The sequence below is a fragment of the Oryx dammah genome, unplaced genomic scaffold (genome assembly GCF_014754425.2).
Source record: "Oryx dammah isolate SB20612 unplaced genomic scaffold, SCBI_Odam_1.1 HiC_scaffold_27, whole genome shotgun sequence".
Lineage (NCBI taxonomy): Eukaryota > Metazoa > Chordata > Mammalia > Artiodactyla > Bovidae > Oryx > Oryx dammah.
This window is the reverse complement of record NW_024070211.1, coordinates 37,744,135-38,032,492: the sequence shown is the minus strand read 5'-3', so window position 1 is coordinate 38,032,492 and position 288,358 is coordinate 37,744,135. Positions and strand designations below refer to the sequence as shown.

General features: G+C 38.0%; 4 protein-coding genes and 1 pseudogene across 22 annotated transcripts in view; 2 read left to right on the top strand and 3 right to left on the bottom strand.

Annotated features, from left to right (window-relative positions):
* Positions 1–77,785, top strand: part of UNC80 (unc-80 homolog, NALCN channel complex subunit) — a 213,847-nt gene extending 136,062 nt beyond the window's left edge. For 4 of the 7 annotated variants that reach the window (XM_040228608.1, XM_040228607.1, XM_040228606.1 and 1 more), the window contains exons 33-62: positions 2,312–2,498; positions 3,729–3,860; positions 5,546–5,689; positions 9,101–9,201; positions 10,206–10,292; positions 13,312–13,495; positions 15,288–15,382; positions 17,244–17,333; positions 18,061–18,162; positions 20,763–20,943; positions 22,075–22,343; positions 24,099–24,233; positions 28,088–28,226; positions 29,548–29,644; positions 32,140–32,310; positions 38,876–39,094; positions 45,308–45,508; positions 47,624–47,747; positions 48,678–48,803; positions 50,057–50,180; positions 50,939–51,145; positions 54,820–55,004; positions 55,605–55,770; positions 57,484–57,663; positions 60,770–60,908; positions 63,380–63,436; positions 70,202–70,283; positions 71,250–71,361; positions 72,412–72,611; positions 73,883–77,785. In XM_040228608.1, the coding sequence (XP_040084542.1) occupies positions 2,312–2,498; positions 3,729–3,860; positions 5,546–5,689; positions 9,101–9,201; positions 10,206–10,292; positions 13,312–13,495; positions 15,288–15,382; positions 17,244–17,333; positions 18,061–18,162; positions 20,763–20,943; positions 22,075–22,343; positions 24,099–24,233; positions 28,088–28,226; positions 29,548–29,644; positions 32,140–32,310; positions 38,876–39,094; positions 45,308–45,508; positions 47,624–47,747; positions 48,678–48,803; positions 50,057–50,180; positions 50,939–51,145; positions 54,820–55,004; positions 55,605–55,770; positions 57,484–57,663; positions 60,770–60,908; positions 63,380–63,436; positions 70,202–70,283; positions 71,250–71,361; positions 72,412–72,611; positions 73,883–74,122 (4,476 nt within the window). In that variant the 3' untranslated portion in view covers positions 74,123–77,785. Of the gene's footprint in view, positions 1–2,311; positions 2,499–3,728; positions 3,861–5,545; positions 5,690–9,100; positions 9,202–10,205; positions 10,293–13,311; positions 13,496–15,287; positions 15,383–17,243; positions 17,334–18,060; positions 18,163–20,762; positions 20,944–22,074; positions 22,344–24,098; positions 24,234–28,087; positions 28,227–29,547; positions 29,645–32,139; positions 32,311–35,764; positions 35,858–37,391; positions 37,428–38,875; positions 39,095–45,307; positions 45,509–47,623; positions 47,748–48,677; positions 48,804–50,056; positions 50,181–50,938; positions 51,146–54,819; positions 55,005–55,604; positions 55,771–57,483; positions 57,664–60,769; positions 60,909–63,379; positions 63,437–70,201; positions 70,284–71,249; positions 71,362–72,411; positions 72,612–73,882 lie in introns of all 7 variants that reach the window. The other 3 variants (XM_040228610.1, XM_040228605.1, XM_040228609.1) reach the window with 3 other exon arrangements.
* Positions 77,786–79,407: 1,622 nt separating this feature from the next.
* On the top strand, positions 79,408–106,452 carry RPE (ribulose-5-phosphate-3-epimerase). 6 transcript variants are annotated; one of them, XM_040228597.1, is made up of 7 exons: positions 79,416–79,610; positions 80,275–80,294; positions 89,195–89,274; positions 95,540–95,679; positions 96,048–96,182; positions 96,747–96,833; positions 98,201–99,841. In XM_040228597.1, the coding sequence occupies exons 1-7, from the start codon at positions 79,500–79,502 to the stop codon at positions 98,321–98,323; spliced, it is 696 nt and encodes a 231-aa protein (XP_040084531.1). In that variant the 5' UTR covers positions 79,416–79,499; the 3' UTR covers positions 98,324–99,841. The 6 variants fall into 6 exon arrangements, with proteins under 6 accessions (XP_040084537.1, XP_040084532.1, XP_040084531.1 ...); XM_040228602.1 differs by having other exon boundaries at positions 79,433–79,610; positions 80,275–80,305; positions 98,201–100,148; XM_040228601.1 differs by having other exon boundaries at positions 79,433–79,621; positions 80,275–80,305; positions 98,201–100,148.
* On the bottom strand, positions 100,032–228,906 carry KANSL1L (KAT8 regulatory NSL complex subunit 1 like). 7 transcript variants are annotated; one of them, XM_040228591.1, is made up of 15 exons: positions 228,736–228,906; positions 204,277–205,393; positions 171,912–172,053; positions 163,794–163,991; positions 162,039–162,160; positions 140,753–140,957; positions 122,054–122,219; positions 119,390–119,497; positions 109,176–109,304; positions 107,778–107,896; positions 106,707–106,831; positions 105,126–105,180; positions 103,861–103,973; positions 102,742–102,910; positions 100,032–101,652 (listed from the first exon to the last, which is right to left on the bottom strand). In XM_040228591.1, exons 2-15 carry the CDS (start codon positions 205,362–205,364, stop codon positions 101,422–101,424), a joined length of 2,970 nt encoding a protein of 989 aa, XP_040084525.1. In that variant the 5' UTR covers positions 205,365–205,393; positions 228,736–228,906; the 3' UTR covers positions 100,032–101,421. The 7 variants fall into 7 exon arrangements, with proteins under 7 accessions (XP_040084525.1, XP_040084523.1, XP_040084526.1 ...); XM_040228589.1 differs by lacking the exon at positions 228,736–228,906 and adding an exon at positions 208,361–208,887; XM_040228592.1 differs by lacking the exon at positions 228,736–228,906 and adding an exon at positions 207,489–207,586.
* Positions 228,907–241,282: 12,376 nt separating this feature from the next.
* ACADL (acyl-CoA dehydrogenase long chain) lies at positions 241,283–284,666 on the bottom strand. 2 transcript variants are annotated; one of them, XM_040228595.1, is made up of 11 exons: positions 284,386–284,664; positions 275,015–275,170; positions 273,874–274,011; positions 270,924–271,088; positions 270,539–270,605; positions 264,722–264,886; positions 263,974–264,075; positions 263,161–263,274; positions 250,101–250,228; positions 247,890–247,976; positions 241,283–242,871 (listed from the first exon to the last, which is right to left on the bottom strand). In XM_040228595.1, exons 1-11 carry the CDS (start codon positions 284,652–284,654, stop codon positions 242,778–242,780), a joined length of 1,485 nt encoding a protein of 494 aa, XP_040084529.1. In that variant the 5' UTR covers positions 284,655–284,664; the 3' UTR covers positions 241,283–242,777. The 2 variants fall into 2 exon arrangements, with proteins under 2 accessions (XP_040084529.1, XP_040084530.1); XM_040228596.1 differs by lacking the exon at positions 270,924–271,088 and having other exon boundaries at positions 284,386–284,666.
* LOC120854421 lies at positions 271,166–273,190 on the bottom strand (annotated as a pseudogene).
* Positions 284,667–288,358: the final 3,692 nt, after the last annotated feature.

Genomic DNA, 288,358 nt, shown 5'->3' with positions numbered 1-288,358 from the left:
AGATCCCCTGGAGAAGGGCATGGCAACCCACTTCAGTATTCTTGCCTGAAGAATCTCTATGGACACACGAGCTTGGTGGGCTATAGTCCATGGGGTCGCAAAAAGTCGGACATAACTGAGTGACTAAGCATGGCACAGCATGCTATCAAAAAATGAACGATATTGACCCTGGATGAATAAGAAAAAGAACTGAGTTGGCTGCTCTTATTTTCCTTATTTGGACCTTAGTCTGTTTTTTACCTTGTTGATCATCAGTATTATCATCACAAACATCACTCAGAGACCTCAGGGCATTCTGTTCTAATTTATCACTGCTCTATGTAATGTAATTAATAAACAGTTAACTTTAGAACACAGTCTATTTATAAACAAGAACCAAGAATATGTGCCCTTCAGAATTGTAAAGTAAAATAAAAAATAAAATAAAAAAAAAATAATAAGTAAAAAAAAAGAAGAAGAAGAAAATGAATCTTCAAAATACGCCTTTTTCACATGTTACATAGCATTTTTCTAAATTTCAAGAGTAATGTAGAATATTTTGGAAAGTAAATCAAAAAATAAAGAACATATCTCTATACACAAATTCATGATTATTTCCTTGCATAGTTTCCCATGAGATTTAGGGCAATCAATATGTGAAAATTAAAGATTTTTGATAGATCTCCCAAAATATTCCCAGGACAATTGTACCATTTTACTCTCATACAACAGAAAGGGAAAGCATCTTCCTTATTCAAATTAACTAGTGTTATCTTTTAATGCCATGTTGAACAGCAAAAAAAAAAAAAACACAAAGTTATTGGCTTTTTTATTCACGTCATTAAAAAGTTTCTTGAATATATAAAGTGAGGTTGAATATTTTTGCATGTCACATATATTTTCTAGCCTTTTGTAGTTTTCTTTGGAGAACTGTTTATTTGAATTTGTTACCCATTAGAATATTTTTATTTTAATTCTTCTGCATATACTACCTTCATATCTCATGGTTTTGTGCCAAAGATAAAGGCACACTTGGTTCTTCCTCATATAGGTAGTAATTCCAGCATCTGAACCACTGGTATAAAGATCTTTAGGTTTTCTCCCATACATGTGATGGAATCGTTAGAGTCAAATCCATCCTCTCTCCCAAGTTCACAGTGAATTTCAAGCCAAATCCTCTGATTCTATATTTAGTTCTCTTTTCCTTATTCCACAATTCTCACCTTATCTTATTATAATCAACCAGCTTGACCCCTGACTCTGAAAATGAATTGCCATGTGGCCCATCAATGCCCTAATTGCTGTTATGTCATTCATTATAGAGAACCTTTAGTCTTATGTTAAGACATTGCATAAAGGGAGCTTTAATGACTATAGTCCTTCAGAAGAGTGATCAATACCCCTTGTCTGTCTCTTAAATCCTACAGACCATGGGCCAACAAAGAGATGTAGAATTGCTACTGTACATAGACATCAAACTGGTAGTAGAGAATGTCAATGACCACTTCCCTGTTCTGACACCAGTGGCTTTATCCCTAGAGCTCTTGGAATTTGTCTCAGCATAAGCATCATGATTAAGACAAGCAGAATGACCACTTTGCAGAGTGAATCTTGTCTCCTTTATTGTTTCTTATCTATTATGCTTTTGCTGCTGGTAAACAGAATCAGATTTTACATTCAACCTTAGTAACACTACCAACTCATAATTTCCATTCAGTTGCTTTGTTTCTACAAATATTGCTAAGTACTTACACTGTGCCACTGTATTTCTATGAATATTTATTATTATATATTGTTAATATTATTTAATATTAATATTTCTAAATAGTATTTACAGTGTGGTAGATACATTAGATACAAAAATGAAATAAATCTCAAAATTAATTGTTTATATGAGAGATAGATCTCTTTCCTCCTCTTTCCCATGGTTCTGACTTTCTCTTTTATTAACCCTACAAAATAAATGTCCTTCATTTAAAACCGGATCAAGAAATTTTGGTAAGAAAGAGAGTATTAGAAATGTTTCTTTGATGTCAGTGTTTAAAGAGTGAATCATTGATCTTCTGGCTTAAAAGTGAAAAAAGAAAAAAGACTGCTTCTAGAAATTATGAACATCTTTGAAGAATTATTCAGACTGAATGAAAAAGAATAGCTTAGTTATACACAGCCTGGAAACTTGGTAGAAAAAGAAACAACCTGAAACTAGATCACGACGCCCTAAAAACATTTCCTGAGAACAAAGTACCACATCTGTGTCATTCAGTAGACCACTCTTGTCTGTGACCATGCAGAAGAGCTGCTAGTAAACAAACTTGCCTTCATGTCTCCATAGAAATCCTTTTCAGCCCGGGCTGTGTCCCGCTCCCATCAAAGGGCAGAACACATCTTAAAGAACTTGCAACAGGAGGAAGAGAAGAAGCGTCTTGGTCGAGAAGCCAGCCTCATCACTGCCATCCCTATCACCCAGGAGGCTTGCTACGAGCCCACCTGCACGCCCAACTCAGAGCCAGAGGAAGAAGGTGCCTCTACACACTGGACTTCTTGGAGGGCTGGGTCAGAAAAGGGAAAGGACTTGCTCTAAAATAAACTGACAGTTTTATGTGACTTGAGGTGATAAGCTCCCTCTCTCTCTCACTTACCTCCTGACACTATCTAAAGAAAGAGAAAAATTGTCTTTTTCTAAATGTTTAGAGCTGGCCCAATTATGGAGGAGGACACTGACCACAGTGAATGAACTAATAATGATAATGGATCAAGCAGTGACTATGATTCAGGCAACAGCTGAACCCAGAGTGCGTGCTAAAATATATTCAATCAGTCTTTCATCATTAAAAATGTGGTCAGTCCATTAGCTGCTTTCAACCTTCACAAGTACTGGCAGTTTGTCAGAAAATGATTTATGGGGGCTTTTTGGGCTGTCCAGTGGTTAAGACTCTGCGCTTCCAACACAGGGGTGTGGGTTTGATCTCTGGTCAGGGAAATAAGATCCCACATGCTGCATGGCTGAAATATCTGTGTGTGTGTGTGTGTGTGTGTATACATATCAATAATGGAGAAGGAAATGGCAACCCACTCCAGTATTCTTGCCTAGAAAGTCCCATGAGCAGGGGATCCCAGCAGGCTACAGTCCATGGGGTCACAAACAGTCAGGCACGACTGAGTGACTAACATACAAACGTATATCAATAAAAATGGAAGAAAATAAGTAAAGACAAACAATTGTAAAGAAAATAATTTATGAACTATTCTAAATTCAGTGATTTCCCCCCTGCTTTTGTGAAATTTTGGGGAGAAATTTTCTGTCATTCTTTCTGTGTTTTTTCTTTCCTAAGTATACTCTTGGAGAAGGCAATGGCACCCCACTCCAGTACTCTCACCTGGAAAATCCCATGGATGGAGGAGCCTGGTAGGCTGCAGTCCATGGGGTCGCTAAGAGTCGAACAGGACTGAGCAACTTCACTTTCAATTTTTACTTTCCACTTTCCTGCATTGGAGAAGGACATGGCAACCCACTCCAGTGTTCTTGCCTGGAGAATCCCAGGGACAGGGGAGCCTGGTGCTGCCGTCTATGGGGTCGCACAGAGTTGGACACGACTGAAGCGACTTAGCAGCAGTAGCAAGTACACTCTAAATTATTTAAGCCTTATGTTCTGAGAGCTATATACACTTTGATGTAAGTACAAGTGTAGCTGTGATGATAACTTTGTTGTTACAAAACCAAAGTTCACGTTTCCTGTTTTCTTTGCCAGTAGAAGAAGTCACCAATCTGGCATCTCGTCGACTGTCTGTGAGTCCGTCCTGCACCTCCAGCACTTCTCACAGGAATTATTCCTTCCGCCGAGGATCAGTCTGGTCAGTGCGTTCAGCCGTCAGTGCTGAAGGTGTGTACTCTTACAAATGTGTCCTTTATTCCTTATATGTTTGAAACAATTTCATGACTTCATTACACTGTTTTCATTAAATAACTTGCTTCTTAATTTGAAGTTTTGAAAAGATAGATTGAGTGGTATTCTAAAAAAAAAAAATTGTTGATTTAATCCAACAAATGTCCTTGATAAGTTGGTTCTATTTTAATTACATTAATGTAATTATATTGCTGAGGGTTTAGTAAAACATTATTCTGGACAGTTTTCATCCCTGACTACACATTGCAGTCAAGCAGGGAGTTTTTTTTTAAATGCCCAGGTCACACCCAAGATCAAATCAGAATCTCTAAGGGTGGACTCACCACCTGAGTATTTTAAAAAATCTACTCAGGTGATTTCAGTGTGCAGCTAAGACTCAGCGGGATGCTTTAGGATGCTGTTCTGGAATAACAACAATCAAATAATAAAGCTCATGCCACTCCTGTAATGAAATCTGATTCCAGAGGAGAAACGTGATGCTCTTTAGGTCCAAGAATTTATAAGCTATGCCTCTCTAATGATGAGGAACTGTCTGGGACTCACTGCTTCATGATTACACAGATTTCATCACTGATTTATGAAGTCATCAGAAAGTTACACAGAAACCAGTTGTTCTCAACCGTTTATTACACAGCCTTGGAAAACTTCAAAAATGATCAGTGCTAACTAATCACAACTTACAGGACTGGGGCCCAAAGATACCTGTATTTTTTATAGCACCTTTACTGAGATATAATCTACATACCATAAAATTCACCCTTTTGAAGTATGTAATGCAATTAATTGATAGTATATTTGTAGAGTTTGCAACTGTCACTGCTACTTAATTTCAGAATATTTTCATCATCCCCCAACAGGGATACCTTATAGCCACTAGTAGTTATTCATCCATCAGTTCTTCCAACCCCAAGAAGTAGTCTACTTTCTATCTATGGATTTGCCTAATCAGCACATTTTATAGGAATGGAAACATACAGTACATGGCCTTTTATGACTAGATTCTTTCACTCAGCATAATATTTTCAAGGTTGAGCCATTTATCACATGTACCAGTTCTTCATTCCTTATCACCAAATAATATTCCATTGTATGGATACAACACATTTTGCTGATCACTTTATCAGTTACTGGACATTTGTATTGTTTTCATCTCAGTTATGAATTATGATGCTATGAGAAGTTATGTGTAACTTTTGTGAGGAATACTGTCAAGCTACTTCAAAAGTTTCTATGTCATTTTATATTCTTACCAAAAAGTATGAAGGCTTCAGTTGTTCCACACCTTTGAAAAGACACGGTAATCTTGCAAATGAAGAATAAAGTTGGAAAACTCACATTTCCTAATTTCAAAACTTACTACAAAGCTGCAGTAATCAAGATTGTGTGCTATTGACTTGAGGATTGACATACAGATCAGTTTCATAGGTTGGGACCAGAAGTAAACCATTACATGTATGTCAATTTCCTGTTTAAAAAGGGTACCATGAAACTTCAATGGGGAAAGAATAGTCTTCAACAAATGATGCTGTGACAACTAGATGTCTACACACACCAAAAAAATGTTCTATAGGTAGGCCTTGAACTGAGAAATGTTGCGTTAGAATGTTCTGAGAATGTACCTAGTACTGAGAAAAGCTTCCCGATTATGTCTCCCTCTTCAGATGAGGAACACACCACTGAACACACGCCCAACCACCATGTGCCTCAGCCCCCACAGGCTGTGTTCCCAGCATGTATCTGTGCAGCTGTGCTCCCCATTGTCCATCTGATGGAGGACGGTGAGGTGCGAGAAGATGGAGTGGCAGGTATGGCTTTGACTAGTAAAACCATCTAATAAATACTTGAGGTATTCATCTGACAAAGGACAGTTGGGTGCTCTTGAAGACATGAACCGTTGGCCACACATGGAGTTCTTTTATGCATATGTTACAATTACAGATTTGCTATATACTGAACTAACACTATCACTTCCTCCACTTTCTCTTCTCGTAAACGTTATGACCAAGAAATTGCATTTAAAATGTGTAGTTTGGTCCAGGAGTGTTGTTTATGCCCAGAGAACAGAGCAATGCTTATTTGACCACATAGGAACAAAATAGTGATTTTAGCCACCTTAGAAATCTTAGTTATTGGCTTGAAATCATTAATACCATTTTTCTCAATTGATTGCCTTTTCAGAGGTAGTATCTATAGAGAATAGCTACAGAATGAAATAATAAACGAGGAGTAAAGATGAGTTACATTTGTGACAGATAACAGATTAATATTATTTTTTAAAAAACCTTCATAACTTAATAATGACTTTTTTAAACCCCAATAGAGAAATGGAAAAAGAATATAAACACAGAATCCAATGGCCAATAACATCTGTAAATAACACTGTTGTTTAAAACAACAATGAAATCTTATTTTAATATAAAAAATTACAAGGATTATTTTAAATGAAAATATGCATAGTTGGTAAGTATTCAGAGAAAAGAGCATTATCACACCTTACTGATGGCAGTAAAAATCTAATGCAAGCATCTTGAAACAGTGTCGCAGTGGGCATCATAAAAGCCTTAAAAGTGTGAACACCCTTTGACACAGATTCTGATCTCTAGCAATTTCCTAAGGCGGTATTCAGGGGTGAATAAAGGTTTATATAGAATACTGAACATTGAATATATTAGAAAGAACAAATATTTGAAAATAATTTTAATATCTGACAATAGGATATTAGTTCATTGTGGTATTTCTAAATGATAGCATTCTGTGCACATTAGAAATAATATTCTAGAAAAATATTAATACAAAAAGTGTTCAATTTATTGCTAATTAAAAATGTGAGTGCCTAAGAGTATTTTCTATACCACATTATTTAAAGATACATATAAATATATATTTCATGTGTATGAAAAAACATACTCTGAACTGTTTATAGTTGTTTTGAAGAGGAGCGTGAAAAAGCTGGCTTAAAACTCAACATTCAGAAAACTAAGATTATGGCACCCGGTCCCACCACTTCATGGCAAATAGATGGGGAAACAATGGAAACAGTGACAGATTTTATTTTCTTGGGCTCCAAAATCATGGCTGATGGTGATTGCAGCCATGAAATTAAAAGACCCTTGCTCCTTGCAAGAAAAGCTATAACAAACCTAGACAGCATATTAAAAAGTAGAGACATTACTTTGCCAATAAGGGTCCATTTAGTCAAAGCTATGGTTTTTCCAGTAGTCATGTATGGATGTTGAGAATTGGATCATAAGGAAGGCCGAGTGCTAAAGAACTGATGCTTTTGAACTGTAGTGTTGGATAAGACTCTTGAGAGTCCCTTGGACTGCAAGGAGATCAAACAACTCAATCCTAAAGGAAATCAGTCCTGAATATTCACTGGAAGGACTGATGCTGAAGCTCCAATACTTTGGCCACCTGATTCAAAGAGTTGACTAATTAGAAAAGACCCTGATGCTGGGAAAGATTGAGACCCTGACGCTGGGAAAGATTGAAGGCCACCTGATTCAAAGAGTCGACTACTTAGAAAAGACCCTGATGCTGGGAAAGATTGAAGGGGGTGACAGAGGATGAGATGTTGGATGGCATCACTGACTCAATGGACTTGAGTTTGAGCAAGCTCTGAGAGATGGTGAAGGAAGGGAAGCCTGGTGTGCTGTAGTCCATGGGGTTGCAAAGAGTTGGACACGACTGAGCAACTGAACAACAACAAGACATGTCTTATTCTCCTCCTTGTCTTTTTCTGTATTTTCCATGGTTTAAGCATTAAATGCCTTCCTTAGCAATCAGAATAAAATAGTGTTATAGTTTTGCAACAATTTCAACCTAACAAAAACCTGCATTTATTTTAATTATTTATGAAGCTACATGAGAGCTAAAGCTTATTTTGCATATCTCTTGTTAATATTATTTATAAAGCTCAGTTTTAATTGGATGGTTAGCTTCTGAAGCAAAAAAGATGGTATAATTTATTTAAAATATAGCCTGAAAAATAAAGTCATGCTAAATTTTGTATTCCTAGTTTAGAAAATTGAACTAAACTATTTAAACTGAAGATCATCTATTTCTTTTCCACTACTCACTTTTACCCACCTGCTTTCTTAGCCTGGCCACTTCCAGGCAGTCTTAGCCGACTACCTTCCCCAGAGAAGTAGCACTTTTTCTTTCACGTTAGGAATAATTATTTATCCTCATTAGAAGTGGGAACCTTAACTATTACTGGCTCAACTATGTCATCTTTTGGAAGGAGTTATTATTGAAAGCATTTATGTGAACAATATAAGGTCAGGTCTAATTCACATTTATTCTAAACAAAAATGTATTTTCTAAAACCCAAAATATTACATTAGAAGTTTCTCCATACAACAAACAATGAAATAGGACTTTAATAAATACTTACCATTGTTAATAGTAGGATGATTTCCAAAACAAAGATTCATAAATGTATTCTTGTTTGTTAAAGTATAGTTGACTTATAACATTGTGCTAGTTTTAGATAGGCAACATAAACATTTGATGTATATATATATTGCAAAATGAATACCATAGTAAGTTTACTTAACATTCATCTCCACATGTAGTTACAATGTTTTTTTATGATGAGAACTTTTAATATATATTCTCTTAACAGCTTTCAAATATACAGTATAGTACTGTTAAATATAATCATCATGCTGTACATTTCTAGGATTTATTTATCTTAGAACTGAAAGTTTATAATCTTTGACCACCTTCACTCAGCCCCAGTGCCCACCCCCCACCTCTGGTAACCAGTCTGTTCTCTGTATCTATGAGTTTGGGTTTTTTTTTTTACATTCCATATGTAATTGAGATCATATATTTGTCTTTCTCTGTGTGACATCTTTCACTTTGCATAACACCCTTGAAGTCCATCCATAATGTTGTTAAGTGGGAGAATTTCCTTCTTTTTAAGCTTGCATGATATTCCATTGTATATCACAAATACATTCTTTAGAGAAGCAATGCTAGTATTTAAAGACCATCCTATACACTTTTGTCACCTTTTCTTTATAGGCTAAAGTGTTCAGAAACAACAACAAAAAGAACAGTACTTACCTTCAGTAGAAAAAGGGTTCATAGAACTCTGTGAGGCAAAAATTTTAGAGAAACCAATTAAAGCTTAGAAATTACTTGAACACTATATCTAACAGATTTATGTCCATTTAAAACGAATGTTCAATTTATTTTCTCTTCTAAAGTGAGTGCTGTGGCCCAGCAAGTCTTATGGAATTGTCTAATTGAAGATCCGTCAACAGTTCTTCGACATTTTCTGGAAAAACTGACCATCAGCAATAGACAAGTAAAATCTTCTGTGTTTATAGTAGCTATGTGTGTGAACATGGTTAAACAACAAGCAGTGAACTTTATTGTGATATTCATGCAACATTGGTTGATACATAACCAAGAAGTACTTTGGATAATGATAATAATGAACAAATTAAACTTTGCTGTTTTCTTTTGAATTTCCCCATTAACTGATGTCTCCATATGTGTATGGTACACTGCTGGTAATGACCGTAAGATACTGAAAGATTCTCAGTCTTTTAAACAAAGATTAAATTCAGTTTAATGTTTTCAGTGTTGAGTACATTTACTGAATTTTGATTGGTTGGTAGTATGTGATACAGGTAATATTATTAGTGTATGTTGAAACTCTCCTTTAATCAAGAAATTTAATTTACCAGTTCACCCTATAGGAAGATTATGCCAAAGAAAAGTAGCTTTCTGAGCAATGACAAAATATACCAATAATTATAAATTGTTTCTTCATTTCTATATTATTGTTCCATTTGCTGGACAATTAAGTTTAGCTTCTGAAAGGAAGGTTAATTATGAACATCTACCTAGGTAACAGAACTATGAAGTTTAATAAACCTAATTTGTTAATAGTTTCTTAAGATAGGTCCTCCTCACATTTTCATCACACTTGAAAGCTATAGTAAATAGAGTTGACTAAATATACAGCTTTCCTGTGATTTGCCTGTGACCTATAGAGTCAGCCTTAGTTTTTATTTTTAAAAAATGTCTCACTATTGCTGACACGACTGAAGCGATTTAGCAGCAGCAGCAGCAGCAGCAGGCTATTGCCTAGTAACTTCATATGCTAGTTTCTAGGAGAAGATATTACAGTTGGCTTAAATAATTTAACAAGCATCACACATACTATATTAAAATGCTGAATATAAGAGAAATCAACATGTGGGCAAAAGTAAGAAAAATTCCCCCACCTTGCTTTTCAAAAAGTTAATATTATTTCCTACAACATGGCAGCTGAATGAGACATAGACTCTGTTGCTCTTTCAGGATGAGTTGATGTACATGCTGCGCAAACTGCTCCTGAATATCGGAGACTTTCCTGCTCAGACCTCTCACATCCTATTCAACTACTTGGTGAGTTTCACCTCCAGTAGGTTATAAATGTTCATTTCTAAGTAAGAAGCAACAATGCGAGAAAAAGGTCTTAAGGGATTTTTTCAAATAAATTTTCATTAACTATGTGCCTGAAGTTGCCTCATAGTCAGCTGAATTCACCACTGTTTATATGGGAAAACTCCTCCTGGCACAATCCCTGGCATGTAATGGGGACTCAATAAATGTCTGTTTCCTCCCGTTTCTCTTTAGCATTATATAACTTCCTTATGTCAGTCCTTAATTTTAGTTTTGAAAAATTTATGTGTCATTTTTAGTCATTCTTTCCCTTTTTGTATCTCTTTGTTTAAAACACATACACACACACACAGAGGAAAATGTTGCCCTAGATACAAAGTATTTGTGAGTGTACTTTTCCATAGCAACTATCTGTGCTTTACATTGTCCTCACAGCTCCTTCCTGAACCCTCCAGAATTTGCCAGTTTCTTCACATTCTCCTCTTAATACCCTAAATGAATATGCAGTTTGGGGACTGTTGGCTTGATGACTGTTCTTTTAAACTACACCTTAATCCAAGCAGACAGATGGCCAAATGAATTTCAGTGTTGGGAGAACGTTCTTTCTCCCTAACCATCACTGGTCTTCTGCGAGTTGGGAAATAGAAGAGTTATCCGTATGCATCTGCAGCAGGATGATAAATTTAACTCAATGCTACTACTCTGATGTGCAGACAAAAGTTGTAATTCCTTCCCTGTGTTTATGACTGAGGTGGTTTTCATTATGAATGCCCACCTGCTGGTGGACAAGGGGAAAAATATAAATAAGTGTCCAGTTTTAAGTTCAGACTGATAGAAATATATAAATAGTACCTTTGGATAGTATTTGGTTTCTCTTGTCTAAAAATACTTAACCTCTAGGAATCCTCCTCCCTTCTAACTTCTTTCATCTCTAGATGCTATGTGGAGTTGGGGAGAAAAAAGACCTTTGTTCAGAATTCTATCTCTGTCCAGTGTTTGCTTCCAGCTCCTCCCCTTGTGAGACAGAGCTCTCTATCTGGCTGGTTGCTGGATGCCTGACTGGTGGAAGCTGAAGCCCATGGCTTCTGTAACTGGCAAACCTTGTCTACTCCCAGCAGTGCTTGCTGGGAGACTCCCTCTCAGCTCCTGCTGGTGCTACGCACCCCTCTGGGTTCTGGTTGTCCCATATGGCTCTAGATTAGGAAGTCCTCTGACTAGAGTATCCTGCTCAGTGAACCAGCCTATGGCAGTTCTATCCAAAAATCTCTCCAGCCAAGCTTTCTGCTACTTCTCCTATCTGCACTACTCAAAAATCCAAGGTAGATTAGCACAGCCAAAAATATCAGAGCCTCCTTCAGTTTAAGTATGTGCTCTGCCAAGTTTATGTTACAGCCAGATTGGTATCAAAAGACTCTGTGGTGAACTCTTGTCAGAGACACAAACAAAACACTAGAGGCAAAAGCCCCTTTGGGGTGCCTGCTCCTTCCCCAAGTCACTGGATGGGAGAAACACTTATATTGCTCCCCTCCATCCTTTTACCCTGGGACAAGAAAATGGACATTTCAGTTCCCTTCTGCCATATTCTCCTTTCAACTCCAAATAAGCCTTAACACTAGACATAAATCCTCCCAACTCTGTCATTGATAAGTTACTAGAGCAAAGGGCTGGGCACACATTGGCCACTTGCTGTATAACCTTGTTTTATATAAACTCCAATCTTTCCCCGAATCCCAAGCACATGCATGCTTCAGGTGGACTAGGGAAAGGGGTTTTGTACTCAGAATGGCAGAACAGTGAAGGGTGGAGTCATGTTTTAAACCATTACCCTTATTGTACCTCTCTTTTTTCTAACCATTATAGATATGTGTAATAGGGAGTTGGGGAACATGATTTATATCTTCCAGACTTCATTAGGAACTTTTAAACCCACTGCCCCAAACTTGATTCAGTGATCTTCAGTCTGGGGGGGTCTTAGTCCATCTAAGAGTATGTGAAGACTTTTGAAGCACTTTGCTGCCCAAATAGTTTTAAGGGAATAAATCTCCAAATCATCATTTTGTAGATATGCACTAACACTTCTTGAGCATGTCTGCCATCTCAGTCATCACTGTACACCAGAAAGGCCCACTCTGACCCTCCCAGGTATCACCAGGCTGCATCGACAGATGTGTAAGACAGGGAAAGAATCTGATGTACCATATTAGATTTAGGGAAGCCTCATTTCTGATTGATTGAGGCCCTTTAAACCCACAAGACTTCCCACCTTTTCCTGTCTTCTATAGATTTGTACTAGGTATGAGGTTTGGCCATCATTAGGGTATTCAGCCTTCAGAGTCACCAAAGTGCACTGGGTTAGTGACACTGATTCTTTCAACGTAACTGGAAAGTTTTCTAGGTTTAGCAAATTTTCCCAGAAAAAAAAAAATGTGTAAAATCGATGGGCAGTGGCTTTTACATTATTTCTTTCTGATTCTGTTGTGCATTATTGAATAAGGTAGCTAAAACTAATTTCATCAAATGTGCTGGAATATGTGAAGTATGCATTGCAATTATAGTCAGTTCTGTTTTTTCAACATACAGAATGTTTAACATACTCTATTCATATTAACAATATAAATTTATGATGGGGCATTTTAAAGGTTAACTTTAAAATATACAAAAGGGCACACAGTTTTTCAAAACTTATTCCAGAGGACACAGACAAAAATTTTAAGTTCACTGACTTAGCCGAGCAGAGTGTTCTTAGGGCAGACCATTAGACATAATCCAAGCTGAAAATAGTGTTTGGACAAACGTCACATAGTCATTTTGGGTGGTCCAAGTACTGAGCCACCAAGTGACTTGAAAGCTGGAAAAAATGATCTTTTGCTTTCCTCTTAAGCAGTAGGTATTTTGATGATAATGCAAAAATGCATGGCAACCTGCCCTGGCCAGTTTTCCAGTTATACCTTCTCCTGCTTACTGCCACTGAAGATGCTAGAGTCATTGTGGCTTTGTGACCTCTTCCTGTCCTGAGTTGCAGGTGGGATTAATCATGTACTTTGTGCGGACCCCCTGTGAGTGGGGGATGGACGCCATTTCGGCCACTCTGACTTTCCTGTGGGAGGTGGTCGGTTATGTGGAAGGCTTGTTCTTCAAGGATCTGAAGCAGACCATGAAGAAGGAGCAGTGTGAGGTGAAGCTCCTGGTGACTGCTTCAATGCCAGGTACTGCCTTCAGATGACACAACTTTTCTAAGAGTATGAATACCCCTTTTAGAGACCAAGTGTCTCATTCATGAGAAAACTTGCCAACCCTGGGATTGAGTGCCTCAAAGAATTTTTGTTGAATGCAATCTGAAGAAACACAATAGACCCTTTAAAAGTCAGCAATTGCCAGATGAAAAGGGGGACATCAGAACTGAGATCTGCGTGAGTCAGTCCTTGAAGGGCTGCCAAGGTGAAAGATGTGTTTAAGTCTATCGCAGAAGGCCAGCTGAACTGAGAGCCTTTTTGAATGGATTTTTGGCACTGCAAGGAGAATAATATTGTTTGCGTGGCATGGACCCCAGGCTTTTGTGAACTCATTGAGACATGGCTTTATGAAAAATTGCAAAGAGGAAAAGCAGGAAGGAGAATTACAAAAGAACATGCAGTATGATATAAAATCTAGATACAGTTCCTTTTCACTTTGGATAGCTTGTCTTTCTTGGAGATAAAATAAATGTTGCCAAGCCTTTATTCTTGTGCAGTGACTAAGAAAATGTGAGATGATACATGTATTGATATAAAGACAAAGACAGAATTACATATAAATAAGAACACAGTTTTTATTTAACACAGGCAGCAAAGAGCCCTGTGTTAAAATCAGAGCTCTGCCTCTAATTGTCTGTATGATTAATATTAGCTATGACAAGGTACATAATTTTTAAAGCTTTCTTTACGGGTAAATTGCAGATCTAATTCATACTTCACAGTTGTGAGGAATGAATGAGTTTAGGTTTGTAAAATACTTGCTGTCATGTCTGACACGTGGTCAGCACTCAGTAAATGGTAATTGTGTATTTATGTGTCTATAGATTATTCAGCAAAGTGTTCATTTTTATTAAAGAAATCCATATTGTCAGGCATATACTTCAAATCAGCTCATTGAAAATCAAGGTCTATCATAATGTTTACAAAGATTTATAATTAAGGAATGAAGTAGAAATATTGTTTCACCAGCCAAGTAAAATACAGAAAAAGTAAATTGAAACTACATTTCATGGGACTTCCCTGGTGGTCCAGAGGTTGGGACTTCACCTTCCATTACAGGAGGTGAGGGTTTGATCTCTGGCCAGAGAACCAAGATCCCACATGCCTCGCAGCCAGAAAACTGAAACGTAAAACTCAAGCAGTGTTGTAACAAATTCAATAAAGACTTTAAAAATGGTCCACATCAAAAAGTCTTTAAAAAAATAAATAATAAACTGTGTTTTAGGTACTTGTTTAGCTTTTGCTAGTCTCTCTGTTTGTATTTTCTCAGCCATTATTTAAAATTTAGGAATATATTATTTGTTGCAGTGTTTAAAGCTTGAATTCTGACTCTTCCAGTAAATAAATGTCTTTGACTAAGTTACTTATACATTCTTATTTATAAAAATAAGTTCTCTGTTTCTTCATTTGTAACATGAAAATAATAACACTTGTGTCATAGGGTTGTTGTGAGATTTAAATATGATTATACACATAACACCATTTATAAGTATTGGGAACTCCATAAATGGTAGCTATCATTATTAAATAATAAGGAAACATATTTAAAACAGATATTGACTATAAAAAAAGGAATACAGATAGTGGAATGCACAGATCACATTAAACCCTCACTAACAGAATCCTCAACTCACATTAAACCCTCACTAATAGTCATCATAATAACAAGAAAAATATCCGCTTAATAATATTTCAATGTTTCATGCTTTGTATTCAAACTTCTTTATAGTAGAAGTCAGTTTATTATGATTTTTACCTTCTGTAGGTACCAAAACCTTGGTCGTTCATGGACAGAATGAATGTGACATCCCAACCCAGTTGCCAGTCCATGAAGATACTCAGTTTGAAGCCCTGTTAAAGGTAGGGATGACTTTCAACAGAAGTGATTTTTTTTAATGCACAATGACTATGGCCACTTCACTGAGCATCCAGTTTAGAATTAAATGGCATTTTTCTACCTTCAAATAAATATGTGCATTTATTTACATCTTCTAGAATCTGCCCCACTTTTGCATGCTTCTATTTTCTTGCATATTTTTCCCACTTTCACTGACATTTTAGCTCTGCACTGAAGTAGCCAAAGGCTCCCTCTCAGCTACAAAGCTCAAAACACTTGTCTTCAGATGCCGAGAATCCTACTTTAGAGCATCCTGGCATCGCTTGTGGTTGTTCTGGAGCCGCCCTGAGTTTGTACACCAAGACCACTGGGACAAACTCGGGTGGTCGGGTGACCCATGCAGAGACACATTTTGGCACTGAGTTACTGATACACAGTCTTGACTTGCCACTGACAGAAATGATTAGAGAGGCAGAAGATATATATATATATATACATTAGGTGAATCAAGAAAGTATTTTTAATGGTTATGGCAATTGTGTACCTCAAGGGAAATGCAATCCATAGCTACTCATGCCCGGAAGGTTTTAAAGGAAAAGTAATAACTATACTAGTACAGTGATTCCTCTTTTATCTGAAGTCCTAACTGTTGGCCGAGACATAAGTAGAAAAGACCTCTGAGAAAACCAGCTTGCGAAACCTATGTATCTGATTTCAGTAGAAAAGGTTGTTAGGTCTCCTCCAAGTCTCACCCATTCATCCCCAGAGAATCTCTCAGGCCCAGGGAAACAAACTTCAACATCCAGTTTCCCTAGGCAGTGAGTTCAAACCCAGGCTCCACCACCACCAGTGTCCCCTAAATAAATCAAATGGCAGGCTCTCTCTAGTCTCAGTTTCTTTTTCAGCAGTGCTCGATATTAGTGCAGGTTATACAAGTTTTCTCCCTGGGATGGGAAGATATCCTGGAGGAGGGCATGACAAGTATTCCAGTATTCTTGCCTGGAGAATCCCGTGGACAGAGAAGCCTGGTGAGCTACAGTCCATAGGGTTGCAAAGAGTCAGACACGACTGAAGAAACTTAGCATACCTACACACACACACACACGCAAGTTCTCTACATGGGAAGCCTTGAATGTAGAATATAGTAGATAAGTGCTCAATCATTGTAATTCATAATACTCTTAATGCTGCTACTAAACCTGCTTTCTTCCCAATACTGAGGCCAGTAGATGCCACTGTGTCTCCACAGCTCATCACTCAAGGCTGTACTATAATTGGACCTCGTTTAGCACCATGAGAGCAGAGCAGATAGTATGTATGTTAGTAGCTCGGTCATGTCTAACTCTTTGTGACCCCATGGACTTTAGCCCACCAGGCTCCTCTGTCAATGGATTCTCCAGGCAAGAATACAGGTGTGGGTTGCCAGTTTCTTCTCCAAAATTAAGGTATAGTTGATGTATAATATTATATAAACTTCAGGTGTACAGCCTAGTGATTCACAATTTTTAAAGGTCATATTCCATTTATAATTATTATAAAATACATTCTGCGTTGCACACTATGTCCTTGTGGTTTATTTATTATATATTAATAAATATAGCATGTACCTCTTAACCCCTCCCTCTGTCTTGCAAGATCATACACAGTCTTTATGCTATCATTTTTTAGATGGCTATGTGCCTGTATATATTCATATATATCTGTGTATAATATATATACATATATGCACACATATAATATATACAATGTAAGATATAAATACACATATATATTCCTTATAAGAAATTACCTTGTTTTTATGGCAGTTTTGTCTTTCATCTTACTGTTTGGCTCATAATATGATCTCAGTAAATGTTTTTTTAAGATTTGTTGTTGTTATTCTAGGAGTGTCTGGAATTTTTTAATATCCCGGAGTCGCAGTCAACACATTACTTTCTCATGGATAAACGATGGAACCTTATCCATTACAATAAGGTAAGACTGTGCAGTGATGGTGCTCATGGAGAGCTGTGTCAAAAGCCTGTTATGCCTTTCCTGAGGGCAGCTTCCCTCAGGGGTGTGTCACTGTTTAACGGTGGGGAGTATGGCTCTTGGATCACACTGTCTTACTGTCAACATAGGTTTGGACTGGCCACTTGACCTTTATACCCTTCAGTTTGCTTGGCTGTAAAGTGAAGGTGATGATGGTGTCTACTTTAGGGTTGTTGTAATAACTGAAGAAAGATAAGTCAACTAAGGTATTTTGTCACTCATGATTATTACATCTAAGTGAAAGTTAAGTTCCCATATTGTAAGGACATATATCTATTTGGAATGTTAACATTGTTCTTGTTGCACTATATTAAGCATGATCATGGAAACCTGATCTAATGAGCAAAAGGAAGCCTCAAGACCACTGACAGCGCTTTACAGTGATTTTCTTCCTCTTCTAGAATGTGCTTTAGTAAATTGCCTCTGGCTCCCTTGCTCCTGACAGGGCACTTGGGATTGGGAAAGTGTATTTGGCTTGGGGAGTTTGAAGCTTTCCTGAGAAGGGGATTTACTCCTGGGATTTTGTAGAATTTGGCCCGGGGGTGAAATAGTAAGAATGTAAACCATTAGAATACATAACTTATGTTTGTCTGCCCTGGGGAATGAGAAAATGAGAATCAGAGTTTAGTCGTTTGAACTCTGTTTTTGTCTTTGTGTAACCCCACCACAGACCTACGTTCGAGATATTTACCCTTTCAGGAGATCCGTGTCTCCACAGCTGAACCTCGTACACATGCATCCAGAGAAAGGACAGGAGCTCATTCAGAAACAGGTGCCTGACCACCACAGTTTTATGCTATTATTGTGTCATGTTACCAGGGTAGACGATCTGTAAATGGTTGCTGGCCCTGACATCCTGTGGTTCTGTTAATGATCTCTAGAGAGAGAAAGATGAGTTCTTGATCGACAGACAGTTCCCCCCAAATCGTGTATTTTTTAAGTTTTGCAAACTGGATCATAATGTAAAGGTATTAAATACTCACTTGGAGTAGTACTTTGATGAATCATTGGGGTATAAATAATAGAAGTTTTCTCTTTTATTTACCTACTAGTTTCTAAGTATGGATTTTCATTCCAGATTGGGAATACATATAATGTAGGACGGAGGAGCCTGGTAGGCTGCAGTCCATGGGGTCGCTGAGAGTTGGACACAACTCAGTGACTTCACTTTCACTTTTCACTTTCATGCATTGGAGAAGGAAATGGCAACCCACTCCAGTGTTCTTGCCTGGAGAATCCCAGGGACGGCGGAGCCTGGTGGGCTTCCGTCTATGGGGTCGCACAGAGTTGGACACAACTGAAGCAACTTAGCAGCAGCAGCAGCAGCTATAAGAAGGTTGTCTCAGAAATTTCTGCTAGCTGGAAAAAAATAAAAGGGATCAATGGATAATGCATGCCTGCATGCTAGGTTGCTTCAGTCATGTCTGACTCTTTGCAACCCCATGGAGTAGGCTGCCTGGCTCCTCTGTCCATGGGATTCTCTAGGCAAGAATACTGCGGTGGATTGCCATGCCCTCCTCTCAATGGATGGTAGCATACCTGAAAAAGGCACTGAACCAAGGTTCAGAGATCTGGACTCAGTCCTAGCTCTGCCTCTGACCAGTGATCTGACCTTTGGTATGTTGCTAACTTCTCTTAAACTAGGAGGAGATAAAATCAACCTGCTGTACTTAGATTGAAGAGCAGAATAACATTCACACATCTCATCACAAATCAGACTGAACTTAAGAAAATTCACTGTTTTGCATGTGAAATATAGCTGTAGCCCACAGTTCTGATGATGCAATTTTAATGTGGTCTATGTGTTACATTCATTTATTTTTAATAAAATGTCAGAACAAAGGGCTTCCCTCATAGCTCAGTTGGTAAAGAATCTGCCTGCAATGCAGGGGACCTGGGTTCAATTCCTGGATTGGGAAGATCCTGTGGGGAAGGAAATGGCAACCCACTCCAGTATTCTCACCTATAGAATCCCATGGACAGAGGAGCCTGGCAGGCTACAATCCATGGGATACCAAGAGTTGGACATGACTTAACGACTAAACCACCACCACCACAGGTTACATTCATTTATTTTTAATAAAATGTCAAAACAAAAAGCTTTTATGTTCTCAATTTTTCTGCACACAGCAAGAATGCCAATTTGGCATCAAAGTATTCAAAGATATCTTCATGAGATGGCATAGAATTCAACCAGTTAAGTCATTTAAAACATAGTTAATATTAACTACCTAAATTGCATTGAAAAGAAAGAAAATAGTAAATGTGTTACAAAGTATGAGGTGTTGGGAGAAAAGAACTTAAATATTTAATTTCTCAAGCAATACCCACCCCCAAATTATACCAGCCTATGATTTTGGCAGCAAAATAATGAAAGCCATAGTCAATAACAGCTCTTCATGAGCGAGGTTTTTAAAAAATAATGTTTAAGAACATGTTTTAAAAGAAGAGCATAGGGACTTCCCTGGCTCTTCCATGGTTAACACTTCACCTTCCAGTGCAGGGCGTGCGGGTCTGATCCACAGCTGGGGAGCTAAAATCCCACGTGCCTCACGGCCAAAACAAGCCACGTAAAACAGAAGCAATACTGTAACACATTCAATAAGACTTTAAAAATGGTCCCCACGCACAGAAAAGCATCTTTAGTAAAAAGAGCGTAAAGCAAGACTCTTACTCTATGTAAACTCCAGCTTGTGATCTTAAGACTTCGAAGTTCCTCAGGGAGATAGTAACATGCAGACTGTGGTTCTGGCTCCAGTCAAGCCGCTGGTCAGCTTCCTAATCACACCCTCCTGCCCTCTGACCAGGAACAGAAAAGTTACTTGGAAAAGGAACATGAGCCCCACATTCATGCCGTCTAAACTCAGGGCTAAAGGGCCACCAATCTAGGCTCCATTAGCTCTTGTCCCAAAAGAGGTTTTTCCTGGATCCCATTTCAGTCTTTAAGAGGCAAACCCAGAGCTGACAGGAAACAGCTTAAGGCCTCATTGGAAATGAGGGAAGCAAGTGGAATTGACTGGCTCCTGTTGGAGAAGGCTTTCCATCTTATGACATCCACACAAATGGGCTCTATTTAATACTGAGCTGTTCTTGACAATGCTTGCCTTGTGCTCCTTCTCCAGCCTGGCATGAGAAACCCTTCCTTCTGTAGAGCAGACAGATGCAGGAAGTGCCAGTCAATTAACTATTGTTTGCTCTTTCTGCATGGTAAAGAAAAGAAAATTCTTTCTCCTTCCTTCCACTTCCCCCACCCCTTTATTTTCACTTAGCCCGGTTTGCCAGTAGAGATTTTACTTTAATTTCTTCAGTTGTGGTGATTCTGGGGTTGCCCAATTCTGCTTTTCATCTGCTTCTGCCCTTGCCTGCTGCTAGGTGTTCACTCGGAAGCTGGAGGAAGTGGGGCGGGTTTTGTTTCTCATCTCCCTCACCCAGAAGATCCCCACAGCCCACAAGCAGTCCCACGTCTCCATGCTCCAGGAAGACCTCCTCCGACTGCCCTCGTTCCCTCGAAGTGCTATTGATGCAGAGTTTTCACTCTTCAGTGATCCTCAAGGTATCAAGAAAGAAGCCTTTCCTCTCTTGGGCATCTTCTCATGGCCTAGTTTTGTCCTCAGCTGGAGATCATCTCCATCTTAATCAGTAGACAGTTCTCTGAATCAGTGGCGCTCAGTCTTGAATGGGCATCAGAATCACTGGAGGACTGGAGGACTTGATAAAACACAGATTGCTGCATCCCACCCTCCAGTCCCCAGCTTCTGACTCAGTAGTTCTGGAATGGGGCTCGGGAACTTGTATTTCTAACAAGTTCCAAGGCAAGATTGATGCTGCCATTTCAAGACCCAAACTCTGAGGCCACTGCTCTGAGCTAATCATAAGCTATTGAAGAAAGTAGTAGGATGTTATTAGGGAGTACTTGACTAAGTGAAGGACAAGAATTTCTGTGAAGTTCAGAGGAGGCAAAATGAATCTACAGTGAGAGAAATCAGAGCAGTAGGTGCCTATTGGCGGGGGTGGGGTGGGCAGGGGGCGGGGAGAATGGATTTCCCAGAAAGGGATTTGAAGGAATTTTCTCAGATGATAAAAATGGTTCATATATTGATTGGACTGTTGGTCACAAGTGGGTATTTTTATCAAAATTCATTGAACTCTACGTTTAATGATCTGCGTGTTTTACTCTATGTAAATTACCTGAATTGAAAGAGAAAAATGGAGAGAGAAAGGGAGAGTGAGACGGAGAAATAGAAAAAGATCCATTCTGAAACCACATCCAGTTATTCATTTGGGACAATTTACTTAAATCAGCAGCTTTGTGTCTTCATCCAGATGCTCGGAGTGATGGTACACAAGCTCTAGTCCAACCAGAAGTTAAAAGACCAAGAACTAGTTCCAGCCCTGCCATTTTCTTTCTGAAATAATTTTTTCCTCAAAGCCACAGCTTATACAACAGCAACACACCAGACTTGCCGGCCCTGTCTTGCCCACTGAGTTGAATCAAAGGGGTGACTGAAAAGTCCTGGGAAGACTTGAAAGTGTTCCTGAAATGCAGGCAACACTGTGCCTGTTGGCAGTAGGTTCTCACATCCCCAAGTTGGAAACAGCAGGGCCCTAGGGTTGGACTGCCCTCCATGCTGACATAGGGGTTGGTGTGGGGCTAAACCTGCCTCTGTGTCTTCATGTCTCACAGCTGGAAAGGAACTCTTTGGCCTTGACACTCTTCAGAAAAGCTTGTGGATCCAGCTCCTGGAGGAGATGTTCCTGGGCATGCCTAGTGAGTTCCCCTGGGGAGATGAAATCATGCTTTTCCTCAACGTTTTTAATGGGGCTCTGATCCTGCACCCAGAAGACAGTGCCCTGCTCAGGCAGTACGCAGCCACCGTCATCAACAGTGCTGTGCACTTCAATCACCTCTTCTCCCTCAGTGGCTACCAGTGGATTCTGCCTACCATGCTGCAGGTACGTGAGCCTCCTCCCCTGCCCATCTACAAGGTCAACAAGATCTCTGCTGAGACTTTAGCTGATTGAATTATCTGTTTTCGTGACCTCAGAAGGCACCAAATGAAACCCCCACAAAGATTTACCAAAGGTCACAGTATTCCATTCTATCCCGAGATTTCCCAGATCTGAGCCACGGTTCCCTGTTTCTTCTGGGCCAGTGGTTCTCAAAGTGTAATCTCTGGACCAGCAGCATCAGCATCATTTGGGAATTTATTCAAAACGCACATTCTTGGGCCCCATCCTAGACCTACTTCATCAGAAACTCTGGAGTCACAGCCCAGGAATCTGTGTTTTTACAAAACCTCTGGCTGGTTCTGATGCCCTCAGAAGTTTGAGAACCATTATTCAAATGTGAGGCAAGTGTTCAATTGCTGTTTCTCCCAAGAGATTTTTCAACCTCTCTCTGAAAAGAGATTTTCAAAATTGCCGTTAAATTTGGTATAATGAGGTGGTTGGAGGAGATGAATGTAGCAGGAACAGTTTTTACTTAATCATGTTTTCACTTAATTAATGTGTATGTGGCCACATTGAGGAGTACTGAATAAAGTTCAGAAAGGGCCTGGGGGCTCATCCTAGTTCTCTATTTTTATGGAAATTTTAATAAATCATGGAAGAAGTAATATATGCTTATGTAAAGTGGAGTTTGCTCAACCTACAGGGGCAAGAAATTGACTTTTAATATCATCAGGGCTCTCTGTCCTTTTTTTAAATAGTTGGAATTTTATCTATTACCTATTATTATAGCTTATTAAATAATTATCAAAAATAATAAATGTTCATTATAAAATTCAAAAGAAGAAAATTTAGATAAGAAAATAAAGATCATCTATAATCCTCCTTCCTAGATAATCATTGTTTGCACATCTTGAAAATCCTGGTGCTCTCTCTCCTACTTTTCTTAAAATAGAAGTTGGATCATACCATATGTTCAAGTTTTTGCCTACCTTTTTTTTTAATGTGACACTAAGAATGTTGTGGGCATTTTCCCTGTAGCTACATTTAGCACTATATAGCATCTTTTAATGGAGAAGGAAATGGCACCCCACTCCAGTACTCTTGCCTGGAAAATCACATGGGTGGAGGAGCCTAGTAGGCTGCAGTCCATGGGGTCGCTCAGAGTCAGACACGACTGAGTGACTTCACTTTCACTTCTCATTTTCATGCATTGGAGAAGGAAATGGCAACCCACTCCAGTGTTCTTGCCTGGAGAATCCCAGGGACGGGGGAGGCTGGTGGGCTTCCGCCTATGGGGTCACACAGAGTCGGACAAAACGGAAGCGACTTAGCAGCAGCAGCAGCAACAGCAGCATCTTTTAAAAAATAGTTGCATAGTACTCTGTTGTATGCATATAAATAATTCACTTAATCCCAATTTATGAATAATTTAGGTTGTTTCAAATTTTCTACTATTTTAATGCCTTAATGCCTTGCAGCAGGCATTCCTGTATATATATCTTTGTATATTTAATTGTTTTCTTATGACAAATTACTAGGCATAAACTTCCTGGGGAAATAGTATATTTTATTTTTTGCATTTTTAATGTATATTTCTAGATTTCTTTGAAAAAGGTATATACCACTTTACACTCCCCTCTATCAGTTTATGAAATTAGTCATTTCCCTCCATGCTTCCCATGGCTATGAGCTTGTGAAGCAAACACAACTCTAGTAAGCTGTTAAGGCCTTTTCTGAATATGTGATATTTTCCCACAGGTGTACTCTGACTATGAAAGCAATCCTCAGTTGCGTCAAGCCATTGAATTTGCCTGCCACCAGTTCTACATTCTACACCGTAAGCCCTTCGTGCTCCAGCTGTTTGCAAGTGTGGCTCCTCTCCTGGAGTTTCCTGTGAGTAAACTCCGTGGAAATAAATAAAGGACCAACCCAATGAGAAAAACCAAGTTTGTTGATTCAGAACTCACTATAGCGGTGGATTCCTGGGCTCTTTATTACAGGTTGTGGGTCAGAGTTCTGTTTTTATGTATGGCCTGGTCATTGCCCATTTCTGTTATCGGGGTCTCAGCTCTCTTCTTCAACCTATGGAATGCAAATACCCTAAATCATTTCTCTTTCAATAAGAAATTTGTCTTTCTTCAGCATTTCTCTTCAAGCCTCATTTCAGCCCCTAGGATGTAAATAGACCAATTCTCTAATTTTTTTAATTAATAAAAGAATGGAAAATAGAAAATGATAAAAGGAAAAGATTCTCAAACTTATGGTTTCCTAGGGGGGAGGGATGGTTATGGAGTTTAGGATGGATGTGTACATGTTGCTACATTAAAAATGGATAACCAACAAGATCCTACTGTATAGCGCAAGGAACTCTGCTCAATGTTATGAGGCAGCCTGGATGGGAGGGAAGCTTAGGAGGAGAATGGATATGTGAATACATATGGGTGAGTCCCTTGTGCTATCCACCTAAAACTATCACAGCATTGCTAATCAGCTATACTCCAATAAAATAGTTTAAAAAAAAAAAAAGGAAGAGTTCCTGATTCTCATTTCTATCACTGTTCAACACTTACCCTGTTTTATTTTTATTTTTATGCAGAGTATTTATACTGTATCACATATAATCCATGTATTTGTTTCACTAATATGTATCTCTGCCACACCCCACAGGAGAATTTGAGCTCCATTAAAGTGAGATCTTGATCTGAGTTTTGTTTGCCTTTGCTTGATTTTAGTTGTTGTTTTGTTTGTATGGTTTTTGCTTTTGTTTCTGTTTTGCTATAACCTCAGTGCACAGCATGATGCCTGACATACAGTAGGAATTTAATGAGGATTTGTTGTTCTTTAATGAATGAATCAAAGCCATTTTACAGAGATGGCAAGTATCTACTCTGGAGATATTTCAATAGATTATCAAATAAGAACCACGAAATTCCCAGGGTTTTCAAAATAAGCTTCTGTTTCTCAAACATCATTATGGAAATTTGGTGGGGAATGCTGAGTCCTACTATCAAAGACAAGAGGAAACACTGGCATAAACTGTTCTGGCAGTTCACATTTCTCTATTTTCAAGAGTTTCCATAAAGATCTCTTTTGTACTGGATTAGCTTTTCCTTTTGATGCTCTTAAACTGTGGTGTTGGAGAAGATTCTTGAGAGTTCCTTGGATTGCAAGGAGATCCAACCAGTCCATCCTAAATCAACCCTGAATATTCATTGGAAGGATTGATGCTGAAGCTGAGAGTCCAATACTTTGACCACCTGATTCAAAGAACTGACTCATTTGAAAAGACTCTGATGCTGGGAAAGATTGAAGGCAAGAGGAGAAGGGGATGACAGAGAATGAGATGGTTGGATGGCATCACCAGCTCAATGGACATGAATTTGAGTAAACTTCAGGAGTTGGTGAAGGAAAGGGAGGCCTGGCGTGCTGCAGTCTATGGGGTCACAAAGAGTCAGACATGACTGAGTGACTGAGCAAAAAGCATTTAGTAGATCCTTTAAAATTAGGCATTCCATTCCAAAATCATAGCGTAGCATGGTTGGATGCAGAATTATGTAAACTGAATACCACCTAGATAGTTGTTATCAGTGGCAGTGTTTTGAAACTTGAATTCCTGATCAAACCATATTAATACTGAGGTAGGAATTAATAAACTAAAATAGCTCTTCTTTAAATTGAAGTATAGCTTATTTACATGTTGTGTTAATTTCTTCTGTATAGCAGAGTGATTCAGTTTTACATAAATATGAATTCTTTTATATATTCTTTTCCATTATGGTTTATCACAGGATACTGCTTATCAGTGGACAGTTAAGTTGTTTCCTTGTTTTGGCTACTATGAATAGTGATGCTATGAACATATGGGTGCATGTGTCTTTTTGAATTAGAATTTTCTCTGGATATATGCCCAGGACTGAGTTTGCTGGGTCATGTAGTAGTTCTGTTTTTAGTTTTCAAATGGTATGGACATAACAGAAGCAGAAGATATTAAGAAGAGGTGGCAAGAATACACAGAAGAACTGTACAAAAAAGATCTTCGTGACCAAGATAATCATGATGGTGTGATCACTTACCTAGAGCCAGACATCCTGGAATGTGAAGTCAAGTGGGCCTTAGAAAGTATCACTATGAACAAAGCTAGTGGAGGTGATGGAATTCCAGTTGAGCTATCTCAAATTATGAAAGATGATGCTGTGAAAGTGCTGCACTCAATATGCCAGCAAATTTGGAAAACTCAGCAGTGGCCACAGGACTGGAAAAGGTCAGTTTTCATTCCAATCCCAAAGAAAGGCAATGCCAAAGAATGCTCAAACTACCACACAATTGTACTCATCTCACATGCTAGTAAAGTAATGCTCAAAATTCTCCAAGCCAGGCTTTAGCAATACGTGAACCATGAACTTCCAGATGTTCAAGCTGGTTTTAGAAAAGGCAGATAAACCAGAGATCAAATTGTCAACATCCGCTGGATCATGGAAAAAGCAAGAGAATTCCAGAAAAATGTCTATTTCTGCTTTATTGACTATGCCAAAGCCTTTGACTGTGTGGATCACAATAAACTATGGAAAATTCTGAAAGAGATGGGAATACCAGACCACCTGACCTGCCTCTTGAGAAACCTATATGCAGGTCAGGAAGCAACAGTTAGAACTGGACATGGAACAACAGACTGGTTCCAAATAGGAAAAGGAGTACGTCAAGGCTGTATATTGTCACTCTGCTTATTTAACTTATATGCAGAGTACATCATGAGAAACGCTGGGCTGGAAGAACCACAAGCTGGAATCAAGATTGCCGGGAGAAATGTCAATAACCTCAGATATGCAGATGACACGACCCTTATGGCAGAAAGTAAAGAGGAACTAAAGAGCCTCTTGATGAAAGTGAAAGAAGAGAGTGGAAAAGTTGGCTTAAAGCTCAACCTTCAGAAAACGAAGCTCATGGCATCTGGTCCCATCACTTCATGGCAAATAGTTGGGGAAACAGTGGAAACAGTGTCAGACTTTATTTTTTGGGGCTCCAAAATCACTGCAGATGGTGATTGCAGCCATGAAATTAAAAGACACTTATTCCTTGGAAGGAAAGTTATGACCAACCTAGATAGTATATTCAAAAGCAGAGACATTACTTTGCCAACAAAGGTCCGCCTAGTCAAGGCTATGGTTTTTCCTGCGGTCATGTATGGATGTGAGAGTTGGACTGTGAAGAAGGCTGAGCGCCAAAGAATTGATGCTTTTGAACTGTGGTGTTGGAGAAGACTCTTGAGAGTCCCTTGGACTGCAAGGAGATCCAACCAGTCCATTCTAAAGGAGATCGGTCCTGGGTGTTCTTTGGAAGGAATGATGCTAAAGCTGAAACTCCAGTACTTTGGCCACCTCATGCGAAGAGTTGACTCACTGGAAAAGACTCTGATGCTGGGAGGGATTGGGGGCAGGAGGAGAAGGGGACCACAGAGGATGAGATGGCTGGATGGTATCACCAACTCGATGGACATGAGTTTGCGTGAACTCCTGGAGTTGGTGATGGACAGGGAGGCCTGGTGTGCTGCGATTCATGGGGTCGCAAAGAGTCGGACACGACTGAGCGACTGAACTGAACTGAAGGAATTTTCATATTGTCTTCCATACTGGCTGCACCAGGTTACATTCCCACTGATCATGTATAAGGGTTCCCTTTTCTCCACACTCTCTCCAGCATTTGTTATTTGTAGACTTTTCAGTGATGGCCCATGACTTTTCTTTACACAGGATGCTGCCAATACTGGATCCAGCAAAGGTGTGTCAGCTCAGTGCCTGTTTGACTTGCTGCAGTCCCTGGAGGGAGAGACCACTGACATCCTGGACATCTTAGAGCTGGTCAAAGCTGAGAAGCCTCTTAAGTCTTTGGGTAAAAGGAAAATTTGCCTTGACATTCTTTTTCTCTTTGTAATATTTTTAGTGACTTTATACTGAATATTTTGAACTAAATGAAAACAGCAACATAAGTGGGGCTTAGTATAAGTTAAATGAATACATTTTCCTATCCCCTGTTTCTTAAATTTCTTATAATTCCTAAAGTGTTAAGGATTCTCTACCAGGAAAACTGGGAGAAATACCAACAACCTCAGACATGCAGATGGCATATGACAGAAAATTAAGAACTAAAGAGCTTCTTGATGAAGGTGGAAGAGAATAGTGCAAAAGCTGGCTTGAAACTCACCATTAAAAAAAACCTAAGAACATGGCATCCAGTCCCGTCACTTCATGGCAAATAGAAGGGGAAAAAGTGAAAACAGTGACAGATTTTATCTTCTTGGGCTCCAGAATCACTGCAGATGGTGACTGCAGCCATGAAATTAAAAGACGCATTCTCCTTGTAAGGAAAGCTATGACAAACCTAGACAGTGTATTAAAAAGCACAGACATTACTTTGCCAACAAAGGTCCATATAGTCAAAGCTATAATTTTTCCAGTAGTCATGTATGAATGTGAGAGCTGGACCATAAAGAAGGCTGAAGTGAAGTGAAGTTGCTCAGTTGTGTCCCACTCTTTGCAACCCCATGGACTGTAGCCCACCAGGCTCCTCCGTCCATGGGCTTCTCCAGGCAAGAATCCTGGAGTGGGTTGCCATTTCCTTCTCCAAAAGAAGGCTGAGCACCAAAGAATTGATGCTTTTGGACTGTGGTGTTGGAGAAGACTCTTGAGAGTCCCTTGGACTGCAAGGAGATCCAAACCAGTCCATTCTAAAGGAAATCAGTCCTGAATATTCATTGGAAGGACTGATGCTGAAGCTGAAACTCCAACACTTTGGCCACCTGATGCGAAGAACTGATTGATTTGAAAAGACCCTGATGCTGGGAAATATTGAGGGCAGGAGGAGAAGGGGAATGACAGAGGATGAAATGGTGGAATGACATCACCAACTCGATGGACATGAGTTTGAGCAAACTTTCGGAGTTGGTGATGGACCGGGAAGCCTGCTGTTCTGTTAGATGAGAATTTTTTAATTACAAAAAACCCCTTATATTTGTCATATGATTATTCAAAAATAGAATAAAATTTTTAGTCCCTTAAGATGAGGAAATTGAGTGTTCACAGTTTAGGAATAAAGTCTAATAAAGAAATAACCACAAAATATCACTAGAAAGAAAATGTTCGGAGTGATAAGCTCCTCTTTATCCCTGACAGAGTCCACTCTGATTGTGTGCCTTGACCTTCTGTCCCTTTAGACTTCTGCTATGGAAACGAAGACCTGACTTTCTCTATAAGTGAAGCCATTAAGCTCTGTGTTACAGTGGTGGCATATGCTCCTGAATCATTCAGAAGGTAACTGCACGCTTTAATCTGTGCCTTGTAATAAGTAAATATGGCAAGGGAAATAAAGCTGAGTGAATACAAAGGTTATGTTTGTTAATATTAGCCTGTAACATTCTGGCAAGTCCATTTGCAAAACTAAATGTAGGAAACTTGTCATAGCAGAGGTTATGAAAAATACAGTAAATCTTCATCAATTTGAAATCCCCTAGTTTAGAATTTATGCAGCAGCTAAGATGTTTAGGAAATATTATCCTCACATGTAATTGAAATTTGATTTGCTATTAATTTCTCAATAGACATTTAATCTATTTAAGAAAACTCCTTTCAGGGAAAAATAAGAACTTCTATCACACAAAGAGCAGGAAGATAAATCATGCCTATCATTTTCCAAGAGCAGGGAGCCCAGAGGCCTCACATGGAGAGTGTTATTCCGATTCTAGGATGTTGCCTCTGATTTATATATATATATATATATATTTGTGTGTATAAATGATATGTGAAGTGAAAATCAGTTTCATATCTCTATTAAAATAGGTCTTCTAAAAGCAGAGATAATTCAAATGAATCATGGATAGTTCCCTTTTAATATACATGCTTAAAAATAATTAAGTTGCATTTTTCAAAATGTTCCATTAGTCTGACTTAACCAACTCTTTGGCCTTTCCTCCTCCTCCTCCTCAATTATGTAACATTAGGAAACCTCTTCTTTTTAATTTCTCAATGAGATAGTCAATAATTTTTATTTGATATGTACAATTTTTCCGAGTATGATAAAGTACTCTTTAGCTTGTATAGAGTGGTGTACTGGTGAACATTTCGTGACTAGATCTCTGTATCTTTGCCAGTTTACTAATATGTAGTAATTGCTAAATACAAAATACCAGAATGACATCACTGAACATGGTATTGGAAAGAAAAGCATACAGTAGGCTTTCCTTTCTTTTTTTTTTTTTGACCCTACCCTGTGGCATATGGGATCTTAGTTCCCTGACCAGGGATCAAACCCTTGCCCTTTGGCAGTGCTGGACTGCCAGGGAAGTCCCAGTAGGCTTTCTTGACTGCTTATTGTTATTTAGCCTTTTCAACACGTCACTGGCTACATGTATTTCAAATGAAATCTTTTACTCTGTGACTTATAATTTTACTTCCCCAAGTTTGTCTTTTGATTAACAGAGCCCTTCATTTTAATATAGTCCAATGTATCACCTTTTTCCTATTTTTTAGTTCTTCTGTGTCCTCTTATGAAATCTTGGCTAACCCAAGGTTACAAATGTGTCCTCTTACAGGCCAGGTGCTTTATTGTCTTTACATTTACATTTAGGTTAACAAGTCACCTGGAATTAATTTTGGTATGGTGTAAAGTAAGGGTCAAAGTTATTTTTTCTATAGCGATATATAATAGGCAATAGACCCAGCACCATTTACAGAAAAGACTAGACTTTCCCCATCATATTGCAGTGCCATTTTTGTTAAACATCAAATATCTGCAGATTTGTTTTGTATTCCTTATTCTATTTCATGTATCTATTTGTCTATCCTTGAACGAATATTATACTGATCTTACTTATGATAAGCTTAATCATAAGCCTGACATCGATATGTCTTTTTATAGTTGTGAAATTTCCATCTTTGACTATAGGAATGCTATTTGCCTTGAAGTCTGTTTTGTCTACATTATAGTTACATCAGCATTCTTTTGGTGTTTGCTCTTATTGTAATCTTCAACATTTCTGTATACTTGTATTTAACATGTCTCTTAATAGCAAAATACAGCTGAACTTTTTAATGATTCATTCTAGTAAGCAGGCATTTTTCAGACCTGCATCACAATGACTATTTCAGACACGATTCTTGCTATAAAAATGCTTACGCTTTAGGAAGCCAGCCTCCTAAAGAAGAGTTTAATCTCGTCTCAAATTTGTTCCGACTAGAAAATCACTCTTGGCAAATTACTGAATAAAAGTTTTATTGATGATTTTGTGAGGTTCATTTCTCTACATCGACTGAATAGCTCCACTATTACTATTCTATTGGGTTGGCCAAAAAGGAAGAGTTTATAGAGAAGCCCAAACGAACTTTTTGACCAGCTCAATATTATGCTGTCAACCAACTGTATATACGTTAACTCTTATATCCCTTGGACTGTAGCCCACCAGGCTCCTCTGTCTATGGAATTGTCCAGGCAAAATACTGGAGTGGGTTGCCACCTCCTACTCCAGCGGATCTTCCCAACCCAGGGATTGAAACTGTGTCTCTTATGTCTCCTGCATTGGCAGGCAGATTCTTTACCACTAGCGCCACCTGGGAAACCCATTGAGTGCTTAATTAATTCATTAATTAGTGTTAGTCAATATTTCCAGCAGCTTTAATTACTCTTGACATGGGTGGAGTGGGAAGGGGACTCAGATTTTTTTTCATCTCTCTAGAGGCTTCTCATTTCTCCATGCTCCAAAATATTAAATAGGATGTAAAATGTGATTTGGTTTTCTTTCTGTTGATTGAAGTCTTCAGATGCTGATGGTCTTGGAAGCTTTAGTGCCATGTTACCTACAAAAGCTGAAGAGGCAGACATCACAGGTGGAGACGGTACCTGCTGCCCGAGAGGAGATTGCCGCCATGGCTGCTCTTGCAACCTCCCTGCAGGCCCTTTTGTACAGCGTGGAGGTCCTCACCAGGTAATCCCATCGGCAGAAATGTCCACAGCCATAAACAACATGTATCCACCACAAAGAGGGAGAAAAAAAAAGTGATGGCTAAAATCTCTAAAACCCAGTTTTTACCCAAACTTGGGAGTTTTCCAGGTGGCTCAGTGGTAAAGAATCTGCCTGACAAACAGAAGACTTGGGTTTGATCCCTGGGTTGGGAAGATCCCCTGGAGGAGGAAATGGCAACCCACTCCAGTATTCTTGCCTGGGAAATTCCTTGGAAAGAGGAGCCTGGTGGGCAATAGTCCACAGGGTCGCAAAGAGTCAGAGCATGTACCCAAACTCAGCCCTTTATGGCTAAAACTGCAAACATTCCCTGAGTTGTTTGGATAAATAGTGCTAAGTACTCTGAATAATAATAATGATGATAATAATAATTAGTAGTAGTATTGTTATTGCTAAACTCACACTTGCACATAGCTTGCTGAGCTTCTCTGGCAGTTTTAACCCAGTAGTAAACAAATCTTTCATAAAAGGGCTAATTTAGTGAATGTGAAAATGTGATCCACATTTTTATTAGCTCTTATTTTATGAAACATGAAATGTCACCAATTTCAACTAAGTGTTTATATTGTTTTCCTATTTTTAAAGAGTTGGGGTTTTCTTCCTATAATGTCAGAAGCTACGTAACAGACATAAACTACAAAATTTTATTCTAGTGCTTCAGTTGGTAGATTCTCCATTGGACAAGACTCATTATTGCTGAGAGAGGGGACTGAGGGATTTGGGAATAGAAAGGTCAATTGACACCAGGGTTCACCCTAAGCAGAGTTCCAAGAATTTAGTCCTGTCATAAGATTCTTGGGTGCAGAAACAGAAGAACTGGATGACCCTGGGCCCAGGGAAGGGCTGGGCTGATGAGGCCTGGGTGGAGTTTGGGGCAGTAGGGGAGGAGGGATGTCTGTGTACAAAAGATAAGGTGAGTGGGAATGGTAGATGCAGAAAACTACGTAGTGACTGGCTTCCCTTTTCCATTTTCATCTACAATTAGCTGGAAGGAGATGTTCCTCCCCAGGGGTGGAGGTGGGGAAGCCTTCTTTCTGCATTGGTGTCTTTGTTCCTCCATCCCATTTGACCATATCATTAGCCTAAAATTCTATGATTTACTCCCATTAAAGGTACCAACTTCTTCAGCCCCATCTTGCTCAGTCAGTGGGGGGACCCGCTGAAATCTCTCATTCACTTCCAGCAGCAAGTGAGAGGGGGCGTGAGGTTGTCATTCATTAAGTTCAATCCATATTTAGTTGCCAATCTTGCACTACATTGCCAGCCTAGAGAAGAAGAACATAGCCCAAAGTCTTGGGTAGATTATCTGTTGAAATGCCCACATGCATGTAAACTGAGGAAATGGGAAGCTATGAAACAGGGACCTGTGACCAATTGCCTCATCCCATGAGAAATGGTCCCCAGTGCTTTGATGATGGTTTTCTGAAAGTCCAAGGAGAAAGAACATCCCAAGGAAAAATACATGACTTACACTCTTCCTTCTCTACCTACCTGGGTATGTCATGAGTGCCTTCCTGAGACTAGAGGAAAGAGCAGTCAATTTCCCCAAGTGCCACTTGATTCTTGCTTTTCATAAAACCCAATGATGCTTTCTATTCCTTTTTATAAGGATAAGTCAATTAACTTATCCAAAACTGACTTAACCAAACTTGCACAAAGAATTATGGATGGAGCTCTGATATTTAAAATCCCATGGTCTTAAATATTCCCGTGTACTTAATATTCTTTTGATGAAGTGGAAGACTAGCCTCACTGGTTGGTTATAATTATTCACAACTAAACTGGCCTCATTGTTTTTACAGAAAGCAAATATTTAATAAGAAGGATACCATTTCACTTTCACAGTCTTAATTTATGTAGCTCATGAAAAAACAACAACAGTTCTATAGATAGTAACACATAAACAAGTGTATTACAAGTGTATCAGTGTTAGTTTTCCATTGTTGCATAACATGTTACCACGAACTCAGAGGCTTAAGACAGATAATATCACATGGCATGATTCTGTAGGTCAGAAACTTGGGGCAGGCTCAGCTGATTATTCTCCTTAGGGTCTCCCAAGGCCAAAATCAAGATGTCAGTTAGTCTGACCTCTTATTGGAAAGTTCTGGGGGAAAATCCATTTCTAAGCTCATTAAGGTTTTCGGCAGAATCTAGCCGGCAGCTTTGGGTTGGAGGTCCCTTTTCCTTTCTGACCTCAGCCAGGGGCCACTCTCTGCTAAAAGACACTGATTTCCCTTCTCACCCAGAACCTCCAATCCTCCGCCAACAATGGTGCCCTTTGAGTCCTTCTTAGGCTTCAAATCCCTCTGCCCCTAGCAAGAGAAAACTTTCTGCCTTTTAAGTGCTGGCATGTGACTCAGTGTAGCAAATCTGCCTGCCATGCTGGAGACACAGGAAACACAGGTTCAGTTCCTGGGTTAGAAGATCCCTTGGAGGAGAACATGGCAACCCACATCCGTATTTTTGCCTAGAGGATCCCATGGACAGAGGAGCCTGGCGGGCTAGAGTCCATGGGGTTGGAAAGAGTTGGACGTGACTAAGCACGCACGGTAAGATTAGGTCTACGCAGATCATCCCCCTCTTGCCATATAATGTACCAGAACCATGAGAGTACACCAGGCAGGAGGAAGGTCTTGGGGCCAGCTTTAAATTCTGCCCACTATAGCAAAGGCACAGAAAGAGACAGTCTGGTGTTATCATTAAAGGTCCAGTCACCAACCACAACCAGCATATAGAAATTGAGCATAATAAAAGCAAACCTTAAAGAGTTTATATAAGCAATTGCTTTAAAAAGCCTTATCTTCCCTTCCATGTCACAAATGACACAAAGGCAGTTAACCTAAAACTCAGAGAAGATATAAAATAAGAGATGATTCTTTTCTATTTCTTAGCATCAAAATTACTGACTTAAATAGATATTCATTTACTCATGTCCCTGGGTAGTCTTAGGTGTAATTTTCACTGGAAAGGTTCTCCTTCTCTGATAGTTTTGCAGAAAAATAGAGTGGTTGATTATGGAGTAGGTGGCCTAAATGATATGTGCATTCTTTTTTTTTTTTTTCTTACTGTCTAGAATGGCTAGCTTCCTGGTACCTGTGGATTTGAAAAATGAATTCTTAACTTTCACTTCATCAAAACAGACTTATAAGTCTGATTTCATAAATGTCTGGTTTGGAGTCCTAGTTCCTTACTCAGGACCAAGAAACAAAAGACCTTAAATCTCAGTGATAGACCCTTGGGAATTGGTATTCCCTTTTAAGTGCCTCCCAGAACAAAGAGAGCACCGGAGTGTGACAGTAAAGCCCAAAGTCTTTATAAGACTCTAAAACTGACTTAAAACATGTATGAGCTGCAATAACCTGAGGATTTCATAAGTGTCTCCACTTGTGTTGTTTTGTTACTGTCATTGTTGCAGGCCCATGACGGCCCCCCAGATGAGCAGGTGTGACCAAGGTCATAAAGGGGCCACCACAGCCAACCACACCATGTCCTCTGGGGTGAATACCAGGTAATCCCCCGGCCCTATGCTTCTGTGGTCTCTCAATTTCATACAACCTGAATCTCAGCCATTGGGAATGAAAAGAATCCTGAAACTAGTCAATACTGAGGGTGACATTCTCCAAAGAAAAGAAAAGAAGGTGAGAGTTTAGAGTTAAAGAAAATACTGAGGCCATTCTTTTAAAATGTCACCTTCATAAATGAAGAGAAATTAGACATCTTTAAAAAATGGCGTTCCTTTGTTTGTGTGACCATGCAAGATGATCTCTGCCTCCTAGGTGGTCTTTGAACTATTCCACTGTTGTTTCATTTGCCTTTTTGTTGGACACAGATGAAACAATAATAACCAAGAGGTGGTTTCTCATTCCAGGAAAGTTGTGCAGAGTCAACTTTCTTTCATGTGGACAGATTCTCAGCAGACCTTTCATCCAAACTTTGACTTAGGTCCCTACATGATGCTTTCATGGTTGTTGACTTAATCATCTTCCTTGTTTTAGTGTAAAACTCAAGATACTGGCTGGACTAGTTAATCCTTTATCTGCTTCATTCTGCATAGGTTAACCTCTAAATACCCTGAGACAGAAAGAAATGTTCAATTAGCTTCTTCCTTCAAGAAAGAATTTAAGACAGGGCAAATCTAAAATCAGCTTGAGAGAAAGTTCTCTTTTCCCAGTGTGGACTAGTTAGCAAAATAATCATAAGGAAAAAAGAAATAATTTTTTAATCTCTCTGAAGCACATTATAAAGTGTGTATCATTATTTATGTAAATTCCCTGCTCATCATATATTTATGCTAAAAATGAAATAGATTTCAAACTAGTGTTGACTCAGGTCTCAGTGTCTCACATTAACTAAAAATGATTCTTTGGGTTTTGAGTAATGAGTTTAAGTGATTCTTAGGGGTTTCTCTGCCTGGAGAAAGGCATGGCAACCCACTCCAGTATCCTTGCCTGGAGAATCCCCATGGACAGAGGAGCCTGGCAGGCTACCGTACATGGGGTTGCAAAGAGTCAGACACGACTGAGCAACTAAGCACAGGGGTTTCTCTAAGCATACTGAGCTATGTTCAACTAGGCTTGATGCAAGGTACACAGAGAAAGAGGGCTTCTAAAGTCCTATTGCCAATCACTCATAAAAGGAGAAGTCTCTAGAACCGAAAGGAAGTCAGCCATGATTTTCCCTCTGGTCCCCTAAGATATAGCACATGATGTTAAAATTGTAAGTAGATTCACCTTACCTTTAAAGTTTAAAAATTTCCCTCATGAGACCACATTCCATGAGTTTGGGTGTGTTTTTACAATATTTGTCTTTCTACAAATTATCTGGCAATGGAACAGCTTTCTTGGCAGCTGTTATTGTAGTATCTGTGATAGCTGAATGACAGATCAAGATTTTCTACTTTAGAATTAGTACATGCGTTATGGTGAGCTTACCAAAACGTGTAGCTTCAAGGGCTTCTCAGGAGGAAAGGTCTTTAAGAGGACCCACTACAGGGCCACTGTTCTCGCTCTGATAGTGACTCAGACTGTTTTTCTGACTCTCAGGTACCAGGAACAAGGCGCCAAACTGCACTTCATCAGGTACAGAAAGACAACCTAACGTTTTTTTAAAAAAGATAAACACGTTTAATATTTTGGAAAGCATCTATCAATTGGTTATTTTTACACAAACATACATAATCACATAATTATATGTGACTAGATTGTCTTCTACTGTACTCTTTTTGAAACCTGCCTTTTTTTATTCAACACTATGTCACACCCATCTTTCAAAGCCAGTAAATGTAGAGGCTTACCTTCATGTGTAATGGTTGGATATGTCTGATTATAAATATACACTAATTTGTTACTCAACCTCTATCTGTGGGCTATTTAAGCTGTTTCCAATAGTTTACAATTATAAGCAACCATGTAATGGCTAGATCCCATTGGGCAATTTCTTATTATTTGACTGTCTTAGCAAATGGCCTTTGGCTTCTCCAGGACATTGCTTTGTTCACACTTCTTTCTTTTGAGAGGGAAGTTCTTTCTCATTTGCTTAATAGTTATTATGTCTTTTAAAAATCTTTTCCTACACGATAAAAGTAAAATTCACAACCCATTAAAGCATATCCTTCTTCCTAGATTGCCCAATTAAATCAAGGAAAGCCTCACAACACTTAAGGGTAGTGAATTTTAAACTTTTTAAACCATGAGCCATATTAAGTAATACATTTTCAAAAATCATGAATTAAAATATACTTTGGAGGGTAGAATCGCCTATATATTTTTTCTTTTTTTAATTTTTAATTTCATTTTTTTACTCTTTTAAAAATGTATTTATTTTAATTGGAGAATATTAATTATTGTGTTGGTTTCTGCCATACATCAACATGAATCAGCCATAGCTATACATATGTCCCCTTCCTCTTGAGCCTACCTCCCACCTCTCACTCCATCCCAGCCCTCTAGGAAGACAGCTCTAATTTTGTACTATTTAATAATTATATCATCTTGTGATGATTTGCCTTGTAAGCTGGATTATGGTTCCATCAGGTTTCATTTCATTCTCGTGTGACATCCTAATTCCGCATAAATCCTTAGGAAGTGACCAATGTAAAGTCACTACAGTTTGGGGTGATAGTCTCTTCTAGAATGATGGACTTTCTTTATTTTTCCAATGAGTTTCTCCTTGGCCCTGCCCTGCTGCTTCATTACCTTGGATATAATATAAGGCAGGAGTCCCCAGCCTCTGGGATCTAATGCCTGATGATCTGAGGTGAAGCTGATGTAATAATAATAGAAATAAAGTGCACAATAAATGCAGTATGCCTGAATCGTACCCAAACCATTCCCTTCCTACCCTGTCTGTGGAAAAATTGCCTTCCATGAAACCGGATCCTGGTGCCAGAAAGTTTGGGGACCACACCATGTTTTTCTTCAACATGATACCCTTCTTTCACAGCTGCCCACCACACACACCTTTCCAGACCCCCAGTTAATAATTTTTATTGCCATAATTTTTAATAATAATTTTATAATTTCCCCAGAGAAAACCTGCACTTACTGGAGGAAGGGCAGGGCCTTCCCAGGGAGGAACTGGATGAACGGATCGCTCGGGAGGAGTTCAGGCGGCCTCGGGAGTCTCTGCTGAACATCTGCACAGAGTTCTACAAGCACTGCGGGCCCAGGCTGAAGATCTTGCAAAACCTGGCCGGCGAGCCGCGGGTCACTGCCTTGGAGCTGCTGGATGTGAAGTCTCACATGAGGTACCATCCTCCCTTTCTCTCCCCTGAGTGTGCACACAGCCAGGGCAGGTGAGGGGTGGGGGCAGTGCGCAGGGTGATTGAGATGGGACAGGGTCAAAACTTGTAACTGGTTGAAATTGATTGGTCTCCTGTGGTTTGGATACATGACAGATGGAGGCCTCTGGGAAAATGGATGTCAAATCCATGGAAAAAGATCTTGGCATGGACAGGGGGAGATATTCTTAAAGTCAGAAAAGCCCAGTCAATATTTGCTCCTCTATAAGAGAATGAAAGGAACTTGTGTCACCTGAGTTCTTATGGAAGTAACGTTCTTCCAAGTACTCTTTACTGCCCCAATTCTAATTTTTCATAAGAATCCAGTGTCTTCTGTCTCTTATATTGCATGAAAAGTGCACAGCTGCTTTCTGCTCCAGGACTTGCTCTGCTCCTACAATATCTGAGGACTCAGTGACTGGCCTACAGGGAAGGAGCAGTTTTAACTTAGAAGCACACTTTGGTTCAGTCTGAGATTCCTTTTATACACATTGTGCATGGTAGCCTTCCAGTATTTCAAAAATATCCTGGTAAAAATTCTGCACTAGTTGAGGCCAGTCATCATATAAAAATTTGTACTCCTGGAGTATCAGAGAGAGACTCCAGAATTACATCTCTGTGCACTCATATTTCCTTCTTCCTAGGGAAATGTCATTTTACTTGTTACTCAGACTATAAAGCCTGTGTCTGTATTTTCAGGTTCTTTAAAGGAACATGATTCCAGGGGATCTTCTATTTTGATTTATAACAGTTTGTAAAGGATTATAACAATTCCTGGAAAGGAAAATTCCGTGGGTAACTGAATATTCCCTTGAAGAGTTTAGTAGATCTATAAAGCTAAAGGTAGGCTTAGGTTCTAGCCTTTCAGAAATAACATTGCCATTTGGCAAACACACCAATTTCCTGATTATTGCCTCATTTTCCCCCCTAAAATTATCCCTTGAAAAGTTTAGAAAGTACTAAGTGAGGGAAAATGAGAAATGTATGAAGAACACAGGCTCTTTCTCCTCCAGACTGATTTCACACTTTTTGAGTTGTTGGCGCACACCCAGAACTCCATAGCATCACATGTGTTCACACTCCCCACTGTGCTGTGATGGGAAGAGCTTATTTTACACTGAGAATTTCAGCTCCAGCACTGGGAAAGGGGAGGAAAGTTTGAAGTGTTAAGCTCCTGTTGCCATAGTAACTCAGTGCTTCAGTCACGCTCTCTCGGCTCCTTTCCTGCTGATCATGGCTTGTTCAGTCACTAAGTCGTTTCCAACTCTTTGTGACCCCATGGACTGCAGCACCCAGTCTTCCCTGTCCTTCACTATCTCCCAGAGTTTGCTCAAACTCATGTCCTTTGAGTCAGTGAGCCATCTCTCATCCTCTATCATCCTTTTCTCCTCCTGCCTTCAATCTTTCCTAGCATCAGGGTCTTTTCCAAGAAGTCGGTTCTTCTCATTAGGTGGCCAAAGTATTAGGGTTTTAGCAACAGTCCTTCCAGTGAATAACCAGGGTTGATTTCCTTTAGGATTGACTGGTTTGATCTCCTTGCTGTCCAAGGGACTCTCAAGAGTCTTCTTCAGCACCACAGTTCGAGGTCATAAATTCTTTGGCACTCAGCTTTCTTAATGGTCCAACTCTCACATCCATACATGACTGCTGGAAAAACCATAGCTTTGACTATATGGACCTTTGTCAGCAAAGTGATATCTCTGCTTTCTGATATGCTGTCTAGCTTTGTCATAGCTTTTCTTCCAAGGAGTAAGCGTCTTTTACTGTTGTGGCTACAGTCACCGTCCACAGTGATTGTGGAGCCCAAGAAAATAAAATCTGTCACTGTTTCTACTTTTTCCCCATCTATGTGCCATGAAGTGATCACAGCTAGCTGTCCTAAGTTATTCCACGTCACATTTCCAGAGTCAGAGACATGCTACTACCAACAGACATTTTGTGGGAAAAGATTCCTAAAAGATAGGAGAGTGAATGAAGAAAGAGTGGAGAGAGACCAAGTTGGAGAGAGAGAGTCATAACAATGAATTAGTAACTGTCCTGTGACTGGAGGGTCTGTATCTGCATTCCTTAAGGCATTTGGAGGGAGGGGAGCTCATGAGTCAGAGAGGCCTGGAGCTCCCTCTAGAGGTCAAACCCTGTTAAAGATTAAATGAGCTCTAGAAAGGCAAACTCTTAGCTCCATGCCTGGCACAGACCTAGGAATCAATAGATACCAATGCTAATGAGAAAGATCCAAACACTATCCTAGACACTGGGGATGTAAAATAAACCCCTTAACAGGATCACAGTCCAATACTGAGACACACGTAAGAATATAGAATGCTGTGTTGCAAATACTGTCTATCACACGTGAGTGTTTAGTTTATTATTGTACCAAGTACTTGAGGCAACTTAGAAAATCGTACGATGCAAAACAATACAATTTACAAATTATAGAGTCAGAGCAATGTGAAAAATTAGCAGGGAAATAATTTTTTTAACATGGGAAATCTATGATTTTATCATATTAGATGCTACTCATGAGCTATAAATTTGACTTTGTGCTATCAATAGGGAGACAGGGCCAATCGTGAAATCATAGTTTCAATAAGACAAAAACAACCAGTTTCTTGGTAAAACATCACCTTTTCAAATATGAAGAACAAGAAGTACCTCTTGGTTGATGTATGTTAAATGGAAAGAGTAGTGTGACAGACACCATCCTCAGCAACATCCCATGGTAGATAAAGGGCCATTTTCCTGGGACTGGATGCCTGTCAGTGCTGAAAGTTGCATAATGTCTTAATACAGTTAAGCAAGAGTCAACTGTATGGAGCCAGCATAAGGTCATTCTGCTGCTAAGTCGCTTCAGTCGTGTCCGACTCTGTGCGACCCCATAGATGGCAGCCCACCAGGCTCCCCCGTCCCTGGGATTCTCCAAGCAAGAACACTGGAGTGGGTTGCCATTTCCTTCTCCAATGCATGAAAGTGAAAAGTAAAAGTGAAGTCGCTCAGTCGTGTCCGACTCTTAGCGACCCCATGGACTGCAGCCCACCAAGCTCCTCTGTCCATGGGATTTTCCAGGCGAGAGTACTGGAGTGGGGTGCCATTGCCTTCTAGGGCACCATTATTTCATGGCCTGAATCTAGAGAAATGTGAGCAAAAGTTTTACTAGCAGGGAATATGCCCTCTATTCATGCAATTTCGCATAACAAACTTTCAATAAAAATGGACCTTCCTTGTTCTCTGGCCAGAGTTTACTAAGTAGTGATAGTTCCATATGCTTTGACCTTACACCAAGCAAAGGATATAATGAAGGTCTTCTTTTATAAATAATGTATACATTTGGATATATGTGTAAGTCAGAGCTCAATATATACGTTCTAGAATTGGGGACATATAGGTAATACATAAATTCATAAGAATGGATAGTATCAACCAAGGAGAGAGGGTTGATTTAAAGGAAAAAAGAAATGGGATGATATAAAAGAGGATATATTTGCAAGAAGTACTTGATTTGAATCAGAGTCAAGAGGAGTGTTGAGACGATCTGTACCCCTGCGTTTGCAGAATATATGATTGATTACAAGGCTCTCAAGAAAAACATTCTTGATTGGATGGTTTCTACCCCAAGAGAAGTTATTGCCTCATTTTCCCAAACCAAAGCTACTTAAGCAGTGGAACAGAGAGCAGTAAGCTCTGCAAATGCATTTTCCCTCTCTCACTCTACTTCCTCTCCTCCCCTGCCCGCTCTCTCCAACTTTCCCTTTCTCCCCCTCCTTCTCTATCTTAGGTTCTCAAGGTTATTCATGCAATAGTACAGCAAAGCCTGTATTAAAGGAAATTTTTGTTTTATGCTGAAACATATTCATGTTGTAACATGCCCAGGGATGAGCATTTTTTTTTGGGGGGGGGGGCTCCAAAATCACTACAGATGGTGACTACAGCCATGAAATTAAAAGACGCTTACTTCTTGGAAGGAAAGTTATGACCAACCTAGATAGCATATTGAAAAGCAGAGACATTACTTTGCCAACAAAGGTCTGTCTAGTCAAAGCTATGGTTTTACCAGTAGTCACGTATGGGTGTGAGAGTTGGACCATAAAGGAAGCTGAGTGCCAAAGAACTGATGCTTTTGAACTGTGGTGTTGGAGAAGACTCTTGAGAATCCCCTGGACTGCAAGGAGATCCAACCAGTCAATCCTAAAGGAAATTAGTCCTGAATATTCATTGGAAGGGCTGATGCTGAAGCTGAAACTCCAATACTTTAGCTACCTGATTTGAAGAACTGACTCCTTGGAAAAGACTCTGATGTTGGGAAAGATTAAAGGCAGGAGGAGAATGGTACAACAGAGGATGAGATGGTTGGATGGCATCACCGACTCTATGGACATGAGTTTGAGTAAGTTCCAGGAGTTGGTGATTGACAGGGAAGCCTGGTGTGCTGCACTCCATGAGGTCGCAAACAGCTGGACATGACTGAGGAATTAAACTGAACAGGGATGAGGGAAATTCAGTAAATAATCCATTAAATGACTCAAATTCAACTCTAAGCATTGTGTTCAAATTTGGAATTGACCAGTATTTTCTCTTGCATTTCTTAAGTTTGCATACAAAATAATGCTTCCCGGTGGCTCAGATGGTCAAGAATCTACCTGCCAATGCGGGAGCCTGGGTTCAACCCCTGGGTCAGGATGACCCCCTAGAGAAGGGAATGGCAATTCCCTCCAGTATTCTTACCTGGGAAATCCCCATGGACATAGGATCCTGGCGGGCTACAGCTCGTGGGGTCACAAAGCGTTGGACATGATCGAGCAAACAAAATACACAAAATAATAAGGGAAAGGAAATGCATGTATATTGATATACCCTTACCTGTCTGTCAAACAAGCTGAAAAGCAAAGAATTATTTTCTGCATGACACATCTGTGAGAAGGAGATAAACAAAAGAATGTGAAGGCTGTTTAAGATAATTTCTTTAAAACACTCACACTCACATATAATTCCCAGAAGGACAATGTGTACATTCAGTCTGGAGAGAGGATGAGTGGGAATGATAGTGTTGCCAGGGATGTATGGTTAGACTGAACTCATGCTTCCAGATGAGGCCTCATAGGAAAAACTTGGGAGAATTTGGGCACCTAATATGAGGAGAGCTTTTCACAGTATGGACCTCCAAAGATGGAATGAGCTGCCTTGTGGAACAGTGATAAATCCTGGCACTAGTCAAATGGATACAATTGTGGAGCACTCCATGTTTTGAAGGCAAGGGCTTAGCTCTGATTCCTGTACCAGAGTGCCTGTCAGAATCACCTAGGGCGTTGTTAAACTATACATCTTTTAAGCATTTGTCCTGTCTCTCTTGGAGTAATCATATGTAAAATAGATGACCAGTGCAAGTTTGATGCCTGAAGCAGGAATACCCAAAGCTGGTGCTCTGGGACAACCCAGAGGGACAGGATGGAGAGGGAGGTGGAAGAGGGGGTTCAAGATGAGGGGGACACATGTGTAGCCATGGCTGATTCATATTGATGTATGGCAAAAACCCATCACAGTATTGTTAAAGTTATCCTCCAATTAAATAAATTTTTAAAAAGGAAGCTTCTTATTAACATGTTATAGTTAATATATGAATAAAAGAATGATACAGTACTACCATTGTACTACTTCTGATGAGTTAATGAATCTGTGTAGTGATCACTGGCGCCGGCTGACATCATCGAGGGACAACTAGGAATCACGTGCCTCCTGATGAAAGTACACATTGCCTGTGAAGGACACGTACCAGGAAGTCAAGATCTAATCTGATCTAGCTCCTGGATAACAATTGAATTAAATACAGGAGAAGTAGGATCAATTAAATGACGCCATGGAGACTCGGTCAGGAAAATCCAGTATGTGTGAAATGCTACAGGACAAAAAGCTAAATTCTCCCACAAATACATTACTGAATGTCCAAAAAAGAGTAGAAGAGGGGTAACTGACAAATAGGAAAGGCTTCAGAGACATATACAGGTCTAATTTTGTCCAGATTTTTAAAAAATGTTTATTTACATAGTATAAGAAAATGTGCTAGAATGTTCGTAGCTCAGGGAGTCAGTGATTGGAAGGAGGGTGATTAGCATGATGCTGTGTGAGGAAAATTCCCATGGTTGGTGGCATTCTAAGCTTATTCTTTAAATGCAAAACAAAATATTTTAGGCTGGCCGAAATCGCACACTCCCTTCTGAAGCTGGCACCGTACGACACCCAGACCATGGAGAGCCGTGGGCTTCGTCGCTATATCATGGAAATGCTCCCCATCACCGACTGGAGCGCTGAGGCAGTGAGGCCGGCCCTTATCCTCATTTTAAAGAGACTGGATAGGATGTTCAACAAAATTCATAAGATGCCTACTTTGAGGTGAGGAGGCCTCCTAATCCACTGCAGGTATTGCAAGCCTCAGATTTCAAGTCTGTCAGTTTTTAAGGTGGTGGATCAATCCAGAGTTAAAGGAATGGCTCAAAAGTGTTCTGTTGGTTATATGTGCAGAGCTAATCAGGATATGAATGCATAAGTAGCCAGGTCTGTATTTCTGAGGAAATAACATATTCTTCAAAAGTATACATCTATCTTGAAAATCTATTTATTTCTTAGCTATCATGTTCCTTATCTGACACACTTAAAAAGTTCAATGTGTATCCTTCAATTCCTTTTCAAATAAGGCAGGATATGCCTTATAAATTAAACAACTAAGGACAGAAGAAAAATAAACCTGATGTTCAAAAAATACATGTTTAACATAGTATTTTAGGTATCACTTTAGGGAAATGCAAGCTTTACAATAATCAGTAAAGCACCCCCTAAAGAGATCTCAGGGTTGTTAACAAATAGCTAATTCAGGTGGTACTAAATCAATGTTGTTATCACTTGATCTCCATTCTGGGGCCTGAAGTATCATTTGGTAGCCTCTCTATGAGCAGATGTCTCTGAACCCATCTACCTGGAGATCTGAACCCAGTCTGGAAATCTATAGCTACAGTGGGCAAACAAATCAATTAAGAAATGCTAATAAACCCAGTAGATTGGAAATTTGAAGTTTCAGTGAGACCATTTTCTGTCCTATTAAACTAAACCCAAATCAATGCAACTCTCGCCCAAGAATCTGTAGCACTTATTGCTCAATGTGCTAGAACTTTTCCAGGTTTTATCCTGTGTTCTTCTTCATTTATGCAACCATCTGAAGCTGTTGAATTTATTAAAAAGAAATTGAAACATTTTATTCTAATAAATGTTTGACAGTTTGATCCTATATTCTTTTCTACCATGATGATGGATGCCTATACATGATTTCAAGTTTATTTTAGTAGCATAGAAATGCCTATTCTTAAAGGACTCCTATTTTCTTTAATAGTTCCAATAGAACACTTGTCCCTACTGGCAAATGACCAAAGTTTTATACATCTTACAAAGATGTATAAAAATAACTTTTCATCTAAAGATGTTAACACCTCCATAGGCTACCTCATTTGTCATATAATTAAATCTGTTATGAAAAATAGCAGCTTCCTAAAAGTAGACTTTTGGATTAATGTGTAGACTTGGTTAATAATAGGCAATTTTCTTGGGTGCAATGTGTGAATTTGGGGTTGCCTTGGATTAAATTTCTTCAGGTGATCTCAGTTCAAAAAGAGCAATATTGACTGAACCTGACCTGTGGGTTACTTGTACAACAGGGATGTCAACATATCCCCATGTATGAACATTCCTGTTTTATCGATACAGTGATTTCAATCTGGTAGGCAATGTAAGCTTAGAAAGTATTTCCAGGATAATATTTGGAAATAGCATTGAACTCAGTAAAGCCCAACCTGTTTATTTAGGGGACCACAGAAATGACTCTTTGGTGCTGAGACAATTACAGACCAGATTGTCTTTTATTTCAGAAAATCTCATGTTCATCTAATTGAGCTATGTATACTACCGTATTTACTACCACAGAAAGTAGTCCCAAAGCACCATTTTTTAGAAGGTCAAGAAAGAACACTTTTGAAATAGACTGTTTTCCTGGAGTGAAGTCACATAAGTCTAATTAGTTATAGTCTGGTATAAAAGCTGATGAAATCAACTGTAATCTGATTTTTTTTAAAAGCATGATAAAAACACAGTCTATGGTCAGATTACTTCTGTTTTGAGGAATGACTCTTCAGTGGGTTTCCTATAATGGTAGTCTCATACCCTTCCTCAAAGCTAAAACCAGGAAACTTGAAAGGCCACTCATTCATCATCTCTGTTTTTTCTTCAATAGATTTTGTCTCATTAGTCGAGTGGGGCAGACGTTTTCAGTATCCTCTTCCTTTCCCACTGTGCTCTGTACGTTTGGAACAATATGGGTAAACTTCATCCCTTGTGAAGCACTTTTTTGTCTCAGACACCCATCCTGTCTTAGATGGCATCAGAATCACTGTCTCATTCGCTTGTTTCAGGCAGTCTCCAGAAGGGAGCCACACTGCTAATGGCTCCTATATTGTATTCCAGGCGACAGGTTGAGTGGGAGCCTGCCAGCAATTTGATTGAAGGGGTTTGTTTGACACTTCAGAGGCAGCCAATCATATCCTTCCTGCCTCACCTTAGGTCACTGATCAATGTCTGTGTCAATCTGGTGAGTAGCCGAGTGGCGATGTTATGAAACTTTACAAAATTTAACTCTGCTATTGACTTCTCTGAGCTGAAGACTTACAGGTCAACCTACCTACCTACATACCCACCCATGAAAACAGACGGCTCAGGTGACACTGAAAATAGTGAGGTACATTTCAAGGTGGTGCGTGGGGAGATCCCTACACAGATGGGATTTTCGTGTGCTGCTTCCCACGTGCTACTTTGACAATTGACCTCTTCAAGTTGCGCTGAGAGTTGAGGGCTGCCAGTTGGAGAGTGGGGTGGTGGGAGACTGTGCAATTGGCTAGAAGTTGAGGTAGTTTTGGGTGGGGGAGTTTAAAGGGCAAAGAGGATTTTTTTTTTAAGTGCCAAATGACACTATGAGTTGGCCAGTCTAGGATTTATGTGAAGAGGAAAAAAAAAAAAAAACTTCTTTTATCATTTATGTAATATCTAGAGTCTGATCTTGGCAAGGTTTTGTACAATGTGGAAACCATGGTAGAGCATTTCATGAATAGAATCTGCTGCTTAGCTATTTAAGCAATAAATCTGTAGCTGGAATGCCTAGTGCAAATAGAGCTCTTACCATCATCATTGTTGTCAGTATTTACTCCATCAAAGAATGTTGACTTCATTCCTTTGAGTCCACAAGTAAGTATGTCCAGTCTCCTGATTAGACTAACTTTTGATTCATCTCTCATTATTTACATAGTTAGTTATAAACAGCATTCTACAAAACTTTGGCTAAATCTGGTGCAATCATTTGATCTGACTCCAGATATTACATGCCTTCAAAAGAAGGCAGCACGAACAGATTGAAAGTAACATGCCCAACCTTCAAATTATTATTATAATTAACTGAGACTCCCTTCCTACAGTTGCATGAAATTGCAATAGTCAAGGCTGGTCATGTGCTCTGTTTGTATTTCAGGTGATGGGAGTGGTAGGACCCTCCAGTGTTGCTGATGGATTACCCCTTCTTCATCTCAGCCCTTATCTCTCACCACCTCTGCCCTTCAGCACAGCTGTTGTCCGGCTTGTAGCATTGCAGATACAGGTGTGACTGCCTTACCTGTTTGTCACGCTCATTACGTTGCTGGTTGAGGCACCAGATCATGGTGTTCTCTTTTATTTTTCTGCAAAGGCTGGGCAAAATCTGTGAAACAGAAGTGTAAACATCTCCAAACTTTTGCAGGTTTGGAGCTTCAGCCCTGAGCTTGACCCTAAAGTTGTGCTTCTGTAATTCTTCTTGAGATCTCAAAAATAGCAGAGTCATTGCAGTCCTGCCACAACCTCAGGAACCACTTCCATCATTTAAAACATGTGCCAAAACTTTAGGGAAAAAATGGTCCACAGATAATCAGCTCACAATTGTTAATTAAAAGAGTAATATTCAAAGTCTGGTTTTAAATTATTTGCAGAAAGAACTGCAATAAAAACAATTTCAAATGTTATTACTAGACTTTGAATATCTTACTTTTCTTTAATGATTGTGGGTTAAATATTATGGGTGTTTTTATCATTTTTCTCTCACTTCTTTTAGTTCCTAAAATTAAAATAATCATTCCCAAGCCCCCCCCAAAAAATGTGTAGAATCCCAATTTCCCTGCTTGTTTGTCACCTATTTTAAAGAATGGTAAATCACCAGAAAACTCTGAGACCAATGGAAAGTGTATAATTGCTGCAAGTGGATAACTGACCCATTCCTTATCTGACAAACCAAGTTTGATGGTCCATCATCCAGCTAATAGGTAGATTATGGAAAAGAGATTAAGCAAGTGCTGTGGTTACTATGCAGAAAGGATACAGAGACATCCCTAAAGTGATACATTTTAACAACCTGTATACAGAAATCATTATTTCTTTCTATATTGTCTATTGCTTTCTGGCTGGAAGAAGGTCTCATACAGGGGTCAGATGACTTTTAAATAATTCCCAAATGGAGCAGGTGGCAAGTTCTCCTTTTCTTCTGTTTCTTTGGTCACTAAAATATTTATTGGTGGATAGACACATGGAGAAACTGAAGGGGGTAACTGAAGGGGTTTTTTTGTACTAAATGATAGGTATTAAAATTTTTCATTTGATATTCAAAATATTACTATTTTTTAGGTATATAGTTCTCAATTATATCAAGCAAATGGTAAAGTATCAATTTTGGGTGCATCTTGTATGCTGCACAGATGACAACTGAACTCCTAGTTTGCAGGTGCAGCGAGCAGGGAGTCCCTGTCTCCACCATGCTGTGTAAGAACAAACAGACTGAATGGGTGAGGGGGTCAATTAATCTTTTTTTCTATTATTGCTGCACAGGCTTTAAAAGAAGATTTCCCCTTAAGCCATGTGATCTCCCCATTCACCAATCAAGAGCGAAGGGAGGGGATGCTTTTAAATCTGCTCATCCCATTTGTGCTCACAGTAGGATCTGGAAGCAAAGGTCTGATTAATTTAACTAAAAGAAGCTTATTATTGTTACTGTGTTTTCTTAAGTATCAGGCTGTTATATCTTCCTTTTCCCATGGAGACCATCATTAAACTCGATCTGAATAATTTTAACATATATCTTAGGATATACGGTTTTCTTTCTATTCAATTTAGCTGCCCTTGGTCAAGACTTTCTGTGCTCCACTTCTTAGAAGACATATGCTATTTCAGAATAGCAAAAATCATTTTGCTATTTCAGAATAGCAAAAATCAAAAGAGCATTGTTTCAATTATGAAATTGGGATTACCTGAAGTACAGTATGATATGAATTGACAGATAAATGGACTTGATAACCTATGGACACTAGGTTTAGCATAAATCCTGCCATTGTCATTAAATTTCAATATGTTTTCATTACTCTTTCTTTTGGGGGGATTTTTTTCTTTTAGGAAAAGTTTATCTCAAATGTAAAGGCAGTGTGTTATGAGTATTTGAACAGAAAAAAAAAAAAAAGGAGATTGAAATGGTAAGCAGGAGATTTGGCTAAGAACAGGGACCCTTCGATACTGACTGCGGAGGAGACACCCAATACCAGGAACTCTACTTCTGTCCATAGGGGAAGCTGTACTTGGTGGGGAAGACACTCGAATTTCTAGGATGTTCTAGTTTGGAATTGGAAAGAGAGTTGAAATTTTCAATGTCTAATGTGGAAAGTTTGCCTTGTGACTTGCTTTTATTCCCACTTCCTCCTTCCAAACTCTGCCCTTCAGACAGCCCATGGCTGGAACAGCCCGAGGTGCAGCTGCTACTGCAGACGGTCATTAATGTGCTCCTTCCTCCACGGATCATCAGCACCTCCAGGAGCAAGAATTTTATGTTGGAGAGCTCCCCTGCTCACTGCTCCACCCCGGGGGATGCAAGCAAAGACCTACGCAAGGAAGGGCTGGCAGAGTCCACCAGCCAAGCAGCGTACTTAGGTGGGTACTTCTTTCTCTCTCAATAAATAGAGAAATAAAAATAGAAAATAGATATAGGTATAGATAGAGATATATACACAAACACATATATATGTGTATGTACACATTGGAAGGACTGATGCTGAAGCTGAAGCTCCAATACTTTGGCCACCTGATGCGAAGAGCTGACTCATTGGAAAACACCCTGAAACTGGGAAAAATTGAGGGCAGGAAGAGAAGGGGGAGACGGAGGATGGGATGGTTGGATGGCATCACTGACTCAACAGACATGAGTTTGAGCAAACTCCAGGAGATGGTAAAGGACAGGGAAGACTTGTGTGCTACAGTCCATGGGGTCGCAAAGAGTCGAACAGAACTGAGCAGCTGAACAACAAAATATGTATATGTGTGTATATGTATATACATATTACTTATTAGCTATGTTCCTCCTTGACTCAAAAAGTATTTTAAAAGACCTGTATTGAGAAAGTCTTTGAAGAAACCACTTCAGCAAGTAAAAAGCATCAGTCTCTACTTCTGCTTTCCTGTTACTTCTTCCCACTGCCATGACTTGAATGCTATTCCCATTGATACTGGAAGCTCCTCTTTGATTAGAATTGACTAAGCCAGGGAGAAAAGGCTACCCCTGCCACAGCACTGAGACCAAGGAGCACTGGCCGTAGAAAAGCTCAAAGGAGGAAGCTGAAAACATCTTGCTCGGTATTTTTCAGTTCACCAAAGCAGACAGAATGGTAACAACAGGTCCTTGGAGTTTGGAGTATGTGGGAGGTTGTGGGGCAGTGGGTAGAGGTGTTTGGGCTCCATCATAAAGGATGTATTTGAAAATGATATGATTGACAATGAAAATGAAAAAAAAAAAAAGCCAAGGCTGTATGTGCACAGGGCCTGCCCATGCATGGCACTTCGTTGCCAGAGGCAGGAGAACGTAGTTTTCAGAAAAAATCCAGACTCTAGTACAGAGCCCTGCATGAGGTTTGGGATTATGCAGAGGATGTTGGAGAAAGAAGACTTAACATGGAACACAGGGATAGGAAAAAACACTTAACAAGTAACTATCTTCAGTTCTGTCCACTTTCTGCCTTTTATCTTAATTGAACTATACTTGATTTACAATGTTATATTAGTTTCAGGTGTACAGCAAAGTAATTCAGTTCTGTATATATAGATATCTATTTTCTTTCATATTCTTTTCCCTTATAGGTTATAATGAAATATCTAGTTGAGTTCTCTGTGTTATATAGTACTTCCTTGTAGGTTATCTATGTTATATATAGTAGTGTGTATATGTTAATCCCAAACTCCTTATTTATGCTTCTCCCTCTTTCCCTTTGGTAACCATAAATTTGTCTTCTATGTCTGTGGGTCTATTTCTGTTTTGATTATAAGTTCATTTGTATCATTTTTTAGATTCACATAAAAGTGATACTATATGATATTTCTCTTTCTCTGACTTCATTTAAATGATCATCTCTAGGTCCATTCATGTTGCTGCAAATGGCATTATTTCATTCTTTTTTATGGCAAAGTAATATCCCATTGTATAAATATACCACATCTGCTTTATCCATGCACTGCTTCATTGACATTTATATTGCTTCCATGTCTTGGCTATTATAAATGGTGCTGCAATGAACACTGGGGAGCGTGTATCTTTTCTAATTGTGGCTTTCTCTGGATATCTGCCCAGGAGTGGGATTGTAGGATCATTCGGTAGCTCTATTATTGTTGTTTTTTTTTTTTTTTAAAAGAGCCTCCATACTGTTCTCCATAGTGGCTGTACCAGTTTACATTCCCACCAACAATATAGGAGGGTTCCTTTTCTCCACACCCTCTCTAGCATTTATTATTTGTAAACTTTTCGATGATGGCCATTCTGACTGGTGTAAGGTAATACCCCATTGTAGATTTGATCTGCATTTCTCTGATAGTTAGCAGTGTTGAACATCTTTTCATGTGCCTTTTGGTCATTCGCACGTCTTCTTTGGAGAAATGTCTATTTAGATCTTCTACCCATTTTTTGATTGGGTTGTTTGTTTTTTCCATTTTCTGCCTTTTTAATGAAGGCAGATTCTTTGGTTACTTGGCCAGGCTACTGGACTTCTCTTTTAAATTTAGTTTTACCTTTATTTTGAGCACTTAGCAGGCACTGTTTTCTATACTTTACATTATCATCACTCTGAAAACCTCACAACAGCTCAAAGAAATAAATGTTCACATTTTAGTAAGAGGCTAAGGCCCGGGAAGATCCCTTGGAGAAGGAGATGGCAACCCACTCCAGTATTCTTGCCTGGAGAATCCCATGGACAGAAGAGCCTGGCAGGCCACTGTCCATGGGGTCACAAGAGTCGGATGTGACTTAGCAACTAAATGACGATGTTGAAGGCACAGAAAGGTTAAGTAACTTACCTAAAGTTACACTGTTTGGTGGCAGGACCAAATTTCAAATCAAATCCATCCATCACCAGAATTCCTGAGCCCTTTGCCATTCTGCTTGTTTTGGGCTGATGCCGGTGAAGGTAGAAAGCAGGAAGGCAGAAATGCAAAGAAGGCCAACAGGCACACAACACTATAAGTGTTACCAGGATCAGGGTAGGGTTAGAGGAATGCTTCTTTTTGTTCATGTGCTTGCAACGTCAAGGGAGAGGAATAGAGGTGAGTAGATGGGGAAGGAAGAATCTTACCACATCTTTCTCTGTGTTATATGCCCTAGTTTTCCTCCTACAAATGCCCGAAATAGAAGGTAATGGTGATAGAAGGGCTTTAAGGAGTTGGATTTCTATGTGTCTTCTAGATGCTGAGATGGGCCTTAATACATGATGGTCAATGCCTAAGTTACCTTGACTGCCCCACGGGAGACCTTCGGAGGAGAGCTGGGGTGGCAGAGGAAGCCCCATAATATTTGATGTCATTACAGTATTCTGGTTTATCTTGACACACTGAGAAATCTGCTTCCTAAAACTATATTTTAAAATGTAGTTTGTAACAAAGCTGCCAGAATCTGGGAGAAAAGAGATATTGTAAAAGAAATCCCATAGGGTTTAGTAATAGACAAGATTACTCAGAGAGGAGAGGGAGGAAGGATAGAGTTTTCTCTTCTGGAAGAATCTACTCAAAAACATTTATTGTTTACTCTGGGGAGCAGTTTAGAGTGGGGTCAGGAAGGGGAAGGACTCTTTTTTTTAATTTTATGCATTTCTGCATGGATTGATTTTACTTCTAATGATAAGGATATATTATTTCTAAGCTGAAAGGGGAAAAAAGGAAACTATTTTATCTTCAGATGTGAGTGGTATGCTGGTATTACCATAAAACCGCTATGACAAAACTTTTAGAAAGCAAAATATTAGCTATGTATCATGTTTATAACACATTCCCCTTTCAGTTCTATAAATTTCTTCAGTGTACACTTTCCAAAATAGTAGTTAAATGCACTTAATGAAGATATATGTGTTCTCTTAATCAGAATCAAAACATGTTTACTATACAAATATCTGTCTTTATGTCAGAACACTCACTCAGGAGTACATTGAAGATTTTAGAAACATGGAGAAAGTTTAGAAATTTGAAAACTGTCTGATGCATAAGAGGGCTAAGGATGCAGGCAGCTGGACGTGGGCGGGGTTCCTCTGAGGCACAAGTGTGCAGACTCAGCGTTCTCTTTTCCTGGTGTGAAGCGCTGAAGGTGATCCTCGTCTGCTTTGAGAGGCAGCTCGGAAGCCAGTGGTACTGGCTGAGCCTCCAGGTGAAGGAGATGGCCCTGCGGAAGGTCGGAGGCCTGGCCCTGTGGGACTTCCTGGACTTCATCGTGCGGACCCGCATCCCCATCTTCGTGCTCCTGCGCCCTTTCATCCAGTGCAAGGTACGCTACGTGCTTCTCCTCTGGGAGGCCACAAGCCCCATGGACATGCTGTTCTCCAGATTTAAGGCAGAACGACAGCAGCAGTCTTGGGGGAGATGCTATTGCTAGTCAGGAGGACTTACTAAGATCATGCTTGATGAGAAATCAGCCCAGACAAGTATCCCTCTGGGGAATACCTTTACAGTAAGAGCTTAGTTAACATCTTAAAACGTTGCCCTGTCCCCTCTTACCCCCTCCCCAGGAAAAATAAAGACTGATCCAATAGAATGATCTGAAGAATGATCACTTGTCTTTGGTGGCACAATTGAGACCCAATTTTAAATAAATATGTAAAAAAAATGAGACAGTTAAAGCATGCTTTTCCTCTGAGACTCTCAGTGTTTCATCTACTCTTTTTATTCTTTTCATGCCTGATTTCTGGTATCTGGAGGCCATGATTCAAAGCAGTGGATTGATTAAGCACTTCCTAAGCACTGTTCTAAGAACCTCATATGCATTACTTTATTTAATGCTCACCACCAACTATGAAATCAATACAATTATTAGCCCATTTTACAGATGGGAAAACTGAGGACCAGAAAATCTATGCCTTCCTTTCAGCTTCTGGCCCAACCAGCAGAGAACCATGAAGAGCTTTCTGCCCGACAACACATCGCTGACCAGCTAGAGCGGCGTTTCATTCCACGCCCTCTGTGTAAGAGTTCCCTCATTGCTGAGTTCAACAGTGAACTGAAGATTCTAAAAGAGGCAGTTCATAGTGGATCGGGTGAGTATGCATGGGATGGTTTGACTTTGGCTAGTAGAGCAAGGAAAGCTCCTTTTTATAGGTCACTGCTTTTTCTGGAACCAAGTGTGAGTTAGCCATTTTGGTACAACTAGCATTGTTGACCCTGTCATCCTTGTCAACAATGCAAGTCAAGGGGGTATCATAAGAATTTACTTTTATTCCTTTTCTAATATATTTTTTCAGTCTTTATTTTGGTAGTTCAGCTTTTTCTTGAAGACTTAGCTGGGGGGAAAAAACTTACTTTAATTCATACTTTTTTTTCCTTTTTGAAAAGGAAAGGGGACTCACATTCATTGAGCATCTGTTATATGGTAGATTATTTCATAGATGTTATCTCGTTTAATCCACACAAATACCAGCAAAATTGTAACTGAAAATCTGCTTATAAAAAGAAGAAATGAAGAAACAATAGAAGATAAATAACTGACACAAAAAGACAATGACACCTTTGAGAGGACTTAAAACTGGGTCTGTATGACTGATAAAAAAGTCTTTAACTTTTCATGACTTGGAGAGAGAGAGGGTTGAATCAAAACTGATGGGCTAGGAGTTACTTTCTTTACATTATTCAAAAGATTTTCTTTGGGAATGCATTGTTTACTTTTGTAATTATATTAACTTCAAGTTACTAAGGAAGGAAAATAAATCATTTTCTGCCATTAGAGGGCAGTCATCACCTATAAGTAGAACATTCTTATACATGTGGCTTTTTGTCTTTCTAAAAGCTATTGTTGGTGATGTATTCAGGACCAAATATTTGTCAGATACAATCTTGGTGAAATCTGCACAAGGCCATTCAAATGTTCTGCTTTATAATGAAATAATATGACAAAAAATCAAGGGGATGTTTTATTGTAATCTCCAGAAAAGGGGCATAAGAACACAGTATTAGTTATGTGTTCTGATTTTGATTGCACAGTTCCTTTCAGACAATATGTCTATTACTTCTGTATGCTTGTGTCAGGTATAAGGTACATTTCTCAGTGAAATTGATTAAATTGATATCTATAATTCAGCTCAAAATGAATCTGCATTCAGCCAGCCTTGGAAAATGAAACTGGAAAACAATGAGAGAGGCTGCAACATCAAAGCATTTTTTATTGTTAGAGATATTATGCTCCTGCAAGAAAACTATTCAATTACATCAGTGGCCGACTCTTTTTTTTTTTTTTTTAATAATGTTTTCAAATCTGTTTGCTATGTATGTATGTGAAAGTCGCTCAGTCGTGTCTGACTCTGTGACCCTGTGGACTGTAGCCCGCCAGGCTTCTCCGTCCATGGGATTTTCCAGGCAAGAATGCTGGAGTGGGTTGCCATTTTCTTCTCCGGGGATCTTCCCAACCCAGGGATCGAACCCCAGGACTCCCACATTGCAGGCAGACTCTTTACCGTCTGAGCCACCAGGGAAGCCCTTTGTCCTAAAGGTCATCTATCTGGGACACACTATTTAAATGACCTTTCTTTTAAAAAATACAAGCTGTGAGGGAAGAGTTTGAAGCTAGCATTTTTTTCTTCCAAGCACCTGGGAGTTCCCTGGTGGTACAATGGTTAAGACTCCTGGCTTCCAATGGGCACAGGTTCAATCCCTGGTCAGGGAACTAAAATCCCACATGCTATATACTATGCACCCCCTCCACCCCGCCCAAAAAAGATCCTCACTGTGGATTTTCTTTGGTCTCTCAACCTTGCTAGCTTACCAAGGAAAGACGTCCATCAGCACCGTGGGCACCTCCACCTCTGCTTACCGCTTGAGCCTGGCCACCATGTCCCGCTCCAACACGGGTACTGGCACTGTCTGGGAGCAGGACAGTGAGCCATCCCAGCAGGCTTCCCAGGACACCTTGAGTCGAACTGATGAGGAAGATGAGGAAAGTAGGTCACCTGCAGCATCTGGGGTGGGGAGGTTGTGGGGCTCATGTGTGACACAGCTTGGCCATGCAAATGAGGACTTGGGTGGATTTCTGCCCTTCTGATCGTTTGCAGTTCTGATCCCCTGGTCATTTTTACAAAAAGGAGTTAAAATGGTATTGCGACTGATCCCATGATTTCTTATGCCTGCTTTTCTATAAATTCCTTGATATCCTTGGTCATTTGGTAGGATTTTAGGTAAAAAGTAAATCTTTAATGACCTCTAAATTTTCTTTGAGTTTATGCGTTCAATCTTTCCACTAACCCATTTAAATTGTGGTTAAGGAACTAAGGGGAGCATTTATTTTCCTTTTTCTTGGCCAGTCTTGTTTAGAAGATCAATCAGCACTTAGGTGACACAGGACGTCTCCGGTGGTCCAGTGGTTAAGACTTTGCACTTCCAATGTCGGGGGCAAGAGTTCCATCCCTGGTCAGGGAACTAAGAGCCCACGTGCCATGTAGCAGAGCCAAAACGTTTCTTTAAAAAACAGCACTCACGTGACCTGACTGCAAAGAAAAGTGAGCAAGGCATATGCTCACAACTCAGAAAAAAATCGTTGGCAATATTGTCTAGAATGTAAACCCAGCGGACTGTCTTGAGGGCATACCACCCAATTTAAGTGTCCCCAGTCACTGAGGCAGCCGAATTGTGTTTTAAAGATACTCTGATATAACCTGTAAAGTGTGCCGTCTATGCCTTAAGAAAATAAAATCTAGACTTTTACTCAGAGCCCCTCTGTACCAAACAACAACAAAAAGCCCCACTCTGAAGTAAATTAGAGTCAAGGTTAGAATTTTAATTAACTAAGATGAATGAAAGTTCTTTAATACCCTACTACGGTTGGAAGTGTAGGAGAGGGAAAGAAGTAACTACTTTGTCAAAGCACGTGTCAATAATATTTCCAGATTTAGCTTCAGTGTTAAATAGATAACAAAGTGATAATCATATTGTCCTGTACCTAACTTCCAGATATATTTGTTTCTAAATCATTTCTCATAGAAATAATTCTAAAATTGTAATTAGGGAAATCTTGAAAGATCTTGACCAAAGCAACAAAATGAGAGAGACAAGGATTAGCAGTTCACATATTCATTATAAGTCCTAGCAATAGTCCAGAACTTAAAGTAATATCTATTTTTCTTTAATGGTTGAAATAGTCTCTCCCAGAAATTTTTTTAAATGATAGTAAATGATAACAAACTCTCTTTAATAGAGCTAAATGTATTTTGCAGGTGACCTTATGAATTAGAGGATGACCAAGCCAGTAGGAAGGAAGTAGGGAAGAACAGTTTAGTACAGAAGACATAAACAGAGATAGCACTGATCAAAGGCCAACATTAATACACTAATACACTGACATGTATGCAAGTTTTTGTTAATCTTTCTGCTCTTAAAATCATAACTGTCCCAATGACAGTATGATGTGGGTATATATTAACTTATGAAATACAGTATGAAAGCTAGAGTGTTAACACCTTTGAATTAAACAAATTTTCCATTCAGCAATCAAACCTGTATTAAGACCTAGCAGGAACAAGAGAAGAAATGTGAGAAGGATATATTCTCTGCTGTCTAAAATCTTAGAGTTTTCTAGAGGAGATAACAGACATTTTTTGAGAAAGAATGCCTAACAAAAGAGTGAATGACACAATGTTGTAAATCCACCATACTTCAATAAAATAAATAAAATTTTAAAAAAAGAATGGAAGGCGATGCATATAATCACCAAAAAAATATTGAAAGAGTAAATGTTAAGTGATGTATGAGTTTGAATAAAAGGGGGAAAAAATTACTGGAATCCCAGAAAGGTCTTAGTAGAAATAGCTCAATCTATCCTACCACATTTTTTCATGTTTTTTAAGGCATATTTGAATATACTCTACTCTCTGAACACACCTAAAAAGGAAATACCATTCTATAACAAGAATCAACTTCAAGTCAGTTGTTATGTAGCAAATTAAATATTTTCAGGACTTATATACTCATCTCTGGATTTGCAATAAACTTCTCTAGAAATGTGACCACTTAGGATATTTTAAATAAGTGATGTCAGATTATGTGGTAGTCAAAGTTCACCAAAATTCTAGGTTAGTCAAGATATGTTTCTTGTTCAATGACAAACAATATTAGCTCACTTAGAATGAGGTTGTCTCATCACAAATACTATACCAAAGTTAGTTTTCATATGGATTTGAATACATGAATTTCAGTTTCTATGGAAAAAATAAGTGTCTGCTTCTAATTTTAAAATTAGATTAAAACAAGCATTTATTTCTGAACTTTATTGATTTTAAAATATTTTTCAGAAAAAAAATACCTGAAATAGTCTTTCCCTCAGCAGTCTAAAAATCATGATATGTCCTGAGTGTAGTGTTTGAAACAAATCAAACGTGCTTGATTTGTTCAACAACACAGTCCCTTACTGAACTATTTCTGGAATGTTTAAAATGTTGTAGTCCAGCTTTTCTGAAATCTTTAATTTGCCAATGCCCCTTGATTTTTACAAATAATCTGCTTGTAGAAATGGACAAGAAGTTTACGTTTATTTCATGAAAGCTGTTCGAAGGTGGGAGATGTGTAGATGTGAAGAACTATCCTTCACCCTTCGTGCAGATTAAAAACTCAGCTCCAGAAGGTTTGTTTTTTTTTTTTTTTCAAGATACGGATACATTCATGATGTTTTCTTGATGCTATTTCCCTCAACCAAATGAAGTAACTAGTCACTTTAACTCGAAGTTCTCATAATGTTCATATTCTCTCAAATGACAATGTTCAATGACACTAAAGGCTCAGCTATTAAAGTCTCTGGTTATATAAAAGCAGTGAAAATATTTCTTAAGCTCCCAAAGGTCTTAGTTTTGAATCTGTACAAAGGGACGAATGATAATTTAACTTTAGATATTGTCCTAAGGTTGTGTTCTGGTCAAGGATGGAACCCAAGGACAAAGCTGATCCGGGTTTTCCGGTCAGCATCATAACTTCCTAACGCTCGAACCCAAGGACAAAGCTGATCCGGGTTTTCCGGTCAGCATCGTAACTTCCTGACGCTCTCTTCTCGGGCCCTTTCAGATGACTCTGTCAGCATGCCCAGTGTGGTAAGTGAACAAGAAGCGTACCTCCTGAGCACCATTGGAAGGCGGCGGTTCTCCAGCCATGTCTCCAGCACGTCTGCACCTCAGGCTGAGGTGGGCATGTTACCCAGCCAAAGGTAAACAGCCCTGGATATGTCATACTCCACATCTGGGGGCAAAGGCGTAAATTCTGAAAACTCACTCCTGTTACACTAAAAAGGGCCTAAAGAGAAGCAAACAATCCATTTTTTTTTTAAGTAGACCATTCAAACAAATTTTCAACAAGGTTTGCACAAACAATTTGTAGCATTTTTCTAAGTCAGGCAAGTTGAGGGGATCTCAATTTCTGATCCAAGCATTGTTTCTCCTTAACATTGTTCTATAAATAGATATATGCTCTTCTTTCATAGTCTTCTTTCAGATGACATTCTTGTATTTCATATATATTATCAGCTAAGCTAATAATGGGTACCTGCTAAGTGTATAGGACTGGCTTGATATATTTGGTAGTTTAGACTTCTGATATGTCATCAGTATTTAGTTGGAGATAGTGATGCTTAACAAAGTGAAAAAAGACCTATGCCAGTATGTGTGACCTTGGGCAGGTCATTTAACAAGAGCCCACAGTTTTCTCCTCTGTGAAATGAGAGGTTAGCTAAAATCTGTCTTTAAGGTAACTTCTCTACCTATAGAATTTTATGATTTCATAATTAGACTCTTTAAAACATTTTCTTTGGTGCTCTCTAACCTCTAAGAATATAGATTTGAAACTTTATACATATAGTTTACCATTAATATGGTAATACAGAAAATGATCTGATATAAGAAATAAAACATTATCTATTTCAAAGTCAGGACTTCTACTTCAGGAACTGAATTCTTTCAAAGAATCAGTCTTATGTTTTCATCTAGTTTATTGTTCATTCTTATTACCTACGGAGTTATTGTGGTATAACTTACACATGGAGAATGAGAACAATCAGGAGACATTCTTGTGCTCACATAAATTTAGTTTACATGGAGAAATAATTACTCTGTACCTAAATCCTTTAGCCTATCATTCCTGAACTGTACAGATGAAATAAAATTTGTGAAATAAAGCCAAGTTTTGCAGAATATTTTAAAAATGGGGGAAATGATAAAATATTAATAATTAAATTATATACTTGTAAAGAAAGCATTATTTATATACTATGTAGTTATAAAAATTGGTAATATAAAAGTATTATTATCATTGAAAGATACTGCTTTACCTACTGATAATTTATCTTTGATAAGGAAGTCTTATAAATAAAATATACAAAAAAAGAGAGCCAAATTATAAAATATCCAAAAAAAAGACGTAAAGTCATACAAGCAGTTAATACTGGTACATAGTGATTTATTTTTAATTCCTAGAAATATGCAAACTTTATTGAGAATAAACAAAACTTTAGTCTATGTAAAATTTTTTATTTAAAATTTAAGTAGAGATTCTTTTTGGTTATTTACATAACATAACCAGGCCATCAAATCCCTTTGTACCTATCCATTAAGGAGTTATCTCATTTCTGGGGAGAAAATTTGTTCTATTATGGATAGACCAGAAACCCAGAAAAATAATATAGCTAAACCCTTTGGGCTTGAGTCCTGCTTGGGAGGGCTAGCAAAGGTAATGATGTCTCTCTCTGTTAGGGAAAGCCTCTTTCTGGGGATGGATGCTATTTTTACAGTATAGGTGAACAACAATTCTCTAGAGGCAGGCACTCCAGTTTGCTAAAGAGTTTAATTCCATCCATTTTAACAACTATTTATTGAGTGCCACATGGACACTTAGCTCAGAGCTAGGCACTGAAGGAAGGAGAGAGAAAGTATGTATGACATAGTTTCTGTTCACAAATCCCCAAATCACCCAAATAAATCAGTAAACTATTTAATTATTCTTTCACCAACTTGACAGGTTTCTTCTTTTGGCATTTACAGTTCAGTCACTAGCGGATGGAGTGAGGAGGTGAATGCAGGTTCCATGTGAATATACCAGGGTTGTCTTCCTTCTATTCATTCACTTCCTTTTTCACTGCAAAATTAGCAGGTGCAATCAGGTTCTTTCTCTGCTTTTCTTAATGGCATCAGCTCCAAGAGTTGGGTTGTGACAGTTCATGGTAAGTTGTTTCTGTGTGATCAGGTCACAACTCACAAGAAAGAAGCAGGATCCTGGTCAATGAAACATTATATGAACAAGACAGGTGAAAAGTCATAGCCACCCAGCCAAATGGTTATCAAAGGAATGATAGTTTCATCTTCTACAGACTCATTCCCCAGTGTGTTCCAGAGTTCCTGTGTCCATTCGGAGCTTATCACAAGTCCCAATTCCTGACCAGTAAATAGATCACTCCTCTGAGAGTCATATCCACCCAAAGGCCTCTCTTCCCCATTGCCTTGAGTCCTGTCTTGACCAACCCAGCACAAGGTGAAATGGTTGACTGTCTCCTTTTCCTTCCTTGTTCTGTTAAATTTATTTATTTTTGGTTCTTAGAAGCAGAAAAGTGCATGCCTTTTTTTTTTCTTTTTCTTTTATTTCTTTGCATTTTCTTTCCCTAAATGCTTCATCTCCCTACCCCTCCTGCAGTGAACCTAATGTCCTCGATGACTCCCAGGGCCTGGCCGCCGAGGGCAGCCTCTCTAGGTACAGTGTCAATGCTACCTGTGTATTGGTGTCTGTGCTGGGAAACAAGCTGTTCCCTGTCTCCTCCGTCTCTCTGTCTCTCTGTCTCCTCTCGCCCCGTCTTGATATCGATTTCCATTCCTTGCCCTTTGTTGCTCATAAACACACGAGCCTGGAAGTCAAAGGTGTAGCCTCTTTCATTTTTCAGCTTCAGAGCTCCATCACAAATGGCCTAAAAAGTTTACTTAAAAAAAAAAAAAATCCCTGGAGTTCTTCTAGGGGTTTATCCCATGGACCATCTCGAGAGTTTGATATACAAAATGTTAAATTTATCCCAGCTAAACATTCCCTCCCATGCTGATAGTCTTTAAGAAAAAAAATTTTTTTTGTCAAAAGCCTTTTAATACAACTCCCCATCATTAGGAAGCCCCAATCTAGACAAGTCTTCCAGCCAATACCATAAGAAAACAGTGATGCTATAATAAGAATACTAATGTTAATATGATTTATATAATTCCCTCTCTTTGGTGCATGCAATGTGACAGGCTGTTATGATAGCTTATTCAAACCATGTTTATATAAAAAATGTCTGTCCCAGTGCTAAGATGACTCCCAAATTTGCCATGAAATATCAGATACAAACATTTCTTGGTAAGAGACTTCCCATGATGCAAACAATATAATGGTTTGGCTATTGGTTTAAAGCTTCAGAAAGGGGTCCTGCACCTTTAACACTCAGATAAACCACGTCAAACATTCCTAATCTTGTGCTGTTGATTCACACCTCTCAACTAATCCTCATTAGGGGTAATGCTTCTTGTTCATGCTAAGAGTACCTTTGTTTCATCTCAAGAGAAAATATTCCCTTTCAGGTTCTCATTATATAGTGAGTGCTCCCTTGTTTATTGCTGTATCACAAAGATGAGGAAATGTTGAGAGGCCGTTCCTGTGAAAGGCTGTCCTTTTTTTTATTTTTTGCATCTTGTTCAGATTTCACATTTTCTTTCGCAACTGAAAATGGGAAATTTACTGCATCATCAGGTGTATCTTTTTTTTTTTTTACTGGCCTCATAATTCATGACATTCATTTGTGTTTGCAAGCCCCTGCCTGGATAGATCAGTCTCTTATTGGTGGTAAATGTGGAAGTGCTGCAGAGTGCAGGCTTAATTCCACTGTTGAGAACTTCAAGGACAGGGAAGAACAGAGTAGTCCTTAAGGTGGTTTCCTTCATTGTTCACAGTATTGGAAGAGCTCTGAACCCAGCCTAGCACCATGACCACTGGTTTCAAAGCATTTATTTGTTTAATGCTTAATATTACATACAAGACAGGAGAATCTAACTAGGAAGATGATTTCACTGTCCTACTGACAGTAGAAAGTATTAAATCAGACTTTGTCCCAGATCTTTTCTAACTAGGCCAAATTCTATTCTTACTGAATAAAATACTAGTCTGGGGTTGGTGAGAGAAGACAAGAGTTTGAGTTAATTTTTATAAATTCTCCCAAGGACTTGGCCCTCTTTGTCAGGCTTAGGGTTCAAATGGACTAATCTGGAGTTGTCTAAACCAGTCCAATCTGCCTTTGGTCCAGTGTAGATTGGAATAAACCCCAAGTTCTTGCTATTTGAGGGTGGTTCAGAGCCAACGCTATAGGTTTTATCCAGAGATGAATTAGTCAATCGTGTGAGTTCTTTGATGACTGTTTTGGATCAACTTTTGTTGATCTGTTGTTCCCGTAATTGGTGTGTTTGAGTTCTGGATGCCAGTCACCCTGATTGATTAGTGATCATTAAGAAACCAGAAAATGAAGCACTCACTTTGGATTCTAAGAAGTTCCACGAGTGCAGAGGCATCCCGACAGCCATAGCACGCCCACCTTTGCCATACGCTGCAAGTCATCTCTCTCAAACGCCACCATGTCACCAAGTTCTCTTTGGAGGAGAGGAACTTTTGGCATTACTAAGAGGTGGGTTTATAAAATAGGATATATACTTTTAATGTTTGGTTTCCAGGCTTTCTTATTTTTGGCATGAAACTTCTTTATGGCGCAGATTCTTAAGGTTCTAAAGCAGCAGCAAGATATTGACTATGTAAATTACATTTAGCACACACCTGAGCCCTCAACTAAGGAAAACCTGACTCTAAAGCTTAAAGAATATCAGGAAACATGCCTAAGAGAAAGTAATAGGCCCTGCTGCTCACCCCAGTCTCACATTTTGATAAACTTTCTGGGGATTTACTTTTGAAAGAACACTTGTTTTAGGCAAGTTGGTCCGAAGCCTAAATGAGGCAGTCTCCAGGATAATAGTATAACCTGATAAATAGGTGGAAACCAATAAAAATTTTGCAGACCTTTAGAAAATTTTTTCCAGGGTTTTTTTAATGTGTACTAACTGGTTTCTTATAAAGATTCATAGGAAGAAGTATAAGTCTGTAAAAATCACTATGCTATGCTGCTGCTACTAAGTTGCTTCAGTCATGTCCGACTCTGTGCGACCCCATAGTCGGCAGCCCACCAGGCTCCCCCGTCCCTGGGATTCTCCAGGCAAGAACACTGGAGTGGGTTCCGTTTCCTTCTCCAATGCGTGAAAGTGAAAAGTGAAAGTGAAGTCGCTCAGTCGTGTCCGACTCTTAGTGACACCATGGACTGCAGCCTACTAGGCTCCTACATCCATGGGATTTGCCAGGCAAGAGGACTGGAGTGGGTGCCATTTTGGAACTAATAAATTGAAATAGTATGTGTATCATGGAAGAATTCTCTTCTTTAAGAGTTTTGTTCTTAGAAATACAGAAGTTTCACTGAAGATTTTCCCTCCCTGTGCCCACCCCCAAATACACACACCATGGGCCATATTTCTCTCTCCAGAAGAATATAAACATGCAAAATGTTATTCAGGCACTTAAGCCTGGAAGTTTATACTTGAGAATTAAATTTTGTTTGGACATGTTAGAACATTTTGAAAGGCAGGAATTGACAATCAACTCTAGCTTAAAAAAAGAGAGAGAAGAGATTACAATGCTATTTGATTCCATAAGGGTCATTTTAATCACAGTGGAAAATAAGAATGTGACTCAAGTGTGAACAAGATAGATAGTCTGCATGAAACAAAATAAAAATAATCTATCCATCTCATGATCATCCACATTTCCAAACTATGAAAATTTGGCAAGTACACCCAAATAGAAAAGATTAAAACAACCTTGTTATGGAGTTGAGAATTAATAACTTAAAAAATATCTGTTTATCTGTTGTGATACACAGAGACGTGTACTTTCCCAGTGTTAAATCAGTTCTTACAGGAGAACTAAGATCCAGATCCTTCCCTTTTTTGTCTGAATTCCAGTCTCTAATCTCTAAATGCTGTGGCATTTAAAATACATTTTCTTAGATGTTATGGAGGCTAAGTAAACTTTAAATGCTAATCTTTTACTGGGAAAGGGAAGAGTAGGATTTTGTCTACTGTTTATGTCCCTGTTTCCTGTAAATGCTTTATGGCTTCTTCAGTACTGGCTTCATGCATTCCTCAGCACAAGGCACTCGCCTGGTGAAAATGGCTATGCTGCGTGCCTTCTCTTCCCCTCCAGATTTCTCTAACCATACTAAAATTAAAACTAAAAGTATAGATAAAAGCAATGAAAATACAAATTCATTTCCTATATACTAGTTTCACCCAGTACTTTTACTTAAAACTTTTATTTTGAAATCTATTTCTATGTTGAAATACACTTTTTTTGTCCTTTGAGATGAGTGACAGAAATTTTTATTGCATTCCTGAATGGCCTTTTGTTCCCTATCCTTTAAGAAATACCATTAGATATGTATTTCATTAGGATATGCATATATATTGTATATGGCGCTTACCCGGTGGCTCGGGTGTAAAGAATCCACCCGCAATGCAAAAGAGTTGGACACGACATAGCAACTAAACAACATATTTATACACTCCAAGTCTTCATGCTGAAATGAGAGAAAAGAAATCATTTGTGTCAGGATTGTCTTCTAACATTGTCTAAATTTTTCTAGCTTATAAATTACTTTCTTGCATTTTGAGTAAGGTCTTTGGTTTTTGTAGACAGTTGACTCATACCAGTTCTGCCAAGACCCATATTTACTTCTCTAAAATCCAGATTGTTTGTCAGAGTAATATTGCTTAGTGACTCAGAAACACCAAGGATGATTTAACTTCAATTTAGAAAGTTTTGCTTGCTTTTATACTTATGGTTTTACCTTTTTATTTGACAAAACAGTAGAAATCAGCCATTTATCATTCCGAAGATTAAAATTTTTAGGGAATCGGTTTTCTCTAGAGAGGTGCTTAGGGCAGACACCATAGTCTTCTGGTTGGTGTGATATTGCACACCTGATAGTCACATATCACAAATCCTGCACATAACAGAAATATTACATGACATGGGGAGAACTAAATTGAAACCACATTTTATATGCAACTCCAATTTGATAGAGACCCAAAATTACTTCTATGTGTATTACTTCTATTATTAATTTCCCTGTTTGTTTATCACTAATGTATCCTCTGCACACAGTTAAGCCAGACTTTGATGTTCCAAATATAAACATGTTAGCATCATATTTTTAAGGAGAATATATTAGCTGAGCTGTATTTCCAAGGGAATGTTCTATGATTTAATCATTAATATGTGCATTTATTGAAACACTATATCATTTATATAAAGCAACTAAATACTAAATCTATAAACCTGACCCATTTCTTAGATTAAACCTCTCTATCCATAGAGAAAATTTTGATGCTTTTGATTCTTCCTTGGAATAATCGTCATGAAATTACCATTATCTTTTGGCATTTAACACTCCCTGAGTGACATGTATTTTTTTTCTTGCACCATTTTTTTCTCACAATCTCAGATTACTGAATAAAAGTGTAACAAGCGGACTGCCTCTATTTCATTTTCTCTACCCAATTATTTTTAAGACTTTTTATTACCTAGTTCCTTCTGCTGTTCTAAAAGCAATAAACTCATTACAGATCTAAAACAATGAAGCATACTATGTTACATCACTTTTCATGTTCAAACCATTTTACATTGACTAACTTCTTTTCTCTACCTTAATGGGAGGTAGATGGTAAGTATTAACCTCCCTTTACGGCCAAGGGAACTGAGGTAACATTTAGATGTCAATGAAGAATCCATTCCAGTGAAAGCTTTGCTTGGTATTTGGGAAAAACTTGTTTCTACTTTTGTGCATATGGTAATTGAATACTCACTCTTTCCAGTTTAAGACACATATTAAAATGTATAATTAATAAGGAGATGTCATTTCAAACATGCAGCAACTTAGTCTGTATTGCTTATCAGAATTTATTGCATTGTTCCTTTGAGGTAATTTTCCATCTACATAGGAAGGTCATTTATGGTACAGGGTTATATGTGTATAAAAACAATGTACATCGATCTTTTTGAACTTGATATTCAGGAGAATAAGAAAGTCTAAAAAAAACACCTGTTTTCAAAACTCTTTATGGAATTTCATGTATCCCAAATGGCCTAATTATTTCAGAAAAACTATGATAAACTCCATTTGGGAATCATTGATTTTTCTTCCAGTGGAAATATGAGTAAGATTTTTTAAAAATGACACGTGGCTGTGTCAACCATGTAATGATTAACTATAGGGGAAGTGTCTGATTGTCCATCTTGCCACCGACTTCTCTCCCTACAACTGCAGGGAGATTTTGTTTAGGGAGCTCATTTTTTTTAAATGGCAATGAATGCATACAGTCTTTTCCTTTTCATGGACAGTTGCTGATGCTGCATTCCTCTGTGGAATGTTTTACTGTAAAAACTATTTGTAGATGACTCTCCTTTCGCAAAGGCAAAGCCAAAATTGATTAATCACATTGGCATCATCCACAGGATTACAATGTTCTCTGGGGCACAGTATATTTCTTTTTTTCACCTCCACTTCCATTATAAATCCCTATTATACATGCATGCAGAATGAAAAAGGATCATGGGTCCATGACAGTGTTTTCAGCTTCACCCAATACTAAAATAGGGACCATTGCTGGTAGCCATTTTTGCATATAAAAGACACACATACACAGTAAATTTGGGAGGAGCAGGTTGTTACTTCTACAAATTGTGTGCTATGTTTGGATATAGCTATTCGATATTAATTAAGCTACTAAGTTGTAATGATAGCTTAATTACTTTGCCAGCCTTATAAATGTAAAATCATTTTAAAAGACATTTTCATTGTCTACCTATGTGACTATTTTCTCAGTCACAGAGACTTCAGGCTGCAAACATGTGTTGAATGTGACCCTTCACCCAAATGGATTCTGTGTCTGATGTGTTTGATATTTGTCCATCTTATTTTCATGTAAATTGAAATATTTTAAAAGGTGTTCCCATCCATGTGATAGAGTTGTTCGTGTTTGTTCGTCACCACCTTTCTCCTTACCCTTGAAAAAAAAAATTGAGATTAGCATATGATGTGTTAAACCTTTTGGTGGCTTCCAAACCAGGGGTGTGATCGAATCGATGTTTTGCTGAATGACAGACTGGCATCAGTGACTGAAAACAGAATCTCAATTTTGGCAGCTTCAAAGGCTACAAGGCCTCGTGTCCTCCTTCCTAAACCTGTGAAAATTCCCATCCCAGGGGTTCTTTCCTAACCCTCCTTCAAAGATAATGGTATCTTTGAAGTGACTGTTTCCTGTAAGTGATTTTGACTAACACCCACCAGAAGATTGTCTCATTGGCCTGCTCCAGGCACGCTAACACTGGTGATGCTCTTGACAGGGTGGCAAGTGTGCAGAGTGAACCTGGCCAACAGAACCTTCTCATTCAGCAGCCACTGGGGAGGAAGAGGGGCCTGAGGCAGGTAAGCAACCCTGAAAGGGCAGGGGAGACAGCCTATGAAAGGGCAGTTCTATTCAATTTTTAATGTATATCAAGACTCTATTTTATGTGTATTAAGACTCTATTTTACCTGAAATATTTATTCCCCACCTGAAATAAGCAGTACAGAGCAACTTTAAAACATGGTAAGTGCTTGGGCAACGTGGAGAGTTTGGGGCTTCTGTTTTTAGCTCCGAATCTTATTAGCAAACCTGGTTACTTGGTGAAATAAGTGGGCTTATATTTTTATTTGCTCCCTATCCAGAAACCGTTGCCAGTCAAACTACTGACCATGGAAGATTTGTTATAAAATTGAAGGCCTCTTTCTGTAGAGAGGCAGAGACAGTCATCCTTTCTTCCCCATTTCAAGATTAATGATTCTATTTAAAACTGAAATTGAAGTAGAGATTATCCTTAAAAATTTCCTTTGGTAGGGTGGGTTTCCTCTATGTTACCATCTAAATAAAAATCTAAATGAGGCTTTGTGCTGTGGCTTTGATGGGAACATCCCAGCACTGATTTGGAGGCTGGACATTTTCCCAGAATCTGGGGTGTTTTTCATCAGTCTTTCCTTCAAAGATAGAATATATTCAGCTACAGGTTTTAGATGAGCAAAGGCTGACTGGTAAGCAATCATTGCTAGTTTTGTATCCTGAAATTCTTACTATGACTATTTTAATTTATATTAATGTTCTTACGCTATCTAAAGGGGTAACAATTGTTAAGACAGAATATAGGATTGGTTAGAGGGGATGCCAGAATTATATAAGTACTTGTGTTTAAATATGCAGGAAGAAGTTTATTTTATTGGCTAAGAATGTAAGGAACAAGCATAAGACTCCACAGGGACCCTCAAAGAAGAGAACAAACCATAGAATCTCTGAATTCAGTCTTTCCTCCCAGCAGTTAGATCCTTCCTGCTAGTTTTTTTTCTGCCTATTCCCTTTAGCTAAGGCGTCCTCTGCTGTCACGTCAGAAGACTCAGACTGAACCCAGAAACCGCCACGGGGCTCGGCTGTCAACCACCCGCAGGAGCATTCAACCTAAGACAAAGCCATCCGGTGAGGCCTCCTGTGTCCCTCCGGGTAGACATTGACACAAGGGCCACTGCCCTGCCACACAGTGGGGAAGGCCTTCAGAGTCTGAGAGTCATGCAGATAAACACACCTTTGGAAGCCACTAGGGAAGGGAAGAAGTTTCCCAGGGAACTTGAGTGCCTTTTTTTCTCTCACCTTCCTCAATCCCATATTTCTCCTCATGCACCTAGGTAAATGAATAATTCCCTTGTCTTTGGGAATTGTCTTTACAAAAGTCTTTATACTCTTTGGTATGAAAAAACTAAGAAATATTTAATAATTAAAATTACTATTGAGGGCTTCCCTGTGGTTCCATGGTTAAGAATCTGCCTGCCAAATGCAGGGGACACAGGTTTAATCCCTGGTCCGGGAAGTCCAAGTTGAACCACAAATGCTATGAAATTTGATGATAGAAGGTTGTGTTTTATTTACCCAAGCCAGGAACTGGGTTTGTTATATGTCTTACCAAAGACAAGGGCATGATGAGTAATAGGAACTTTTAATTCCTGTTGGCAGTTGTTATGAGCGATGACCAAGTTCACTTAATGCTGTGTACTGATCTTGTTTTTATGGAAAAACAATTTATGCAGAAAGGTTGTTTTATGTAAAAATGATTTTTTCTACCCATGTGCTACTGTTTGTAAGAAGTGAAGTGAAGTGTTAGTTGCTTAGTCATGCCTAACTCTTTGGGATCCCATGGACTGCAGCCCACCAGGCTCCTCCATCCATGAGATTTTCCAGGCAAGAATACGGGAGTGGGTAGCCATTTCTTTCTCCAGGGGATCTTCCTGACTCAGGGATTGAACCTGAGTCTCCTGCACTGCAGGCAGATTCTTTACCAGCTGAGCTATGAGGAAAGCCCCTAAGAAGGTAAAATCAAAACATGTACCTAATGGCCTAATGTGCTCTCATTTATTGGTAAACCAGCAATGTGTTTACTAAGCAAGGCAGGAGACACTGGTTAAAGCTAATTATTAAGCACTGCCAACCTACTATCCTCCTATTCTGATTTACTGCTCTACTTCCAACCTACAGCGGACCAAAAACGATCTGTGACCTTCATCGAGGCTCAGCCAGAGCCAGCAGGTGCCCCAACAGACACACTTCCTGCCACAGGCCAGCCACAGGGCTGCAGCCCAGCCCCATCCAGGAAACCAGAAGGAACGGACAAACCAGTGCTCACGTCTTCCCCCGCCATTGTTGTTGCTGATCTTCACAGCCTGTCTCCCAAGCAGGTGAGGGCCCTGGAGAAACAAGCAAGTCTTGTTCTTTGCATACATCTGTCTAGGAATGGGGATATGTAAATGTCATCCATATCATTTGAGTCTGAGTCAGTAATATTTTGTCAGACGCTGGTCCTATCATTATGAAAAAAAAAAATCAATTGTAAAGTATATGGCCAAGAATATATCTACTTGAGAAGGAATAAGAGAAGTCATTATACTCTTTGTTATGAAAAAACTAAGAACGATTTCATAATTAAATGACCACTGAGGGTTTCCCTGGAGATCCATTGGTTAAGAAGCTGCCTGCCAATGTAGGGGACACAGGTTCAATCCTTGGTCCGGGAAGATACCACATGCCATGGAGCATCTAAGCCTGTGTGCCACAACTACTGAGCCCATGCTCTAGAGCCCGTGCCGCACAGAGGAGAAGCCACTGCAGTGAGAAGCCAGCATACCTCAATGAAAGAGTAGGCCCCACTTGCCACAATTAATGAAAATCCATGTGCAGCAACACCTAGCACAGTCAAAAATAAAGAAGTAAATATATAAATAAAATTTTAAAAATAAAATTACCATTGAAAACCAGTATACACTACATGGCTGACAGTTCAATTAAAAAGAATAAAGTTACCAATTTAGATGAAACATTTAAATACATGCTTAGTCACTCAGTCATGTCCAACTCTTTGCAACCCCCCTGGACTGGCTGCCAGGTTCCTCTGTCCATGGGATTTCTCAGGCAAGAATTCTGGAATGGCTATCCATTGCCTTCTCCAAGGATCTTCCCAACCCAGGGATCAAACTCATGTCTCTGGCATCTCCTACAATGAAGGTGGATTCTTTACCATCTGAGCCACCAGGAAAGCCCTTTAAATATAGAATCTTCTGAGAGGAACTTTTGTTTTGATCTTTTTTGTTGCTGTTTAGGTATTTTTCTTGTTTTGATCCCACGTTCTTCTCGTGGTATTTAAAGAAAGCTAAGGGGCAATATTATATACATTTTAAAAGTCTTTAGTGGTTAAAATCATTATAATACCTTTATCTCATTTTACCCTCACAGTCTACAAGGTGAACAGGGCGAAAAATGAGGCTCGTGCAACAGGTTAGAAAACTGAGGCTTAGAAAGTTGAAAGGGCCTATATAAAATCTCACGTATTCCAAAGGTTAAAACTACATCCAGTTTGTGATTCCTTTCCAGTCATAGGTGGACAACAGTATTTTTTGATCCTCTTTCCTGGTATCCATCCTACCTTTCAGTGTTACGATCCTTTTGGTCATAGGGTGAGAACCTCCCAGCTGAAGATGGAGAAAGGAGGGAGGACACAGAAGTACAAGGTGCTACAGCACACAGCCCCCTCTCTACGCAACTCTCAGACCCTGATGACTTCACAGGCCTTGAGACATCCAGCCTCCTACAGCACGGAGACACAGTTCTTCATATCAGTGAGGAAAATGGCATGGAAAACCCCCTGCTGGCGAGTCAGTTCCCTTTTACCCCCACAGAGCGGGGGGAGACCTAGATGAGTCTCATGTTTAGTTCTGTACCTTTTAAGTGTTGTAGGTGTAGACAAGATGGGGAAGGGATCAGTTTGCTGAAAGGTGAAAACATTCACTTGGAATATATGAAAACACAGCACTTTACACCCAATGGGTAGCACAAATCCCAGTAGATTTTTTTGCCAATGTGCATATTGTTTCATGAACATCTTTAAAAAATCAATGGCTAAGATGGTTTGGTTGTGTAAAGATCATGAAATCCAGGGAAGAATAAAGGGACAGAGCCATTTCACTGCACATTGTTTATGATTCAAGAAGCCTTGAGCAATTAAAAGTGTATAATATTACAGAGCTGCTTACCTAGGAATATTAAGAAGTAATGTATTCTAACAAACTAATGCAATTTTTTGAGGTTACATAATACATCTCATGCAAATGTTTATTTTTCTAATTTCAAAAACATTAAATCAGGTGGCTATACAAGTAGCAATTTACATAAAAAATAATCAAAAGGAAAATATTAGTTTGGGGAAACTAAATATTAATAGCAAATAAGCCTGCAGGCATTTTTTTTTGATCAAAAATATAACCATTTAGAAGAAGAAAAAATACTATTTTTAGAACTGTGAACTTTTCAATTTATTTTTTAACTGTCATTTTCATTAAATATTGTAAATCAAAATGCTAATGCCATAAGATCATTCCATTTCATAATCAACACAGAGAATATTCTAGAAATTATCAGACATAAATCTAAATTAATAAGATATAAATAGCCTATAATATGAAAAAAATTAAATATAAATATAATAGCTAGAAAGAGATGGTATTCCTACTTCTAGCCCTGATGACATCAATACCAACATTGGAAAATATCGGGAAATGTAATTATTTTCCCTTATAGTGTCCTGTGCCTGCCCATAAGGGCATATTTTCAGATATTAAGATTAGTGTTATTAGAATTGGTTCAGTAAAATAACTTTTCTCAATGTTAACAAATCTATATGATCCTTTAGATGTTAAGCTTATGAAGAAAAAATATAAAGTGTGCAATTTCTTTATAGACACAGTCAGCTTGTGCATTTTACTTTAACTTGACATTCAGTTACTTCAAGAAAAGTATAAAACTTAGGAGGCTCATGAGGCCATATCTAGTGTGTTATTAATCCTATAGTAGGGCTTGGCATCTTACAGTTCAAGATTAAATTTCAAAACTTTAACAATTTATATTAGAAAATTGTTACATAACTTCTAAGCATATAAAAACTCATATACATACTAAATTGGTATGGTGGTGGGGTTTGTGTACATGTTTTCTAGCACTCAAGCTACAGTTTAGACTACAATTACATTGCAATGAATTTAGAATCCATTCTGTACACTTAAACTTTGACTACGTTGGTTATGAAATGTATATGTATATATAAAGGAGACCTGTTAAACTCACCCAAATCGCAAAGGAAAATTATTTTTCTGTTAGCATTGCTTATTAAAGAGGCATTGTTTGTTATTGTGATTTATATTTTCCAGTGTAATTTGGGGTTTTGGTCTCATTCACTAATAGAATGAAAGATATCTGTGAGTTAAAGGACAAAACTAAACATTTCAAATCTAAACATTCAGAAAACAGAGGTGGTAAATGACCTCTTCTATGTTTTACAATATTTTCAGGAAATTTATGCTTAATGCTGAGTTCTCAAATGCAGAAATACACATAAAGAAGTGGTTTTATGATTCTTGCTAAGGAGATACATTTCATCTGCTTAAAATTATGCTGCTCCCTTAGTGTTAGAGGCCTTATGTTTGGTAATTACAAATGTCTGGGCTATATGAGTCTCCTATATGTGTGTGTTTTGTTCCAGTTCCCTGATGCTTGACTCAAATTCTCTGTGTATAATTGTATCAAGTATTTAAAAAGTAAAAGGGTCGAAGAAGATTGTTAAACATCTGACCAGAATCCTATATACCTTTATATATATTTAAAAAGTAACAGACTGTGTTGAACATGACTATGCTGACCTGTCTGCCTTTTAGCCTGATTCCTTCACTTTAGTGTTATGGAAGTCTGTTGGAAACTTTTCCAATAAGCTAAATAATGTTGTACCTTGCAAAAAAGCCTCCACTCTGACAAACAGGGCCTTATAGAATAGGAATGTTTTCATACTGGGACTATGGAGATTTTACAGATGTATACATCTGTTCCATTTAAGGTGCCCTTAAATGTGTTGAATGTAATGTGTTAAATGTCTGTGTGTAATTGATAAAATATATGTATGTGCATAAGATTGTCACAAGATGTATTCTCAGGAATACTGTTCCCTGGATTTGAAGGAATAATTATTTTAAAAAAAAGTTGGAGAAGATTAGAAAAAGATCAAGATAAGTAACAATTTTTTGTAATTCAAAATGTTATTGAGTATATGACTAAAAGTTAATTATTACATATGATAAATATAGTATTGGTAATACTAGATCATTTCTTAAGCTATGATACTTAATATTTATCTTGTTCAGAGGAAAATGAAAACAGACACTTACTTCCCATGTACAAAAAAATTGGACTCAACCAAGGGACGGCTCTTCTGAAATTAACTTTTGAGAGACCTTGGAATGAGCATGTGTCCTCCACAATAGTGGGTGTAGATTTACTCAGATTCAATTAAAGCAGTTCAAATTCTGGATACACCATTTTACACATCAAAACATTTAACTTTTGTTTTTCAGTATTTGCTGCTTTCTGTAATTCTTTTAGGTACGTTTTATTTCTTTTTTCCAAAAATTAAACTGAGTTATTGAGTGCATTGGGACAAGGCACTTAGAACTATAGTGCCAAAAGGCATAAATGGGCATAACAATGCTGGGAGAAAAATCCGTAGAATTTGGGGGTCTGGTTTGGGCTTGTTGAGTAGGCTGGAAGTAATGTGTTTACTATTTCAAGCCTCCAATAGTACTCTGGGCAGAATACCAAGAGTACTTTCTTTCGTATTTGTCCCTTTAATCAGTTTAAAACATTCTCTACTCTGCTGTCCAGCTCTGAGAGTATCTGAACAGGAATAGAGTGTATGTTGGGACCAACAGGAAAAAAAGGTCATAAATAGAATGACGGTCCAATATAAAATTAAATACCCTTCGTCAAGTTGTACAGAGACTTTAGTAGTCTCCGTAATTTGCTGCTATCACACCGAGTTTTGCTGTTGCCCCGTCACCTCACACTTCCAAGTCCATGGCCTTGTCTTAGCAGTGACTAGAAAGTCTCGCTTCCTCATTTACTTCAGTGGGTCCTAACTGCACCTTTTCAGAAACAAAGTTTGGTTTGACACTCAGGAGAATAAAAATAAGTTAGGGCAGAATGTATTTGGAAAAACTTAAGACAAATTTACTTATGTTGTTTTAGGGTCATTTAGGATTACAGATCAATGTACCTCCATATTTTTCAAAAGTCACTGTGACTGCAGGATGAAAATCCTTTATTAGCCATTTTACAGGTAAAAGCAAAAGATTGACTACACAGCCGATTTCCCTCAGATGACTATAAAGTTTGTTATGAGTACTGAATGACCAAAGAGCATGGAAAAAATGCATATGAATAAATATTGAAATGTTTATGAAAGATATTTATGAAAGATAAGACTTCTGTGTTTGAATATGCACATATAATAAAATAAATCTAAAAATATTTAAGATGCCTGATTGCGTTTCATTTCTCATTTTTTAACACAAGAAATAGGTTAACTCCTTCAGGAAAGTGTTCATTTTAGACCCTGAGATGTTCTTTATTTTGGATCGCTGGAGCTTATCTTGACATTCCTCCTCAACCCTCATAGTTTGGCCTGAAGTCACCTTTCAGTTCAATACCTCTAATTCCTCCCCCTTCCAAATGAGCTTCATTCTACTCATGCTTTCCATCCCTAACTTTCAAAATTAAGGAGAATGGGCACATTGGGAGACAAATATCCCAGTATGACTTCTCTGCTTAAGTATGATCATTTGGAAGGACTGGTAGATTTCCCAAGAGGAATGTTAACGGCCAGGTTATTCTCTGAAAGTGATCCAAGTTTACCATGGGATCCAAGTTTACCATCACAGTTCTGTCTTTTATACAAAGTGCCTTATCCTTAAATTCAAAGTAATGCTCTTCCTAAACTTTTTTTTTTTTCCATGTGAATTTGTTACTGGAAAACTGTGTTCCTCTCTTTGTGGGAGTCAAGCCAAAAGACACAACCAAGCCAAAGATTCGAGAAGGAAGGATGTATTACTTTCAGCAAGAATAGTGAAAATCTTTCCCAAAGCAGTGTCTCCCCAACAGGGAGAGTGGGTAATGCGTTTTTTCTCTTTTGGTTTGGGTGTGTGTGTGTGTGTGTGTGTGTGTGTGTATTAAGTTTTAAGCTAAGGGTACAAATGTACTCAGGAAGGGGCTTGGTGGGTGGACAGTCCCTGATTTAGTAATTGAAGACATCAGGGTCAGGAAAGGTCAACAGCATCATTTCTTAGGTTCCAACTGATCTGGTGGTTGAGACTTCAGGCTAATCATTTTCATTGAAAAGAACTGGCTGAATTCACAACTGAGAGATTGGGGGCAGGAGGAGAAGGGGACGACCCAGGATGAGATGGCTGGATGGCATCACGGACTCGATGGACGTGAGTCTGAGTGAACTCCGGGAGATGGTGATGGACAGGGAGGCCTGGCGTACTGCGATTCATGGGGTCGCAAAGAGTTGGACACGACTGAGCGACTGAACTGAAGCTGATACTGTATCTTTGGGGCTTCCCAGGTGGCTCAGTGGTAAAGAATCTGCCTGCCAAGCACGAGACCTGGGTTTGATCCCTGGGTTGTGAAGATCCCCTGGAGAAGGGACTGGCTACCCACTCCAGTATTCTGGCCTGGACAATTCCATGGACAGTCCATGGGGTCGCAAAGAGGCGGACGCGACTGAGTGACTTTCACTTTCACTGTATCTTTAGGAATGTTACTTCTATCTATGCTTGATGACAGTGTTTGTTTCTGCAGAAGCTTTGGTCCCCTTAGGATCATTAATTACTATACAAAAGAATCTGAAAAAGATGAAAGAACTTAACTAAAAAAGATTAAAAACTCCTCAGAGGACTGGGAGACCTGACAGACCAGGTTTTTAGTTTTTGTTTTTTGAAAGCCCTGTTTTAAAAACTGAGGTCAAAGGAAGGAGGAAAGTGCCTTATTGCGAGGCCCCGCCCCTAAGCCCTTCAGGTGGCAGTCCTTCCCTCTAGGGGAGGCGGGACTTCCCCCTCAGGGCAGCTGCTTCCGGCGGAATCCGGAAAGATCTACGGAGAAGAGGCGGGACCAAAACTGCTCGGCCAATCTGGGCACGACGCCTTCATCCAGCCGGGCTCTCCTGCAGTAACTTGCGTTGGAGCACTAGCGCTATGGCGTCTGGTTGCAAGATTGGCCCGTCCATCCTCAACAGTGACCTGGCCAGTTTAGGGGCCGAGTGCCTCCGGATGCTGGACTCTGGGGCCGATTATCTGCACCTGGATGTAATGGACGGGTAACTCTCCGCGGGGTTCGGGCCTGGGTTGTCGCGTGGGGCGGGGTAGGCTCCCATTGACTGAGTACCTGTTAGGTGCACGGCGTCCCTGTGCCGCGAAGCGCCTCACTCTGAACGCGGCACTGAGGAAGGGGCCTGAGGTGGAAACCCAGGAGGCTCCGCTTGGAGGGGACCTGGGCTGCGACCGTGTCCCGAGCCTCATCTCCTCCCCTCCCCCCAACGTGATGTGAATTCTTCTAGCACTTAGCACCCGGAAGCGACCTTAAATCTCTAGGACCTGTCTCTCATTTTCAGTTGGAGAAACTGAGGCCCAAGGGGATAGGCATGACTTGCCCAAGCTCATATAGCTAGTTAGTGGCATTGCTGGGGAGACAGACTTGTGTAACGATGACGAGCTTTGCACCTGGAGTGAGAATGCCCGAGTTCTGCCACTTGCTAGGTTACTTGGGACAAGCCATTTAACCTCATTGAGCTTCAGTTTCATTCTGTGAAAAGTGGGAGTAATAACACTTTACAGCCCAGGCATCTTTGGAAGATGAAATGAGCTGGTACAGGTAGTTTACAATGCCTGGCACATGGTAAATTTTCTATAATTGATGATAATTGTTGTCTCATTGTTCGAATTTTGATTTTCCTATCTATTTTCTCTTCAGGCACCCTGCTCTTCAGGGAGGTCAGTTTTTTGTAAGTAATTTTTAAGCACTGTAGTTATAGCCCATAATCAATATTGTTTGAAATCAGACTGATGCTAGTTTCATAAGTTGGTTATAAAATGAGGAACAAAGCTAGAGAAAACAGTTAATACTCCCTCAAGTTTACACACATTGTGACAGAGTTGCAACTTGCATTTGCCGCACTGATAACTGCCATAAGATCAAAACAGCCATTAACCATGGCTTGGAGTAGAAGAGTAAATTTATTGAAAATAGGTAAAATGTCTGTGTACCCTCATGCAAATCTGCAAATTCGTGTTTTTTACAAAAATTACCAGTCATTTCCCTTTTCAGTGTCACTCATGAAAGATTCGTCTTCTTTGGTCTGGTTAGATCTGCTGTTTCTCTTTTCCATTTCATTCAGTTTCTTCAACACTGTGCCCAACTGTTTAATGGCAAAATCTTAACCTTAAAGTTTTCCTCTGTCCATGGGATTTCCCAGGCACGAACACTGGAATGGGTTGCCATTTCCTTCTCCAAAATGTTACTTCTTCCAAAACATAGCTTTTTAGTTTGCTATTGCATGTCATTCTACTTACATACTTTGTTTTTTGACACCTTTGCTTGAAAGCCCTGAACTTCCAAATTACTGGAGTATGTGCTTACAGATGGGTAGCTACATTTTTGTGTCTGAGATATAGAATGCGACAAAGTTCTGAGTCACTTAGGAGTCTCAGGATGGAACAGACTTCCCAGGTGGCGCTAGTGGTAAAGAACTAGTGTCTGCTAATGCAGAAGACGCAGGAGACACGGGTTTGATCCTTGGGTTGGGAAGATCCCCTGGAGGAGGAAATGGCAACCCACTCCACTATTCTTGCCTGGAAAATCCCATGGACAAAGGAGCCTGGCAGGCTACAGTCCATAGGGTTGCAAAGAGTTGGACACAACTGAAATGACTTAGCACATACGAGTACAGTCTAACCATGTTCAAGTGAATGAATGGAGAAAATAATTTGTCCCAGTTTATCAATCAGAATATCAATGATAACAATAGTTAATAATAAATATAGAGCTCATAAAGAACACTCAATTGTTTCTGTTCTAATACTTTTTTTTTAGAGTTTTTTTTTTCTTTTAAATTTATTTTTTATTGAGGGATAATTGCTTTACAGAATTTTATTTCCTGTGAAACCTCAACATGAATCAGCCATGGTGGTGGTGGTGATTTAGTTGCTAAGTTGTGTCCGACTCTTGCGACCCCATGGACTGTAGCCCGCCAGGCTCCTCTGTCCATGGGATTTTTCCACGCAAGAATACTGGAGTGGATTGCCGTTTCCTTCTCCAGGGGATCTTCCCGACCCAGGAATCAAACCCAGGTCTCCTGCATTGCAGGCAGATTCTTTACCTACTGAGCTATGAGGGAAGCCCTGAATCAGCCATAGGTATACATATATCCCCTGTTCTAATACTTTTTGTGAATTATCTCATGCAGCCCCATGAGCTGTTATCAGCACCAGAGTTGACAGTGAGGAGTCTAATATAAAGAGAGATTAAGTTCCCTTGTAGCTAGGAAATGGTGGAAACAGGATTGGAAGCAGGCAGCGGTTTGTTTTGTCTCAGAAACTGTCTTCTCTGGGTACTCAGCTTACAGAGAATGATTAAGATATTGTCTGTCTTTGAGAGACAGCTAGTTTATATTTTTGTTATTTGTCTCATATCTCCTGCTGCATGGTAAATGCCCTGAAAGCAGAGCTTACCTCTATTCTCTGCAGGAAAAGCACTATGGCAGGCCTAGTTATAATTGGTTGGATGAATGATTTTATCATAATAGAGGTATCTTCTAAGAAATCTCTTGCCCCTCCCAGGCCTATGGCAGTCCCTGACCTTGTTAAGTAAATGTATTTGTTTTTTATTGACTCCTTTCCCCTTTTACTGAGAAACATCTTGGTTTGAAAATAAGCAAATTTTGCATACTCTATTTTAAAAACCTTTCCCTATTAAGCATCACAACTTTGAGTTACTTTCATTCCCCTTTTGCAGTAGGAAACCAGTTGGGGAGGTTCAGCCCCTTCCCCAGTGTCCCATCAGAACAGGCAGGGCCTGGCTAAACTGCAGTGCCGCTTATGCCCAGGGTATGAACGAGGGGCTGTGGACTCCTCTGCCTCCATGCTTTTCCTTTTTCTTGCCCCTTAAAAATCTCCAACAGTACATTGAGCTTGATGCACTGGTTGTTTTCTGGTCCTCTCTCTTTCCCTGAAGTCCCCACTGTGTCTTCTGATTAAAACTGAAGGACTTTGAAAGTCAGGAACAAGTTTTGGAAACACTGGTGGGTGGAGCATTAGTGTGGTTGGATATTTGAAATAAAGGACAGGTGGATTTTTCTGGAAAAGAAAATTGGAGAGCATGTAAACATAAATGTGTCTTGACAGGAAGTGACTGGAAATGTATTGGTCTTTAAGTGTAGGAATAGAGCAGATAAGCAATTTCTAAATTAGTTGTTGTTTGGTTGCTAAGTTGCATCCAGCTCTTTGTTACCCCATGAACTGCAGCATGCCGGGCTTCCCTGTCCTTCACTGTCTCCTAGAGTTTGGTCATGTTGATTGAGTTGGTGATGCCATCCAACCATCTCATCCTCTGTCCCCCCCTTTTCCTCCAGCATTGTCTTTCCCAGCATCAGGGTGTTTTCCTGTGAGCTGGCTGTTCACATCAGATGACCAAAGTATTAGAGCTTCAGTATCAGTCCTTCTAATGAATATTCAGGTTTGATTTCCTTTAGGATTGACTAGTTTGATCTTGTTGTCCAAGGGACGCTCAAGAGTCTTCTAAGCACCACAATTCAAAAGCATCAATTCTTCGGAGCTAAGCCTTCTATATGGTCCAACTCTCACATCCGTATCTGTGTACTTGAAAACCATACCTTTGACTACATGGACCTTTTTCAGCAAAGTAGTGTCTCTGCTTTCTAATATGCTATCTAGGTTTGTCATAGGTTTCCATCCAGGGAGCAGTAGTAGTGTTAGTCACTCAGTCATGTCCAACTCTTTGCCACCCAATGGACTGTAGCCTGCCAGGCTCCTCTGTCCATGAAATTCTCCAGGCAAGAATACTGGAGTGGGTTGCCATTCTCTTCTCCAGGGAATCTTCCCTACTCAGGGCTCAAGCCTGTGTCTCTGGCATTGCAGGCAGATTCTTTACCACTGCACCACTGGGGAAGCCCTCCAAGGAGCAAGTGTCTTTCAATTTTTTAATTTCATGGCTGCAGTCACCATCTACAGTGAATTTGGAGCCCAGGAAAATAAAGTTTGTGTCTGTTTCCACTTTTTCCCCTTCTCTTTGCCATGAAGTGATGAGGCCAGATGCTATGATAATAGAATGTCAAGTTTAAGCCAGCTTTTTCACCCTCCTCTTTCACCTTCATCAAGAGGCTTTTTAGGTCCTCTTCCCTTTTTGCCATCAAAGTGGTGTCAGCTGCATGTCTGAGGTTGTTGATATTTCTTCTGGCTGTCTTGATCCAGCTTTTGATTCATCTAGCTCACCGTGTTGCGTGATGTATTCTGCATGTAAGTTAAATCAGTAGGGTGACAGTATATGGCCTTGCTGTACTCCTTTCTCAATTTTGAACCAGTTCATTATTCCGTGTCTGGTCTAACTGTTGCTTCTTCACCTGCATAAAGGTTTCTTAGGAGGTAGGTAAGATGGTCTATTTCCATCTCTTTAAGAATTTTCCACAGTTTGTGGTGATCCACACAGTCAAAGGCTTTAGCGTAGTCAGTGAAGTAGAAATAGATGTTTTTCTGAGATTCCCTTGCTTTTTCTATGATCCAGCGGATGTTGGCAATTTGATCTCTGGTTCCTCTGCCTTTTTTAAATCCAGCATGTACGTCTGGAAGTTCTCAGTTCACATACTGCTGAAGCCTAGCTTGATGAATGCTGAGCATTACCTTGTTAGCATGTGAAATGAGTGCAGTTGTGTGGTAGTTTGAGCATTCTTTGGCATTGCCTTTCTTTGGGATTGGAATGAAAACTGACCTTCTCCAGGCCTATGTCTGTTGCCGAATTTTCCAAATTTGCTGGCATATTGAGTGCAGCACTTTACAGCATCATCTTTTACAATTTTAGATAGCTCAGCTGGAATTCCATCACCTCCATTAGTTTTTTTGTGGTAATGTTTCCTAAGGACCATTTCACACTCCAGGATGTCTGGCTCTAGGTGAGTGACCCCACCATCATGGTTATCCTGGTGGTTAAGACCTCTTTTGTATAGTTCCTGTATGCATTCTTGCCACCTCTTCTTAATCTCTTCTGCTTCTGTTAGGTCCTTACCATTTCTGTCCTTTATCATGCTCATCCTTGCATGAAATATTCCTTTGATATCTCCAGTTTTCTTGAAGAGATCTCTGTTCTTTCCCATTTTGTTGTTTTCCTCTACTTCTTTGCATTGTTCATTTAAGATGGCCTTCTTATCTCTGCTTTTCTTTGAAACTCTGCATTTGGTTGGGTATATCTTTCCATTTTTTCCTTGCCTTTCACTTCTCTTCTCAGCTGTTTGTAATACCTCCTCAGACAACCATTTTGTCTTCTTGTATTTCTTTTTCTTGAGGATGGTTTTGGTTACTTCCTCCTACACAGTGTTAGGAACTTCCATGGTTCTTCAGGCACTCTACCCAGATGTGATCCCTTGAATTTATTCATTGCCTCCACTGCATAATCAATAATAAGTAGTTTGATTTAGGTCAAATCTGAATGGCCTAGTGGCTTTCTCTACTTTTTTCAATTTAAGCCTGAATTTTGCGGTAAGGAGCTCATGAGATGAGCCACATTCAGCTCCAGGTCTTTACTTTGCTGACTGTGTAGAGCTTCTTCATCTTTGGCTGCAAAGAGTATAATCAGTCTGACGTTGGTACTGACCATCTGGTGATGCCCATTTGTAGAGTCATCTCCTGTTGTTGGAAGAGGGTGTTTGCAATGACCGGTGTGTTCTCGACAGAGTGTCTCTGTTAGCCTTTTCCCTGCTTCATTTTGTACTCCAAGGCCAAACTTGCCTGTTAATCCAGGTAACTCTTGACTTCCTACTTTTGCATTCTAGTCCTCTGTGATGAAAAGGACATCTTTTATTTTGGTGTTAGTTCTAGGAGGTCTTGGAGATTTTCATAGAACCATTCAACTTCAGCTTCTTTGGCTTTAGTGGCTGGAGCATAGAGTTGGATTACTGTGTTATTGAATGATTTGCCAGGATCATTCTTGTCGTTTTGAGATTGTACCCAAGTACTGCATTTTGGACTGTTGTTGGCTGGGAGGGCTACTCCATTTCTTTTAATCAATTCTTGCCCACAGTAGTAGATACGATGGTCATCTGAATTAAATTCGCCCGTTCCAGTCCTTTTTTGGTTCACTAAGATGTCGATGTTGACTCTTAGCATTTCCTGTTTGACTGAATCCTTGATTCATGGACCTAACATTCCAGGTTCCTATGCTGTATTGTTCTTTATAGCTTCAGACTTTACTTTCCCCACCATATACATCTGCTGCTGAGCATCATTTCCACTTTGGCCCAGCCTCTTCATTCTTTGTGGAGCTGTTTCTCCACTGTGCTCCCGTAGCATATTGGACACCTCCTGACCTGGGGGACTCGTCTTTCAGTGTCTTATCTTTGTGCCTTTTCATATACTGTGTATGGGGTTCTCTAGGAGAATACTGGAGCAATTTGCCATCTCCTCCAGTGGACCACGTTTTATCAGAGCTCTTCACTTTGCCCTGTCCATCTTGGGTGGCCATGCACTACATGACTCATAGTTTTATTGAGGTACATAAGCCCCTTCTCCATGACAAGGCTGTGATCTGTGAAGGGGTCCTAAGTTAGTTAGGGCGATTAAAAGCCAGGGAGATTTCACATTAGTACTAGATTTCTGACTTTTGAAAAACTTCCAGAAATTTCCAGTACTGGGCCCACAGTCTCACAGGCCACCATTAGCCAGGCCAGATCTTCTTCATTTGTCCCCTGTCTCCTTCTGCCCTGTTTCAATCCTCCATGCTATCTGCCAACCCAGCCACCCCTATCCCCACCCCCGACTGCTCTCTCTCTCTTAAGGCTCTCCTCCCTTGGACTTTTTTTTCAGTTAGTTACTAATTGTCAGTGAAGAGGCAGACAGGCCTTGCAGATAAGAGCCTGAACTTTGGAGCTGGGTTGACTGCCTCCTGTACTTACTGGTTGTATGAGCTCGAGCCTCTTTCTCATCTATAAAAATACAGAAAACAGTGGTACCTGTCTCACTGAATTGTTGGCGTGATTTTAATGAGTTAATATGATGGAATTGTTTAGAATGGTGGTTGTCCTGTATAATTCTTTAATAACCCGCATTCTGCCTGCTTGTCATCTAAGCTCAAGACCTTGGTGCTGGGTGCTAAGTCATTTAAGTTGTATCTGCCTCTTTGTGACCCCATGGACTGTAGCCAGCCAGGCTCCTCTGTCCATGGGATTCTCCAGGCAAGAATACTGGAGTGGGTTGGCGTGCCCTCCTCCAGGGGATCTTCCAACCCATGGAGCGAACTTATGTCACTTACGTCTCCTGCACTAGCAGGCAGGTTCTTGACCACTAGCACCACCTGGGAAGCTCCATGGTTTCTTCTCTTTGACAACACTTCCCACCCCACCACCACCCTGCTGCATCTTAACAGAAAAACCCCGTCAGTTGCTATCCTTGTTTCTGTTTTTACTGTTTCTTGCTATTAACCAACACCTCTTGCCTTGCTTCTTCCAGTTTACTGCTCAGCCAGTTGTGCTACTACGGTATTATTTCCATCTTAATTTTTCATTGCTTCTCTGGTGGCTCAGCTGATAAAGAATCCACCTGCAATGCAGGAGACCTGAATTTGATCCCTGACTTGGGAAGATCCCCTGGAGAAGGGAAAGGCTACCCACTCCAGTATTTCATGTCTGGAGAATTTCATGTGTGACTCTTTGCAACCCCACTGTGTAGAACATGGGGTTGCAAAGAGTCAGACATGACTGAGCGACTTTGACTTTCTCTTTTAAAACCTCACTTGATCAGGATTAAAGTTCAAACAGTGAGCCTGGCATTCTGTATCATTTAATGTGACACAGTCTTGCCTCGTATTTTATTCATAGTAGCCAAGGTAGGCAGCACTGTCTTCCTTTCTTTGAGCTTAACTTGGTTTTCTTTACCTTTGTTCATTTCTTTCCCCATCTTTACCAATTCCATTAGTTCTGTAATTCCATGATCTGGGGCTTTCCTGCTGGCTTAGATGGTAAAGAATCTGCCTGTAATGTGGGACACCTGGGTTTGATCCCTGGGTCGAAAAGGTCTCCTGGAGAAGGAAATGGCAACCCACTCCAATATTCCGCCTGAAGAATTCCATGGACATGAATCCCATGCTCTATGCCTTTAAAAAAAAAGAATGCTATTCTACTTGCCTCTGGAACAATTACCTTATATTGCATACTTTAGCTTTTCTCTACAGGCCTCATTCAGGGTAATGCCTTCTACTTTAACAAAAGAAAGCCTAGATTTCAGTGGCTTAACGTTATAAAGTTTATTTTTCCTTCATGTAGTAGTTTGGTGTGAATATCCTTCCATGCAGAAATTCAGGGACGTCAGAGTCCTGTTCCATCCCCTGTCTCTGCCCTTAAGGGCCTCTTTCCTGGCAGAAGGGTAAAATGAGAACAGAACAGGAATATACTCAACCTTTGGGGCTCTGCAGTGACACGCATCACTTGTGTTCATATTTCACAGCCCTTTTATGAGAATTAGTCACATGGCCACCTGGTTTTAAAGGGAGTTGGGAAATGTGGTCCTTGGCCGAGCTGGCTTCCTGCCAACACCTATACTGTAGTAGTCAGTCATGAATTGTGGTGAGTCATTAGCCATCTCTTGGTACCAGTGAGACTGTAAACTTTTTTGCGGTGAGCAGAGAAACTCACATTTTTTAAAATAAAATATAGTACTCTGAAGCACCCCTCCTAAATGTTGAAGTGAGCTCGTGATACAACAAGAGAACTGGAGTAGGGTAATGGTTAACTACCTTGGGTCTGATATCAGAAAGCCTTAATTTGAAACGTGCCCCAGTGAATTATTAACTGGGTGACTTAGGGAAGTTATATCCTGTGCTCCTTAAATGGAGATAATAACAGCATTTACTTCAGAGGGCTATTGTGAAGATGAAATAAAATAAGGCACAATATCTGTTACAAACCTTCAGTAAGTGGTGGTTATTAATATACATTAAGTTTCTTTATTGATAATCTTTAAGAAAGCTTAAATAAACTTGTCATTTTGTGCCCTGCGGTAGAAGTGGATTAGAGATAGCCACAGGTGACCTGTGATAGGCTTAAGATTTGAGAAACCCTTATCAGAGTCTTGAACTTCCTAACTAGTATGTGGCTTGGGCAAGTCATATCACTTTTGGGGTTTTGATTTTGTCATCCTTCATTTCTTCCTGTCAGGGATTTTGAATTACAGCATTAAATTGGTCAATTATGTGACATTATGACTTACTGGAATATCAAGGAGTTACTGCTTCCCTGGTGGCTCAGAGGTTAAAGCGTCTGCCTCTAATACAGGAGACCTGGGTTCGATCCCTGGATTGGGAAGATCCCCTGGAGAAGGAAATGGCAACCCACTCCAGTATTCTTGCCTGGAGAATCCCATGGACGGAGGAGCCTGGTGGACTACAGTCTATGGGGTCGCAAAGAGTTGGACACGACTGAGCGACTTAACTGCTCTGTAAAACTGAAATTCTATTGGTATTTTTAGTGTTTAATACTGATACTGATGTTAAATGTTAAATTGAAAAATATTGCAATCACAGATAATCTCCTCTTTGTCTATTAGGATACATTTTGAGAAAAATACAGAGACTGAATTGAAAACATTTTCAGAGTAAGATTTTGTTTGTCTTGTAGGCATTTTGTTCCCAACATCACCTTTGGTCACCCTGTGGTAGAAAGCCTCCGAAAGCAGCTAGGCCAGGACCCTTTCTTTGGTAAGTGGGTGTTTATGGCATCTGAAGCTGAGTATCTTGCTCAAGGAAAGGGGAAGTACCTGGTTGATTTCTCAACTTCCAGGTTCACAGTGTACCCGTTTCCCTCTCCCTGTGCTGGGACTTCATTGGCCTCCTGTAAGAAGCTGAACTTGCCCACTTTGGGGCCTAGGCACTTTGGCTAGAGTCTCTTTGCCTAAAAAGCTGTGTTCACTTGATCAGTGCTACCTCATTTTTCCACCTCAGATCCTTTGTTGTTTCTTCAGAGAGCCCTGTCTTAAATTAACCTTTTTACCTTGTTGATTTTCTTAGAATTTCTTTCAATCTGCGGTTGCTTTTATCAGACTCTAAACTCCTTAAGGGCAGGATTTCATTCACTTGGTTTGCTGTGGTTTTCCCAGAGCTTAGCATAGACACACAGCTGAGGCTCAATGTGATTGTTAAATGAACTTGGGAATCAGTTGATTTATGGTCTAGATAAGAAGTCGATTCATTGAAATTGGAGCTTTCTACAGGTCTCCCACGCTAGTAAAGTAATGCTCAAAATTCTCCAAGCCAGGCTTCAGTAATACGTGAACCATGAACTTCCAGATGTTCAAGCTGGTTTTAGAAAAGGCAGAGGAACCAGAGATCAAATTGCCAACATCCGCTGGATCATCGAAAAAGCAAGAGAGTTCCAGAAAAACATCTGCTTTATTGACTGCCAAAGCTTTTGACTGTGGATCACAATAAACTCTGGAAAATTCTGAAAGACATGGGAATCCCAGACCACCTAACCTGCCTCTTGAGAAACCTGTATGCAGGTCAAGAAGCAACAGGTAGAACTGGACATGGAACAACAGACTGGTTCCAGATAGGAAAAGGAGTACGTCAAGCCTATATATTGTCACCCTGCTTATTTAACTTATATGCAGAGTACATCATGAGAAATGCTGGGCTGGAAGAAGCACAAGCTGGAATCAAGATTGCTGGGAGAAATATCAGTATCCTCAGATATGCAGATGACACCACCCTTATGGCAGAAAGTGAAGGGGAACTAAAAAGCCTCTTGATGAAAGTGAAAGAGGAGAGTGAAAAAGTTGGCTTAAAGCTCAACATTCAGAAAACGAAGGTCATGGCATCTGGTCCCATCACTTCATGGGAAATAGATGGGGAAACAGTGTCAGGCTTTATTTTTGGGGGCTCCAAAATCACTGCAGATGGTGACTGCAGCCATGAAATTAAAAGACGCTTACTCCTTGGAAGAAAAGTTATGACCAACCTAGATAGCGTATTGAAAAGCAGAGACATTACTTTGCCAACAAAGGTCCGTCTAGTCAGGGCTATGGTTTTTCCAGTGGTCATGAATGGATGTGTGAGTTGGACTGTGAAGAAAGCTGAACACCGAAGAATTGATGCTTTTGACCTGTGGTGTTGGAGAAGACTCTTGAGAGTCCCTTGGACTGCAAGGAGATCCAACCAGTCCATTCTGAAGGAGATCAACCCTGGGATTTCTTTGGAAGGAATGATGCTAAAGCTGAAACTCCAGTACTTCGGCCACCTCATGAGAAGAGTTGACTCATTGGAAAAGACTCTGATGCTGGGAGGGATTGGGGGCAGGAGGAGAAGGGGACGACAGAGGATGAGATGGCTGGATGGCATTACTGACTCGATGGATGCGAGTCTGAGTGAACTCCGCGAGTTGGTGATGGATAGGGAGGCCTGGCACATTGTGATTCATGGGGTCGAAAAGAGTCAGACACGACTGAGCGACTGAACTGAACTGAACAGGTCGGTGTACGCTCCACTTCAGTGTTGTAAGATAATGTGAAGTAAGGGTTTTTTTTAAGATCACATAGTGACCTAGAAGTTACTCCTGTGGAACGTAGATCCAGCCCACGTATCCTTGTCACTGCTGCTGATGTTTTAAACTAAGTTAGCAGAGCCTCTGTTGCCAGATTTCTGGTACAGAAGACATTCGGTGAGCTTTTATAAATAATGTGTGTTTATGTAATTTGTTACTTAATTTTAGTAAAACTTGTATTTTTTTATTGACCTTGTGGACCATTTATGAAGGGCTCTAGCTGTTCTGTTCAGTATGGTAACCGCTAGCCTCATGTAGCTATTTAAGTCAGCTAAAATTAAAAATTGTTTCTTCGTGGCATTAACTGCATTGCGAGTTCTCAGCAGCCGTGTGTGACTACTGTACCAGTGCAGTTGTGGAATACTGCTGACGTTGCAGGAGGCTGTTAGAGCCTCTGTAGGCCCGTTCCACTTGGAAGGCACCGACTCTCAATTCATGTGACTCAAGGGAAACAGTGTTCCACCAACATGTTCACCATTTTGAAATTTCCAAATAATGGAGTAGAATCCTCTGATTACCTGAACTTTTTTTTTTTTTTTAATTATTATTAACGTTTTGGAAGCTGACTTTTCGAGGGTAAATTTATCCTTAAAACTATCGGAGTTGGATGAAATAGTGTTCTTTGCTCTCTCACGCCTTGTACAGTGGCCCCAGAATCCACCATTCTGGCTTTGTGTGGATTTAAAATATGTATATTTTGTCTTTTTCCATTCCTTTTAGTTGGTCTCCCAACTGTTACTTCTCACTGCTGTTTGACTTCCCCCATCTGTGCCCCTTCTCTGACCAGCTCAGCTGCCACCCCCACCCTCCACAATCTGTTTTTTCATTCCTGCTTTTAGTTTGTTGTTTGCTGATAAACTTGCTAATCAATCTTAGCAGAAGACAATCTCAAGTAAAGATGAATGGATTTCATATGCTTTAGTGTTTGTGACCTTTGTTTTTTATCTTATATGTAGTTTGTGTAATTCTTGGATACTGATTGTTGGTTAATTGGTACATTATATATCTTAGGAATTAGATCACAAGCTGTATGTATAACTGCTAAAGCTTTTAACAATTCAGTCCTAATATTGAGTAGACTTTACTGTCTTAAGATGTAAAGTGGTAGGGAGAAGTCATTTTTGCTTTTATCTAAATCAGTGGTCTTCAAGTATGGCGTGAGGACCTGTGGGAGTCCTTTTCAGACAGATGCGACTGAAGTGACTTGGCAGCAGCAGCAGCATGATGTCAAAACTATTTGTAGTTCGATTTGTAAATTGTTTGTACTGATACTATTTGCATTATTTGTACTGATGGTGCAAAAGCAGTGGTGATTGAGTCTGCTGATGCCCTAGCCAGAGATAAGGCAGTTTTACTGAACAGGTAATACTGAACAGGTTACTACAGGTATTGTGATGTTCTTACACTAAGCCTTCATAGTAAGTATCCTTGAAGAATTGGAACAGGTGATGGATTTAGTAAATCTTGATTCTTGAGCATGCGTCTCTTTAGTATTTTGTGTAACGAAGTGGGAAGGTAATACGTACAAAGCCCTTCTGTTGAATCCTGGAGGATGATCATTTCCTTGAGGAAAACCACTCATTTCATTGTCTCGAGCTGTAGACTGCAAGTGCTGGTTTTTTCACAAACACCATTTTCCATTAAAAGAATAACTGACAATGAACTGTGGTTATCAGACTTAGATATTTTCCTGATGTTGTCTTTAAAATTAACTACGTGAACCTGTCACTTCAAAGAAAGCAGCTCATCAGTTGTCATTGCCACTGACAAAAGTTAGAATTTGCAAGTGAAAATTGAAATTTTGGAAAACTTATATTTGCTGCTTTGAGATTGAAAGCTTCCCAATGCTTACAGCTTTTTTGATAAGATCTGTAGTGACATTGACAACGTGGGTTTTGGATGTATATAAAGAAATGTGTCACTGTTTGGAAGATCTGTATAACTCAGTGAACCAATAGTACTTAAAAGAGCTGTTTAAAATACAGACTAATGAGTTTTAGCATTAACAAAGTATGGAAAGGTCACTGACAGGATTTATAGATTCCACACTGCCAGTAATCTTTCATACTGCTTGTTGAGTTTTGGGGTAGAAATGGTAGAATATCCATACTTGAGTGAAAAGGCTGTGCGTGTAGGGACACCTCCCTTTTCTGTGCATTTTTTTTCCCTACTATAAAACAACAGATTGAATGCAGAGCAGATGTGAGAATACAGATGTATTCTCTTAAGCCAGGCACTGCTGCTGCTGCTAAGTCACTTCAGTCGTGTCCGACTCTGTGTGATCCCATAAACGGCAGCCCACCAGGCTCCCCTGTCCCTGGGATTCTCCAGGCAAGAGCACTGGAGTGGGTTGCCATTTCCTTCTTCAGTGCATGAAAGTGAAAAGTGAAAGTGAAGTCGCTCAGTCATGTCCGACTCTTAGCGACCCCATGGACTGGAGCCTACCAGGCTCTTCCGTCCATGGGACTTTCCAGGCAAGAGTACTAGAGTGGGGTGCCATTGCCTTCTCCAAGCCAGGCACTACCTACTCACAAAAAAATGTAAAATAATGCAACTGTTAGATTAACATGTAATGGATTTATAGTACCATTATTTTTTTATGACTGACTTAAGTAGACACAAAAGCTTCCCTTGTATTTCACATGGTGAAGAATCTGTCTGCAATGCGGGAGCCCACCTTTGATCCCTGAGTCAGGGAAGATCATCTGGAGAAGGACATGGCAACCCACTCCAGTATTCTTGCCTGGAGAATCCCATGGACGGAAAAGCCTGAAAGGCTACGGTCCATGGAGTCGCAAAGAGTTGGACACGGCTGAAGTGACTTAGCACACACAAATAGACACTAAAGGTTTTTTTTTAGTTTGCCTTTCTAATACATTAAATATTGATAAATATAACCCACATCATCAGTATTGGGGTGGAGGAGTCTTCAGTAATTTTTAAGAGTGCAGAAGGAGTCTGACAGTAGAACATTTGAGACCTGTGTTGTGATTACAGGCAGAGTTGCTGAGTCATTGATTCCCCAAACACCAGAGAATGTCCAGTGACGGTTGCTGGTGGTGACTGCACGCTGGAGATTGAGTAGGGATGACTTAGCTGTCTAGTCTGGTAACTTAGGAATGAATAAACTTGGTCTCGTAAACCAGATTGAATTTTTCTTGTTTATGATATGAAGGAAAAACACACCAAATTGAGTTTATCTTCTGAAAACAAAGTTTTGCCTATTAAAACATGTTCTATTTTTGTTACTTTTATTAGTTTAGAAATATAAATGTTAGCCTTGACTTCGTTAATCAGGCTTTATACTCTGTTTTCCTGACGTTTTTCAAAGCCTTGTTGCATTTTATAAATTTTCGCTACTGAGTTCTGGAATATTCGATTTTTTTTTTTCTTAAACATAGCTTTGCTGGATCAGAAATGTGCTCTCTGTTACGAAGCAAAAAGCTCAAAACTCTCCTCATTACTGTCTGTCTGGCACAGGAGAGTTTACTGTTTTCTTCTTTCCTGCATCATTTCTTGTTTTCACTTCTTTTAAGCTGCCCTCTCTTTCCCGTGAAATGCTATTAATATTATGTTTTAAGTGGAGATGTTTAAGAAGGCCATGCTCATTTCTTCCCAAACATTTTCATATGATTTGAGCTTTAGATTTAAGGACACGTGGCAGGCTGCTTCTGGTTAACATGATCTTTTCCTCTGAGTCTGTTCCTGCTTTTGCAATTTTCTGCCTCTTAGTGGTGACAGTTCTGTTCTAGCTCCTTAGGCCCACATCCTTCACCATCTGACCCTTGTCTCACTGTGCACATCTGAGCCACAGCAGCCCCTCTTGGCCCTGCCTTTAGAAAATATCCAGAATCCCCACCACTGCTCACCATCTGCAGTCTCTAGGTTTATTGCCTTGATCTTCAAAGTTAGATCTAAATACTGCAGTATTTGTTCTGTGTCATTCAGAATAAAACCTGACGGTCTACAGAGTTCTGTAGTTTTATCCAGTGTTTCTCTTACCTCATCCTCCCTCCCTAGTGCCGCCCCTGCCCCGCCCTCACTCCAGCAACACTGGCTTTATTTACTACCAACTTTATTTGTATTTACTCCTTTATTTGTCTCCCTAAGAATGTAATCTAAGTTTTTTACAGTAGTATTTCCTGAACCTGAACTTAGGTTTCCTGATTTCTAGTTACTACGTCTCATAAATAGTGCCGTAGGCTTTTTGTGGAAAAATGTTGGATTTTTTTTGATAAATGTGTTTAACCATAACCTTATCTTAAGGATGCAGGGAAGCTGTCTATGCCGAAACTTCTATTTAACAATTATCATGATGCCAGAAGAGTCCATGTCTGAAATAGCAAAAACTACAGATTGACTTCAATAATATGAGCAGCTGTTTTCCTTTTAGTAATAGTTAGGGGATATGTCTTTTCTTTCCAGACATGCACATGATGGTATCCAGGCCGGAACAGTGGGTAAAGCCGATGGCTGTAGCAGGAGCCAATCAATATACCTTTCATCTCGAGGCTACTGACAATCCAGGAGCTTTGATCAAAGACATTCGGGAGAATGGAATGAAGGTAAGAGCTTAGCAGTGAGGGTAATGTTTTATACTATTCATTCTCAGAGTTGGGAAAGTTTGGAAGACCCAAAATGATAGGTGAAGAAGACCAGACGTAGACAGCTGTTCTTCAGCATTGAAGCTAGACTTTAAGTATGACATGTTTGTCAGATAAGATTAATACATTCTACTAATGTTTTCTAGAAATTGCTACCTTTTAGAAACATTTACTTGTGATATCCATGTTGACTTAAAGAATTTACAGCTGAACAATTTATGTATGTATTCCATCCTTTAGGAATAGAGCTTCCTACTGGGCCTGATAAACCACAATAATGTAATATGGAAATAGTTATTGATGTGATATAACAAATTTGTTTGTTATAGGTTGGCCTTGCTATCAAACCAGGAACTTCAGTTGAGTATTTGGCACCATGGGCTAATCAAATAGATATGGCCTTGGTTATGACAGTGGAACCTGGGTTTGGAGGGCAGAAATTCATGGAAGATATGATGCCAAAGGTAAAAAAATGTATTTGGTTCTGGAGTAAGGTTTTTTATTGTGTATATTCATTCAGTAAGCATGTATTGGGCTCCTTGTATGTTTGGGTTGCTTGTATGTTTATCCCTTCCTCTGAAGGCGGGGAAATGGGGGTGCCTACATATCATTGGAATATGGGATGAGAGATGCCCAGAGAGATTTAGGTTTGGAGATCAGAAGAGATGCCACGTGTTAATGTTGAGTTTTTGTTTCCAAAACCATTGGAAACTGTTCTGTAAACTGTAACCTTTAGATGGAATTTTAATTGAATATTGAGGCTTTTATCTTTGCCTTGTTTCTGTGAACTATATTTTCGGCAAGTCCATGACAAATTCAATGCCATTTGCCAAAGAGAACAAAGCTTGCTTTTATGAAAGTTTGTTTCGGTGTATTGAGATGGTTTTCCCCAGTCATAACTTTTATTGATATAAAGTTACTCTGTGAGACATTTGGAGTCATATTTTAGTGGCCATTTCATTTTTTGTTTAGTGTGCTTTCCCTCTACCTGTCCACTTAGGAGTCATTATTTCCTTGTGTATATCTAGGTTCATTGGTTGAGGACCCAGTTCCCATCTTTGGACATTGAGGTGGATGGTGGAGTAGGTCCTGACACTATCCATAAATGCGCAGAGGTGAGACTGCTCCTTGACAGCAACCTGGACCAATTTCCTATCAAATGTAATGCCAGGACAGATCTTGTCTACCAAAGAGATTTCCCCTACACTTCCTAAATAGTCTTTCTTGGAAAAGTATTTGTTTAAATGTAAAACTAGGAAAGTAAATAGTAAGTCCTAGCTATCTCAGTAATGATGAAAAAATTCTTTGAAAGAGGAATGTGCTGACTGCCAGCCTGTGTAATATCATTGAGAAGTTCCAGGGCCTTTGAGACAGTTTTCCAAAACAGGGAATCTTCCTATTTTGTGTGTGGGTTTTTTTTTTTTTTTTTGCTTCCTATTTTTGCTTCCAATGCTTTGTATAAATGTCACACACTTTTCTGCTTGATACTTATCAAAAGCTTGACTGTGATCAGTATGGAGACGACACTGGACAGACAGACAGTGAGCATGTATCTTTTGACCCCTGTAGAATTCATTTTTACTGAACTGTGCTTTGTCGTTAATGCTGTTTCTGCTTACATTGAGACATATTAAGTTGTAACGCTAGAGAACTAATATTTATTTCATTTTTATGAGGAACATTGTTGGACAATGCACTGTATCGTAGCACAGCAGTGTCTCTCTCATTGGATAAATTTTTCTCAGCTTCAGCGGTTCTCTCAATGGTCCCCCTTTCTTTCAGCTCTGAATCATATAACAGATTGGATTTTCCTCCTTGAGTCAAATCTCAGATAAATTTGAACTCATTTTTATAAGTTTTACTCAGTTTTACTCTTTGATTTCATATTGAGAAACATCTTGAAAATCTTTTTTAAGCCACCTCAAAACCATTCTGGAATGCAGTGAAGCATACATAAGAATATGTTCCATTTATGCTGGCATCAAAATGAGAAGATATTTAAATGTAGTGTTGCTGTATTTTATGGATTATCTCACATTTTAACAGTACTTGTTCTTTTAGACTGTGTGCAAATTCCTCTACACAGTTCAAAGATGAAAAGATTGATTTTTTTTTTAGGAGCTGAGGAGGCATTGGTACATATGGGGAAAACTTTAATAGAGGTGAAGATTGAAGGTTTTAAATAAAACCTTATCTAAGTATTAGCAGATGCACTATAGTTTATTTAGAAGAGGGTTAGGGGTTACCAAAAAGTCAATGTTTCTTACACATGTTTAAAAATAATTTCACATCCTCTTTTAAGCATTTCAGCTTCTTTCTTCAGTGAACTAGCTGCTTAAGTATGTTCATCTTAAAGTGGCTTTTATACAGTTAAAAGTGCTCACTGCCAGGTATAAGGGTAGAAACTCTAGTCTGGGAGTTCTGTTTTAGGTTTTACCACATCTTCCTTTGAGGCATAACCTAAAATGTTTACTTCTTTCAGGCAGGAGCTAACATGATTGTGTCTGGCAGTGCCATTATGAGGAGTGAAGACCCCAGATCTGTGATCAACCTGTTAAGAAACGTTTGCTCAGAAGCTGCTCAGAAACGTTCTCTTGATCGATGAAACAACAAGGAACCCAGTGTTTCTGCTTAGGAGATCTCCTTTTTACTGGAAAACAAGAATATTGACTACCAAATCATACCACAGTTGAGGCAGTGCTGCTTTTCTGAGCAATTACTCTGTCCAGTGACTAAAATCCATTAGGCAGAATGTTCCAAGAGGTTAGAAATTGATGTGTATAACTACATTTTTAGTGATGGAATTGAAAGATTAGTGTGATAAAATACCATTTTTACTGGGAGGCTTGATTTTTATGAAAAGTAAAAATATGGTTGTATTAAGGTTACAAGCAGAAAAGTGTCTTAATGCCTAAGGAAGGCATGTTAGCTACTATGAAAAAAAATTTTTTTCTGAATTTTTAAAAAGAATTTTCTTTGGTTTCTTTACTGTTTTCTGAAAGCAAAGGAAGTTCTTCAGTTTTTCCTGTTTCATGTCATTTTTGATTTGTGTGTGTGCTAACTAAGTTTGCATCTGATTAGGAATGGCATACTTACTCGCCTAGCTTCAAAAACATTTATTTTTTACTTTGCACCTTATATTTGATATATTTAAAAAAAAGTATATTGTGAAGCCCAGGGATTTTTAAGTTGTTCTAAAATATGAGCACAAGTTTATCAGGATATTTTGTTAGCTGTCCTAGAAGGACAGATTATTCAGTGATCTCTCACCGCCCCCCCACCCCCTTTCCACTTTTTCTTAATTATACACACTATTCCTAAGGACATAAAATAATGTTTTGCTAGCTCTATGCTAAAAAAAGAAAAAAGGCCTCTATTTAGAAGTAATACTAAGTTGAATCCTGACCCTTCTGTTTGTTTGATCTTAGCAAACCAAATCAGCCAACCTCTTTGAGCTTCTATTAACTGATTTATACATTGAATGTAATTATGAGAGTGTGGTATTGTGTTGAGGATTAAAAGATTATTATATATGTAAACTTCCACTATTCTTAGAATTGTAAGGGTGTGGAATTGAACATGCCAAGGCAAAGTAGCTATTAGATAAATTTGTAGTATAAAGTATGTTGATACAATCTCACTAAACCTACAGTCAGTCCTATGATTGGTAAAACAGGTGTGTTTGTCCCCATTAAAAAAAAAAATGAAGATACTGAAACTCATCAACAGGCTGGTGCGATGGAAAGAATCCAGGAAAGCATAGGATTCCTGCTCTGTACTTTTTTTTTAAATTGATGGAGCGCTTAAGTGGTGGATTAAGCAAAGGAAGCTTAATTGTCTTATTTCCAGTCTAACTTTAAACTAGAAAAACCAGTTGCTAAGAATATTCTGCAACTAATGACTTTTGACTCCAAGGATATATATTTTATTAATCCAAGAAAGACCAAGTAGGCTAATATATGACAAGGTACAGAGTTAATCCATACACTATTTACTGTTGTGTCCCAAATTACACTTTGACAGTAGATATGTATTACCTACTTCATTCTTGTAAATACTCTTGCTATGAAATATACATGGTAAGAAATAACAGGACCAATGTCATTAAACTTTTTCAGGCTACTATGAGTTTTGAGAAATAAGGTTTGGAAAATAGGAACGTTAACACTTAAGCATGGCATAGAGCTTCCTTGGTTTCTTCTGTGTTTTCAAGGTAAAATTTTATATCTTACTGTTTATTTTGGCTTAGGAAAGGCTTTGCCACACAGATAGATGACAAGGCATATAGAAATAGACACAGCCAACACAAGGCATATAGAAATAACTTTTTAATTAAAAAACTTACATAGAAGATTATAATATCAGACATGACAAAAAAAATTGAGTTTATTTGCCTGGACAACTTGGGTTTGTTCTGGCTTTTGTTTTTTAAAAAATGTACAGTAAAACTACAAGCAAAAATTTGTCAGTATTGAATTGGAAATTTTTTCTTTAAAGAGACCAGTATAATTTCCAGTCTCTAACAAAAACTTACTGTCAGATCCCCCAGATTAGGCCAGATGGCTAGGATTGTCAGCTATATGGGTACTACAACTTGAATAACCTGTTTTACATGAGAAAAAGTGATTCATATAAATTGTCCTCAATTTTTACATAGGAAAAAATAATGTAATAGTGTCAAAAGAGATTTTACTTTATATACACTCCAGTATCCAATACTGAAGTATTAACTTTTTAAGAATTTTAATTCTCTCTCTAGGATACAAGTAAGAATAGATGCCTGTTTGAATAGAGTAAGCAATGGCAAGGAGTGACCAGATGAACTGAAGTACAATAATATACGAATGGGAATTTCCTGTTTGTTACTCTTCTTAAGTGGGATGTTTGTGAGATACATAAAGCTCTAATCTTAAAAGTTGTGTTAGTTTTAAAATACACTAATATTTAACTCACCATTGCTTTTCTTATTCTGTCAGGAGTGAATAGAAAATAACCTGTGTTTAACCCAACAGACAGATTATCAGTGATTTCAAATAAAGTATTATGTTACCTGCTATAGAAATTTTCATAAATAACTTCTATTAAATATGTTTTTTAATTAAAGTCTGGACTACTAGGAAGGGATGTTTTTAGATGTCCAATATCATTGGAAATCTGTGCTTCTTTATTGTGCAGCTGATATTTCATGGGATAATTCATACATGCATTTTTCAAGTGGAGTGGTCACTGCCGGTGCTTTTTAAAACTACTTAGATGTGTGTATATAGATGCATGTATTCTCTATATACACATATTTTTATATTCTTATTTCTGAGGCAATTTAAGATTAACCATTTGTATAGAAAATAAAAAGGAGCTGTCATTTGATACACAAGGGAGTGTGTGTGTGTGGGTATAAGTTGTTTAAAAATTATTTACCCAGTAATGTGATTTGACAGCAAATTACAGCAGTTAATTTTCTGGTACTTGTGATTTGCATCAAACACAAATGACTAGCACTTGTTGGTCAGTGAAAAGCTAGTTACTTCTGGTTTCAGGAAGGAAAATGAAACTAACTTGCCTGTTTCATAAACAGCATAAAAGGTTAACGTGCACTATATGCCCTTATTCTGGAACTGAGACTGTGGAGGGGCAGGACAACAGGGCTTGCTCTTTTCTCCTGTTTTCCCATTCATTTACACAGTTTTCCTCACTTGTTCCCTGTCACCTATTTTTTTTAACATGAGTAAGTCCTAGACCAAGGGTTCTGTACTCTTCCATTCCATCTGCCTGCCTTTTTGGATGGTGGCCATTCTCTGGTGCACTGGTGCAGAAGACTTCACCATGGAAAGCTGGGCTTGATCTTTCAACCTGATCTTTTTTTTCATCTTGGCATAATAAAGCTTCTTTGTCTTCATCCTTCAATGGAAAAGCCCGTCGCTCCCACCACAAAGACTGAAAGAGAAAACATTTTCAGTTTCAACTAATTTAAGTTCATATCTCAGATAATCTGTAGATGCCAATTTGGTAATAACCATTGGTCAGTACAAATTCTTATTTGGTCCTAAGTATCTAGCAACTTAAAGTGGGACATACTGAGGATTATTTAATAGGGATCTTTGGGAATTATTTTTTCACTTTGCCTCTTCCAAGAAGAGGGAAATGGTGCCATTAGGGAGTACTGGTCTTCATTTTAAGCCTAGGTGCCTGTTGGGGAAATTCCCTTAAATGTGTTTGGGTCATCTAATTCAGAATCTCCATTTTCATCCCATCATTATTATAGATACCTATTAACTTTTCTTTCTCTGAGCTTTCTATGACTTGCCTCAACTTTTATTATCTCTACTCTCTTGATTCTAGATATTATTATTTTCCCATACTACTTACGAAAAACTGCAAGAACTTTATAGATGCAGTGTAGAAAGCACTCCTATTGAGGTTAAAACTGGACAAATGGGGAGACAAAATCTTTTCTAAGGGGAAGGGAAATAACTAACATTTCTATGTGCCAGGTAACATTCTGTTTAATCCAGTTAGGTTTGTAATGAAACTTTGATAGAATTCCCTTTTTCTAACACATAAGTGAATAGGTGGAATTAGGTTTTGGCATGTTACATAAAAGGGCTTCCCTGATGACTCAAGCAGTAAAGAATCTGCCTGCAATGCAGGAGACAGGTTCGATCCCTGGGTAGGGAAGATCCCCTGGAGAAGGGAATGGCAACCCACTCCAGTATTCTTGCCTGGAGAATTCCATGGACAGAGCAGCCTGGTGGGGTGATAGTCCATGGGGTTGCTAAGAGTCAGACGTGACTGAGCACACACATATACGTTGTGTTACATAAAAGGGGGAAGTATCTATAGTTAGTGATGGAACTTGAATGCTGGAATATGGATCCTCTGGTTCCTCACTCAGCATTCTGTACTGGACTGTTGCACTGAATGTGTTATGTAATGATGAATCCTTTGTCAGCAGCAAGCAATTCTATAAACAAGTTTTTGAAAGTCAATTAAGGAAGTTTTAACAGTTACATAGAATACTCTCACCTTGGTCTCTTGAGTCTGACTCAGTGCAGGTGAGCCGTGTGCACTGGGAGCCTGGCTCTCTGAAGGAGGCTCAGTAGGACTCCCCACTGCACAGTGCTGCCCACCACTGAAATCATAAGGGCAGTCTTTCAGAAGTAGGTCTTGTCCTTCAACATTTTTAGTGTAAGCTCTAGCAAGAAAATCAAGAGAACATTTTATAAACAACCTAAAGTGTAGTTCATAAGTCCATTTAGCTTGGTAATTTTTCTTTAAACAGTTTTGCCCAAAAGATTTTTAAAAATTCATCTGCTGATTTTCCCCATGTTATCCTCACATCTCAAAGGCTTTTATTTAAAAGGCACTTAAGGGAATCTTTTGCCAAATTATTATAAGTAGTTTTGTTTGGGGGTATTTTTTGTTTGTTTTCCAGAAAACAGGAAAAGATAGTTAACTTGACTCTTACAGTCCGAGTTCCCAGAGTATCTATGATTATTGTAATGTCATCCATGAAGAACTCGATTCACATTTTCCTCTGTACTTCTGGAAAACTGTATCTCTGTAATGTAGAGAAAGTTGAGAACAGAATCTCAGGTATGTTAGGATACCTCTTAGAATAAGGATCTACAACAAATCTGAATAAGACTTAAACAGAAATGTTTTAAAAGTGTGAAATAAATGAGAGACCCCCACACTACAGTGACTACTAAGTTTCAACATGATCTTATGTTTTGAGTTTTGACTATATCAAAAAATAGTCCAATTAAATATAAAATACCAGGGTTTCTCTCAAATACATTAACTATGTTTTTAGGATTTATTCCCCCTTCCTTCAAAGTCATGTTCAAAGTATTTCAGGCTATTTGCTTTTTACCCTAGATAGGTTTTTAAGGGTCTTTTTTTGGTTCATTTCTTTTTAAGAAAAATATTTTTGAAGAAGTTGTGTTACAGATTACTCAGATTGTAATCACTAGTGTTAGGTCCACCATTATAGTACACCGAAATGACCTTTTTATGGAGAATTTTCACATTATTTGCTCACTTAAATCTATCACTGATGCTGACAATTAGCATGAAAAATAAAGAGTGGAGTAAGACACAAAACTCATCATGTAAGTAGCCTGAATATAGTTCAACACCTGCCTGCTGTTTCTTCTTTGCCACTTGCTTTGTTCCCATAGTGACCATCTGGCTTGCTCCTTCTCTTCATACTTTTTGTGTCTTAGGGAGAAGACTTCATCAGAGAGATTTTCTATCTGGAGTTAGAAATGAAAAGTTTTGCTTTTGTCAGAAACATTTTGAAATGAGAACAGGTGTCACAGTTCCTCATAAAGAGAACAATAGGAAGAAAACAACAATAAATGCAGTCTAAGTCATGAGAACACATGTTATGAGAGGAGATTCAGATTCCTAAAAAGAGGGAGTTTTCACCATCGGGTCATGTTTGAAGACTTACCTAGAATACTTAATAGGTACCTTGAATACACATAGGTTCACAATGGTTTTTTTACATTTACATAAAATATCCTTCATGCTTTATTCATTCAAACCTTTGTATTGCTTCTTAACGGAGTATACTGTTGATGGAACATAGTAATATCAAAGAAAGTAAAACTGAGATTTGGGAATTAGTTTAATGGATTTCTAAAGCTTTGTGGTGTTTCTGGCTAGGATCATTCTGAACTAGGGTGCATAAAAGAGGGAAAGGCATTAAAAAGCAAATTTTGGTAGATGAAAAATGAGATCAGTTGGCACAGAAAGACTGTAATAGAAACAATGTCTTTTACATAATACTGCCTCTTCAGACTGTCACTTTGGAATTAGTTTGGCTATATAGTATTTTTCTCTATAATTTTTCTTGTCTTAGTGTAAGTTTTATCCGTACAGGTCCATAGTCCCTTTCCTGTGGTTCCAAAAATCTGGAAAAAATACAGGTTTTCATAATTCATTTGGTGACACAGCCTGATCTGAAAATGATGTGAGGCTATTGGACTTGCTATTAGTATTTCACTATAGAACTCAGTATTGATTGAGAACTTCCCTAGATTCCCATACAAGACTAAATCTCATGCAGAAAAATATGACTAATAGTGGAAATGAATACAGGTACTCATATAAGTTCAGTATTTCAACAACTCATGTATGGAAATGGTATGTTTTATTTTTGCTTTTGTTTATTCTTTGTGCATGTTGTCTTTGTAGGCAGATTTGTACAAAACACTTTCCTAGTCAAATTAATACCTTTAGTAAGGAACTTTTTATAAGTTTTGAAAATAAAATCAGTGTATTTTAGAGGGCTTATAGTTCCATTTAGTTCCTCAAATATCAAATTAAGCACATGAAAAAGAAATTAAGTAGGCTTCATAATATATTATGTGCAATTATCCCATAAGTGAAAGGCAACTTACCTCTTCTTCACCTAAATCATATTCATCCAAAGGCTGAAGAACAACCATCCTCCAGCTGTTGAAGACAGAACCAATTTCAAATAGCTTTTCTTAATCTATCTAAATGTAGCAATTTTATTCTCTAAGCACAACCAATAGAGTAGTGTTTTCTTTCTTTGGGATTTCCATAATTCAACTGGTTGTATTTTAGTAGTTTGTAAGCACAACCAATATAGTAGTGTTTTTGGGATTTCCATAATTCAAGTGGTTGTAGTATTTCAGTACTTCATTTTTTAAAAGAGACAAAATATTTGTACCAGGAGAAGGGGACAAGGAGAAGATGAGGCTTTACTTTGGGCCTTACAATAAACAGTTTCTTCTACATAGTTGCGTTTTATACCTAAGAATGTACTAATTTTGAAATAAGTTAGTGGTATGCTGATAAACTGGCTAAGAAAGGAAAAAGGAAAAAAGCTGTGATTTGTAGCATTTGCCAGTTTGCTTGTGTGAAGACTCCCATCATGGCCTCTCATCACAGGACTTGTATATTAAACAACCAGGTCAACCAGTGAGCTTCAGCCTATCAATGGAAACTGGAAAGACACTGTTGCTATAGACTGCTGTAACCACCAAGTGTTGTTTTTTACTTAATATACAATATATCAACAGATTCTCTGTAGGAATTCTCATACTTCCTAGAGTATTAGGAGTTCTCTCATTGCCTCAAAGCAATTATGAAAAAAAGGATCAAATTAGCTAGAATAGAGATGGGTAGGAATAACTGCAGTTGTCATCAGCTGTCTTGTTTCCATCCTTTTCTATATCTACTTCTTGGTGCCAGATTTGTAATCTTAAAAGTGCTTTCATCATTGCTAAAAAATTTGACTAAGTTGGCTGCCAGCAGGAGACAGATCTGTGTATGGCATTAGAGGACATCCACAACCTGGTTCCAATTTATTTCTGAGCCTTCATTTCGTTTATCACCCTAAACAAAACCTTAGTCTCTGGCTTAGCCTTGCATAATTGTTCCTGTGCCTGAGTTATGGTCTCCCTGTGTGAACACACACTTTCTCCTTCTGCCCCACCCGCTTGTCCTAATACACTCCCAGGTCTTCCCACTCTTCTTGCTATTTGACGTGTGTACTGCAGACCTGAAGATACATTAGAATCTTGTTGTCACAGGAGTTGTCCTCTTACAGTGTGAATACCCTCTGCAAAGGTAGTTGCTTGCTTTGAACTCTGTGCAAATCTCCATTTTAAAGAGCAAAGATTGTTATTGCAATTTACATCCCTGAAGTAGCTTTTAGTGCCATGTACACAATAGAAGGCTAAATGCTGAATGAAAAAATACTCAAAAGTACTAAAGTAAGTAAATCTTAAGAATTTCCCTTTCTTAATAAAACCTGAAAAATAAAGCTGTGTTACTATACGGCATTGTTTTTCAGCATGAGTAATGTAAAGGTTTTTTCACTGTCTTCCCTCCATGTAACCATACAAATGGGGGAAAGGCAGAAAGCAGCATTTTCTTTACGTTAAATAAAAATTTTAACTTCACTGAAAGTTATTCAAGAAAGGAAAATTAAAGGATGTAAGTATACATACCTTGGAGTAAGTATTTCCTTATATTGGAGCTTCTCTAATTTAGCTGGGGCCACTAATGACATGGGGATCACAATATTATCTATATCATAAGAGCTCTCACTTCGCAGTCTTCGTCGTGCTGTATTCTGCAAGACAGGATTACGGTAGTTTGACAACAGTTTTGGTTATGTATGATGATACTCCTTTTATGAGTATATAAAGACAATATGGAGTGCCTCTAAGTTTTATTATAAAATCTGATCATAAGATGTTAAGAAAAACAAGTATACATAACTTCTGTGAAAAGTACATTTGTGTGTGCACACATTCAAGTCTGTTTTTAAAACCATTAAAAATATGAATGCCTTAAAATACAAAACTCTTAGCAGAAAGTGAAATTGAAGTCGCTCAGTCGTGTCTGACTCTTTACAACCCCATGGACTGTAGTCTTATCAGGCTCCTCTGTCCATGGGATTTTCCAGGCAAGACTGCTGGAGTGGATTGCCATTTCCTTCTCCAGGGGATCTTCCCGACCCAGGAATCGAACCTGGGTCTCCCTTATCGCAGGCAGATGCTTTACCATCTGAGCCACCAGAGAAGCCTAAGGGTACTATAAAGCACCCTACGTGACAGTGAAATCTTTTAACCAACTCGTTTTTGTTAGGAAGAACTATGAAGTAAAATGTTTGGTGAGCCATTTAATAAAGATTATTTTTACAATTTTCATTTATGTGTTCCTAGGCCCTGAGCGTCATGCTGTTTTTCTAAATCCTCCCATATTTTGACCTCTACTCCCGACCAGATAACACAAAACAATGTAAGAATAACACAAGTGCTGGATTCTTATTTAGCCTCATGAGTTTTTAACAACAACAACAAAACCCATAATCAAGAATTAATGAACAATTAGCTCCCTAATAAAATTTAATCAATATATTGCTTCTTAGTAAGATAATTCTAAATATGCTAATTATGTGCTAGTAAATAAAGCTGTTAACAAAATACCCTGTTTAGGTCCCTCCCACCGCCCACCAGATGTGTGAGCTTAGAAGTCTGTAAAGCAACTTGAAAGTTCACTGTACAAAAACCTACTTGTGATGATGAATTCTGGGTTCTTGATATAACATTGACATTAGTAACTGCAGTAAAACTGCTTTGGGATCCTGGTTCTGTGCGCTGAAAAGCAAATTCTTCAAATCTAGTTCTTTCTCCTGCCATGGAAAGACCATTGAGAGTGTCATACATTAAATGTAACTGGTAAGTATTAGACTTTCTGTTTTCCTAGTTTGGTAATGTGAGTCGTGATCTGTTTATTGATTTTATTTTTTTTAATTCATGTATCAAAAAACAAAATGAAGGAAACTTTATAAAAATCTCAGTCACACTTGCCATTTTCTGGGGTCCTGACAGTTTATACCCAGTATATCATTTCTTTAATCTCATCTCCCTTATCTATGTTCATGCTTTCTGTAACTTGAAAAGTGAAAGTGAAGTTGCTCAGTCGTGTCCGACTCTCTGCAACCCCATGGACTGTAGCCTACCAGGCTTCTCCATCCACAGGATTTTCCAGGCAAGAGTACTGGGGTGGGTTGCCATTTCCTTCTCCAGGGGATCTTTCCAACCCTGGGATCGAATCCAGGTCTCCCACACTGCAGGCAGACACTTTACTGTCGAAGCCACCAGGGAAGCCCAACTTCTTCAAATCGGTATCCGTGCATTAAAAATGGTTGTTGCATACAGAGCTGTCTAGTTACTTTGTAGTATAGCATTTTACCTGTGTTCTTGTATTCATGTTAAATCCACCATGTATAATATAGTTCAGTACATCTTGGGTATAAATAATTTCTAATTTATTGGGTATACTGACATACTGCACCTAGGGCATACTTCACAAATTTATATAATGTTAGCGCCTCTAGAACAATGAATAAGATCCACCAGAGTATACAGATTATTTGTTACTTAATAAACATTATCCCAGTTGAGTTTTGCATTACTAGCAGAGTTCTAGTTTCAGAGGTATCTCTATTCATCCTGGCACTGTAAGGTCCTAAGGGCACTTCAGCTAGGTTGAGTTAGATGCGTCTCATCCAGTTTATCAAAATTCTGAAGAAGCTTCAGCGAATCAGCATCTCCACAAAAGGAACCAGGTGTGGTAATCTCTAAAGGGCAACCTTGTACTAAGATGTTCTGAGTCCAGAGCACAGTTCTAGAGACTGAAGTCCTATCCAGGAGGACAGTTGGTAGAAAATAACTCCGGTTAGGAAACACAGGAAGGAAATTCTTAGTTTCCATAAAGTGGATGGAATCCCAGTCCACATAATTCTGAACTGACTACATGAATTTGCTGTTTGATGTTCATAGCACCATGGATGTTTGTGTAATTAGTGATTTCTGGGTTATTACTTCCATGAGGCAGGGCTTTTGGAGATCAGAATTTTATTATTTTCGGTTTTTACTACTAGTGCTCATGTCCTCATTTGAACTTACCTATTGCTGTTTCACTCAAGTGTCTTTTCTTTCTTCCCTGTAATAGCTGCACAGAAGACTCTGACTTTATGTGAGGCTTGCATATAGAGGAATATCCATTTCTCCATTGATTGAGAGAAGTATTACGTACTAAAATGGAAAGAAAAATTAAATTTTAGTTCCTTAACACAAGTATGGCGAACGTGTTAACTTGCTTTTACTTTATAACAATGCAGAATATTGATAGACCAGTTCAAAATGACATAAATAACATGAAGATGAAATACCCCTAAGCTGAAAATAATAGAGTAAGATTTATTAAAAACATCTTCATGAAGTGCCCCAATTCCTATAGTTTCTCCATTATTTGAAGAGGAAAGGTGATCTGTTCTGTCTTCTAAGTTATAAACTTTTAGTTTATGCTCACCCTTAAATCTGGGAACAATGCAGGACTAAGTAAGATTATAGAATCATGAGAGACTGGGATCTCTTGAGCAGTAACCAGATTTCATCAATCTCTTGACAGTGCCTAGTGCCATTCTTTTTAAAGCAATGGATTTTTAAAACTTTAAAGTCATTTAATATCTCTGTGCATCAGCTGCCTGAACTGTAAAATAGGGATAATAGCTATTGTGGGATTATGAGGATTAAGTGAGTTAATTCCTGTAGTGGTCACTAGAAGGATTTCTGACCTAAGTATGCAATAAATGTTAGTTTCATCATTACTGTTTTCTATCTGAACCCTATATTTGCAATGCTGGATTAATAACCAAATTGGCTTCTTTTTTTGAAATGTTTGGAGATGTGGAAAGGTTGGCTTAAGTGACAAATTCTAACCAACACTGAAAAAGAGTATGGATGGATGGTCTGTCAGCAGTGACAGGGACTAAGATTTCATGATGGCAAAACACCCTAAAAATGATAGACAAAACTTTTACACATAGATGCACAGATCTACACATTTACATCCACATTAGCATGTTAAAAAATGAAACTTTTAAGTAGAACAATTTCTGAACAATCTCTGAAAGCCTAATACCTTAAGAAATGTGAAGAGCAAACTGCAAAAGCACAAGAGACTACTGCCACAAAAGTGTGATCATTAGAGGAGCTCTGAATGTGGAAGAAAGAAACAATTACCTGTAGTAGAATTACCTGTAAAGTGACTACACATACTAACACAGCCAGGATCCTTGAAGCTTCAGCAGAGAAATGGATGGGTGGATAGATAAGGCAACACCCAGGTGCCCCACTTTGAAAACATGTCCTGCCCATCCATAACTGCCTCTGAAAACAATATTGAGTGTAAATTTCTTCCTCTTGCATGAAGAGGATCTCAAGCAGTGGCAAAACTATCTTAACATGAACTTCAGAGATGAAAACACAAGACTCCAACAAGAAGTACTAACAACAAATGTAAAAGTTTTCTCAAGAAATATCTAATGGGTTCACAGAATACAAATTTACAAGTCTTCAAAATAATATTGCCAAGAGAAAGGCAAAAGGCCTCTCCAAAGAGATCTCAGAAACGGAAAGGATAATTGAGGAAGAAAATCACTGCTCACTGGCCTGAATAACAGAATGGATATAACTAAAAATCACGGTCATTGAACTGGAAGAGTAATTCTAAAACTCGAACAGAGTGATAGAAACAGGAAAAAAATTTCTAGAGGAGGACAAACCAAAAGAGGGTAAAAAAAGAAAAGGATAGAATGAATGAGAGGCAATATTGGAAGAAACAATAACCAAAAATTTTTACACAATAGTAACCCTAAGGTTTCAGTAACTCGAGCATCAAAGCAAATTGGGGCGGGGGGGGTGGGGGCACCAAACATCAGTATGAAGACATCCTAAAAGTTACCAGAGAAGGGGGAAATTATCACAAAGGAATGAGAATCAGATTGACATAAAAGCAAATGCAGGAGAAAAATGGTGACTTAAAGCACTCATGGAAAACTAAACAAAATCCTAAGGTTTCTACCTACTCCCTCAAAGATTTCTACCTGAGAAAAATAATGCAGAGAAAGATGTTAAATAGTATAATAAGATAGCAGGCATAATTCTAAAATTCATTTCTACAAGGGTCTATCTAACATTGTGAGTTGGGTTTTAAAACACCTGGCATGTATTGGTGTTCCAATAGTGTCCACCACTCTTGTTTTCCAGAGTATTTTCAAGAAAAATCCAGGTAAATTCAACCCATCTCTTCTAAAGGAATTCACCACTCACCTTGTCTCGTAAAAGCACATCAGACTTTCCGAATAAAGCTTAACCTTTACTAAAGTGATCCTTTTAATTTTACTGAAAAGTTTCATTACACTTTTCTCACTCTTTGGTAATCTGTAATGTTATAATGGACTCTTGAAATAGTAGGAAATATATGGCAATTCAGAGTGTAACACACATTCTCTTTACCTATGCTCATTGTAGTAACCCCAGCCTTTCAGCTTGCTTACCCAGATCTGAATTCCATCCTAAAATATAGTTTGACCCAGTATCTCTCATATTCCCTGTCTTCCCTTCCTCCCTTTCATTTATAGAGAGCCAGTTACATGCCAGGCATGTAATTAGATTTACTTTTTAAAATATAACTTTTTACAGGGATTTGGGGAAAATAATTGATTAGGCTATTTCAGCAGTATAGATAAGGGATCATTAATTTGGACTAAACTGGTAGAAATACAGAGGAGCAGGTTTGAAGCGTAAGATCACTGATAGTGGGGTTTAGATATGAGGTAAGCGTAGGTAAAGAAGGCTGAGCCTTAGGGTTCTGACCTGTGTGGGTTGTCCCTCTTTCTGCACTTTAAACTTTTTATTTTGACATAATTTCAGACTTACAGAAAACCTGCAGTAACAACAAGTGCCATTTTAATTCAGATTCCCTAAATATTAACGTTTTACCACACTGGCTTTCAATGAAATTAAGTTGACGTGATGCTTCTCTATTCTAGATATGCCAGTGTTTAAGGGCATTCTCTTACATAGCCACACAGCCATCAAAACCAAGAGTTGGTGCTGTTAGCTAACTGTAGACCTTACTCAGATTTCATCAGTTAGTCCTGTAATGTTCTTTACAGAAAATCCTTACGCTGTATTCAGTTGACAGGTTTCTGTTTCCTCATATCTGAAAGAGTTCCAGTGTCTAGTTTTTCATGACTGAATATTTTGATGAGTGTAGCCCTTAAGTTGGCTTTGGTATTTTCTCACCACTGGCAACTACTCAATTCTTCAATTTTTTGTCTTTTCTCTACTCTGTTGTTAGCTGAAATGAGTAGTTGTCAAATTGCTAACTCTAATGCACAGTATAGGACAAATCCAAGATCTGAGGCAAAGCACAAAACTATCTATTTACCTTCAATTTACCCTGCAAGAATAACAGGCTATGACAAGGTATGCAATTGTTTCCATTTTAAAATCTTACATACAATGGGCCAACAGCATCGGAACCACCTGGGACCTTGTTAGAATCTCAGACCCCATTCCAAACTTGCTGAATTAGACTCTGCATTCTAACAATAGCCCCCACGTAATTTGCACATTAAAACTTGAGAAACAGTGATTTGGAATACTTGACTTTTCCTCTAGATTCCAGTTAAGTATTACCTAAAGCTACACTTGGCATCACCATCTTACTGGAGTTCCTTTTTGCCCTTTTCCCATCACCCTTAACCTCTCTTCCTCTGCTGTCCACTAGGCAGTTTGCACACTCATCCTCTTTTTTAGAATATTTTTATCATGTTGGTACCCATGATAACATTTAATAGTCATTTGTGTGTCTGCTTCTATCACGTAATTTGACTTCCCATGATTCCCTTTGATTTTTCAGCACTTAATAGTCTACTTGGCACAGAGAATGTGGTCAGTAAATACTGGGTTCTAGTTTTAGTCAATTCTACAGAAAAGGAAAAACTAGTGACCAGCTATTTAAGACAGATACAGGATGAAATTTGGGTTGAGAGGGGGAGGGAATGGGGAAAGTAGAAAAGGAGAGTGAAAGTTGCTCGCTTGTCCAACTCTTTGTGACCCCATGGACTGTACAGTCCATGGTATTCTCCAGGCCAGAATACTGGAGTGGGTAGCTTTTCCCTTCTCCAGGGGATCTTCCTAACCAAGAGACTGAACCCAGGTCTCCCACATTGCAGGTGAATTCTTTATCAGTTGAGCCACAAGGGAAGCTCAGTAAAGGAGAGATTGGTACCCAAAAAGTACTGATTTGCCTAAAGTTACAGTGCAAGTTTGATGCAGGAAGCAGGATACTCAAAGCCAGTGCTCCGGGACAACCAGAGGGATGGGATAGGGAGAGAGGGGAGGGAGGGTTCAAGATGGGGGGACACGTGTGCACCTGTGGCTGATTCATGTCAGTGTATGGCAAGAACCATCACAATACTGTAATTATCCTCCAATTAAATTAATAAAGTGAAAAAAAAGGTAGCACTCAATTCAAATATTTTCCACTCCTAGCTTTTAATTTTCCATTACTAACGTCATTATATTATTGATACATCAGTAATAATTTTGTGCCTAACATTTACACTGCTCCATTTTTTTTAAGTCAGATAAATTAGAGTAACATTAGAAGAAACATAATTACAGAAGAAATATAATGACTTAACTTTGTTTTTGCAAATTCGCTTTTAGCCATATACATAAATTTCATATTCACATTTCAAATGTAACATTTTAATTTGGATATATGTATAACTTTTTTTAACCTGATAACTCACTGTTATTTTTTCAGATGGTCCCCTAACATTCCTCTGACTAGAAACAGTAGCATTTAACTATTCCCTAGCTGTTGGAACTACTTATAATCATCATAATTTTATTTGTATTATGCACATTCTTAGAATAATCATCTTGCACACATTTTTTAATTAAAAAATTGTTGGTCTAGGATAAATTCCAGGAAGCACAATTGTATCATGAAAAATATCTAAACATAAGCTATACTTTCCTGTATTTCTTTTGCACAGGCAATTCCTTGTTCTTAGTGCTTTCATTTCTTTAACTTTTTACAGTGGAAAAATTTCAAGAAACATAAATGGAATAATGAACTCCCCTGTTCCTATGATTCAGCATTAAGAGTGTTAACCAACTTGTTTTCTCTCTCTCCCACCTGTTGTTTTTTGCTGGAGTATTTAAAGGCACATTCCAAATATTGCCTACATATATGTCAGCTTGAATCGAATAAACTAACAGATAAACTGTTTATGTAACCACATGATTACATCTAACATAATTTATTAATATGCAACAGTAAGTCCATGTTCAAATTTCTTGTCTGAGAAACTGTGTGTGTGTCTGTGTGTATACAGTTGAGTTGTTAACGAGGATCTCTTAAGAGGCCTACAGGCTGCATCTGGCTGATGCAAGTATAAATATTTTTACATAGATAGAATTGTATCCTTTTTGTTCAGTCCCTAAATCAAGTCATGTCCAACTCTGTGTGACCCCATGGGTTGTAGACTGCCAGGCTCCTCTGTCCATGGGGTTTCCCAGGCAACAACAGTGGAGTGGGTTGCCATTTCCTTCTTGAGGGCACCTTCCCGGACCAGGGATTGAAACTGTGTCTCTTTCACTGTCTCTACCACTGGAGCTCCCTGGAAAGTCCCAGTTGTATCATACATAGAAGTGAAACTTTTGTCCTTTTAGATCACTCACCATTCTTGGATAAATGTTTATATCCTTAGATAAACTTTTACAATGTTTTTAAAAAGGTTATGTTCCACTGGGTTAGACAGATAACCATATTCCTACTGTTCTCCAAGTTGTTTTTAATTTTTCATTACCACAAATAATGTTAAGTATATCTGTGAATAAAGGTGGTTTCATATTTAGCATTAGACTGGGTTCTTGGAAATGGATTTATCAGGTCAGAATAAAGTTTAGTAAACGTTTATTGTGAACAAGTACAGAAGTTTTAATGAGATTTAAAGAAATTAATTATTTAAAGGCCTTATAATGCATTTCAGGGGATCTTCCCACCTCAGGGATCGAACCAGCGTCTCTCAGGTGGGTTCTTTACCACTAGCACCAAGGCTATAACAAATGCATTTCACAGTACTTCCCAAAAGGCTTGTATCAATTAATTGTACCTGAAATATTTGAGGGTACTATTTTTGCTACACAGTTTTGCCAGACTGATGATTACAATGTCTGATTATTAATGTAAAAGGAAAAAGAAACACCTAGCACAGTGTCTGTCACATAGATACCCAGTACATGTTAGCTATAATTTTTCTAAATTTACTTATCTTTAAATTGAAGGACAATTGCTTTACAGAATTTTGCTGTTTTCTGTCAAACCTCAACATGAATCAGCCATAGGTATACATATATCCCCTCCCTTTTGATTAATTAGCATTTTCATTATCGTTGAATACATCTAGTTTTTCTTCTAATTCTTTTAAGATGCCCCTTTTAATATTTACCTCTTTAATCTATCTGGAATGTATTTTACTGTTCATCTACCTTAAATTTGTTTTAAGGTGCTATATGACAAAAAGATCTTGTTATTTTAGCAAAAAGTCATGCCTTAATACCTCTGATTACAGAAAAAAAAGTCATTTTAAACGTGGGCTCTGAGCAAGACTACTTGGATTTGAATCCTGCATCTACTACATCTTAACTGTGATTTGGGAAAAATTAGTCAAGCAGAAAATAGCCTATAGCCTGACATATTATGCAGAACAGTTTAAAAAGTGCTTTAACAGGGCTAAACAAATGTATATAGGACGTTTGAGCTCATAGCCACCTTAACTTCTTTTGTCTAAACAAATCACTTTCATACTTAATGGGAAGGCCACCAGCTTGAACAATCATCTTAAGACAGAATGATAGATTTTTTTTTTCTATCAAAAACTGTTAAGTAAGATTTTTTTCAACAGAAAAGAGATGTTAAGATAAGAAACTTCTTTATATGTTGCATTAAAGGAGTGGGAAAATGATTTTAAAGGTTTTAGCAGTCCACTGTGGCTCCTTTGCCTGTGTGTGAAAGGGCTTCCCTGGTAGCTCAGCTGGTAAAGAATCTGCCTGCAATGCAGGAGACCTGGGTTCAATCCCTGCATTGGGAAGATCCCCTGGAGTAGGGAATGGTCACCCACTCCAGTATTCTTGTCTGAAGAATTCGTTGGACAGAGGAGCCCGATGGGCTACAGTCCATGGAGCCAAAAAGAGTCAGACACAACTTTGCCTGTGTGTACTGAAAACTTATAGGGTTGTGCAGATAAAGCCCTTTAATACTGTACTAGTGTATAAGGAATGCTTCATAAGAATCCTTTACTATTATTTATTAGTTAGGCTATCATTTCCACACTAATAGGAAATATCACTCATATAATAAATCCTTGGGCTTATCTCTGGGCTTTTTATTTAGTTCCCTTGGCTTCAAACAGCATCACAATGTTTTAATGATTATACTTTTTATATTGGGCTCATATCTGATACCTTATCAGTTCAGTTCAGTCACTCAGTCATGTCCGACTCTTTGCAACCCCATGGACTGCAGCACGCTAGGCTTCCCTGTCCATCATCAACTCCCGGAGCTTGCTCAAACTCATGTCAATCAAGTTGGTGATGCCATCCAACCATCTCATCCTCTGTCATGCCCTTCTTCTCCTGCCTTCAATCTTTCGCAGCATCAGAGTCTTTTCAAATAAGTCAATTCTTCTAATCAGTGGCCAAAGTATTGGAGTTTCAGCTTCAGCCATCAATCCTTCCAATGAACACCCAGGACTGATCTCCTTTACGATGGACTGGTTGGATCTCCTTGCAGTCCAAGGGACTCTCAAGAGTCTTCTCCAACAGCACAGTTCAAAAGCATCAATTCTTCAGTGATCAGCTTTCTTTATACTCCAACTCTCACATCCATACATGACTACTGGAAAAACCATAGCTTTGACTGGACGGACCTTTGTTGGCAAAGTAACGTCTTTGCTTTTTAATATGCTGTCTAGGTTGGTCATAACTTTTCTTCCAAGGAGCAAGTGTCTTTTAATTTCATGGCTGCAGTCACCATCTGCAGTGATTTTGGAGTCCCCCAAAATAAAGTCTGTCACTGTTTCCCCATCTATTTCCCATGTAGTGATGGGACCAGATGCCATGATCTTAGTGTTCTGAATGTTGAGCTTTAAGCCAACTTTTTCACTCTCTTGTTTCACTGTCATCAAGAGGCTCTTTAGTTCTTCTTCGCTTTCTGTTATAAGGGTGGTGTCATCTACATATCTGAGGTTATTGACATTTCTCCCAGAAATCTTTTTTTTCCCCCAGAAATCTTGATTCCAGCTTGTGTTTCATCCAGCCCAGTGTTTCTCATGATGTACTTACTCTGCATATAAGTTAAATAAGCAGGATGACAATATACAGCCTTGACATACTCCTTTCCTGATTTGGAACCAGTCTGTTCTTCCATGTCCACTTCTAACTGTTGCTTCCTGACTGGCATACAGGTTTCTCAGGAGGCAGGTCAGGTGGTCTGGTATTCCCATCTCTTTCAGAATTTTCTAGTTCATTGTGATCCACACAGTCAAAGGCTTTGGCATAGTCAATAAAGTAGAAATAGATGTTTTTCTGAAATTCTCTTGCTTTTTTGATGATCCAACAGATGTTGGCAATTTGATCTCTGGTTCCTCTGCCTTTTCTATATCCAGCTTGAACATCTGGAAGTTCACGGTTCACATATTGCTCAGCCTGGCTGGAGAATTTTGAGCATTACTTTACTTGCGTGTGAGATGAGTGCAACTTTGTGGTAGTTTGAGCATTCTTTGGCATTGCCTTTCTTTGGGATTGGAATGAAAACTGACCTTTTCCAGTCCTGTGGCCACTCCTAAGTTTTCCAAACTTGCTGGCATTTTGAGTGCAGCACTTTCACAGCATCATCCTTTAGGATTTGAAATAGCTCAACTGGAATTCCATCACCATTTCTGACCTTTATGTACTGACAACTTACAGAACTTTTAGAAGTTTTATTGGATATTCAACATTTACTTTAAGAAGAATACCTCTGGGATTCTGATTAGAATTACAAGTTCATTTGAGGAAAAATGACACCTATAGTTACAACTTTTCTTTTGACAGGAACAGAGTATTTCTCTCCATACAAGCACATATACTTTTCTGTTCCTCAGTAAACTTTTCAAGTTTCCTTCATGTAATTTCTTGTTAAGTTTAATCCTAGATATTTTATATTTTCATTGTCAATATGTCTAGGATAATTTATTATTTTACGAATTCTAATGGGTTATTATTGGTATTTATAAAGGCTACTTGTTTTTTAAGTTTACTTAAAGATCTGTTATGTTCCAAAACTCCACTTCTAACAGGTATTCACATTCAGTTGATTGCTGAATTTTTCAGGGAGATGATGATTTCATCTGGAAATGTTTTGTATAACATTTTGATGTTGAGAAATACACAGATGTATTTTCTTTCTTTTTTTGATTGCTTCCAAGCACAATGTCCCCATCCCCAATTTAGAGTTTCGTTAATTTTTCAGGTTTTATTTTGTGTCTTTAGTGTTTTATTTAAAATTCTTAGAAACTGATATATGATATGAGTATATAAACATTTTCCCCAAAATGACTAACAATACTATTAATGAATAGTTCTCCACTTTCTTACTGATTTACAATTCTTCCTTTAAATAATAAAGAATAAGCTATGTAGTCTGCTTCATGAATCTACTTTGCAAAATGTAAGCAAAATAGAAGCTATTCTAATGTTTATAGCTTTCTGTAATATTTTTATATGTGGTTGGGCTAGATTCTCCCAATATTTTTTCCAGCAATTCCTTTTACATTTTCCCATTAATTCTTCCAATGGGCATTATAATTATTTTATTATTTATTTATTTATTATTATTTTTTAAATTATTTTAAATTAACCAAATTCTTTTAGAACTTCAAGTTACATTGCACCAAACATAAACCAATAGGAAGAACTGATATCCTAATTATTCTTATCATCCAGTAGTGCTGTTTTCCCATGTTTATTTAAATTTCCTTTTATATTTATCAATAACATTTCATAATTCTCATTCAATATTCAATAAGTATTACACATTTCCTGTTAGGATTACTGCTGTGTATTTTCTATTTGTGTGTGATGTGTGAAAAGTGAGTATTAAAAATTAAGGATTTACATTCATTCCTTTGTTAAATTTTATGTCCTTAGCAAAAGTAATAAGTAAATGAAAGATGTAAAAAGTATATAAAGTACAAGATTTATAAGTAACATACCAGGTGATGGAGATATGATACAGTCTCCTAAAAATTTGTTTTCAGTAAGATCTCCTTTTATTTCAGTTTTTTTTAACAGTGTTTCAAAGTGAAAATGAAGAGGCACATCTAGAAAAATAAAGCAAACAAAAATATTTTCAGTGAAATCACTCTTTATACTGTCCCATATTAAGATTTAGAAAAATAAGCAAAAGCTTGAAACGTCACAACTATTAGAAGTGACAAAATATTCTTTCCACGTGTAAGCAATATTTTGGAAATTACTGATTATGCATACTAAATAAACACTAGTTATGAACAATTTCGTAAACTAAAATAGTACATAAGGTGAACAAAATTATACACATTAAATACTACTTGCAGATGAAACAAATGCTCCCAAAAGATCTTCAATAAAATATACAGTCAAACCTAAGTCCGTTCCACCCACCCCTACAAACTCTGCATTTGAAATAATGAAGTTTCCAAAAGACATAATTATACAAGTTTAGTTACTTGAAGGAAAAAGACTATAATTTAGATGCAACCTTTTATGAAAGTGTCATTTCACATTCCCTTAGTTTACTACTGTTATGAATCAAAATTAAATCTACTTTTACAAAAAATCAAACATACTGACAAACTAGTTCTCTTCTTTTAAGTAGAGACTTAGGAGAGTTGTTCAATTCACTATGTTTATATTCCATACTCTCACAACCAAAAGAGAAGCTAAGTAAATAAAATAGATGTGCTTCACATTTATTAAGTAAAGTGTATTTTCTTCAATCAAGAATGCAAAAACAATCATCTTAAAAAGCATTCAATAGAGATACCTAAAATTTTTCCTAAGAAATATAAAGAAATATTTTATAAAGTGGTTGATTTATTCAAAGTTTTGCTACTGAAGATATTTTTAAGAGAACTAATTATGAATGCATAAATTAACATAGATCCAGAAAAAGTCTCAGTTTTAAACAAAGAAGTAGCTTTCCATCAAAATAATGTATTTTAATAGCAGATCCATACTCAAGTGTGGAAAAATATGCACACAAAAATGGGTTTGTAAGTATCATCTTGGAAACTTTTCCATGGGACAGAGGTAAGATAGCTTTCAGTGCTATCACTATACAAAGACCATAAGAAAACTATATAACAAAATGAAAATAAGAATACAAATTAAATATACTGCATAAACATTACAGGATTCTGATATTTCCAATTACCAAAACAAGTTTATCCAAAGAAATATCACCTATTTATAGGAGTATCACCTATTCTACCACTGTTCTTTAGTTGCTGAAAACCTGACATAAATAGGGAAGGTGCTTGTTCTACTCATATACCTTCCTTGGAACCCACCCTGGTACCCTGTGAGCTTTTATTAAAATTTCATAACACTTTATTCCACTTAATAGTTTATATTTCAATTGTCGAATTGGAATGCAAGTACCTTGAGGGATTTATTTGTATTCATTTTCCTATCATACCTAGTATATAGCAGGTATTCAGATTTTTATTAAATGAACAGAAGAAGAAACAGATAACCCTAACTAGTAGGTAAGGAAGCTAATCTTACTTTATTAGATGTAACATTAGTAGGATGAAAGATACTTATGCCAGATCTCAGGTTTTTTCATCAGAAACAAATTTACTAATAAAAAAACAGGAAGTAAAGAGTATGGCTAGGAGTATGGCTCTGGAGAATGACAACTTCAGGTCAAATCCTGTCTCTATCATTTACTAGCTGTGTACTCTTGGATGAGTAATTTAACATCTCTAAGCCTCAGTGTTGTTAAATGTAAGATAAAGAAGACAACAATCACTCTCATGGGGTTGTTCCAAGAATTAGAGGAAAATGTAACGTGCTTATAGGATCCATTGTATTCTAAGATCAAATGTTGGCTGTATTGTTATTGTCATAAATATTATTTTTTCTTCCTTTTATTAAGGTTTCCTCAAAGATACAGTAAAACAGCTCCTACAAGGAGCTTACTTCAATGTATGGTATAGCTAAGAAACCACTGTAATATTGGTAAAAACCAAACTAAGATTCAGGGCAGGAATAGGTACAAGAAATGGTGCTTTACAAAGAGGAGCAGTCCCTGGATGATTAGAACCAAAAGCTGAAAAGGAAACAAAAGCTCATTTGAGATATCTTCCCATAAAGAAATGAACTTGAGATAACCAGTGTGAAGAATGTTTTCTTTTTTTACCATAAATATTTACTTCAGTTTCAATATACATAAGACTGGACACATTCAAACAAAAAACAGGAACTGCAGAGAAACTTAAAGCCGTGTTAGGGACATAGGGATGTAATGCCTCAGCCGCTCCGTTGTAGATTACTGGTATTTCTGAGGTTCAAAAGTTGAGTACGTCTAAAGATGGGACAATTTTCTTCTCTGAAATTCAGTGCTGATTATAGAAGGGGGAATACTATATGGCGGGAAAACTCCATGCCAAAAAAAAAAAAAAAAAACCACATTAGGAAAAGAACCCTGACTTACTGAGAAACATTTCAATAGCATAGCCATATTATCAATAAAATGCTAAAAATGTAACACTCAAAGGGAGATCAAAAGCTAAGTACTTTGCAAAGTTAGTCAAAATGGTTTCCAAGGAATTAAAAAATCAACTTGCAAAGACAGAACATTAATTTATTAATTAATTTATAAGGAGGTTTACCTGATGGCAATGATAGAACAGAATGGAAAGAAGAATCTAACTCTGATACATGTTCTGTTAACATTTGAGACTTTGAATTGTGTTCACAGCTACTCCAAATTGAAGCTGACTGCAGGCAAGGCATCTGTGTGGTGTTTAAAAACCTTGTTTCTTTTGAAGGCAAATTCTGTAAGGAAAAAAATAATAATAATTTAAAGACTTCATTTTTTTGGAAAACTGATTCAGAGAGAATATAACAGTTATAGTACAGTGTGTGAATGACATCAGCAAGAAGTCCTGGATTACTGAATCACCTTGGAGAGAGCACTTTATGAAAAAGAGAAATGAGTTTGAACAACTTTAGGTCAAAAGAAAATGATTACACTTCAGATTAGTGAGAAATGCAACACTGAGCAGGTACCATGCTAGGAAAATTGTGCCTACAGTGGACCCTTGAACACAGGCTTGAACGATGCAGGTCCATTTATATATGGGTTTTTTTCCCACTTAATAGGTACTATAGTACTGCATGAGCCATGGTTGGCTGAATCCTTGGATGCTGAACCACGAGACAGGGAGGAAGGCCAACTGACTATAAAGTTATACATTACCTTAGACCTTTTTTTTTTGCTGTGTGGAGGTTGATGCCTCTAATCCCACCTTGTTCCAGGGTCAACTGTACTGTTTTCCTCCTTCTAATCTGTTATAACCAATGAGTGAAACTAGAGTCTGCTTTGAATTATAATGCCAGGCAATATCTACACTGGAACAACAGTGAAACACTATGAAGAATATCATATACTTCCATTAAATAAAACTGAATTTAAAATAAAACATTACTTACATTACCATATGTAAAATAGATAGCCAATGGGAATTTGCTGTATGGCTCAGGAAACTCAAACAGGGGCACTGTATCAACCTAGAGGGGTGGGATGGGGAGGGAATGGAAGGGAGGTTCAAAAGGGAGGGGATATATGTATACCTATGGCTGATTAATGTTGAGGTTTGACAGAAAACAACAAAATTCTGTAAAGCAATTATCCTTCAATAAAAAAAGATAGGTATAAAATATGCAATATGTTACATGAGTCTGAGTTTAAGGTAAAGTTAAAATTCCAGAAATCTCATGAAAACCATGTTGCTAAATAAAAAAGTTACGCTGCTACATTAAAAACATAAAATGTTTAAATGTTGGGTTCTTAAATTATTTTTTTCTGGTTATAAGTAGTTGGGCTTCCCTGGTGGCTCAGATGACAGAGAATCAGTCTGCAATGTGGGAGACCTGGGTTCGAGACCTGGGTTCAATCCCTGGGTCGGGAAGATTCCCTGGAGAAGGGAATGGCAACCCACTCCAGTATTCTTGCCTGGAGAATCCCATGGACAGAGGAGCCTGGCAGGCTACAGTCCATGGGGTCACAAAGAATTGGACATGACTGAGTGACTAACAGACCAAATAAGGATACAACCAATGAAAAAAATCTATAAAACAGAAAAAATATTTTAAAAATTAATATGAGTTTACTTGCATTCCTTCTGTCACCTCTTACCTCCACCTACTACAGTATCATTAAAACTCTTTTTTTAAAATGAAATGATATTTAAAATGCTCATAATAACAGAATTCTAGATGCTATTAAAAAAATTACTTTGTAAACGTACATTAAGTTTGTCAACTTTCTTGAGTTTGAGTTTCCTGGCTAACTGGCATGTTTTCTCTGTGTTTTGACAGAGAGAGGCATAGCCATGCCTGCCATAGCATTTAACTAGATTTCCTTTGGATTGTGAGCTCCTTGAAGGTTGGGACTATAATTTGTTCAATCCTGTATTCCTGGAGCCTGACACAATCCCTAACATATAGTTGAAGCTTGAGTGCTGACCAAATGCATTTTATCTCATTTGCTCTTAAAAAAACTTAAGTGAATAGAATTTTCAAATACATGTGTGCCTGAGACTATTACCCTGGGGGAAAAACAGTTCCTGTTAATATATGCTAACATTTATCATGTCATAAATTTATATTTCTGTTTATATTGCATTGGCCAAGACTTAGGTCTGCTAATCACACCCAGCTGCAAGAAGTCTAGGAAATGCAGTCATTATTCTGGGTGGTCAAACAAATTTGATGATTTTGTAAGAAAATATAACATGTGGGACATGATAATAAAGCTATGAGTTATTTCCTAAATTTATTCTAATGATGCTATGTATCTATGGGAACAATTGCAATTTCTTAGCTTTACAAGATGCACTGGTACTTGTGACTCACTCTAGAATTATTTGTTCTTTTATGATGTAAAAAATATATAAGGAACAATTATTTAAAATTACAAAGAAAAAAATGTGCTAACCTCTCTTTTTTCCATGTATGGCTAGATCATTATGAATAAATGGTGATAAAATCTGAATATTTACCATGTAATTAGTTTTCTCTTGCTATTTTTCCAAATCCAGGTAGCCAATTTGAAACTATCCTAAATAATTATGGAGACAAGTGAGGGGCATCTAGGAAAAGGCTTTTTTTCCCCTGCAGAGAAGGTGAAGCCCAGGAGGCTGAAAAGGAATGGATGGAGAAATAAGAGAAAAACCTGGAGATTCTTGCCAATAAAAATTCAAATGTCTAGAGGGAGTGATCAACAATACCATATGCTGCATAAGATTCAAGCAAAGTAAAGCCTGAAAACTATCCACTACGTTTTAATTTTAGTAATGAACCATTTCATATATACAAAAGAATATATAATTTATAAGGGAGGTATAAAATAATGTTTAAAAAGCACCTATACACACTACTACTTTTAGAAACAGAACAATGCCAATATCTTTGATGACTTCTCTTCCTGTCCCGCCTCCATGAGACTGTGGTGAAGACTGCTACTTTCCTCCCAATATCTGTGTTGTCTTCCTCCCTGTTCTAAAACTCCTGATTTTCAGTTGGGCACATTTCTCAAGTGTCCTTGCATCTACAAATTACTAAATTCTAGTCAGAACACCATGAAGAGTAGTCATCTGTGCACCCTTTAGGAAATTCCCTTTAGAAGGTAATTTAGCACTCCATTCTTCCACCTGTGATGGTGATCCCTGTCCTGCCCCCTGCCCCTCAATCTTGTGAGTAAGGGTAATGCTCAAAAGATCAAACAAAAAGTCAGGAGGAGCCTGGTTCCTAGGTAGGTTTTTCCATTAATCAAACATATTATCTATGAGTCACGACAGTTTAGATTCTTTTATTCAGTCCTAAAACCTTTAACTATTTTTATTTATAAGGTTCCAAACATGCTGGATAGGCTCACCAGTTCAATAATAAATAGAAATGGCCTAAAGACATATTGTTTTGTCCCTTATTATACAGTAAATGCTTCTAAAATTTTTTCATAATTAAAAATTACAAGGATTAAGAATGATTGCAGATTTTTTTTTCTGTATACTCTTTATCAGGATGTATGCCTTCTCTGCCAAAGTATTTTTTAAAACTGTGTTAATGTTGAACTTAATCATATACTTTTTATGAATCTACTGAAATGATTACTTGACTTTTCTTAATGTGGGTTACTACATTAACAAATTTATAAATGTCAAAGCCACTTTCCATTTTTCTTGAGGAATCTTGCTAGAGATTTAACAATTTCTTTGCAAAGAACCAGAAGCTGGATTTATTTTCTATACTGCATATGGCAATTTTTGCATATGTATGTTCTTATGTTTCACTGATTCTGGTTTATTAGGATTAATAAAATATTTTGTCATGTTTTTCCCCTCAGTTAACTTAAACTTATACATTCTTCTCTTTTTTTTTAGTGGTATTCCTAGAGATGACAATGCACATGTAACTTATGGCTTTTAGAGTATAAAACAAATTATTCTTTTTACCACTTCCCTGAAAACAGTGGAACATTAGAACACTTTTAAACTCCATTCACTCTCCCCTTTGTTACTGTTGTAACACATTTCAATTCCATATATAGTTAAAACTACATTATTCTACCATTATTTTTATTGTCAACATTTATATTACCCATATATTTATTCTTTCCATTGTTCTTTTACTTCTTTCTACAATTCTGTTTCCATATAGGATCATGTTCCTTCTCCTGTTGTCATTATTATTAGTGTAGATTTGCTGTCAACAAATTTCCTCCATTTTTATTTATTTGAGACTTTTGTATATCATCATTTTTAAGGATATTTTTATGGATATAGAATACCAGATTGACTTTTTTTTCTTTCAGCACTTTAAGAATATTCACCTTTTCATCTGGTTTCCATTATTTCTACTCAGTGTGCATGCATGCTAAGTCACTTCAGTCATGTCAGACTCTGCAACTTATGGACTGTCACCTCCAGGCTCCTGTGATCATGGGATTCTCCAGGCAAGAATACTGGAGTGGCTTGCCATTTCCTTCTCCAGGGGGTCTGCCCAACCCAGGGATGGAACCTGCATCTCCTATAGCTGCTGCACTGGCAGACAGGTTCTTTACCACTAGTGCCCCCTGGGAAGCTCCTTCTACCTCGTAGTTAGGTCTTAATTGTTGACCTCATTTGAAGGTAGTATATCTTTTTTACCCTGACTACTTTTAATATTTTTCTGTGTCCTCACTTTTCAGCAGGCCTCCTATGTCTTGATATAATTTCTATGTGTTGGTTATTTTTGAGTTTCAGAGAATTTGTATCCATCGGTTGATGTCCTGCTTTAGTTTTGGAAATACTATTATTTGTTCAAATGTTACTTCCCCCCCTATTTTCTTTCCTTTCTTCTAGGGTCCAATAACATATATGGTTAATTTTTTTCACTAATTCACAGTTCTCTAATTCTGTTTGTGTATTTTTTTTTCTATTTTTATCTCTGTGCTTCTATTTGAGTATTTTATCTTAATAAGTCTTTTGGTTCATTAACTATATCTTATACTCCCCTGGTGGCTCTGATGGCAAAGCATCTGCCTACAATGCGGGAGACCCGGGTTTGATCCCCAGATCGGGAAGATCTCCTGGAGAAGGAAATGGCAACCCATTCCAGTATTCTCGCCTGGAAAATCCCATGGACAGAGGAGCCTCTTAGGCTGTAATCCATGGGATCACAAAGAGTTGGACAAGACTGAGCGAGTTCACTTTAGTCACTTTCACTTTATACTCCATTACGGCTTCCTGGTAGCTCAGCTGGTAAAGAATCCACCTGAAATGCAGGAGACCCCAGTTCAATTCCAGGGACAGGAAGATACACTGAAGAGGGGATAGGCTACCCACTTTAGTATTCCTGGGCTTCCCTGGTGACTCAGCTGGTAAAGAATCCATTTGCAGTATGGGAGACCTGGGTTTGATCCCTGGGTTAGGAAGATCCTCTGGAGAAGGGCATGGCAACCCACTCTAGTGTTCATGCCTGGAGAATGCCATGGACAGAGACTGGAGGGCTAGAGTCCATGGGGTCACAAAAAGTCAGACACGACCGAGTGACTAAGCACAGCACAGCATGCTCTTAACAGATAAGCATAATATATGCTCCATTACTAACTATATCTTAGAAATCTAATTTGTCTGTTTTTCTCTCTTGAAGGCTAGTCATCTGGTCCTATCTTTTGGGATGCCTAGTAATGTTGGATTGAATGACAGATGGTATATTTTTAAAAATCATAAAGGCTCCAATGATGTAATCTTTCTCTATAGAGGATTCTCTTTCCCCACTGCTAAGCAAATTGCAGGTTTCTCTCCTTTAATCTGCTTGCGGAGTGTGCTCAGTTAAGTATGGGTTGCTGCCCTCATATGATTTTCTATGCTTAATATATTCTTGGCCCTTCAAGATTTTCATTAAGTGTTTGCTGTATTTTACAGACTTTTCCCTAATCATTCCGACCGTAAGAAAAAAATCTTCAGAGTACACTGAGAATGCCACCCTTCTCTGAAGGGGTTTTGTCACTGATTATTTTTTTTAAGCCTACTGTTCTCTGCAGCCGGAGTATTTAGCCAGTGTTATGAGGAAAACATAAGCATAGTATATGCTCCATATATATGCAAGAGTGAACGTCGACATTCTAGGAATCAGTGAACTAAAATGGACTGGAATGGGTGAATTTAACTCAGATGACCATTATATCTACCACTATGGGCAGGAATCCCTTAGAAGAAATGGAATAGCCTTCATGGTCAACAAAAGAGTCCGAAATGCAGTACTTGGATGCAATCTCAAAAACGACAGAATGGTCTCTGTTTGTTTCCAAGGCAAGCCATTCAATATTACAGTAATCCAAGTCTATGCCCCAAGCAGTAATGCTGAAGAAGCTGAGGTTGAACAGCTCTATGAAGACCTACAAGACCTTTTAGAACTAACACCCAAAAAAGATGTCCTTTTCATTACAGGGGACTGGAATGCAAAAGTAGGAAGTCAAGAAACACCTGGGGTACCAGGGTAAATTTGGCCTTGGAGTATGGAATGAAGCAGGGCAAAGGCTAATAGAGTTTTGCCAAGAGAACACACTGGTCATAGCAAATAACCTCTTCCAACAACACAAGAGAAGACTCTACACATGGACATAACCAGATGGTCAACACCGAAATCAGATTGATTATATTCTATGCAGCCAAAGATGGAGAAGCTCTATACAGTCAACAAAAATAAGACCAGGAACTGACTGTGGCTTAGATCATGAACTCCTTATTGCCAAATTCAGACTGAAATTGAAGAAAGTAGGGAAAACTGCTAGACCATTCAGGTATGACCTAAATCAAATCCCTTATGATTATACAGTGGAAGTGAGAAATAGATTTAAGGGACTAGATCTGATAGAGTGCCTGATGAACTATGGAATGAGGTTCGTGACACTGTACAGGAGACAGGGATCAAGACCATCCCCATGGAAAAGAAATGCAAAAAAGCAAAAAGGCTGTCTGGGGAGGCCTTACAAATAGCTGTGAAAAGAAGAGAGGCAAAAAGCAAAGGAGAAAAGGAAAGATATAAGCATCTGAATGCAGAGTTCCAAAGAATAGCAAGAACAGATAAGAAAGACTTCTTCAGCAATCAATGCAAAGAAATAGAGGAAAACAACAGAATGGGAAAGACTAGCGATCTCTTCAAGAAAATTAGAGATACCAAGGGAACATTTCATGCAAAGATGGGCTTGATAAAGGACAGAAATGGTATGGACCTAACAGAAGCAGAAGATATTAAGAAGAGATAGCAAGAATACATGGAAGAACTGTACAAAAAAGATCTTCACGACCCAGATAATCATGATGGTGTGATCACTCACCTAGAGCCAGACATCTTGGAAAGTGAAGTCAAGTGGGCCTTAGAAAGCATCACTATGAACAAAGCTAGTGGAGGTGATGGAATTCCAGTTGAGCTGTTACACATCCTGAAAGATGATGCTGTGAAAGTGCTGCACTCAATATGCCAGCAAGTTTGGAAAACTCAGCAGTGGCCACAGGACTGGAAGAGGTCAGTTTTCATTCCAATTCCAAAGAAAGTAAATGCAAAAGAATGCTGAAATTACTGCACAATTGCACTCATCTCACATGCTAGTAAAGTAATGCTCAAAATTCTCCAAGCCAGGCTTCAGCAATACGTGAACCGTGAACTTCCTGATGTTCAAGCTGCTTTTAGAAAAGGCAGAGGAACCAGAGATCAAATTACCAACATCCTCTGGATCATCGAAAAAGCAAGAGAGTTCCAGAAAAACATCTATTTCTGCTTATTGACTATGCCAAAGCCTTTGACTGTGTGGATCACAATAAACTGTGGAAAATTCTGAAAGAAATGGGAATACCAGACCACCTAACCTGCCTCTTGAGAAATCTGTATGCAGGTCAGGAAGCAACAGTTAGAACTGGACATGGAACAACAGACTGGTTCCAAATAGGAAAAGGAGTACGTTAAGGCTGTATATTGTCACCCTGCTTATTTAACTTATATGCAGAGTACATCATGAGAAACGCTGGACTGGAAGAAACACAAGCTGGAATCAAGATTGCTGGGAGAAATATCAATAACCTCAGATACGCAGATGACACCACCCTTATGGCAGAAAGTAAAGAGAAGCTAAAAAGCCTCTTGATGAAAGTGAAAGAGGAGAGTGAAAAAGTTGGCTTAAAGCTCAACATTCAGAAAACGAAGATCATGGCATCCTGTCCCATCACTTCATGGGAAATAGATGGGGAACAGTGGAAACAGTGTCAGACTTTGTTTTCTTGGGCTCCAGAATCACTGCAGATGGTGACTGCAGCCATGAAATTAAAAGACATTTATTCCTTGGAAGGAAAGTTATGACCAACCTAGATAGTATATTCAAAAGCAGAGACATTACTTTGCCTACTAAGGTCCGGCTAGTCAAGGCTATGGTTTTTCCTGTGGTCATGTATGGATGTGAGAGTTGGACTGTGAAGAAGGCTGAGCGCCAAAGAATTGATGCTTTTGAACTGTGGTGTTGGAGAAGACTCTTGAGAGTCCCTTGCACTGCAAGGAGATCCAACCAGTCCATTCTAAAGGGGATCAACCCTGGGATTTCTTTGGAAGGAATGATGCTAAAGCTGAAACTCCAGTACTTTGGCCACCTCATGTGAAGAGTTGACTCACTGGAAAAGACTCTGATGCTGGGAGGGATTGGGGGCAGGAGGAGAAGGGGACGACAGGATGAAATGGCTGGATGGCACGATGGACTCGATGGACTTGAGTCTGAGTGAACTCCGGGAGTTGGTGATGAACAGGGAGGCCTGGCGTGCTGCGATTCATGGCATCACAAAGAGTCGGACACGACTGAGTGACTGAACTGAACTGATCCCTGTCTCACTATTATATGTTGGGTATAAATCAAATAACTAATAACATTAGTTCACAAATCTCTCCATCCAGAGAAACCACACATGAGGAGCTAAACCTAAAGAACTACACTTGGGAGCCACACATAAAGAGTCTCAGTGCAGGTACCTGGACATGATTTAAGAGGATGATTTTAAGATTTTAAGCCTGAACCTAGTGGGGTAATGAGATGAGAAATTAGAGGTCTTCAGGGGAAAAGAAGTATTGGGGATGAAACTCCAATACTTTGGCCACCTGATGCGAAGAACTGACTCATTTGAAAAGACCCTGATGCTGGGAAAGATTCAAGGTGGGAGGAGAAGGGGACGACAGAGGATGAGATGGTTGGATGGCATCACGGACTCGATGGACATGAGTTTGAGTAAACTCCAGGAGTTGGCGATGGACAGGGAGGCCTGGCGAGCTGCAGTCCATGGGATCACAGAGTCGGACAAGACTGAGCAACTGAACTGAACTGAATTGAGGGGAAAAGATTAGGTCATTTTTACATATGAGAGAGATGTCAGTAACTGGGAGTCAGAGATGGTCAATTTTAGTCCCTGATGGCTCCTAGTATTCCTGTCCTTGAATAGTTTCTCCCACGATAAATCCTACACAGATTCCCTTTCACCAATAAAACCACACTAATTCCACATGAAGTCTTAAAAAGCACCGACAGCTTTCATATTTGCATTTTTGGGAATCTGGATCACCAGGTAAAACTACTGTGCTCAAGAAAAATCTGGTGGAGAAGCTCCATGGAAAAGTTCTGAGATTACATAAAGAGAGAATGAAACCCAAGTACTCTAGCCCATTCAAAACCCTAGATGACTCCAGCTCCAGCTGCCATCTTCCTGTAACTGTATAAGACCCCTTTGGCAAAACTGAAAGAAGAACCACTCAGGTAATTTACAGAATCATGAGGGAATAAATCATTTTAAACCACTAAATTTGGGGATGGTTTATTATGTAAAAAGAGATGACCCAAATAAGGATGGGCTAACTCTGTGTAGCATGAGCCCATATATACTTCTATAGTGAAGAAGATACGTATCATGATCAATCTTTGCATACATATATGGAGCGTCCACCACCACCATGACCGAGATACACAGCAGTTCCAACAACCCAGAAATCTTGGCTGTACCCTTTCCTGGTCAACTCTTACCACTTGTACTGAAATAACCACAATTGTAACTTCTATCACTGCTAACTTTTATCCATGTTTAATATATAGTATGTACTCTTTTCTTTCAGCCAACATAATTCTCGGAAACACATCTACACTATTGAGCAGTAGTCTATCCTTTTTAATGATATGCTACAATTCTGCCGATAGATATTTAGATTGCTTTAGTTTCAGACTTTAATAAATAAAGCTATTACAATGTGTGCTAAGTTGCTTCAGTTGTGTCCAAGTCTTTGCAACCCTATGGACTGTAGCCCAACATGCTTCTCTGTCCACGGGATTTTCCAGGCAAGAATACTGGAGTGGGTTGCCATTTCCTTCTCCAGGGGATCTTCCTGACCCAGGGATCAAACTTGCGTCTCTTATGTCTCCTTCATTGGTAGGCGGGTTCTTTACCACTAGCGCTACCTGGTGGGAACCTATTACAGTAATTCTTATATGTGTCTTTTTGTGTATAAATGTATTCATTTCTCCCGGGAAAGTTCCTAAGAGCAGAACTGCTGAATTATAAGGATAGATGTATGCAGTGTATTTCACTGTGGTTTTAACTGCATTCCCTTGATGAGTAATAATTTTAAACATATTTTTATATACTTGTCCATTTGGATATCCCTCCTCTATGAAAGATCTGTTCAATCTTCTGTTTTTTTATTTAAAAGAAGTTCTTACTGTGGTAAAATACACATAAAAGTTTACTATTTTAACCATTTTAAAGTTTACAACTCTGGGTTATGCCTATTTTAAATTGGATTGCTATTTTCTTATTTTTTAGGAATAAATTTAATTATTAATAACTTCCCTTGTGGCTCAAACAGTAAAGAATCTGCCTGCAATGCTGGAGACCTGGGTTCAATCCCTGGGTCAGGAAGATCTACTGGAGAAGGACATGGCAACCCATTCCAGTATTCTTGCCTGGAGAATCCCATGGACTGAGGAGTCTGGCGGGCTACAGTCTGTGGGGTCACAAAGAGTCAGATACGACTAAGCAACTAACACCTTCACTTTCACGATTATTAACATATTCAGGATCCAACATCTTTGTTGGATATATATAGAGAGAGAGCGACATACAAATATAAACATATAGCAAGTGTCTTAACTCAGTGTATACTTTATTGATCTTTTTGATGCTGTCTTTAATGGAAATAGGTTCATAATTTTAACAAAGTCCAAATTAACAATTTTCCTTTTATGATTAGTATTGTTTATATCCTGTTTAAGAAGTTGACTATCCCCAAACACATGAAGATATTGTTTTCTTCTAGTTTTATTGTTCTCCTTTCACATTTAGGTCTATGATTTACCTTCTTTTTTTCAGAAGGTTAGTACATGTTTGTTACTCAGTAGCTCTGTCATGCATTGCCTGACTGTAAAATTTTGAGGGTCTAAAAACTTTTATTTTGTGCAGTTTCTGACCCTTTAAATCTAAGCCAGTAATTTCTATTAATATAACATTCTCAAAAACCTAGTGGATCTCCCCTATATGTCAAGATGACCCCTGTCATTAGACAAGAGGGTTTTCCCTAGATCTTATCTGAATAATGCCATCTCTATTTCCTGAGTTCAGTTCAGTTGTTTAGTTGTGTCCGATTTTTGCAACTCCATGGACTTCAGCACACCAGACCTCCCTGTCCATCATCAACTCCCAGAGTTTACTCAAACTTAGGTCCATGGAGTCAGTGATGCCATCCAACCATCTCATCCTCTGTCATCCCCTTCTCCCACCTTCAATCCTTCCCAGCATCAGGGTCTTTTCAAATGAGCCAGTTCTTCGCATTAGGTAGCCAAAGTATTGGAGTTTCAGCTTCAGGATCAGTCCTTTTAATGAATATTCAGGACTGATTTCCTTTAGGATGGACTGGTTGGATCTCTTGTAGTCCAAGGGACTCTCAAGGGTCTTCTCCAACACCACAGTTCAAAAGCATCAATTCTTCAGAGCTCAGCTTTCTTTAGAGTCCAACTCTCACATCCATACATGACCATGGGAAAAACCATAGCCTTGACTAGACAGACCTTTGTTGGCAAAGTCATGTCTCTGCTTTTTAATATGCTGTCTAGGTTGGTCATAACTTTTCTTCCAAGGAGCAAGCGTCTTTTAATTTCATGGCTGCAATCACCATCTGCAGTGATTTTGGAGCCAAAGAAAATAAGATCAGTCACGGTTTCCATTGTTTCCCTATCTATTTGCCAAGAAGTGATGGGACTGGATGACATCATCTTAGTTTTCTGAATGTTGAGCTTTAAGCCAACTTTTTTACTCTCCTCTTTCACTTTCATCAAGAGGTTCTCTAGTTCTTCTTCACTTTCTGCCATAAGGGTGGTGTCATCTGCGTATCTGAGGTTATTGATATTTCTCCCGGCAATCTTGATTCCAACTTGTGCTTCTTCCAGCCCAGCGTTTCTCATGATGTACTCTGCAAATAAGTTAAATAAGCAGGGTGACAATATACAGCCTTGTCGTACTCCTTTCCCGATTTGGAACCAGTCTGTTGTTCCATGTCCTGTTCTAACTATTCCATGTCCAGTTCTAACCTGCATACAGATTTCTCAAGATTTCTCAGATTTCTCTATTTCCTGGCTTCAGCTAAATTGGACCCAGGGGTCATATGCATAATCTTTCTAGCAAAAAATTGTCCAGCCACATCCTTAGATTCTTTCCAGAGCATGCTATATAATTTTTTGCAGAAGCATGAGAATTTCCCAAATTATCAAATTCTGGTTCCTTTTTGCTTAACAGTTTCTTCCTCAATTTATCTATATCCTCCAATACATGCATGCTAAGTCAACTTCAGCCGTGTCTGACTCTTTGAGACCCTATGGACTGCAGCCCTCCAGGCTCCTCTGTCCATGGAATTCTCCAGGCAAGAATACTGGACCAGGTTGCCCTCCTCCAGGGGATCTTTCTGATGGAGGGATCAAACCAGCATCTCTTACATCTCCTTCATTGGCAGGCAGGTTCTTTACCACTAGCGCCACCTGGGAATCCTATATCCTCTGATATTTTATCTATAAACAATAAGTAGAAACCAGACTGCAAATTCCACACTTTGCTTGATAATTTGTTTAGCTAAATATCCAAGAATTCAATGCTTACAAGTTCTGATTTCCATTCAGCAGTAGAGTATTACTCAACCAACTTTTCTACCATTTTATAACAAGGATCACTTTCCTTCCAGTTTCTAGTAACATCTCTTGAAATCTTACCAGAATCACCTTTAACATTCATATTTCTTTCTAGTAACATTCTGTTCATGACAATACATCTATTCTCTAAGATAGCAGCACCTTTGTCTTCTATCCTCTTCACTTCCTTTTGAGTTTTCATCAGAATCTAGACTTGATTATCACACACCTCAAAATTCTTCCAACCTGGATCCAAATACCCAATCCCAAAGTCACATCCACAATTTTACATATCTATTAAAGCAGTATCCTTCTAGGAACCAAACTCTGTATCAGTCTCCTAGGACTGTCATAACAAACTGCCATAAATTAGGTGGCTTAAAATCACAGAAATTAATTTTCTCACAGTTCTGGAGGCCTCAAGTCCAAAACAGGTTTTATCAGGGCTGAGCTTCCTTTGAAGGCTGTAGGGGAGAACTGTTCCTTGCATCTATCAGCTTCTGGTGGCTCCTGATGTTCCCTATTCCCTAGCTCTAATCTCTGCTTCTATCCTCACAAATGCTTCTTCTCTATCTCTGAGCCTCCAACCTCTCCCCCTTCCCTTATAAGCAGACCAGTCACATGATTTAGGACCCATCCTAACCCCCAAATGATCTTATCTCAAGATCTTCAACTTAATTATATATACAAAGACTCTATTTCCAAATAAGGTCACTGTAATAGTTTGCTAGCTGTATCATAACAAAGTACCACAATTGGGTGGTTTAAACAACAGAAATTTACTGTTTCATAGTTTGGAGGCTAAAAGTCAGATCAGTGTTTCAGCAAGACTGGTTTCTTTTGAAGACAGCAAGAACCTATTCTATTTTCCCCAGCTTCTGGTTTTTGCTGCCCATCTTTGGTGTTTCTTGGTCTATAAAAGAACCAAGGAATTGATTCTGATTTCAGTCTTCATCTTCACATGGCATTCATTCTATATGTATAAAAATTTCATGTTTATAGATTCTATATGTATAAAAATTTTCCCTTATAAGGATACCAGTCAGACTGAGTTAGGGTCTACCCTAATTACCTCATCTTATGTCTAGGGGTTAGGGTGTCAATAAATGAGTTTAGTAGTAAAGAATCCACCTGCAAATGTAGAAGACGCAAGTTCAGTACCTGGGTTGGGAACATCCCTTGGAGAAGTAAATGGCAAACCCACTCCAGTATTCTTGCCTGGGAAATCCCATGGACAGAGAAGCCTGGCAGACTACAATCCATGGGGCTGCAAATAATCAGACACAACTGAGCAATTAAACAACAACAACTGGTTAGTTTGTGACTGCTGTGGTTTTTCCTCCAGATCTTGGCTGTGACTCTGGTTTGCCTGTCTCTCCATACTTCAGGGTGGCAGTTTGCCCTGCAACCTCAATTCTCTGACGGGTTCATGAAAAGGCACCAATTTTCAGTTTGTTTACCTTCTTGCTGTAAGGACAGGAGCAACAACTTTCAAGCTCTTTACATGTTGGAGCTGAAACCAGAAGTCGCCCTAATGTATTGAATAGTATGATGATTTTTAAAATAACTTTTACATGTATTTGTTGCAATGAGAATATTGATCAGCCATCTATCTACTATATGTTACTGGTAGCGGTATGCTACTGGTATCCCCCTCTCTCCATTGCCCTTTATATAAGCTTTTCTCAACCAATACCCTATTAGATTAAACACTATAGAAAATCATTAAAATAATTATTTTCTAAATTCTGCCAAGGATGTTACATAGCTACAACAATGCCAGATGTATAGGAGTTAATTTATTACATAATATGGATGCCTTAGTCATTTTATCCCTATACAGTTTTTATGTGTATTTCTTAGAATAAAGATATTTTCTCACATAACTGTAAAGTAGTACACTCAGGAAACTCAACATCAATACAATATTTTAATATAACCTACCATCAATAGTTCAGTTTTCTCAATTGTCCCCATAATCTTTTCCCTCCAAAAGAATTGTGACCTGAATCATATATTCATTCAGTTGTCAAATACCTTAAGTCTCTCTTTCAATCTGAAACATTTCTTCAGCTTTTCTTGGCTTTTATGCCACTGATTTTTTTTAAGAATACAGGCCAGTTTTTGTTTCTTAATAGCATGTTTCTGATTTTGGCTTTGTCTGATGTTTCCTTAAGACTAAATTCAGGTATGTATCTCTGGTCAGAATACTTCATAGTGATATTGTATCAGACCCATAGAGATACTGTATCCTTCCCACATTAGTTTCTATCACTCAGGCAAGATTATTGTCTGGTTCTCTACCATATAGTTAAGCCAGTATTAATCTCACTCCTGATCACACTTCAGCTGAATCCTGCCCCCAGACTTGTCATGCACTGTTGATTCTTACCCAACCAATTTTCACTATGAGTACTGCAATGATTGTCTCATTTCACTGCTCATTCTACATTAATCAGAATCCTACTCTGTGTAAAAGCTTCCCTTTTCCCTTCCTCTGCCTCCCATCCTCTCTCTCTCCCTCTTTCTCATCAGAATAGATTCATGGCTTCCTATTGTTTTCCACTGGGTTCATTACTGTTAATGCTTCTGATGCTCAAACAGCCCCAGATTTGGCCAGCAGGAGTGAAGCTTATTCAAACAAGCTCTTGGGTTTTTGTTTATTTTTCTTGACATGCCATCATCACTTTTTAAAAAATGTCCCTGCCTTCTGGTAACAATAAGATGTTCCAGGCCTATTTTATATCCCCTCTTTCCCAAGCCTGGAGTCCAGCCATTTCTCTAACAATCCATATTTCCTTTCAGTAGGGAATGTATTAGAAAACAAGAATGAGTGCCAGGTGTTCTCACTGCTATCATGGTAAGTTTGAGTTTAGACTTGTCATATCCAATTTGGTAGTTATTATCCAAATGTGGCCATTTAAATAAAAATTAACAGAAACAAAAATTCAATTCCTCTGCTGCACTGGTCACACTTCATGTGTAGTTACATTTATTTAGCAGCTAACATATTGGACAGCACAGATAATTATAGAAATTTCCATCATTACAGAAAGTTCTATTAGACATTATTGTTCTAGACCCTTTCACATAGCAAATACACACACACACTCTTTTTCCATCTCTGTTTCAATTACTCAAGTGCTTTCTTTATCTTGACCCAAACCCTTTCAAAATTTGGATTATCTTTCAAAACCAATCCTTTGTGGTGCATTTCTTAGTGCCTTTAACCAAGCTCCTTCTCCAACTCCCAAATACATAGTCTTTACTGATTTCAAACAAACAAAAATTTTGGTTTAGCCACTGTGGAAAACAGTACAGTGGTTCCTCAGAAAACTAAAAATAGAATTACCATAAGATCCAGTTATCCCACTCCTGGGCATAAATCCAGACAAAACTATAGTTCAAAAAGATACATGCACCCCTATGTTCACAGCAGCGCCGTACACAATAGCCAAGACATGGAAACAACCTGAATGTCTATCAACAGATGAATGGATAAAGAACATGTGGTATAATGGAATATACTCAGTCATAAGAAATAACAAAATAATGCCATTTGCAGCAACATGGGTCCAACTAGAGATAATCATACTAAGTGAAGTATATCAGAAAGAGAAAGACAAATACCATGTTATATCACTTACGTGTAGAAACCAAAATATGATAAAATGAAACTAACAATAAAACAGAAAGAATCACAGACAGAGAGAACAGACTGCTGCTGCTGCTAAGTCGCTTCAGTCATGTCCAACTCTGTGCGACCCCATAGATGGCAGCCCGCCAGGCTCCCCTGTCCCTGGGATTCTCCAGGCAAGAACACTGGAGTGGGTTGCCATTTCCTTCTCCAATGCATGAAAGTGAAGTCGCTCAGTCATGTCCGACTCTTAGCGACCCCATGGACTGTAGCTTACCAGGCTCCTCCGTCCATGGGATTCTCCAGGCAAGAGAACAGACTGGTGGTTGCTAAAAGGGACATATTTGGTGGAGGGATGGAGTGGGAAGCTGGGGTTAACTGATGTAAGCTTTTATATAGCAAGGTCCTATTGTATAACACAGAAAACTATATTCAATATCCTATGACAACCATAATGGAAAAGAATATTAAGAAAAAAATATATATGTGTATATAAGTGAATCACTTTGCTGTACAGCAGAAATTAACACAACATTGTTACTCAACTATACTGCAATAAAAATACTGATTAAAAAACATCTGGGTTATTTTTGTCATTACCAATGTAAATATTAATTGGTAAAAACATGGGCTTTGGAATCAGACCTATTTCTTACTAGCCATATGACCTTGGGAAAGTTACTTAATCTCCCTAAACTTCAATTTCTGCATCTAAAGCTGGGATTAATAATGCCTCATATAACTATATGTTTGAAGACCAAAAAAAAAATATACTGCATATGCTTAGTATTATGACTGGAATATGATAAATTATATGGCCTATTAGTAACAATAATATTAGACTTGTTTCTCCTTTGTTTATTGAAAGTTTTAAATTTGTTCACTTTTCCAAGCCAATCTTTACATTACTAATGCATACATAGTACGTTAGCAATACTGAGCAAATCTTCTAATATTCAAATAGATTCCTTCCAGTTAGAATATTAAGACCTATTTATATGTGAAATATTTCTCTTAGACAATTCTATTTATAACTCTGAAATTATAAAATCAATTTCAAATACTTATTGCTTATAGCAACTTTAAATGAAAATTGTTAAAGTATAATTTCTTATATAAAAACTTTAAATAAAATATTTTCCTATTAGGTTAATTATGTAAAATTTCTGAAAATTCTGAAATAAAACTTTGAAAATTTCAAGTTGAGAGAGCATACTAGTAACTGAACTACAAAATGGCAAAAATCAAATTATTGATAAAAATTAATTTGTCAGAATTCATAATCCTATTTATAAAAGGATCCTATAAAACCAAATTTAAAATTTGTTTCTAATGAAACAAAGCATCTTGATTTTTTTATAGAAATATATTTTAAAATAGCTAATATAGTAATACTCAAAAACAATACTAAAGCAAAGATAAATTCCTTTCCTCTGACATATTATTTAAAATATAGAAAAAGAGCATGTTATACCTAATGATAACTAGAGATGACTTATTTTGACCTCCATCACAGTTTATTTAAGATATGTACTGAAAGATGTAAACCTAATATTTTGCTAATAAATGAAAAACATGCTTTTCAAAATGAATGCTTTTAGTAAAGCATATTTTATTTGTAAAAAGTGTATGCATGGTTATCTAAACTTTCACTGCTTATATGAAAAAGGGGTGCTCATCAAATTTAACAAATACTAAGCCTAAAAAGGAAAGCAATGTCATTTCTTCCAAAATAACTACAGCCCTGTAGATTTTTACCTTTTTCTTTACTAAGCAAAAGACAAATATATAACATGGCTTGTGTCTTATTACCCTTACCAGTAAAATTTTAAAATCAACTTGATATGTAATTTTCTTTCAGATTAGTTTAAACATGATTAAAAAAAATAGAAATGTGAGAATTTCAGAATACACTGCTATGTTAAAAAAAATTATTAAATCTCACTTCTTCTAAATAACTATGTACAATTGCTTTCCCAAAGGCAACCTTACCTGTGGAGTCCAGTAAAATGTTGGGCTCAATCTGTAGAGTTTTCGTTTGTGGAAACTCTGAAGTGGCCTTGTTCGAGCTGCTGTACTCATGATAGTCAGGGATGGAGATTTCAATCTTGTCCTGTCTTTTCTCCTTTTCTTACTGTGCTTCTGGTTAAGTAACCAGCTACTGGAGGAAGAGAGCTCATCTAAATTCTCTGAAGCACTGAAATGCCATGAAATAATTGGGGAGTGGAGGGAATAAAACAAAACAAACAAACAAAGACAAAGAAAACTAAATGTAAATCACCTTGATCTATTATGACAGAGGAGCATTAATTTTAGCCAATTTTGTGGTAACAACTGATGAAAGAATCAATATTAATGGAAAATTACATTTCAAGTTGTGAAAACAGAATCTGTATTTTCTCCTGCAAAATAAATATCCCATAGGTTAGAGATGCTCACATAAATTCACTAGTACAATGTAAATTTCACTGTAAATCAATAATCATGAATATTACAGTGTTAAAAGTATCTACATCAAATTCTTTTTCAATAAGGGTGAATTTACACAGGATTGATTTTAAAAAGGCTAAAGTCTCATCACTACATCATTAGCTGCTCTTACATAAGCATTACATATCTTTCCAGGGAATTCTGAAACAAAGATGCAATCTGTCTACATTTTAAGAATTTTTTAAAACTTCTGATGACACAGAAGACACAAACTATAAAATATTTTATCAGATCACATAAACTACACATGAAAATAAGCATAATTTTATAATTATCCCTCATATTAATTTTTAAATATGTATTTAAATATTTTAGAACATCAGGAGGGAGTTTATGCTTGTTATCACATAAATTTAACTTTATTTATACCAGTATATTACATATAAAATATTCAGCTTTTCAGGCACTATAATCTACCAGTTCAACCTTATTTATATAAACAAAAGCTAGCCAACTTAGCATTCTAAGACAAGTGAATCTGTATGTGCTATTGGTAATCACAAATAAATTCTAAATATGCTATTTGGTTCAAGTAGAATCAGTGTTTAAAGGTAAACATAAGATACAGTTTTTTCTATAGCTGTGTCACTGTTTTTGAATATTTATAGCTATAAAATATTCTATTATCTTTCAGATAAAGCAAGTAATTCAAGAACACTTTATATAGTAGTAAGAAACTAGAAATAAAGGTACCTGAATGGCTTCTGTTGGTGAAACCAAAAGAGAATAATAAAATATGGAATTTGGTGATTACATACAAATATATAATTGAGTATGTCTATTGCCCGACCAGTATAGGGCAAAAAAATCTGATGATAAATATTTTATTTTTAAAATATTAACTTCAGTCTTCAGAAAGCTCTAGTCGTGAAAGTTATAATTATCAGTTAATAAATATTCTAAAGATTATCTATCTGAGAAAGGTTTAAGATATACTAATACTCTCAAATTATCAGGTCCAGTCTCATATACTGATGTTACTTTTTGTAATATATCATATGTATGACTGACTATAAAAATCTGAAATGTATAAAGTGCTAAGTTACAGTCTGCTCTTGAGAAACCAGCCTTTGAGCTGGGCTACCACGTCAAGGGAAAACAGAAGGCATAGGTGATAGCCAGTATCAAGTTAGGTACTAAGCATGTCAAGTACAGAAGTGAACCAAGGTCAGGAAGAAGACCGGTTACAGTAGGTGGTTAGTACTAGAGGTGATCACATCAGGAGAGTGAGGATTCAGGAACGTAGGAGGAGATCTAGCACAAAAGTTGGCTCTTCTAGCAAGTGAGAAATATCTCTAGGCAGATGACGCTGGCTCCTTAAAAGAGACACTGCTTGGGTAATGTCTAGGGATAATGAAGAGTTTTTATTCTAGCAGTCTGGAACACAGTTAACCAGTTCTTTCCTCTGTTCAGTTCTCTAGTTGTTAATGGGAACTTGTTTCCCCTTCCTTGCAGGAGGTATAAGGAGGTGAGCCACTATCTTCTCAACTGAATGACGTCTCTCAGCTTTTGAACTGGTGAGAGGCTCACAGGCTAGTTTAAAGATAAATGGAAAACTTATCATTTGTGTCTCTAAATGTTATATTTTCAAGTTTCAAAGACTAATACAGTATCATTGGAAAAAGCTCACCAAAGTTGGCACTTAAGTCATTTTATAAATAACTGATGAAAGTGAAACTGTTAGGTGCTCTGTCGTGTCAGACTCTTTGCGACCCCATGGACTGCAGCCTGCCAGGGGATCTTCCCAACCCAGATATTGAACCTTCATCTCCTACACTAGCAGGCAGATCCTTTAACCACTGAGCCACCTGGGAAGCTGTTGTAAAGGGTTATTGCAAACCACTGATAAAACTCACTTATTCTGCCCAATGGTTTACACTAAAGAGAACAAAACTTACTGAAAAGGAGAACAAGAGGAAATTATTTGGAGGACAACAAAACGCTGCCTAAAGACTCTATAATCCAAGGTTATTTTTCCTCTCAGGAAATAATAATCCAATACCTAACACTAGTAGTAAAGAACCTGCCTGCCAATGCAGGGAGATGTAAGAGACCTGGGAGGAGGAGGAGAAAACCCAAAGGAACAAACATTTTAATAAGAGACAAGGCTAAGTTTTCCCACTGAATTGTGGGTACACCCAGGAAACCCCAGAAACAGGATACAACAAGCCATTGCCAAGTACCGTCATAATTTTCACAAAAATTATCCATAAATATCAACATATAATTTTGAAATAGCATGCTTACAAATGGGGTAGTACCAGGTAAAGACACAAATCACATTCCTTTAGATTTCTAACTGGAAGCTTTTGTTCAGAGAACAATAAAAATCTCCAAAAGGATAGCCTAGGGCCTCTGTGTAATAGGCAGATAGTACAATTTTGCTCTAAAATGAACTAAATAATTGAGGAGGGGGAAGAAATGAGGGTGGTTTTTGGGCTTACACCTTTCTCCATTTCTACTACCACTCTCTTAATCCAGGCTTTTTTCTGCCAGAATTTCTCCTATACCCTTGCAACTGCCCCCCCACCCACGGCAACCACCCATTCACACTTTATCCCATCCAGTCCCTTCTAATATTTCAGGAAAACAAATCTGGTCCTGTCTTACCTGTTCCTCCCATGCCTACTCCCATGCCCGGCTTAAAATCTCTCAAAGCCTTCTCATTGCTCTTGAGAAAAGTACTTAAATCCTTAATGGAAAAGGCCCTAATGGGTCTGCTCTCTCAGCCTCCTCATGTCTCACACTCCCTCTCCTTCCCCGTGTTTTAGCCACATTGCCTCTTTTAATTCCAAATAACTCACACTTGCTCCAGTACTAGACCAACTATATATAATATCTGCTTCCAGGAATTTTCTCACATCCTCCTTCACTTACGTAATTTCCAATAACCATTTGGCTCTCAGTTCAAAACTTAGTACCTCAGGTAAGTCTTTGAGCCCTTGCATAGTCTCTCCAAAGACAGAGTCAAATTTCCCTTCTGAGTTCTGATAGTACCATTCACCTTTTCTTCATAGTATTTTTCATGATGTCAATTTTACAATTATTTGTGTTACTATCCGATTAGTGTCTTTTTCCTTTCCTAAAACTGTAAGTAATAGAGAGACTGTGTTTTAACTTTTTATCAGAAGTTCCTGATATTATACTTGGCATGCGACAAATGCTCAATAAATATTTATAGAATGAATGGGGAAATGTACACATATATACATTTTCAGATTTATCACTCCAGCTCTGTGCTTTGCACAGGATATGTATATAACACCACATAATGTGAAAGTGTTAGTTGCTCAATCATATTCGACTCCTTGCAACTCCATGGATTGTAGCCCGCCAGGCTCCTCTGTCCATGGAATTCTCTAGGCAAGAATATTAGAGTGGGTTGCCATTTCCTTCTCCAGGGGATCTTCTGGACTGAGGGACTGAACCCAGGTCTCCTGCATTGCAGGCAGATTCTTTACCATCTGAGCCACTGGGGAAGCCCATAACTTATATGGGAAGCATATAACTGCATACCTTACCTAGATAGTTTAGTGAATGAGTAAACATGGAATATTATAGTTTAAGAGCCAAAAGAAGCTCTAAATAGAAGGTTATAAGAGTGCATTTAGAAAAATAAGACATATTTACACTGCCTTGAATTCCACTCTAAATCTCTTAATTTTGACTTACAAAAGTTAGTTTCTGTCAGTAAGCTATGATGTACCTTATTTTATCTTATAATCATATATGCCCATTATAAATGTATAAGTATAATAAAGCAGATGAGAGCTGTAAGATATTTTTATTTGTAAAAGAGAAAGCATGGATAAAGTTTAATTTTTTTCTTCTAATTTAAAAAGTGCAAAATGACCAAGAGTTTTATCGAAGAAAATATTCCAAAAGTCATGAGTTCATGTTTTATTAACACTGCCTAATTTTTCTAATAGTAATGACTTTCTGATATAACTGATTGTCTATTACAATTCTAGAAAACCTTAGCAGTTAAGATATGTATGAATAACGACAGGCATTCAATTTGCTTTTACAGAGAATAAATGGAATTTTCAAGTGTATTTTTTAGTTAAAATTTTACTCTGATTACTACAGAAACCAAAGGCCCAGAAGTGAAGCAGTTAATCTTTTAACTGATATTTGAATATTAATTCCTACCAAAATCACTTTCTGCAAATAAACAAAAATTAATAAAACAATCTAAAGATATGGGCTTATAGGGACATATATTTGGTAAGTTCTTGGTGTCACCTTGGTGGTGGAGAAAATGGTGAATAAATAAGGAAGAACAGTCTAATTTCAATCTGTTTTACAATAAACTCAGTGAAAGATAGTCTAGGATTTTTAGTAACTTGTTTCTTAAAAGGACTGGAATCATCATTATAATGCCATGCTCAAATGCTTTTAGTAAATAAGAAACTTTTGGGCCTGGCTCTAAATTTAGAAAGCTAAAACCATAAAAACATAGACAAGATTTCATAACGTTATTTTTATCTTCTAATCTCAAGAAATAGCAGCAGAAAACAAGTATTCAACACAGAATTTTAAAATACTGTTTTAGTACTTTTCAACATTTCCCCCACATTCATGTACTCTTATACCAAACACACTTAAGCAGAACTCAACATGAGGAAGAAAATTAGAATGTGTATTATCTAAGAGATTATGACAGCCTGCCAGTTACTAATCTATTCTTATACACAAATACCCATACTTGCTATATGGGGCTGAAGAGTGTTGTCACATTTACATCTACCAGGAACCTCAGATTGTGACCCTACTTGCACATACAGACTTTCAGGTGTAATTAATGAGGTAAAATGATGTCAGAGTGGATTAGGGTGGCCCTAAGTCCAGTCACTGATGTTCTTATAAGAAGAGACAAAGAGTTCAGGAAGAGATCCCAGGGAATAACATCCTCACATGTAAAGACAGAAGAGAAATGGTCTATAAGCCAAAAATGCTAAAGACTGCCAGGAACTACTGGAAGCCAGGAAAACACAAGGAAGGATTCTGCCTTAAACCTTCAGAAAGAGCATGGCCCTGCCTGACACCTTGATTTTCAACATCTAGCCTCCAGAACTGTGGAAGAAAAAAAATCTCCTATATTAAGCCACACACTTTGTGCTGATTTGTTATAAGATCCCTATGAAACTGACATATTAATAAAGTACATGCCTAAGAATCACTATTTTTGCGTAATTTGTAATCTCTATTTCAAGTCTACTTTTCGTCTTTTGGAGTTCTTTGATGACCTCAACCTATAGCAGCTAAAGTAAGCGGCAACATTTTCCAAACCTTCCCTGATGCCCCAGAGTCCTGCCAATAGTTGAATTTACTATCTTTCTTTTTCTTGACAACATTTGGAGAAATGAACACATTATTTACTCAGATATACTCTGATATTTTAAAGAAATTACATAAAATAGGACTTTATAGAAACTTACTACAATGGCCTAGTAGGGGCATTACTTGTCTTCCACATGGCAAAAACAAGCATCTCTCTCAGATGACCAGTGGATCGAGATCCAGGCATTATCTACTATATAGATAAAACAGTGCCTTGACCAGCCCATTTTCCCTACTCTAGGAATTAAGTAGGAAAATTACACCCCCCCATTCACTCAAAAATACAAGTCTCTTCAACTGTAGCAAGAAGAAAATGCTGGAATACACTGTAAAATGACCTTCTAAATTAGATGTGTCTCTAAAAAAGTTTGATCTCTCGTTCCTCTGCCTTTTCTAAATCCAGCTTGAACATTTGGACGTTTTTGGTTCATGTACTGTCGAAGCCTCACTTGGAGAATTTTGAGCATTATTTTGCTAGCGTGTGAGATGAGTGCAATTGTGCATTAGTTTGAGTATTCTTTGGTATTGCCTTTCTTTCAGATTGGGATGAAAACTGACCTTTTTCAGTTCTATGGCCATGGCTGAGTCTTCCAAATTTGTTGGCATATGGAGTACAACACTTACATTTGGTTGTTATTGTTGATAACAGCATCATCTTTTAGGATTTGAAATACTTCAGCTGGAATTGCATCACTTTCACTAGCTTTGTTTGCAGTGATGCTTTATAAGGCCCAGTTGACTTCACACTCCAGGATGTCTGGCTCTAGGTGAGTGATCACATCATCATGGTTATCTGGGTCATTAGATCATTTTCATATAGTTCTTCTGTATATTCTTGCCACCTCTTCTTAATATCTTCTGCTTCTGTTAGGTCCATATCATTTCTGTCCTTTAGTGTGCCCATCTTTGCATGAAGTGTTCCCTTACTATCTCTAATTTTCTTGAAGAGATCTCTAGTCTCTCCCATTCTATTATTTTTTTCTATGTATGGATCATGATAAACTGGAAAATTCTTCAAGAGATGGGAGTACCAGACCACCTTACCTGCCTCCTGAGAAATCTGTATACAGGTCAAGAAGCAACAGAGCCAGACATGGAACAATAGACTGGTTCCAAATTGGGAAAGGAGTACGTCAAGACTGTATATTGTCACCTGCTTATTTAACTTATATGCAGAGTACATCATGCGAAATGTCAGGCTGGATGAAGCACAAGGTGGAATCAAGATTGCCAGGAGAAATATCAATAACCTGAGATATGGAGATGACACCACCCTTAAGGCAGAAAGTGAAGAGGAATTAAAGAAAAGAGCCTCTTGATGAAAGTGAAAGAGGAGAGTGAAAAAGCTGGCTTAAAACTCAATATTCGGAAAACTAGGATCATGGCATCTGGTCCCATCACTTCATCGCAAAAGATGAGGCAACAATGGAAACAGTGACAGTCTTCATTATCTTGGGCTCCAAAATCACTGTAGATGGTGACTGCAGTCATGAAATAAAAAGATGCTTGCTCCTTGGAAGAAAAGCAATGACCAACCTAGGCAGCAATTAAAAAGCAGAGACATTACTTTGCCAACAAAAGTCTGTAGTCAAAGCTATGGTTTTACCAGTATGGATGTGAGAGACAGACCATAAAGAAGGCTGAGTGCCAAAGAACTGATGCTTTTGAACTGTGGTATTGGAGAACTCTTGAGAATCCCTTGAACTGCAAGGAGATCCAACCAGTCCATCCCAAAGGAAATCAGTCCTGAATAGTCACTGGAAGGACTGATGCTGAAGCTGAAACACCAATACTCTGGCCACCTGATGGGAAGAACTGACTCACTGGAAAAGATCTGGAAGCTGGGAAAGATTGAAGGTGGGAGAAGGGGATGACAGCGGATGAGACGGTTGGATGGCATCACCGACTCTATGGACCTAAGTTTGAGGAAACTCCAGGAGTTGGTGATGGACAGGGAGGCCTGGCGTGCTGCAGTCCATGGGGTTGCAAAGAGTCAGATGCGACTGAGTGACTGAACTGAACTAAAAAAATTAAGTTATTTACCTACTCTGAAAAATTAAGGTACATCTTTGCACAACCATTAAAATGGAAAAGAAGTATTTTAAGTGTAAAAACTCAGATATACTATTGAAATAAGATATAAAACTTCCAGTAGAGCTCAACAATGAAAATCATGTATAAAATGATAGGAAGGAAATATACTCTTGAGCAATGCAAGTGATTTCCACTTTCTCCTTGATAGCTTATGAATTTTTAAGTTATTGTACAAAGAATTTATATTAATTTTAGAAGAACACTAAAATGTCATTTATAATTTCAGTCGTTTTGGCATTCAGTTCAGCTCAGTCGCTCAGTCGTGTCTGACTCTTTGTGACCCCATGAATCGCAGCCCGCCAGGCCTCCCTGTCCATCACCAACTCCCGGAGTTCACTCAGACTCACGTCCATCGAGTCAGTGATGCCATCCAGCCACCTCGTCCTCTGTCGTCCCCTTCTCCTCCTGCCCCCAATCCCTCCCAGCATCAGAGTCTTTTCCAATGAGTCAACTCTTCGCATGAGGTGGCCAAAGTACTGGAGTTTCAGCTTTAACATCATTCTTTCCAAAGAAATCCCAGGGCTGATCTCCTTCAGAATGGACTGGTTGGATCTCCTTGCAGTCCAAGGGACTCTCAAGAGTCTTCTCCAACACCACAGTTCAAAAGCATCAATTCTTCGGCGCTCAGCCTTCTTCACAGTCCAACTCTCACATCCATACATGACCACAGGAAAAACCATAGCCTTGGCTAGACGGACCTTAGTCGGCAAAGTAATGTCTCTGCTTTTCAATATGCTATCTAGGTTGGTCATAACTTTTCTTCCAAGGAGTAAGCGTCTTTTAATTTCATGGCTGCAGTCACCATCTGCAGTGATTTTGGAGTCCAAAAAATAAAGTCTGACACTGTTTCCACTGTTTCCCCATCTATTTCCCATGAAGTGATGGGACAGGATGCCATGATCTTCGTTTTCTGAATGTTGAGCTTTAAGCCAACTTTTTCACTCTCCTCTTTCACTTTCATCAAGAGGCTTTTTAGTTCCTCTTCACTTTCTGCCATAAGGGTGGTATCATCTGCATATCTCAGGTTATTGATATTTCTCCTGGCAATCTTGATTCCAGCTTGTGTTTCTTCCAGTCCAGCATTTCTCATGATGTACTCTGCATATACGTTAAATAAGCAGAGTGACAATATACAGCCTTGACATACTCCTCTTCCTATTTGGAACCAGTCTGTTGTTCCATGTCCAGTTCTAACTGTTGCTTCCTGACCTGCATACAGATTAGGAACTTATAATACATTTTAAAGTGGCTATTCGAGAATAAGAGACTTAGGAGACATAACTACCAAATGTAATACAGATTTTGTTTGGGTCCTGATTCTAATAAATTGTCCATAAAAAGATGATTTTGAGACAACTGGCAAAATATGAATATGGATAGAGAATTTTATGATGATGATAAATTATGACTAAAATATTATAAGAATAATAAAAAATTAGCAGATGATAACAACATGGTGGGTATGTTGAAAAAAAGTTTATCAAAGAAATAAATGCAAGTCTTTATAGTTAAAATATCAATAAAATTTATTTTTTTAAGTCCATAGGAAAAAAATATATCAGGAAGAGAAATAGCTGAAATGAGTAGCAAAATATTGAGAACTATTTAAGCTAGGAATAAGCTAATTCACTTTTCTATGCTTTCTATATGTTCAAGTTTTACATAATAAAGCTTGAGAGGAAAAGAGATCAAATATTGTAGAGCCATCTGCCATTCCCACCTCTGGCTCTTAATTTCAAGAGGACTTTTTAGAGTATAAAGGCAAGGACACTAGGAAGCCAATATGAGATTTATATTTTTTCTGAATGTGAAGTGAAAGTGGCTCAGTCACATCCGACTCTTTGCAACCCCATGGACTATACAGTCCATGGAATTACCTAGGCCAGAATACTGGAGTGGGTAGCCTTTCCCTTCTCCAGGGGATCTTCCCAACCCAGGATCAAAGGCAGGTCTCCCACATTGCAGGTGGATTCTTTACCAGCTGAGCCACAAGGGAAGCCCAAGAATACTGGAGTGGGTAGCCTATCCCTTTTCCAGTGGATCTTCCCAGATCAGGAATCGAACCGGAGTCTCCTGCATTGCAGGCCTATTCTTTACCAACTGAGCTATCAGGGACATAAAATCTATCAAACATTTCTAACTAACCTACAGCTTGGGAGTACATCTCAGATTCTTCAGTATAATCTGTGAGCTATTTTTCTGACATATGGAATATAGTTTGAAATAGAGACTTTCTAATATTTCACTATTTTTTTTTCATTTTAAAGGAAAATTTACAAAGAGAAAAAAATCTGAAAAATTCTAAAATATTTTTTTAAATCCTTGCATCTAAACACAAATAAAGCGTTAGGAAAAAAATTTGATTTTTTCCTTAAGTCTCTTTTTTTCCCCCTATAAAATCATACCTCTATGAGGGTCTAAGGCTGTTGCTGTTCAGTTGGTAAGTCGTGTCTGACTGTTTGTGACACCATGGTATCACAATGATTTTGATATCCTGATTTTTTCCACCTAACATTCTAAAGGAAGTACATTCCTATATGACCACATCTTTTTTAATACAGATCATTTTTTTAATAGTTATATGACATGTCTTCCTGGAAAATCCCATGGACGGAGGAGCCTGGTTGGCTGCAGTCCATGGGGTCGCTAGGAGTCAGACATGACTGAGTGACTTCACTTTCACTTTTCACTTTCATGGTCTGAAGAAGGAAATGGCAACCTACTCCAGTGTTCTTGCTTGGAGAATCCCAGGCCTGGGGGAGCCTGGTGGACTGCCGTCTCTGGGGTCGCACAGAGTTGGACACAACTGAAGTGACTTAGCAGCAGCAGCAGCATGACATGTCTTCCAGTGGTTGTATCACAATTTAAACATTTTCTATAACATTAAGACTTATATTAATAGAGATTAAAAGGGAAAAGTAAAGTTTTTACAGAAGAAAATAAATCCTACTGGTATTACTTTAAAAACACATCAGGAGATACTTTATTTACTTATTGATATTGTACATCTAGCTGTTACAATATTTAATGTCACTGAAACTCAAAATTATGTTTGAAAACTTCAGCCTAGAATTTGCTAACAATGTTTTCTCATAACTGAGAAGTGACTATTGAAAATATTATGAAGGTAAGAGAATTACTTTATATGTGATTAGTTTATCAGTTCAGCTGCAGTTTTTCAATTATGATGCCCAATTAGAAAGGATCATTACATTTTGTGAGATAATTATCATTTGTGGAAATAAATAGCATGATACTGATTCATTAGAATTTAATTTCATATCATATTCTGGGACCCATTAAAGCAAAACAACAACAACAAAAATTCTAGACATTATGTCAAGTAGAAATTCACTTTCCCAGAGATAATACCCCATGGGGTAAATGAAGATGTACTTACAACATTTTATCTTCATTTTAGAGTATGAGATCTAAAAACAAATAACAATCTCTATGATGATAAAATGTAATGCTTCATTTGTTTGAAGATTCAGTCTTTTCAGTTGCTCAGTTCCTGGTGACTCATCTTAAACCCTGCTGCCAAGATTAATAAAGCTAAGAAAACAATTCTGACTTCTGGGAGATACTGCAATTAACTAAGAGATGGGGGTTGGGAATCAATGAATAAAAAGTGGGCAAAACAGCTGCCCTGAAAAATAATTAACCAAGTGAATTTACTTTAGACATACGAACAGATCATTAGGGTATTATAAAAATTACCTTAAATACTTAGAAAAAATTGTATCAAACATTAAGTTATATGTGGTCCGCTAAGTAACAACACAGAATAGGTAACCAAACTTTAAAAAATCAAAATTTAAATTTCTTTCACTTTCATGCACTGAAGAAGGAAATGGCAACCCACTCCAGTATTCTTGCTTGGAGAATCCCAGGGATGGGGAAGCCTGGTGGGCTGCTGTCTATGGAGTCGCACAGAGTCGGACACAACTGAAGCGACTTAGCAGCAGCAGCAACTATATATATATATATATATATGATGTGATATAAAGCTAGAATGAGAATGCTTTATTAGAAGCACTGATGAGTTTACTTATCTATTAAGTCCAAGTATACAGAATACAGCTGAAACTGCAAACACCTTTTAAATAACCAAAAAAGATCTCAATGAGTCCATGGATGAAAGCTCACTCCTGTTACTATTAAGACAGAGGCCTTATCTTTTACTTCGGAATCTCTTATTAGAGGACAGGTATTTCTACCATTCTGACTTTATTTATCTGATTTTCTAGTCCAGAGTTAAATTAGATGAGAGGAAGCAGAATTGCAGGAGGCAGCATGCAATTAACAACATATCAATCTGACTATGACAGAGAAAAAGCAAATAAGTACAAAATATTTTTGGGGGAATGCTGATTACCTGTAAGAAATCCTAAAAGATATTTCATTCACTCAAAAAGTATTTATTCATGTCCATGTTATGACTCTGATGTAGATGTCAAGAAAATAGCAGTTAAGAAGACAGACCAGAATTCCTATTGTCACAGAGCTTACATTCTCATCCAGGAAGGTAGATAATAAACGAGTGAAAAACAAGAGTAAAATTATATCACACTTCTCTCATTTGATCCTCACAATAACTCAGCAAGCAAACTATTTGCATTTTAACTGTGATTTAGAAAGTTGCCTAAAATCACAATGCTACCAAGTTCTACAGTTGGGACTGATCTCAGACCCATCTAATTTCAGAACTATTTAATAACGCAATGAGTTTTCTTCATAGCACTTGACCAGGATTTTAATTTTACTTTTTTACTTAAAATTTTTCTTCACATTTGGTCTGTGGCATGTGGGATCTTAGTTCCCTGACCAGGGATATAATCTGAGCTTCCTGCCTTGGAAGCATGGACTTCCATCGGTAAGACTGCCAAGGAAGTCCCACCAGGATTTTTTTTTTTTTAGTATTTACTTAAAAATTTTTTATTTATGTATTTATTTGCTTGTGCCAGGTCTTAGTTGTGGCATACAGAATCTTTTAGTTGTGTGTGGGGGATCTAGCTGCCTGACCAGGGATTGAACCAGGGCCCCCTGCATGAAGAACATGGAATCTTTGTCACTAGACCACCAGGGAAGTCCCAGGATTTTAAATTACACATTTATTTGTGTGGTTCTTCAGTTGATACCATTTTTACCCAGTTAAACGCTATACCATAAGGTCAGAGACCACACCTGGTTTTGTTCAACATCATAACCTAAGCCAATCCAATGCCTGGCACCCTATATCACTTGGTATGTATTTGCTAACTATTAAGTGAATTCTTTCATTGATATACAATTATTAATCTTGATAGTCTGTGAGGATGTGGACACAGGGATGAGCCTGAGTTATCAAAGAGAAACTAAGATGAGGATCATCCAAGAAAAGCAATGTGTAATAAATTTGACTTAGTTTTTACCAAATGGCTTATTTGAAAGTTTTTGATACTTGAATAGAATCATCATTCCTCCTATTGTCTTGGGTACTTCTTGCCATAATAAATTCTATATTATGCTTTAAAGTTAATAAAATGTGTTGAGTAATTTCTCTTTATTCACTAAATCTCTCTATATAAGGTAACATAAATCACCCAAAGCAAAGAACAATAGTGATGTTACAAAGAGATATACATTTTAAGCTGTATTGAGACTTTTCTGTTTTTATTTTTCATTTGTTTGAATAAATGGAATTCTTTACAAATAAACATTTGATTGAAGACTATTAGCACTAGAAACTACTTTAGAAAAGATTTGTAATCCCAGTAAATTTAGAATTAAAAAAATGCAATGTAAAGAAATTAACTGACTTGCCCAAGGTCACAAAATGTTGAAAACAAAAAGTACATGAAAAAAGTATATGTGTACTTCCATAATCTCAAGTTCTCTACAAACCACTAAATTAAAAGCCACTATAATTAAGAATAAACAAAAGTTAAAACCTTTTAGCGGGGAGAAAGGAGATTAAATGTCCCAAGGCAGTCTTTTGAGAAGCTATGTTTTCCTAATGTAATATGAAAATAAAAAATAAGAGAAAAAAACCCAATAGTATGTTTATCCTCAATTTAACAGTACTTGGTTTAATTACAGAGTCCCAAACAAATTAGGTAGACCAAAAACAATTCAGCAACATTTTACCTTCCCAAGAGATATGACAAAAAATAGATGGTCCCTCAGTGTCTCATAGCCCCTACGTGACCAGTGTCTTCAGTAATAGCTGGCCTATAGGGCTTACTGCTGTTGTCGCTCAGTTGCTGAGTCGAGTCCAACTCTTTGTAATGCCATGGACTGTAGCACACCAGGCTCCTCTGTCCATGGGGCTCTCCAGGCAAGAATACTGAAGAGGTTGCCGTTTTCTTTGCCATGGGATATTTCCAAACCAGGGATTGAATCTGTGTCTTCTGCATTGGCAGGCAGATTCTTTACCACTAAGCCACCAGAGAAGCATGTTTTTGGTGTTACTTTCTTATTTTCCTTACCTTATTGTTCTGGGTCCTTGTGCTTGACTGTATTTGACTGTGCTGATCAATGCCCTCAAAAAATGACTTCTAAGGATTTCCTGGCCCTAATCAGATTGATTATATTTTTTGCAGCCAAAGATGGAGAAGTTCTATACAGTCAGCAAAAACAAGACTAGGAGCTGACTGTGGCTCAGATCATGAACTCTTATTGCCAAATTCAGACTGAAATTGAAGAAAGTAGGGAAAACCACTAGACCATTCAGGTATGACCTAAATCAAATCCCTTATGATTATACAGTGGAAGTGAGAAATACATTCAAGGGATTAGATATGATAGACAGAGTGCCTGAACTATGGACGGAGGTTCGTAACACTGTACAGGAGACAGGAATCAAGACCATCCCCAAGGAAAAGAAATGCAAAAAGGCAAAGTGGTTGTCTGAGGAGGCCTTACAAATAGCTGTGAGTAGAAGAGAAGCAAAAGCAAAGGAGAAAAGGAAAGATATACAGAGTTCCAAAGAATACCAAGCAGAGATAAGAAAGTGTTCCTCAGTGATCAATGAAAAGAAATAGAGGAAAACAATAGAATGGTAAAGACAAGAGATCTCTTCAAGAAAATTAGAGATACCAAGGGAACATTTCATGCAAAGATGGGCTCAGAAAAGGACAGAAATGGTCTGGACCTAACAGAAGCAGAAGATATTAAGAAGAGGTGGCAAGAATACACAGAAGAACTATAAAAAAGATTTTCACGATCCCGATAATCATGATACTGGGATCACTCACCTAGAGCCAAACATCCTGGAATGTGAAGTCAAGTGGGTCTTAGAAATCATCACTATGAGTAAAGCTAGTGGAGATGGAATTCCAGTTGAGCTATTTCAAATCCTAAAAGATGATGCTGTGAAAGTGCTACACTCAATATGCCAGCAAATATGGAAAACTCAGCAGTGGCCACAGGACTGGAAAAGGTCAGTTTTCATTTCAATCCCAAAGAAAGGCAATGCCAAAGAATGCTCAAACTACTGCACAATTGCACTCATCTCACATGCTAGTAAAGTAATGCTCAAAATTCTCCAAGCCAGGTTTCAACAGTATGTGCACTGTGAATGTCCAGATGATCAAGCCAGATTTAGAAAAGGCAGAGGAACCAGAGATCAAATTGCCAACATCTCCTGGATCATCAAAAAAACAAGTGAGTTCCTAAAAAATATCTACTTCTGTTTTATTGACTATGCTAAAGCCTTTGACTGTGTGAACCACAACAAACTGTGGAAAATTCTGAAAGACATGGGAATCCCAGACCACCTGACCTGCCGCTTGAGAAACCTATATGCAGGTCAGGAAGCAACAGTTAGAAGTGGACATGGAACAACAGACTGGTTCCAAATAGGAAAAGGAGTACATCAAGGCTGTATATTGTCACCCTGCTTATTTAACTTATATGCAGACTACATCATGAGAAATCCTGGGCTGGATAAAGCACAAGCTGGAATCAAGATTGCAGGGAGAAATGTCAATAACCTCAAATATGCAGATGACACCATCCTATGGCAGAAAGTGAAGAAGAACTAAAGAGCCTCTTGATGAAAATGAAAGAGGTAAGTGAAAAAGTTGGCTTAAAGTTCAACATTCAGAAAATGAAGATCATGGCATCTGGTCCCATCACTTCATGGGAAATAGATGGGGAAACAGTGTCAGAGTTTATTTTTGGGTGCTCCAAAATCACTGCAGATGGTGACTGCAGCCATGAAATTAAAAGACTCTTGCTCCTTGGAAGGAAAGTTATGACCAACGTAGACAGCATATTAAAAAGCAGCGATATTACTTTGCCAACAAAGGACTGTCTAGTCAAAGCTGTGTTTTTTCCAGTAGTTATGTATGGATGTGAGAGTTGGACTATAAAGAAAGCTGAGCACTGAAGAATTGATGCTTTTGAGCTGTAGTTTTGAAGACTGTTGAGAATCCCTTGGACTGCAAGGAGATCCAACCAGTCCATCCTAAAGGAAAACAGTCCTGAATATTCACTGGAAGGACTGATGCTGAAGCTGAAACTCCAATACTTTCGTCACCTGATGCAAAGAACTGACTCACTGGAAATGACTCTGATGCTGGGAGAGACTGAAGGCAAGAGAACGGGATGATAGAGGCTGAGATAGTTGGATGGCATCACTGACTCAATGGACATGAGTTTGAGTAAACTCTAGGAGTTGGTGATGGACAGGGGTGACTGAACTGAACTGACTGAAGAAAGAAGGTACCTTCCCCTAGAGAGAATCTGCATTTGACTTTGTACTTATTTTGTAGTGTCATCCATTCTAAAATCATTTTAAACTAGGGATTCCTTGATGACTCACTGATGGAAATTTGGACTGAAAATCCATGTCAAATCCCTATAATGTTCACATTATTTCAAAGTAGGTTTGCTATTTTCCCTGGTACTGTGCTCAATGTTGTGCTTCCGATATGCAGCAAAGAATATGAAAAAGAATATATATACATATATTTACATATACAAATATATATATTTACAATATATATACATATACAAAAGAATATATATGTATATATATATATAGGCAAGGCCATGGGCTTTGATTTATCATCCTCTAACCCAAGCTATTAAAACTTCACTTGACTTTTCTGGATCTGACTTTCTCTCTTTCCACAAAAAGCTACCAAATCCTCAACTTGGTATTTTGTCAGAATTTGGTCTCAAACAAAGTAGACTGCTGTGCCTTGTTTAATTTTCTGGGCTTTTGCTTTTTTTTTTTTTTTTTGAACTTTTGGTTTAGAAATGTTAACAGCATTCAATAATTTCTCATTTACAATGTAAACAATTGAAAAATAAATCTCTTATCCAATCCACCAATTCCCTTTCTGGGTACATATGCAAAAAATAAAAAGCTGGGACCTCAACAGATATTTGTATACCCCTGTTCACAGAAGCATTATTCACACTAGCCAAAAGGTGGAAGCAACCCAAATATTCATCCAAAGATCAATGGGTAAACAAAGCAGCAACTCAGAGCCTGAGGGTTGTGGGGGGATCTGTTCTTAGAGCTGGATGACTGCCTAGCTGAGTGCAGCCCTAACTGCCCCGCTCTCTCCCTAACAGGTTCTGAGCAGTGCCCGAGACCTTGCTACACAGGGCTTAGGCATGACACGGGATGTAGAAGTGGCCTACCCAGTTTCACGGAATAGCCTGTTTCAGGGAGAAGGAAGGGGGAGACATCTATCAATATACTGGGTGACGGGGCATGGGGGTGTCAGAGAGGCAAGTGTGTTGTGTTACTATGTCAATAAACTGATTTAAAGTTTAAAACAATGTTCATACATAAAGTAGAATTTTATTCCCTCAAAAAGGGAATGTTGACATATGCTACAATATGGATGAACCTTGACAACATTATGCTAAGTGAAACAAGGCAATCACAGAAGGACAAAAACTACATCATTTCATTTATATAAAATACCTAGCATAGTCAGCCTCATAGAGATATAAAATAGAATGGTGGTTGCTAAGAACCAGGAAGAAGGAAGAATGTGGAGGTATTATTTAGTAGATACAGAGTTTTAGTTTAGTAACATGAAAAAAGTTCTGGAGATGGATGATGGAGACTACTGACAAAAACGTGAATTACTTAATGCTCCTAAAACTTAAAAATAATTAAATGGTAAATTTTATGGTATGTACATTTTACCAGAATTTTTAAAATTCTTACTCAAATGAATTTTCTTACCTTCACATTTACTTTAATACACAAAGTGAATAGTAAGTACTTTGTGATTTGAATAACATTAAACAGAGCAAGCCCTTACTCTTGAAAATCTGAGTTTAAAAGATGTTTTGTTCCTATTAAACTACATATAAAGGAAAAAAATAACAAGAATATTGGAAAAACAGAAAGATATAAGAAATAAAACTAGGCCTCACTTGACATGGGCTTCCCTTGTGACTCAACTGGTAAAGAATCCACCTGCAATGTGGGAGACCTGGGTTTGATCCCTGAGTTGGGAAGATCTCCTGGTGAAGGGAAAGGCTACCCACTCCAGTATTCTGGCCTGGAGAATCCCTTGGGGTTGCAAAGAGTCAGACACGCAACTTTCACTTTCATTTGACTTTTTACTCCCAGAGTCAGAAGCTTCACAAAAAATAAATTTTACATCGCTTCAATATCAATATCTCTTATTAAAACTTTTCCATATATTACTATAATGTGAAATTATATATTTGATTAATTTTTAAAATTTTGATAATACTGTTAAATATGAGTAATGTAAAATAACCTGTTAAATTATTTTAAATTACTTTCTCCTGTCATAAGGTTCCCCCATAACTGTGTGGTATGTACCTCTACATTTCCCATCTGCGACTCTTTCTCTTCTCTTTATTTTAATAAAGATGTTTACATTTCTTCCATCTTAAAAACAAAAACACCTTCCTTGACTTTGTGTATTCATTTTATTTCAGCCTTTACAGTCAGCACACTTGAAAATACAGTCTGGACTCCTCTCTGTTTCATCTCCCATTCCGTTCATAATCAAGTCTTATTTCTGTCATGTCACACTACATATTCTTGCTAAAGTCTCAACTGATAAAACCAAGCGATATTTTTTAGTACCTCTCTTTGGTATCTAACACAATGACGACATATCCTCAAATTTTTCTTTCGGTGTTATTATTTTCTTATCTGTAATATATTCTAGTTTCTATGTTCCTGGTTAATATATTATAGTATATACTATCATAAATAGAATTTTTATAAAATTTTTTATGAGATCTGGAGTATCCCCCAAATCATTTGTTTCATATAGCAGTTTACTGTTATCTGGTAACAAGACTTATTAAACTTAAAGATCAAATAGGCATTTAAAAAACTCTTAATATTCTAAATTCTCTCATCTTCTCTGAGTTAATGAAAGGGAGCTGTGTTATATTTTCTAGCAAATGTTAGAAAATAACTATTATAATCTTTCCTTCAAGGGAATATAACATTTTGATAGGAAATGTGAAAATAAGTGCTTTTTGGAAAAAAAATTCATGTATAAAGTATTTGGGAAAAAGTGTTCATTGTTGTCAAAACTAAACACATTAGTGAACATAAAATTAATTAAAACACATATATCAGCACACTTCAAAATGCTGGAGAGCAAAATTTTATCTGCTCTTAAATCTATCAAATAATTTTAGGTTTTCAACCTGTTACAACTTTCAGAAATAATCTTTCAAATTAGTTTGTAGGAATAACTACTTAACATCAGGAAAGATGGCAATTACCTGCTGATTTCAGTAAGAACCTTTGACTATATAAAAGATAGGACTGAAAAAGTATCATGATTTGGTAAACACAGTCAATGTTTCATTTGTATATTTTTATGAGGTACGTTTTTCAACTATGCTAGCTATTAAAACCAAATATTCAAACAACTCCACACAATTCCACTATTATTATATGGTATTTTAAACAATTACATGTTTAACCAACTAAACTGTTTAAGCTATTTAAAAGTGAAGATTTTTTCTTTTTAATCATTGTGTTCCTAGGACTTTAACTATAGGGCATACAGTAACAGTTAAGCAATAAATACTTTGTGAATAAATGATCAAAAATATGTGCAAGTATATTAAGATGAAAATTAGTACACACATATACATACACACCACACCCACATAAGTATAATAGCATAAGGCCTACTTAGGTAAACAAAATATAATCTAAAATTGACTTAGCCCCAAATCACAACTTGATGGTTCTTAGTGGCTCAACTTGTAATTATGACTTTTTTAATGAGGAAATGTCCTCATAAATGAAGATATTATAATCATCTATTACAACTTTCAAGAGAATCATCAGTGATACAAGGATTGAATAAAAAGTCAACAAAAATAAAAGTAAAACCTATAGAATTACTGTTTCCATAATAGAATAATATAAAAATGACCCTGTACAAACAAAACTGTGAAAGTATTAAAAATTACTTTCAAAACAACAAATTAGAAATAAAAATAACAGCATTTTTAAGACTTAGTTTACATCCACTAGTCTCATTAAGAATCTGATAGCTACTTATCATAATTTTCACTGTGGTATAAGTTTTCCTTTCTTGTTATTTTTAATTTAATAATAAATCATATATAATTATTAATACAAATATTTCCAGTACTAAATTACACTTAATTCTTTATGGTACTTAAGGTAAAGAAGCCCACATTACAATTTTATTTCAAAAAAATTAGATTCATAAAATAATATTCTAGCAGCTTTTTAATTCTAATTTATCTTTAAAATGAAAGCTTAAAAGAGAAAAGTAAGCAAAATAAAGGAAATAAATGCTGTTCCCAAAAGAGGATTCATTTTATCTGTATTTTTTGCTAACATGACATAATAAATTGCTAAGGATTGTAGGAATTACTATATTAACTACATTTAGTAAAAAATTTATCTTACAAATGCTGAGCTACAGAATGACTCATTTACAAAATGAGTAAAACTTAAGCTCAATTTTATGGATGGTACTCAATCAGTCTTCCATGCCCAAACTATATATCGGATCTTTTACTAAAATGAATTGCAACAGCAGTATGGAGCTGAAGACTATAAAATGTACAAAATGGAAGGCATATTAAATATGGCAATACTTCTGAACCAAATGATATCAGTTTTTCTTTTTAAGAAACATTACAAAACTTCCCGGAAAGCTTTCTTCCTCATTCTCAGGTTTACAGTTCCCTTAGTTATAAAAGTTTGATGTTATCTAAAAATGTATCCATGGTTTATTGATTGTACTCTAATAATGCTTAAGAAGAAAAAAGAAGTTACAATGCTTAAAAGATCAAAACAAAATAAAATAAGCAAAGCCAAACTGAGAAGTAAAACTAACCGACTGACACCTACCTCTTGGAAATGCCATTAGCCAGACATTTATGGCTACACGATTTAGAAGAGAGGGGTGATGATGTAGGGGACAAGTTGAGAGGGGCAATCAAACTGTTGATGATTTCAGTCAACTGTGCACTCTGCAAGAAAATAGTAAACCTTTTATTGTTGCTAACAAGAAATATGGTTAAATCTCAGACCTTTAGTGCCTATTAAAGTTTAACCTCTCATGAAACAAGTAAACAAGTAAATGTTTGTTTTAGTACATATTTTACTCTATAAAGACAATTTATACCATTACTAATTTTTCCATTTATTATAAATAAATCTACATTTTTAAGTACTCCTATTTTTCCATATCCGTTTTTGCTCAGTTCCTTTGTCTACTCATCCTATCCTCTAAAACACTGAAATTCAGCTGATACCATCTATAAAATATCTCCTTTGAGGTAACCAAATTAATAATAACAAACTCATGGCTATAATTTATTAAGTGCCAACTATATGCCAGGCACGATATTAAGCACTAAACACAGAATATTGCTAATCTTTACAACTAACCTGCAAAGTAGATAATATTAAAACTACTGATACTACTATTATTAAAATCAATTACAGATGAGGAAGCTGAAGAAAAGATAGATTAAGCAGCTCAATCAAGGATTATAAAATTGGTATGATGTCGAGCTAGGACAACATGGTGCTCTGTGACAACCTACATGGAACGGGATGGGACGGGTGGGAAAGAGGTTCAAGAGAAAGGGGAGATATATATATATATCACACTTATGGCTGATTCATGTTGTATGACAGAAATCAACACAATATTATAAAGCAATTATCCTCAAATTAAAAATAAATTTAAAAGGAAAATAAATGGAGCTAGAATTCAAGCTTAGGCTTCATTCTCAAATTTTTTCCTAATTTGAATATACCAGTTTTTTCAGATACCCCAAATTTTCATTCACTCTTATCCCAAATTTACATGTAACCTATTTGTAATATATCATAAATATTAATATTCTCAAAACAATCATATATAACAATTATAATATGCATATGCTGTATCAATGGAAACAGTACATTTCTACAAAAGAATGACACCTTTTTCATTACACATGTAATCTACTATAGTTCATTAAGAAAAAAGGGAAAGTATGAAGAGGTTTCAAAAATGAAAAGACAATAACCTGTAATAATATTTCACAGAGAAAACCACTGCTAATTATCTTGGTATATATCCATCTCCCAAGACAAAATTTTTTATTTTGAATATTTATGAGCTATTCATAAGAGGATTTAAATACCAGAAAAAGTTTTGGAATCAAAATAATTTATCAAAGATCTATTAAGACTATTTCCACAATCACTTTTTAATGAAATAATCCATATTCCAATGTTATCTTTCACTAAAACCTTCTATCAATAAGTCAATCAAATACCCCACTCTATACCAGATCTATTAAGTGGTACCCCAGTTCTTTCTCCATGAAAAAAGTTTAATGATGAGCAATTTTGTTAGAAAACAAGATTTTCCAACCCTAGTATAATGAATTATCACCCTATAGCTATGTGCCAACGCTTAACATATTATATTTAAATAACTTTAATTATATCACTATTAGACTAGATATACTAAATATTTTAATTGTACTTAATGTCAAATGACCAACTTCAATAACCAATGTCTTCAGAAACCGATATTCTGAAGAAACATATTTAAGTAGAACAGTTTACAAAATCCATTCAAAGTCCACTCATACTTCACATTACCTGTTTTTCTATATTGCGAAGTAGTAGTGTAGGGCTACTTGGTGACATTTCAAAATCTTGTTCTGGTAAAGGATCTTGACTCTCTTGAGGAATCTGGGGAGTCCCAGAAGTGTTTAAGGAAGCTGGTTGGTCTGCAAATTGTACTTGCTTTTTCAATATGTCTTTTGGAAGTCGACATTCTTCTAGGATCACTATCCCCTAGACAAACAGCAATGAAAGAGTTTGCAATGAAAACAAACTGATTGCTGGAAGAACTTTAATGTTACAATGCACATGAACCATGCTTTTTATTATTCCCTGGAAATCAGAAAATAGACAGTTGGAAGTACTAGTTCTTTTTTTTTTTTTTTGAAGTGTTAACATTTTAAAAATTATTTCATTTATTTTAATTGGAGGCTAATTACTTTACAATATTGCAGTGGTTTTGCCATACACTGACATGAATCAGCCACAGATGTACATGTGTCCCCCATCCTGAACCCCACCTGCACCTCCCTCCCCGTCCCATCCCTCAGGGCTGTCCCAGTGCACCAGCTTTAAGTGCCCTGTTTCATGCATCAAACTTGGACGGAAGTACTAGTTTAACCTTGTAAAAAAGTCACTGATCTAAACTAAAATAACATGTATATGTTTGATGGATTAGCCTTGTAAAGTACTGCCATAAATTATATACAGCAATTGCCTTTCTTATTGGTTTTAGTTACTAGCATTAAAAGCATGATACATTCAGAATAAAGAAAAAGTTGGAAGGAATGATGCTGAAGTTCCAATACTTTGGCCACCTGATACAAAGAGCCAGCTCATTGGAAAAGACCTTGATGCTGGAAAAGACCTTGATGCTGGGAAAGATGGAGGGCAGGAGGAGAAGGTGACAACAGAGGATGAGACAGTGGATGGCATCACCGACTCAATGGACATGAGTTTGAGCAAACTCCAGGAGACAGTGAAGGACAGGGAAACCCGGAGTGCTGCAGTCCATGGGGTCGCAGAGTTGGACAAGACTGAGTGACTGGACAACAACAAATTTCATAAATTATCAAACTTAACAAACATCCAAACAATAATCTAACTTTATATTAACTCCTTTCAGAGCATTCTAAAGAACACCAAAACTGTTGTGGCCAGCCAGCAACCATGGATAGGACTGTACTATTGAGAAAAAGTACTCTCTAAACTAATCAAGTTCTCTTTGTTTACAGAGTAGACTGATTAATAATATAGACACAAATTTTCAACTTTAAGAGGTATTTTCTGAAATGTAAGTAACTGGAGAAATGAGTAGGGATCTAGCTGCCTCTGTACTCCCCGCCTACCATTCATACACACACACACTACTCAACTGGCTTGCTGAATTTTTTCCCCCATTCCTTATCTTCTTCACTCCAACTGTCGTTATCCTAGGTCCCTTAGAAGTAACCAAGAAATGAGAGAAAGGGGAAAGAGGAGTGCACAAGTGTCATTTGAATCATTTCATAGTTCTCATCATAGGATTTCTTCCCTTCCTATCCCTTTTATTACACTTGTCCCTGCAAATAATACATATTATGAAACATTTAAGTGTGTGCATGTATATTGTGTGCATATGTGTATATTACTATTTTTCTGGCAAAATGTCAATAAGTTCCTATAGGCTAGTTGCAAAGGTATTAAATGCCGAATATGGCTAAAATATTATATTCTTGAAATGAAAACAGACTAAAACAATAATACAAGTGTACAGCATTTCAAGATGGGATAAATTAAATTGCCATGGGCTAGCTTATATCATGTGTAAGTGCTATACATAGGATGGAAACTACTTATAGATTATTTGTTATATATCAGTAATCTTAGTTTACACTATAGTTGAGAGAATATATCACTTTAGAATTAACATATTCAGATACTGTATTAAGTATCCATTTTAGTATTTTATAGTAATATATTACAAATGATGCTTAGTAAAAGTAACATTTCTTAAACTATACTTTAACAGCACTAGTAACTTTTATAAAGATAAAACTTTATAATCCAACTGTTGATCCTACTTCAATGACTTTTTATAGAATGCACAAATATGGCTCTCTAGAAATCTCAAGAAATGTATTTAAAAGTAGCTTCTGTTTTACTTGATATCTTAAAAATTAAATTAGATTTGACAGACATAGTATCATCAACCTCAAAAGTTCTTGAAAGTATCTGAAATATCTACCCAAAATTTGTACAAGTCTCTAGCAGGTTTTTCACAAGTACCTGTATACAAAAGAAATCTAAGTTTTTACTATATTATTTATAATTTCATTTGTTTTTATTACAGTTTATATTATGGGCCAGGCTGCTGTGAATTACCATGATTTTATTATCCCTACTTACAATATTGTTTCTAGGAAAAAACTGATTCTGAATTTCAAAAGTCCAATTTCCAAACCTTTAAAATACTATCTTTTTATAAGCAGAACGCCTGCTATTGTTAATTCAATTAAGAAAAACATTTTAAAAATTCAGCAAGGGAATCACTCATAGCCAACTTCATAACCCATTTTGTTCTCTTAAACTGTTGCCCTGGACAAAACTCTCACAACATAAGAATGGCCCACAATTTTTCTCTGCCATAGCCAAGAACAGAGAAGAAAGTAAAGAAGATTAAATCCTCTGGAGATATTGCAGAGATAAGTTTCTGTTCTTAAAAATCAGAAAAGAATATATGTGTTGGGTTACCATGATGGTTATTTTACAATGTTTGCTACTCTGAATTTCTTTTTTTAAATCAGGAAAATAGTCTAATGATAGATAAAATAAGGTAAATAAAAACACAAAATTTCTTTAGAAGGATAAATTGGGTTAATTGAGACAAGTGAAAACTCTAGCATAAGATGAAAGCAAATCAGTTGCTCAAAGATGACAGTCATTCCTGATAACAACTCTAGAGAGATCCCCACTTCCACTCCCAGATTCCTCATTAGAGATGACATAATGTGAAAATATAAACAATTGCCTCAGTGTAACAGGAGGGAAGCGGGCAGGGCACAACCTTCAAAAGAACGACACACCCATAGGACAAGACAAAAATTGGTTAGAACCAACCAGGCCAAAGATGGTAGAATATTTGACTTCCAGTGGAGCTTGGGCCTCTTATATGCTCATGGTAATACATCAGCATGCTAAATGACACACCCACCAGTGCCATGACAGTTCTGAGGTGAACCATAAAAGGTCAAAAAGTGGGCATAGAGCAATTCCTACAAATCTCCATCCCTTTTCCCTAAATAGTTGGACTAATCCTCCCACGTCCTAGCCTATGAAATTACCCAGCCCATAAACACTAACCACATCACATTTCAGGGCCTCTCACCTTCTGAGACAGCCCATACTCTGTCTGTAGAGTGTGTTTCTCTCTAAATAAATCCACTTCTTACCTATCACTTTGTCTCTCACTAAATTCTTGCCGCGATGAGACATCAAGAACCTGAGTGTCATTAAGTCCTAAGATCAGGTGTGATCTCAATTTAAAGACTGTGGGTTCAATTCCCAGTCTGGGTTCTGGCTAGGTTTTCATCCTGGCCTGTGGGTTCAAGTTCCATCTGAGATACATTTTATATAAAGTCATCAAAACTAATTTTAACCAAAAACTTAAATGAAAAAATTTAAAATAAAATAAAACTAATTTTAAGCAAAAACTTAAATGAAAAATTTAAAAATAAAATACACAATTTAAGATGTGGAAGACCCTATTATAGGATAACAGAAGAAATCTAAAAGAGAAGTTATTTAATATAATTTAGCCAGTTTCTTCAACTAAGAAAAATTATTTTTAAAAAATTAATGTGAAAAGAAGCTACTGTCTAAGTAAAAGCTGGAGCAGAGAATATGAGAAATACTGAAGCTGTCATGTTTTGACAAAACTGTTGCAAGAACAAGGAAGGGATGTTGCTAATATTCTTCTAAAAATTGAAGCAAAATTTACACCATCTGGACTGTGTCAAAGAATGGGCAATGGCACACTCTAGGTCATCTGTCCCTTATTTTACCCTATGAAAACACTGTGTGTTTCCTGACCAGAGATACACAGTAACACTTATTTCAAAAAGCTATTTATAAGCTAGTACATGGAAGCAACCTAGACATCCACTTGCAGATGAATAAATAAGGGAGTTATAGTACATACACACAATGGAATATTACTCAGCTATAAAAAGGAACACATTTGAGTCAGTTCTAATGAGGTGGATGAAACTGGAGCCTATCATAAAGAGTAAAGTAAGTCAGAAAAATAAAGAGAAATACTGTAATATTAACACATACATATGGAATTTAGAAAGACGGTAATGATGATCCCACATGTAGGGCAGCAAAGACACAGATGTAAAGAACAGACTTTTGGATTCAGTGGGAGGAGGTGAGAGTGGGATGATTTGAGAGAATAGTATTAAAACAAGTACATCACCATATGTAAAGTAGATGATGAGCGCAAGTTCCATGCAAGAAGCAGGGAACACAAAGCCGGTGATCTGGGATAACTCAGAGGGACAGGGTGGGTAGGGAGGTGGGAGGGGGGTTCAGGATGGGGGACATATCTATGCCCGTGGCCAATTCATGTTGATGTATATGGCAAAAACCATCATAATATTGTAAAGTAATTATCCTCCAATTAAAATAAATTAATTTAAAAAATAAAAATGCTATTTATAAGAGCATCTCAATTTCTTTCTCTTCTCCTTATCTCTAACTGAGAAGGGTTTTTTCCCCTTTCAATATACAATAAATAAAAAGTTCTGCTTCACTCACAATGCACTAAACCACTCTTCTCAATTTTTGAACTATAATAATTCAAGAAGATATAAGAGCAAAAAGTTGTTTTGCCTATTCAATATAATAGTTAATGAATCAACTAACCTGCACATAAATAAGCAATTAAATATCTTGATTAATTTCTAAGAAAGATAAGTTGAAACTACCAAAGTAAAGAAATATGTATTTTGATGGCATAATTATAATGACATTTTCCATAAAATAAACATAATCTGACTCTATGGGAACAAAGGGCCAGACACACACCTAGCTTGAACCAAGAAAAAATTTAAAGCTACATAAAAGCCATATTATTGCTGGAAAGATTTATTACCCTAAAATACTTGACTACAAATAGATATATATATATTATATAAATATATAACCAAAATTCAAAAAATGTTTAAACAAGTATAAAGCATTGCTTAGAACACAGAATATTAAAATAACCTTTCTCAAGTCAAAGCAAAATGAACCAGACTGTCTAGATTAGATATAAAAAACTTAGTTATCAATTCAACTAGGAATAATTTTCTTGGAAATTTCCAAATTGCTTTAAACTTGATTTGTTCTTAGAACTCTACTGGCTATAAAAAACACTTGTGACATCTTTCAGAGAAATGATCAAAGAAGAGAACTTTTTTGGTGATCTTGAAAGGATTGGGAGATAGCCACAATTAAGGCCCAGCTGAAGATGGTTAAAAATGAGAAACAAACTGAACAGGACTTGCATCAAGAAATTATTCCTGAACACAGCTGCGTCAAATTCAACAGACAGAATGGGTAAGCCTAAGGTTTTAAGTCTATGCTTCTATCCACCTTCCTACAAACATCACCACCAAATTTTACAAAGTATTAAACAATGTTCACGACTTGCCTAGCTTCTTCTCCCATCCCTGAACAACTCATACTTTCTGCTTTCTTGAATACAATACTAATTTGTCATTCCTAAAACAGATCATGCTGTTATATGTCTTCAATTCTTTTTTTAATATTAATTTATTTATTTTAATTGGAAGCTAATTACTTTACAATACTGCGGTGGTTTTTGCCATCCATTGACATGAATCAGCCATGGGCATACATGTGTCCCCCCATCCTGATCCCCCTCCCACCTCCCTCCCCATCCCATCCTTCTGGGTTGTCCCAGTGCACTGGCTTTGAGTGCCCTGCTTTATGCATCGAACTTGGACTGGTCATCTATTTCACATATGGTAATATATATGTTTCAATGCTATTCTCTCAAATCATCCTACCCTCGCCTTCTCTCACAGAGTCCAAAAGTCTGTTCTTTATATCTGTGTCTCTTTTGCTGTCTCACATATAGGGTCATTGTTATGATCTTTTAAATTTCATATATGTTAATATACTGTATTGGTGTTTTTCTTTCTGGCTTACTTCATTCTGTATAATAGGCTCCAGTTTCATCCACCTCATTAGAACTGACTCAAATGTGTTCTTTTTAACAGCTGAGTAATACTCCATTGTGTATATGTACCACAACCTTCTTATCCATTTGTCTGCTGATGGACTAATTTAGGTTGTTTCCACGTCCTTGCTATTGTAAACAGTGCTGCGATGAACATTGGGGTACACATGTCTCTCTCAATTCTGGTTTCCTCAGTGTGTATGCCCAGCAGTGGGATTGCTGGGTCATATGGCAGTTCTATTTTCAGTTTTTTAATGCCTTCAATTCTTTATGGAACTCCTTTTTCAGTTCCATAGGTTCATTAAGCAAATTACTATTTATCTTCCAAAGTCATACTAAAGCATCACCTGTTTACTGATGTTTTCTCTGATCTGCACACCCTTAAAGACAGAGTTAAGCACTCTCTCTATGCCACACCTAAATCCCATGGATGGAGGAGCCTGGTAGGCTGCAGTCCTTGGGGTCACTAGGAATCGGACACGACTGAGTGACTTCACTTTCACTTTTCACTTTCATGCATTGGAGAAGGAAATGGCAACCCATTCCAGTGTTCTTGCTTGGAGAATCCCAGGGACGGCGGAGCCTGGTGGGCTGCCGTCTATGGGGTCGCACAGGGTTGGACACGACTGAAGCAAGCACTTAGCAGCAGCAGCAGCAGCAGCATATCTTATTAAAACCACATATCATTCCACATATTGTATTATATTGAAATCAACTATATTTTACATGCTCTATCTCTCCTACCATAATATAAACTCACGATAGAATTTAAAACTCAATAATCGTTATTGACGTGCAGACCCTAGGTGGGGTTAACTACATGGTTTGAGGACTCTATTTCCTTCCCTTCTCAGCTTTTTTTGTTTCAGACCAGCCAGCATCAACCTTACAATATTATCTCCATTATGTTCAGTTTCACTATGTAGAATATGGTTTCTCACAAAACCAAAGGTAGAAATTTGTTTTTAGATTCCACATACAAGTGATATAATCAAGTATTTGTCTTTCTCTGTCTGGCTTACTTCACTTCATATGATAATCTCTATGTCTGTCCTTGTTCCTGCAAATTGCGTTATTTCATTATTATTCATTAAAATAATACAAATAAACTCATATACAAAACAGAAATACACCCACAGACGTAGATAAACTTATGGCTACCAAAGGGAAAAGGGGGAGGGATAATTCAGTTTGGGGTTAACATATACACACTACTATACATAAAATAGTTAATCAACAAGGACATATGTATAGCACAGGGAACTATACGAAATATTTTGTAATAAGCTATAAAGAAAAAGGATCTGAAAAAAATAGATGTATAACTGATACACTTTGTTGTACAGCTGAAACTATACAACATTGTTAATCAACTACACACCAATATAAAATGCAAATTTTAAAGAATATGTTGGAATCAGTAGCATGGGGAAAGGGAATTGGATCAGGAAGGACTATACAAATATTCCAGCTGTAAAGTAATGCTTTATTATTCTAAAAACTACACCCAAACTAGTAAAAATTTTATATTTAATAAATTTGGGGGTGAGTACACAGGTATTCATTAAGTTGCTTTCTAGAACTTTTTTATGCATTTATAATTTTTCTTGAAACAAAAATTCTAAAGAGATTTCACTAAGGTACACTCAGAATTTCACACAAGTTAAAATAAATGCCAACAAAGTCAGGCTTATAAAAAATGTGTATCATTTGCATTAACTGGAATCCAGTAAAGAAATTCTTTAACTGCTTGATATGATAAAATGATTGTGATAAATTCTAAAAATAGTTTCAACTTATAGAATATATCAAATCTTAAAACATTACATTTTTATAAAGCCTAGTAACAATTATTTTATGTGGAGGGATGAGAAGAAACTAAAACCAGTATTTTTTTTTTTAAACAGAAGAACACACAATACCTTGGAGGCACGAATCTGCCTGTGAACATCTGTTAGTTGTTGGATTTTGTATTCTAGCTCTGAAATCTGGGCTTGAAGCCATGTCCATCGGCTGCCAACTCTTGCTCTGTCTACAAGCCACTTCCATTCAGTACTACAGTTACTGTGAACAAGACAAACACAGCTAGTTAAAGCACAAAGACAGTTAGATTTTCACACAGATTGCTTAATAGCTTCCTTGACTCTTGTCATACAATCCCAAATTCCTTTACAAAGCATCTAATTACATTAAAGAATGGTACATCAATTTTTCAAATATTTTATTTCCTTATCTTTTTATCCCATAAACACCTGTTTTCATTCAATATTGTGTACCTAGTAGGATAATCTCCTTGTTATTTAATATTTTATTAATGGTCAAGGGCTGAAACAGAAGTAGATCAGCAAAGGAAAAGAAACAAAAATGTCAGTACTAACACCATGCAAAAATTGTTACATGAGCCTTTTATATGTAAGCAGGTATCAAGTATAGGACAAGTCATTTGAACTGTACTAGATCTAAATCCATGTAACAAACCACACAGTACTCAATTTTACTATATGTAACTTTCATTTGCTAAAATAGGAATATTTTTAAATGCCAAAAATTATCAAAACCAGGAACACTGCTACATACAAATATATAAATCTTTATTTTAATTAAGATAAAGTTTGTTAAAAACTTCATTCCCAGGATTCACAGTTCAGAAATGACAAAAAATTTATATCAAGTCTTTCTTTCATGAATATTTGAAAATGAGATTTGATGTTCTAATCCACAGTTTGTGAGATTACAAATTAATTACTTTATGAAAATATTTCAACCATTCCAACTAGAAAACAATCACAGTTCAGGGTGGGGAGGAGAGACACGGTTTGTGTGTATTTTGGATAAGTAATTAGGAGCTTCATTTTGCCAAGGAAGAAACTGAAGACAGTATAACAGAAGAAATTGAAACTACAACTGAAGGGCAATAACTACTTAATGGCAAATCACAAACTTCACGAAAAACATGTCTAAAAATTGCATTTATTGTCAAAACCCATTGAAGGCACAACACTGAAAGTGAACCCTATTGTAAACTACGGACTTTGCGTGATAAGGATGTGTCAGTGTAAGTTCACAGGTTCTTATACAAGCACTACCTTTATGCAGTGTGTTGACAGTACGGGAAGCCATGTCTGTGTAGGGACAGGGGATAATATGGGAACTCTGTATTTTCAACTCAATTTTGCTAGAAACCTAAAACTTCTCTAAAGATTAAACTTTATTAATTTTTATACATATAACCATAAAGAAATATCTTTCATATAAACTTTAGCCAGGGAAAACATTTAAGAGATCATTTCTTGTCAGAGACACAGAATTATTATAACTCTACTACATAGAATTTATTTATTATAACATTTTTATTATACCAGTGTTCTCAAAAAGCGTTTTTTTTTCCCAGACTCTAATTTTGTATACAATGTGACTGCAGAGACTGACATATAAATTAGGACTTCTTTTGGTGTTACCTGTTTATAGTTACTACTGTGATTCTGCAAATGTGATACTTTTAAATCACATTTTCATAACTATAGGCAAACTAAAAATGCCTTTTCAAAATAAATATTATCTATGAATACTGTAATAATACTAACTGCCATTCATGAAAGAAGTGAAGAAGGCAAGGACCGTATCATGCAGTAGTCGTACAGGTGAGGGTAAAGTGCTGGATTTTATGCCAAAAGGAAGTTATTCACAAGATAGTAATACAATTTTTTTTCTGAGCACTTAAGCTGCTAGGTAGATAATGTACTGGGATATGAGAATAAATAAGGAAACCAATTAGGACACCATTTATGAAACCATTTATAATAATCTAAATGAGGTCAGATAATGTGATCTCTAAATATCTCATGTGCTGTCCTACATACCCCAGCCTTCACTGCACTTAGGTTGGAGCCATATCACTAGTTCTAACCAACAAACTGTGAACAAAACGGATATAGTTATCCCAGTCCACCTGATCACTGCAGGCAGATTCTTTACTGCCTGAGCTAGCAGGGAAGCTCTTCTGCTTCTGTTAGGTCCATACTATTTCTGTCCTTTATCATGGCCATCCTTGCATGATATGTTACCTTGATCTCTCCAATTTTCTTGACGAGATCTCTAGTCTTTCTTATTCTATCATTTTCCGCTATGTCTTGCACTGTTCACCTAAGAAGTCTTTCTTATCTGTCCCTGCTATTCTCCAGAACTCTGGTGGCTCAGAGGTTAAAGCATCTGCCTCCAATGCGGGAGACCCGGGTTCGATCCCTGGGTCGGGAAGATCCCCTGGAGAAGGAAATGGTAACCCACTCCAGTATTCTTGCCTGGGGAATCCCATGGATAGAGGAGCCTAGCGGGCTACAGTCCACGGGGTCACAAAGAGTCGGACACGACTGAGCGACTTCACTTCTGCATTTAGTTAGGTTTATCTTTCCCTTTCGTTTCTCTTCTTTTCTCAGCTATTTGTAAAACCTCCTCAGGCAACCACTTTGCCTTCTCACATTTCTTTTTCTTTGGGATGGTTTTGGTTACCGCTTCCTATACAATGTTGCAAACCTCCATCCATAATTCTTCAGGCACTTTATCTACCAGATCCTTTCCCTTGAATCTATTCATCACTTCCGTTAGATAATTATATGGGGGATTTGATTTAGGTCATACCAGAATGGCCAAGTGGCTTTCCCTACTTTTTATTCAATTTAAGCCTGAATTTTGCAATAAGGAGCTCATGATCTGAGTCACAGTCAGCTCCAGGTCTTATTTTTGCTGACTGTATGGAGTTTCTCCATCTTCAGCTGCAAAGAATATAATCAATCTGATTTGGTATTCACCATCTGGTAATGTCCATGAGTAGAGTCATCTCTTGTGTTGTTGGAAGAGTGCGTCTGCTATGACCAGTGTGTTCTCTTAGCAAAATTCTGTTAAACTTTGCCCTGCTTCATTTTAGACTACAAGGCCAAACTTGTCTACTTGACTTCCTACTTTTGCATTCCAATCCCCTCCAATGAAAAGGACATCTTTTTTTGGAGTTAGTTCTAGGAGGTCTTGTAGGTCTTCATAGAACCATTCAACTTTAGCTTCTTTGGCATTAGTGGTTGGGGCATAGTGTTGGATTACTGTGATGTTGAATGGTTTGCCTTGGAAATGAACCAAGATCATACTGTCATTTTTGAGACTGCATCCAAGTACTGCTTTTCAGACTTTTATGTTGACTATGAGGGCTACCCTACTTCTTCTAGGGGATTCTTTCTTTGAACAAGGGATTCTTGCTTGGAAATAGGTCTAAAAAATAATTATGATTGTAAATATGTTACAGATAAGTATATGGCTATTTCAATCAAAGGAGATTAACACGTGTTGTACCTCAAAGACAAAACATGTTTTTGTAAACAATTTATATTACCAATGATGTAACTGGCTTACATGGGATTCCCAGGTGGCAGAATCCATTTGGCAATGTAAGAGAAGCAGGTTTGATCCCTGAGTTGGGAAGGTCCCCTGGAGTAGGAAATGGCAAGCCACTCCAGTATTCTTGCCTGGAAAATTTCTTGGTCAGAAGACCCTGGTGGGCTACAGTCCATGGGGTCACAAAGACTCGGATTCGACTGAGCACACATACAATAGCTTATGTAACTTACAGTGTAACAAATCAGAACAAAGCTGAAGCAACAAGAAATAAAAAAGAATGTGAAGCATACCCAGTGTCTAGACTCCTCAGTTAGCATTAAGCTTGGCCTGTCAGACCACGAAGAATTCGACTCCCTACATCTCTCTGGAGTAGGTTGAACTGATCACAAACCACCACATGCCTTCATCTTCACTGGAAAGAGGAGGTCCTACTTCTAGTGATGATCAGGGAAAATACATCCATGAGTGGACCTGGGCAGTTAGACTGGGCAGTCAGTCCTCAGAAAGGCAGTATAAGCCTTCAATCCTCATCTTTGCTTATTTGCAGTCACTATTTAAGTTACTGATGGAAATAAGTACAAGCTGATTAACCCAAGTCGTTTTGAGTACAATACCTACTGGTACTAACTTCTGCTTAACATCAGGAATCTATATCACTCTTTTGCTGTTATTTTTTTTTCTCTTTTTACATCACTGTTTTAACCCTGAAATAGTTTGTTCCTCAGAATAAGACAGAGCTTTCTCATATTACACTTTAAGTTACCAAGATTTAAAGAAAAACTTGTATAAATTAATCTTGCCTTTAATAGAGTCTGTTAGCTTAGTAATAAAAATGAGTTAACTATGATTTAAAAAAATAAAGAAGATCCAACTGTAAAATAATTACAATTCCAAGAATAATAAGATTTATCCTGGAAAAAAAATACATAAAATTAGGCCAAACTTCTCTGCTGTCTGCACACCTAGGAAGAACTTAGCCTTTCCTGGAATTTCATTTCTTTAGATGAAGGGATAGCAAACTTTCTTTAAAGAGAGAGACATGAAATATTTGTTTTATGGGCACATGGTCTGTTTAATAACTGCTCAACTCTGCTGTCATAGCATGAAAGCTGCCATAAATGAAAGGGTTTAACCATTTATCAATAAAACTTTGTCTCCCAAAATAGACAATAGGCCAGATTTGGTGCATGGGCTATAGGCTTCCAATCCCTGATATACAACATGTTTTCATATGACTTCCCTTAATGAAATGTCTTTTAAAATCTTTTGTTCATATTTAATTAGCTATCTTATTCATATAAGACTATAAGCTATATATAAGTATATAAGGCTATACGCATTGTAAATACTTATAGCTCCCAATCTGTAGCTTGCCTTTCATTTTCCTAAAGGTGTCTTTTGAGCAGCAAAAGATTCTAATTTTGATGCAGCCTAATTTTTCAAATGTTCCTTTATGAAAAGTTCTTTTTATGTCCTAAGAAATATTTGCTTAACACAAAGTCATAATGATTTAATCATGTTTCTAAAATATCAAAGAGTTTTACAGCTTTAACTTCTAGATCTATAATCCAATTCAAGTCAAGCTCTGTGTATCGTATGAGGTATGGTCCAGATTCATTATTTTCTATAGGATATCTAGTTCCTGAATCATTTGTTGAAAAGATTCTTTAATCCTTTAACAGAAAAAAAAAACTATCCTAGAATAGATAAAAGACTACCCATATGAATACTATATGCTGTATATATACTTACATACACACAGAGAACCCTTAGGATATCTTTCCATCATTTACCTACATACCTACCTACCTGTGTCAATACCATGACCCAGTATCACACTATCATTGTAGTTTAGTGTAATTCTTAAAATCCAGTAAATTCTCCAACTTTGCTCTTTCCCAATATTGTTTTGACAATTCTAAATTTGAGAATCAGCCTGACAGTCTCTTTAAATAAATAACCAGCATTTTGAATAGGACTGCATTGCATCCATAGATCTATTAGTGGAGAATTAACATCTTAACAACACTGAATCTTCTGATCACGTATGAGGTATTATTTCTGTTTATTCAGATACTGGTCATTTCTCTCAGCTATGCTGCATACAGTTTTAAAATTTTATCTCTATGTATTTCACGTTTATCAGTTGAGTTGCTCAGTTGTGTCCGACTCTTTGTGATCCCATGGACTGTAGCACACCAGGCTTCCCTGTCCATCACCAAACTCCTGGAGCTTGCTCAAACTCATGTCCATCAAGTCGGTGATGCCATCCAACCATCTCATCCTGTCATCCCCTTATCCTCCTGCCTTCAATCTTTCCCAGAATCAGGTTCTTTTCCAATGAGTCAGTTCTTTGCATCAGGTGGCCAAAGTACTGGAATTTCAGCTTCAGCATCAGTCCTTCCAATGAATATTCAGGACTGATTTCCCTGAAGATTGACTGGTATGATCTCCCTGCAGTCCAAGGGACTCTCAAGAGTCATCTCCAACACCACATTTCAGAAGCATCAATTCTTTGGAGCTCAGGTTTCTTTATAGTCCAACTCTCACACCCATACAAGACTTGGCAAAGTAACGTCTCTGATTTTTAATATGCTGTCTAGGTTGGTCATAGCTTTTCTTCCAAAGATCAAGCATCTTTTAACTTCATGGCTGCAGTCACCATTGTTCATGCTTATGGATGCCAGTATGTAGCATTCATAAATTGTTTGGATGTCAGAATATAAAAATATAGTTGACTTTTGTATGGTGGCCTGATATCCTTTGATGCTGTCAAATTCACCTAGAGGAGTTTTAGTACCTTTCTCATAAAGTCCTTAGGATTTTCTATGTATTCCTATATTATGTCAACTGCAGATAGTTTTACTTTTAATCGTATTCCTTTTATTATTTTTATCTTACTGCACTGGCTATGAATTCCTGTATAACGTTAATTATAAGCTGTGTAAGTGGACATTCTTACCTTCCTCCTAATCTTATAGAGAAAGCATTCAGTCTTTTATTACTAAATGTAATGTTAGCTACAGATGTTTTATAAATGTCCTTTATCAGATTGAAGAAGTTTCTGTCTATTCTGGGTCTGCTGTGAGTTTTTATCATGAAGAGGTTTGAATTTTGTCAAATGCATCTGGTCAAGAGGGAGGCTTATGCCATAAACTTTACACTTTCCTTTTCTAATGTAAGAATCTGTAACTTTAAATATTTGTCTAAGCATTTCTTTAGTAATCCAATAGCTGTATCTTACAAAATGTGACATACTGTATTTACATTATCATTCTGTTTAAAACATTTTACATATTCTCTTGTGATTTCTTTGATCCAAGCAATATTTGGAAATGTATAATTTAATTTTGATATATTTTAGACATACATATTTGCCATTTTCTATCACTTCCTTCCTTTGTGTACACTGAGTCTTCACTCAGTATCATATTCATTCAGCCTAAAGAACATTTTAAGATTTCTTATAATATAGGCATACTGACAGAAAATTTTCTTACTTTGCTTATTTGGAATGTTATTTTTCCTTTGTTTTTAAAAGTAATTTTAGGTTGAATTTTTTTTTTTAATTTCTTTCAGCCCTTTAAATATATCATTCCATTGCTTTCCAGCTTGCTTATCTTCTGATGAGGAGTCGGCAATTATTTTTTTTCTTTGCTTCCTGATTTTTTTTTCTCCTCTTACTGCTTTTAAGATTTTCTCTACATCACTTGCACTTGGTGATTTGACTACAATACACCACAGTGTGGATCTGTTTGTAATCTTACTTGTAACTTACTGAGATTCTTAGGTCTGCAGTTTTATGTCCTTTTAAGTCTTTGAGCATACTAACCATATTTTAGATATTTTAAAGTCTTTGCCAACTAATATCTGTCATTTCTGTGTCTGTTTCTATTGATTTTTCTTCCTCTTTGCCTGTCTAGTAGTTCATTGTGTATGTGTGTCTGTGTATGAATGTATGTAAGCAAATACACACCCATTTATTATGGAAACTATGAATATAATATTGTTGAATTTATAGATTTTATGATCTTCCTTTTAAAGAGAAAATATTGTTTCAAGGGATTATTATTTACTGTTCAACTTCATTCTTTTCAGCTTTCTGCAAAGATTTGTTAGAGCAAGTATAGGGTAGCCATTAGTCACCAGGTCAAACTCAGCCTTACTCTTTGAGGTGTTACCAATTTGGGGCCTCTACTGAAAGCTCCAGATATTCAGCAAAGTCTCTCCACTCTGCTTATTCAGAACTCAAACATCTCTCAACCTTGTATAAGCACTGGAAATTTTTCAGATTACAATTTCCTAATAACTTTATGGGTGCCCTTATGGAGTTTTACCTACACATGCACAGCTTAGTATTTAACAAAGGTCTCAAGAGGACTACATGAAGATTTATGATGCTCTTTCTTTGAGTACTTAAGTCCATTTTCTTTAGTATTCTGATCTAATGATTCCAGCTTTCTGAGCCTCTCCAACTCTAACCTTTATTTCAGTCAAGCAAGACCACTGTGCTCTATTTGGCTTTCCTTTCCCTGCACCAGATATTTTAAAATGCCTCTAGGCAGAAAACAAGGGCAATTAAAGGGCTCACCTCATCTGTTTCTTTTTTCTCAGGAATCACTGACTCTGACCTTTGCTGCTTTATATCAATTTTCTGAAAATAATGACTTTCATATATTTCTGTCTCATTTCCCAGCTATTTACAGTCAAAGAGAACAAACAGTACCAGTAATGCCACTCCATTATGGCTAGAAATCAAAGAACTTTATTAATAAGCGTTTGTGTGTGATCTCTCTAAAATGTTTCTATTTTGTTTCAAATATTTCATACTCAGAATTTCATTGCCTTTAAAAAAATAAAAAGCAGGGACTTCCTTGGTGATCCAGTGGCTAAGACTCTAAGCCCCCAATGCAGGAGGCCCAGGTTCCTCCCCCGGTCAGGAAGCTAGATCCCATATGCTACAACTAAGATCCAGTACAGCCAAATAAAAAATAAGTAAATATTAAAACAAACAAGCAAAACTACAGTTGCAGGTTAAGACCAGAATCTTAACAACAACAAAAAACATTAAAATCGATTCACAGGTTTCTTTAGGGGGTGTTCCTGGACTATTTCAAGAAAGCAGAGCTGTTTATCCACCATCTATCTACCTTTCAACCTTTCTATAAGAAATAGTTAAATTGTGTTTGAGCCACTACGGTTTTAAGCCTCTTTCTTACAACTTAGCCTTTATGCTAAATGCTATAGAAATTCTTATGACCAAAAGAGTGATTATAAGATAAAGCCAAAACATGTGTATTAACTGTATAACATGGTAGGGACAGAAAGCAAATAGGAAGGAGACAAAGGTTGATGATCCTTTTTTACTTCACTATACCACATACACTATCTTGGCAAAATATCATTTAAAAAGAGACCCAAGTGCCTAACAAGACAATAGTTCTAGTAAAAGCAGCCAGAAAAAGTCATAATGATGTAATGTATTGACAGTTCCTTGGTGTTTTAATCCTCATAAACAAATCACTTTAGGCAAGAATTAGTTCATTTGCAAGAGAAAAAAAAAAAAGAATACAACTCTGCTTAGGGAGGCTCTCTCACTACAGCCTACTTCTAACTTAATGAATAATCCAAGAATACAGGGCACCTTGAAGGAATAGAAAATCCAGTTGCTTCTCTGCTGCTAACAACAACAAAAAAGTGTATAACAACAACAAAAAACTGTATTCCAACAATCTCTCTTAAGAGTTCTAGCCACATAATGGAAGCCAGCCTAGGAGCAAAAAGTCAGATTAATCCCTAATCAAATGTACTGTTTCAGGTGGCCACAAGGTAGCAGTCATTAAGATGAGGGAGAGGTGGATGGTCTGAGGAAAATAACTAATTAACTAGTTTGTAGGCTAAGCAACTATGAGCAAGGGAGATTTTTGGTTTTGATATTTTTACATACAGCTGACTAGAGGCAAACAGAACTAAAAACTACATTTTTGAGGTAACTCTATTAGCAAAAAGACCCCACTAGTTACCATACTCTCCCCAGAAAGTCCAAATTTGCACTAATAGGACACAGGATGAGAATCCAGTGCAGCCTCCAATAAAGGCACACTCTCTAACACCCATTTCAGATGGGTGTTCAGGCTTCCCAAGTGGCACCAGTGGTAAAGAACCTGCCTAGCAATGCCAGAGATGCCAGAGATGTGAGTTTGATCCCTGGGTTGGGAAGATTCCCAGGAGAAGGAAATGGCAACCCACTCCAGTATTCTTGTCTGGAAATCCTATAGACAGAGGACCCTAGAGGGCTACAGAACATGGGGTCACAAAGAGTCGAACACGACCGAGCTGCGCACACACACACACAGATATAGACACAAAGGATGATGGGTAAGGAATAATTCCCCAAAAGCAAAGTCAGGGGCTGTGGAAAATAAAGGACAAAGGAGCTTCTCTCAGAAAGCAGAATTGGGATCCTATCAAGACCTTACTGTACTTCCAAAGTAAGAAGTTACTAATTATTGTAAGAACCAGCAACTATCATGTGTATACTATCCTTCCCTCTTCCTAGTACTTACTGTAGCTTTCCTGTCCCTACTTCAACACACATACAAGAAACAAGAAGGCAAGAGGGTTAAGAAACTTGTCCGTGGGCTTAGAGCTTACCACAGATAAGGAACAACATCTGGACCCAAAGGAGAGGACTTTACTCTACCTGCTGAATGTGGCTTTGAATCACAATCTTAATATATTGTACAATTCTGTCCAGAAATCTGGAAAAACTCAATTTGTCAATGATCTAAACAGATTTTTCAGTATTAGTTTTAAAGAATTCATACACTGGATTGGCATATTTAGTCTTGTTCTCCTACCATCTATCATCCCCTCCCCCAGTCAAAGAAAGGAAGAGAGAAAAATTAGAGAGGTTGAAGAATACTAACACATTCTATCAATACCATCCCCCCCTTTTCTTGTATAAAAGGAATTTTTAAAGTTAATAGTTTGTTAAATTGTCTTCTCTGTGCTTTAAAAATCCTTGCATAATGTCAAACATTAACAATTAGGGACATACAAATTAGTATATAGGAGATTAATGATTTTTAAACTAATAAAAACATATTTGCTAAAGAATAGTCTGAAGTCATGCATGTGATCAGTTCAATAAGCACTGTGTGTGTGTGTGTGTTTGCACACATGTACACACATGTTTATATGTGTGCACAATTCTTTTGTATAGGAAGCCAAGACATGTTATAATGTTATCAAACTATACACTGCATAAAGGCCTGCCCACCATAGGACCAAGACCCAGCTCCAGCAAATGCAGGCCAGATACTAGCCTGGGACCAGCTGGACCTGGCTGCTGAGAGGGGACTGCACTCCTTGGACACTGCACTGTTTCCCACAAAGGGCCTCTTCTCCAAGGTCAAGATATATAACCATCCTACCACATACAGAAAAACACAAATAGCAGTTTACTCAAAATGAGGTGACAGAGGAAGATGTTTCAGATGAAGGAACAAGATCAAACCACAGGAGAACAAAGTAACATGGATACAGGCAATCTAACTGAGAAACAGTTAGGAGTAATCATCATAAAGATGATCAAAGAAATTGGGAGGAGACTAGACGCACAGAGCAAGAAATTATAAGTTGTTAACAAACAGAAAACATAAAGAATGACTTAACAGAATGGAAGAATACAATAGTTGAAATGAAAAATACACTAGAAGGAATTGATACTAGACTAAATGAAACAGAACAGATCAGTGAGATGGTAGACAGAGCAGTGGAAATCACTGCCACCGAACAGAAATAAAAAAGAATGAGAAGGAATGAGGATGGTTTACATGAACCCTGAGATAACACCAAGAGTGCTAATATTGCATTATGTAGGGATCCTAGAAGGAAAAGAGAAAGAGAAAGGGCCCAAGAAGGTATTTTAAGAGATAACAGACATAAACCTTCTTTTAGCTTGGGGAAGGAAACAGTCATTCAAGTCCAGGAAGTGCAGAGTCCTATATAGGATTAACCCACAAGGGAATATACCATGATGTATTTCATCAAAATGACAAAAATTAAAGATAAAGAGAGGATTTTAAAAGCAACAAGGGAAAAGCAACAAATAATATACAAGGGAACTCCCATAAGACTATCAGCTGATTTTTCAGAAGAAACTGCAGGCCAGAAGGGAGTGGCATAATATACTTAAAGTGATTAAAGAGAAAAAACATACAACCAAGAATATTCCACCCAGCTCATTCAGATTTGATGAAGCAAACAAAAGCTAGAAGATTTCAGCAGCACTGAATCACCTTTACAACAAATGCTACAGGAACTAGGTGGAAAAGAAAATACCATAACTAGAAACAAGACTATTACAAACTGGAAAAGCTCACTGGTAAAGGCAAACATAGAATAAAGGTAGGAAATAATCCATGTGCAAAGCTAGAAGGGATATTTAATGACAAAAGTTGTGAAATCATTTGTATTCACAATAAACAGTTAAGGGATACACTAAATAATTAGATGCAAAATATAATATCAAAAATAATTATGAGGGGAGGAGAGCACAAATGCAGAGTACCTAAAATGTGTTTGAAACTAAGAGATCAGCAACTTAAAATAAGCATGGAAAAATATATCCTCCTATACAAAAGTTTCATGATAACCACAAAATCAACAAAATGTATACACACACACAAAAAGGAACCAAACATAACACTAAAGACAGTCCTCAAATCACAAGAGTAGAGCACAAAATAAAAAAAGACCTACCAGAAAAAAAAAAAAAAAAAACTAAAACAATGAACAAAATTGCAATAGGAACACACATATCAGTTATTAGTCTAACTTTGGCCACCTCATGTGAAGAGTTGACTCATTGGAAAAGACTCTGATGCTAGGAGGGATTGGAGGCAGGAGGAGAAGGGGACGACCAAGGATGAGATGGCTGGATGGCATCGCTGACTTGATGGACGCAAGTCTGAGTGAACTCCGGGAGTTGGTGATGGACAGGGAGGCCTGGCGTGCTGCGATTCATGGGGTCGCAAAGAGTCGGACACGACTGAGCGACTGAACTGAACTATAAATGGAATAAATGCTTCAACCAAAAGACACAGACTAGCTGAACAGAACAGGGCCCATATATTTGCTGCCTAGAAGAGATTCACTTTAGATCTAGAAATACATACAGAATGAAAATAAGGGAAGAGGAAAAGATATTCTATGCAAAAAGAAATCAAAGGAAAGCCAGGGTAGCAATCCTTATGTCATAAAAATAAAACTTTAAAATAAAGACTATCACAAGACAAAGAAGGACACTACGTAATGATCAAAAGATCAATCTAAGAAGATACAACAATGGAAACATATATATGCACCAAACAAAGGAGCACCTCAAAGATAAAGCAATTGTTAATAGAAATAGGAGAAATTGGCAGTAATATGATAAGAGCCCTTTGATGAAGGTAAGAGAGGAGAGTGAAAAAGCTAGATTAAAACTCAACATTCAAAAAACTAAGATCACGGCATCTGGTCCCATCACTTCACAGCAAATAGATGGGGGAAAAAATGGAAACAATGACAGACTTTATTGTCTTGGGCTCCAAAATCACTGCGGATGGTGACTGCAGCCATGAAATTAAAAGATGGTTGTTCCTTGGAAGATAAACTATGACAAACCTAGACAACATATTAGAAAGCAGAAACATCATGCCAACAAAAGTGTGAATAATCAAAGCTAGTCATGTACAGATGTAAGAGTTGGACCATAAAGAAGGCTGAGCATCAAAGAATTGATGCTTTTGAACTGTGGTGCTGGAGAAGACTCTTGAGAGTTCCTTGAATTGCAAGGAGATCAAACAAGTCAATCCTAAAGGAAATCGACCCTGAATATTCACTGGAAGGACTACTGCTAAAGCTCCAACACTTTGGCCACCTGATGTTGGGAAAGATTGAGGGCAGGAGGAAAAGGGGGCGAAAGAGGACGGGATAGCTGGATAGCACCATCGACTCACTGTACATGAGTTTAAGCAAACTCTGGGAGAAAGTGAAAGACAGTGAAGCCTAGCATGCTGCCGCCCATGGGGTTGCAAAGGGTCAGACACAACTGAGTGACTGAACAACAACTCAAAAATAGCGGGGTTACAGTAACAACACAGTCATATCAATGGACAGATCATCCACACAGAAAATCAACAAGGAAAAACAGTCCTTAAATGACCCAGACTTAACTGTTATTTATAGAGCATTCCATCTGATAGCAGTAGTATGCACATTAGAGTGCACATGGAACACTCTCTAAGATAGATCACATCCTGGACCACTAAGCAAGCCTTGGTAAATTTAAGAAAACTGAAATCACAGCAAATGTGTTGTTGGACCACAACACCATGAGGCTAGAAATCAATTACAAGAAAGAAAAAAAGAAATGCCATAAACACACAGAGGCTAAGCAATATGGCACTAAAAAATCAATGGATCCCTGAAGAAATCAAAGAGGAAAGTTAAAAAATACTTAGAGACAAATGAAAAGATGACAATCTAAAACCACGGGATTATAGCAAAAGCAGTTCTAAGAGAGTAGTGTATAGCAATACAATCTTACCTCAGGAAACAAGAAAAATCTCAAATAAACAACCTAACCTTACACTTAAAGCAAACAGAAATATCAAGCAAAACTCAAGGTTAGTAGAAGAAAAGAAATCACAAAAATCAGAGCAGAAACAAATGAAGTAGATGCTAAAAGAAAAAACAGAAAAGATCAATGAACCTACAAGCTGGTTCTTTGAAAATATAAACAAAATTGATAAACCTTTACCCAGATTCATCAAGAAAAAAACGGGAGAAGGCCCAAATTAATACAATCACAAATAAAAAAGCAGTTATAACTGATACCATAGAAGCAGAATGGATCATAAGAACCTATGATGAACAAGTATATACCAGTAAAATGTACAACCTAGAAGAAATGGATAAATTCTTAGAAAGGTACAATCTCCTAACACTGAACCAGGAAAAAACAAAATATGAACAGACCAATTACCAGTGATGAAGTTGAATCAGTAATTAAAACTGCCGAAAGCAAAAGTTCGGGACAAGATGGCTTCACAGGTGAATTCTACCGAACATTTTCAAACTATTAAAAAAAAAAATCACAAACGAAGGGACTGCACTCACTCTATGAGGCCACTCTTGCCTTGACACTAAAACTGAACAAAGATATCACAAAAGGAGAAAATAATAGGCCAATTTCACTGAAGAAAATAGATGAAAAATCCTCAAAAAAAAAAAAAATACTAGCAAACCAAATCCAACAATACAGTAAAAGGATCATACACCATAATCAAGTGGGATTTATCCCAGGATGCAAGGATTTTTCACTATCCACAAAAGTTGAAAACTGCACAAATAAATTGAAGAATAAAAATCATATGATCATTTCAACAGATGCACAGAAAGTTTGTGACAAAATTCATTTATGATAAAAAACTTTTCAATAATTAGGCTTAGAAGGAACTGACCTCAATATAATAAAGGCCTATATGACAAGCCCAGAGCTAATGTCATACTCAACAATGAAAGGCTGAAAGGATTTCCTCTAAGATCAAGAATAAGACAGGAATGCCTACTCTCACTACTTTAAAAATTTTGGAAGTCCTGGTCACAATAATCAGAGAAGAAAAAGTAATAAAAGGAATCCAAACTGGAAAACAAGACATAAAAGCTGTCACTGTTTGCAGATGACATGATGCTATATAGAGAAAATTCCAAAGACACTACCAGGAAACTACTAGAGCTCATCAATGAATCTAGTAAAGTTGCAGGATACAAAATTAATATACAATAATCTGTTGCATTTTTATATTCTAAAAGATAAAGTAAGGAAACAATCCCATTTACCATCACATCAAAAAGAATACTTATGAATAAACCTGCCTAAAGTAGTAAAATACCTATACTCTGAACACTGTAAGACTCTGAGAGAAAGGAACTGAAGATGACACAAACAGATGGAAAGATATACTATGTTCTTGGATTGGAAGAATCTATTGTTAAAATGGACCATACCTCAAGGCAATCTACAGATTCAGTGCAATCCCTGGCAAATTACCAATGGCGTATTTCACAGAGCTAGAACAAACATTTTGAAATTTGTATGGAAACACAAAGACCCCAAATAACCAAAATGATTTTAAGAAGAATATAGCTAAGTAAAATAAAAAATAAATAAATTATTTAAAAAAAAAAAAAGAAGAAGAATATAGCTGAAGGAATCAGGCTCCCTGACTTCAGACTAAACCACAAAGCTATAGTAATCAAAACAGTATGATTCTGGCACAAAAACAGACACATAGATCAATGGACTAGGATAGAAAAGCCAGAAGTGAACCCATACTCTAATGGTCAATCTACACAAAGGAGGCAAAAACACACAATGGAGAAAAGACAGTCCCTTCAATAAATGGTGCTGGGAAAACTGGACAACCACATGTAAAAGAAAGAAATAAAATTCTCTAACATGATATACAAAAATAAATTCAAAATACCTTCCCAGTTTGTGACTTGACTGTTCACTTTCCTTATGGTGTCTCTTGGTGGTATTTTCAAAACTCAAGAGTAGTGCAGTGGATGCCAGTTGTTATTATTAGAGAAATGCAAATCAAAACTATGAGATACTACCTCATACCAGTCAGAATAGCCATCATTAATAAGTCTACACATAAATGCTGGAGACGGTGTGGGGAAAAGGGAACCGTTGTTCACTGCTGGTGGTAATGTAAATTAGTGCAGCCACTATGGAAACAGTTTGGAGATTCCTCAAAAAACTAAAAATAGAACTACCATATGATCCAGCAATTCTACCTCTTGGTATTTATCTGAAGAAACTGAAAACACAAACTCGAAAATATATCTGTACCCCCAGGTTCATAACAGCATTGGTTACAATAGCCAAGATATGGAAGCAACCTAAGTGTCCACTGATATATAAATGGATATGCACAATGAGATAAAAGTGACAAACAGTTTTAAGGGGTAAAACTTTGTGCCTAAATGAAAAAGCTACTTTATAGTAATTTTTCACTGAAAATATTCTGTGTGAATAAAAAGGCTTCGATCTCAAAAAAAAGAAGAAAATTCTCTAACATGATATACAAAAATAAACTCAAAATGGGTTGAAGACCTAAATGTAAGACTGGATACTATAATACTCTTAGAGGAAAATATAAGCAGAACACTCTTTGAGACAATTCACAATAGTATCTGTCTCCTAGAGTAATGGAAATAGAAAGAAAAAAAAACAAAAAACAAACAAATGGGACTTAATTAAACTTAAAAGCTTTTGCACAGCAAAGGAAATCATAAACAACACAAAAAGACAAACTACAGACTGAGAGAAAATGTTTGCAAATGATGCTACCAACAAGGGATTAATTTCCCAAATTACACAAATGGCTCATACAGCTTAATGTCAAAAAAAAAAAAAAAAAAATTTTCAAAAAAATAGTCAGAAGACCTAAATAGACATTTCTCCAAAGAATGTTTAGTTGCTAAGTCATGTCCAACTCTTTTGGGACCCCATGAACTGTAGCCCACCAGGCTCTTCTATCCATTGGATTTCCCAGGCAAGAATACTGGAGTGGGTTGTCATTTCCTTCATCAGGGGATCATCCCAACCCAGGGATCAAACTTCCTGCATTGGCAGGCAGATTCTTTACCACTGAGCTACCAGGGAAGACCCAAAGAAGACATACAAATGTGCCTGCTAACTGGCATACGAACTGATGCTTAACATCACTAATTAAAGAAATGCAAATAAAAATTACAATGAGGTATCACCTCATACCAATCAGAATGGGCATCATTAAAAAGTCTATGAGTGATAAACACTGGAGAGGGTGTGGAGAAACAGGAAGTCTTCTACGTGGTTGGTGAGAATATAAATTGGGGCAGTCACAATGGAGGACAGTATGTAAGATCCTTAAAAACTCAAAACAGAGCTACCATTTGTTCCTGCAATTTCACTCCTGGGCATATATGCAGAGAAAACTTTCATTTGAAAAGATATATACACCCAGTATTCATAGCAGCACTATTTAAAATAGCCAAGATATGGAAGTAACATCAACAGATTAATGAATAAATAAGACCCCCCACACACACACACCTATACACACACACAAACAACAGAATATTACCCAATCATAAAAAAGAATAAAATAATGCCATCTGCAATAACAAGGATGGACCTAGAGATTATCATATTAAGTGAAGTCAGACAAAGCAAGACAAATATCATGGGATATCCCTTATATGTGGAACAACAGGGAGGCCTGGCATGCTGCGATTCATGGGGTCGCAAGGAGTCGGACACGACTGAGCGACTGAACTGAACTGAAAATACAATACAAATGAACTTATTTACAAAACAAAAATAGACTTATAGACACAGAAAACAATTTTATGGTTGCCAAATGGAATAGCAGTGGGGCAGGGAGATAACTGGGAGTTTGGGGTGAACATGTATACACTCAGTTCAGTTGCTCAGTTGTGTTTGACTCTGCAGCCGCATGGGTAAACAACAAGGACCTACTGCATAGCACAGGGAACTATATTCAGTATCTTAAATTAACAATATATTGTTAAGATATAACCTATTAAGATTGCTTATTCCTTCTTGTTTGCAATTTGGCAGATTATACCTTTCAAGGTACAATCTATAACATACCTATATAACAACCTATAATGGAAAATAATCTTTTATATATATATAGACTTCCCTGGTGGCTCAGACGGTAAAGCATTGGCCTACAATGTGGGAGACCCGGGTTTGATCCCTGGGTTGGGAAGATCCCCTGGAGGAGGAAATGGCAACCCACTCCAGTACTCTTGCCTGGAAAACCCTATGGACGGAGGAGCTTGTTAGGCTCCCGTCCATAGGGTCGAAAAGAATCGGACACGACTGAGCGACTTCACTTCAAGAGATTATATATATATATGTATATACATATACACACTTGACATATATATGCACACTTGAAAGTAACACAACATTGTAAATTAACTACACTTCAATTTTTAAAAAAGGTTTTTGTCTATGTGTGTGTGTGTGTGTGTAAGGCTAATAGGTCAAAGGGAGAATCATAACCACTAATCTCACTAATAAATAACTGCTATACTAAAAAAAAAAAAAACAAAAACCCTAAACTGAAGAGATAGAGAAAGTTAGGCTATGCTAACACTAAACAAAAGAAAGTTGGAGGGACTTCCTTGGTGGTTCAGTGGTTCGGAGTCTGCCTGCCAATGTAGGCGACAAAGGTTTGATCCCTGTTCCAAGATCTCACATGCTGCAGGGCAACTAAGTCCGTGGGCCACAACTACTGAGCTTGCTCTCTACAAGAGAAGCCACCACAATGAGAAACCCATGCACCACAACCAGACAGTAATCCTCGTTCACCGCAACTAGAGGAATGCCCAACGGCAGCAACAAAGACCCAGTGCAGCCAAAATAAGTAAATATCATAAATATATAAAAAAAAGAAAGTGGGAGTAGCTACGTTAATTTCAGACAGGACAAACTTCACAGCAAGAATGTTATCATGACTAAAGAGGGGTATTAGATAATAATAATACTTTGAGAAGGTAACAATCTTAAATGTGTATTCAATGCTAACAACAAAACAAGAACAACAAACCCACATCAAACTGTGTGAGGCAAAACTGACAGACGATTGCAAGAAGAAATAGATAAATCCACTACTATAATCAGAGACTTTAACATTCCCTCTATCAGAAATGCATAGATTCAACAGGCAGAAAATCAGTAAAGACAGAGGTGAACTCAACAGCACCGGTAATTATTAATAGCTGGATATAATTGATATCTATATCCTACTTCATCCAACAATAGCAGATTACACATTTGTCTCAAAATAACATTAAATATTCACCAAAAGAGATCACATTCTGGGTCATAAAACACAACTTTAACAAGTTTAAAAAAACAGAAATTATATAATGTCTGCTCTTAGGCCACAAAGGAATTAAATTAGAAATCATTAACAGAAAGGTTAATGGGAAAATCTCAAAATACTTGGAGATTAAACAACACACTTCTAATTAACATGTGAACAAAGAAGAAACCTCATTAGAAATTTTAAAATGCTATGAACGAAATGAATATGCAAATAAAGTCATCAAAATTTGTGGGATATTATCACTTTTGTAATTAAAAACATAAATAAAAATTAAAGAAAGGCAAAAAGATTGTGGGATACAGTGGAAACAGTGCTTACAGTGAATAGCATAAGAGAAAAAAAGAATTTACAGCATTAAATTCATATATTGGAAAATAAGGGAAATCTTTAGGAAACTAGAAAAGGAAGAGCAAATTAAATCCAAAGTAAGTACAAGGAATAATAAAAATCAGAGCAGAAATCAAATGAGACTGAAAACACAAAACCTAAGTCCACTAATTTGATAACCTAGAGAAAATGGGCCAATTCCTTGAAAAGTACAATCTGCCAAATTGCAAAAAAGAAGAAATAAACAGTCAGAATAGGACTGTATCTGTTAAAGAAATTAAATCAATAATTAATAACTGCCCAAAGCAGAAACCGCCAGGTCCAAATGAGTTCACTGACAATTTCTACCAAAAATTTAAGGCAGAAATTTTACCAATTCTCTAGAAATTCTTTCAGTAGAAGCAGAGGAACTATTTCCTAACTCATCTATGAAGACACCAATACCCTAAAACCAGATAAAGCTATTACAAGATGTCTACAATCTCATGAAAACAGACACAAAGAACCTCAAAAATTAGTAAACTGAATTTAACAATGTATAAAAAGACTTAAATACCATAACCAAGTGGGATTTATTCCAGTATGCAAAACTGGTTCAACATTCAAAATCAATTAATGTGATCCATCACATCAACAGGCATTACATGATCATATCATTATCACATCATTATATCATATCACATCAAAAAGAAAACAATCACGTGAACATACCAATAGTTGCACAAACAGCGTTTCAGAAAGTACAACACATACAATGAAAACTCAAAGTAAACTAGGAGTAGAGGGAATTTCTTCTCTTGATTAAAATTGTCTACCAAAAAACTACAGCTACATCATACTTAACTGTAAGACAGCAGAACCTTTCCCATTAAGATCTGGAACAAGACAAGATATTCCCTCATCTCTCCTTCTCAACACCTGGGTACTGGAAATTGTAGCTAATGCAATGAAAAAAGGAAATAAAAGATACATAGGTTTGTAAGGAAGAAATAAAACTCTCTGTTCACAGATGACATGGTTATTTATGGGGAAAATCCAAAAGAATCATGTTTTTAAAGCCTACAACTAATAAGCAATTATAACAAGGTTCCAGGATACAAAGTTGATATAAAAAGTCAATTGCTATCTCATACACTAGCAATGAAGAGGCAGAATTTGAATTAAAAACACATTACTATTTACATTAGCACCTCCAAAAATGAAAACAGTTCAGTTCAGTTCAGTTGTTCAGTCATGTCCGACTCTTTGTGACCCCATGGATTGCAGCATGCCAGGCCTCCCTGTCCATCACCAACTCCCGGAGTTTATCCAAACTCATGTCCATTGAGTCGGTGATGGCATCCAACCATCTTATCCTCTGTCGTCCCCTTCTCCTCCTGACTTCGATCTTTCCCAGCATCACGGTCTTTTCAAATGAGTCAGCTTTTTGCATCAGGTGGCCAAAGGATTGGAGTTCTAGCTTCAACATCAGTCCTTCCAATGAATATTCAGGACTGATCTTCTTTAGGATAGACTGGGTGGATCTCCTTGCAGTCCAAGGGACTCTCAAGAGTCATCGCCAACACCACAGTTCAAAAGCATCAATTCTTCAGCACTCAGCTTTCTTTATGGTCCAACTCTCACATCCATACATGACTACTGGAAAAAAAACCATAGCCTTGACTAGACAGACCTTTGTTGGCAAAGTAACATCTCTGCTTTTGAATATGCTGTCTAGGTTGGTCATAACTTTCCTTCCAAGGAGTAAGCGTCTTTTAATCTCATGGCTGCAATCACCATCTGCAGTGATTTTGGAGCCCTAAAAAATACTCAGCCAACTTTTCCACTGTTTCCCCATCTATTTCCCATGAAGTGATGGGACCAGATGCCATGATCTTCGTTTTCTGAATGTTGAGCTTTAAGCCAACTCTTTCACTCTCCTCTTTCACTTTCATCAAGAAGATGTTTAGTTCTTCTTTGCTTTCTGCCATAAGGGTGGTGTCATCTGCATATCTGAGGTTATTGATATTTCTCCTGGCAATCTTGATTCTAGCTTGTGCTTCATCCAGTCCAGCGTTTCTCATGGTGTACTCTGCATATAAGTTAAATAAGCAGGGTGACAATATACAGCCTTGACATACTCCTTTTCCTATTTGGAACCAGTCTGTTGTTCCATGTCCAGTTCTAATTGTTGCTTCCTGACCTGCATATAGGTTTCTCAAGAGGCAGGTCAGGTGGTCTGGTATTTCCATCTTTTTCAGAATTTTCCAGTTTATTGTGATCCACACAGTCAAAGGCTTTGGTATAGTCAATAAAGCAGAAATAGATGTTTTTCTGCAACTCTCTTGCTTTTTTGATGATCCAGTGAATGTTGGCAATTTGATCTCTGGTTCTTCTGCCTTTTCTAAGTCCAGCTTGAAAATCTGCAAATTCACGGTTCACGTATTGCTGAAGCCTGGCTTGGAGAATTTTGAGCATTACTTTACTAGCGTGTGAGATGAGTGCAATTGTGCGGTAGTTTGAGCATTCTTTGGCGTTGCCTTTCTTTGGGATTGGAATGAAAACTGACCTTTTCCAGTCCTGTGGCCACTGCTGAGTTTTCCAAATTTGCTGGCATATTGAATGCAGCACTTTCACAGCATCATCTTTCAGGATTTGAAATAGCTCAACTGGAATTCCATCACCTCCACTAGCTTTGTTCATAGTGATGCTTCCTATTTGACTTCATATTCCAGTATATCTGGCTCTAGGTGAGCGATCACACCATCATGATTATCTGGGTCATGAAGATATTTTTGTACAGTTCTTCTGTGTATTCTTGCCACCTCTTCTTAATATTTTCTGCTTCTGTTAGATCCATACCATTTCTGTCCTTTATTGAGCCCATCTGTACATGAAATGTTCCCTTGGTATCTCTAATTTTCTTGAAGAGATCTCTAGTCTTTCCTATTTTATTGTTTTCCTCTATTTCTTTGCACTGATCACTGAGGAAGGCTTTCTTATCTCTCCTTGCTATTCTTTGGATCTCTGCATTCAAACGGGTATATCTTTCCTTTTCTCCTTTGCTTTGGCTTCTCTTCTTTTCACAGCTATTTGTAAGGCCTCCTCAGACAGCCATTTTGCTTTTTTGCATCTTTTTCTTGGGGATGGTCTTACTCCCTGTCTCCTGTACAATGTCACAAACTTCCATCCATAGTTCATCAGGCACTCTATCAGATCTAGTCCCTTAAATTTATTTCTCACTTCCACTGTATAATCATAAGGGATTTGATTTAGGTCATACCTGAATGGTGTAGTGGTTTTCCCTACTTTCTTCAATTTAAGTCCAAATTTGGCAATAAGGCTTTCATGATCTGAGCCATAGTCAGTTCCTGGTCTTGTTTTTGCTGACTGTATAGAGCTTCTCCATCTCTGGCTGCAAAGAATATAATCAATCTGATCGGTGTTGGCCATCTGGTGATGTCAATGTATAGAGTCTTCTCTTGTGTTGTTGGAAGAGGGTGTTTGCTATGACCAGTGCGTTCTTAGGTATAAATCTTACAAAAAATACATATGATCAACATGAGGAAATACAACAAAACTATGATTAAAGATACCAAAAAAGAACTAAAAAACTAGAGAGATATTCCATATTCAATGAAATGAAGAATCAATATTGTTAATATGCCAGTTTTTCCCAACTTGCTCTATAGATTCCATGCAATCCTAACCAAAATCCCAGCAACCTGTTTTGTGGAAATCAGTAAAATGATTCTCAAGTTTATATGGAGAGCCAAAAGACCCAAGATAGCCAACACAATATTAAAGGAGAAGAGCGAAGTCAGAGGACTGAAATAATCCATATTCAAGACTTAACATAAGCTACAGTAAATGTGGTATTGGCAAAAGGATAAAAGATTAACAGAACCTGATACAGAGCCCCCAAATAAATTCACATAAATACAGTCAACTGATCTTTGACAGGAAGTGAAGGCAACATAGCGGAGAAAGGGCAAACTTTTTAATATATAGTGTTGGAAAACCTGGACATTTCACATTTAAAAAAAGTGAATCTAGACATGCACCTTATACTCTTTCCAAGAATTAACTCAAAATTGATCATAGACCTAAATATAAAACACAAACTATAAAATTCCAAGAAGAGAAAATCTAGATGACTTTGCATATGGTGATGACACTTTAGACACAACATCAAAGGCATGATCCATGAAAGAAATAATTGATAAGCTGCTGCTGCTGCTGCTGCTAAGTCACTTTAGTTGTGTCCGACTCTGTGCGACCCCACAGATGGCAGCCCACCAGGCTCCACTGTCCCTGGGATTCTCTAGGCAAGAACACTGGAGTGGGTTGCCATTTCCTTCTCCAGTTGATAAGCCAGACTTCATTAAAGTTAAAAACTCCTCTGTAAAAGACACTTGAAAGAGAATGAGAAAATAAGCCATAGACTGGGAGAAAACACTTGCAAAAGACATATATAATAAAGGACTGTTATCTGAAACATATGAAGAACTCATAAAAGTCAATCCAGTTAAAAAGTAGGCAAAAGACTTGAATAGACACCTCACCAAAGAAGATATATATAAGTAGGCATATGAAAATATATTCAACATCCTATGTCACTTGGGAATTACTAATTAAAACAAGAATAATATACCATTACACATCTATTACAATAGCCAATATCCAAAACACTGACAACATCAAATGCTGGCAAAGATGTGGAGCAATAGGAATTCTCATTCATTCTTGGCTGGAATGCAAAGTATTACAGCTACTTTGGCAAACAGTTTGGCAGTTTGTTTACAAAACTAAACATACTCTTACCATATAATCCAGAGACTGGACTCCTTGGCATCTACCCAAATGAACTGAAAATGTATGTCCACACAAAAACCAGCATGCAGATGTTTAATAGCAGCTTTATTCATAACTTCCAAAACCTAGAAGCAACTGAGACATCTTTCAACAAGTGAATGGATTAAATAAACTGTGGTTATATGCAGACAGTGGAATATTATTCAGTGCTAGAAAGAAATGAGATATCAAGCAAGGAAAATACAGGAAAAACTTAAGTGCCTAGTACTAAGAAGCCAATCTGCAAAGGCTACACACTGCATCATTCCGACTATATGACTTTCTAAAAAAGGCAAAACTACGGAGGCAGTAAGATTAGTGGTTGTCAGGGGTTATGAAGGAAGAAAGGATGAACAGGCAGAACAAAGAGGATTTATGAGGGTAGTGAAACCGTTCTGTGTCATACTACAGTGATGGATATATATCATTAACAATTTTTCCAAAAACATCGAATGTACTCCACACCAAGGGTAAATCCTATGTTAAACTGTGGACTTTGGGCAATACTGATGTGCCTTTGGAGGTTCACTGACTGAAACAAATAGTACCGCTATGGTGGGGAATGTCAATTGAAACAAACAGTACCACAGCAGTGGGGGACGTCAATCTGAGAGGCAGCTGTATGTGTGGAGGGGGAAGGGAATATACAGAACTCTCTGTGCTTTCTGCTCAATCCTGCTGTGAACCTAACACGACTTGAAAATAGATTTTATTATTTAAAAAAAAAATACAAACCAATGAGCTTATTTTAACTGAAGTATTACTTTCCTCAACAATGTGCTATACCACAATATAAACTATTTTACCATTTTGTAACTAATGATGTTTCACAGTTACATTTTTAAATTTCTGCTCTTTACTTCCCTTTCATCATAAGCTGTCACTCAAATATCACTGCAATTTCTCTAGGACTGTCTTCCATTCAACTTTTTCTGTTTCCCATACAAGTAAAATAAAACAAAAAAGAATCAGACTTCCCCCATCTATTTATGAAGTACAGAGAATTTAAAAGGTGATAAATACAAAAGTAATTTGTCAATGTGATATTATACAAACTTTAAATACTCTTATTTGCAATTTATTAATACAGTATTACTCATCTCTTTACTCTCTGAATGTCACAGTGAGTTCATACTCCTATTTATCAGATTCCTTGAAGGAGCATTCATCTCCTGAATTTTTTCCTTTCTACTGGCAAAATAGGAAGTGTTTAGAAAACTGAGTATTCAATATCTGCGGGTCTATAAGAAACTACTTTGTTTTTTCCTTTCAATCTGGAGTCAACCTCACAGCTCTTAAGCAAGCATCAACAATACTCCTTTATTTCTTAGTGAATATCTGATTTTGTTTGAAAGAATTTCCTTATCAAGAGAGCCAATTTACATACTGAAGTAAACAACTCAAAGAAAATTTCAGTATATGGAAACTAAGTTGAAAAAATGAAGAGATTTTTCTCCTAACATCAAAGATGGTTGAATGATTTGAAAAATATTGGCAGATTTTCTCAAATAAGACAAGAAACCATGTTTCTTCCTTTTTTCTTACAAGCTTGGAGGATCAGAACATGTTTGTGTTAAAAATCTAAGAGTTTTCTGCCGGGGTCCAGCCCCAGTGGATCCAGGGAATTCGAAGGGTGGACGGAGTCGGCGAGGAAAGACTTATTTATTTATTAACATAAGATTAGATTAGGAAGAAATAGTGTAGTAGGAAGATTAAGTGAAGAGAAGAGGCTGATTAACTTGGGTTACGTGGGAGACCAATAAAGCTCCAGACAAGGAGCTTGCACTGTCTACGTTAGGCCGCTGGCGCCCGTTTGAATATCGGAGAGTGCCCCGCCTTGGGCTCTCTCTCTTATGGATCTTAGAAGCCGGGACAAGTAAGTAGACACAGTGAGCCTCCACGTTCCAAGGGATCAGCCTGAAAAGGAGAGGGAGGGAGCAAGAGAAAGAATCGACACGGGGGAGGCCAGGCTTGTGCAAAAACCCCCTCCAACTTTATTATTTAAAAGGTGTTTATATACCCTAAATTTTACATAATGGAAGATACAGAGTCACGCAGGAGCAGCAGTCCTGACCCTTTCTGTATATCTTTTTTGTATACAAAAGGTCTCAGGTGATTTACATTATCTTCTGGCCAGGAGGCTTGCGAACATTTTTTGGCTCTCTTTCTTAATGAATGTTAATCTCGTTTCCCCGGAAGTGTTTTTCTTTAATCTGCATCTACTTAAAGCACTAAAGCTACATCTGTATAGAACAAAGGTGCAGTGGGTTATAACGAAGGTACTTAACTCAAAGATCTAATGTTGCTAATACCAGGCCTACTACTTGTTTTTCTATATACCAACTATATCTAAAAATAAAGGATATGAAAATTTGGCAGCAAGTATTGGCTCAACAAATGAAACTTTTAATCAGTCCTATTCTAATGACTTTGACTCCTCGGAAGCCCCTACATTCCTAGGATGTTTTAAGCTTCCTTTGCCTCCTGCGGTCAGGAGGCCTCAAACAATCACGTGCGCAGCTGTATGAGTCCTGCAGGCAGGCTAGAAAGCCATCAGAGGGGTTTTTGGATTGAAACACTCTTTCAAATGCAGAAGACTAAAGCCCTGAATTGACTTTTTCCAGAGAATGTCAGAAGAGTGGGAAAGCAGGCAGATTCTTATTTTTTGCGGGGTGGATGCTCAGGAAATTCCAGGGGGAAAACCTGAGGTCTGATTAGCCTTGTCATCAGAGCTCTGCCGCATGACCTTGTCACGGGTGGAATTCCTCACGCTGGCTCCCGGCAGTTTTCCCACATCCATCTTGGAAGAAAGTAAATAACCATCATTTCCCAGAGGGAGAACAAAAAGCCAGAACTCTAAGCCCTTACCACCAGATAAGAACTAACATAATTGCAGCAGATTCTGTCTGTGACCCATACATATACCTTCACAACTTAGCAATTCATGCACACAGATCTGACTTCCAAATGTCAGCACTTGCATTTCTTTAAAGGCTTTTTCAGAACAGAACTGCCAAGGAATTGGAATTAACACAAATAGGAATAGTCTTAACTCAATAACTGATGGCATTTCATGTACAAATAAATACTCCAGCTTCTTTGCCTCTCAAATGGTTAACTTAGGTGTGTATTTTACTCTGTTTCCCCAAGTTTCCTATGGGATATTAAGCTCCAGTTTTCCAAAACTATAAATCGCTTAATAAGACACTTTATATTGGCTGTCAGATCAGTGCATTATTACATATAGGTACATTGTTATTTCATCTAATCATCTCCAGAACTCTTTAATGTACACCAAAACAAGAGGAATCTGATTCAGTGAGTTAAGGATAACCTAACCATTTGTCAGAGTCACAGAGCAAGCCATGATTGTAACACAGTATATCCAGAACTTGTGCTCCTTCCACAAAGAAACAGAACACGGAGTGGGGGATTCCATTCAAATAGGATTATATCTCAAACCTATAAAGAAGTCCTGCCATCTTGATTTTCAAAGTAAACTTAACTCTAAAAAAGTGTTCAGTGCACACTAGTCTTATTAAAGTATATCAGTAATGTTATTATGAACTATATATATTTAAAATAACTGGTAATGGGCAATATGAGTACTTTCCAATTTCCTAAAACAATAATATCTCTTCACAGGTAAATTTCCTGATGAGAGTGACGGAGTAAAGGAATTTGTTTTTCTTATACACACTATAAACTAAAAAACAAAAATAAATAAGACACTTATATAATTTAAGATTTTAAGAAAATATAATACATTTTATCAATTTTACTTATCAAAATTAAAACGTTACATATTAGAATCAGTTCAGTTCAGTTCAGTTGCTCACTCTGCGATCCCATGAATCACAGCACTCCAGGCCTCCCTGTCCATCACCAACTCCCGGAGTTCACTCAAACTCATGTCCATCGAGTTGGTGATGCCATCCAGCCATCTCATCCTCTGTCGTCCCATTCTCCTCCTGCTCCCAATAATGACATTTAAATGTCCATATTTTAGCATATTTCATTTATTCATTCAACACATACTTATGCTGGTTCTAAACTGTATAAAATATATCTTGTGACTTGTTACTACAGACCAAGGAAGAAAGGAGGAAAAATCAAGTAAAGATAAACTTCAGAATGGAAGGAGAAAAGATAAAAAACAGAGAAATTTTACAGATTGCCAACCTCAATTTTTATAGCTTTACAACTACATATACAAATACAGAAAAATTCATTCATTCACTCAACAAACACCAAAAAACTACTGAAAAGTCAACAATGCTAGGAACTGGGTATACAATGACAGAAAATAGTAGTACTTGCCTTAAGTTGCTTAAAATTAAGTTGTTTAGCAAAGAAAACTACCAAAACATCAAAAGGCTGAATATTGAATGGGGAAACATATTTGTAAATGATATAGCTGATGAAGGGTTAATACGCAAAATATACAAAGAACTCATACAACTCAACATCAAAAACAAAAAACTTGACTAAAAAATAAGCAGAGGATCTAAATAGACATTTTTTCAAAATAGACACAGATGGCCAACAGGTACATGAAAAAGAGCTCAACATCACTGCAAGTCAGAGATCTGCAAATCAAAACCACCATGAGCTATCACCTCACACCATTCAGTTCAGTTACTCAGTCATGTCCGACTCTTTGCGACCCCATGAATCGCAGCATGCCAGGCCTCCCTGTCCTCCCAGAGTTCACTCAGACTCACGTCCATTGAGTCAGTGATGCCATCCAGCCATCTCATCCTCTGTCATCCCCTTCTCCTCCATGCCCCCAATCTCTCCCAGCATCAGAGTCTTTTCCAATGAGTCAACTCTTCGCATGAGGTGGCCAAAGTACTGGAGTTTCAGCTTTAGCATTATTCCTTCCAAAGAACACCCAGGACTGATCTCCATCATTAGAATGGTTATTATCAAAAAGATAAGAAATAACAAGTATTGACAGGATACAAAGAAAAAGGACCCCTGTGCACTGTTGGTAAGAATGTAAATTAGTGCAGCCACTATGAAAAACAGTATGGAGGTTTCTCAAAAAATTAAAAATAGTACTACTATATGATCCAGTAATCCATTTCATGGTATTTATCCAAAGAAAACAAAGCACTAACTCAAAAAGATATAGGCACCCACATGTTCACTGAAGCATTGTTTACAACAGCCAAGATATGGAAGCAACCTAAGTATCTAGCCATAAGTGAATGGGGAAAGAAGTTGGTTTATACACACACAAACGCAATGGTATATCATTCAGCCATAAAAAATTAAATCTTGCCCTATGCAACAATATGGATAAATCTAGAGGGTATTATATGTAAGTCAGGCAAATATCATATGACTTCTGTCAGGCAAATACCATATGGAATCTAGAAGGGCAGGGTGTGGGGTGGTGGGGTAAAGAAGTGAAGGGGATTAACCTCCATTTATAAAATAAATAAGGCATGGAGATGTAATACATAAGGAATATGGTTGGTAATATTGTAATAACTTCATATATGGACAGATGGTTACTAGAGGTTGTGATGATCACTTTAAAATGTATATAAATGTCAAATCACTACACAACATACCTGAAACTAACATAATATTGTATATCAATTATATTTCAATAGTAAAAAATCCTGCTCATTACCTCTAACAACAAAAAAGTAAATAATCTACATTGACCTACTAAACATTAAAAACAAAAAAAGTAAATCATCTACATTTACCTACTAAATATTAAACTGAATTAGTTCAAAAGCATTATAAATAGAAAATCTGATAAATTTCTGGGCTTTCTTCAGAACAAGTGTGCTTAATAATATAAGCATCACTGATATAATGTTGACAAAGCTGCATGGTTCAATAGAAAGTCCAGCAGTTTAAAGTTTCATATACATGGGAGAAGAAGCCTAGTTCCATCATAATTGGTTTTTTTACCATAGGCAAGTCATTTATTAAGTGAAATAAAGAAAAAAATTACCTCCCATGGTTGTTGAAAGGATTAAATAATATGTCAAATGTAAAGTAAATAGCACAATGCCAGTTTAAAAAACATGTCCTCAATAACTATTAGCTCTCACATTCAAACACTTTTCAAATATCATGAAAATAGAACACCAAAAGCCTGGAATGGTCACTTTGTTTTATATTTTACTCTTAGCTAGAAAAATTAATACATTGACTTTCTATTTACTAGTAAAGATTAATGTATTCGCTCCCCTGGTAGCTCAGATGGTAAAAAATCTGCCTGCAATATGGGAGACTTAGGTTCAATCTCTGAGTCAGGAAGATCCCCTGGAGAAAGAAATGGCACCCCATTCCAGTATTCTTGCCTGGAAAATCCCATGGACAGAGGAGCCTGAAGGGCTACAGTCCATGGGGTCGCAAAGAGTTGGACACAACTGAGCGACTAGCGTGCACACACACACACATTAATGTATTCAGCTTCTAATTCTCTAATAATCCTTATTTATCTTTGAGAATTTGATAAAAATGATGAACTTCTTCCTCCCCAAATACCACACAGTATTTTGCATCAATTTAGGGACATTAACAGGTTCTATGAAAGCTAGATTAAAAACTACATCTAGCTGTTTAAAATAAAACTAAATCAAATTGAATAAAATTAAAACTTCAGTTCTCCAGTTGTACTGGCCACATTTCAAGTACACAATAGCCACAGGGGGCTAGTTGCTACTGGATACACAGATATAAAACATTTCCATCATCCCAGAAACTACTAGAACTGTTCTGGAGTATTAAAATAGTATGATGAGTAAAACTATTTTTCTTTAAGTTTGTTTTGTTTCATAAAATATCTAGATACCACTCTTTGTGGCATATTCCCAAGAGGGTAGAAGCTGTGAATATTTTGCCTACAAACTAGGGTCCAGCAAATAAGAAGCATTGAATAGGTATCTAACAGATGACATTATAATTTTGATTATATTAATCTAGCAAAAATTGACTAAGATGGTCAAGACCAGAGCTGACAGCTATGAATGCTGCTGCTAAGTCACTTCAGTCGTGTCCAACTCTGTGCAAACCCATAGACAGCAGCCCACCAGACTCCCCCATCCCTGAGATTCTCCAGGCAAGAACACTGGAGTGGGTTGCCATTTCCTTCTCCAATGCAGGAAAGTGAAAAGTGAAAGTGAAGTCGCTCAGTTGTGTCCAACCCTCAGCGACCCCATGGACTGCAGCCTACCAGGCTCTTCCGTCCATGGGATTTTCCAGGAAAGAGTCCTGGAGTGGGGTGCCATTGCCTTCTCCAGACAGCTGTGAATATGAGTCTGTAAATAGCTAAATTTTTTTCTAAATAACAGGTCACCTTATATGTACTATCAACTGACTCCTGAAGCCAATGAGGGCTCCCTATGCTGACTTTAAATTTTTTAAACCAAAAATAAATAAATAAATAAATTTTAAAAACCATATATTTTGGCTAGGTTACTTGAGCAAAATTTTAAGAGCTGTCCATATCCTATTCCATTGAAGAACAGAAAAAACACATACTTACTGTTAATTATTTTTCATTATTCCTATAAGGGTTTTTCCTAGATAGAGCAATTGGGTAACTTATTTTTAAATAGTATGTATATATTCACACAGTCATTTTTAACAAATGAAACATTTTTAAAGTTCACCAAAGTTTTATAACTTAGAGATTATGGCATTAAGATTTTAGAAAATTGCTTTCCTTTTAACATATCTTGAAATCAAGAAAAAGTTGCTGCTATACACAGAACAGTAAAAGGTCTAATAATAATTTTGCACTTACACTGATACATTTTTTCTAACGGTATATTCATCCAAATCGTCATCAGAGCTGCTATCAGTTGCATCAGAATCCAGACCCTCTTCAACATGAGACAACAGCCCTGTGGCAGACAGTGCAAATCTTTGGATTTCTGCAGCTGTACACCGTGCAAAGCCATTTTTTGTGTCATTCCACAATTTAGTCTCTGCAGTCAATATGTTGATGTCTGGCTTAATTTCAGTGCATTTAGGTAAACTGTTATCCAAAATTGTGGTAGGTTCATGAAAAATCTTTACTTTGGGGAGCTGATGTTTCATAGAAAATTTCATTTGTTGACCATAGTGCTTAACAACATGCTTTGCCAGGAGCATCTGCAAATGTTTCTGAGTTCTTCTAGCCTGGCTAAGTAAAGTTTTCTGTTTACTTACACACTGAAGTAAACGAGCATTCACTTCCTCCTCCTTTTCAGCAGCTGAGGAGCTAATAGGCACATACGAGTGGTCAGGTCCAATTTTGTTTTGAGCACGGTGCAATAAACCCTTTTTAATCTCACCACCACTAACTTTATCCAAAAGTGCATTCTTTTGGGACCATTTACAGTTTTTCAGTTGTACTTTATCTACATTAGTGTCTTTGGTTACATTTGAATCCAAAATAATTTGTACATCTGCCACGCATGGGCTTGTGGTATCTGACAGAGGTTCCTTTTTGATGAACTCTTCAGAATGAGAATGACAAATTTTACTGAGCTGAATATTGCCGCCATTACACAGTATGTTTTTCAGCTTATTGCAGCTGGGTTCCCCTAATTTCTTTTGTTTATAATTCTCATTGTATTTATTTAATGTAGTGTTAGAACTCATTAAAAGAACTGTCTGGTAATGTTTTGAAGACTGAGGGGAGCCAAAATGTTTTAAATTCACAAAATTAGTGTTAAGAGTAGGTTCAGGAGTTGGAAATCCCAGCATCTGAGAGAAAGTGTCTCCTTTTAGCTTTTCATCTACAGTTCTTGGACTTTCCATGCACAGCATCTTGTCTGATTCCATGGTACTCGGTAAAGATGAAAAGCAGATACCCTTTGCTGCTGCCTCTCTCAGAGCCGGGGTCATGGCGAATCCTGCAGATAATTACTGGAAACCTAAAATAATGTAAAAATAAAAGATCAAATATCAAGAAAAAAGTTTTATGCTTATACTGTTACCAAGGGCAACACTTTCAATGTTTCTGGTTAAAAAGTGAATGGAACCAAACTCTCCCTTAATTTGCCAACTCCTAACATTATCTCTGCTCTTTGTTAGTTCCTAAGGAATTTAATAAGGATTATTCTTCACTCTAATTATAGGCCTACTACCCAAAACTTCAATGAAAGATGTTTTGTATCTAGTACATAAAAGACAAATATTTGTGAATGCAATTATATCTCAAGATTTCTGTTTTTTGACAATGATTAGTGATAGTCAAAAGAAAAAAAAAAATCCATCCTGGGATTCATACTTGAAAATGTGACTTGATCCCACATTTCCAAACAAAAATATAATTTTTATAAAATGTAACTGCTCAAAATTTTCATTTCTCAATTTAAACTTCACAATTTGAACAGTATTAATAACTAAAACACAGAACTGAACTACAAACAAAAAAGTATATAATTGGAAATTCCCTGGTGGTCCAGTGGTTAGAACTTGGTGTTTTCACTGCCAGGGCCTGGGTTCAATCTCTGCTCAGGGAATTAAGATCCTGCAAGCCTCGTGGCACAGCCAAAAAAAGAAAAAAAGTGTATTATTTCACAGGTGCTAAAAAATAATGTAGTAGTAAAAACTAGCCTGATCCACAATGTGAAATTTTTTCTAAAAAAACTCTGCAATCATTATTTTCTTTTCACAAATGGATATTCATCAGTTATCATTACAGAAGTTCTTACTCCTGCCTGAAAACATAGTGGGGAATATAACAGATGACACTAAAGATTAATCCTATAATTAAACAAATTTCATATTATTTTATCAAAGGAAAAAGTATAAAATTACATATTCTGACATAAAAAAGGTAATTTAGTACTATTAAAAATTATGAAGATTAAAGAGTTAGTGAAAACATTTTATATCATTAACAATCACACATTTTCAAAGATACTTTGGAACTATAACACTATAATTTCTGTCTCAAAGCACATGACAGTTAGCAGCCATTTAAATAGCCAAATTCACATAAGCTAAGTCCCCGGAATTAGCTGTAACTCTAGATCCTTCATCCTTGTTTAAAAACACAAAACCAAAATCATATTCTCTGCAAAGACGAACAAGAATTATCAAAAGGAAAAAAAAGGCATAAAATGCCTATGAAATTAGAATAAAAACTTATACACAGGGTTAAAAGTGACAGACTAGAAGAAGATATTTGCAACATATATCAACAAAGGATTAGTATCCAGAATATATAAAGAACTCCTAGAAATGAGCAAAAGTTACAACAGTCAGATACTTCAGAGATGACGATGTCCAAATGGTCATTAAACATATACTCAATTATAACAGTAATAAAGGAAATGTGGATTAATAAAGCAAGAGATGAGTTTTCTAATCAAATTGAAAAGAGAGTTTTAAGTCTGAAAATATCACTTACCATGGGAATGTGGGTAAATAAGACTTCTGACATCTATCTGAACCATACTTTGATGCTAATTTGACAATAATGTGGAAAGGTGCACAAGAGATTAGTGTTTGTATGAGAAAACCACTCTTTCAAAGTAACCTACATATCTAACAATAAGAGAATGGATATTAAAACATGGGAATGCTAGATAGTGGTTAAAAAATGAATGACCTAGATCTATATGTATCGATATGGACAAACCTCAAAAACAAAATAATTTTTTTTAAATGGTGCAGAATATATATACTATGGTGCAGTGGTGGTGGTTTAATCACTCAGTTGTGTCCAACTCTTTGTGATCCAATGGACTGTAGCCCATGGGCTCCTCTGTCCATGGGATTCTTCAGGCAAGAATACTGGAGTGGTTGCCATTTCCTTCTCCAGGGGGATCTTCCCAACCCAGGGATTAAACCCAAGTCTCTTGCATTGCAGGCAGATTCTTTATCGACCGAGCTATGAGAGAAGCCCATACTATGGTACCATATAAATAAAATACAAACACAAAACCATACCATATTTATGTATATAAGTGTGTGTTTAAATGTTTACAAGAACAAAAGAGGAACCAGAAAAATACTCACCAAAGCTGTAACAGTGGTCAGGTAAGTTGCATGAAACAGAACTAACTATTTTTGTTGAATTTTAACTATAAAATTTTATTACTTAGGGGAAAAAGATTCAATGAAAAATGAACAAATGTTAATGGTTGTTAATGCTCTGAGATAAAAAATTTACCTTTTTTATATTTTACTGTTCAACGTCTCAAAAAATAAAGAGATTTCTGTATAATTTTCTGTGTCAAAATTTATATTTTATATGTCTCAAAAGATGCCATCCAACTACTTATAAAAGATTTTCAAATTTTCCAAATGCAAAACAAAGGAAAAAAAACAACCAGATATTGGGGTTTTCTTTTAAAAAATACATTTTGCACTTTTATGAAAAACAGAAAAATATTAAAAAAGCTAGCACTGGGAAATTTTTTTTCAAGATTCAATCTGTCACTTAATGCAATGACCATAACTTCTAATTTATACATATCAACAATTGTGTTTAGGTAACTGTATTGCTCTCTGAGGGAAACTGCCCTAATCACAGTTCTCTCTGAGGTAGTTATACTCAAAAGATACTATACTCTATCCCCTACTTACCCTCAGTTTCTCCTTAGAAATTTGAAAAGGGTGTGAAGTATGTAATCAAAGTGGTGGGCAGCAGCGACAGGGGTGAAATAATGAGAAGCAGTGGATTTCTTATGCCCTGGATAAACTAGAGATAAGGGAAAACTAAAACTAAGCAGAAAAAGATACACAGATTATTAGATAAGAACTAGAGTTGATAGAAAAAAGAGAAAACAAAGAAATGTAGACATTGAGCGTGGCTAAGAAACATTTATCTTGGAGAACTAGAATAAAGCATACACACAAAAAATTCTGGTAAGATCTCTAGGGCTTACTTGGTATATTAGGCAGCTTCTAAAATGATCTTAATAATCCCAGTTTCCTGATATTCATGTCTTTGTGTAATCCTTTCTTCTTGAGTGTGGAGTGGATTTATTGACTTCAGTGTGGACTGGATTTAGTAACATTCTTTTCTAGCAAATAGAATGTAAAAGAGATCATGGGATGCCACTTTTAAAATTAGCTTACAAAGAGACCGTGGCTTCCATCTCATCACCCCCTCACTCTAAGAATACTAACTGCCATGCTGTGAGCTGAAAGACTCTCATGGCAAAGAACTGACTTCAGCCAATAGACCGCAATGGCCTAAAGCCTGTCAACAGTCATACCAGTGATCTGAGAAGCAGATCCATCCTCATTCCAGCCTTCAGATGCCTGTAGTGCTAACACCTTGACTGCAGCCTTGTGAGAAACTTTGAGATAGAGGCACTCAGTGAAGCCATGCCTAGATTCTTGACCAATAGAAACTGTGAAATAGATGTTTTAAACCATAAAATTATGGATTAATGTGTTACATGCTACATTAGTTCAGTTCAGTTCAGTTGCTCAATCGTATCCAACTCTTTGCGATCCCATGGACTGCAGCATGCCAGGCCTCCCTGTCCATCACCAACTCCCGGAGTTTACTCAAACTCACATCCATTGAGTTGGTGATGCCATCCAACCATCTCATCCTCTGTCGTCCCCTTCCCCTCCTGACTTCAATCTTTCCCAGCATCAGGGTCTTTTCAAAAGAGTCAGTTCTTTGCATCAGGTGGCCAAAGTATTGGAGTTTCAGCTTCAACATTAGTCCTTCCAATGAATATTCAAGACTGATTTCCTTTAGAATGGACTGGCTGGATCTCCTTGAAGTCCAAGGGACTCTCAAGAGTCATCGCCAACACCACAGTTCAAAAGCATCAATTCTTTGGCACTCAGCTTTCTTTATAGTCCAGCTCTCACATCCATAAATAACCACTGGAAAAACTATAACCTTAACTAGATGGAACTTTGTTGGCAAAGAAATGTCTCTGCTTTTTAATATGCTATCCAGGTCGGTTATAACTTTCCTTCCAAGGAGTAAGCATCTTTTAATTTCATGGCTACAGTCACCATCTGCAGTGATTTTGGACCCACAAAAATGAAGTCAGCCAGTGTTTCCACTGTTTCTCCATCTATTGGCCATGAAGTGATGGGACCAGAGGTCATGATCTTTGTTTTCTGAATGTTAAGCTTTAAGCCAACTTTTTCACTCTCCTCTTTCACTTTCATCAAGAGGCTCTTTAGTTCTCCACTTTCTGCCATAAGGGTGGTGTCATCTACATGTTACTGATACTTCTCCGGGCAATCTTGATTCCAGCTTGTGCTTCATCCAGCCTGGCATTTCTCATGATGTACTCTGCATATAAGTTAAATAAGCACGGTGACAAAATACAGCCTTGATGTACTCCTTTTCCTATTTGGAACCAGTCTGTTGTTCCATATCCAGTTCTAACTGTTGCTTCCTGACCTGCATACAAATTTCTCAAGAGGCAGGTCAAGTGGTCTGGTATTCCCATCTCTTTCAGAATTTTCTAGTTCATTGTGATCCACACAGTCAAAGGCTTTGGCATAGTCTATAAAGCAGAAATAGATGCATTTCTGGAACTCTCTTGCTTTTTTGATGATTCAGAGGATGTTGGCAATTTGATCTCTGGTTTTTCTATCTTTCCTAAATCCAGCTTGAACATCTGGAAATTCATAGATCACGAATTGCTTAAGCCTGGTTTGGAGAATTTTGAGCATTACTTTACTAGCGTGTGAGATGAGTGCAACTGTGCAGAAGTTTGAGCATTCTTTGGCATTGCCTTTCTTTGGGATTGGAATGAAAACTGACCTTTTACCATCTTGTGGCCAAATTTGCTGGCATACTGAGTGCAGCACTTTCACAGCATCATCTTTTAGGATTTGAAATAGCTCAACTGGAATTCCATCACCTCCACTAGCTTTGTTCATAGTAAGGCTTCCTAAGGCCCACTTGACTTCACATTCCAGGATGACAGGCTCTGAGTGATCATACCATCGTGATTATCTGGGTCATGAAGATCTTTTTTGCACAGTTCTTCTGCGTATTCTTGCCACCTCTTCTTAATATCTTCTGCTTCTGTTAGGTCCAGACCATTTCTGTCCTTTATTGAGCCTATCTGTGCATGAAATGTTTCCTTGGTATCTCTAATTTTTTGAAGAGATCTCTAGTCTTTCCCATTATATTGTTTTCCTCTATTTCTTTGCATTGACTGCTGAGGAAGGCTTTCTTATCTCTCCTCGCTATTCTTTCGAACTCTGCATTCAAATGGGTATATCTTTCCTTTTCTCCTTTGCTTTTGGCTTCTCTTCTTTTCACAGCTATTTGTAAGGCCTCCTCAGACAGCCATTTTGCTTTTTTGCTTTTCTTTTTCTTGGGGATGGTCTTGATCCCTGTCTCCTGTACAATGTCATGAACCTCTGTCCATAGTTCATCAGGCACTCTATCAGATCTAGTCCCTTAAATCTATTTCTCACTTATACTGTATAATCATTAGGGGTTTGATTTAGGTCATACGTGAATGGTTTAGTGGTTTCCCCTACTTTCTTCAACTTAATTCTGAATTTGGCAATAAGGAGTTCATGATCTGAGCCACAGTCAGCTCCCGGTCTTGTTTTTGCTGACTGTATAGAGCTTCTCCATCTTTGGCTGCAAAGAATATAATCAATTTGATTTAGGTGTTGACTATCTGGTGATGTCCATGTGTAGAGTCTTCTCTTGTGTTGTTGGAAGAGGGTGCTTGCTATGACCAGTGTATTCTCTTGGCAAAACTCTATTAGTCTTTGCCCTGCTTCATTCTGTACTCCAAGGCCAAATTTGCCTGTTACTCCAGGTGTTTCTTTACTTCCTAGTTTTGCATTCCAGTCCCCTATAATGAAAAGGATATCTTTTTGGGTGTTAGTTCTAGAAGGTCTTGTAGGTCTTCATAGAACCTTTCAACTTCAGTTTCTTCAATATTACTGGTCCAGGCATAGACTTGGATTACCATGATTTTGAATGGTTTGCCTTGGAAATGAACAGAGATCATACTGTTTTTGAGATTGCATCCAAGTACTGCATTTTGGACCCTTTTGTTGACTATGATGGCTACTCCATATCTTCTAAGGGATTCTTGCCCACAGTAGTATAATGGTCATCTGAGTTAAATTCACCCATTCCAGTCCATTTTAGTTCATAGATTCCTAAAATGTCGACATTCGCTCTTGCCATCTCCTGTTTGACCACTTCCAATTTGCCTTGATTCGTAGACCTAACATTCTGGGTTCCTATGCAATATTGCTCTTTACAGCATCAGAACTTGCTTCCATCACCAGTCACATCCACAACTGGGTGTTGTTTTTGTTTTGGCTCCATCTCTTTGGCATGCTACTAAGCAATATGTAATTAATGCACTGGGGTTTAAAGATTTGGGGATTTTGGACTCTGGAAGGTCTAGCCATCAGCCATATCACAGTTCCTGTTCTAGTATTTCCATTAAGTTTTTCTGTATTCTATTCTCAAGTGAATCCTTATTAATTAAAAAAAACAAAAACACCAAAACCCTAGCCTAAAAGTCTCTCTACTTTGCAACCAAAGAACTTCACAAAAATGTCTGTCTCCTATAATTAAAAAAGGTTAAACTATGTTCATGTAGTTTTAGTGTAAGACATAAATCCATTTATTCCAACTTTTTAATTAAACATATAATCATTATGCATAATGTTTACTGAGCATTCTATTTTTTTTTTAAATTTATTTATTTATTTTTAATTTTTACTTTACAATTCTGTATAACTGAGCATTCTAAACTCTACCACTTCTAACTACCTCCACATGACATAAGCAACTACACTTATTACTAACATTTCAACTGCTTGAACTTTTCACTATTTTGTTAACTACTCTGTTTTCAACATGCAAAAGTATTGAGATATAGCAAATACTCAATAAATATTTGGTTAAAAAAAAAAAAGTGGTTGCCATTACACTTAAAATCCAAACTTGTTCTTATTATGGCCTACAAAGTTCTTCACTATCAAGTCCCTGACTACTTCACCTGCTCCTAACTTTCTCCACAGGTTGCTACATTCCATAAACACTGGCCTCTGTGCTATTCTTGAAACACACCAAACAAGTCCTTGCTTCAGAGACTTTGTATTTGCCATTCTCTCAGTCTGGAACAATTTTCCACATATATATAAGATGGCTGGCTCCCTCACTTCATTCATGTTTCTGCTCTAAAGTCACCTCCTCAGAGAGTCCTACCTTAACTAATTATTTAAAATAGCCCCAGCAACTCATTTCATGATTCTCCATTCCCCTACACTGTTACACTGAGCCTCAGAACACTAATATCAGAACCTGACACTATATTACATTCTAGGAAATAATATAATTCAAGGGAAGAACTCAGTTTTGTTCAATGTTCTAATCTGCAGCACTTAAAACAATGTCTGGTATATAATAATTGTCAGATATTTGTTGGCTGAATAAACAGTCATAATTTTTAAAGGTATTTCAGAACTTATGTAGTAACAACATCTATTTCAGTTATCATTTTTAAAATAAAATTAATCATTGAAATCTACCATATCAAAAGACTAAAGAAAAAAATTAAAAGCATTTGACCAATTCTAGTGTCTGTTCATCGGAGAAGGCAATGGCAACCCACTCCAGTACTCTCGCCTGGAAAATCCCATGGACGGAGGAGGCTGGTTGGCTGCAGTCCATGGGGTTGCTAAGAGTCAGACATGACTGAGTGACTTCACTTTCACTTTTCACTTTCATGATTGGAGAAGGAAATTGCAACACACTCCAGTGTTCTTGCCTGAAGAATCCCAGGGACAGAGGAGCCTGTTGGGCTGCCGTCTATGGGGTCACACAGAGTTGGACATGACTGACACGATTTAGCAGCAGCAGCAGCAGCAGCAGTGTCTGTGCATAATCAGGAAAAAAACTCAGCAAACCAGGAAAAAGAGGGAAATTGCTTAACGTGACAAGGAACATTACACAAAAGCCTAGCGACAACTTCATGGTTATGATGAAAGACTGAATACTTTAATTGTTAAGACTGGGAATGAGGCAAGGTGTCTGTTCTCATTACTCCTATTCATCATCACATTGGAGGTCCTAATTAGTGGGACAGATGAAGGAAAAGAAACAAGAGTCACATATATCTGGAAAGTAAAACTGTGTCTATTCATTGATGACATGATTTTCTACATAGAAAATTCCATGCACACATGATCACTCACTCAGTTGTGTCCGACTCTTTGCAACTCTATGAACCATAACCCCACCAGGCTCCTCTGTTCATGGGATTTCCCAAGCAAGAGTACTGGAGTGGGTTGCCATTTCCTTCTCCAAGGCATCTTCTTGACCCAGGGACCTTCTTCTTCTTGACCTCTGTCTCCTGATTTGCAAGTGGATTCTTTACCACTGAGCCACCTGGAAAGCCCTAAAGAGATCTATAAAAAAGCTCCTAGATCTAATGCGCTTACCAAGGTAGCAGATAAAAAAGTCAAGACACAAAAATCACTTGTATTTCTAAATATTGGAAATGAAAAAAAAAAGAAATAGAAAAATTTAAAACTATTAATCTCAATAGTTTAAAAATATTAAATACTGAGGTGTCAATCTAACAAAAAATGTGCAGGATCTACATACTAGAAAAAACAACCACCACACAGAGTATATCATGTGAAACGCTGGGCTGGATGAATCACAAGCTGGAATGGAGACTGCCAGGAGAAATATCAATAACCTCAGACATGCAGATGATACCACTCTAATGGCAGAAAGTGAAGAAGAAATAAGAACCTCTTGATGAGGGTGAAAGAGGAGAGTAAAAAGCTGGCTTAAAACTCAAAAAACTAAGATTACAGCATCCAGTCCTATCACTTCATGGCAAATAGATGGGGAAACAATGGAAATAGGGACAGACTTTATTTTCTTGGGCTCCAAAATCACTGCAGATGGTGACTTCAACCATGAAATTCAGACGTTTGCTCCTTGAAACAGAAGCTATGATAAACCTAGACAGTGTATTAAAAAGGAGAGATATCACTTTGCTGACAAAGGTACATATAGTCAAAGCTATAGTTTTTCCAGTAGTTATGTATGGATGTGAAAGCTGGAAAATAAGCAACACTGAGCAATGAAGAACTGATGCTTTCTTATTGTGGTGCTGGAAAAGACTCTTGAGAATCCCTTGGACAGCAAGGAGATCAAACCAGTCAATCCTAAAGGAAATCAACCCTGAATATTCATTGGAAGGATTGATGCTGAAGCTCCAATACTTTGGTCATCTGATGAGAAGAGCCAATTCGTTGGAAAAGACCCAGATGCTGAGACAGACTGTGGGCAGGAGGAGATCAGGATGACAGAGGATGAGATGGCATCACCGATTCAATGGACATGAGTTTGAGCAAACTCCAGGAGATAGTGAAGGACAGGGAAGTCTGCAGTGTGCTGCAGTCCATGGGGTCCATGTCAGACACAACTTAGCATCTGAACAACAACAAAATTGCTCATGGATTAATTATTCAATATTGTTGCAATGTTAATTCTCCTTAAACTGATATATAGATTTAACACAATCCCAGTCAAAATCTTGGAAGGAATTTTGTTAATATCAGTAAGCTGATTCAAAATTTGTATGGAGCATTTCCCAGATGGTCCAGTGGTAAGGAGTCTGCTTGCCAATGCAGGAGACACAGGTATTTGAGCCCTGGTCCAGAAAGATTCCACATACACTACAGAGCAACTAAGCCCATGAGCCACAACTACTCAGCTTGTGCGCTGCAAATGCTGAAGTTCACATGTCTAGAGCCCCTGAGCCCATCCAACAAGAAAAGCCACAATGACAAGCCCATGCGAAGAGTAGCCCATGTGCAGCAACACCCCATGCAGCCAAAAGTAAACAATCAACAAATTTTTAAATTTTTGTATGGAAACAGAAAGGAACTAGAATAGCCAAAACAAGAACGAAGCTAATGGACTCATAATGCCTATCTATTTACTTTGGTCAAAATAAGCATGAATTCACCAAAAATGGACACAGATCAATGCGAAAAAATAGAGAGCTATTAAATAGACCCACAGGTATACAGTCAATTGATTTCTGACAAAGATGTATTTGCACTTCAATGCAGAAAGATGGTTTTTAAACAAATGCTCTGGAACAATAAGGCACTCATCTGCAAAATTCTGAGCCTTAACCTATACCTCATACCTTATACAAAAACAGTTACATACATCAGAATGGATAGACCTAAATGTAAAACTTAAAGCCATAAAATGTCTAGAAAAATATAGGAGAAAATCTTTGTGATATTGGGTTGGGCAAAGTTTTTTTTTTTAACTATGACACAAAAACGTTCATAAGAGAAAAAACTGGTAACCTGGACTTCCTCAAAATTAAAATAAACAATAAAATAAACATCTAAAAGCTATTTAAAATATAACAATTGAGGAGCCTTTGACATAAATATACAAAAAGTAATTATGTCTAGGAATTAGTGGAAATCAGATGTGCATACTCCTGAAAGTCACTGAGTTTACAATTCAGGTTAACTCAGAAAAACGGTTTCAACTATTATACAGTTTTAAATTATAACCATTTTCAACTGTGTATTATTTCCTCTTATGCATAATAGACAACTGTTTAGAGGCAGAGCACATGAAGAACACTAATTTGAGAACATAAAATAATAATTCTGCTAGTTTACCTCAAGATATCTTCACTAGTTCCATAAGCTGTATTCCATATGATCAAAATTATTTTATAACATCTAAAAGGTATCTCCAGTATTTTGGAAGCCAATTTAAGGAGAATAACTACAAAACCACCCGATTTTCATTTGGGTATAAATCCATCCATACCACAATGACTTATTTATAAAGAAGTGCTTGTGACTGGCAGCTGAAAACCTATTTCATCTTTTAAAAACAAAACATTTCCCCAAAAAAACATGGAAATGTTAACCAGTTGACTTTTTAAAAGCAGAAAATGAAGAAATTTAGTTTTTCTCAGAAATATACTTTTGTCTATTTCTGGTGGAAGCTGCATTTATTTTTTGTTGTTGTTTAATCGCTGCTGCTGCTAAGTCGCTTCAGTCGTGTCAGACTCTGTGCGACCCCATAGACGGCAGCCCATGAGGCTTCCCCGTCCCTGGGATTCTCCAGGCAAGAACACTGGAGTGGGTTGCCATTATCTTCTCCAGGCGATCTTCCCAAACCCAGGGATTGAACCCACATCTACTGCATTGCAGGCAGATTCTTTACCACTGAGCCACCAGGGAAACCCACCTTCATTAAATGTATATTTGATCTAAGATCAAACATTAAACCATCCAGTTAACGCACACAATAACTGAGAAGCATGTTAAGAGACACTATGTTAGGTAATAGAAAGATGGTAGTGAGCATGAAAAGTAAGGTTTCTATTCTTACAGAGCTTACAATCTATCCAGCAAATGGCAGACAGAGAATACACAAATAAGAAAATAAAAAGATAAGAAGTAAATAGGGGTCTCATTGTCTTTATAAAAATCAAGTAGAGTAACAGAGCATAACTATGTTGCAGTAGGAGTTAATATAGATTTGAAGATGAAGGAAGACTCTTGATGACATCTGCTCTAAGACTCAGTTCAGTTGCTCAGTACTGTCTGATTCTTTGCAACCCCATGAATCACAGCACGCCAGGCCTCCCTGTCCATCACCAACTCCCGGAGTTCACTCAGATTCACTTCCATGGAGTCAGTGATGCCATCCAGCCATCTCATCCTCTGTCGTCCCCTTCTCCTCCTGCCCCCAATCCCTCCCAGCATCAGGGTATTTTCCAATGAGTCAACTCTTTGCATGAGGTGGCCAAAGTACTGGAGTTTCAGCTTTAGCATCATTCCTTCCAAAGAAATCCCAAGGCTTATCTCCTTCAGAATGGACTGGTTGGATCTCCTTGCAGTCCAAGGGACTCTCAAGAGTCTTCTCCAACACCACAGTTCAAAAGCATCAATTCTTTGGCACTCAGCTTTCTTCACAGTCCAACTCACACATCCATACGTGACCACTGGAAAAACCATAGCCTTGACTAGATGGACCTTTGTTGGCAAAGTAGTCTCTGCTTTTCAACGTGCTATCTAGTTTGGTCGTAACTTTTCTTCCAAGGAATAAACATCTTTTCATTTCATGGCTGCAGTCACCATCTGCAATGATTTTGGAGCCCCCCCCCCCAAAAGGGCTGACACTGTTTCCCCTGTTTCCCCATCTATTTCCCATGTAGTGATGAGACCGGATGCCGTGGTCTTCGTTTTCTGAATGTTGAGCTTTAAGCCACCTTTTTCACTCTCCTCTTTCACTTTCATCAAGAGGCTTTTTAGCTCCTCTTCACTTTCTGCCATAAGGGTGGTGTCATCTGCACATCTGAGGTTATTGATATTTCTCCCGGCAATCTTGATTCCAGCTTGTGCTTCTTCCAGCCCAGTGTTTCTCATGATGTACACTGCATATAAGTTAAGTAAGCAGGGTGACAATATACAGCCTTGATGTACTTGTTTTCCTATTTGGAACCAGTCTATTGTTCCATGTCCACTTCTAACTGTTGCTTCCTGACCTGCATATAGGTTTCTCAAGAGGCAAGTCAGGTGGTCTGGTATTCCCATCTCTTTCAGAATTTTCCACAGTTTATCATGATCCACATAGTCAAAGGCTTTGGCATAGTCAATAAAGCAGAAATAGATGTTTTTCTGGAACTCTCTTGCTTTTTCGCTGATCCAGCAGATGTTGGAAATTTGATCTCTGGTTCCTCTGCCTTTTCTAAAACCAGCTTGAACATCTGGAAGTTCACGGTTCACATATTGCTAAAGCCTGGCTTGGAGAATTTTTAGCATTACTTTCCTTGTGTGAGATGAGTGCAATTGTGCAGTAGTTTGAGCATTCTTTGGCATTGCCTTTCTTTGGGATTGGAATGAAAACTGACCTTTTCCAGGCCTGTGGCCACTGCTGGGTTTTCCAAATTTGCTGGCATATTGAGTGCAGCACTTTGACAGCATCATCTTTCAGGATTTGAAATAGGTCTACTGGAATTCCATCACCTCCACTAGCTTTGTTCCTAGTGATGCTAAGGCCCACTTGACTTCACATTCCAGGATGTCTGGCTCTAGGTGAGTGATCATACCATCGTGATTATCTGGGTTGTAAAGATCTTTTTTGTATAGTTTGTCTGTGTATTCTTGCCACCGCTTCTTAATATCTTCTGCTTCTGTTAGGTACATACTTTCTGTCCTTTATTGAGCTCATCTTTGCATGAAATGTTCCCTTGGTATCTCTAATTTTCTTAAAGAAGTCTCTAGTCTTTCCCATTCTGTTGTTTTCCTCTATTTCTTTGCATTGATCGCTGAAGAAAGCTTTCTTATCTCTCCTTGCTATTCTTTGGAACTCTGCATTCAGATGCTTATATCTTTCCTTTTCTCCTTTGCTTTTTGCTTCTCTCCACAGCTATTTGTAAGGCCTCCGCAGACAGCCATTTGGCTTTTTTGCATTTCTTTTCCATGGGGATGGTCTTGATCCCTGTCTCCTGTACAATGTCACGAACCTCCATCCATAGTTCATCAGGCATTCTATCAGATCTAGTCCCTTAAATCTATTTCTCACTTCCAGTGTATAATCATAAGGGATTTGATTTAGGTCATACGTGAATGGTCTAGTGGTTTTCCCTACATTCTTCAACTTAAGTCTGAATTTTGTAATAAGGAGTTCATGATCTGAGCCACAGTCAGCTCCTGGTCTTGTTTTTGCTGACTGTATAGAGTTTCTCCATCTTTGGCTGCAAAGAATATAATCAATCTGATTTCGGTGTTGATCATCTGGTGATGTCCATGTGTAGAGTCTTCTCTTGTCTTGTTGGAAGAGGGTATTTGCTATGACCAGTGCATTTTCTTGGCAAAACTTTATTAGTCTTTGCCCTGCTTTATTCTGTATTCCAAGGCCAAATTTGTGTGTTATTCCAGGTGTTTCCTGACTTCCTACTTTTGCATTCCAGTCCCCTATAATGAAAAGGACATCTTCTTTGGGTTTAGTTGTGACAGAATGTGGTCCACTGGAGATGGGAATGGCAAACCACTTCAGTATTCTTGCCTTGAGAACCCCATAAACAGTATGAAAAGGCAAAATTATAGGAAACTGAAAGAGGAACTCCCCAGGTCAGTAGGTGCCCAATATGCTACTGGAGAGAAGTGGAGAAATAACTCCAGAAAGAATGAAGGGATGGAACCAAAGCAAAAACAATACCTAGTTGTGGATGTGACTGGTGATAGAAGCAAGGTCCGATGCTGTAAAGAGCAATATTGCATAGGAACCTGGAATGTCAGGTCCATGAATCAAGGCAAATTGGAAGTGGTCAAACAAGAGATGGCAAGAGTGAACATCGACATCTGAGGAATCAGCGAACTAAAATGGACTTGAAAGGGTGAATTTAACTCAGATGACCATGTATCTACTAATGTGGGCAGGAATCCCTCAGAAGAAATGGGGTAGCCATCATGGTCAACAAAAGAGTCTGAAATGCAGTACTTGGTGCAATCTCAAAAACGACAGAATGATCTCTGTTTCCAAGACAAACCATTCAATATCACAGTAATCCAAGTCTATGCCCCAACCAGTAACGCTAAAGAAGCTCTAAGACTAGAAATGACTAAAATCTAACCAAGATTTCAAGTAAGTGCTTTCCAAGGAAAAAAGACAATTCATAAAAACCTTTAAAGCAGGAATAAATTTGGTGTGTTTGAAGAACAATTATAAACTTATCTAGAACAGGAGCCAGAGAAAGGAGCCCAGGATCATACTAGGGATTCACTCACACTTATCTGAACAAAAGAAGAGGCATTACAGAGGAGAAAGAACCCTAAAAGAAAACTTAAAAGTTCAGCTGGTGGGAATTCCCTGGCAGTCCACTGATTAAGACTTTGTGACTTCCCAATGCAGGGAGCACAGGTTCATAAGACCCAGCGCAGCCAAATAAATAATAATTATAAAAACATAACAAAAATGTCAAGGAAAGAGGTTCATAAGATACTTTACTGTGAAAAGAATCTCAAGGCTAGGAAATACAACATTGCTATCCAATAGAAATATGATGTGAGCTACATATCTAACTTAAAATGTGCAGACACATTTAAAAAAATAAAAAGAAACATGAAATTTTAACTTCATTGTTACCCATTATATACAAAATATTATGACTTCAACCTGTCAGGATAGAAACATCCTTATGAGATATATTCTTTTTTATGTGTGCTAAAACCTCAAAATATAGTGTTTATTTTACATTTAGCACAGTCTATACAGACTAGCCACATTTCAAGTGCTTAATAGCCACCTGTGGTTAAGGATTACTGTACTAGATAGTACAAAGTATATAGTACCCCTAAAGAAAACCTGAATCAACCATTAACTAAAACATTTCATTTCCAAAGCATAAGAGCAGCTTCAGTTCAGTTCAGTCACTCAGAGGTGTCCAACTCTTTGCAACACCATGAATCACAGCACGCCAGGCCTCCCTGTTCATCACCAAATCCCGGAGGTCACCCAAACTCATGTGCATCGAGTTGGTGATGCCATCTAGCCATCTCATTCTCTGTCACCCCCTTCTCCTCCTGCCCCCAATTCCTCCCAGCATCAGGGTCTTTTTCAATGAGTGGCCAAAGTATTGGAGTTTCAGCCTCCACATCAGTCCTTCCAATGACACCCAGGACTGGTCTCCTTTAGGATGGACTGGTTGGATCTCCTTGATTCTCAAGAGTCTTCTCCAACACCACAGTTCAAAAGCATCAATTCTTCGGTGCTCAGCTTTCTTCACAGTCCAACTCTCACATCCATACATGACCAGTGGGAAAACCATAGCCTTGACTAGACAGACCTTTGTTGGCAAAGTAATAGCTCTGCTTTTTAATATGCTATCTAGGTTGGTCATAACTTTCCTTAGGTTATACAAAAAGAATGTGAAAAAGGTAAATCCTCAAAGGAGTTTTCCAAGCATCTTGATTTTCTTATGAATATTCAGTTTCTAATTATGCAGATATTGGGTCGGAAAAACAGTATTTGGATCTTACCTAAATCTAAGAAATTTGTTTCTAGTTGCTAAAGTACTGTATTCTATTTACTCTTGGTGTCACTATCATCTTTGATGATACTTATTTTATATACACCCAAGATACTCAAGCAAAATAGGTTCCTTCTCTAAAAAGAATTTAGTCAGTCCATATATATACGTTTCAAAGATATTGGAATGAGCAAAACTGAGAAACAACTTCCTTAACCACAACATACAGAAACTAAAATAGTAATATAACAGGATTTAAGAATCGAAACTGCGAGAAATCTTATCACCCTTTCAAAGCTGATAAGAAAGCAACCAGATAAATTATTTTAACTATTGGTGGTTTAGACAGTAAAGAATCTGCTAGCAATTCAGGAGACCAGGGTTCAATCCCTGGGTTGGGAAGCTCCCCTGGAGAGAATGGCAACCCAGGCCAATATTCTTGCCTGGAAATTTTCATGGGCAGAGAAGCCTGGCGGGCTACATTCCATGGGTCACAAAGAGTAAGACACGACTGAGTGACTAATACCTTCACACTTTCTCTTTAAGTAGCAATTGTTCTCGATAATCCAAAAATCAATTATATTTGCCGGGTATGAACTTCGCTTTCATGTTTTTTACAAGAGTTTTCAACCTGCATTCTGAATTAAAATAAATAATAATCATTCCTTAGCACATCTGCAGCCCAGAAATTATAGGCATAGCAAACAAAAAACAAAAACCAACCCACCGCAAAACTGTTACAGATAATCCACAAAGCAAACAACCCTACAGCAAAAAGTCCAGATTTCAATTTACGTTTTCTCAGAAGTATTATAAAAACTACCAACCAGAGACAATTTCAGTAGGACATGCCAAAGTTTATTCCTTTAAATTATAAGCATTTAAAAACTACAAAGAATAAAAAGATTTTTCTTCCTGGTTACATTAAATTTATTATAAATAAAATAAAGTTAATCCAAAAAAATGGGGGGGTACTGTAAAGGTGGGTCTACAATTTAATCCAATATTTACTGTGAATTAAGGAAGAAGTCAGTTCTTCTGATATTTCAGTTCAGTTCAGTTCAGTCACTCAGTCGTGTCCGACTCTTTACAACCCCATGAATCGCAGCACGCCAGGCCTCCCTGTCCATCACCAACTCCCGGAGTTCACTCAGACTCATGTCCATCAAGTCAGTGATGCCATCCAGCCATCTCATCCTCTGTCGTCCCCTTCTCCTCCTGCCTCCAATCCCTCCCAGCATCAGAGTCTTCTCCAATGAGTCAACTCTTCGCATGAGGTGGCCAAAGTACTGGAGTTTCAGCTTTAGCATCATTCCCTCCAAAGAAATCCCAGGGTTGACCTCCTTCAGAATGGACTGGTTGGATCTCCTTGCAGTCCAAGGGACTCTCAAGAGTCTTCTCCAACACCACAGTTCAAAAGCATCAATTCTTCGGCACTCAGCTTTCTTCACAGTCCAACTCTCACATCCATACATGACCACTGGAAAAACCATAGCCTTGACTAGATGGACCTTTGTTGGCAAAGTAATGTCTCTGCTTTTCAATATGCTATCTAGGTTGGTCATAACTTTCCTTCCAAGGAGTAAGCGTCTTTTAATTTCATGGCTGCAGTCACCATCTGCAGTGATTTGGAGCCCCAAAAAATAAAGTCTGACACTGTTTCCACATCTATTTCCCATGAAGTGATGGGACCAGATGCCATGATCTTCGTTTTCTGAATTTTGAGCTTTAAGCCAACTTTTTCACTTTCCACTTTCACCAAAAGGCTTTTTAGTTCTTCACTTTCTGCCACAAGGGTGGTGTCAATCTGCATATCTGAGGTTATTGATATTTCTCCTGGAAATCTTGATTCCAGCTTGTGCTTCTTCCAGCCCAGTGTTTCTGATATTTACATTACTACAAATAAAAAGTCTTGCCCTGTTGTCTCCAAAATGCTTCCATTAGTGACTTAATCTTTAATATTGATAAATCATGTTTATGAAATTTAGCATTAATTAAACACAATCTAATCCGTTGGACATCATGAGATAGAGTAAATATTATCATTTTGTTGCTGTTTAGTCACTTAGTCACGTTTGACTCTTGTGACCCCATAGTCTGTAGCCCACCTTGCTTCTCTGTCCATGGGATTTCCCAGGCAAGAATACTGGAGTGGGTTGCCATTTCCTTCTCCTGGGCATCTTCCCAATCCAGGGACTGAAACTGCATCTCCTACACTGGCAGGTAGATTCTTTATCACTAAGCTACCAGGGAAGCCCAATATCATCATGTCATCTCTCAAAAGCTGCATGTACATAGTGAGGTAATTATATCAATAATTATTGAGGTGATCCTGACACTAGTAACCAGGTCTTTACAACTACTATTTGTATATGCAGGTCACATATACCAAATAAGTTTTGGCATTTGAGCTAAAAAAAATCAAAAGTTTGCCAATCTAGTCCATTTTCAGAGTTGAAACTAAAAATCTAGACAATATAAATAAGACCCACCCATCCTCCTGAGAATGAACATAAACAATTAAAAAACAAATCCGATTTTCCAGCCCCTAAAATACTACTCCAGATTTGATTATGACTTACATTCTAGCATGCATATGTATATTCCATAAAGCCCATGGAAAATATCATATCAATATCTACCCCCTGATATTAAATGTATTCTCTCAACTGAAATCTGGATAATCCTAATTCTCTTCAATGCAACAATATAAACTAGGAATAAAAGTAGCATAAAGAAAGCAGATTCATCCTTAAGTTAAAAGAAAGTGAAAAGACTACCAACAGGTATAAGTGAGAACTCTGAAGCAGAGACAAACATTAAATTGCTTCCAAACTTATAACTTTAATGTGTTTCATATAGTCAATCCATTATAGTAACATTGAAGGAGTACGAAAAAAGCATAACTTCTTTTAGGAAAATCTGAGCAGCTCTTTCAAACATTACTGAAATACAATGGGGCTAAAGTTCCGAATTTGTAACTCATAATGTTAAATTAAGTCAATTAAACCAATTAAGTCAATAAAAGTAATGAGAAAGAATCTATATTGGTATAACTTTATTCCTGAAAAATACAGGAATTACTGGAACTTGCAAATACAAAATACACTGCTGTGTTTTCAAGATTTCTTTATGCCACAAATGGGCATTTTCAAATTACAGCACAAAGCACTGCAGTAATTGGCATGACCAAGGTACATTGTATTCAATAATGTTTATAGCTAGAACTCCTTCCACTTCGAAAACTATGCCTAAAAAGGAATTCTCTTTGAAGACTAAAGGAATTTAATTAAAGATAAAGCCACTTGGGTGGCCACATAACACATCAAACAGATCATAGTTCAAACTTCAAGCAGAATTATTACTATTCAGTTACAAAAGCATGACTCATAGGAATATAAATGAAGAGTCATGTTTTTTCTGTGTACATCAACTTAGATCCAGAAATTCAAGTTAAAATTTAGCACTATCACCTTTGCTCATTATATACATTTTAGCTTCAACTTAATTTCAAGTGGTTAAACACTGATCAATGACCTATCAAATAAAAACAAATTTTTAATTAAACAACATGCTTAAAAATTCTTGATCTTAAAGAACCAGAAATAAAAGTTCATTAGAAATGTAACAAAGCCTTAATATTATAAATGAATGCATTTTTTCCCAATTTTGCAAGAGAACTGTCACATTCATATAGAAAAAAAAGTGTTCCTAAAAACCTAAAAATATTATCAAGTATTTAAAAACTTTCATGATAAATTGTCCTCAGATTTCCATTACACTGTCTACAGGAAAGTACATCATTTTTTAACCCTTGCTGATTTGTTTATCTCACATAGAATAACAAGCACAGTTCAGTGAAATCTCTTCAGAACATGTAACCGGGGGAGGGGGAACCTTTCAGAAATGAATATACCTTCCTTGCCTTTCTAAATCAAATATACTGAAAATAAGACTGTATTGATGACTGATACATCATCACTAATGTACCATATTCCATTATAGTCCTTTAATATATTAACAGTAAGGACTTAAAGGCTAGAAGTGTAACAGATGATATGTTTTAAAGTCAGTAAACTGGTTGCTAATTTCCTGATTGTCACTTCAGTTGCAAGCAGTTTCATTCCTTCATTGCTGATTGTAACCTGAAGAATACAATCAATAAACAATCTTCTACATCTGAAAGAAAGCTTTCAGCCTCTATCAACTAATATGGTACAGACAATGTAAAAGAACAGGAAGAGAGATAAATAACTGAATAAGTAAAAATTACTCATAAATAAGATTTACGTGGTAGATTAAAGATAGGCTTTGTTTTTAGTTGCTAAGTCGTGTCCAACTCTTTGTTGACCCCACCAAGTATAGCCCACCAGGCTCCTCTGTCCATGGGATTTCCCAGGCAAGGATACTGGAGTGGGTTGCCATTTCCTTCTCCAGAGGATCTTCCCAACCCAGGGACTGAACGTAAGTCTCCTGTATTGGAAGGAGATTCTTTGCCACTTTGCCACCAGGAAAGCCCCAGGTTCAAGGCAGTAAAACATGTTATAGGCAATTCAGAGATGTGCTATCAAGAGCATCTATATAACGAAGCAAAGTAACTTCAGACCCCAGGCTCTTTTCCTTTAAACACAGAAAGACTGACTTTTTTCCTTTAAACACAGAAAAGGCTACAAGTGAATCTGGAACAATTAAAGTAAAATTTGTAATCGAATTCCACAAGAGACAGTTGAATGAATAAAGGAAATGAAATAGTCTAAGTTATTATGACAAATGGCATCAAAACTGGACGGAGTTACTGAATAATGCAGCAGTTGCACAACGGGAAGTCACTGGCAGACAACTGTGATAGATCAAGAGGCCCCCGAACAGAGAAGTACTCAAAGTAATGAATAAAGCAATAAGAGTATGTTGCCAATAAAGTACTCCTAAACTAAGACAAAAAAGCAAGATATAATTTTCTGAAAAATTTCAGAGATCAAAAACATAAATATTAATAGTCAACCTGCAAGTGTTTATTAAGCATCAACTATGTAATCTGCAGTATATTAAATACGAAATATATTCCTCTTCCACAAGGGGCTTCTAAGAAAATAAAACACATATATCACAGACACACATGAAAAAAAATTTATGCTAATGAAAGCAAGTTCTTTTGTTTTATTGCTAATACCAGATGATGAATAAATATGTAATACGAGGCATGCTCATACAGTAGATGAGTATTAAACAATAGTCTGGAAGGTAATTTGGTGATGTTACAAGAGCCTTAAAACACACACACTTCCACCAATAATTCCTCTTTTATAAATCTAGGAGAAATTTTTTTCCAAAGCTTTACATAAAAGGCTGTATTCTCTGTAGTGAAATTTATATCAGCAAAACATTAGAAACATCCCAAACATCTGCCAACAGGAAAAATTTTAAATATGATAGTTATACGATATAACACTGAGCTTCCAAAAATAATTTTTTCTAAGACTAAGGACATGGAACAGTTTATGAGGTAAAGTTAAAATACCACATAATCCTAGTTTTAGAGAAAAACATGCAAATATTCATTGGCACATAGAAATACAAATTATTTGTATTTTTATTATCTGCACCTGTTTTCTTTCTCCAAATTATAAGATTTAAAAACAAGCAATTATTATTTGAAAAGGTACCTAACACACACACAGTAAATGTTTAAAAAAAAAAAAAAAATCAGTGGGATACAACTGGCCGGGATTTAGAAAAATTTCATGTAAAAAACGTTAACCCAGAAGGGCTGGGTAAAAGTAGTAATGATTATCTAGATTAAAACTATGAGAAATGGCAGAAACCTTGACATCGATCTGATTAAGTGGAAAAAATGGGAGAATCAATGATAATTACAACAGATTTCAAAGCATTCGAATATATGCTATTTCATCATTTATATTCTCCTAAGATGCTGGCTTAAAAAAAAAAAGGACTTCTGTTATAAAAACGTATTTATCTGTAAATTTCTGTATGTGTAGTGTTAATAAAGATTATAAACACTTTTACTAACACAAAGCATTTGATTCTCGTAACAACCTCTTAAGGCAAGGACAGTATTACGAAACTATTTAGAAGAGAAACAGAATCGGAGAGGTTGTAACTTGCCCAAACAAGCTAGTAAGAACTGGAAACAGCAGAGACCACTCACTGCTAAGCCTTTCTCAAGCAATCCACAGTCCAGAACACCAGGTTTTTTTGCTAATGTTTAATTATTTTTAGAGCCACTTTTTCCTAGTCAAAAAAAAAAAATGTCGATTTTGTCTACAGTAGTGGTAGATACCTTAGGTTTTATTGCCAACAAACCTGCCCCATCCCGTGGTATTAAAAAAAAAAATCCCACTGACAAACTCAGCATGAAGTTAAACAAACTGGTTAGGACGGACGAAGGAAAGACGAAAGAACTATCCTCTTAAATCTCGCCAGTCGACCAAAGTTTGGATTATGAAAAAGTAAAGAGAGTAACTAACACCTGCTCACCCTAAACAGAAAAACCCGCGTAGCAACACAGACCAGCATAACCAAATATACATATAAAAAAAAAGCAAACAAATTTTAAGTAACATGCTTTCCACAGTTAAACAAAGTCTATCCCCGCAGATGCGAGGGGAAAAAGACTGAATCTGCACGGAGAAGAGCGAAAGCGGGCAATGAACGAACCAAACAGTACTAGTAAGAAAACACAAGAAGGTCCATCCAGTGCCTTTCCTCCCTGTAAAGCCTCTTCCTTTCCAGTAGTTTAATAATCGGAACACTGTCTTCTATTTCTTGCTACAAAACACCACACATCCTCAAGTTTTCCGGCAATACATCAATCCCTTCAGCACACAAACTTGGAAACACCATTCCTCAACAATTCTCTAGATTCCCCTCCATCCCACGTAATTCTAAAGGCCAAATCAGCGTCTGCCTAGATAAAGTGGAAACAAGTAAAACAACGGTCCCATCTAATACAAACAGGTCCGCCCTCAGAGATTCCCCAAAACCGGCGTCACCACAACCACACTCAGCGAGGCGCGGCCGCCGAGGCAAGGGGCGGACCCGGGGACCACGTGTTCGGCCCTCTGCGCACGCGCCAGCCAAAACAAAAGGGAGGACAGCCAAGCCACGCCCCTGTTCCCACGTGACCAAGTCTAGATCCGCCCCTCCCCTCCCTCCACCCCTTCCCTCCCCTTAGCTCTGCCAAGGCTGTTAGGTTTAGCCGTTTAAATTTGGCTGCGGTCCGACCCTACCCTAGAGCGCGATCCTGTGCCGGGACCCAGAGTCCAACAGCTCTGAAGATTCGGGGGGCGAAGGGGCTGCCGGTCGATCGCCTGGCCCGCAAGTCCACCCAGCGGTCTTCTCCGCTCTCCCCTCCCCGCGGGGCCGCAGTCCCCGGCAGAGGAGACCCAACCCCCTCAAGCCCGCCGCTGAGACGCCGGCCACTCGCCTGCTGGGGCGCCCTGGCTCCCCTCCGCCGCCGCACCTTCGGTCCGGCCGTGGTGGGGGCTGCCGAGGTGATCTGTAGCTGCCCGCCCTCCTCCCCCGACCCGGGGCGCAGCTGACTCGTCTCCAGAGCGCGTCCCGCTCCCGCCCCGGCCGCCGCCGCCGCCGCGGTTTAACAGTCCGCCAGCTGCCCGCAGCTCCGGGCGGCTCGGGGGACGGAACCTTGCCGAGGTGGAGGGGCAGTGGGCGGGGCGCGGCGCTGGCCAATGGCAGCGGGGGAGGGGCAGCGCCATGCAAATGAGCGCGGGTGGCGGGGAAACCCCGGCAGGATGCTGGGCGGGTAGAAGCGGCCAGGAGCGTTCTGGAAGTGGCTGGAGCGCTGGCGCCCGAACCCTGCTGCAGAGGCGCGGCCGCTCCCTTGGGGCGGGCTCCGCACTGCTCCTGCTTCCTACTCACCGCGGTCCTCAGCCAGCCGGGAAAAACACACACACACTCACACATACAGACACCAGAAATACCGCCCGACGACTTCCCGCCCCTGCTTTGCTATTTCTGTACCACCGTGACAGCAAAAACAAAGCGAGAGGATAGTCAGGCTGCTCTACACCCTGCCGCCCGCGCTGGCTCCTGGCGGCCAGACCCCCATCCCGCCGCGCCACTGGAGGGACAAGTTTTAACAAAGCTTTGTCACTGTTGCCACGTCTATACGTGTCCGTGCGTTTGCTTTTCTTTCAGGTTCTGCGCTCGAATGCAAAGTGATAATTCTGAACGACCCTAGAAGGGCCCTGGGAGAGAGTGACAAATCTGCCTTGAATCTGAGTCGGTTTTATGGTTTAAAATAATAAATCAGGAAAGGTCAGCTCAAACATTTAAAAATCTGTACAGAGCTGGTTTAAGTGTCGTTGTAGTTACTCCGTTCTGCAGTAGCACAGTCAATTGACAGAGTTTTACGTGGAGATAGTTGGCCAAGGACATATAAAAACATCGCTGAAAACTTTGCACCTGGTCCGGCGCTCCACTCACCACGAAACTACACCCAGGCATTTCCCTAGCCACGCACTCAAGTTTTTGTGTGTGTGTGTTTTTAACACAACTGAGCACTAAATATAGCTCCTTAGGCTGTAGATGGATTACAGGCTTTCCTAAACACCTAATTGACACATGAAATGATATAGGGAATGAAGCGCACTAGAGACAATTGACAGTATTTCTACCTTATTAATAGGATAACGTGGCAGGGGGATGGAACTGCAGTTTTCACAAAACCTGAAACAACACAGATTACTGAAACTGGAAAATTACAGGCTTGTTTTGGTCTTTAATAGATTGTGATATAACTGCAATGGTTTTTATGACAAACTGCGTTTATAAGAGAATATTGCTTAGAAATTGCTCAAAACAATAATTGCATCTTCATATGGGATAAAAAAAAAGTATTTCAGAAATCGATGTACCATCATTGGGATAAAAACTAAGTGAATGTTGTGAAAATAATTGAATCAACAAATATTTTTTGGATATTCAAAGGGCTGTCCTATCCCTGGGGACAGGGATTTAAAAAAATAGATAAGGCATTAATTTTTTTCTTTTTAATGAACAGGCTGAGAAGTCAGGCAAGTATGACAATAATTCAAAGATTTTTTAATTTGGTCTGAGTATTTTAAAAGACTTTAGGCAGTGAAGGAAGAACGGCATCACTAGTTCAGAGGATAGTTAAATTTGAATTTTTAAAATTAATTAATTTTAATTGGAGGCTAATTACTTTACAATATTGTAGTGGTTTTGCCATACATTGACATGAATCAGCCATGGGTGTACATGTGTCCTTTGAATTTAAGTAGAGGTTGTGTGTGTCATATTATTGGGCTGAAAAGTGCTGTCATTACTAGATTGAGAAAATCTCTATAGGTCTGGAGATACAGCACTAAACAAAGTTCCGTCCCCATGGAATTTATAGCAGTGACACAGAAATTAAGCTTTGTAATTACACAAGTAATAACTTAGAAGGCATTTTTATAAACATTATTTAACTTTCCAATACTCTAAGTTCTTTGTCAATCCTGCAGTCTGCCAAATTTGCAGACCTTAAACTTTTCAATTTATTGAACCATCACACAAATAAAACTTTTACTTCTTTTATATTTACAATACTTTAATAGGAATTGGGGAGTAGGAAATTAATAATGCAAAATATATCTTTGATATAAAAATGTAGAAAAGCACAAAGATGAAAATCATAATCATCTGTAAGACCTGCTGTATTTTATATATGAGATGACACTGCATACTGTAATTTTTACCCCATTTAACTACATATTAAGGACATTGACCCTTGACACAGAATATTATTCTAAAGCTTGATATTAATATTTATAGCATATGCATGCCAGTTTCCAGAAACTGTAGAATATCAAAGCTGCTTAATAGGAAAATTGACATACTGAACCATTTGTCCAATTGTTTATATATTCTGAAAAATACATGCAGTTACTTTTTAAAAATCAAGGATATATTGTCATTCAGAAGGTATATTAAAAGCATTCTGATATCCAAGAAAAAATATAACACTGGGTAGGAGACTTATAGAACCAGCAAGAACAAGGAGACCGGAAGGCACCATTCTTGCTGACGTAATTATTACCTACCTGCTGCTGCTAAGTCGCTTCAGTCGTGTCCGACTCTGTGCAACCCCAGAGACGGCAGCCCACCAGGCTTCCCTGTCCCTGGGATTCTCCAGGCAAGAACACTGAAGTGGGTTGCCATGTCCTCCAATGCGTGAAAGCAAAAAGTGAAAGTGAAGCTGCTCAGTTGTGTCCGACCCCCAGCGACCCCATGGCCTGCAGACTTCCAGGCTCCTCCGTCCATGAGATTTTCCAGGCGAGAGTACTGGAGTGGGGTATTACCTACTTGGAAGCATGTAAAAGTGTCCAAGTAAACAGTATTATAGTGATTTCATGAGATAATATTTTTTAACATTGGTTTGTATTCAGTCACAGCTTTCATTCAGGAAACATGTGTGCAGCACTTATATGTAGCTGACATGATAAACGCTGGTGATACAGGAGAATTTAAGCAGCTTACGGCCAAAAAGAGGGTAAAGGTACTTTTCTATCCCCCTTCTCTGCTGTTTTTCTCCATGGAAATAATGAAAATCTAATTTAACATCAATTTTGATTCTTTTTTGTCTTGTCTAAGTCAAATGCAGTCTCCATGAGGTCAGTCACTTTTTCTGCTTTGCTTACTGCTGTATCCCCTGAACTCAGGACAGGTCCTAGCAAATGCCGGTTTTCAGTATACATTTGTTAAATGAATATATCCATTTAGTTCTCACATTCTGCAAAGTGAGTGTTATATTCATTTTCATATTCTGCAAAGTGAGTGGAAAAAAAAAAAAAAAAAAAGCTCAGTGAGGTTACATAATGTAATATACCCAGATTCTCACACTAAAAAATGGCCAAATTTGGAATTTGAAAAACAGACCTGCCTGTCTCCAAAGGCAGCATTCTTTCCCCATTACCTCTCATAGAACAGAACACTAGTTTGGAAGCCTGAACTATTATTTCTCTATATTTCCATACCCAGGGCAACTGTCCTCCATTGTCATATTCTAGTATATTCAATTTGTTTTTATAATCAAGTTTAGAAAGTGAAATAGGAGAAGTAGCAGGCCTAAAAGTGGTCATTCCTATTCAGGATAGATTTAGCTTTAACTAACCAGAATCATCAAGTGAAATGGGGGCCGGATGAAGCACAAGCTGGAATCAAGATTGCAGGGAGAAATATCAATAACCTCAGATATGCAAACGACACTACCCTTATGGCAGAAAGTAAAGAACTAAAGAGCCTCTTGACAAAAGTGAAAGAGAGTGAAAAAGCTGGCTTAAAACTCAACATTCAAAAAGCGAAGATCATGGCATCTGATGGGGAAACAATGGAAACAGTGACAAATTTTATTCTCTTGGGCTCCAAAATCACTGCAGATGGTGACTGCAGCCATGAAATTAAAAGACTCTTCCTCCTTGGAAGGAAAGTTATGACCAACCTAGACAGCATATTAAAAAGCAGAGACATTACTTTGCCAACAAAGGTCTGTCTAGTCAAAGCTATGGTTTTTCCAGTAGTCATGTACTGAGGTGAGAGTTGGACTATAAAGAAAGCTAAGCACTGAAGGACTGATGCTTTTGAACTGTGGCGTTGGAGAAGACTCTTGAGAGTCCCTTGGACTGCAAGGAGATCCAACCAGTCCATCCTAAAGGATCTCAGTCCTGAATATTCATTGGAAGAATTGATGCTGAAGCTGAAATTCCAATACTTTGGCCACCTGATGTGAAGAACTGACTCATTGGGAAAGACCCTGATGCTGGGAAAGACTGAAAGCAGGAGGAGAAGGGGACAGGGGACAACAGAGGATAAGATGGTTGGATGGCATCAGTGACTCAATGGACATGAGTTCGAGTAAGCTCTAGGAGTTGGTGGTGATGGGCAGGGAAACCTGGCATGCGGCAATCCATGGGGTCACAAAGAGTCGGACACGACTGAGCGACTGAACAACAACAGTAACAAGAAGCCAAGATCAACAAATAAGCAGACAAAGGATAGGGGTAAATAGCAAGAGCTATAGGATTCTTCTTGGAATGAGGGCAGGATGCAAGAGTAGTCAGAATTGATCCATGACTTTAGAGAGACCAAAAAATGACTCCCTGTGTATACAAATATTCATAGCACCTTTTTTCAAAATAGCCCCAAGCTGGAAACAACCCAAGATCCATCAAATGGTGAAAATCTATTTGTGGCACATCCATATAATGGAATGCTACTCAGCAACAAAAAGGAAACAAACTACTGGCTCACAGGACAACATACCTGAGCCTCAGACAGTATGCTAAGTGAAGCCAGACACAAAAGAGAATAAATAGTTTATGATTCCATTTATATAAAGCTTTATCTACAAAAGACAAACTTAACCCATAATGACAGAAAGCAGACCAACAGTTGCTTCGGCTGGGGTAGGGGGATCTGAAGGGTATGGGTATATGACGTAAAGGAAATACTCTATCTTGATCATGATGGAAGTCAAATGGGTACATGCATTTGTCAAAACTCATCAAAATGTATACTTAAAAATAGGTACATTTCATTGGATGAGAATTATACTTCAATAAAGTTGATTTTTAAAACAAGGACTTTCTGATGAAGGTTGTGACCCAGAAATCTCAAGGAGTTTTAAGTCCAAAATCTAGACAGGCAGCAAAATTAAAAACTAGCCTACATCAGTTATGTGTGAAATGCATTTGAAAGCTCCAAATAATTGATGGCTTAAAAACACAAGAATTAAAACTCGTTATATTTTATTGATTCTGACACATTTTTTCACAGCAATACAATAACAAAGCAATAGAACAAGAATGTTTGATTGGCAGTGGGTTTTTTCTTAATAATATATAATAGTGCATCTTAACAGTTAATGAAACATGTTTTGTTTTTCTAAAACATTTACTTATTTGACTGCACCAGGTTTTAGTTGTGGCACATGGCATCTTTAGTTGACACATGTGGGATCTAGTTCCCTAACAAGGGATCAAACCTGGACCCCTTGCATTGGGAGTGCAGCGTCTTAGCCATCGGACCATCAGGTTAAATCTCTGAAACATGTTTTTTTTTTTTTCAAAGTTGAGAGACAGCCCAGAGCTGATATTTCAGCTTCACAAGGTAACCAGGAATGAAGGTTCCTTCCTATTATTCTCTTCTGCCATTCTCAACCCTGGCTTCCATTCTCAAAGTGACTTCATGTTGCCTGAGGGCTACTGGAACTCCAGTCATCATATTCATTTCTCAAGCAGCAGGCAAGAAAGGGATAGACAGCAAACTGGGGCTCTAAGGTGACTTCCCTGATGTTCCTCTCAACAATTTTACAAATGTGCATGTATCTAGTTGCATGGGAGACTAGGAAATACAGCTAACCTTGAACACTTCTGGTGGCTCAGAGGTTAAAGTGTCTGCCTCCAATGCGGGAGACCCGGGTTCGATCCCTGGGTCGGGAAGATCCCCTGGAGAAGGAAATAGTAACCCACTACAGTATTCTTGCCTGGAGAATCCCATGGACAGAGGAGCCTGGCAGGCTACAGTCCACGGGATCGCAAAGAGTCGGACATGACTGAGCGACTTCACTTCACTTCACTTCACTTTGAACACATTGTCACCTCTTGTGACAGTCATGTCCAACTCTTTGCGACCCCATGGACTGCAGCACATCAGTCTTCCCTGTTCCTCACTATCTCCTGGAGTTTGCTCAATGTCAAACAAACTGACAAGAGATTTGAACTACATTCCCCTTTCAGGCTCTGTGGCTGTGCCCATTATTCTTTTTAATTGATACAAGTCTGCAAAGGTCGATTAAGACCAAAATACGGACATTTAAGTAAAGGATGTAAAGTTATTCTGCAGGTAATAGTTGAACCACTGAAGAGTTTTGCATAAGGAAGTGAAATGATCAAAGTGTTGTTTTCAGACACTAATCTCATAGGTCTTTACACTAAACAAGCATATCCAGAAATACCGGTCAGAACTCACTACAGCTGAAAAACTATCCCAATATTCTGACTCATTTCATATGAAGTGTGCATATCATGGCAGTTTCTTGGGATCACTGAGGTGTTATATATTGTAACAGCAGTTTTATATCCTCTATTACATACAACATATAAGAACAAATGGATGTTGTACCAGTCATGGCAGGTTATGATCAAGTTACAATACAATAACAAACAGTCCCCAAATTGCAATCAATTCACTTTTCAGTTTCACGCATTGGAGAAGGAAATGGCAACCCACTCCGGTGTTCTTGCCTGGAGAATCCCAGGGATGGGGGAACCCGGTGGGCTGCCATCTATGGGGTCGCACAGAGTGGGACACAATTGAAGTGACTTAGCAGCAGCAGCAGCAGCAATGCACAAAAAGTTTATTTGTATCTCACACAAAGTCTGTTGCAGGCGAGGTAACTTTTCAGAACACTTGCCTTCCATAAGTTTTATCTTTACTCTATGCTTTGATCATATGTCACACCTACAACATCTCTACAGTTGCTGCCACAGGGTAAGACACATATCTCACTTCCATCCACAATCCATTGGCAAGAACTAGTCACACAATTACAATGGAACCAGGAAGTAGAAACCTCTCATGTGCCCAGAAAGGAGATATCTGCATGGATGAATATTAAAGCTTTCTACTACAAAAGTCATGTCAAAAAAAAAAAAATTAAATGGCACCAACAAATAAAACAATATCTAATTGGAGATGTGACAATCTTCAGGCACTGATCTTAAAAAAAGAGGATCTTTATTCCATAATTTTCCTTTCCTAACATTTTCCTATTTTTATGTTCATATGCAGCCCTCCTCCCAGTTCATGAGCTCTGAATGAATCTGCCTCTATTTGCATGTCCCAAAGTAGGCTCCAGTTTGTTTAAGCCAAGTAAGGCAGTCCATTTCCTTTGGCACAATCATTGGTTCAGAGATAGGCATGTGACTAGAACTAGCTGCTGAAATTCATTCTCGTGGGCTAGTTTTAGTCACCATACATCTGTATACAAAAAATAAAAAGGTACCTTGACACCTCACCCCTAAAAACATTACTGAATTGAACATAGATCTAAGTGAACAACATAAAGTATAAGATTCCTAATAGAAAACAGGCAAAAAACTTTATGACTTGAGTTTGAGCAGAGTTCTTAGGTATACTAAATGTGTCATCTAGAAAAGAAAAAAACTGATACATCAGAAGTCATCAAAATTAAAAACTTTTGCTCTATGAAACCCACTATTACAAGAGTGAAGGAACTAGCTACAGATAGGGAGAGAATATTTACAAATCACATATCTGGGAAAGGACTTGTATCTCTAGTACAGCCAGAGCCTGACAACCTTGCATGTTTCCACGCAGACCACAGAGGCCACGCTTGGACAGCAGCTGAGTTGTGACAGAATGCCATAAGGCCTTGTGAACCTCCTGGTACAGGAGAGCATGGGAGACAGTGGATGTGCTGCTACAATGTTGTTTCTCACTAGCTCTCCAAGTGAGGGGGGCTGTCATGGGCCAGGTCTCATTGTTCCCAGATTTTGGTGGAGTCTGAGGCTTTCTGCCTCACCATCCATAAAGCACACCTGCAGCCGTAAACTTGATTAGCAGCATGCTGGAATGGAATCCTCTACAGGAGTGTCCCATCCTTCTCACTGCAGTCCTCTGGCCTCTTCTGTTCATGTCATCGTGTGCAAAGGCCACAGAGGGCTGGCACCTTTGGCTATTTATTTTTGCATTCTCTATGTAAGCAAAAAACTGAGTATGTGAAGGGCTCATTGTTTCTTTACTGGCTGAATCTGTCAGCCTGAATTTGCCTGGTGCTTGACAGTATTCAGTTCAGTTCAGTCACTCTGTCGTGTCCGACTCTTTGCGACCCCATGAACCGCAGTACGCCAGGCCTCCCTGTCCGTTACCAATTCCCGGAGTTCACCCAAACCCATGTCCACTGAGTTGGTGATGCCATCCGACCATCTCATCCTCTGTCATCCCCGTTTTCTCCTGCCCTCAATCTTTCTCATCATCAGGGTCTTTTCAAATGAGTTAGTTCTTCGCATGAGGTGGCCAAAGTATTGGAGTTTCAGCTTCAACATCATTCTTTCCAATGAACATCCATGACTGATCTCCTGTCGTATGGACTGGTTGGATCTCCTTGCAGTCCACGGGACTCTCAAGAGTCTTCTCCAACACTACAGTTCAAAAGCATCAATTCTTCGGCACTCAGCTTTCTTCACAGTCCAACTCTCACATCCATACATGACTACTGGAAAAACCATAGCCTTGACTAGATAGACCTTTGTTGACAAAGTAATATCTCTGCTTTTCAATATGCTATCTAGGTTAGTCATAACTTTCCTTCCAAGGAGTGAGTGCCTTTTAATTTCATGGCTGCAATCACCATCTGCAGTGAGTTTGGAGCCCAGAAAAATAAAGTCAGCCACTGTTTCCCCATATATTTGCCATGAAGTGATGAGACTGGATGCCATGATCTTAGGTTTCTGAATGCTGAGCTTTAAGGCAGCTTTTTCACTCTCCTCTTTCACTTTCATCAAAAAGCTCTTTAGTTCTTCTTCACTTTTTGCCATAAGGGTGGTGTCATCTGCATATCTGAGGTTATTGATATTTCTCCTGGCAATCTTGATTCCAGCTTGTGCTTCCTCCAGCCCAGCATTTCTCATGATGTACTCTATTAGAACATATAAAGAACTCTTGAAGCTTGATGTTAACAAACAACCCAACTAAAAATGGGCAAAAGATCTGAACAATTCACCAAAGAAGATACATGGAAGGCAAAGTCACACAAGAATTCTGGGAAAATAACTCTACAATTTCTTATAAAGTTAAACATACATTTACCTCTGTGACCCCAAAATTCCTCAGCAATCAAAATGAATGAATACATAAGCTGTGGTATATCCATACAGTAAACTACTATTTAGCAGTGAAAAAGGAATGAGCTATTAATTCACACAACATGAAACATAAATGCATTTTGCTAAGACAAAGATATTATTAAAAAGTTACATATTATATGATTCCATTTATATGAGTCCCAGAATGACAAAAATATAATAAAGCAATGAATATATCAATGGTTGTCAGGGGTTAGAGGTCTTTCCTGTGGCTCAGTGGTAACGAATCTGCCTGCCAATGCCGGAGTCACAGGAGACGTGGATTCGATTCCTGGGTCAGGAAGATCTCCTGGAGGAGGAAATTGCAACCCACTCCAGTATTTTTGCCAGAATGGCAAGAGGACAGAAGAGCCTGGCAGGCCACAGTCCAAGGTTTGCAAAGAATCAGACAAAACTGAGCGACTGAACATGCAAGCATGTATGCCAGGGGTTAAAAGTGCAGAAATGATGTGATTATAATGGGACAGAGGTAGTTTTTTTTGGTATAATAGAACTGTTCTGTATCCGTATAATAGAACTGTTCTGTATCCTGATTATGGTGGTGGTTGCACAAATCTATATATATGCTAAAACTTGGAGTACTAAAAAAAGACAATTTTATCATATCTATGTATACCAAAACAAGCAAATTTGCTATATATTAATTAAAAAATAAAATGTAAAGAGGAAGAATGAAAAAGAGAGAAGGGAGGACTGTTATAAAAGATGGAGCTCCCTGGTGATCTAATGGTTTAGGATTCCAGGCTTTCACTGCCATGGTCAGGGAATTCCCTGGTCAGGGAATGGAAATCCAACAAGGCACTTGGTGTGGCCAAAAATAAATAAAATTTAAAAGTTAAAAAAAGAAAAAGAAAAAGACTAGTGCTTAGTATTTGGGACTTTCCTGGCAGGCCAGTGGTAAAGACTCTAAACTTCCACTGCAGGGGGCACAGTTCAATTACTGGTCAGGGAAACAGGATCCCACATGTTGCACAGCAAACCACACCGCCCCCCCCGCAAACCATGAAAGAGAGGGAAAGTGAGAGATGTAGAAGACAAAACCAAAACTGTAATCTGTGGACCTTGCTTGGATCCTGATTTGAACAAACCAACTACAAAGGGCATTCTTGATACAACTCAGAAAACATTTACTGTTAATCTGTAACTATATTTTAAAGTTTTAAAATTATGATCATGGCCTTGTGGTTATATATTAAAAAAACAATCAGTTAGACACACATTTTGAAGTATATATGTATGTGAAATAAGATTATGTCTAGGATTTACTTTAAAATTATTGAAAAAATGTAGGGGTGATACATTGGCAAATGTTGAAGCTAGAGGCTCATTACACTACTTTAACTATTTTTTGAGTGTGCTTGAATTTTTATGTAATTTTTCTTAAAATTTGTCATGATAATGAGATTTCAAAAAAGGATATTTGAAAGGAGAACTCCTTCTCAACATTTATTATAAAGCATAAGACAGATCGGCCTACAGTTGACTTCCACCTCAATGTCAAATCTTTCCAATGACTTCAAATAAATAAATGCTGTGTGTGCCAAAAATAATACTGACATATGAAAAAAGCAGCCTCCTAGAAATCTTATACTATGAGCAATAAACTACTAAAATTACTAGATTAGTAAAGATTTGCTGTTAGATTTTTAAAACAGCAAATCAAAACAGCTTGTTTTATATACTGTCATTTTCAAGGACACCATCAAAGAAACAAAGGGCAAAAATAATTTTAGGGCAATAATTATGATTTTAAAAATCTGAGCCAAAACCCAAAATTACCCAGGCTTTTTCATTCTCATTAATTATTTACACAGTGTGGCTTTCCTGCTGTGTCAGTCCAGTCTGTTCTTTTGAGTATTATTATTATTTATCATTTCTTGAGCACTTAGCACTGCGTGAGATACAGATGTTCAATTCCTTTCCCTGGGGGACAACAATCAAAGCCACACAAGCAAAATACAAAGATTAGCTATTGAAGAAATGAAAACTAAATAAAAAGCTAAGGCACACACTCTGAGCTCCCTGTTTTGCTTTATGCTTTAAGTTCATGATACAACACTTGCGTCTTTGGAGGGAGTGCAAAAGAAGACTGAATTTGCAGAAATAGAAAAACAGATTTCAGGGATCATTCTAGGAAATATCCTACCTTAACAATCCTTTTACCTTCTGATAAATACAAATTACAAGAACCCTACTCCTGGGATGCAGCAATGCGTGCATGGGACCTTTTTTGAACTGAACCGAACTGACTCTCTGCATCAGGAATGGCTTCTCCCGGTCTGTGTTCCTGATGAGTGTCAAACACAGTACACCTTTCCCCCTACTTTATAATGACATTGTGCTGAGCTATGTAGGCTAGGAGCAGCCCAAGGTTATTTTTACAGGCCCTGTAATGAAATTTCTCTGCAGTGTCCATTGGGCCAATTTGTAAAGAAACGTAAAGATAAACAGATACAGTCTAAGTTCTGGCAGTTCTAAACTACAGAATCAGGCCCTTAAGTTCCTACAGTTCCTTAGATTATATGAACTACTCTACAATTCATTTTAGCCAGCATAAGTTTTTGCTTAAGATAGTCTAAATTGGATTTCCTTGTCATTTGTACCTGAAAGAATCCTGACTCAGAATCTGCCCAAGGTCTAATAGCTGCTAAATGGTAACAGCCATCATTCAAATCTAGGTTTGTCCAGCTCTACATAGTAGGCATTTCCTTTCAGGTTACTTTACTGTTTATCCTACAGATGTTTCATTCCTAAAATCTAGTTTTCTTTAAGATTGGGTAGGGAGCTGGGGCTGGGGTGGGGTGTTAGATCTAATTCTCTATGTTTCCTGGCAGTTGGTGTGAGGTAAAAACGACAAATACAGTAATACCTAATAAGAATTTATTTTCACCCATTTTGTAGATTTACTGAGCAAGAACTCAAGTTGACAATCATACAAAGTTCTACCTAAGAGCAAATCAAAGTTATGTAAGACACTAGGAGAGAATGGTATAAAAGTATTCTTTTCTCTCTGCTCTACCCAGTTGTAATGGCTGCATCAAAAAACAATGTTTAATACCCACAACACCAAATAAAATATCGAGCTTTTCTAAGCTGAACAAGAATACATCTATTTATTTCCATTTAAAAACTACTTTATTCTCTGTCTCACCAATACATGCAAACGAAAACAAGTACTAAAATGATGCTAGCAGTTTACAAATTAATGGCCTATTTTTTGGTAATAATTAAATTAAATGTCATTTCTTTTTCCTATTTAAATACTTCATTTCCTTTATTACCTTTATCATGATTTGAAATTATTGTTTATTTACTTCTTACCTTATTACAACTTGTTTATTCACTTATGGATCTTGCCAATTTTTTAAATCATAGTTTTCATCAATTTAACATCCTGGCTTATAGATGACAACACAAAGTATAAATCTGTTAAATTAATTAAAAAATTATACTGTTCGCAAATAAAATTCACTGTTTTGGTACCTATAAAATATACCAATATCTTGAAACTATTAAGGATAATGGTGTGCTCTCCTAGCAATTAAACTGGGATGGAAGTCCCTTGAAAGCCCAGGTGTCAGTGGTTTAAGGAACCAGTGGAATTCTCTTGTGGGGATTTGCTTAGCTGAGTCCTAGTGGTTTTAAGGCCCTAAGGTAGGAGGCTTCCTGCTTCAACCTAAGCAGCGCTTCACACATCAAGATTTCACATGGACATGGCATAAGCTTTGGACTGAAGAAAGTGCTTCATTACTTAAAAACAGGTTTAGGGGTAGGGTGGTTGAAACCACTGTTCTGGGGAATTTGGAACTTATTTTGCATTGTCAATTATATTTATTCTTCTTTTTCAAAATCAATGTACTGTAAAAAATTTAATAGTATAATAAAAAATTACTTCTGCTTCAATTTTAAAAACCTAAGCATTTATACTGACTCGATGGACGTTTGAGTCTGAGTGAACTCCGGGAGTTGGTGATGGACAGGGAGGCCTGGCATGCTGCGATTCATGGGGTCACAAAGAGTCGGACACGACTGAGCGACTGAACTGAACTGAAAGCATTTATACTCTTTTAGAATTTTAGAGATAAATGAAACATTAAGGCTTCTAGAATCAGAGAATCTTTGCCATTTAGCTATGCAAAAAAATTAACAGTTTAAAACTTATATTGGGAAACTTGATGATCTTTGGATTCAAAGATTTCTCCCCTTGACTGTTAATCTTATATTAGCATTTGATTTCTTTCTCTGTAGAGAGAACAGATAAAAACTTGTTTAGTGTTCTCTCCCTTTCTGTGTTGTATTTTATCTTGAGTAGATTTAAAACCAGATTAGCTGTAATAGGATTCCGGGATGTGGGCAGGTGTCTACTGGTCATGGATGATCTCTCTTGCAATCAGCTCCTTCATTATTTCATTGGTACCACCATAGATTGCCTGGACACGGGCATCCACATAAGCTCTGGATAAATAAGATGATTAAAGGAATAAACAAAGGATATTAGAAATTATAAATTTTGTCTCACCAGGTAACTATTAATTACTTTACAGTGTTCATTTAATGAAATTCAAACAATAAAAGTTCTTCATAAATTACTTTTTTTCAGTATGGCATTCACCCTAGATTGGTATGATTATGAAATTCTATTCTGATATTCATCATTTGCATAGATTTGTTTTAGTTTGCTTGAAGAGAGTACAAATTCAAAATAACATTTCTAAGTATGTTTCTTTTAATTTTGTAAAATTCAGCACATATAGTAAGATCCTAAAAAGTGCTATTTTAAATTTAGAAATGAATGCAATGTATTAATAGCTTGTTACCTTTAATGTTTTCCCCCCAAAGTTGAAAACTACTGGTTTTATTTAAAAAAAAGAGAAAAATACATATTTTTTAACATCCTTTGGAGTCCCACCAATACTGCTGCCATCAGCAGTATAAACTGATGCTTCAGAAAATTATTACTTCACATAGTTAACAAGTAACTTACTTTTTGGAAATGATTAATAATCACCCCAGTAATGTATGAGTTAAAAATACCGAGTGACTGAGCACACTGCCATAAAAAAAGAGTTAACTTTTGATAGTGATGACAGCAAACATAACACTATATAGTTGTTTTTATCTTTTCTCATTTTATCCTCTCAGCTCTGGAATTAAGGAGGGTAAATATTACTAATTTTGCAGGTAAAGGAACTGAGGTGCTGAAAAGTTAATACATATACTAATTAATGGTTGCTATTTAATGGTCACATAATAGATCATTGGCAAGCGGGAATGAAAAGGTAGGTATCTTGCCACTTTGGCAAATATCTTTTTGATTGTATCAATATTTTCATTGGTCCAGAAATATAAGATTAGTTATTGAGCTTTGAAGTTTTCTAGTAGGCAAATTTAAAGGCATTTTTTTTTCTAAGCCTTAAACTGTTTTTGTTTTTTTTTTTTTAATTTAATTTGAGACAAATTAAATGTGCTGGCTCTCTAGGAACATGATCAATTCTGAACTTTTCCTCATCCAAGTTCATCATGGTACCTTACTTGAGCACTCAGTATTTATTGATTTGATTTACTATATTACAAAGGAATTTTAGAGTCTCAGTACCTACTTTTTGATGAAACTTGAAATCTAGAGACATTTGTGTTTTCAAATATATTTTTTCTTTCAGACAGATTCCACTGTTGCCCACAAAATCCAGAACTTTCATTTAGAGAACCTATCTGGCACTTCAGCCTACTTCAGCAATTTCAATGCTTTTGGACCTTTTGGACTGAGTTGGGCACATTGTTTTCACATTAAAGAAGTTCCAATGGAGTAGGTAATTGACAGAGACCAGTAGGCCTTTTATAAGTTATTAATTAAATTCAGTCATCAACTAAAATTCACAGAATGGCAGCAGGAGGAATGTTTAACCACACAGGGATGAAGCTCTTTATCTCACACTGTTCTTCCCAGCAAACAGGTCTTGAAATGGCAAAACTTAAGCATCTGTTGTCATAGCCCCAAGTCGAATGAGTAAGACTGAAGTAAGACTCACACTTGAAACCACTTATTTTTCTACAAACAGGAAAAAAATAAATAAAACAAAAAAGCATCTCCCTGATCCGTGAAACCAAGACTCAGCAACATGAACAGGCATAAGTTCAGTTCAGTTGCTCAGTCATGTCTGACTCTTAGCAACCCCATGGACCACAGCATGCCAGGCCTCCCTGTCCATCACCAACTCTCGGAGTTTACAAACACACAAATAATACGGTTTAACCTTAAGGTATAAAAAACACAACTATAATGATTTTTTTTCTATCATATCAAAATATTGTATACTTCATTCACAAACTGCCTAATGTATCTGATTAGCTTTTTTGATATTATCCACTACTCACTCTCCCTTGTCATCTTATGAAAAGTTCTTTCCCTTTGTCTTTGGAGAGAAAAAAGCAGTCTAGTTTAAAAGTTCATACAGTCTTCAAACTAAGAACCTGGCCAAGAAGGGGATTGTTACTCCTGAAAGGAAGTATGTCTCTCAAATTGAAACCAGAAATTTCAAATAAGTCATCAAGTTACCATTTTTGCTTGCTACTGATCTGATGGAATTGCCTCTGAGAAAACAGACCAAGAGTTATGCTGTACTCTAATCCTGGACCATGCAGATGGCTGACTCTTCTTCACCTAAATGCCATTCTTAGGAACAGAACTAAACTAGACAAACACTGAACCACGACATTGTCGACATTCCCAAAAGCAGTTATAATAGCACAGTTAAGCAGAAAAATATAAATACCCATTATTATTTTACTTTCTTAAGCACTGTGAATATTATAAATAAGATGAGTTAATATTGTGACTAAAACATAAAAACACACTGGAAAAATTCCAGCAATGTTTTAATTTGTGCTAGCATAACTCAGTTTACTTCTGACTTCATGACTATTCAAAGATTAAAAAAAAAAAAATCTGATTTTGTTTAAGGACTGTTTGAAAGTAGTTCTGAAAGGATATACCAAAACTCAAGTCCAAGGATTGATAAAGAAAAGGAAATAAGTTAGTTACTTCATGCCTACATTCTAAAGGAAGGAAAATACCCTACTTGTTGAGTTTTTATAGAAAGTTATAAATTATATATACCCTGTAATTAAAGCTTTCTGAGCTACCCAGTAGCTACAGGAAATTAGTAAATTACATCTATGCTGGAGCTTCTGTTCTTAATATAACTTGAATACAATGTTTATTTTCCTTAATTAAGGACTATGAGCAAATAAAATGTCTTCAGTTATACTTGCCAAAATGATAAATTTGAAAGTAAGTTTGAATACTAGTTTAATACTGTTTCCCTTTTAGATATTCTGTATTTAGATTAATATTATAAGAAGCTTTTAGAAGCTCACAGCATTCTCATTCTCAGATTCAAAACTAAATTGGACTTCTCTCTATATAGCAAAAAAACTTCCTTGGGAAAATTATATAAGCTGAAAATATTGCCAAATAAGAGGAAAAATATATTTTCTATAATGATAAGGAGAAATGTCATGGAGGGATTACTAAAGCAAAGACTACAGGGAAAGGGAAAGAAGAAACTATGGAGATGGAGGAAGAAATATAGAAGAGGATGCTGCCTATTGACAAACTGGAACTGCTTCGAAATGGTAACAAGAATATTCATGCGTGATACAATAAAAAGGCTGTATTTATTCTAATTTGAAGGAAATACAAATTCTACTTAGAAAAAAATAACACTTTGATTTGTTTTTAGAGCTAAATAAACAATAAAAAATTTAGGATTTTTTATTGACTTCATATGTAGGTTAATTTTTCTGTAATGTGTATTTTTTTTATTTTTAAAAAAGTGATATTTTCAAAGACATACAAATGACCAAAAGGTATATGAAAAAATACTGTATCACTAATCACCAGGGAAAATGTAAATCAACCACAATGAAATATCATCTCACATCTGTCTATTAGCTAAAAGGCCAAAAGACAAATGTTGTCGAGGACATGAAGAAATTGCAAACTGGCACACTGCTGTTAGAGAGAATGCAAAGTGGTGCACAGCAGCTGCTATGGAAAACAATACGGAAGTTCTTCAAAAATTTAATAAAACTACCTTATGATCCAGAAATCCCACTTCTAGATATTTATACAAAAGAACTGAAATCAAGACCTCCAAGTGATGCTAGCACTCACTTGTTTAATGCGGTATTACAATAGCCAAGATGTAGAAACAACCCTTACGTCCATGGACAGAAGAATGGATAAAGAAACTGTAGTATACAATGGAATACTATTCAATTGTAAGCAGAAGGAAATTCTGCAATATGTCACCACCTGGATGAACCCTGAGGACATTCTGGTAAGCGAAATAAGCCAGTCACAGAAAGACAAATCCCATATGATCCCACCTATATGAGGTATCTAAGGTAGTCAAATTCATAGCCTCAAAAAGGAATGGTGGCTGCCAGGCAGTAAGGAGAAGGAGGAATGGGAGATTACTAACCGATGGGCATAAAGTTCCAGTCAAGCAAGATGAATAAGTTCCAGAGATCTGCTGTAAGCACTGTGCCTAGAGTTAACGATCCTGTATGGTACACTTACAATTCTGTGAAGAGGGTGGATCTCATGTTAAGTGCTCTTAACAACAGTAAAATAAAATAAAACAAAATAATTGATAGTCAGTGCAAATTAAGGGCTTCCCTGGTAACTCAGACAGTGAAGAATAAGCCTGAAATGCAGGAGACTTGGATTCAATCCCTTGGGTCAGAAAGATCCCCTGGAGAAGGGAATGGATACCCACTCCAGTATTCTTGCCTAGAGAATCCCATGGACAGAAGAGCCTGGCAGGCTATACAATCCATGGGGTCGAAAAGAGTCAAACACAACTAAACGACTAAGCACATAACTTAAGAAGATAAGTCATCTTCAGTCTCCGTTCATTTCAGTATGAGTTGCTTCAAACTGGAGGAAATGATCTTGAAATGTATTAAAATGTAAAATATGCATACTTTTGAACTAGCAGTACTACTTTTGGGACTTTGTCCTGTTATGATAAAAAAAACACATGTATTTAAGATAAACGTATGGAAGTGTTTATTGAAGCATTGTCTGTCACAGTAAAAAACTAGAAAAAAAAATCTAAATAACTAAACATAAACAATTATAGTAAAATACTATTCAACTATAAAAGTGATACTAATTCTTCTGAATAATGATTCAAATAAAGCTTTAGTATATTATATATTTATTTATATTTAATATCTTGTATACTAAAGTATATATTCACTTTTTAAAAAAATGATTAAATCCTAGTGGTAAGCTGATAACATGAAGTTGTTTCTAGCTACCTGAACACACTCCATAGGCAGTTGAAAAATGCAAAGATTTTGCACCTCCTTTCCCTCTATACTCAGTGTACAAAGAACAGGTAAAGAAGTTTTCCTTTTTCTTCACACTATCCAGAAAAGCATAACACAACAGGCCTACTTACTTTGCAATGGGATACTCCCACAAGTATCCCCAACCTCCATGCAGCTGCAAACAGTCATAAGCTACTCTGTTTTGCAAATCAGATGCCCTAGATGTCCAAAATAAAAAGCAGAAAAGGAACATTTGAAATGAATTTTCATGAGATGCTTTACAACCAGAAAACAAATGACTGTTTAAATGCATACATTTATCAAACAATTAAAAATAGGCATATCAGTCAACCAGAGAAGATTGATATAAATTATATGTGAAATAAATCTCAAGAATATTTTCACATAATGAATACTTTCTTCATCAACTATATTTCTGGCTGGGTTTTTGTTAAGTCTAGAAACAAAATGGAGAAAATTTAGACTATTTATTAGGTGTTGGGTACTTTAAGCCTAAAAAGAATATAGTAAAAAGTTGAATCTGGTCTAATTTATTCAGATTCTCTGTGTGATATATTAGCAGAAAAATTACATAGTCATCCATTTTCTTTTGCCTTGTGTAATATGTGTTTGTTTTCTTCAAATATGTCACTTCCTATGCAAAGGCTGCAATTCTGAATTTTTAACTGTAAAAAATATGTTTTAGGGTTTTCAGAAATAAACTAAAAGTGAAAACCTAAGAGGACAGACCTCTATCAAAGCACATACTATCATCCAGGACACTTATTAAAGATTATTGGGGAATCATTATTCCTGAAGTATATATATATTAATATGAGGTACTTGAAAAATATATTCTTTCCTGATCTAATCACAATTTTAACTACTGTTAAAATCCATAAAATAACTGGTTAGTTCAAAATCTTTTCAACTTACTTTCAACAGTGGGAAATATAAAACAAAGGTAAGCATAGACCCATTTTCCTATAAAAAATAATTTTTAACTCAAGCCATAGGACAGGTCAAGATGTTCCTGAGAAATACAGTAACAATATAATGATTAACAGACAAGATTCAGGGGGCAGTGATATTTGGAATTCTACACATTTTTGTCTTTTACAAGTTTGTTAGTGAAATATTTGCTGGGTTATAAGTAGTTGCTTCCTCTTTTCCAATATGAAATACCAGTATGTCTATAAACCTGGTGTTTTCAAAGAACAATAAGGCCACCAGCTATCCAAATGTCTTTTTCCAAAAATACCTAAAAATTTTTAAACTATTTTCTACTAGTTAAAAAACTTGCTGTAAATGTAAAGTATCTCCCCCAAAAATGTTAATTTCTAGTAATTCCACGTGACTTTTCAACCTGGCAAGTTTATTATTTTGGAGTCATTACATAAACCACTATTCTGCATATTTCCTCATTCTACTTCTCACTGAAGTGAACACAAGTTAATGAATAACAACAGAAATTTTTTCCAGGTTATTTTTGGGCTAATGAGATGTGAGAATGTTTGTTTTTAAAAGAGGAGACAAAACCCACTTTCAGAATCTGATTTAAACTATGTTCTTGCATCTTAAAATACACAAAAGGCCTATGGGGAGGGTCTTTTTTCAATTAACTCATCTTTAATAACATTGCTAATCATGTTTAATGAAAATGAAAATTTTTTGTTTTGGTTTGCGGTTTTGGCCATCTTAGTTCTCCAACCAGGGATCAAACCTGAGACCCCTGCAGTGGAAACCCAGAGTCTTAGCCACTGGATGGCCAGGGAAGCCCCTGAAAGTTGTCTTACAGAACATTTTTTTTTTCCTTTTGCTTAATAGAGCATGTACAACTTTTGATTCGAGAGTCAAAACTTCAGAAATTTTTTCTGAGGTCTAGAAAACCTCTTAAACAGAAAAATATTGCCCGATCTACTCATTTCACAGATATCAAAATATTGGCCCAGAAATAATTAAATTTAATTGCAGTTATGTAATGACAGAATTGCGGCTCTATTTCAGGACTTGAGGTATTACTGTTCTTTTGTTATCTTACTCTACTGCCACTCTTAAGCTAATTTGAAAATCAACTACTACCTGAAATAACGAATTAGTCATCATATTTAATATTTGCTTTTCGAGGGTAAGCTAAAAGTTAAAAAGTAACGGGTAAGTTTTAGCACATTATAAATAGGTTTAATGGGAACATTCAGCATTTAAAAAAAAATTGGTCCTTACTGCTAGTTTTCATTTACTCAGCATTCTTCCTTTAAGACCTTCAAGGCTGAGTTTCACTTTGGAAGAATTCCATAACAGTCTGCGCAAACACCACATTTTAATTACCATAGCACACATACCAGTATTTTGCCATGGCAGCAGTGGCAAGGTCCAGACGTTTTACTCTGTGCAGCTGGAGACAGCTGTCCACAAAAGCTCTGGTTACACATATGGATGTTTTTAATTCTGCTAGCTTATGCTGCACCGTCTTCAGTTTAAAGGAAATGAAAGGAAAAGATGAGTGAAGGAGAAGAGCCTATTTTGAGTCACTTAGCATATAAAAAATTATATAATAAAAGATCTTTAGAGCAAAACAGACGTGGAATTAGTTTTTTTTTCCCTTCAAAAAAGATGCATATTAACTACACAGCTAATGTTATATTTCATTACTAAGAAAACGTACCAAAAGACAAGATGCAAAGGTTGATAAATACAAAATAACATCTCATATTTTAGGTTAAAAAATTTAGACTTAGGGAACTTTTGGAAGAACAGCATGACTAATGGGAGAGCAACATTGTGTGGTATAGTCCTTCAGGTACAGCTGTTGAAAACATCTGTTCTCCTCTGGAATCTAAACCCATGAAGAACTATTAATGAAATCAAGTATGCACATTTCCTGCTTCTCTGTATTGGAATAAAGAAACAAGCTAGAAGGACAATATCAAAATATTATTAGACATTAAGGGCTTCCCTGGTAGCTAAGTGGGAAAGAATCCACCTGCCAACGCAGGAGACATGGGTTTGGTCCCTGACCCAAAGAGATCCCATGTGCCTTGGGACAACTAAGCCCATGTGTCACCGCCCCTGCTTACCACAACTAGAGAAAAGCCCATGCGGCAACACAGCACAGCCAAAAAATTTTAACAAATACATAAATAAAATTTAAAAACTGCATTAAAAAATATATTTATACTTGTTGTTCAGTCACTCAGTTGTATCCAACTCTTTGAGACCCCATGGACTGCAGCACGCCAGGCTTTCCTGTCTTTCACTACTCCTGGAGTTTGCTCAAACTCACGTCCATTGAGTTGGTGATGCCATCCAACCATCGGATCCTCTGCCGCTACTTTCTCCTGCCTTCAATCTTTCCCAGCATCAGGGTCTTTTCCAATGAGTCAGTTCTTCACATCAGGTGGCCAAAGTACTGGAGCTTCAGTATCATTCCTTCCAGTGAATATTCAGGGTTGATTTCCTTGAGGATTGACTGGTTGATCTCCTTGCTGTCCAAGGGACTCTTAAGAATCTTCTCCAGCACCACAGTTCAAAAGCATCAATTCTTCAGCACTCACTGTCTTTATGGTTCAACTCTCACATCTGTATATGACTAATGGAAAAACCATAGGTTGTTTTTTAAATAATTGTTTATTTGTTTATTTTTGGCTGTGTCGTGTCTTAGTCACAGCATGCAGGAGCTTCACTGTGGTGCAGGGGCTCTGTAGTTGCAGCACACCAACATGTGGGATCTTAGTTCCCCAACCAGGGATCGAACCTGCATTCCCTGCATTGGAAGGTGGCATCCAGCCTGGCTTTTCACATGATGTACTCTGCATATAAGCTAAATAAGCAGGTGACAATATATGGCCTCGATGTACTCCTTTCCCAATTTAGAACCAATCCGTTGTTCCATGTCCAGTTCTAACCGTTGCTTCTTGATCTGCAAATAGGTTTCTCAGGAAGCAGGTAAGGTGGTCTGGTATTCCCATCTCTTTCAGAATTTTCCAGTTTTTTGTAATCCACAGTCAAAGGCTTTAGTGTAGTCAATGAAACAGAAGAATTCCCTTGCTTTTTCTACGATCCAATGGATGCTGGCAAATTGATCTCTAATTCCTCTGTTTTTTCTAAATCCATCTTGTACATCTGTTAGTTCTTGGTTCATGTACTGTTGAAGTCTAGTTTGAAGGATTTGAGCATTACTTGATAGCATGTGCATGCACGCCTGCTAAGCTGCTTCAGTTGTGTTCGACTCTGTGTGACCCTATGAACTGTGTTGCCCACCAAGCTCCTCTGTCCATGGATTCTCCAGGCAAGAATACTGGAGGGGGTTGCCATGTCCTTGTCCAGGGGATCATCGCAACCCAGGGATCAAACCCGCGTGTCCTGAATTACAGGCAAATCTTTACCGCTGAGCCACCACGGAAGCCCTGCTAGCATGTAAAATGAGTGTTTTACATGCCACTGCATACATGCAGTAGTTTGAACATTCTTCGGCAATGCCCTTCTTTGGGACTGGAATGAAAACTGAACTTTTCCAGTCCTGTGGCCACTGTTGACTTTTGTAAATTTGCTGGCATACTGAGTGCAGCACTTCAACATCATCTTTTAGGTTTTGAAATAGCTCAGCTGGAATTCTATCACCTCCACTAGCTTTGTTCATAGTAATGTTTCCTAAGTCCCACTTGACTTCACACTCCAGGATGTCTGCTTCTAGGTGAGTGACCACACCATCATGGTTATCCAGGTCATTAAGATCTCTTCTGTATCTTCTTGCCACCTCTTCTTAATCTCTTCTGCTTCTATTAGGTTCTTACTGTTTCCATCCGTTATTGTGCCCATCTTTGCATGAAATATTTCCTTTGTATCTCTAACTTTCTTGAAGAGATCTCTAGTCTTTCCCATTCTATTGTTTTCCTCTATTTCTTTGCATTGTTCACTTAAAAAGGCTTCCTTATCGCTCCTTGCTATTTTTTGGAACTCTGCATTCAGTTGGGTATATCTTTCCCTTTCTCCTTTGCCTTTAGCGTCTCTTCTTTTCTCAGCTATTTGTAAGGCTTCCTCAGACAACCATTTTGTCTTATTGCATTTCTATTTCTTTGGGATGATTTTGGTCACCGCCTCCTGTACAATGTTACAAACCTCCATCCATACTGCAAAATATTTAATCTATATCTGCAGAATGCAATAGAAGAGTAATAGAATCAGAACACTCGAGACATCAAAGTCCAGTACCTTCCCAACCTCTGCCACCTTTCCTCACTCTCCCTCTTACCTCTCTCAGTAGCTTGCACGATCCTTAACTTGAACTGCATGGTCTGGAACTGTCAATGTCAACATACCTATTTACCTCCTCATGCTGGCCATAGGCAACTAACAGCATTCTAATCCTTCCAATATTCTAATCATTCTATCTAGACCAACGTCAACTATTCTTGATGGCTCTAACTTCAATCCAATTTTCTTGTATTCCTGATTTTATTGTTCCTGTGGAAATTCAAATAGAAACAGAGTTTTGATCATTCTGCTTGGAACCTGAGTGAGATCTTCACTGAGGCTGATAAAAGGCATGGAAGACAGTGACAGTGGCACTAAGTTGATGACACAGTGAAACTCACACTAGAAATTATAAATCCACTCCACCTCCAGAACCAGTGAACCAGTGAAGTTGCTCAGTCGTGTCTCTTTGCGATCCCGTGGACTAGAGCCTACCAGGCTCCTCCCTCCATGGAATTTTCCAGGCAAGAATACTGGAGTGGGTTGCCATTTCCTTCTCCAGGGGATCTTCCTGACCCAGGGATTGAACCCAGGTCTCCCGCATTCCAGGCAGACACTTTACCGTCTGAGCCACCAGGGAAGCCGCCCACCTGCACAATGTCTAGTTCAAAACCATGACAGCCTTCTCCCAGGAAGGCTTCAAGGAGCAGAGGATGCTGACCTTCCTTTGCTGCCATTGCAACCATCTCAAACCGTAAAACCTAACCCTTCAAAGTATCATTGTGGTGGAGACTGAGTACTTTCCATTTTTGGAAAAGAGTAGCAAAGGAGTATAATGAAAATCAGGACCAGGCAAAACTCACAGTTTGTCAGCTAAAGGCGTTTTAAGGACAGATTCCTCATACATGTCTCAACATAACTACTGTGCTGCTGAAGAACCCAACTGACTGCTTCTCCCTTGGGTTTACTCCGTCCCTGTCTAGTGACAGAAAATGGGACTGACTTCTAATGATTTTAAAACCGAGCAGTGGGAAGGTTGGGACCACACCTTTCCACCTCTTGTACTGCTGTTGTTCAGTCACATCTGACTCTTTGTGACCCTATGAACTGCAGCACAACAGGCTCCCCTGTCCTTCATGACCGCCCAGAGTTTGCTCAAACTCACATCCATTGAGTCAATGATGCCATCCAACCATCTCATCCTCTGTCATCCCCTTCTCTTCCTGCCCTCAATCTTTCCCAGCATCAGGGTCTTTTCCAATGAGCTGGCTCTTCGCATCAGGTAGCCAAAGTACTGGAGCTTCAGCTTCAGCATTAGTCCTTCCAATGAATATTCAGGGTTGATTTCCTTTAGAATTGACTGATTTGATCTCCTTGCTGTCCAAGGGACTCTCAAGAGTCTTCTTAAGCACCACAGTTTGAAAGCATTAATTCTTCAGTGCTCAGCCTTCTTTATGGTCCAACTATCACATCTGTACATAACTAATAGAAAAACCATAGCTTTGACTATATGGACCTTTATTGGCCTCTAATTCAAAATGTGACAGGTTACACCAAAACTTGCTTCCTTTCTCAGACTTCCCCTTACTTTTTCAATCTCCTTTTCTATTCATTTATATTTAACAAAGCCAAATGTCTACCTTTTAGTCAGCACAAAGTTTTCCGCTCCCACCCCACACATCCGAATTTACTCACAGAAAAATCTAAAAGTGGAATAGGAAACAAAATAGTGGAGCAATACCCTCCTACACATTAAAAACAGATGAGTGTATATGCCATGAAAATCCCTGAAATGGAATTTTTAGCTTAGTCTTGGTGTAGATCAATGACACTACCTATGACACTTCCTTTGGAAAATAAGGAAGAATCTGACAAGTCTCAATATACTTTTGCATACCCCCTCCACAGCATGCGATGGTGCATTTAAGAATTTTTAAAAAATGGTTGTTTATTTATTCATTTTTGGCTGGGCTGGGTCTTTGTTGTTGCCTGGGCTTTTCTCTAGTTGCAGCATACGGGCTTCTTGTTGCAGTGGCTTCTCCTGTTGCAGAGCATGGGCTATTGGCAAGGAGGCTTCTTAGTTGTGGCACATGGACTCACTAGTTGCAGCTTGCATGTTCTAGAACACTAGCTCAGTAGTTGTGGTGCAAGGGCATAGTTGCTTCGAGGCATGTGGGATCTTCCTGGATCAGGGATTGAACCCATGTCTCCTGCACTGGCAGGCAGATTCTTTACCACTGAGCCACCAGGGAAGCCCAGATTTAAGAATTTATGCACCATTTACAACAGAATCAAGATCTCTAAGCCCAAATATCTCATAAGAGAGCTGCTTTGATGAAAATGCTAAGAGCTACCAGAAGCTAAAGTTAAATTTCAGATCAGGATGGGCTCATTTAGAAAATTCTTGCTTCAGTGCATTCAGGTCCACAGGGTCCACAGGAATTAATGCCTGCAAGAGCACATAATTTACTCTTCGGGGATAAAGAGTAAATATTTACATATTTTTGGCATTGAGCTCTGATTGTTACCAAACAGACTTGGTCTTTGCTCTTCACTACAGACAATGCATCAGGCTTTCAGAAATTATGGTAGCTAATAATTGTACCACGTGTTATTAGCAAGGTGCCTTTGGTGAATGATCAGCATGCTCACAGCAGTATTTTTAACATATATTACTAGTCACTCATAGATACTACTGCAGCTAGCATTTTCCCCTAAAGTTGCAAAGTGGATCAGATAGCATCTCTTTCTGAGTTCTGAATAATACAATTCTTAAAAACACAGAATTATGGAATTGGAAGACACTTTGGAGAAGTTACTGACCCCAGTATTTTATTTAAACAGCGTGACTCAAGGATAAACTATAACAATTTAGGCTTACTATCTGATTTTACAGTTAATTAACCCCACACTTGGGCTTCCCAGGTGGCACTAGTGGTAAAGAACCCTCCTGCCCATGCAGGAGACTTAAGAGATGCGAGTTTGATTCCTGGGTCGGGAAGATCCCCTGGAGGATGGCGTGGCAACCCACTCCAGTATTCTTGCCTGGAGAATCCCATGGACAGAGGAGACCGGCAGGCTACAGTCCACAGGGTCGCAAAGAGTCAGACACGACTTGTGACTTGGCATGCATGCACACAATCCCACACTCAAGGTCTAAGAACTGTATAGTCCCTTTTTGGAGAAATGTAAGGAAGAAGTGTTATTTTTTATCTATCCTATTTTTTCCCCTAATACTTTGTCCTCTTAGAAGAGCATATACCACAAAGGAAATAACTAAAGCTTGTATTAGAAAAGAACGGGAGAAGGCACTGGCACCCCACTCCAGTCCTCTTGCCTGGAAAATCCCATGGACGGAGGAGCCTGGTGGGCTGCAGTCCATGGGGTCGCGAAGAGTCGGACACGACAGAGTGACTTCACTTTCACTTTTCACTTTCTTGCATTGGAGAAGGAAATGGCAACCCACTTCAGTGTTCTTGCCTGGAGAATCCCAGGGACGGTGGAGCCTGGTGGGCTGCCATCTATGGGGTCGTATAGTTGAACACGACTAAAGTGACTTAGCAGCAGCAGCAGGAAAGAACACTGATTTTTCACTTTACTGTCCATGGGTGAAAGAGGTGGGAAAAGAAAAAGAGTCTATCTACTTTGGATTTCTAGGTAATAAAACTAGTGAATGAGTTTTATTAGAGGCAGTAAAACTAGCTCTGGAACCTAAACCTAGAGTGTAGGTTCCAGGGCTAGAATACTTATGAAATCTTGAGCATATAACTAAACCTCTCCATGCTTCAATATCTTTTTCTATAAAATAAGGATAAATGTAATATTTATTATATGCAGTTGCTAAGAAAAAAGGAGAGACAATCATTTAGCACAGTGCCTGGCATACAGAGAACATCAATCAATGACACATTATCATTATTTAATATCTGAATTTTACTATTGTATTGTCCATTCCATGGAAAATCATAAGACTGGACAGCAACTTTGGAGACTATGGATGATTTAAAAGGAAAATCCTGTAACTACTGCAACTTAAGTATGGTAGATCTCCAGTCTAAAAAGAAAATAAATCTCGTAAAATGTGTCCAAGTAGTCAGAAAGGTCCCAAATGTTCAAAATTCTAGGATTACAGGTATCAGGAAACTGAATCATTATATGGTCATAAAAATGACATTTGGCCACATATAACATTTAAAGGTCTACTATTTCGATTTAATATTGGAACCATAATGGTAAAGAACCTGCCTGCCAATGCAGAAGACATAAGAGACACAGGTGCGATCCCTGGGCAGGGATGATCCTCTGGAGGAGGGCACAGCAACCCACTCCTGTATTCTTGCCTGGAGAATCCCATGGATAGAGGAGCCTGGTGGGCTACGGTCCATGGAGTTGCAAACAGACACGACTGAAGCGACTCAGCATGCACGCATAAGCACACAGTGTTCATTCTTCTCTGAATATATATCTAGACTGAGTATTAAAATATTATTCAAAGCTACTTATTTATATAAAACAAGATCAGAAGAAATAGCTCAGAAATCTCAGAACCACACATCTACTTGGAAAACAATACTGCTCTTACCAATGCTGTAGATACCTGTAGAAGCAGAATGGTACTGCCACCTAGTGAAATTTTAGTAAACTACCTTTGAAAGAAGGCAACAATAAAATGGCACTTGCTTTGAAAAGGACTGTTATATTTTTGCTATCAAAATACATACATATATATCTACACATATGCACATATATGTTATTAAATAAGTAAATATTTTAGAAGAATCTTTTTCTCCCATTGGAAAATATTATACCAATTTTCTATATTTTTCATGGTTACATGTCAAATAATATTTAACATTCTGAAGTCTACAGGCAATCTGGGTAATACTACTGTCATTTTTGTTGTAGTTTAATATGAAATTCATAAACACAGGAAGTGTAGATTTCCAAAGGGATGGAAAATATGTCTATTTGATTCACTTTTTATAGTACCCAGAATAGGGCTAAAGGCAAGAGCATTTTTAAAATTATTTTTTAACTGAAGGATAATTGCTTTACAGAATTTTGTTGTTTTCTGTCAAACCTCAACATGAATCAGCCATAGATATACATATATAAACAATTTTGATGTGAAAGGGGTAGTGGTTGACTTTGAGAAGTAAATGATACTATTCCACTTTGGATACATCTGGGAAAGTGAACGAGTGATAACAAGTAGTATCACTCTCTTTGTGTTGCTAGGAGCTTACAGTATTTCCAGAGTCATGTCTATTAAATTACATTTGAGCATACAACCTTCAGAAGGCAATAAATACATATTTGTTCAGTGAAACAAACAGTGCATATCAATGTTTCTCAAAATGAAAAGATTACATCAAAAAGAAACTTACAGGTAAAATGACTGGTGTGCTGATAACAAAGAAACAGCAGTATGATTACTTTATGGTAGCCTAGTATAATCAATGGTATCCTGTGTCTGTGTGTATAAATTTTGATAAATTTGACTTTTTATAATAAATTTGTATATACTTTATGGTAGTAAATGATAAAATAGACAAGTATCTACACGTTTCATGCATTCATGATATACATTTTCTTATTTTTTTCATATTTCTCAGTTACACAGTTCATCTGCACTATTTGTCTTAAAATCTTCAGAAATTTTTCCAATGTATTTATTGAAAAAAATCCACATGTAAATAGACCTATGCCATTCAAACCTATGCCATTCATGGGTCAACTGGAGTAGCTAACTTTAGTGAAAGCTTGTGTTGCCAGGCAATATTCTAAGCCCTTTATGGGTATTATCTTCATAACAACTCTATAAGGCACCTACTCATATTACTCACATCTTACCAAGAAGAAAGTACTTCTGAGAGAGATAATACAACTTGCCTAGACCACAAAGACTTAAGGAGTTGTACTAGGATTTAAATCACACTTGAATTTAACTTCATATAACGCTGTGCTAAAAACTTAGCAAAGTATTTCATCTTTCCTTTTCCCTTCGCAACTCCTTTCAGGCAAGACACTGCACTTAGAACTTTTCAATTAGCTTTCCAACTGCAAGATTTTTGTTGATTGCATTATTTATAAGTTGTTCTTCATTTAAGAAGAAATTAGAGGGTTTAAAATTTGATTGACATTTTAGTGATTATGGTCACCATATTCTGAGTTATTCTGAAAATACCTTAAACTCCTTGGCAAAAGCCAGGAAGAAGCAAAACCCTTGCAGTAAAGCTAACACACAAAAAAGCAGAAGATTCTGCTATAAATGCATGATCACTAACCTCATTTGGGTCCTCAATACTGCCAGAAAGCTTACTGTAAGTGTCCCTAGTGTTCAATCTCTCACTCCAAAGAAAGGATTTCAAACCTTCCTACTTCCATCCCTATTCACTCACATTTCTTATTTCCCTATCAATATATAAAGACATGAAGTCTTCTGAAGACAGCTTTTGCAAACACTAGAATGGGAGAGACTAGAGATCTCTTCAAGAATATTAGAGAAGGCCTTACAAATAGCTGTGAAAAGTAGAGAAGCAAAAGGTAAAGGAGAAAGGGAAAGATACCCAACTGAATGCAGAGTTCCAAAAAATAGCAAGGAGAGATAAGAAAGCCTTCCTCAGTGATCAATGCAAAGAAACAGAGGAAAAGAACAGAATGGGAAAGACTAGAGATCTCTTCAAGAAAATTAGAGATACCAAGGGAACATTTCATGCAAAGATGGGCTCAATAAAGGACAGAAATGGTATGGACCTAACAGAAGCAGAAGGTATTAAGAAGAGGTGACAAGAATACACAGAAGAACTGTACAAAAAAGATCTTCACGACCCAGATCGTCAAAATGATGTGGTCACTCACCTAGAACCAGACATCCTGGAATGTGAAGTCAAGTGGGCCTTAGGAAGCATCACTACAAACAAAGCTAGTGGAGGTGATGAAATTCCAGTTGAGCTATTTCAAATCCTGAAAGATGATGCTGTGAAAGTGCTGCACTCAATATGCCAGCAAATTTGGAAAACTCAGCAGTGGCCACAGGACTGGAAAAGGTCAGTTTTCATTCCAATCCCAAAGAAAGGCAATGCCAAAGAATGCTCAAACTACCACACAATTGCACTCATCTCAGACGCTAGCAAAGTAATGCTCAAAATTCTCCAAGCCAGGCTTCAGCAATACGTGAACCGTGAACTTCCAGATGTTCAAGCTGGTTTTAGAAAAGGCAGAGGAACCAGAGATCAAATTGCCAACATCCGTTAGATCATTGTAAAAGTAAGAGAGCTCCAGAAAAACATCTACTTTTGCTTTACTGACTATGCCAAAGCCTTTAATTGTGTGGATGACAACAAACTGTAGAAAATTCTTAAAGAGATAAGAATACCAGACCACCTGACCTGCCTCCTGATAAATCTGTATGCAGGACAGGAAGTAACAGACTAGTTCCAAATTGGGAAAACAGTACATCAAGGCTGTATATTGTCACCCTGCTTATTTAACTTATAAGCAGAGTACATCACGAGAAACGCTGGGCTGAATGAAGCACAAACTGGAATCAAGATTGCTGAGAGAAATATCAATAACCTCAGATACGCAGATGATACCACCATTATGGCAGAAAGTGAAGAAGACACAAAAAGCCTCTTGATGAAAGTGAAAGAGGAGAGTGAAAAAGTTGATTTAAAGCTCAACATTCAGAAAACTAAGATCATAGCATCTGGTCCCATCACTTCATGGCAAATAGATGGGGAAACAGTGGAAACAGTGACTGACTTAATTGTGGGGGGGCTCCAAAATCACTGCAGATGGTGATTGCAGCCATGAAATGAAAAGATGCTTACTCCTTGGGAGGAAAGTTATGACCATCATAGCATATTAAAAAGCAGAGAAATTACTTTGCCAACAAAAGTCCATCTAGTCAAAGCTATGGTTTTTCCAGTGGTCATGTATGGATGTGTGAGTTGGACTATAAGGAAAGCTGAGTGCAGAAGAATTGATGCTTTTGAACTGCAGCGTTGGAGAAGACTCTTGAGAGTCCCTTGGACTGCAAGGAGATCCAACCAGTCCATCCTAAAGGAAATCAGTCCTGAACATTCATTGGAAGGATTGATGCTAAAGCTGAAACTCAATACTTTGGTCACCTGATGTGAGGAACTGATTCATTTGAAAAGACCCTGATGCTGGGAAAGATTGAAGGTGGGAGGAGACAGGGATGACAGAGGATGAGATGGTTGGATGGCATCACCAACTCAATGGACATGAGTTTGAGCAAGCTCCGGGAGTTGGTGATGGACAAGGAGGCCTGGTGTGCTGTAGTCCTTGGGGTCACAAGCAGTCGGACACAACTGAATGACTAAACTGAACTGAACTATTGGAGAAGACACTTCAGAGTCCCTTGGACTGCAAGGAGATCAAACCAGTCTATCCTAAAGGAAATTAATCCTCAATATTCATTGGAAGGACTGGTGCTGAAGCTGAAACTCCAGTACTTTGGCCACTTTATGTGAAGAACTGACTCATTAGAAAAGACCCTGATTTTGGGAAAGACTGAAGGCAAGAGGAGAAGGGGACAACAGAGGATGAGATAATTGGATGGCATCACCAACTCAATGGACATGAGTTTGAGCAAGCTACGGGAGTTGGTGATGGACAGGGAAGGCTGGCGTGCTTCAGTGCATGGGGTTTCAAAGATTCAGACCTTACTGAGAGACTGAACTGAACTGAGGAGTGACCCTTGCTCATTCTTTCCTCTTTTCTTCCTGTTTCAATGGAAGAGAGGTCTTTCCTATCAGGGATGTGAAAGCCTATCTTTCAACGCACTTTGGCATCCGTACCCTCACACTTACTCAAAGATCATATACAGTTAATTATGGTTTCCATATCTGCAATCTTCCCTCTTGACTAAATCCTTTCTCTAGGCATTAAAATATAACCTCTAGCATTCTCGTCCTAGTAATAATAACAGAAATTAAGAATCGTCATTCACTTCACATGGTCTCCAAATGCTTCCCTCACTCCCCTCCCCACCCTCTCTTCTCACCTCCTAGTTACCAACCCTTCTCTCAAGAGTTGCCAACAGCCAGCATTTTCACGTCCTCACTTCCAATTGCTCCTCTGTCCACTCTGGTCTGACACCACACCAGTCTAACACCAATCTGACACTATACCAGTCCATTAATGACGCTGACGGAATAACCTCCATATCATTATGTCCAGTGGGTACTCATTGACCTTCACCTTATTTTCCCCCTAAGGAGCTCCTGCCCACTTGGAATCCTCTTTTCTCTTGGCTTTGGTGACAATACTTGCCTGACTTGCCCTCTCCTACCAGTCCATTCTCAATTGCCTCTGTAGGCTCTTCATTTCCTATTCTGCCTTTAAATCTCATAATTTTTTTCTCAGGACTCTGTCCTAGAAACCTCTTTTGTCTTAATCTCTACTCTTTCCCTCAGTGGTTTCATACACTTCCATGGATTCTAGTATCATTGTGGAGGAAAATATTGCCTGCCATATGGGTAAACCAAGGATACTGTGGCCATCAAGCCAGCAGCCACTGCAGCTGCCTTCAACTGTGCACCTGGAAAGGAATCAGGGTGGAGAAGAGGGTACTGGCCCTAGGTGGTTAAGGTGCATATCAAAGGAGTGGCTCAATGAGTGCAGACTCTTGCATCTTCCCTGCAGAGAAAAACAATAAATTCATGAACTTGAGTGTCTGATTCTCTTTAACTGTAATCTTTGGATGTTTCAACTATCTGGGTTTTGTTACAGAACTCTTATATATCTGGTTCCTCCCTTACCTGTTTGGATCAGTCCCTCAGAGCTGTCTAAGAGGCTGTCTTTGGGGCTCACATCTTCAGCTTTGTCCATCAAGTAAAACAGAATTCTCAACTTTTAAGTTGTGCATATTTTTCAGTTGACATCATCTATGTGAAAATTACTCCACATTCATGTTTAGCTGAGACATATTTCAGATGAGCAAACTGAGACTATGTGAAAGTGAAAGTCACTCAGTCATGTCTGACTCTTTGACACCCCATGGACTATACAGCCCATGGGATTCTCTAGGTCAAAATACTGGAGTAGGTAGCCTTTCCCTTCTCCAGCAGATCTTCCCAACCCAGGAATTGAACAGCGGTCTCCTGCATTGCAGGCAGATTCTTCAGTAGCTGAGCTGCCAGGGAAAATGAGACTACGTAATACCAATGAAAAGCTTACCTGTAAATCTGCAACTGTCTTCCCAAAAGCTTTTCTTTGTTTAACGTAGTCCCTGGTTTCCTCAAACATGAATTCACTGGCTGAAACTGCTATATCGGAAATTATCAGCCTTTCCTATAGTCCCAAATTAGATAATTACTCTAATTACACAAGTGATTTTCATATGATTTAAATGACAATAAATCACATAAATAATCTTTATAAAACTCCTAAAGATTAATTTATTTAACTCTTTATAAGAAAAGACTCTCACTGAGATTTATAAGACTATTTTGATCATCTATAATAAGTCTCTTAAAAAAATATTTTATCTTTATGTATGACTGTCTTTATACAGATATATATAAGTAATTCATTTCCCTCTTCTCTTTACTTACTTATGAGAAAAGAAATTCCAAAGCTGTTCGAGTATTATTTAAAAAAAAAGAACTTGGCAAATATTTTGGCTATTTCCTTACAGAGAGCTAAAAATTCTTGACTTCCAGGTAAAATACTAAAATCATTCCAAGAAGGAATCATAGGACTGAAAATTTTATTTTCCTGACTCACTTATAAGCTTTAGTTGGATATCCTTGAGTTCTCTTATTCATACGTCCAGTCTACAAAAACATGATTTTTGTATGTATATAAATAATATATAAAAAATAAATAACATATATAATATATAAAATATATGTATATTTTACAACTTCAAGTTATAGTCAAGTGACTGGCTACATCACAAATTTTGTATGCATGGATTGATATAGTCCTGTATTATTCTATTCCAGTCCATCATCTAATCAAAAGGTGCATTCTTTTAATACTTCTGACCTGTGGAAGCTCTCGCATGAGGTAATAGAAACCTTTATTCTCTTCTCCAAGTAGGGCACCTGCTGGCAACCGTACATCTTCGAAGAAAAATTCTGCAGTATCCTAAGGGATCATACGATTGAGTACAGAATTACCTCATTTAAATCTCCCAAGAACTTGATGAGGTGATTAGTATTGCCATTCAGAAAACAAAACATATTGGCAGACAAGATGAAGTTGTTAATGATCACAATTAGTTTAAGTGGTAAACCTGGGATTCAAATCGAGGTCTGATTCCCAAAGTGGCTTTCCCACTGACACACAGTCATTCTAGTTCTAATACTGTTCTGTTCTGTAGATATTGAGCACTAAGGATTTCTAATGCCTATCAAGAAAAACATGTTTTTCTTTTTGGTAACAAAAAAATTACTAAATAATTACCAAGTAGTAGGAAAAAATATTTCCTGTTATTTCATAATTCAATTCCAAAAATAGACAGTATTATTAGGCAGTTAATGTTCTAAAGCAGATTTTCAAAATATCCTAATTCACTTCTACTGCTGACAACAGTTGCATAAAGAGTGGAATAAATTTCCACAATATTTCTGAAAAACCATATTTTAAGAATCCAGCATAGGAAGAAAGGTATGATTGCGCTATATGGAGTTCTATATATAAAGCATAACTAAGTAAACTCAATTGTATATAAACAATATATTTGTATTATAAATGATATATATTATGAAAACAAATTTGTATTATGACTTACCTGGGCTTTTAGTCCAATTTTATCTAGCTTTCGTCCCTTGATAAATCCTTTCATTCCATTTTCCACCAGAAAAAGGCTAATGCCATGGGCAGGAGAGTGAGCCTCTCGATTTGTGACTGCTACTACGATCACAACATCACACAGCCACCCATTAGTGACAAATACCTGCAAAACCCCAAGTATTCTGTGATGCTCCACAATAACTCAGGTCCACGTGTAAGTCAAGACTGGGCAAAAACATTTGAGAAAACTAAACCAAACAAAACATGTTTATACCTCTCTCTGTAACCTCTCCAAATAGTTGCAGTGTTGATTATTCATACATGAGGCTATTACATGAGGGGAAATTATTCAATGTTTCAAAGAATGAATTCTATACATTTTCTTCCCACTATCAATATTATAAATAACAATAATAATGAATGATTATTATGTTCTATTTAAATTAAAACAAAATTATCTATAAAAATGATACACTGTATTTTAGAAAGAAGCTTCAGATGAGAAAATGGAATCTGCTCTGAATGGTATGATACTATTGAAGTATTTGCACTTTCAGATTTACCAGTTTTTGAAAAGGCACAGTTTTTGATTTCATGATAGATGGCCTAAATAAGAAAGGTACTGGTTAAGGAGGGCTTCCCTGGCAGCTCAGCTGGTAAAGAATCTGCCTGCAATGCAGGAGACTCTGGTTCGATTCCTGAGTTGGGAAGATCCGCTGGAGGAGGGACAGGCTACCCACTCCAGCCTTCTTGGGCTTCCCTGGTGGCTTAGCTGGTAAAGAATCTACCTGCAATGTGGTAGACCTGGGTTCGATCCCTGGGTTGGGAATTTCCCCGGGAGAAGGGAATGGCTACCCACTCCAGTATTCTGGCCTGAAGAATTCCATGGACTGTAGAGTCCATGGACTGATTAAGGAGCGATAAAACAACAAACTCAATAAGATGTTAGTTTATCAAATATTTATCCAGAAGACAAATATACACAAAGTAAATATGAACAACTATCTCCTCATTCTGTATCTTTCCTTGGTCCTCTCAGCAGCTTCCATGGCTTCAGTTGCTATCCATAGGCTGATGACTCCAAATCTTTATCTAAGCCAAACTTCTTGCTAGGTTCCAGACCTGAATATCCACCTGCTTCTGATAGTTCCATCTGATAATTCAAGGAACATACTCCTTCCTACCTCTACTCGTCTTTAATCCGGAGTATCAATCTGTTTTTCCCCATGACAGGGTACGACGTACATGTGCACTTCGTTGTGTCACACTCTGTGACCCCAAGGGTTGTAGCCTACCAGACTCCTCTGTCCACAGAATTTGCCAGGCAAAATTCTGGAGTGAGTTGCCATTTCCTCCTCCAGGGGATCTTCTCAACCCAGAGACTGAACCCAGGTCTCCTGCATTGGCAGGCAGGTTCTTTTCCACTGCGCCACTTGGGAAGCCCCCTTCCTAATGTCAGTGAATGGTCAATAAATCGTTATTATCCTACATAATATTCAGTTCGACATACAATTCTTTCTAATCTATTTCAACACTTTTTAAGGTTTTTTAGCAGGGTTCATCACATAGTGGCACTAGCTTACCAGTCCAGCCTTATCTTCTCCTCATTGCTTTGTTTTAGGTGAGATCTACCGCATGGCTTGCTGTCCCCAATGTTCTGAGGTCATTTTTACCTATGGGTCTTTGGAAATCTTGTTTCCTCTACTTGAGAGGCCCTTTTCCAACTCTGCTACAATGAATTCTACTCATCTTGGACTAAGTTCAGACATCACCTCCTACAAAAAATCTCCTCAAATTCCCCAGACTGGATTAACTGCTCCATACATCCTAAATTTACCATCTTTCAGTTCAGTTGCTCAGTCTGGTCCAACTCTTTGTGACCCCATGGACTGCAGCATGCCAGGCCTCCTTGTCCATCACCATCTTCCAGAGCTTGCTCAAACTCATGTCCATCGAGTTGGCAATGTCATCCAATCATCTCATCCTCTGTCATCCCCTTATCCTCCTGCCTTCAATATTTCCCAGTATCAGGGTCTTTTCCAATGAGTCAGTTCTTTGCATCAGGTGGGCCAAAGTATTGGAGTTTCAGCTTCAGCATCAGTCCTTCCAATGAATGTTCAGGACTGATTTCCTTTAGGATGGACTGGTTTGATCTCCTTTCTGTCCAAGAGACTCTCAAGAGTCTTCTCCAACACCACAGTTCAAAAGTATCAGTTCTTCGTGCACAGCTTTCTTTATGGTCCAACTCTCACACATCCATACATGATTACTAGAAAAATATAGCTTTGACTCTCCAGACATTTGTCATCAAAGTAGTGTCTCTGCTTTTTAATATGCTGTCTAGGTTAGTCACAGCTTTTCTTCCAAGGAGCAAGTGTCTTTTAATTTCATGGCTGTAGTCACCATCTGCAGTGATCTTAGTATCTGTCAAACGCTATACAAATTATTTAATCCTGCCTCTGTCCCTTTGAAACAATACAGGCATAAAACGGTGTTGGTTACTCTCATCACCTACCATCCATGCCTCTTCTAAGAAGATTCATCTCTAAAATACAGAGTGCTGATACTAAGCAATAATGGGAGATGGGAGTGATGTTACTGCTATGTACATGCATGACAGCAAATGAAAGCACTGGTGATGGCATAGCTGTAAGTGACATAACAGTTAAAAACTCTCAACATCTCTAGTAGTTCCTTGAGGGTGGGAACTCTTTTCTATGCACATATCTTCAGTGCTTAGAACAAGGTTTGGCATATAGAAGGCCTTCAAGGATGTTTGTTCAAAAAGTGAGAAAAACATACTCCTCAAAAAAAAAATTGTGCACATCATGGTAAACATATTTTTTTTTCTACAGTGTTTCTCCAGTATACCACTCCCTTGCTCAAAAGCCATTTAAGTCTCTCAATTTCCTACCTGTCTAAATAATAAAGACCATCTATGCAGTTACCAGTTGAATTTCTGAACCAGTGTTTGTTATTTTTATATTACTAATACTTAATGTGAGCATTTCCACCATGACTGATCCTGTTTTCTAATAAAATTACAAGAGAATTCTCTTTGTATGAGATCACTTTGACTTCTTTCTTAATTATAACAGTCAAAACTTTTTATGGGGCTGAGATTATCCCTAGTGAGGGCATCATTTATTTTTTGTTTGGTATTGAATGCCTATAACAAACATTCTTTACAGATGTAGATAGTATACAGTATTACAAAGAAAAAGGGAAAAAAATCCTCCATGGAAGCCATCATACAAATATCATTGAGAAATTCCTTTCTGATCTTTTTTCTTTTAATATAGTTGAAATTATTCTATATTTACATTTTATACGCATGAAATGAAAGTCACTCAGTCGTGTCTGACTCTTTGCAGCCCCACAGACCATACAACCCATGGACTTCTCTAGGCCAGAATACTGGAGTTGGGTAGCCTTTCCCTTCTCCAGGGGATCTTCCCAACCCAGGGATCAAACCCAGGTCTCTCACATTGCAGGTGGATTCTTTACCAGCTGAGCATTTCATTTAAATGTTTACATGATCTTTTCACTTAATACAATTATTTCCTTATATAATTAAAAACTTTGTATTGATGCTTTAGTAGGTATATATTAAGCCATCTTATTGATGTAATGTATTTACTTACTTGCTCCTTTACTTCTGCTTCCTTTAGCACCTGTTTATTATAATCCTTAGAAAAATAACTCAGATTAATATTTCTTAAAGTATATTTGGCTTCCCAGGTGGCTCAGTGGTAAAGAATCTGCCTGCCAACACAAGAGATGCAAGAAACTCAGGTTCAATCCCTGGGTCAGGAAGATCCCCTGGAGTAGGAAATGGCAACTTGCTCCAGTATTTTTGCCTGGAAAATTCCATGGACAGAGGAGCTTGGTGGGCTATGGTCCATGGGTTTGCAAAGTGTCAGACATGACTGAAATACTGAGAATGCAGACACGTTTGAAAAACCTCAGTTATTCAAGACAGTCTACAAAAAGAGAATTTCCTTTTTCTTACAGGCATAATCCAACTTTTAAAAGTTTATGATACATACCAGCTTCTCAAAGAGTGAGAAGTAGGACACATTTCCCAATGTTTTTGATACTGCAGATTGTTTTTCTGTATAATAACTATGTGGACTTCCCTGGTGGTCCAAAGGTTAAGAATATGCCTGGCAATGCAGGGTACACAGGTTCTACCCCTGGTCCAGGAAGATTCCTCATGCCATAGGGCAACTAAGGCCCGTATACAACAACTGCTGAGCCTGCATTCTGGAGCCCAGGAGCTGCAACTACTGAAGTCTTGTATGCCTGGAACCCATGCTCTGCAACAGGAGAAGCCACCACAACAAGAAGCCCACATACCACAACTAGAGAGTAGCCCCTACTCGCTGCAACTAGAGAAAGCCTATACACAGCAGCAAAGACTCAATGCAACCAAAACCAAATTAATTAATTATGAAACTAGATAATGGAATGGTCTTTAGAACTTGGCTACTCAAAATGTGTTCATCAAACTAATGTCAGTCCACAAACTGTTATTAATCCTTGATGATATAAGTACAGAAACTAGATGTTTAGAAAGTTTTATAGCAATTTAACAGCATCACAACATTCAAGCTTATGATTTTGCAAATGCAAAGATCTTAGTTGAAAACAAATAAGAAAATTTTTGGTCTTCCCTGGTGGTCCAGTGGTTAAGTCTCTGTGCTTCCAATGCAGGCGGTATGGGTGTGATCCTTGGTTGTGGAACTAAGACCCCATATGTCACATGGTGCAGAGAAAAATTTTTTAAAAAGAAAAAAAGAAACACACACACAAAAAACCTAATAAAAAATTTTTAAATGTTGAAAGACATTCTAGTTGTTCAGAAGTCTTTGAAACTTTTGGAAAGATAGCCTTAGTGCAGACAATGAATACCTGTTCTTCACTTAACACTCAGTCATCAATAAATTTTTACTGGGTGTATACTAGACACAGGTTTGCTGCTGCTAAGTCGCTTCAGTCGTGTCCAACTCTGTGCGACTCCATAGATGGCAGCCCAGCAGGCTCCCTCGTCCCTGGGATTCTCCAGGCAAGAACACTGGAGTGGGTTGCCATTTCCTTCTCCAATGCATGAAAGTAAAAAGTGAAAGTGAAGTCGTTCAGTTGTGTCCAACTCTGCAATCCCATGGACTGCAGCCTACCAGGCTCCTCCATCCATGGGATTTTCCAGGCAAAAGTACTGGAGTGGGGTGCCATTTAGGTAAACAAAAACCTCTGCCATCAGTGGTGTGAGACTCTAAAAGATACATTTACTTCTGAGCCTATCTATAATCTCAATCGCAGGTGCTCTCCAATTCTATCAGTGGATTGATGTGATGCTCAGAAAGGTTGAAGGGCTTTTAAATTCTATTAAAAATACTTTTTCTCTTAAGATCTTTTGAAACTCTTCTTGATATTTATAAGAAGTCTTTCCCCTCATTTTTCATCAACATCAAATTCATTAACTATTGTTTGTCCTCTATTTGGACAAGGTAAGCCTCACCTTCTCTTTTTCTGGTTTGAAAAAGGCTGCCTGGAAGCTAAAACAACATTTTCCATATTAGTGAGAGAACAAGCAAACAGAACAAAGAAGAGGAATATATCCCAGGTAATATGAGTGCTGTACAATTCTTACTATCTCCAAAACAAATCAGCTCAGTTCCTGTGCCAGCTCAAATAAACAATTCCCATGTGAATCAGAGATGTGAGAAGACTGAGTGATGAGTAGTCTTTAAGGCTTTGTTATCCACAGCATGACTTCAGAGAGGAGAGTTATGGGAAGCCATTCTTTACAAACCTTGCTTCCATTGAGAATCCAGTCACTTCCATCCTTTTTGGCATTTGTTCTTATTCCTTGCAAATCACTATAATTGAAAGAATTGATTAAAAAAGTCATTAATTGGTAAAAAATAAACTATGCAAATGTTGTTATGTATCTACTGTGATAATTTACACTGCTACACCATTATAAAAATTGACATTTAACTAATATTAGGAATGTTCACACAAATGCACTGAAAAATCATGTCTGATATATTCTAAACTGTTTATACAAATGAATATTTGATTGAGAGTCATAGAGTAGCCTGATTTTTACAGAACATAACAAGATCTATACTCATTCATATTTGTGGTTAGGACATTGCTTCTGAGATTTCAAAACCAACCAAAAGTTGATTTACCTTCCAGCCCCAGGCTCTGTCATTGCTATGGCACCAATACATTTCCCTGCAACCATCTCGGGGATGAAGCGCTTAATCTGTTCTTCTGAACCACAGTTTGCAATATAGGGCATGACGATATCTGAATGAACACTAAAACCTGGGCCTGTACAATTTGAATATGCTCTTAGAAAGAAAAAAAGAGAAGACCATTTAAAGCACAACACAGTTATTTTTTTCTCTTTTTGTTCCTCTGATTCTTAATTAGAAAACAAGTACTAGAAGGTCTTTTTTTTTTTTTTTAATGTCTGATCTTATTCATCTGTTACTCTTAGAACATCTCTGGGCAAACTGTTCCTGGCATTTTACTTTGGCCTCCTTCATTCTCTTGGCCAAAAGTTTATCATATTCTGTAACTTCTCCCTTCTTTTTCTTAGTTCGCTGTTTCTCCAGAGCAATATGCCAATGGTTGTGTTGCAGAACACGGGGAGTAACAGGCACTGAATCTTGGGTGTTCTGGTCCTGGCTTTCTAACCTTCTTTGTTTAGAGGCTTTCTCACAACATACTGGTGGACATCATCTTCTTTAGAGAGACTAAAAAGTTTTCAGATTCTGCTAGCTCTTTTGGGCCCTAGAGGATGAGGCACAACAGTATCAGTGAGTCCAGGAATATCCTTCTCCCTATTTTTAATGACCATATTAAGAACACTCAGATTGGCATCCAGAATGCAAACCCATACAGATGTGCTCTTTTTTCCCCTGGTCTTCCTCAGTCTATAACAGGAATGCCCCTCACTCAGTAGCAGGCAGACTTGGTCATAGGTCAAGACACCTTGCTTCATGGGAAACCCTGTTTTTCATTCCTACCAACTTGGACCACATAATCCTTTTCTTCACCTAGAGTGTCAGTGTCTGTGGCCATACATTTCTCACAAAAGGTATGAAGTTTATGTTGAAGTCTTCATTCATCATCCACTTCAATATGTTTCTGGCAGCCAGTGGCCAGGAAATAGTTGTTCAAAGGGCAGTACTAAACCCTTATCAAATTATGTGCTGATAGCTTGTCTCCTCACAAACCCATGAAGTTCCTGAAGGTTTTCTCTCTTTATTTTTGCTAACCTTTTAATTTCTGGCTCTAACATAATAACAGTGCTCTAGCAGAGCTCAATGATCACTTATTTAATGAATTAAAAGATAAAACATTAAAAAAAATTTACCACCTACAACTGTATTACCCTAAACACAGTAACTATATTCATTTTAGCAAATGACCTTTGCCATAAGGATATATGTATTTCTAATACAGCTGTATTAGAACTGGACATGGAATAACAGACTGGTTCCAAATTGGGAAAGGAGTACATCAAAGCTATATACTGTCACCCTGCTTATTTAACTTATATTCAGAGTATATCATGAGAAATGCTGGAATGGATGAAGCACAAGCTGGAACCAAGATTTCTGGGAGAAATATAAATAACCTCAGATATGCAGATGACACTACACTTATGGCAGAAAGCGAAGAAAAATTAAAGAGCCTCTTGATGAAAGTGAAAGAGGAGAGTGAAAAAGTTGGCTTAAAGCTCGACATACAGAAAACTAAGATCATGGCATCAGGGTCCATCACTTCATGGAAAACAGATTGTGAAACAGTGGAAACAGTGACTGACTATTTTTTTTGGGCTCCAAAATCACTGCAGATGGTGATTGCAACCATGAAATTAAAAGACGCTTGCTCTTTGGAAGAAAAGTTATGACCAACCTAGATAGCATATTAAAAAGCAGAGACATTACTTTGCCAACAAAGGTCCATCTAGTCAAGGCTATGGTTTTTCCAGTAGTCATGTATGGATGTGAGAGTTGTAGTATAAGGAGAGCTGAGAGATGAAGAATTGATGCTTTTGAACTGTGGTGTTGGAGAAGACTCTTGAGAGTCCTTTGGACTGCAAGGAGATCCTTGCAGGAGATAAGTCCTGAATATTCATTGGAAGGACTGATGCTGAAGCTGAAACTCCGATACTTTGGCCACCTGATGTGAAGAACTGACTCACTGGAAAAGACCCTGATGCTGGGAAAAATTGAAGGCAGAAGAAGGGGATAACAGAGGATGAAATGGTTGGATGGCATCACCGACTCAATGGACATGAGTTTGAGTAAACTCTGGGAGTGTGTGATGGACGGGGAAGCCTGGCGTGCTGCAGTCCATGGGGTCACAAAGAGTAGGACGTGATTGAGTGACTGAACTAACTGAATACAGCTGTGGTCATGGCACGAATATCCTTATTCATTCTCCCACTGCTGTATACTTAGATTGCTTCCAAATTTGGGGGATTATAATCTAACAAGGCAATGATGTTTGTACATAGCTGTTATTTTTTTTTCTAACAAATTATTTCCTAAGGACAAATTCCCCAAAATGGCATCCAAAGAGTAGAAATATTTTCATTTTTTATGTAGCCATGATTTTAATTACCAAAGCACTTATTGCTCCAATATATAATGCTACCAAGAGTATATGAGTCACTTTTACCTGCAAGCTTGTCAGCACTGGGTATTATGACTTTTCATTTGGACTACCTTTTGTACTCAAAATGATATATCTCTGCTGCTGCTGCTGCTGCTAAGTCGCTTCAGTTGTGTCCGACTCTGTGCGACCCCATAGACGGCAGCCCACCAGGCTCCCCCGTCCCTGGGATATAACTTAATTTCTATCTGATTGGTAGAAAGGGTAAACTTTTTCATTTAAAAAGCTATTTGCATTTCTTTTTTGATGAATTGATGGTTCAAATCTTTTCCTCATTTATCAACTGAAATCTCTGAAACAGTCACATGGGTCAATTCGAAATGAAGCCACTACTTTGTCAACTTAAAAGGAGATTTTCAATCTTATAAGATTAGAAATCATTTTAAAATCATCTCAGAAAGGAGAGATAACAAAACAAGACTCAACTTCAAATGTTTTCATACTTACAGCTCCTCCCAAACAACAGCTGATGAATACAAGTCCCCCCCAATGCCACCATGGTGATCTGCAATATTGATACCAAGCAGTCCTTGTTTTCCAGTTTTTTCCCAAAGCTCCCTACTTACTTCTCCAGCTTTTTCCCATCTGCAAATAACAAAACATTTTAATATCAGAAAAAGTGTTTTCATATTATTTAAATGGCTACAATTTGAATTTATGAATGATTTTGAGCAGGAATGGTCCCTTAATTTAACATAATAAAGGCTGTGCTGTCATACTCTGTGACAATAGTAGGGCCCAACAGGAATAAGAAAGACTCCTTTTTCCCAGCAAGGGCTCAGCCACTGAAAAGCCATGGGCTCTGTGTTTATCCCAGTCCTCCCAACTTCCTTTTCCTCTCTATGAACATGTTCTCCTTCCTTTGCTTTGGGGGGGCTTGCACACAGATCACCGTGGTTGTAGACCATGAACTGCAATTCTCTGCTGATCCTGAATTTTTTTCTTTGCTAGAGAAATAACAGGCAATCAACTTGTCTTAGGTCAACAAATAAATATCTTTAATTTTTAAAAGTCTTTGTTGATTTTGTTATAATATTGCTTCTGTTTTATGTTTTGGTCCTTTGGCCACAAGGCATGTGGGATCCTAGCTCCTTAGCCAGGGATCGAACCGGCACCCCCTGCATTGGAAGATGAAGTCTTAACCACTGGACCACCAGGAGAGCCCCTTAACATATATTTTTTACTTGTGTATTTTAAAATTCATTTAAGAATCTTTGAACTAGTTTATGCACGCATGTGTGCTCCATTGTGTCCAACTCTTTGTAACACCACAGATGGGTAGCTTACAGTTAGTTCACCAGGGTCCTCCGTCCATGCAATTCTCCAGGCAAGAATACTGGAATGGGCACCCACTGAACCTGAGTCTCTTACATTGGTAGGAGGGTTTTTTACCTGCTGAGCTACCAGGAAAGCCCCTGAACTAGTTGAAGAATCCCGTAACCTTACACTATTATATTGAACAGTGGTAAAAATGTTAACAAAGCACTGAACACAGTACTGTTTCTATGAAACAAGAAAGAGCATTCTAGAAAACAGTCCTTCTTGGACTTCTAATGTGTATTACTTTAAAAGAAAATGTGCCACTTACTCTGCATGAAAAGGAATCACTTCTTCTTGAAAAAACTTCCTTACACTTTCCCGGAAAATGTCATGCTCTAAAGAGAAGATTCTTCTAGTTCCTATATCTGTTAATTTTTTAGCAGAAGAAGTTTCTAGACGCTCTTCACCTCCAGAATGAGAACATCTTAAAAATACAAACACATTAAGAAAATTCAGTCAAAGGTTAATCTTCACATCCAAATTAATGTCACTGAACAACAAAGAAAATTTAATTCTATAGGATAACATGGAAAAAATTCTGACTCCCCTCCACCCCCACCCCCTCACCCCCCCCACCCCGCCCCCGAGGCACTTTAGAGACAAGTAGAGAGTCTGAAATCATACAAACTGGTTCAGATTTGAGCAGAACCACTTTAGGATCTGCCTCCATTGGATGAGGTTAAGAAGTAGCTTACCCTGATTCAATTTAAACTTTACTTCCAAATCCATAAAGAGGACATCGTGCCTAGAACTAATCACATGTGTGAGCTGAGGCAGACTAGCACTGTCGTGTGATACTGATTAAAGAATGTAAAATTTACGTGATGTCAACTGAACAATGTAAAATTCAAATAGTACAACAGAATAATTATCATCATGTAGTCAGTTGCTCAGTTGTGTCTGACTCTGCGCGACTCCATGGTCTGCCAGGCTACTCTCTCCATGGGATTCTCCATGCAAGAATCCTGGAGCCAGTAGCCATTCTCTTCTCCAGGGGATCTTCCTAACCCAGGGATCGAACCCAGGTCTCCCACATTGCAGGCAGATTATATGTGGAATCTCCTATGCAAGTCAGGAAGAATAATATTGATATGTTTTCATGTAATGCACAATATTTAAAATAATGTAATCCCCATCAATATTTTATCCAGAATTATACAATTTCAAATGGCAGGTTTATAACATGCAAACTGTGATGATTTTTTAATTGATTAATTAATTTTAATCGGAGGATAATTACTTTACAATACTGTGATGGTTTTTGCCATACATCAGCAGGATCGTGTTGATTTTTATTGCTACATTACAACCTAACTGTAAAGCGATATCACAATGCCCACCAGTCTCTGTAGGGATTAGTCCAGAATTATTCAAGTTCTTTGTTAACTGGCCTTTCATCTCCCTGCAGTGCCCCACACCAGGCTTCAAAAAAGACATCTCTGTAGTTCCTTTTGTTAAATGGTCTGAATTCATATCTCCTCTCTCCTTAGGGGTACACCTAAAAAGATTTCAAAACTCTGTGTATCACTTTGTACCTTTTGAGCTCATATCTAAAAAAACTTTTTATCATATATTTGAATACTGTCCACAAGTATTTTTCTGTTTTGCATGATACTGTCTTGGATTTCTCTCTTCCTTATTTAGATGCTGATCTGATCCTATCCTTTCCTTCCTTTTCCTCTTTCTTCCTCTTCTTCTTAGTCCAGAAAAGACTAAGTCTTCTTTATTGGCAATTAGGCATTTCTTTTTTTTCCTCCTGAAGTGGGCTATTTTTGTCTTTGCTTAATTCAATGAACTGAAATGCAATGGACTAAACTGCACTCGCTTCCCTCCCCTCAACCCAATTCACATGTTGAAGCTCAAACTCCCAATGTAATGGTGTTTGGAGATATGGCTTTGAGGAGTTAATTACAGTTCAATGAGGTCCTAAAGCTGGAATCTAAACCAAGAAGCTAGACTACATTATAAGAAGGAGAAGAGAGAGATACAGTTCTGTGTGCACATAAGGAAAGGTCTAGTGAGGACAAAGGGAGAAGAGGGCTGTCTATAGGCCAGGAAATCAGGTCAATACTGAAATCAGATTGATTATAGTCCTTGCAGCTGAAGATGAAGAAGGTCTATACAGTGAGCAAAAACGACCAGGAGCTGACTGTGGCTCAGATCATGAACTCCTTATTGCAAAATTCAGACTTAAAATGAAGAAAATAGGGAAAACTACTAGGCCATTCGGATATGACCCAAATCAAATTCCTTACGATTATACAGTGGAAGTGACAAATAGATTCAAGGAATTAGATCTAATAGACAGAGTGCCTGAAGAACTATGGACAGAGATTCATAAGTTGGACCATAAAGAAGGCTGAGAGATGAAGGAGTGATGCTTTTGAACAGTGGTATTGAAGAAGACTCTTGAGAGTCCCTTGGACTGCAAGGAGATCAAACCAGTCAATCCTAAAAGAGATCAGTCCTGAATATTCATTAGAAGGACTGATGCTGAGCTGAAACTCCAATAATTTGGCCACCTGATGCAAACAGCCAACTCAGTGGAAAAGACCTTGATGCTGGGAAAGACTGAAGGCAGGAGGAGAAGGGGACGACAGAGGGTGAGATGGTTGGACTGCATCACTGACTCAATGCACATGAGTTTGAGCCAGCTCCGGGAGATGGTGAAGGACAGGGAAGCCTGGCATGCTACAGTCCATGGGGTTGCAAAGAGTCGGACATGACTGAATGACTGAACAACAACGGGCCAGGAAGATGGCTCTGACCAGGAAATGAACTGACCAGTACCTAGATTTTGGACTATTCAGCCACTAGAATTATGAGGAATAGATTTCTGTTGTTTAAACCACCTAGTCTATAGCATTTGGTTATGGAAGTCTGTGCTGATTAATACACTAATATGTATATTGTGTCATTTTGCTTTAGGCTTACCTATTATAAGAACAGAATGGGAAAGACTAGAGATCTCTTCAAGAAAATTAGAGATACCAAGGGAACATTTCATGCAAAGATGGGCTCGATAAAGGACAGAGATGGTATGGACCTAACAGAAGCAGAAGATATTAAGAAGAGGTGGCAAGAATACACAGAAGAACTGTACAAAAAAGATCTTCAGGACCCAGATAATCACGATGGTGTGATCACTCATCTAGAGCCAGACATCCTGGAATGTGAAGTCAAGTGGGCCTTAGAAAGCATCACTACAAACAAAGCTAGTAGAGATGATGGAATTCCAGTTGAGCTATTTCAAATCCTGAAAGATGATGCTGTGAAAGTGCTGCACTCAATATGCCAGCAAATTTGGAAAACTCAGCAGTGGCCACAGGACTGGAAAAGGTCAGTTTTCATTCCAATCCCAAAGAAAGGCAATGCCAAAGAATGCTCAAACTACTGCACAATTGCACTCATCTCACACACTAGTAAATTAATGCTCAAAATTCTCCAAGCCAGGCTTTAGCAATACGTGAACCGTGAACTTCCTGATGTTCACGCTGGTTTTAGAAAAGACAGAGGAACCAGAGATCAAAGTGCCAACATCCGCTGGATCATGGAAAAAGCAAGAGAGTTCCAGAAAAACATCTATTTCTGCTTTCTTGACTATGCCAAAGCCTTCGACTGTGTGGATCACAATGAACTAGAAAATTCTGAAAGAGATGGGAATACCAGACCACCTGACCTGCCTCTTGAGAAATCTGTATGCAGGTCAGGAAGCAACAGTTAGAACTGGACATGGAACAACAAACTGGCTCCAAATAGGAAAAGGAGTACGTCAAGGCTGTATATGGTCATCCTGCTTATTTAACTTATATGCAGAGTACATCATGAGAAACGCTGGACTGGAAGAAACACAAGCTGGAATCAAGATTGGTGGGAGAAATATCAATAACCTCAGATATGCAGATGACACCACCCTTATGGCAGAAAGTGAAGAGGAACTCAAAAGCCTCTTGATGAAAGTGAAAGAGGAGAGTGAAAAAGTTGGCTTAAAGCTCAACATTCAGAAAACGAAGATCATGGCATCCGGTCCCATCGCTTCATGGGAAATAGATGGGGAAACATTGGAAACAGTGTCAGACTTTATTTTTGGGGGCTCTAAAATCAGTGCAGATGGTGACTGCAGCCATGAAATTAAAAGACGCTTACTCCTTGGAAGAAAAGTTATGACCAACCTAGATATTCAAAAGCAGAGACATTACTTTGCCGACTAAGGTCCGTCTAATCAAGGCTATGGTTTTTCCAGTGGTCATGTATGGATGTGAGAATTGGACTGTGAAGAAAGCTGAGCACCGAAGAATTGATGCTTTTGAACTGTGGTGTTGGAGAAGACTCTTGAGAGTGCCTTGGACTGCAAGGAGATCTAACAAGTCCATTTTGTAGGAGATCAGCCCTGGGATTTCTTTGGAAGGAATGATGCTAAAGCTGAAACTCCAGTACTTTGGCCAACTCATGCGAAGAGTTGACTCATTGGAAAAGACTTCGATGTTGGGAGGGATTGGGGGCAGGAGGAGATGGGGATGACAGAGGATGAGATGGCTGGATGGCATCACTTACTCAATGGACGTGAATCTGAGTGAACTCCGGGAGTTGGTGATGGACAGGGAGGCCTGGCGTGCTGCAATTCATGGGGTTGCAAAGAGTCGGACACGACTGAGCAACTGAACTGAACTGAACTGATTATAAGCAAGCGGCTCTTAGTTGAGGCTTATTTGTTAATACAATCTGATATGTCTTTTAAGCGATAACCTTTAGTTGAGAACATTTAATAGTACAATTGTTATACCTGGTCTGCTGTTTATCTTCACTGATATTTTTCTGGTTTGCTACTCTGTCTTCCAAATCATCATTTTCAATAGCTTATTTATTAATATAGCCAGCAAATACTTTCTGAGTGTGTAATATATACTACGAACCATTCAGGCAACTTGAGATACAATAGCAAGCAAAGGTCTTGCACACCACTGTAATATTACAGCAACAGAATAAAATCTACTTCATTCTCTACTGAAAGGAGTGGTTCCAATTTCTTTATAATACATAAAGTCTTGGTCCATACTTGGGATTTTTCCTCAAGGGAAAAAATGTGCTGAGACTAGGGTACTGAGACTTGAAGACACTGAATCATTTGTCAGCATGATTAGTAAATAATAGAGTGGAATTTATATCTGGGTCTTTCTGGATCTTAAAATTTTATATACCACGTAACATAAAGGAAATCTTTGGAACATTTCTAAATAAAACACACTAAGACACAGGAAAGTGACAGAAGTGCCAGAAAGAGCAAAGAGTATGTTCAGGTACACTTACAAAGAACAAAGTGTACTTTCAGATCAGTCAAAAGTTTTCAAAACAGAATATGCAGGGGGAAGAAAATCAAAAAACCTGGCAGTAAGTTTTTGGAATATTCATTTTTTTCCAAGACCAAGGAACCAGTACTAAACATATTGGCCCCTTTTCTCCCCACAAAAACCAGGAAATATGTACTAAATAAATTGTTCATTGTTTTCCTTATGCATTAAACTGCTACTAATCTAACAGGCTAGGCTCTAATTATTATTATCATAATTTTTTTTAAGCCTCATTTACATTATAAAAGAAGGGAGACAGTCTCCACCAGTACCTTCAGCTTGGGAGCTGGTGATAAATACACAATTTCGGGCCTCATCCAAGGCCTATTGAATCAGTCAGCATACTTGATCTGTGAACAACATAGGAGTGAGGGACACCCAACCCTCACACAGTCCACGGGTACCCCATCATCAGCTCTCCATTACTGAGATTCCTCCAGAGCGCAGTTCTGCATCCTCGGATTCAAGCAACCAAAGACTGTGTAGTACTGTAGTGTTTACTACTGAAAAAAATTCTCATGTAAGTATACCCTCGAAGTTCAAACACATGCTGTTCAGGCCTAACTGTATTTTAAGATTTTATCCTAAATGATTCACATGCACGTTAAAGTTTAAGAAGCCTGTGTGAAATGAAAATACCTCCTGCCATATTAATCAACAAGAAATGTCACAGCCATCGGTGATTTCTGGCCTCCAAAAGTGAAAGAGAGCTCCCCAAACTGAGATCCAGCAGATGCTGCCATCCCCCCACAGTGATTGCTGAGGAGGTGGGGGAATGCAAGAAGCAAGGCGAACAGGAAACAGGACTGGCCCCAGAGGCTGAGGTGCATATGAAGGAGTGAATTCACTGAGCCCAGAGGCTTGCCTCTTCCCATACACAGAATGCTAAATTCCTTAATTTGATACCTGATCTTTGATGTTCAGACTGCAGTCTGTCTTTGTTGCAAACTTGTATATAGCCTGACTCCCTTCCTGCCTCCTTGGAGCAGTTTTCTCAGAGCTTCTGATAGGCTGTCTCCCAGGCTTGGAGTCCTAAACATTTCCACCAAATAAAATAACTCTCTTTCAGATTGTGACTGTATTTTTTGGTCGACACTTGTTATAATAAAACTAGAGCCTCTGACCTACTTAGAGGGTCCCTTGGGTCCTCTTTGTTCCAATATTCTTCCAATGTGTGTATTAAGTTGCTTCAGTGGTGTCCAACCCCATGTGATTCTATAGACTGTAGCCTTCCAGGCTCCTCTGTTCATGGGATTCTCCAGGCAAGAATACTGGAATGGGTTGCCATGCCCTCCTCCAGAGGATCTGTCCGACTCAGGAATAGAACCTGTGTCTCTTACATCTCCTGCTTTGGCAGGCGGGTTCTTAGCCACTAGCACCACCTGGGAAGCTCATTCTTCCCATCCATTCAACCAAAACAACATCACAATAGACAATGAAGAAGCAGGTATGAAAATCAGGCAATCTTAATTTACAGACTTAAGAGAAGAAACTTAGGAGGGGGAACGTTTGGGGGAAGGATGGGGGAAGGGAGAGGTAGGGAGTTTGTGATCAACATGCAGACTGCTATATTTTAAATGGATAACCAACAAGGGCCTACCATACAAAGCACAGGGAACTCTGCTCAGTGTTAAGAGGCAGTCTATATGGGAGGGGCTTTTGATCTGTGGTGTTGGAGAAGACTCTTGAGAGTCCCTTGGACTGCAAGATCAAACCAGTCAATCCTAAAGAAAATCAGTCCTGAATATTCATTGGAAGGACTGATGTTGAATCTGAAGTTCCAATACTTTGGCCACCTGATGTGAAGAACTGACTCACTGGAAAAGACCCTGATGCTAGGAAAGATTGAAGGCAGGAGAAGGGGGCGACAGAGGATGAGATGGTTGGATGGCATCACTGACTCAATGGACATGCGTTTGAACAAGTTCCAGGAGTTGGTGATCGGAAGGAAAGCCTGGTGTGCTGCAGTCCATGGGGTCCCAAAGAATCAGACATGACTGAGCCACTGAACTGATTGACTGATATGGGAGGGGAGTTTGGAGGAGAATGGGTACATGTATATGTATGGCTAACTCCCTTTGCTGTCCACCTGAAACTATCATAATATTGCTAATTGGCTATATGCCAATATAAAATAAAAAGTTTAAAAAAAGAAAAAGAAAATCAGGCTATCTTCTATTAAGCCAGATTTTGAGGGATCTATTAAAATGCAAAACAATGTCACTCTTCTCACTTTTTTCTTTGTGGAAAAGTTTCTTTTTGTAAAAATGTTATTTATGTTAACATGTAATGAGCTATTTTATGTGAACTAAATATTTGTAAGATTTCACATTTTCGAATTTTGCACGCTTGTCTAATACCTAGTATTTCTGAACTGTTTTTTTTTTTTAAGGTATAACTTACGTTGATTTTTCACTGAAATCATGGTTCTGTCACTACTTCTGTAAACTAATCTGAAAGGATGTGAAAAGTGAAGTCACTCAGTTGTGTCCAACTCTTTGTGACCCCATGGACACCAGGCTCCTCCGTCCATGGGACTTTCTAGGCAAGAGTACTGGAGTGGTTGCCGTTTCCTTCTTCAGGGAACTTCCTGACCCAGGGATCGAACCCAGGTCTCCCACATTGTAGACAGATGCTTTCCGCCTGAGCCACCACTTGATCTTAGCCAAAAGGCCAAGAAGCAATGCTCAGAAAAGTGCTCCCCCTTTATCATCAATGTAACTCCTTAATCCCCTTCCAACCTAATTCCCTTATCTTGCTATGAAAATAAGGTGTAATTTTGTGACTGAAGACTTCCAAAGAATGAAGACAATGGGACATTTTATTCTCAAAATTGTGACATATTACTTGCAGCCACAGATTCGGTATCAGATGTGAGAATAAGGATTTTTGGTACATAAAAAAATATTTCCCAGTTTTGTAGATATCTGTTGACATCAATGTCCATAGATAAAACTGAGGTAAACAAAAGATCTCTGAGGCTGTCTCATTTTCACAGCAGGCTTTGCAGGTGGCTCAGTGGTAAAGAATCTGCCTGCCAAGCAGGAGATCTGGGTTCAATCCCTGGGTGGGGAAGATGCCCTAAAGATGAAAATGGCAACCCACCCCAGTATTCTAGCCAGAGAAATCCCATGGACAGAGGAGCCCAGCAGGCTAGTCCCTGGGGTCACAAAGAGTCCGACAGACTTAGCGACTAAACAACAAAGTTTAAAATCCAAAACTTTGAGCATCACGGTCTTATGAAGTTTGGCGGAGAGCTTAGAAAAGTATGTGTATCGAAAAGTAAAGTTACTCCTCCATGAAGCCTTCCCGGCCCTCCTCAGGAGCAGCAGGAAGTCTGCTTCCATTCCCACAGCATCTTGTGTTTGTGCGCATCTGATTCTTTGCCACCCCATGGACTGCAGCCCACCTCTCCCGCATTGGCAGGCAGGATTCTTCACCACTGCGCCATAATGCCGCCAGAAGTTGATCTATTCATCGTGTCACTTTTTTTACATAGGGAATGAATAAGTAAAGAAGTGCTTCCAGTTTATTTATCCAATGACTGTATTTGAGGTGTCAGCCGGGATTGGAAGCTTTTGATCTTATAAACATTACCTTAATAATCACCGAGTCACTTAGAAACTGTCTCCATTAATTCCCATGCATTTAACTTACTAAAGGATTTAAGTCTTATGTTAATTTCCTTATCTAATGCGGCCACCACCAGGTCTTTTCCTGTCCTGGGATGTCTTCTCTAGGCCAGCATCGCTGCATGTGCTTTCTTTTCTAGAGATCTGGGAGGCAGTGAAAGTCCCCCTCACAAGTTCACAAGTTCACAAGTTGGCTGTGCTTTCTGGCACAGATCTAATTGGACCTGAGGTCGCGCCTCGAACTCTTGCCAACAGTGACCGAGGGTGCGTCGAGGCTTCCTAAGAACTCTAGGAAATGCAGACTCACAGTGCCCGTTGCGGCCCTCGGATTCAGACGGGCTAGACTGGAGCCACAGGAGTATGGGGGGATCCCCCAGCGCCTCCCGCCGTCTTTGGCTGTGCTCCCTCTGAGGCTGCTAGGCCGGCGCCCGCCCTGCTAACCGCTGTGGGTCCCACCAGGTTCTGGGAGTCCAGGGGCGAGGCCCAGCCTCTTCTCCCACCCACTTTCGCCCCCACAGCTCAGCCGCAGCCCCTGGTGGCGAGACCGCCGGCCCCGAGAGCGCGGCCGCCGGGTTTCCAGTCCCCAGGGGTGGTGTGCGGGTCGTCGCCCGGCCCTGCAGCCCCGGGGCCGGACTAGCTGCAGCCCAGCCGGCACTCACCTCGAGGCCGGCGGCAGGCACGGCGCAGCGCGGCCACCCCACAGGCGCAGGGTCCCGCGGAGGAGGCGCGTGGCCATGGCTGGGACAGCGAGGGCTGCCGGAGGGGCAACGGACACGTCTCCTCGGGACTCGGAGCGCGCAGGGCCAGGGCCGGCCCAGGAGACTATCCTTGAACCTTCCCCCGGGGCAGTCCCGCCCGAAAAGCGTCGCTCAGCCTCCCTGGTACCTGCACCCTGAGCGTGTTCCGGAGCGGGGTCTGCCACCCCCATTCCCAGTGTCTCCGGCGGTGAGTCGCGCAGCGTTGGGACACGCCCCCTCCCCCCGCCCCGCCCCTGGAATCTTACCAAAGGAAAGACTCCAAGCCAGAAATTGTTACTTTTTCCGCGGCGTTGTGTATCTAAGCAGTTCTCAGTGTTCTGAACCGCCTTGAGGAACCAGTCTAAGTTCTGAAGCCTCAGGAATACACTCAAATACAAACTCACAAACTTACGTGGAGTACCTTTTCTTTTCCTCTTTAGGGTTTTTTTCCCTTATTATTTTTTAATATTTTTTAATATGGACTGTAGCCCGTCAGGTGCCTCTGTCCATGGGATTCTCCAGGCAAGAATACTGGCGTGGGTTGTCCTCCAGGCTAGTACACAACATACCAGTTCAAAATTTGTGTACCTTATATTCCATTTTTAAAACATTTTATTTCGGTATAGTTGATTTACAAGGTTGTGTTTCTGCTGCATAGCAAAGTGAATTAATTATACATATACATATATCCACGCGTTTAAAAATTCTTTTCTCATTTAGGTCATTACAGAGTAGAGTTCCAGGTGGTATATAGTAGGCCTTATTAGTTATCGATTTTATATATTTTTTGTTTTCCAAAACTCACCTATTTTATATATAGTAGTGTGTCTACTTCAACATCAATCTCCCATTTATCCTTCCCTTCCCTTTATCCTCTGGTAAGTTTGTTTTCTACATCTGTGAGTCTTATTTCCCTTTAGTAAGAAAGTTCTTCATTTGTATCATTTTGGTACTCCACATATAAACAATAATCATGGTATTTGTCTTTCTCTGTCTGATTTCACTTAGTCTGATAATCTCCAGGTCCATCCATGTTGCTGCAAATGGCATCATTTCATTCTTTTATGGTTGAATAATCTTCCATTGTATATATGTGCCACATCTTCAATACCCACTCCTCTGTGGATAGATATTTAGGTTATTTCCATAGCATGGCTATTGTGACTAATGCTTCAATGAACATTGGGGTGCATTATGATTTTCTCTGATGTATGCCCAGGAGTAGAATTGCTGGATCACATGGTAGTTCTATTTTTAGTTTTTTAAGGAAACTCCATACTGTTTCATGAAGTTTGTTTTCTAACATTGCAGACTGATTTACTTCACATCAGTTCAGTTCAGTTCAGTTCAGTTCAAATGCTCAGTCGTGTCCAACTCTTTGCAACCCCATGAATCGCAGCATTCCAGGCTTCCCTGTTCATCACCAACTCCTGGAGTTCACTCAAACTCATGTCCATCGAGTCGGTGATGCCATCCAGCCATCTCATCCTCTGTCGTTCCCTTCTCCACCTGCCCCTAATCCCTCCCAGCATCAGGGTCTTCTCCAATGAGTCAACTCTTCCCATGAGGTGGCCAAAGTATTGGAGTTTCAGCCTCAGCATCAGTCCTTCCAATGAACACCCAGGACTGATCTCCTTTAGGATGGACAGTTTGGATCTCCTTGCAGTCCAAGGGACTCTCAAGGGTCTTCTCCAACACCACAGTTCAAAAGCATCAGTTCTCTGGCACTCAGCTTTCTTCACAGTCCAACCCTCACATCCATACATGACCACAGGAAAAACCATAACCTTGACTAGACGGACCTTTGTTGGCAAAGTAATATCTCTGCTTTTCAATATGCTATCTAGGTTGGTCATAGCTTCCCTTCCAAGGAGTAAGCGTCTTTTAATTTCATGGCTGCAGTCACCATCTGCAGTGATTTTGGAGCCCCCCCAAATAAAGTCTGACACTGTTTCCCCATCTATTTCCCATGAAGTGATGGGACCATACACGTGGACATCACCAGATGGTCAACACCAAAATCAGATTGATTATATTATATTCTCTGCAGCAAAAGATGGAGAAACTCTATACAGTCAGCAAAAACAAGACCAGGAGCTGACTGTGGCTTAGATCGTGAACTCTTTATTGCCAAATTCAGACTTAAATTGAAGAAAGTGGGGAAAACCACTAGACTATTCAGGTATGACCTAAATCAAATCCCTTATGATTATACAGTGGAAGTGAGAAATAGATTTAAGGGACTAGATCTGACAGATAGAGTGCCTGGTGAACTATGGAATGAGGTTCGTGACATTGTACAGGAGACAGGGATCAAGACCATCCCCATGGAAAAGAAATGCCAAAAAGCAAAATGGCTGTCTGGGGAGGCCTTACAAATAGCTGTGAAAAGAAGAGAAGCGAAAAGCAGAGGAGAAAAGGAAAGATATAAGCATCTGAATGCAGAGTTCCAAAGAATAGCAAGGAGAGATAAGAAAGCCTTCCTCAGCAATCAATGCAAAGAAATAGAGGAAAACAACAGAATGGGAAAGACTAGAGATCTCTTCAAGAAAATTAGAGATACCAAGGGAACATTTCATGCAAAGATGGGCTCAATAAAGGACAGAATTGGTATGGACCTAACAGAAGCAGAAGATATTAAGAAGAGGTGGCAAGAATACACAGAAGAACTGTACAAAAAAGATCTTCATGACCCAGATAATCACGATGGTGTGATCACTCACCTAGAACCAGACATTCTTGAATGTGAAGTCAAGTGGGCCTTAGGAAGCATCACTATGAACAAGGCTAGTGGAGGTGATGGAATTCCAATAGAGCTATTTCAAATCCTGAAAGATGATGCTGTGAAAGTGCTGCACTCAATATGCCAGCAAATTTGGAAAACTCAGCAGTGGCCACAGGACTGGAAAAGGTCAGTTTTCATTCCAATTCCAAAGAAAGGCAATGCCAAAGAATGCTCAAACTACCACACAATTGCATTCATCTCACATGCTAGTAAAGTAATGCTAAAAATTCTCCAAGCCAGGCTTTAGCAATATGTGAACCGTGAACTTCCAGATGTTCAAGATGGTTTTTAGAAAAGGCAGAGGAACCAGTAATCAAATTGCCAACATCCACTGGATCATGGAAAAAGCAAGACAGTTCCAGAAAAATATCTATTTCTGCTTAAAGACTATGCCAAAGCCTTCGACTGTGTGGATCACAATAAACTGTGGAAAATTCTGAAAGAGATGGGAATACCAGACCACCTGACCTGCCTCTTGAGAAACCTGTATGCAGGTCAGGAAGCAACAGTTAGAACTGGACATGGAATAACAGACTGGTTCCAAATAGGAAAAGGAGTATGTCAAGGCTGTATATTGTCATCCTGCTTATTTAACTGATATGCAGAGAACATCATGACAAATGCTGGAAGAAGCACAAGCTGGAATCAAGATTGCCGGGAGAAATATCAATAACCTCAGATATGCAGATGACACCACCCTTATTGCAGAAAGTGAAGAGGAGCTAAAAAGCCTCTTGATGAAAGTGAAAGAGGAGGGTGAAAAAGTTGGCTTAAAGCTCAACATTCAGAAAACGAAGATCATGGCATCCGGTCCCATCACTTCATGGGAAATAGATGGGGAAACAGTGTCAGACTTTATTTTGGGGGCTCCAAAATCACTGCAGATGGTGATTGCAGCCATGAAATTAAAAGGCACTTACTCCTTGGAAGGAAAGTTATGACCAACCTAGATAGCATATTGAAAAGCAGAGATATTACTTTGCCGACTAAGGTCCGTCTAGTCAAGGCTATGGTTTTTCCAGTAGTCATGTATGGATGTGAGAGTTGGACTGTGAAGAAAGCTGAGCACTGAAGAATTGATGCTTTTGAACTGTGGTGTTGGAGAAGACT

Bases quoted from the DNA above. Each gene is read 5' to 3' on its own strand.
- RPE (XM_040228597.1), top strand. From the start codon at position 79,500: ATGGCGTCTGGTTGCAAGATTGGCCCGTCCATCCTCAACAGTGACCTG. The intron at 79,611-80,274 runs GTAATGGACGGG...TTTTCTCTTCAG, and splicing joins CCGATTATCTGCACCTGGAT to GCACCCTGCTCTTCAGGGAG. The intron at 95,680-96,047 runs GTAAGAGCTTAG...TGTTTGTTATAG, and splicing joins TTCGGGAGAATGGAATGAAG to GTTGGCCTTGCTATCAAACC.
- KANSL1L (XM_040228591.1), bottom strand. From the start codon at position 205,364: ATGACCCCGGCTCTGAGAGAGGCAGCAGCAAAGGGTATCTGCTTTTCA. The intron at 163,992-171,911 runs GTATTGTGTGTT...CTGTTTGTCTAG, and splicing joins GGCAGATTCGTGCCTCCAAG to GGGATAGTGATCCTAGAAGA. The intron at 122,220-140,752 runs GTAAGGTTGCCT...TTTTCCTTACAG, and splicing joins CATTTTACTGGACTCCACAG to AATTTGCCTTCAAAAGAAAC.
- ACADL (XM_040228595.1), bottom strand. From the start codon at position 284,654: ATGGGGGTGGCAGACCCCGCTCCGGAACACGCTCAGGGTGCAGGTACC. The intron at 270,606-270,923 runs GTAAATCAACTT...TTTCAATTATAG, and splicing joins ACAGAGCCTGGGGCTGGAAG to TGATTTGCAAGGAATAAGAA. The intron at 264,887-270,538 runs GTTTGTAAAGAA...GGGGTTTTGCAG, and splicing joins GGATTCTCAATGGAAGCAAG to GTATTTGTCACTAATGGGTG.